This window comes from Trichomycterus rosablanca, chromosome 25 (assembly GCF_030014385.1).
Source record: "Trichomycterus rosablanca isolate fTriRos1 chromosome 25, fTriRos1.hap1, whole genome shotgun sequence".
Taxonomy (NCBI): Eukaryota; Metazoa; Chordata; class Actinopteri; order Siluriformes; family Trichomycteridae; genus Trichomycterus; species Trichomycterus rosablanca.
Genome location: NC_086012.1, coordinates 2,287,233 through 2,497,484, shown reverse-complemented (window position 1 = coordinate 2,497,484; position 210,252 = coordinate 2,287,233). Strand labels below are relative to the sequence as shown.

General features: G+C 41.9%; 13 protein-coding genes, 1 non-coding gene and 2 pseudogenes across 19 annotated transcripts in view; 11 read left to right on the top strand and 5 right to left on the bottom strand.

Annotated features, from left to right (window-relative positions):
* Positions 1 to 29,860: 29,860 nt before the first annotated feature.
* Positions 29,861 to 35,506, bottom strand: aadac (arylacetamide deacetylase). Its single transcript, XM_062987832.1, has 5 exons — positions 35,366 to 35,506; positions 32,844 to 33,072; positions 32,524 to 32,593; positions 30,877 to 31,048; positions 29,861 to 30,791 (listed from the first exon to the last, which is right to left on the bottom strand). Exons 1-5 carry the CDS (start codon positions 35,504 to 35,506, stop codon positions 30,192 to 30,194), a joined length of 1,212 nt encoding a protein of 403 aa, XP_062843902.1. The 3' UTR covers positions 29,861 to 30,191.
* A 14,917-nt stretch (positions 35,507 to 50,423) lies between these two features.
* Positions 50,424 to 62,177, top strand: igsf10 (immunoglobulin superfamily, member 10). Its single transcript, XM_062987224.1, has 6 exons — positions 50,424 to 50,641; positions 51,591 to 51,720; positions 53,136 to 53,526; positions 55,111 to 59,082; positions 59,232 to 60,129; positions 60,260 to 62,177. The coding sequence occupies exons 1-6, from the start codon at positions 50,424 to 50,426 to the stop codon at positions 62,175 to 62,177; spliced, it is 7,527 nt and encodes a 2,508-aa protein (XP_062843294.1).
* Positions 62,178 to 73,112: 10,935 nt separating this feature from the next.
* On the top strand, positions 73,113 to 76,292 carry p2ry12 (purinergic receptor P2Y12). The gene is made up of 2 exons (XM_062987798.1): positions 73,113 to 73,180; positions 74,769 to 76,292. The coding sequence occupies exon 2, from the start codon at positions 74,783 to 74,785 to the stop codon at positions 75,818 to 75,820; it is 1,038 nt and encodes a 345-aa protein (XP_062843868.1). The 5' UTR covers positions 73,113 to 73,180; positions 74,769 to 74,782; the 3' UTR covers positions 75,821 to 76,292.
* A 1,650-nt stretch (positions 76,293 to 77,942) lies between these two features.
* LOC134302189 (P2Y purinoceptor 13-like) lies at positions 77,943 to 78,935 on the top strand. The gene has a single exon (XM_062987222.1). The coding sequence runs from the start codon at positions 77,943 to 77,945 to the stop codon at positions 78,933 to 78,935; it is 993 nt and encodes a 330-aa protein (XP_062843292.1).
* Positions 78,936 to 80,665: 1,730 nt separating this feature from the next.
* Positions 80,666 to 82,977, top strand: LOC134302188 (P2Y purinoceptor 13-like; annotated as a pseudogene).
* A 768-nt stretch (positions 82,978 to 83,745) lies between these two features.
* LOC134302187 (P2Y purinoceptor 14-like) lies at positions 83,746 to 84,489 on the top strand (annotated as a pseudogene).
* A 3,568-nt stretch (positions 84,490 to 88,057) lies between these two features.
* Positions 88,058 to 89,062, top strand: LOC134302185 (P2Y purinoceptor 13-like). Its single transcript, XM_062987221.1, has one exon. It carries the CDS (start codon positions 88,058 to 88,060, stop codon positions 89,060 to 89,062), a length of 1,005 nt encoding a protein of 334 aa, XP_062843291.1.
* A 7,004-nt stretch (positions 89,063 to 96,066) lies between these two features.
* On the top strand, positions 96,067 to 97,888 carry LOC134302666 (P2Y purinoceptor 13-like). The gene is made up of 2 exons (XM_062987840.1): positions 96,067 to 96,768; positions 97,504 to 97,888. The coding sequence occupies exons 1-2, from the start codon at positions 96,067 to 96,069 to the stop codon at positions 97,843 to 97,845; spliced, it is 1,044 nt and encodes a 347-aa protein (XP_062843910.1). The 3' UTR covers positions 97,846 to 97,888.
* An 8,250-nt stretch (positions 97,889 to 106,138) lies between these two features.
* LOC134302184 (G-protein coupled receptor 87-like) lies at positions 106,139 to 107,363 on the top strand. The gene is made up of 2 exons (XM_062987220.1): positions 106,139 to 106,154; positions 106,348 to 107,363. Exons 1-2 carry the CDS (start codon positions 106,139 to 106,141, stop codon positions 107,361 to 107,363), a joined length of 1,032 nt encoding a protein of 343 aa, XP_062843290.1.
* A 2,385-nt stretch (positions 107,364 to 109,748) lies between these two features.
* neu4 (sialidase 4) lies at positions 109,749 to 112,704 on the bottom strand. Its single transcript, XM_062987774.1, has 3 exons — positions 112,359 to 112,704; positions 111,643 to 111,898; positions 109,749 to 110,689 (listed from the first exon to the last, which is right to left on the bottom strand). The coding sequence occupies exons 1-3, from the start codon at positions 112,560 to 112,562 to the stop codon at positions 109,842 to 109,844; spliced, it is 1,308 nt and encodes a 435-aa protein (XP_062843844.1). The 5' UTR covers positions 112,563 to 112,704; the 3' UTR covers positions 109,749 to 109,841.
* Positions 112,705 to 114,724: 2,020 nt separating this feature from the next.
* Positions 114,725 to 118,368, top strand: wdr53 (WD repeat domain 53). Of its 4 annotated transcripts, none has more exons than XM_062987531.1 (3): positions 114,725 to 114,838; positions 115,746 to 116,253; positions 116,570 to 118,368. In XM_062987531.1, the coding sequence occupies exons 2-3, from the start codon at positions 115,765 to 115,767 to the stop codon at positions 117,194 to 117,196; spliced, it is 1,116 nt and encodes a 371-aa protein (XP_062843601.1). In that variant the 5' UTR covers positions 114,725 to 114,838; positions 115,746 to 115,764; the 3' UTR covers positions 117,197 to 118,368. The 4 variants fall into 4 exon arrangements, with proteins under 4 accessions (XP_062843601.1, XP_062843600.1, XP_062843603.1 ...); XM_062987530.1 differs by having other exon boundaries at positions 114,725 to 114,842; XM_062987533.1 differs by lacking the exon at positions 114,725 to 114,838 and adding an exon at positions 114,930 to 115,103.
* Positions 118,369 to 118,866: 498 nt separating this feature from the next.
* Positions 118,867 to 122,703, bottom strand: srprb (SRP receptor subunit beta). Its single transcript, XM_062987534.1, has 7 exons — positions 122,538 to 122,703; positions 122,092 to 122,186; positions 121,916 to 121,993; positions 121,344 to 121,426; positions 120,723 to 120,859; positions 120,368 to 120,422; positions 118,867 to 120,221 (listed from the first exon to the last, which is right to left on the bottom strand). Exons 1-7 carry the CDS (start codon positions 122,677 to 122,679, stop codon positions 120,014 to 120,016), a joined length of 798 nt encoding a protein of 265 aa, XP_062843604.1. The 5' UTR covers positions 122,680 to 122,703; the 3' UTR covers positions 118,867 to 120,013.
* A 4,116-nt stretch (positions 122,704 to 126,819) lies between these two features.
* Positions 126,820 to 153,216, top strand: LOC134302814 (collagen alpha-1(XXVI) chain). Its single transcript, XM_062988023.1, has 14 exons — positions 126,820 to 126,989; positions 127,725 to 127,847; positions 128,568 to 128,671; positions 145,173 to 145,234; positions 145,691 to 145,817; positions 146,007 to 146,114; positions 146,741 to 146,884; positions 150,369 to 150,404; positions 150,939 to 150,991; positions 151,299 to 151,361; positions 151,881 to 151,916; positions 152,014 to 152,067; positions 152,822 to 152,906; positions 153,080 to 153,216. The coding sequence occupies exons 1-14, from the start codon at positions 126,820 to 126,822 to the stop codon at positions 153,214 to 153,216; spliced, it is 1,302 nt and encodes a 433-aa protein (XP_062844093.1).
* On the bottom strand, positions 141,337 to 141,411 carry trnar-ccu (transfer RNA arginine (anticodon CCU)). Its single transcript has one exon. It is a non-coding gene; the product is annotated as a tRNA-Arg (tRNA).
* A 3,246-nt stretch (positions 153,217 to 156,462) lies between the features above and the next one.
* On the bottom strand, positions 156,463 to 161,937 carry LOC134302373 (myosin regulatory light chain 2B, cardiac muscle isoform-like). Its single transcript, XM_062987453.1, has 7 exons — positions 161,889 to 161,937; positions 160,270 to 160,356; positions 160,011 to 160,086; positions 159,183 to 159,287; positions 159,019 to 159,097; positions 158,787 to 158,835; positions 156,463 to 156,681 (listed from the first exon to the last, which is right to left on the bottom strand). Exons 1-7 carry the CDS (start codon positions 161,889 to 161,891, stop codon positions 156,577 to 156,579), a joined length of 504 nt encoding a protein of 167 aa, XP_062843523.1. The 5' UTR covers positions 161,892 to 161,937; the 3' UTR covers positions 156,463 to 156,576.
* Positions 161,938 to 175,485: 13,548 nt separating this feature from the next.
* The window catches only part of cux1b (cut-like homeobox 1b), a 138,877-nt gene continuing 104,110 nt past the window's right edge, over positions 175,486 to 210,252 (top strand). For all 3 annotated transcript variants that reach the window (XM_062988183.1, XM_062988182.1, XM_062988181.1), the window contains exon 1: positions 175,486 to 175,548. In XM_062988183.1, coding sequence (XP_062844253.1) covers positions 175,486 to 175,548 — 63 coding nt within the window. The remainder of the gene's footprint in view (positions 175,549 to 210,252) is intronic.

Here is a 210,252-nt window from a genome sequence, read left to right as displayed (position 1 = left end):
TCCAATGCAATCTGGATACCCATAAATAGAAAAAAGTGGGTCGCGACCCCCCAAAAAAATTGGTTGCAGACAAAAATAATAATGATCGAATAACACATTTTAACAGGCACATAAACATAAAATAAACTTGTCCACAAACACCCCCATGTGGAGGCTTCACGTTACATCTTGTAAACTACAGTAGGACCAGATTACCACCATTTTTATATTTTATTAATGAAGTATATTTCTTTGTCTGTTTGATAAATTGTTTGTGTTGCTTGGATCGCGGTAAAAATCATGGATAAAACGTGGGTCACTTGAAAAGCGTTTGAAAACCCCTGATCTACAACAGCTGAAGGTCACATGGGGTTTTCTATGCTGTCAGACTGGAACAGGTTATAAAGGTAGCGGAACCCTGCCCTCGAGTGGCTTCAGGTAACTCACACAAAGACAAAGAAAACATGCAAAACTCCTCATAGACTGTGACTAAACACAGATCCCAGAAAACAATCCTGATATGTGGCACCAACTTTACCAGCTGCTACACCATGCCATACATAAACACTAAAACACTAAACAAGAGTTGGTTTGTTCAGTAGGGCACTAATTAGTACAGGTTATTAGGATATAGGATAGTGTGTGGTTTGGGATGCAGCATATTTCAGCCAGTCTGTGTGCAAGGGGAAAAAAATAGTAAAGAAATCAACATTTAATAAAGTTATAACAGCTGAAGGATTTTTCCTTGACGAAAATCCAAAAGACAACACAAAAAATAATGAAGAACGTATTTCAGATTAGTTACACTCTTGTTACCCAAAGTTTTTGTTGAAAAAATGAAACTCAAGATAAATATTAAGATCTAAAGGGCCCAGAAGACAAAACAGCAATCATAAAGGTTCATATAATGGATTGAGAGCAAAATCCTGCAGCCGTAATTGTTAAATGCGTCAGAAGACTGAAAATGCCAAAAAAAGCAGAACTGTTTAACAGATCTGTTCACAACCCTGAACACCAGAGTATCGTCAAAATATTTAACACTTCAGAGCCCCGCTACTACTGCTGGGATGAGACGCTCCAGACGAGCAAAATCACAGTGAATAAATAAAATACGTCAAACATTTACAACCGCCCACCTAAAACACACACACACACACACACACACACACACACACACACAGAGTGTGGTTACTGTATGTACTGGATTTTGTACCACTAACACCATTAACTGCATTTAATAGTAACAGTAAAATATTCACAGCTGAATATCCTACACTGAGGGTCTGACTAAAAACCCAGTGATCTCTCTAAAGAGACGCATCATCCTACACTCCTGAGAAGAGGGCATGTCTAAATTCTTAGATTCCCTTAAAATGCTCCTAAATAACGAGGGAGCGTCCAACATAGCATTAAAACCACCTCCTTGTTTCTACACTCACTGTCCATTTTATCAGCTCCACTTACCATATAGAAGCACTTTGTAGTTCTACAATTACTGACTGTAGTCAATCTGTTTCTCCTTATCCTTTCACCCTGTTCTTCAATGGTCAGGACCACCACAGAGCAGGTATTATTTGGGTGGTGGATGATTCTCAGCACTGCAGTGACACTGACATGGTGGTGGTATGTTAGTGTGTGTTGTGCTGGTGTCCACTCACTGTCCACTCTATTAGACACTCCTACCTAGTTGGTCCACCTTGTAGATGTAAAGTCAGAGACGATCGCTCATCTATTGCTGCTGTTTGAGTCGGTCATCTTCTAGACCTTCATCAGTGGTCACAGGACGTTGCCCACGGGGCGCTGTTGGCTGGATAATTTTGGTTGGTGGACTATTCTCAGTCCAGCAGTGACAGTGAGGTGTTTAAAAACTCCAGCAGCGCTGCTGTGTCTGATCCACTCATACCAGCACAACACACACTAACACACCACCACCATGTCAGTGTCACTGCAGTGCTGAGAATCATCCACCACCTAAATAATACCTGCTCTGTGGTGGTCCTGTGGGGGTCCTGACCATTGAAGAACAGGGTGAAAGCAGGTTAAAAACATATGTAGAGAAACAGATGGACTACAGTCAGTAATTGTAGAACTACAAAGTGCTTCTATATGGTAAGTGGAGCTGATAAAATGGACAGTAAATGTAGAAACAAGGAGGTGGTTTTAATGTTATGGCTGATCGATGTATATATATAGCTCTTATATTAATTCTCAATTAAAAGTAAAGACGGCGAGGTGATGGATCACCGTACAGCACATGGTACAGCCAGACTCGGGTAGGAAGTGAAACTTGGTAAAGTGCAGCAGGTATCAGGAGGAACATTTTAATCATGAGCAGATGCAGATGGCAAGAAAGAAACTTAGTAAATGACTGAAAACCAATAATTCACTTCTGAAAGCCGAGACCATGCTCTCCCTTCTGCAGACTAAACAGCAAACATCTGGAGTCCTGGCTCATTTAGATGAAGAGCGTTTCACCCTGCAGAGAATCTAATCAGAACTGATGATTTTTTTATAGAAGGATCATTTATACCCAACGTGGTCTCCTTCATCCATCCACTCGTTCATCCATGTACTCATTTTACTAGCTGATTCATCGTGGTCCGAGTGCTGGTGAGTCTGGAATCACTGGTGGGGCCATTTAAATCACTGGCACAAGGTACAATATATGGACAAAAATATTGGGACACCACTTCTAATTTCTGAATTAATGTGTTTCAGCCAGAGCAGTTGCTAACAGGTGTAATAAATCAGTTATATAAGGAAATGATACGCTTCCAACAGTTTAGGGAAGGCTCTTCCAGAATGGCTGTTCCCCTGTGCACAGAGCAGCTCTATTAAGACATTAAGAAAAGCTCAATATAATTAAAGAAACTCCACTGACCTGCCAACTTCCAGTGCCCTGACCTCAGCCCCACTCAACAGCTTTGGAATGAACTACATTAACTGAGGCTTTCTTGACCAACATCAATGCCCAGCCATACAACGACTCCTTTGACTAAATGGGCACAAATTCCCACAGACATACCTTAAAATCTTGTAAAAGCCCTCTCCAAAGAGTGGCTGTTGTTATAGCTGAACAGATCACAAAGAGGTCACTCTATTTTTGAAACTGGATGTTCGACAAGCTCATGGTCCGGTGTCCACATACTTTTGGCCATATTGTGTATGTAGGGAAAATTTAAACAACGTTCTGGATGTTTTTAGGAGACGGGCGTATCTAAAGGAAACACACATGGGCATGGGTAGAAGGTGAGAATCAAACCCGAGGACCTAAGTTGTATCTAATTGTACATTTTGAACTTGTACGGTAGCCCAAATGGTAGAGCAGTTGGCGCAGAGCAATATGGGTCCTGGAGACCTAGGTTCTATCCCTGACTCGGGTCTCTGTCTCGTTGAGTTTTCCCTCAGGTACGTCAGTTTCCTACCAACCCCCACTTTTATATTTTGGTTGGAGACGGTGAGTAACTGGTCGTGTCTGAGAGACTGAGAGACCCGTATAGTCTGGATTTAGCGCCATCAGGATTTAATGTATATATATATATATATATATAGATTTTATTGTTTACTGGATGTTTTTTAAACAAACAAAAATATACAGAATGTTCAGAGTCAGAAGACCTGTATCTAATTGTATACATCGGGTTTTTCAGGAAAACAATACACCTACTGATAATGTAATGAAGAGGTCTTTAAAACTCGTGTATCAAATATGATACGCTTGGCATTATTGGGTTAATAAATAGAGTTCGGATCAGATATTCGGCATCCACACGGGGCAAAAACTAAAGACACAGAGGAACAGAATGTACAAAAAGGTGAGGAGGTTGACTCTTCCACCGTGACAAGGGCGTCAGAAACGTCAGAGAGGAGAACGAACGAACAAACATACGAACGAGAGACGTCTCGGCCCGAATCCCCTACTTCAGCTCAGTGACAGTGATTTACGAGATACAGAGCAGCTCGACTTTTTCAATCTCCTCCATTACTTCTCATCAGCGACTGAGCGAGCGAGCAGGTCGTCTTTATTAGAGGAAATTACTCCTCTGAACCTTCATGGCTCTTTTTTTCTCCCTCAGGTTGTGTACCTGCCTGATTCGAAGCTGCTTTTGCATTTTTAAAGAACATTACATGCTCGGCAATGCAACAGGTGGCTATTTTTTAAACACTGAACTAATGGTAGTTCAGAGAGTTCGTCTGTACGATGGGTGCAGCTTAAATAAAACACATCGGACGGACGAACGAATGTACAAATGTTCCCATATTTTAATGATTTAATTGAATTTCCTTGTGGACGTTCAAACACAAAAGTAAAGAAAAGAAACAAAAGCACTTTTTCACAATTGACGACATTTGCCGGAACGTTTGCTGACTCCAGGCCTCGTGACCTCTCTCTGTTGCCATGGTGACGTCCATTAAAAGACAAAACGAGGCTTTTTCATCAGCGCTCAGGTAAATGTTGCTTTTCAGATTCTAATGGGACCTCATTATGGAGCGAGCCCACGGCTGACATGTAAAGTCAGCTAAATGTCTAAAAGGCTCGCTGCGCCGGTTGATTCCGTTCGCAGAGCCCTCAGTACTATTCCGTCGATTTCAACGGTGAAAAGACTTCAGAAAAAACACAATTTTATTTTGAGATGTCAAGACCAACAATGGAAAACCAACTGGCCTTTTTACAAATGTAGAAAATAACACACGTATTAAAGCTATTATTAGAGAATGAGGGTTTTCACTTATTATTAGTGTTTTGTTTCAGCCACTTTTGGCTTTTGACAGCCAGTAATTCAGACAGACATTTTTATAAACTGTTTTCTCTACTGCGCTTTATAAGTGTCAGTAATGCTTCCATTTAAATGACCCAAATTCTTAACCCTTAAAACCTAAACCACAACATTGCCTAAAAGTTCTATTTTTTTTAAACTAGAGTGTTTATTTGACCTACTGTGAAACACACACAAAAAAAAAGAAATTAAATAAGAGTTTGCATATGAGTTTTGTTTTGTATCATATTTGACACATAAGGATTTAATGTATACAGTATATTGTTTAGAATCTATTGTTCACTGCATGTTTTTTTTAACAAACAAAAATGTACAAAAGATTCGGGGGCAGAAGACCTGTATCTAATTTTATACATCAGGTTTTTCAGGAAAACAATACACTTACTGATAATGTAGGACCTCAACCAGACAGTATTTATTTTACTTGCCTTCATAATTGAAGTGTAATTGAGGTTATAGCCGCGGTTTTTGGGTTTAATTTGATTAAACTAGAATCTGGATGAATTGGAATTATAAAGAGCCTGGTCGTATCTAGGAGCTGTTTGATTATCCACCACTAAATGTACACGTCTACTCACTTTTAACTAGACACATGCTACAGCAAGCCAGTGCACCTACTGTGTGTATATTTTTTAAGTATTTTTTTGGTAGACAACCAAAATACCACTAGATAACGCGTGGGTATATGGAACAACATACAAAACTGGACAGACAGTGACCAGAGGAAAGAACAAGAAATGGACCCAGGCGTTCAGGAACCTGGTACTACGTGGCACCCACATCACCAGCTACACCATTGAGCTGGACCAGTCAAAAACAATAAAATATCAAACAGCTCAAAGGCGCTGACGCAGGGCCGTATTTAAAACACGTTCCTGTATTCTTCATGTACTTCTGTTTTGAGCAGAATTGTTAAAAAGTGCCCGGACGATTCCAATCCACCTCCAAGACAAATAGATGGCAGATTAATGACATTCCTTCATGATTTTCTCAGGGTCTTTGGCACGATTTCTGTTTTCTTGGCCCTTTCTTGATTTGCTTTTGCAAATGACCCAGTAGCAGATAAAACCTGCACTGTTGGAGGATCTTGGGTTCATCTAAAGATCGTAGCAGTAACAATCGTGAGGCTAACACAGAGAACACGGTGTAATACGGAGGCATTTTTATGAACGCTGTGAGTCACGGGCCGCGCAAACATGCGGCTTTTAAATGGAATTACTTTTGTTGTTGCTTTTTTAGAGGCAAACAGTGCCATTATCCTAAAATCACATGATTCAGTGCCATTTGACTGTAATTTTCTACCAAATGTCCTACCAAACAATGCCCTCAATTAAGCACTAGCACTTAATAAAAGGGGGGTTGATTTTACATCACTGTAACTAAGTACTGAGCACACAAAGGTTCTGTAATTATTTGACCTAACATGGCTTATTTTCTAAAGAGATTTTTTTTTTAAGCATTGAAGAACGACCCTGGATTTGATCGAGTACCATAGTGACCAATATTTACAGTAAGAGGCTTATACTCCCATCAGTGACCTTGTAGGACAGTGGACAATTCCATCTGAACTGGTCTAAACCAGCTAGGACTGGGTTTTGCAGGTCATACAATGCAATCACCACACTTCTTGTCACATACCACGTACACATCCAGTAACATTCTACTGTAGCAGTATTCTTGGAATATTGGAATATGACTACTGGCAATCATGCCCTAAATACACTGACCAGGCATAACCTTATGACCACTAACAGGTGACGTGAATAACACTGATTATCTCTTCATCACGGCACCTGTTAGTGGGTGGGATATAAAGGCAGCAAGTGAACATTTTATCTTCAGAGTTGACGTTAGAAGCAGGAAAAATTGACGAGCGTGAGGATTGACGAGGGCCAAATTGTGATGGCTAGACGACTGGGTCAGAGCATCTCCAAAACTGCAGCTCTTGTGGGGTGTTTCCGGTCTGCAGTGGTCAGTATCTATCGGAAGTGGTCCAAGGAACGAACTGTGGTAAACCGGCGACAGGGTCATGGGCGGCAAAGGCTTACTGATGCACGTGGGGAGCGAAGGCTGGCCCGTGTGGTCCCATCAACAGACATCTAACAGCTTGGTGCCAGATACCACAGCACACCTTCAGGGGTCTAGTGGAAGCCATGCCTCGACGGGTCAGGGCTGTTTTGGCAGCAAAGGGGGGACCGACACAATATTAAGAAGGTGGTCATAATGTTATGCCTGATCAGTGTATCGGTGTAAATTACCAGTTCTGCAACAAGCTTATAGCCAGATGTCCACATACTTTTGCCCATACAGTGTATACCATATTCATTTATATAATTAAAAATATACATTTGATTAATGTCTAGCATCATACATACATACATCATACATGTTTTTCTCTATTTTCCAATAATTGTGACCCTGGATATAATCTAGCGCCATGGTGACTAACCAAACCCTTCCCCGAATACAGCTTAAGGCTTTGATATTTACCATTAATTATTCATCTTAGCTCATCATCAATTATTCAGCGGCGTTCCTCGCTGTTTATTGACGTGCCTGTGGCACTGATCGACGTAAGGGGCAGGTCTTGGCAGGCAGCGTTTGAACTAGATTGCAGCCCTCCACCGGCTCTTTCACACATTTCACTGCTCAGCCTCACACATGATCCTTCATGAGAGCAATAAATAAAAAGGCCTAAAAGATCCTGACCTGCCGGAATGGATATAGCACTTATTTCCACCTCGTGGCTTCAGTAAGAGGTTTCAGAAAGACCCTAACCGGTGTTCAAACATTATTCACCCAGCGGTGAGTCCAGCCTCTGTCCAGCTCCCGACTGGATTCTGAGCAATCGCTGCAACATGAACGGAGCTTTATAGCAGGGATCGTGAGCAGCTCTTCTGTTTGTAGGTCATTGGAACAGTGACACTGAGAGATGATATGAGGTCTCTACTGGTGGCCTGACCTCCAGAGTTCAAGCCTTCGTCAGTGCCGAAGCTAAAAATACGGTGCAGATAATGAGGGCACCACCCAAACGTGAGGGAAATTAACTTGTAGTCATTAATGAAGAAAGTGAGAAATGAGAAAAATGAGAGGTTAAATTGTAAGAACAATCCTTGCAAGAGCAGCATGATGGTGCGAGTGTTAGTGTGGTGCCACACAGCAGCATGGACCATGGGACCTGGGTTTGAACCTTCCCTCTATTCACTGTCTTTTAGAAGTTTGGTGTGTACTTTTTGAGTCTGCACAGGTTTCCATTTCTATCCTGACCCAAGGTGTAAGTGGTAGCTCACAGGTTAAGGTACTTGACTAGTAATCAGAAAGTTGCCGTGTTAAAGCCCCACCACTGCACTGTTGGGCCCTTGAGCAAGGCTCTCAACACTCAATTGCTCAAATTGTATTCAATGATAGCTGTAAGTCACGTTACACTTAATGCTGAAAATGTAAATGTCATGTAAATGTAAGTGCCCAGTGTTTCCAGGTGGCACAGGGAGGTTACTAAAAATAAATAAACTTATTATTCTTATCCTTCAGTGCTGCATAAAGTGATGTCCAGTTGGTAACATAACCTGTGGCACAAACAAATACCTTTTTTTAAACTTACTCATTAATTCATTCATATTCTCAGGCTAAATTCACACTGGAACATTTAGTGCTCAATTCATGTGTTCACAGCAAGAAGAGCTTGGATGCAATTCCTAGCCAGGGTCCTTTCTGTGTAGAGTTTGCATGTTCTCCTTGTGTCTCCGGGTTTCCTCCTACAAGTGCAGCCAGGCCAGTGTGAATCTGGTGTGTGTCCGCCCTGTGATGGACTGGCAATCTGTCTGGGGTGTTTTCTGCATTTCACCCAATAAATCATACCCGGCAAATTACATTATACATACATTTACCATTTTTGTTCTATTTTTAGTCAGCAAATATTTGTTATAAAACTGATTTCCTTACCTTTTGGCAAAATAATCATTGCAAGGACCATACAACTTGTCCAAATACATGTCTTTTAATGCTTGAGGATTGCTTGTTTATATATTTTCTATAATTATGAATTAATAATAAAATTAGAAGAAACTGCGACACTGCATGTGCACACATTTTGACAGACGCTTACTGAATCGCTTAAATCTGCGGCTGAATCTCAAATCACATTCCGTTAAACCTCTAGTGCACTTGATTGCCAGTGGGTTCCTTCCTATGTAGGGCGCATTTGAAGTGGAGAATGACCAATTCAGGATTTAACTTGTTAGAACCTGGACGGTATTCAGTAAAATAAAACCCAACATCGTCAACAAGACACTACTGTAAGTAAAAACAATGAAAAAAGCAACAAATTTGAGAATAAAAGAATATTTTTTTGAGCTCTCGTGAAATTTACATTTAATAATTGTAATTGCACAGTGTGTCACTACCGGTGTTCCCAGTTTATGACAGTTGGGGTTGCCAGATTGTGTCAGTGGTTGCCATGCATGGTTTAACCCACCAAATTGCATAATAAAATGTTGAAATTATAATTACAAATGATTCAAACAAAATAATGAAAGTGATTAAATTTGTTTTTAATGTGTAAATCTATAATCTGGCCATACAGGAATGAGTCAAATTGCTCCAAAAACGTATTTATTCCTGCTTATCATTAACCAATAGAGATTATACATGTTTTAAAGTGTACATAAATACATTTACATTCACCACTTTACTAAATAACATATAGCTTAAACCAACATGACCTCAGTAATAAATCAATAATTTGCTTATATACAATATACAACCACACTTTATTTGTCCCTACATTGTGCTGGTAATCTTTAGTTTATTATTATTGTTATTATTATAGGTACTAGTAATAGTAGTATTAATGTTTTATTATTATTATTATTATTATTATTATTATTATTATTATTATTATCATTATCATTATCATTATCATTATCATTATCATTATCATTATTATTATTATTATTATTATTATTATTATTATTATTATTATTTTATTATTATTATTATTGCCCACTACTGAGATCTGGGGTTCAAATCTCAATGATGCAATTGGCCAGCCAAGCGTCTAAGTAGATATGATGGACTATGTCTGTGCTGACTGAAACCCTGCGATGGATTGGCACCATGTCCAGGGTATCCCAGCCTTCTGCCCAGTGTTCACACTGTGACAAGAGAGATATATTTCGGTCACGAATAAAAAGAGATTAGATTTGAGCCACTTTTAGCTCCTGCCTCTCACACACACACACACACACACACACACACACACACTGTGGTCTATGAACATCTGTCTAATTCCAGCCGGCACTAATTCCATTATGCCAGCGTCCCCAATCCTGTTAGCGCCTTGCCGACGAGCAGCCTGGCTAAATCCACCCTGACACACAACTTCACTGGTGAAAACTGAGCCCTCAATCCCAAGCTTAACACTCTTAGCTCCTCTTATTCAGAATTTACACCTCAAACGAGTGCTGAGTGAGCATGGCTATTAGATTATACAGAGTATTAACCTTGTGGACCTGGCTGGTAACACCGTAATTAAGTAATCAGCCCACCTACTGGCAGGATTTTGGTTAAGGTAGAAAACCAGAGTAAATAAAAAAAACCTATAGAGTCACAAGAAGAACATGCCAAACTTCAAGCAGACAGTTAACTGGGGTAGAGATTTGACCTGGGTAACAGAAAGTATGTGGAAGCGCCTCTGCCTGCTGTGCGTCGTGATGTTTATTTTCAAAAGTTGTACAAAAAGAGCCGCAATTAAAAACAAACTCCTCATGATCACATTAAAAATACGTCTAATTAAAAAGAGATTTTTAATTGGATATTAATTGGCTGAATCCAGCTGCAGATATTCACAAATGTATTTAATTACTGCCAGATGTTGAGAACTAATTTAAATAAAAAACATAAGATCAAAACATGCAATAATAACGTAAATGTACTACTAATAATAATAATAATAATAAGAAGAAGAAGAAGAAGAAGAAGAATGAATCATATTCAGACTTTTTTTCTATCATATGTGATTATTTTTACTAGTCGCTTTATCCTGGTCAGGGTTGTGGTGGTTCCTGGCTTCAAGTCAGGAAACATTACACCCCAGAGAGTGGGCTAGTACAGTACTTTGCCTCACTAACCAACACCTAGGGGCAATTTAGAGTAGCCAACCGACCTACTGGCAGGGTTTCCACACATGCCAAAGAAGAACATGCAAAACTTTGAATCTCAGTGGCCGAGATTTCTATTAATTTGTGTTTTATTTTATGTTTTATTTTTATTTATACAATTATATTGACTAATTAACAACCAAAATTGATTCACAAGCTGCTAAAACATGCGACTCTGTTCACAGTCAGACGAGCTTTACATCATCATCATCATCTGAAACCTTCATCTGCTGCAGTGCAGGAAAAAGCCACTGTTTTAAATCACCACCTTGAAGCATAACCGAGCTTGTTGCTGGACTGTCCGGGTTGTTTCATACCTTTCGCCCGATGAATCACACTGACCGAGACCCTGACCAGGATAAAGCATAAAACAGACAATGATTAAATGAATGAATGAATAAATGGGCCTGGTATATTAGTTATTCCTCTAAATGAGCAGTTTTGTTTCCTTGTTCACATCTCTTACGTGTGTTTATGTATTTCTGCTTTTAACCGTATCTATATACGTACATAAACATTTACTGTATGAATGAAACAGTAAGTCCGTGGAGTCTGGAGCGCTTGTTTTGATTCTGTCAGTTCTGTCCTTGGGGTGAGAGGAATGGAGATGGGGGTGAGAAGGAGGTTAATCAAACAGAGCTTATCCCTCACTGGAATAATCTCATCTGTCTGAAGAGACGAGGCCTTGTTAATGTGATACCATCACACAGGAGCTCGGTCACTGGCTCACATACTCCACTCCATGTGGCATTAAAGGAAAATAAAAAGGCTTGAAGAAACAGGACACAGTAATTAAATTATCAGCAGAATAAAAGGATTTTTGCCTCTCTGACCATCTTCCTCATTGTCTTAGTAGGAAAATACACAGATCAGACATAACATTATGACCACCTTCGTAATATTGTGTTGGTCCCCCTTTTGCTGCCAAAACAGCCCTGCAACTGTGCTGCACTGTGTATTCTGACACCTTTCTATCAGAACCAGCATTAACTTCTTCAGCAATTTGAGCTACAGTAGCTCGTCTGTTGTATCGGACCACACGGGCCAGCCTTCGCTCCCCACGTGCATCTATGAGCCTTGGCCACCCATGACCCTGTCGCCGGTTTACCACTGTTCCTTCCTTGGACCACTTTTGATAGATACTGACCACTGCAGACCGGGACACACCCCACAAGAGCTGCAATTTAGGAGATGCTCTGACACAGTCGTCTAGCCATCACAATCTGGTCCTCGTCAAACTCACTCTGATCCTCACGCTCGTCCAACTTAATAAAATTTTCACTTTCTGCCGAATATATCCCACCCACTAACAGATGCTGTGATGAAAAGATAATCAGTGTTATTCACTTTACCGGTCAGTGGTCATAATGTTATGCCTGGTCGGTGTATGTGTGTAGCCTCTGAATTAAGCCCATAAACAGGCGCAACAGGCGAAGTAAATTTCTGTCTCTGTTTGTTTTCATGTAAGACAGCTGACCTCACAGATGCTGACTTGTTAGCACTAAGGTTGTACGTGTGTGTGTGTGTGTGTGTGTGTGTGTGTGTGTGTGAACAGCCAAGCGAAAGGCTGCATTCACATCCTTTTGAGTTCTGGCCTGCACACTCTCTTTAAACACGGCCTTTTAAGGTTAAGCTAATGCCAGCGATGGAGAGAAAAAAATAAACAAACATCATCCAGCTCACTGAGGCACAAATCCACTGACCGACATCATCACACGGCCTCTGTGTGACCATGAGTGAGTATTTCACCCTGTCAAAACTCTATTGTTTTATTTTATTTCATTTTCATCAAATGTTTTATCCTGGCAGGTCCGGTTCCACCGGGAAACACTGGTCATGAGGCAGGAACACCCTAAACAGGTCACCAATCCGTTGCAGGGCTAGGGGGATAGGACTGAGGAAATAGTGAGTGTGATCAGACATCGCATTGTTCCTAATGCCGATGTCTACGGGTCTGTGTGAAAACCTGGTGATCTCTCTACACAGACGCATTTTAGGTCATCCTACACTCCTGAGAAGAGGGCGTGTCTAAATTCTTAGATCCCTTAAAATGCTCCTACTGAGGCGACTTAATTCTGAGTGATAATCCCAGCATTCAGTGCGGCACAACTTTTCTCACAAAAACTACAAACATGGTGGACGAATATAATGCGGAGCAACCAACAGAGTTCTTTTCAAATGTAAATAAATTCTCATTGATTTGTAATCTGTATAAAGGTAGAATTATACGAGTGTCGCTTATTTGTAAATTCGGGCTCGTCAGGGACAGTTTAAGCATTTTCGGGACACAGAGGGAGACGTTAGCTGGCGTGCTAGCGGGTTTTGCCACCTCCACTGTCCAAGTAGTGTGTCTAAATAATCTGCTTAATAAGTTCATGTCTTATTAGAATGCTCTCTATTGAGGCAGCTGCCCAGGCAGGTAGTAGGCAGCAAGGCAGACCCATTATGTTCAATGTCTATGCATGCCTCAGTCCTTCTGTAAACCACTTATACACACTTCATGCCAACATTTGCTTGGTCGGAAGAGTGCCAGGCAAGTCTAAAGTCCTTAAAAGACTCGTCTACTGTTCTGTCTGCAATCTTACTGAACACAAACAATAACTGGAATGTAGTGAGGAGTGAAGGAAGGCAAGTGAAGACAGGAAAATATGTTATTTTTTATTATAAATATATATACAGTCTGGCACTGTGGGGAAGAGCTGCAGTTAAAAATATCACACTGAAAAAAAACGACTGTTTTTTACAATCATAATTGCGCAATAATAATATTCAAGACATGTTCAATGTAGCTCAGAACCCATGTGCATCCCTGATGCCAGTCCAGGGCAAAGAGAGGAATGTGGTGGAACCTTCCACCCTGCAACAAAAAACAGGTGTGTTACAGAAAAAGACTTCAAGTATTCAAAAGAAAAGCTTTTCCGTATGGAAATCATTGAATCCGCCTGCTGAAGTTTCCTCGTGTGTTGTGTCTGATACTTTGCTCGACTTTTTCCTTCTCCTGTCAGTACGTCTCCTCTCTCTCTCTCTCTCTTTGTGTTTCTCGATTGTTATGTCTCTCGTCCTGGTAGCACATCAGCAGGGACGACGTAGCTCCTGATCCAGACCAGGTTTCCAGATTTCCACGCTGATTGGTGACAGGTGTGGGATTTTGTAAATATGGACGTGTGGGAGTGGGTGAGCGACGCCACACTGAAATACAAACGATCCAAACGTTCAACAGACATCGTTATGAGTTAAATGCATCTGCAGGATTCTGGAAGTGAACCTGGTGTAAACACCAGCGCATCAGGGGCACATGAAGGAGCACGTGGGACTAAACTGAAATGTGGAGTGAGTGGAATATGTAAGGTGGTGAGAACTGTAGATAAATGAGTGAGTCAGTGAGTAGGTGAATGAATGTGTAGGTAAATGGGTGTGAATGGGTAATTGTACAGTATGAGTGGTTAAGTAAGTGAGTGAGTGTGTGTGTGTGTGTGTGTGTGTGTGTGTGTGTAAGTGAGTGAGAGATAAAGAGAGAACGAGTGTGGACAGTATGAGTGTTTGTTTAAGTGAGTGAGTGAATGAGTGAGTGAATGAGTGAGAGTGAATGAGTAAGTGAGTGAGTGAATGAGTGAGTGAGTGAGAGAATGAGTGAGTGAATGAGTGAACGAGTGGGTAAGTGAATGAGTGAATAAGTGAGTGAGTGAATGAGTGAGTGAGTGAGTGAGTGAATGAGTGAACGAGTGGGTAAGTGAATGAGTGAATAAGTGAGTGAGTGAATGAGTGAATGAGTGAGTGAGTGAGTGAGTGAGTAAATGAATGAGTGAGTAAATGAGTGTGAGTGAATGAGTGAATAAGTGAGTGAGTGATTAAATGAGTGAGTGAATGAGTGAGTGAGTGAATAAGTGAGTGAACGAGTGAATGAGAAATTTAATATGTGAGTTAGTAAATGAGTGAGTCTGTGAGTAAATGAATGAATAAGTGAATGAGTAAATAATTGAGTAAATGAGTGAGTTAGTAAATGAGTGAGTGAGTGAGTGAATGAGTGAGTGAGTGAGTAAATGAGTGAGTGAGTGAATGTGGACACCATAAGTTGACCAAGTTGCCCGTTTCATAACCTTGGTCATTAATATAACCGTTGTGTCTATAACAGCCTCCACTCTTCTGGCTTTCCACAAGATTTTGAAGTGTTTCTGTGGAAATTTGTGCCCATCAAGTCAAACGATCACTTGTGAAGCTTGAGGCTTGCGGTTGACATTCCAATTCATCCCAAATGAGTTTAGTGGGGTTAAGGTCACATGTCTGACTGGGTCTTGAAGAACAGGGTTCAGTTTTTTGGACAGTTTGAAACAGCAAGTCTAGGCAATGTGGATTTTACAGCAAGATCTGGCAACCAAGTGACCAGAATAAGATTTTATTTGACATGTATGAGTAATAATAGTATGAGTAAAATACATGCAGAAGGTGGATTAGTTGCTGTAGTGGTAATAAGTAAGTGAGTGACTGTGTGTATTGTCCTGTAATGAATAAGCGCTCTGTTCAGGGTCTTTTTATTCCAGTCTGGTCATTTCCAGTTCCCTGATTGTAACTTCCTCCACTGTTGCACCCTGTTGCAGCAGACGGTGCCACACATTCAGTACCGCTAATAAACCAATAAGAAGAGACAGGAACTTGGAAAAGCAGACGAGTCCATTAAAAAGATCCAGATGTTTCCTTTGGACAGACAAAGTTATTATGTAAAGGATGAGAGAGAGAAAGAGAGAAAGCTACTGAGAGAGCAAGGAAGCTGGACTGTGCAGGTAATAGCAAACCATTACTTCAAACTGGACTCCTTATGTTCGGTCCAGTCCGTTCGTACTCGAGACAGGAACGGAGAAGGAGTGAAGGAGTGAAGGAGTCAGTCCTGTACAGACACAACGAAGGAAAGATAAAAACGAAGCGACATGAGGCGGCAGAAGAAAAGACTCTTTGTAACCAGGCAACCTTAGTACAGGTTTAGCTGCTGTGGGATGGAAGCGAGGGAGCGAGAAGTACTGTAATTACACCGACTCCCACCTACACCCGATTCACGTCTCTCTCCATTACCTGCAGAACAGAAGTACATTTACCCACTCGACATCATGACGTCCACTCTGAGTCCACATGGTTCTGTATTATACTTTGTACTTCTCTTTTAATGGACTGCTGGAGTCACAGCGACACACATCTGTATGGAACGTGTGTGACGTCTCGGGATTCAATTACAGCATTCGATTACGCCTTTATTTGTCATACATACATTTACCCTGATCAGCCATAACATTAAAACCACCTCCTTGTTTCTACACTCACTGTCCATGTTATCAGCTCCACTTACCATATAGAAGCACTTTGTAGTTCTACAATTACTGACTGTAGTCCATCTGTTTCTATACATATTACTCTACTCTGTGGTGGTCCTGTGGGGGTCCTGACCATTGAAGAACAGCATAAAAGCGGGATAACAAAGTATGCAGAGAAATCTGCATATTTATCAGAGTTTATAAATATGAAAGTGGGTTGAATACTAGTTTTCCCAGCATGTATGTGCAGACATGAGTCCATCATATTAAATGCTGGTTTGTTCTGGTCAGCCAGAATTGGTTATAGGTGTTTTAACAGCTTCTACAACCAGCAGGACGTTTTTCGTTCTCGTCGGGTGACGTTCTGCGGCTCCTCAGCACTTACGCTGCAGTTTTAAATGACACAGCTCCCCGCATGTCAATCAAATGACAAACATGCCAATATAGACGTCAGCGGTGACTGGCAGGAGGGCTGAGACGTTGATTTAGACCGATGTCTGTGTGTTTATGTGCGTGCTAGTCCTTTTTGTGATTTACTCGATCATTATGCAGCATTTTCTGCCGATTTTTTGCTTGTCCAACTTTTACCCAATTGCGTTATGCTTCCTCTGTACTGATGCTGACCCCCGCCCCTATTGAGGAGAGCGAACTGCCACACGCCTCCTCCGACACGTGTGCAGTACCAAATGCATCTTTTCACCTGCATGAGGCGAGTTCACATGCTGATCAGCCTTGTGTACGGAGAGCCACACCCTGATCAGCATTATTCCTCTCTCTGTGCAGACGCCATCAATCAGCCAGCAGAGGTCATAATTGCGCCAGTTATGAGCTCCCTATCCGGCTCCCTCCCTGGATGAACGCCAGCCAAACGTTGTTCATATAGCCACCCAGCCCACGATGTATTAGAAATCCCAGCTCTGGTGTGCTAGCGTATTTTACCGCTGCGCCAACTGAGCGGCGTCACGAAGCATTATTATAGTGACTCTGTGGGGCCTAAACCGCCATTCGGAATCTATTGGTCAAAATCAGCGGCACCCTGGTGCACTTATTAGGTTTATTTTTTTTGGTTTTTTGCTTTTTATTACCTGAGCATTACTGTGTTATTAGTGTGTTTCTTGAACATTGGACAACTTTCCCAACATTATATTTTTTGGAACATGAATTTTTGGAATGACCAGATATTTACAATAACGCTACTCTGTTTTGTACCGTTTTTATTATTTGTTCAAGAATTTGTGAATTATGAATCATGGCATTCCGCATTTCACATCCCGTCCCAACTTTTCTTAAACAGTTTTTAGTTTGGACCTCAATGTCTGTCACTGCCGGTAATCAGAAAGTGAACGGTGGAGTAATATCAGGTCGATGTTTTCTTCCAGGAAAGTGGTCAGAGGGAGGAATCTGATCTCTTTTACTTCCCTAATAAGCAGCAGGGCAGGTCGGCTCGTGACGTGCCGGCCGCTCCCCTGATCTGATCTATACGCTCTGCTCGACCTTGTAAGCGAATAACAAGCGGCGTCATCGGATGAGACAGCAGCGGCGTAACCTGAGCTCTCGACGAGCGACGTGATTTTTCTTGCTTTCTCTCCTTTCAGTGATGCTGTAGGTGGTCTGAAGGCTGAAATGATTTGGCCTGCCAGCTTGCATAAACAACGTCTGATAGATGAGCTTTCATTACACAGAGGGGCCGTGATAGACGCACGTGATGCATCAGGCACGTCAGACACGTCCGGATACATCAGAGAAGATTATTGCAGTCCGGGTAGAATAGGAATTTTTACTGATGCAAAAACCAAGAGCAGAAAGAGGGCAGCATTGCAGGTAGTGTGGGTGGTGCACAGCTCCAGGCACAGCTCAGTCAGAGTTCGATTCCTGCTTCCTGTCTGTAGGAAGCTTCACGTTTTACCTGCATTTCTGTGTGGGTTTCATGTGGGACCTTCCAAACACCTTACACTCCCGAGAAGAGGGCATGTCTAAATTCTTAGATTCCTTAAAATGCTCCTACTGAGGCACTTCAATTCTGAGCGATAATCGGACTGAATAACAAGGGAGCGTCTGATGCTTCCTTAGCGCTGAAAGCAATCCAGTGATGGACTGGCACTGGATGGATTCCTGACCTGCTGCCAGTTACTGGATGCCAGCAAAACCCATCCCATTGTGACCTTGACCATGCTAAAGCCTTAGTAAAAAATAAACTAATGTAGCTACTCAGGAGCTGATGGAAGGTGGTGTGGGTGCCTCAGCTGTAGGATCCTTGCCTGTGGTGACTGTCTGTTAGAACTTGTGGGCTTTCCTGTGTCCATATAGATCAAGGTTGTTTTTTTCAAACTTCAAGCGACCCACATTATGTCCATAAGTTTTACTGTATCTGTTTTGCTTTGTACAAACTGCTCCCACTGTGGTTTACAAGATGTAACATAAAGCCTCCACAAGGGGGCGATCATGTACAAGTATTTATTTCATGTTTCCTTGCTGTTAAAATTCTTTTATCTAATTATTATTAAATAAAACCTTGGTACAGGCTTCCTCTTGGTAGTCTGGCTTTTCCCCACCTCTGTAAACATGCCAGAAGGTGTATTAATGATTATAAATGCTGTTAGACATGAGTGATTCACTGTTAGTGCTCTGTGGAGATCCGGTGTTTCCATGTTTAGCTAACTGTGGCACCAGATGTGACTCAAATCAGAATAAAGTGGACACGTCACATAGAAGATGAAGCCGAGCGGCTCAGAGAAAGCGTGATTTTCGCTGAGTGAGTGCTACGGTAGTGTTACGGTTACTCAGAATCCTCGGTTGAGCATATTTTTATATTTTAGCATAATAAGCTGTGGGATCTTATAGCACCAAACCAGTAAATCTCAGCGGCCTTGTGTAAACAGCCTCCATAAATTCATTTCACTCTTAGGTTCACTGTTTATTCGAGCGACACTTTATTTTTTATTGGTCACTGAAGTACTTTTACCAACAAAACTGAGGCATCCAATAACTGAAGTCTGGGAGGGAAAAACCACACTGGGACCCTTCGCTAATATATTTCCTGTGTGCAGCATCTAATCGCTGAAGCATAATGAGTTTTCACTCCAAACCTTCCGGTCCTTCGTCATTAATTCCAATTTTAAATGTCGAGTTTAAAAGTGATAGTTTCAGCTCTCCTTGGCCAGCACAGGGGTGGAACAGTGAATAGATTGGGAAAAATTATGGATCATACTGAAGAGTTTAGTGACCTTCAGAGTAGCTGTAGGTCAGTCAGGCATCAACATACTGACAGTCTGAGAGGGGTGGCCTTTGGTCCTATGATATATTGTCCTGTCCAAGGCTGTCCTGCATTGCGTCCAAAGATTCAGAGGAAACCAGAAGCACCACAACCCTGACCAGGATAAAGCAATGGCGAAACATGAAGCTGTAATTCACGTGAAATGAAAATAGATAGCATCATTTTTAGCAACACTTAATACCGAGTTCCAAAATTACAAATTCAGTACATGAACCCCTAAGCTTCATGGATTTGGTTTCACTGGCTTAAGGTGGTGCTCATCACCCTGGACTATTACTTGACTCTAGAGCAATGGTAACACATTATGTAGCATGATGGATCACTGTGTACTAACAGTCTGGTGAATACATTTGGGGTTTGTAGAGGCTAGGAAAACAGTACCTGTTTAAATACACTGTGTTGTGAAGAACAGAGGTGGAGAATAATGATCCAGTGATGGTCCAATAATGGTCAAACTTTAGCACCAAGTGATTTCCAAGTTCTGAACTCTGAATGGAAGTAAAATCAATGGTATTCATGGTTATGGTCCAAATTTAAAGCTAATCAGAGGAGTGGAGGTTGTTCTAGCAGCAAAGGAAGACCAACGTTATACAAGGAAGCGGTGAGGATGGGAGGAGGAGTCATCGGTCGAGACTGAGAGACGCTTATAGTCCGGATTTAGCTCCATCTGATTTCCACCTTTTTGGACGCTCAAAGAAGCTTTAAAAGGAAGAAGATTTCCATGTGATGATGTGAAAGCAGCGGCGCATCAGTGGCTACACGCTCAACCAAAACATTTTTTGCTGACGGGATTAAAAAGTTGGTACGATGCTGGAAAAATGCAATGAGTGATGGAGTTTATTTTTTGGTATTAATACCAATAGTTTTAAAACTAGTACATACAGCTCAGACGTGACCTGCAGCCCAGAGGCTTCAGTTATAAAAATGTGTATTGAATTACCAGTGGATGCACGATTGCTTCTCTAAGCACAATCTTCTGAACAACTTCCCGCTTATAGATTCTCTAATTGTCGTGAAATGATGCGCACACGACCGAGCACATTGATTCCATCCGGCATGTTCTATCAAAGATCGCTCTTAAATACAGTCGGAAACAAGTAAAATTCATTCTTAGTTACGTAATTAGTTATGGCTCACATTAGTCACGGCTTTCTGTTTAAACGATCCTAAAGAACGGCTCCTGGTGGCGCATAGTGATTCATTAATGTGAGTAAAATTGTCATATTAATCGTAGGAAACGTTCACGCTGCGTAACGCAGCCTTCTTAGGTCCTGATGTATTTGTGAGGTGTATCTTAAATTAGTATATTGGATTTATTATTGAATTGAAAGTGTATATAAACTTAATTAAAGGAAATGTGATAAAAGTCTATATTACATTATTATATTACTATATTACGTGCTGCTGTTTTCTTCCTCTGTCTCGGGTCTCTTGTGTTCGGAAATAATTGCAAGCCATTTAAGAGTAACATCTGCATTCCTCCCACATGCACCCAGTCTATAATAAACAGTTTGTTCCTGCCGCGAGACGTCCACAATAGCATTGCACAACTGTTCCTGTCATAAACAACTTTACTGTCAAGGTTCAGAAATTCCTGCCAATGTTTTCATTTTTTATCTGTTAATTCACTTAGCAGGTCTTTACACCATCAGTTATTTAACACTAGAGGTCCTGGAAGAACACATGGCAGGTTCACATGACTGAATCTACTCTGCACCTATACTGTAGATCTTTCAGTCTGGACTGTCTTTAGATTTTTGCCTTACCAGCATCAAGCAAAGATAAATATTTTAGAAAGATGTCCAACTACAAAGCCAAAGGTATGTGGACACCTGAGCATACGCTTACTGGACATACAATTCCAACTCCATTGCCTTTAATATAAAGTGGCTAAAACTACTTATCAGTAAATATGATGGGTGTTCACATACTTTTCTTCATGTAGTGTTGATAATAGATCATCATACACTCAGCGTTGGGTGTGTTAGGCTTATCCTGCCAGTTTCTTGGTAAAATCCAGCCACATCCTGCCTAAAAAACATGATATTGCTCAAGTTTCCCCTTATGCATATAGAAATTGGGATCCTGGAGAGGGGATGTTGAAGGCCTCTTGAAGAGAAGGATCACAGCAGATCAATAGAGAGTTATTCTTACTGCTCACCTGTGAGGATCACGAGGAACATTTCTATTCTGATGATGGGGGTGGTTTCCTCCAGTATGCCTCCAGCAGTGTAAAGCATATGCTCCGGCCTTCACGTTTATCTGAACTCCCAACTGAAAACCTACAGAGGATTTTGGACCAGTGTATCAGACCATTAACCACCTTCCCTCATCACAGAAACACACGTTGAGAGAAGAACTTTCGGAATAACGGTGCACCAGTTCCAGAGACCTGAAACCCATGCCCTGAAGTGTGTTTTGAAGAGCCAACCTCAGTCCGTGTACTTTGTGGCTGAGTGAATAATGAATCAGATCGTGTGGGCGAATTTTGTGAATAATGGATGAGAATGTGTGTGTTTGCCAGCTGTATGTATGTGAATATCACAGGAGTGCCGAGAGGGCTTACACCCACTACGGGTGGCACACAGAACACGGTGCAAGGTCAGATGCCAAGCTAGCTGAACACAATGCTTATGTAAAAGAGGCACATGAGGATTGATAAAGCAGCACCAGACTTATAGAAATATTTGTATTACATCCTTACAAAAATAAAGTCACTATGTGGAAACCCAGCATAAGTAGGCCTGTAGTAAATTCACAGGAAAATGTGCTTAATTTCAAGGACCTCAACACAGATTTTTCAAGAAAAGAGCCACATTTAACGGCATTCAATAAATTACACTCATGAACTGAATGATAGAATAAATGGAAGCTACAATACACAGCACAGCTCACAGCTCATTCTCTCTCAAATATGAAAATTCTGGTCCGTGTTTTGACCCCCCGCCTCTGCGTCCACAGAACTGGTTGGGAGTTTTCCAAACTCAGTTACCCAAATAATGTTTTTATCTGCTTTAGACTTCGACATCTTGGACATTTAGACTAACCAATTGCTAACTGAATTGTCGTAGGATTGCTAGGACGCCTCATAGTGCAAATTAACCAGTAAACATGAGGAACTTGAACACTGCACAAACATTAAAGTTTGAATTTCACAGCAAATTTCATCTTACACGGGTTGAATTAGGTAGGACTTCACTCATAAATAATGAATGCTTCGGTCATGTGCTGCTAACAGGTAAATAGAATTCACAGTGTGCACAAAACGTGGTCCATAATGGCATGGTTTGATGAGTTTGGTGCAGAGAACCTGCATTGGCGTGAAAAGAGACTTGACCCCAACCCCACTGAACACTTTCAGAATGAATTGGACTTCTTATTTAAATTCCTGATGACCTCTTATATTCACTTTTGATCAAATGGCACAAATGATCACAGAAACACTTTTCCAAAAGAAAAAAAGACTGGAGGCTGTTATAGCTGCAAAATGGGCGAAGTGTTCATCCAGCTCACAGTCAGACGTTCACGTATGATGTAGTTTAAGGTCTGAATAATTTTTTGCAATATATGAATAACAAAATGTTTGTTCATGCTGGAACTGTAGTGTGTTTGAGGCTGGGTGAAGTGGCGGTGGAGTGAGAGTGTGGGGGGGGGGGGGTAGTGTGTCTATAAAGTACCTTAATTTAGGACCTGAGCTGATGAGGAACGCAGATGTGACGGCGCTAAGTGTGTCACACTGAGAAGTAGGACAGCAGAGAGCCGAGAAGAAAAAACACCGAGAAATTCAGCAGTAAATAAGGTCACTGCAGTACGGAAACATACAGATTTGTGCAAAAGTCCGGGCACCTCTGGCCAAATCAAGCATTTTTGTTTATTTTTGAAGTAAATAGAAGTAAACACACTTTTTATCAAGCATTAATGCACAGTTACTTTATAGTAAATTTACTCAGACAGTACTTGTGCCCACAAATGTGGATATCCTTCCCTATAGTAAAGTCCCAAAACATCACTGGAGAATCTTTTAGATTTCTCCAGTACAATTCCAAGAACTACTAGACTAAGAGCCAAAACATTAGGACCACCCACCTAATATGCTGGCAAAACAGCTCTGACCCACCAGGACATGGTGGATTCCTGTGGTATCTGGTACCAGGACATTACCAGCAGGTCCTTGACCCCCATGTGCCTGGCCATCCACATGATCTTAGAAAAAACACATATCATCTGACCAGTTGACCTTCTCCTATTGCTCTGATGTCCAGTTCTGATGCCAGTGGACAGAATTTATTATGGGCACTTTTTATTTCCATTATATAATTGATTTATTACACCTTTTAGCAATTTATATGGCTGAAACATATGTGTATTATTTTATTCAGCATGTATCTGCATGTGTAATTAATAAGACATTCTCGTTTTTCATAAAATATAAGAGAGACGAGTGTTGCCCTCCATACTGAATCTCCAACAGAGATCATAAAGAATCGGAGGCTCAAATGAATGATTGATTAGCTAAAGATGGCGTGGCCACTCGATGCTTTCCATGTTAGTATCTCAAAGGCATTGAATCAGAATTAGCTTTGATGCTAAAATTAGCTTGATGATAAGCTTGTATTTAATAAAATATTCAGGCCATCTTGTCATAACACTGATTACAGCATTTAAACAAACATGTGCATCATGAGGGAAACAACCATCTTCATTTATTTATTCATATTGATCTTAAATAAATACTTCATGATTGCGAGCTCAGTGAACCCTAATATGTTGCTAATAGGTCATTTATAATAGATCAATGATCACAACCAAGCATATTTAATTTCAAGGTCTATTAGGTATGTTAAGGTACACTATAGTGCCGAACTCACGTGTTCAAAAAGCATCCGACCACCTGATTTTCAATCAACCCAAACGCTGCCACATCATTCCACTGCTGCGCTCACTTCACTGACTTCCTGTAGCCGTCCATATCTAATTTAAAGCAGTGCTGCTTGCCTACAAGGACACAATGGAACAGCCAGGACTTAACACATTGAATTAAAGAAGAGCGTTCTGTACAGGGTGTGCTTCGAACCACAAGTCTGACTTGTCTTGATCTACTGATCAGAATCTACTGCTGAACACTGTTATTTTAAATGTAATTACCACCTTTAATGGTTAGCAGGAATTACTTCAGCTAATCACTTTCTATGATTTAATTTTATTCTTTCACATCGTTGTCACTTTTACACACTATCAAACTTTCAAGCATGAACTGGTTGTTTCAGGTCTCACATAGGGTCTGAAGCCGAAGTTTTCTTCATTACCATACAGGATTTACTGTGGTTTGGTGGAGTTTTGGGGTTTAAAAGTAGCTTAAAAATGGCTTTACTGCCTGATACTTTTATAATTTTAGGTTTATAATTAGGTTTTAGCATAGTGTTTCTGTTTAAACTTGTATATATATATAAATATTATATACGTGTTTGTACTCCAATTCCCTGTGTGTAGAACTACATTTACATAGATTACTTAATCTAAACTTCTTCAATGTTATAAATATGTAGTAACTAAAAAGCAATAAAAAAGAACAATTACTGTTTTATACCTTTGTGTATGGAGAGTTGATTTGTGTTAGACATAAATAGGGGTGATCTATAGCTATATTATTTAAAACAAGCTTTTTAAAGGAAGTACAACAATAACACTGCTGTAATGTGTTACCCTGATAGTGAGGTATAGCTAGTACCAGGACTTAGCATACTACTAAGTCATGCTGTTTGTAATAAGTACGCTCGTTTTAAGCATAACAGGGGTAAAACAACATGTTTACACTGCTTTTACACTTAGAAATATAAAGTATACATTTTGTGTATCTTCCCTTTGTGCTTTTTGTTGTAAGAATATTAAAATCGAACATTAAAACCGAAATAAAGTGTTCGCCTCAGTATGAATGTGACGTGGCCGCCATCTGCTGGACGCCTTAATTCTACAGTCCTGTTATTCTGCTCACGTCAAAATGGACATGCATCTGATGTCAGTATATGGATTCCAATAATTCCTGCAACTGCTCATTTAGAACACATGTATTTATATGGAAGAAAGTATCAGATCACCCCTTGTGTTGTCTGAACAGATTTCCTTTCAGCATCAAGTAACTTGGGTAGCTTGGGGTTTTCTTTCTGACCCTGAAACAAGACCACTTTTCCATGTGTATTCATGGAATCATGATGAAGCTTTTAATTTCTGAGCAAAATGTTGTTATTATTGTTTAACCAGTATATTTCCAGAAAACCCACATGGCAGTTTTATTTTCTTTGCTTATTTATTTCTTTGTGTGTTTATTTATTTAGGAGTCCTAAATAAAGTATTGATTTATTTACTTACTGCATATGTTCCAAATAATTAATTACAGAAAATTAACAGGCATATATGTTTATTATATGCACTGAAATCTAATTGTTTTAAGTGTATCATTTCATCTGTACATCTGTACATACTGTCTGTATTTGCAATTTGCACATCAGTTTTTGCACACTGCACTACTGCACTATTTTCACCAGCACAAACAATAATATATATATATATATATGTGTGTGTGTGTGGGGGGGGGGGTTAGGGGGGGTTAGGGTCCAAAGCGACTTACACGATGAGCAATTGAGGGTTAAGGGCCTTGCTCAGGGACCCAACAGTGGCAACATGGTGTTGGCGGGGCTTGAACCGTCAACCTTCTGTTTACTAGTCCAGTATCTTAACCACTGAGCTATCACAGCCCTATATGTGAAAAGCTGTGGCCATTTAGTCAAAAGACTCAATGATGTTTAATGAGCAGGCCTGGCTCACAATAGACACACCGGTTCATCCCAGTGATTAATTGGATTGGTGCCAGTGCTCTGTACAGGCCACTGGTGTTTGCTTACACCACACCCGTTAAACCATGTCATTATGGAGCCCGATTTGGACACATCTGAGAGCACTTATTTATTTTCTATAAATGATGGTCTGGCTAAACTTTCTACAGTCATTCATCAGGAGGGGTGTCTACATACTTTTGGCCATATAGTGCAAGTGTGTATCATGTGTATCATATCCGTGGCCTTTTATTTATAACAGTAGCGATAACATTCAACACACACCAAGGATTTTTTTATTATTTTTATATCAGGGTGTGCTGAGTCCCGAGGCTTGTCTGTAATGAAGACATTATTTTGTCTTTCATCCTTGTTTTCTCTCCTCTGGGGACGCTGATAAGATCTCAGCGGCATTTTTCTTCTCTCAGAATGATAAAAAAATCACACGCTGGCTCTGTATCAGTTCTTGTTTTGAGCTAAGACTCCATTCTGCCTACAGTTACTAAAATCTTATATAAGGTTTGTTTTTTTATGTATTTTTTGGTCTCACTGGGTGAGTTACTGCAACCAAAACCCAACGTCAACACATGAAGGTAACACCAAACAAAAACACTTGTTCAGAACTTTGCCTTGTAGAATTTATGTTGTTTACACTGGCAAGTTTTTTGGCAACACATGATGTGTGTCCGCCTTTATATTTCTCATCCAAAAACCTTCTAAGTAATACATCAGATTCCAAATAATCCTGATAGTTTTAAATGATTTTACATTAATATCCAGGGCATGATCTCTTATGATGCTGTTCTGGTTTACATGATCTGCTAAGAAATCAAGACTGACCTCAGTAACCTCAGTCTCAACTCACACTGCCCCTAGTACAGCCACTCGATGGTAGACGGGAGTCTTATCCTGGATCCACGCCCTTAACCGAGTACTTGCATTGCGTGTCTTGATGCGACGACCTGCAATGATGTGAGAGAGAGAAGGCAACGAAGTGACATCATACATCTGCAGTTTGTCAACCTAATAGAATCAGATCTGAGAAAGTCTTCATGGATTTTTATGTTTTGCAGAAGACAACAGATCTCAGTGTTCACGGTGATTAGAACAATGTGGCTGGAACTCATCAAAGACCAGGATTTACGATTATCGAGGGTTCTTGATTTTTAGAAATCTGTTGATCTTTTATCTTGGTCTGTGCCGAGTGCATTTTATTCCTTTTGTGCAGGACAGCTATGTAAATGCATTATAAAAGCAGAACCATGTGTGTGTGTGTGTGTGTGTGTGTGTGTGTGTGTGTTAATGCAAAGCTTTTTTTTAATTTATAGAAAAACAGCACTGCAAAAAGTGGACAATTAGTGGACAATTCATTCATTCATTCATTAAAAGGCAGGAAACACTCCGGACATTTCCATGCATCTGTGTGTGTGTGTGTGCTCTGTGATGGACTGGTGACCTGTTCGGGGTGTTTCCTGCCTTTAAACCAATGAATCAAATCCACCGCAACCCTGACCAGGATAAAGCAATGGTAAAATAGGCAATGAATGAATGAACTGTCCACTAATTGTCCACTTTTTGCAATGCTGATTTTCTCTAAATAAAGTATTAAGTACAACCAGAAACTGTATTAAATGCACCTGATGCTTTAAGTGTTGCACTAAAATGTCTTGTTGTGTTTGGTAAAAATGTCTTTTATCATTTCTCTGCATTTCAGGACGTCTGTATGTAATCCGGTAGAGTCTCTGCAGGTGCTGGACTAGATCTCATGATTCATGTCTGCGTTGGTTGATCTCCGATGATCCCACAAGAAATTCTTCAGCTCAGATGTCTCAGATGAGGAGGAAATAATATCCTGTTCACTCTCTGTGGTCGATCCGTCTCTCCTTGTAAAGTCTGTCTGGCTATGAAGAAATGAAACTCCCAGAAATACAAAACTGCTCAGTGATGATGTTCCATTCTGGTGTAAAAATACCAGATTGGAACTTCAAAAAATAATTCTAATAAAAGCTCCATTGACAAACAATCAGCCTATAAAGCTTGCTTGATACTAAACAGTATCTCAGGAGATTGTAAGTCATGCCAGACAGATGACATTATATTCAGACACATTCTCTCTGGGCATAAGAGTGCTGTTTGTGTTTTTTAGTCCAGCCTTGACTGCAGGTTCATGTGGGTGCAATCAAACTAGCCCTATTTATACAGAGCTGTGTGTGTACCCAAACGAACAACCACTGTGTGTTAAATTGTAAAAAAAATACATATATATTATTTCTGACGTTAAAGGGAATGTGACATGACGCACAGTGAATCGAACTTTTCTGTGCACAGGGATGCATACTCACAGGCTAGTCGAGGTGCCCATGTGCCCATGCTACCCCCCTATCCACTGTCAAAATTGCCTACAATTCTCTTTTGACCAATTGGGCACAAATTCCCACAGACAAGATCTTCAAATTCTCAGAAGAGCGGCTGTTGTTGCAGCTGAAAAGATCACACAGAGGTCACTCTATTTTAATACCATCTGGTTTTGTAATGGGACGTCCAACAAGCTCATCGTCAGGTGTCCACGTAGTGTATCTTTAAGCCAACTTAAACGTCAGATCTCTTTAATGAAAACGGCCGGTCTCATTAGTCCAGAGCGACCGAGCCGAGCACATTCCAGTCCGTTTTAAATGCTTGTTTTGATCAGAAAGGTCAGGACTGGAATTCAGTGGCAGTGAGGAAGCGTGTGGCTGGAATGTGTGATGTTCGTCCCGAGCATCGTGTGAGTGCAGTTAAGAGCAATTATGAAACTTTATGAAAGCTACAGTATATTTTAACACATCCTCGAGCCTGAACCATCGCCACGTCTTTGTGTGCTTTCCCAGAAGCACTCGTGAGTGAAACTCGACAGAGATGAGAGGGGAGATAAGCACCTAAAATCAGATTTCAGTATTTTATTTCTACCTCATGTTCACATCACAAAAGTTTAGCGCTGGTCACTTGGCTGGCTGCACGATCAGAGTTGCCAGATTTCAGCTAAAGCAAAACCAGACATGACAGGAAGGGTCTCGGTTGCTCGGCTGACTTTTTAATACTGAACCTTATCATAACGATGCCTGACGTGTACACCAACACTTCTGTGATATTCGCACTGAACCTGGAACCTGGGTGCTCGGACGGCGTCTATATGCATCCAACCCCTGAGATTTGAGTCTTTAGACACAATTTACTTGCTTGCCGCTGCAACAGTGACCCCTACTGACTCCATGTAAGAACCAATCGCTGGCAGGTACAAGAATGTCGTGAGACCAGCAGAGGTCACCAGAGAGCACAAGGAAATTTGGTATAGCTAGACTTCTCTTCCCACTCTTGGCTCGGCGATCACTATTCCATGCAAGTTTTTGACACACAGTTGCACGTACAGACAGATTTAAACCTGACACAGCTTAGAAATGAAAAAGTAAGATTTTATAACATTTTGCCACCATCATATTAATAATCTAAGTGGCTGCATGGACAAAGCAGATTTTTACACAATATGTGTTTGAAAAAACTACAATTAATTAATATTTTGGTCAAAGTGTCACAGAAATAAATAGACAAGAAGAAATGTAAGTCCCAAAACTGCGAGGACATACATGTACATGTAATGTATGTAAACTTTTGACTTCTTGTTTTGTGTCAAAGGTGGTCATAAGAGTGGTCAGTGGTCATGAGAGTATTACACCCTGATAAAACAACCATCAGTAAACAGTGGGCTTTTAAAAACAGGAAAAATTTGATCCTTATATAAACTACATAAAACGTACAAAAAATAAAAAATAAACACCAGCCTGGTGTTGTGAGGAACCTCCGTCCTCTGAGGAATGTAAAGTCTAGCAAACGTCCGTTCACAAATTCTCCCTCAGCCACAGCAGGTAGTTGTCCGTCAGCCTGTGTGCGATTTTAAAATCTGTGGGCCAGACCGTGAACATCAGCGTGCCGTGAAACCCGTCCGCGTAGTGTTCATGCGTCACGTGGACGCCGGACTGCCGAAGACGCGCCGCGTACATCAACCCGTCGTCCCGCAGGACGTCGTACTCGCAGGTCAGTATGTACGTTTTGGGTAGCTGGCGCAGCACGGCGTCGGGCACCAGCAGGGGCGACGCGCGTGGGTCCGTGAAGGGATACGAGGTCTCGGGCGCCGATACGGACAGCGTGCTGTAATTGTACGTCCTGCGGAATGATTCCGGAAGGAATTCGCTCCAGTTCACGAATTTAAGCAGCGAGGTGGATTCAGGGCTGTTGTGGCGGTTGGCCAGCATGGCGTTAAAGAGCCACTTGTCGCTGGTGAAGTATTCACTCCAGAAGCGAACCATGAGCCTGCGGGGCAGGATGGGCATGTGCTGGTTCTGCTGGTACGACGGCGTGTTGAGATCCAGTGCTTGCATGACCGGGTAGATTAAAGCCTGGGCCTTCAGCTTCACGTGCTGGTCAGGGTCCATGTGCAGCTGAGGGAGGGACTCAGGAAGTGTTAGTGAGTAAAGGACTGGACGAATTGTAGGACTGATTCCAGCTCATATGTTTGTATCTCACCTGCTGTGTTACTGCAGCCGCCAGGTTTCCTCCGGCGCTGTCCCCAGACACTGCCACCCGCTCTGGATCCACCGCGTACCTGTTCAGGACGTCTGCTTGAAGGAAGTACTTCACCACGCGGTATACATCCTCAAACGGGACGGGGAAGTGGTGAGCAGGGGCAAGGCGGTACCTGCACAAGACAGTAACGTACTCATTAATAATGCCAATTATTTATTCAATAAGATCAGATAAGATATGATTCCTTTATTGATCCCCATGGGGGAAATTTGAGAAAAGTAGACCTAATTTGGTGTAAAGAGCACGACACTTGGACCCTTGCGCGCTGGTCTCTGCCCTGTTTTTGCTTCCCACCCGTTTTGGATTGTACACCTGCTTTCTGTTTTTTTTCCACTCATTTTCAGTTTTCCCTCAATTACATTAAGAAGTTTCACATGTTCCTCGTTTCTGTTCAGGTATTTATGACTGTTTGTTTCCCACCCGTTTTGGATTGTACACCTGTTTTAAGTTGTCTCCGCCCGTTTTGATCTTTGCACCCACGTTGCACAACTTGTCTTGTTTCTGTTCAGGTATTTAGGACTGCTGTTTTTTTCTCACCTGTTTTGGTATGTACACTTACAGTTTTCTCCACCCGTTTTGATCTTTGTACCCAATTTCAGTTTCAAGCCAATTACGTTGATGAGTTTCACTTGTTCCTCGTTCCTCTTCAGAAATTTAAGACTGTTTGTTTCCCACCCATTTTGGATTGTATTCCTGTTTTCCATTTTTTCCGCCCATTTTGATCTTTGCACCCATGTTGCACCACATCCACCCGTTTTGGTATATACACTTTCAGGTTTTTTCGCCTGTTTTAATATTTATACCCATTTTCAGTTTCTCCCCAATTCCACTGAGGTTCATTTGTGCCTTGTTACTCTTCAGGTATTCTGTTTTGATCTTGGCTCCCCTGTTGCACCACATGTGCCTTGTTTCTGTTCAGGTATTTATAAATGTTTGTTTCCCACCTGTTTTGGATTGTACTCCTGTTTTCAGTTTTCTCCACCTATTTTGATCTTTGCACCCATTTTCAGTTTCTCCCCAATTACACTGAAGAGTTTCACATGTGCCTTGTTCCTGTTCAGGTATTTAAGACTGTTTGTTTCCACCCGTTTTGATATGTACACCTGCTTACAGTATTCTCCACCTGTTTTGATCTTTGCACCCATTATATTGTTATTATATTATATGTTGTTTTCTCCTGCTTGAAACAGTCACATGCCACAGAGACGTAAATGTTCCGGTCGTTCATGCAGGTCTCTTATTAGTGTGTGTAAACTTTTTCACTTTATCTCTTGATAACAAGATAACGGCACACAGAGGAATTTAGCACTCGATAACAGGTAACGAAAACACACAGCTCTCAGGTCAAAGTTAATTGACGGGTAGTTTACAGGACAGTACAGTACAGGACAGTACTTTATCCACAGAAAAAGAACAGTTTTTTTGAGACACCTATTCTGCCATAAAGTACACATCCCGTACTTCTAACAAAAATCCATTTATTTAAGACATTTGTAGACGTTCCTGTTAGTATCCCTGGACTTTTGGACCTACTGAGATCAACTGTATTGTTAAGATAATAAACACTTAGTGGTATTTCACACTTACTCCACTGAAATGACAACAGCGTCGAGTTCTGTAACCATCCTCCGGGCCAGGAGATCGTACGGACCCATTTCTGTAGTGAGAACAATGATAAAAGAGAGAGAAGCAATATATAATCTGATACTCTGTGGTATTCTGAAGTGCATCTTGTGATGTTACTGCTTGAAGACCGAAGCCCAAGGAGTGCTGACGGTCATGGACTTCCCGATAGTCCATGACCGTCAGCACTGTGGAGGATAGTCCATGACCGTCCGCACTCCTTGGGCTTCGGTCTTCAAGCATTTATGAGGAACGTGTGTAATCACGACGGAAAAGAGTCTCACTAGAGCTGCCCAGACACCATCCTCCTCCATGCAGGTAGATAATGGCTCTCCTTCGCTCTCCCTGTCGTCTGTCCCGCCTGGGCTCGTACACCAACACCTCGACGCCGTCGAAGAGCTCGTCCGCCACCTTCACCCGCTCGTCGGACACGGCCTCCACGCGTTCTGCGACCGTGATGAACAGCATCACGCCCATGTAGTCCTTCAGACCCAGTAGCTCACTGAGATCGGCCTGGAAACATGATTTAAACAGTAATTGAGTGATTAAGGGTTAAGGGCCTTGCTCAAGGGCCCAACAGCAACCTGGCAGTGTTGGGGCTTGAACTAGCTACCTTTTGATTAATAATCCAGCAACTTAACCGCTAGGTTATAACTACTTGGAGAAAAAATGGCAGTTATTGTTACACTAACCAATAGTTTTTACAATAATTATTGGCGACTGGTTGCCAGATTTACTGCAAATCATTCAGTAAACAATTCACAGTGTATTAATATAAATATTTTTATTTCTTTGGTATTAAAAGCCTCAAAAGCACACTGGAGTGTTTATTTATTCATTCATCCGTTTTAACACCGCTTTATCCTGGTCAGGGTCGAGGTGGGTCAGATTCATTATGCAAAGGCAGAAAACGCAACAATTTATACAGTAATTATAAGCAACCGGTTGCCAGATTTACTGCAAATCATTCAGTAAACAATTTACAGTGTATTCTTATAAATAATTGTATTTCTTTGGTATTAAAAGCCTCAAAAGCACACTGGAGCGTTTCTTCATTCGTCGGTTTTAACACCACTTTATCCTGGTCAGGGTCTCAGTGTGTCAGATTCATTATGCAAAAGGAAGAAAACACATCAATTTATAAAGTAATTGGCGAATGGTTGCCAGATTTACTGTAAATCATTCAGTAAACAATTCACAGTGAATAAATAATTTTATTTATTTGCCATTAAAAGCCCCAATTTTGCTATTTGTGACACACAATTATATGCTTCAAAATACTGAAAATTTTAAGAAATGTGTAATAAATAAATAAATTAAATAAAAAAACATACTTTTTATATGAGTGTAGCCTAGTGAGTAGGGCTTTGGTCTATTACTAGAAAGGTTGAGAGTTCGAATCCCAGCTCTGCCATGCAGCCACTGTTGGGCCCTTGAGCAAGGCCCTTAACCCTGTCTGCTCCAGGTCACAGCTGACACTGCCCCTGCCCCTGCGCTCTGACCCCGGCTTCCAAACAAGCTGGGATAGGTGAAGAAAGAATGTTGATGTACTGTTCACTTGTATATGTATATATGACAAATAAAGGCGTTCTATTAACGTTCTCTGACAGATTTTAAAAACACATTATGCTTATACCTATGAATGAGCCGAATTAAAGATTTAAATGTCCTTTGAACTTCCGGGGACCTTTGGCATTTATACTGCATTAGGGATCTTGAGCAAGCAGCCTTCCATAAATAACCTCAGAGGTTTAGATAATGAGACTTTAAATAGACCAGGTGAGCAGAGCTTCCTCTGCTGGGATTAAAATCTGCTGTTTTCTGTCAGTACGTCTCTGAGCTCCTGCTTACCTGTTATAGATCCATCCAAGATTCAAAAGTTTATTGTCCTATGAATAGTGAACAGTTACAGTAAAAAATAAACTTCTTACTCTGCATTTACACTGATCAGCCATAACATTAAAACCACCTCCTCGTTTCTACACACACTGTCCATTTTATCAGCTCCACTTACCATATAGAAGCACTTTGTAGTTCTACAATTACTGAATGTAGTCCATCTGTTTCCCTGCATGCTTTGTTAGCCCCCTTTCATGCTGTTCTTCAGTGGACAGTGAGTGGACACGGTATTTAAAAACTCCAGCAGCGCTGCTGTGTCTGATCCACTCATCCCAGCACAACACACACTAAAACACCACCACCATGTCAGTGTCACTGCAGTGAGAATGATCCACCACCTAAATAATACCTGCTCTGTCGTGGTCCCGTGGGGGTCCTGACTATTGAAGAACAGCATGAAATGGGGCTAACAAAGCATGTAGAGAAACAGTAAGTAATTGTAGAACTACAAAGTGCTTCTATATGGTAAGTGGAGCTGATAAAATGGACAGTGAGTGTAGAAACAAGGAGGTGGTTTTAATGTTATGGCTGATCAGTGTATATGTGTTTATATATAGACATAGAATTTAAATAATATTACATACATGAGGTAGAAGCCGTTCTTGTGCAAAAACAATTGTGCAAAAGTGTCACATGCACAAACAGTCGTGCAAATAACAGACAAGATTTAACAGTAAGTGTGTGCTAAAAAAAAATGCATATTATGCACAAAATGTGCAACAAATGTCCCTCTGTGTATTATTTGTTATTATATTGTAAGCTATTTGCATTCATGTGACATGAGTGAATTCATTGTAGCTCAGTAGAATGAAAATAGAATAAACTTTTAAATGTTTTAAATGTTTTGAATGTTTCTGTAGAAAACTGTTCAGGCAAAAAAAAAAATGAAATAAAAGAATAAACGTACCAGATGACTGAGACTCCTGAAGAAACAGTCGGTGAACATGAGCTTCCATCTCTGCTCGATGTTTTCGGGGATGGGTGTGTAGATGTAGTGAGCGGTTAACGCGCACACTGAGAGCAGGAAGAGCGCTCCTTTAGACCGCATCGTAACCGCACAGCACCGGGCACAGAGGCGCACTGACCGAACACCTGCTCCGTCCCGTCTACAGTCAGTCCGTCAGTCAGTCCGGTAATCCGGGATTAATTCTGGACCAGAGCCAGTGAGAACAGAGCTGACAGAACGACGAACCGCACTGAACCTGCCGGGACGGGACGGGGAGGACGCGTCCGCCGGCGGGGAAACACGTGCACACGCGCGGAGGAATGCGTGTGATTAATCACGGTGTCCTACCCGCCCTCATCACCCCCACTGGAGCATTCATTCACTCATTCATCTGTCTGTTTTAGCACCGCTTTACCATGGTCAAAGTCGCGGTGGGTCAGATTTATTCATGCGAAAAGCAGAAACCCCCCCCACAAACGCAGACGTGCTGAAACACATTCACACAGCAGTAAGGGTCTGGATTCAATTCCTGGCCGGCATCCAGGGTGTGTAAAGTTTGCATGTTCTCTCTGTGTCCAGGTGGGTTTCCTCCAGATGCTCCGGTTTCCTTCCAAGTCCAAAAACATGCAGCTATACAAAAAACTGCCCAAGTGTGAATGTGTGTTAGTGAATGTGTGTGTGTGCCCTGTGATGGACTGGCGACTTGTCAGGAGTGTTTTCTTATTCATTTACACCTAAATACAGTTTATCAAATCCACCTACTGGCATGTTTTTGGGAGCAATTGGAAAATTAGCAGCCAGAGGAAACCGATGAAGTCAAGGGTTAACATGCTGATCTGCTTACAGAAATTAACCACAGGTCCTGGTGTTGTACATGAAAATAATTACTTGATAATTAATAATTAATTAATAAATATTTACCTATTTTTTTAATAGCCTGTATGCTAAATCCTATTTCAGAGTTTACATCCAAACAACTTGGAGCAAAAATTTATATATATATTAAAAACCCTCAGTAAATAAACAAATGTAGAATAAATAAATAAGAGCTACTTGATTTAGAAAGTCATCATTTGTTGGTGGACAGATAAGCTAAATGCTTGAGGAGATGTGCTGACCACTTGAATCTCCCTTGACTAAATATAGCTGTAAGTGAGAGCACACTGAGGGCTGTTAAGAAAGTCAACAGATTGGGGATGTGCTCAGCTGTTAGTGGTTCACCTTCAGGTTAAACAGCACTTAGTGTCGACCAGGTCAAAGCTTTTATCCTCATCAGTAGTAAAAGGACACAGCTACACAATAACTATTTATTTACCTTAAAAATACTATGAGATGCAAGATGATCAATGTGACATTCTCATGGGTGTCAAAATGTATATTTTAAATCAAGAAGTTTCTCTTTTACAGTTTAGTGTTTTTGAAGTATTGTTTAGTTAATTATAAAATTAAAAACTAAAAATGAATCATGTCAAATATTCAAGTACTCAAAAACTTTCTCCTGGTCAGGGTCTGTAATAACAGTATTATTTCACTTAAATAATTATAATTATAAAAATTTATTTATTTATTTATTATTCATTTCTTTACGAGAATAAGTGCTTGATTTGTATTAAAATACTGTATTATAATCAGGCTCTTGGTGCGTTTTAATCCTGCCTTAATGTATCCTGCAGGGAGCAGCACTTCACAAGCAATACGATCATCCTTCCTGTACCCATTTAGATACTAAATTTCACTGTGTGTGTGTGGGCGTGTGTGGGTGTGTGTGTGTGTGTGTGTGTCCTGTGATGGACTGGCGATCTGTCCAGAGTGTTTCCTGCCTTTTACCCAATAAATAAGACCCACCGGATAAAGCAGTGGTAAAACAGGCAATTCATGAATTATTATTATTATTATTATTATTATTATTATTATTATTAATAATAATAATAAATGTGGACATATAATAAACAACCAAACAGGCAAATTTTTTACAGTTATGGCTATGCAAAACCAGTGATTAATAAATAAATGAAAGGGGTATTTCTTTAGATAAAGCCACTTTATTTATACCTTAACTGTCACTGTCTACTGAATATTTTTCAAAACTGGACACAGAAAAAATAATAACAATAAATTAATTAACAGTGAAAAAAAAACAAAAAAAAAACTAGCTGACAGTCTGATATTATATGTCTACTGATTCCACTTTCATATAAATAAAGATTGTAGACAAACAATTCCTGCCTCACCCCAACAACCTTTTATCATCCATCATTAGTCTGTGGGTCGAGAAGTCCTGCGGTGGCTGTTATTTATGGTGGACGGTCCTGAAGTCCAGAGACCACACAGATACTTTTACCTATTTTTCATGTTTATTATATGATTTATAATGAAAATTAAATAAAGTTTGAGGGAAAAATGACAAACTGAACTGTACATGTTTGCATTAGAGAAGAAGACTCTGTTCCGCCTCTTTAACGACAAAAGTCAGGATGGAAGTGAAAGAGGGAAGTGACAAAGTGAGAGTGTTTAGTTAATAGAAAGTTTTAGGCTACAGTAACAATAAAACCATTTAATTTTGATCTAAACATGTTTAAACACTTTGATTGTGCTGTGATTGTAATGACTTATTAGAAAAGACGCCCGTCCAAACCCATACATACTTTTAAACTTATTTCTGTATTTCTGTATTCTGTAAAGTTTCCCTTTTCCTCCAAATTTAGTCACTTTCAATTCCCCATTTACATCACAACCTTTGCCACTTGCATAAATCCTATGCTGGCTGAAGAGGGTTATGGATGCAGAATGCTTCTTGTCACTGACCAACAGCTTCAACAGGCTAGGAAAGCACACTATGCTATCTTATAAAGTGCCAATTCATATTTATCTAAATGATTAATTTAAATAGTCTTTATTTATGGCCCTAAACAAAGATTAGACAGCATAAGCTCCAGGCTTTTATTATGCCTTGAACTCGCTTTGATTCCTGTGTGCTGTGAGTATGAGTAATGACTCCCAATGTTTCTGGATTCTCTGTGTGTTGAAACTGTGATGGGTCGTTGAAAAAAAAGCAGATGTTGAATAAAAACTCATGCCAAGTCGTGTTAGAAATGTTTTTTAGCCACATGTAATTCATTTTGTGCTTTTCACACTCTATAAGCTGATGTTTAGGTTATTAACCCTTTAGGGTTGCTGTGGGACTCCTTGTGCAAGGCAGAATGAGCCATGGACACCTAAACATCAGCTTGTTGGATGTCTCATTCCAAAACCATTGGCGTTAGGTAGTTGATATTAAACAAACAATGGAACAGTGGTTCTGTTATTTTCTGCAGCTCCTGTACATGTCGCTCTAACAGAAAAAATAAATGAATAATGGACGTTTTACTTGAGCCGTGACCTTGTCTCTGATTACACTTTTCCTAATCAGGGAAGATTACACTTCCAAACCGAGCGCTGTCCCATTACATCTTTATAATTCTCACCCAACCCGATGGAAACCATCACTAAATCGTTTACAATAAAACCAGAACCATGTGATTATGGCACGTGCCAACAATTTCCCTTTAACACACCTGGTATGAAGCTTCCACAAATCAGTTCAATCATAAATACAAGTTCTACATAAGCTTTCCAAAGCACAAGCCTTAAAAAACTAGCACTGGTGCAGCCTGAGAAAAGAATCAACAAACAATGGTTGCTTAGGGGTGTAACTGTGTTTTCAGAGCACTTTGGAAACCTTTATTGGGAAGAAAATGCGTAATGTAGGGCTGGATGAGAAGAAAATAACCAAAATGCACAACCAGCAAGCAGAAATAGGGATAAACAAACCCTAAACCCTTGCTAAGCTACACTAGCTGCTAATGCTGTTAGTGCTAACACTGAGAATACAACACTAATCCCTAAACTAAGAAAAAATATAGATTCTGATCCGTATTCTCACTCACTTATTCACTTTCTTAACCGCTTATCCAATTAGGGTCGCGGTAGGAGTGCTGGAGCCTATCCCAGCTTTTCAATGGGTGCAAGGCACACAGTAACACCCTGGATGGGGCGCCAGTCCATCGCAGGGCAAACACACATACACACATACACACTCACACACCCACGCACACACATACACACACCCATTCACCTATAGGGCAATTCAGTGTCTCCAGTTAACCTCATTGCATATTAACCTTCTAGCTGTGAGGCAACAGTGCTACCCACCGAGCCACCCTGATCTGTATACTAAACTAAGCTAATTCTAAACATCAAGGACCTTGGAACTAATCTTTACACTAAGCTAACTGCTACTGCTAAACATTGAGAACATTAGAACTAACCACTAAAGCTAAACTATCATCACTAAACAAACATGAAATGCTAAGCCTAGGAAACTACAAGAGAGACAAGGAACTTGGAAACAAGGAGCGCAACATAAACGGTCAGATGGAAGGTCCACTGGACATAGCACTCTTAGTGCCGGTCCCAAGCCTGGATAAAACTGCATCAGGGTCAGTTAGTTAGATACAAGTTAGATATACGGACCAGGTTTATCCACTGTGGCGACCCGTAATAAGGGAGCTACCAGATAAAAAAATCATAAGATGTTAATCATAAGAGAAAAGACATTTCCAGGCCACTATGTGTGCATTAACAAACACAACATGTATTCTATTTTCTGGCATACAACAATGACCATAAAACCACATGCCAGCACCGATGTTGCATTATTTCTGTTCCTTCTCGTTTTCACTCCGTCCATCTCGCTGGTTCCAAGTGAATGAACTCACATATAAAGAATGACAATGGAAATGATGACTGTAAACTTGGCAGGATCTTGTCAAGATCTTAAAGCTAACGTCTGATGTCCATTATCCAACCCTGAGAAGATCAGGAACATAAATCAGTTCAATCTGCGATGAAATAACTGTAGATTTTAACTAACCATAGATCCTGCTCCTCTGAGGTATTGTTGGGTCTGTAATGTTTATGTATTAGGTCTTTAATCCGATTCAGTTGTATCCTTATCCATATCTAATGTCATATTTTGATATTTTGGCTGGAAATATGGAGAATGTGCATAGTCTAAGTCTAATGTTTGCAAACCATTGCTTTTTCTTTAACCATTTCATCAGCAGCTTTTCAGTCAAGCTTTTAGGAGCCAGTTCTGGAAGTGTGGCTTCTTTCTTGCATTATGACCTCCCAATAACACTGTACCTGCTATCAAGCATAGTAGTGGTAGTACTGTATAATGCTCTATGGGTGTATTGATTGTGGACAGTGTCACCCATGTTTAACAGCTTCTAACATGGCAGACCTTTAATTTCTGGTACTACCACCACATTTATTTTAAAACACTTCTGTAATAGAACTGTAAATCTGTCCCATCCTGTTCTCTTGGTGTACGGTCGAATAAGAGCTCAGTGTTGTTACTTTAGCTTGTTGAAATGTTGATATAGAACGAGAACATGCTTAATCATCTTTTCTACAACCCGTTAAGCTGTCACTGAGCTCTAACCCCAACGAAACAAGCTGTCCAGGATCTATATGTACTACAGATGGGATCTTGAGTTGTCGTAAACCTTGTGGGATCTTGCTTTCCAAACGTTTTGGTCACTGACTTGTCCACAGTAAGAAATTGGGAAGATTTGTGAATACATAATAATCATGTATCATATCTGACATCATGTGTTATTTTAAATGTATATTAAAACAATAATAATAATAATAATAATAATAATAATAATAATAATAAATGTGGTGTCTGTTGAGGTAAATTAGATCTTTTTGGGAAAAGAAAATTGAGTAAACAAAATAACTCATATGTTTATAGTTGCACCCAGTGGAGCTGTAGGTCTGAATGTATTAAGGTGATGACGAGCTGATTATTTGTTGTCCTACAGTAGATCACGAGTCTTTTATTGCCGGTGTTTCCTGTCATTGCTGCACACATGGTGCTCTTAATAGCTGGTCTGAAATCACACTTACCTCTGGTGTACAGCAGCTCTGGGTTTTAAGGGCCAGTGACTTAAATTTATGTTCATTACACTACACTGTAAGCCCGGATAAGTTCAATCTACTTAAAAAATTTGAGGAAACTGGTTGCCTTAAAAAAGTTAAGTAATGTATAATAAAAACTTGAGTTAGCATAACTTAAAACATTAAGTTATTACACCTAAAAGGCAAGTTGATTAAACTTTCTTTTTTTTGTTATACCAACTGCTTTTCCCAATAATTCTACTTAATATCTTGAGCTCAATGGAAAAAACTATTGATTTTTTCTTAGTTTTCATGTTAATTACATTTTAAATATGAATTACAAATGTTTATAGAGAAACAGACACAATTATAAAATTATTTTTCTTTATTTCACTTCAGAAGTATTTACTTAAAATACATGTCACGAAAACATCTTTAAAACTGTACAAACTGTATATAAAGTTCTGATGAAACACAAACAGCTCCTCACAGTAACCATGAACCTGTAAAACAACAAAAAGAAACAAGAAACAGAAGTATTAAAATCAACATTAATAGCATTAATTTAAGGATTAAAATAAAGCAAGCCAGCACACTCTTTGCTTCGTATGAAGGCTAGCATGCTAACATGCTAGCATGTAGCCTAAATACGGCAAATAAAGCAGCGCTGTTTGATTATTTATTTAGTGTCAACATTAAGATCATTTATTTTAAACAAAATTGTTAAGTAAAGTACAACACTTACCAAAATTAGACGGAAGATGAAAAAGCCCCATCAGACTGGTGTACATGCTACTCAAAAATAGCATAATGAGGAAGAAAATGTTTGTCCACTTAGTTTAACAAAGGTTCCACTTCACAAAAGACATTTCAGGAAGACAAGTTTACTTTTGCAAAAAGCCTTCAATGAAAAGTAAAAAGTAATTTGCAACAACAGGTTTCAAAAGTTAAAACAAATGGCTGCCTGATTCACCAACAGCAAGCTGAAAAAAGGCGACTTACATTGTAAATGGTGGCGTTTTTCTGTTTTATTACCTTAACTTAACTTTTTTAAGTTAATCTGATAGAAAAGTAATTTTTTTGGTTTAGTAAACTTAAATCTTTTAGCACATTTAAATGTGTACTCAAATTAGTACAATGTACTCCGCATTTTACAGTAGAGCAAAAAAACTTAAATAATTTATGTATGTTGTACTAAAAATGTTTGATTAAATATAAAGTCCGGGCTAACAGTGTACATACAGACCCCAGAGTGAATTACAGAGGTAAAAAGAAAGAGAGTTTTTAATTTAGAAGTAATATACTTGCAGTTTTAGGATTTAGATCAGTGTTAAATATAAGGATAAACGTTTATTTATGAAGCAGAATTACACATTTGTACATTGTACAGATTAAACACACACATTACTGAAGATGAATGATGGCGTAAAGCACATAAAATCTATAGTTAAAATAATAATTGCATATAACATTGTATGTTTATTAAATATATAAAAAAAACCAAGCTCATAAGCGTTTATATTATTTCCTCCCAGTATAACCTCCTGTCACCTACAATGGGACAAACATTCCATAACTTGTGTAATCCTGCACACACATCTATTAAGAGCAGGCACCTACACATTCTGTGCTAATGACAGGTCATTAGCGTCCGCAGGGCAGTTCAAAGACTCAAGAAAATATTAAAACATGCTTGATAAACCACATGGTCACACATACCTTTATAAACACTGGCTGGAATTTAACTGGAAGTGATTATGGGAGTAACAGACGTTCTGAGGAAACGAGTGACTAACGCCCGGGCAGGAAAAACAGGCGGCTGCGTCGAGCACAACAAGATTTGTGAATGGTTCATGATTTGATAAATAAACGAGCTTTTTGACACTGTTTAGACGAGAAGTAGAAATATCTCTGATGTTGTAAATATTATCGTCCCATCCAACAAACAAATCAACAGTGAGAGGAAACAAGTATTACAAGTATTACTACTATATACACCGTGGATTCAGAATGTATTCAGACCCCTGGAATCTTTACACACTTTATTGATCAGATATTTGATCAGATAGAAAAAGCTCTGACAATGTCTTTAAAAGATTTAGAGTTTTGACGAGGCAGAACTGTAGGCCTCTCTGTCCTACTGGTGTATCATACTTTCAGCCATGTAAAAGTTGTAAAATAGAATTTATAACCCATTTATAACCCTCCCACATGTGAAAAACAGTGATTTGGGCTCACTCCTGACAGCGTGCTTTATACTGCTCACATTCATCCGTGTGGATTTGTGTCTCAGGGGGACGAAGTGAGCCGAACAACCACGTTTCCAGTCACCAGACGGAATAACATAAACACCACGGCCAGAAAAGTCTCCTGTTTCCTTCATTCACTCCTGAATCAGTCCGAGAGACAGACCAGACCACGGCGATGATAAATCGAAGTTCAGGATAAACACGACGTGAAGGAAAAATAGAGAAGTGGAAACGAGACACAAGCAGAGGAAAGCCATGATATACAATCAATCAGCGACCACGTTTCTTTGACCTAAATGACACGTGCAGGCACTTGTGTGTCATCACTAAGGCTCTACCTAATTCACGATCGTGAAAATCGCATCATGTACCGTCAAATGAGCCTTTTCCCATATAATATGTAATATGCGATTTCCTGTGAAATTTAAACTTTAAGGTTTATGTTTAGCGATTTAACAATTTGGACAGCACGGTGGCTCGGTGGGTAGCACTGTCGCCTCACAGCAAGAAGGTCCTGGGTTAGCTCCCCAGGTGGGGCGGTCCGGGTCCTTTCTGTGCGGAGTTTGCATGTTCTCCCCGTGTCTGCGTGGGTTTCCTCCGGGAGCTCCGGTTTCCTCCCACAGTCCGAAAACATGCAGTCAGGTTAATTGGAGACTGAATTGCCCTATAGGTGAATGGGTGTGTGTATGTGTGTGTGTCTATCCTTTGATGGACTGGCGCCTCGTCCCGTCCAGGGTGTGCCTTACGCCCACTGAAAAGCTGGGATAGGCTCCAGCACTCCCTCTGATTGGATAGGCGGTTAAGAAAGTGAGTGAGTGAAGAAAGTGACCGCCCCACCTGGAGATCGAACCCAGGACCTTCTTGCTGTGAGGCGAAAGTGATACCCACCGAGCCACCGTGCTGCCCAAATTAGAATCAGTCTCCATTAAAAAAGTGATTTTTTTTTTATTAAACCTTTATAATAGATATCATATCAAGGCCTCAAGGTCATTAATGTAATCAGAACGTCTGTTACGCAACGTCAGCCTTCGCTTCTTCCTCTGGGTTATTTAATGCAGCACTTGTGTTGTGCTCGTGAATGTGTTCTTTCTGCTCTCAGAATCACCGGTCTTTAATAACCTCGTGTGAAAAATAAGCTCCAGCACAAGAACCCAGCCGCGGTGCAGGAATGTTTTTATGCTGAGTGAAGGCATGTTGAGGAACAGTGTAAAATATCGACTGCAGGAGCGACCACAGAATCCGTGTTGTTTCTGGCGCCCTCCTGGTAGGACCATCTTTTCTCTCGATGTGAAAGGTTTTCCCGTCCATAATTCAGTCCACACTTAGATGAAGAGACACAAGAAACAACTGAAGAGAAATCTGTCAAGCGTTTGTTCCAGTTTTACACACCAGCACAAATTATAATGTTTTAAATGTAGGGTCAGGTCACAATAATAATTAAATATATTAATTTTAACAGCACAGAAACACGAAATGAACTTGTATGTGATTACCCCCTTGTGGAGGCTTTATGTTACATCTTGTAAACCGCAGTGGGAGCAGATTGTACAGAGCAAAAATGATGGGCATTATGTGGGTCACTTAAAAAGAGGGTTTAAACTGAAGTCATAATATTTTTTGAATGACAATAGATGGAATATTACTAAACTAAACTATGACTTTCTAGTATAACTTTAATAATAAAATCATCATATTTTAGGATAAAGTCATTAAAATTATTATAATATTACTGTCTAGCAACACAAAACCCTAGTACTGTAAATGTTTACGCTTTTAATAATGGAAATTGCATTTATTTCATCTTACTTTTGGCTGCTCCTGAATATATCGGGGTCACCAAAGTGGATCTGGTCCACATACAGTGTATCACAAAAGTGAGTACACCCCTCACATTTCTGCAAATATTTCATTATATCTTTTCATGGGACAACACTATAGACATGAAACTTGGATATAACTTAGAGTAGTCAGTGTACAGCTTGTATAGCAGTGTAGATTTACTGTCTTCTGAAAATAACTCAACACACAGCCATTAATGTCTAAATAGCTGGCAACATAAGTGAGTACACCCCACAGTGAACATGTCCAAATTTTGCCCAAAGTGTCAATATTTTGTGTGACCACCATTATTATCCAGCACTGCCTTAACCCTCCTGGGCATGGAATTCACCAGAGCTGCACAGGTTGCTACTGGAATCCTCTACCACTCCTCCATGATGACATCACGGAGCTGGTGGATGTTAGACACCTTGAACTCCTCCACCTTCCACTTGAGGATGCGCCACAGGTGCTCAATTGGGTTTAGTCCATCACCTTTACCTTCAGCTTCCTCAGCAAGGCAGTTGTCATCTTGGAGGTTGTGTTTGGGGTCGTTATCCTGTTGGAAAACTGCCATGAGGCCCAGTTTTCGAAGGGAGGGGATCATGCTCTGTTTCAGAATGTCACAGTACATGTTGGAATTCATGTTTCCCTCAATGAACTGCAGCTCCCCAGTGCCAGCAACACTCATGCAGCCCAAGACCATGATGCTACCACCACCATGCTTGACTGTAGGCAAGATACAGTTGTCTTGGTACTTCTCACCAGGGCGCCGCCACACATGCTGGACACCATCTGAGCCAAACAAGTTTATCTTGGTCTCGTCAGACCACAGGGCATTCCAGTAATCCATGTTCTTGGACTGCTTGTCTTCAGCAAACTGTTTGCGGGCTTTCTTGTGCGTCAGCTTCCTTCTGGGATGACGACCATGCAGACCGAGTTGATGCAGTGTGCGGCGTATGGTCTGAGCACTGACAGGCTGACCTCCCACATCTTCAACCTCTGCAGCAATGCTGGCAGCACTCATGTGTCTATTTTTTAAAGCCAACCTCTGGATATGACGCCGAACACGTGGACTCGACTTCTTTGGTCGACCCTGGCGAAGCCTGTTCCGAGTGGAACCTGTCCTGGAAAACCGCTGTATGACCTTGGCCACCATGCTGTAGCTCAGTTTCAGGGTGTTAGCAATCTTCTTATAGACCAGGCCATCTTTGTGGAGAGCAACAATTCTATTTCTCACATCCTCAGAGAGTTCTTTGCCATGAGGTGCCATGTTGAATATCCAGTGGCCAGTATGAGAGAATTGTACCCAAAACACCAAATTTAACAGCCCTGCTCCCCATTTACACCTGGGACCTTGACACATGACACCAGGGAGGGACAACGACACATTTGGGCACAATTTGGACATGTTCACTGTGGGGTGTACTCACTTATGTTGCCAGCCATTTAGACATTAATGGCTGTGTGTTGAGTTATTTTCAGAAGACAGTAAATCTACACTGCTATACAAGCTGTACACTGACTACTCTAAGTTATATCCAAGTTTCATGTCTATAGTGTTGTCCCATGAAAAGATATAATGAAATATTTGCAGAAATGTGAGGGGTGTACTCACTTTTGTGATACACTGTACCTGACCTGGCACAGTCTGCCCTTCATCACCCAACCCTCCTATTTCTATCCTGGCTTGGGATCGTCACTAAGAGCGCATTGAGAACTGTCCCTCCCAATGGCTAGGCTGGTTTGAGCATCTCCCTCCCACTGTAAACATTAGTCAATCATGTCCATGCATGTCCAACCGGCCAATAGCACAGCTAAGATTAGATCTCAGCACCACTGTGCCACCCTCGAAAAAGGCACAAAATGTGTGAATAAGTAGGTAAATATGAGCAGCTGATATTCATTTTGATGTCATGTAGATGGCACAACCCCCAAACCCACCCACCACCACCATCACTACTGCAGAAACATGTAATCATCATGCATTACTGGCTAAACAGGACAAAATGCATCACATGTAGTGCATGAGCAAAGTTGTCAAAGTGCTTTTCAGAATTCAATCCTGCTGTAGCAGCTTGTTTGTTTGCATTCTCCAGGCTTTTATATCTGATCGATACAGAGATTTCTTCTTGCTTTTATTGCTCCACCAATTTACGTTCATGTTTTCTTTCCTCTAAATCCCAGTGGGTGAAACAGAGAAAGACGGATCTGTAACAGCGCTGTCACGTTTTAAAGAAAAAGTCCCCCTCACCTCTGTGAGCACCGCATTGTGTGGTCAGATCTCTCACATAGTGACAAAAAGCCTTTTGTTTCTCTCTTTTCACTTTGTCTGCTCGGTTCAACATCTGGGTTTGGCATCTGAAGAGAACCTCTCGCTCTGGAATGTCCTCAATAAACCTAATTCATGTTTGGAACCCTGGCCGGCAATTTCGCTCAGCCACAATGAGCCACGGTGGGTTTCTAAACTGAAACCTTATTCTGCAATGTGAATCGCTGCATAGTTTTTACCCAGCATCACTCAGACAGATAACATCACGATAAACAGCACAACACAGCAACATTCTTTTTGTTCAGAAGATTTCGAATAAAAACAAAACAACAGCTCAGCAGCGACCCGTTCTCCACGTCACAAACCATCGTCAATCCAGCACGTTATTCCAAAACAACATACACACATAAACACACCCTCCCGACCCTGCGCACATCTGGTTCAGGTCTGTGTCAGGTGGTAATCAATCACTGGTTTACTGGTTTCTAGAGATGACCCATTTATAGCCATTGAACAGCTTTGGAAAATGGGAAAGAATGTCGATTACAGTGCTGGAATACAAAGAGGGAATATTATGCATCATCTTACTAACATGTTGTTATTTAGACTGAATTTAAATGGAGAATTTTTGACACAGTTTGCAGTTCAGCTGTGACCTATCATTTGTGCATCAATTCGTCCTGCGATCTGAGAATCAGTTCAACAATCTTTCATGTGTGTATAAGTAGATAAGTACGAGTAGCTGATATTAATTTTAATGTAATCTATTTCTGACTTACTATTTTTGCATCAATTCATCCTGCAATCTGAAAATCAGTTTAACAATCTTTCATTCATTCTGCTTTCATTCAGACCAAGCTAATCTAATTAATACCCAATAATCATTAAATCCACAACAGTAAAAGACATTTACACTATTAAACTTAACCCTAACCCTATCCATGTTGTAGGAAACTATTTATAGCTGAGTCTAATAATGAGGTATTTCAATTTCAGCTGATATTGTGCTATAGTGATATTTTATATTCAATTAGGGTTTCCTGTGCCATCATCATCATTTATTTTATAGAAAAATAATACAATAACACTAAAGCCCTGATCACACAGGTTTTATATGCAACAACACTGAACACTGGAGTACATTGGAGTACCTTGAGGAAACCTAAAAGACATGGCACGTTCATCACAGACAGTGACAGGGGGAGGGATTTGAACCCAGGTCTAGCTGTGCAGCAGCCACACTACTTGCTGTAAGGTCCATAAAGACACGATTTGATGTAATCAAGTTTGGTGTGAATTTCAGTGGCCTGTACAGAATCCTCATCACAACCCCAGTATTGGGATGTCAATTATCAGCCAGGCTAAAGGGGAACAAATTCCCACAGACACACTTACATAAAAATATCATTTGAAAAGTCTTCCCTGGGGTGTGTAAGAAGTTTAGATGCAAGAAAGATGAGCCATGGTTTTGAAATATTGGGCCGTACAGTGTGGTTAAACTATTTTCCCATAATCCCAGTAATTCTTAGTTTTTTTACATTTCTTGCTGTTTAAATTCTTACCAGATGTTGATTCACTTGCCATCGTTTCTTCTGACGAGATGTTGTCAGGGGACTCATTCACTATAGGATCAAGGAAAAAGATGCAGGCATCAATGGTTCCTCCACCATTCTGCTCCAGTGAGACACATTATCAGAATAAACTGAGCACAAATCCAGACGTAATACTACATTCTGTATCCTTAATGTTTAGAATCTCAGGGTGGCTCCTCACAGCTGAATCAAATCACACAACTCACGAGCACATGTAATGTTTTTTATAGCTTCTCAGCTCCTTCATGAAGGAACGTCTTGTAATATCGGGCACCTATCAAGTCGTTTCCTGCATTAGTTCGCAATTTGGACCGTGATCCAGATAACCAGACCTGGTTTAATCAAAGCCAACTGCGGAGCGTTTTTCTGGGCGTCTGAGGGGGAGGACCAGCAGGGAATGTGGTGGATGTGGGAAGCTCAGCTCTCACTTCATCTACCTGAGACGCTGAGAGCTTGTGCTCTGTCTGAACGAGGATTTGGGTCCTGCTGGATATTCTGGGAAGAAAACTTGATGGATGTGATGCATTAACAGTCGGACTGGTTTTCCCTCTAGATTTCTTTATTTAAACATTTGATTTCTTCAGCTTGATGTTGATTTGATTTTTTTTGGATCTGATGATCTTTGATGCACCTGGTAAGTTTATCATATGTCATTTACATTAGATCTTGTGCTCGTTTCTGTCGACATCTAGGACTTCAGAAGACTGGCTGAGACAAAATGGTTTAAATTGTTCTGGTCAGTTTTAGTTTCCTGAGTAAGATTTAAGTCCAAAGACTGGAAACTTTATGAGTTATATCTATTATAAAGTAAACTGCTCACACAGCAACATGTGTCCTGGAGTCCTGTGTCCTAATGATTAGTAATGTGATGATTAGTGATAAATGATTAGTAATTAGTTAATGAATTAATTATTATTAAAGTATTTTTGGCAGCAACAAGAAGAATTATATACTGGTGGATTGGGGTGTAAATACGTTTTGAAGATACTGTCCTTGTTTGTTTTATTGTTATTAAGTATGTTACCATGGATGTTTAGATGGATGTTTGCAGTGATTTTGCAATGACATGGTTTCCTCCACCCCCAGATGTGCAATGATGAAAAATGAAGTGAGAAGATTTGATCGGGAGTAAATGTGAGATCATGTCCACGTCCACAATGAGCCGTTCATGCAGAGCTTCGTCCTCCAGCTGTTCCATGTTCCTGACGCTCGTGCTGTTGGTGTTGGGGACTCAGTCCAGAAGCAGCGCGTGCCCCATGCAATGTGCCTGTCCCGTTCCCTCAGAGGTGCACTGCACATTTAGGTACCTGAGCACCATGCCGAGAGAACTCGATCCTGCTGTGAAAAGAATTAATATGGGGTAAGACGCTCCGACGCACACGGAAATGTAACTGCTACGTGCTTTACTATCACCCTTAAAAAAGAATTGCTAACTGGAGAGCCAATTTTATATTGTAAGCCATTTTAGGTATTATTATTATTATTATTAGAACAGCTTTGTATTAAGAGAGTTAAGTCAAATTTATTTATATAGCGCTTTTTACAATGAACATTGTCTCAAAGCAGCTTTACAGAATCCAGGACCAACAGACCAAAAACCCCAGTTGAGCAAGCCGAGGGCGACAGTGGCAAGGAAAAACTCCCCTAAAATTACAGGAAGAAACCTTGAGAGGAACCAGACTCAGCAGGGACCCATCCTTCTTGGGTGGCCTGGAGGCAAATTTAAATAAATAGGATTTACAAAAATCATACATACTCAAAATTAAATTAAACTAAATGTTATAACTAGCAAAAAATAATTGGAGTCTGTGATAAAGTCCGTAGTGAGTTCTTGACATTTTTGGTGCAAACAAGCCAGGTTCGGTCACATCTAGCAGGAGCAGCATTGTTGGCACAGCTGTCTTGACTTGCAGGCTTCAACCTCGGGGTAAAACAACAGAAGATGTAGTTAAAATGTGAAAGCATTAAGAGTATATAGAGTGTAGGTGCTAGACTGGCCTGCCTGACCTTGACTAAAAACACTGTTAGGTAAAGATGATGCCCTAATCCCAATTTCTATGGGGATGTGTTGAATCCATTAATTTTAGAATAGGATTGATATGAAACATTAAATGTCTTCTCTTTGTCTTGCTTTTAATTGGATGCATTGGAAGGATTAGTGACTCATCACTCTCAGTTTATTAACAATTTTGCTGCTGTCCTAACTCTTTTCGAAGAGGAACTCTTCTTGTTTTTAGAAGTGCAAGCATTTGCGTTAAGGTTTAATAATGTTTAATATGTTATATTTCTGTGTTTTCTTGTGTTCTCAGCTATAACAGTCTAACGATGCTAAGAGAAAACGACCTGTCAGGGCTGGAGAACCTGGAACTGTTAATGCTGCACAGTAACACCATCCAAACTATTGAGGACCGGTCATTCCATGATATGAAGACTTTGCAGGTAAAAAACAACAACAACATTGTTGTATGAAGTTGCCAACACACATACAATCCAAGTAAAAGTTTCCCATGAGGACGTCACTCAAGTAAACAATCGACTATACACAGTATTAAAAGTACCTCTGTAAGCAATAGGGTCTTTTATTATAGTGAAAACAGTAAAATATTAAACATCAAGTGCTAGACTCCATAAAAAAGTACAATCTAACTAGAATCTAAAAAAATTTTAAAGTATTTTTAATATTAATACTATTATAATTTTGTATTTAATCAAAAAACCTGTTTAATCATATATGTTTGTGCTCTAAAAATAAAAACAATTCAGTGCGCATTATTTATTTGTTAATAAGCAGTATCTAAAGTACCATTATTAGATGGAAAACAACAAACATGTTGTGCCACAAGATGGATTGAGATGAATTGGCACCTTGTTTGTGTTGCGTTCCAAACCCGTCTTGACTAATCATGATGAAGTGGCTTTTGAAGATAAATGACGACCATTCAGTAGGAGAGTTCATATGTACTTCAGATTTTCAGCCCACCATACAAACACAAAAACAAGCAGAGATGAACCTGTTTAATGGAACAAAACAAAAAACGTGTGATGCTGGATTTTTATATGTTTATTATTAAAACAATCAAACAATCGGATCCTGCTGACGGTCGTTCATAATTATGCTTGAATTGGCTTACATGCTTTAATTTTGTATATAATGTAATTGTAATTGTCTATAATTGAGCTTTTTGTAGTACAAACATTTTGCTTGGTAAGGTTCTGTAATGAGATTTAATTTGGTGCTTTTTACATGATTGACTATTACACACAGAAGCCAAAAACAGCAGAATGATGAAATATACAGTATAACAGTGGTATAGTTGTTTGTTCTTGGTTTAAGTATGTCAGGAATTGCAATACAGTCATGAGAGTTTACATGGAATTGTGTGAAAGCAGTGAGCAGAAGAAGCAGCTCAGAAATCACTGTTTAAATGTGACAGCCTACCTAAGTATAGTCTCTTACCATGTGCATTCCTTTATAGCCACACTGGTTCTGTGTACAAGGTACTTTAATGGCCTCCCCAGTCACCAGATCTGAATCCAATAGTGCATTATTGGGTTGAGGTAAAACAGGAACCCTGCAGCAAGAATCTGGAGTAGATAAAAGTGCAGCAGTTCCGTGATATAAGCATTTTACCATTGACCCAAATCCTTAAACACAATGACTGAATGAGCAAAATCTCTAAGCTCTCTATTCAAGTACAGATCAGAGGGAGGCAACTACTTATTATTGCCCATAATTTTAACAGGATGTCCAAACAGCTCATGGTGTCCACATACAATCTGTATGATGTAATGTAAACTTTAAGATGCATTATAACAGGCTAATGTGAGCTATTTTCATGATTTTCCCTCTTTAGGTGCTGAAAATGAGCTACAACAGAGTCAAAGAGCTGCGCAAGGAGACCTTTCAAGGCCTGGACAATATTTTGCGTCTCTACGTGGACCACAATCGCATCGAGTTCATCCATCCGGAAGCGTTCTACGGCCTGACCTCTTTGCAGTTCGTCAATCTCGAAGGCAACTCGCTTCAGCAGCTTCATCCAGACACCTTTATAACTCTGAGGCACAGCCAGATTTTTAAAATCTCTTCCATCAAGACGATTTATTTATCAGACAACGCGCTGACCGGCCTACCTGCTACACTGTTCACCGGCTGCTACCAGCTAGAGAACGTTTTTCTGAACGGAAACCCTTGGTCGTGTGATTGTCGGATGGACTGGCTGGCAGCGTGGATCGAAAAGAATCCAGGTACGGATGACAGGGTCGTGCTACCTGGCTATTATGTGATAAACTTGTCAGTGAGCCCCCTGTCTGGCTCACATTACAGAAGGTATATTGGCTTTTATGATCTGAGGCTGGTCATAGAAGCACGTAGGGGGAAAACGGAGAATATGTGTGTATTTCTATTTATAACGGTTATTTTAAACATTGTTAGCAACTGCTGTGGGATTTTTACATAGTGTATGCAACACATTCCAACTTTATTTTTTTTGTTTATTAAGACATTAACAGTAAAAAAGACTAGAAGTGAAACAAGAACAATTCACGGCTAAACAGGCTCACTTTCACTTACTTTCTTATCCACTTATCCAGTTGGTGTCGCGGGGGTGCTAGAGCCTATCCCAGCTTTTCAATGGGCGCAAGGCACACAGTAACACCCTGGATGGGGTGCCAGTCCATCGCAGGGCAAACACACACACACACACAGACCCATTCACCTATAGGGCAATTCAGTGTCTACAATTAACCTGACTGCATGTTTTTGGACTGTGGGAGGAAACCGGAGCTCCCGGAACATGTAAACTCCGCACAGAAAAAACCCGGACCGCCCCGCCTGTGGATCAAACCCAGGACCTTGTTGCAGTGAGACGACAGTGCTACACACCGAGCCACTGTGCCGCCCCTAAATATGCTATATAAGATCATTTTTTCTTGCTTCTTGCTAATTCATATTAAGCTGCTTATTTGGAAATGCAGACAAGCAGCGAATTATTACTAAGGAAGCTATTAAGAAATAGCCAAAGGAGTCCATGCAGTGGCCGACTGTAAGAATGATTCAATGATTATATTAGCTGTGTACTACATGCTTAAGTGTAATCAAAGTCAAAAGTTCAAATACATTTATAAAGCAGTCTTAAGATTTTAATGATTTCTGGGCAGGCAGATGCAATTCAAGAACCAGGCAAATAGAAACAGATCTGCTTTGAAAGTCCTTTTATTTCCAAGGGTTTTGTCGTTGCCAGGCTAAAAAAAGTCCCTGTTTCTGCTTTTTCTTGGTGCTGCAGTAAACAACAATCGTCGGTTCATAATTTAAAAGCAAAGGATCTTTTTTGCTGGTTCTTGGAGAGTTTAAGTTATGCTGGCTTATAGGTGATGTCCATTTCTTTACAAGATGTGAGTGACACTTATGAACATGTGTTTGCCATTTCTGGCCGGACGTCCACAGTCCACGTCCAGTAAAAAAGCAGTATGTGTTTGCCTTTGCTTAAAACCATCCTGATCGGATCTTGTTCTGTATTTGTAATCTCTAAAATCTACCGGGTGTGATTCTTATAGCCAGTCAGCATTCCGGCAAAGACGTTTTTATTTTCATTTACTGTAAGTAAACATACTAAAGAAAGTGATCCACAGAAAAAGAGAACGTATTTATGGAAGTTCTTTCTACTGAACATCTGGAAACATTCACATTCACAAAAAGGCTAAAATAAGCATTCACCAGATGCAGATGGTTTAAAATAAAGGTCAAACTGTGACAAACAGTTTGGGTTATCGTTATATTTACCTGTCACCCAAGTTACCTCCACTTAAACCACACTTACTCTGTGTTTACAGGCATCCTGAAATGCAAAAGGGACAAGAAGCTTCCTGGAGAACACATGTGCCCCATCTGTGAATCTCCACATACTTCCAAAGGCAGCAGTATGATTCACCTGTCAAGTCACGCCTACGCATGTTCCAAGCCCTGGATACACCCCGATTTAAAACAGAAGAACATTACAATGGACGAAAGCAGCTATACATCGGTGTTTCCTAAAGATTTTATAGCGCCGATTGGAACGATGGAAATGAACATCACAGACGAGTTCCATAAAGACGCCAGCATTTCCTGTGTCGTCCAGAGACCGTCCGATTTGTCGGGCTTAAATCTAACCTACGGAGTAAACGGCGAAGATGTCACGACTCTCAGTGCAACCGTAGTCATATCGCTAATTTGTAATATCGACCGCGACCATATCCGTCCACTTTGGAGCATCTTGGCGTCTTACAGCGATTCCCCGATGAGACTCGAGCGGGGTTCGCTGCTCACAGGGCCACCAGAAATGATCTACAAATATAGTCAAGCAATGGTAGCAGATGATGAAATATTCACAGAGATCGAGGCAGATATCAAGGCAAATCCTGCATGGTTGATGCAAGACGTCATTAACTTCCAGCTGGACCGGACGACAACCACACACACGACCCTTCACATCAAATATCTGTCCAATATCAAAATGAACATTGAGACCAATAAAGTAAAACGAGGCAGATACGGCTGGACTATGATCAACAGAGACAACCAGACTAAGACCGAGTTCTCTGTCCTTTCTGGTGGCTTGGTGGAACTGAACTGCCAGACCGATGGTGATCCCAGACCCTCCATAGAGTGGATATTACCAGATGGAAGCAAGGTACGGGCACCATACAGCAGTGAGGACCAAAGGATTGTCATTTCAGATGACGGAAAGCTGACTTTAAAAGCCGTATACAGCTCCGATGATGGTGTTTACCACTGCATTGCGACAAACTATCTCGACGCGGACGTGCTATCCATCAGGGTTGCCGTGATGCCCCCAGATGCTGAGGAGTCAGAGGTCAACGGGGTTCAAGTCTCACGGTCGCTTGGAGGGAGCTTATTTCTTCATTGTGAAAGCAGCGGAAGTCCGCCAGCCTCGGTTCACTGGATACTTCCAGACCACACAGTTTTGGATCAGTCGTTCGGAAACAGGAATCTTTACCCAAACGGGACTTTAAAAATACTCCAACTGACTGACAGGGACAGGGGGATTTACAGATGCTTAGCTGCTAATCATCTCGGGGTAGATCTCTTAGCCTCTCAAGTCATGGTTCTAGGTAACAAGCCAAAAACTGATGTTCAGGAGTCTGAGGGATCTGGTGATGATTCACAGACAGACACGGATGACACCCAGGTTTTCGACAGTGAAACTATTTCTGCCAGAGTTAACCAGGAATCAAGGACCATTACTTCTGATAGGCCATACCCCAGACTCAGACCTTCACTTCCACGAGGTTCAGCAAACAGAAGAGGCGGAAGCAGACGCATGTGGAACAGAAGGGTATTCGATAAATCGTCGAGGAAAGTAGATCCTCAGATTTTAGCAGATTATATTAAGAAATCTCAAAAATTTAAATCAAATCAAGATGAAAATGAATTAAAAGCTGATCGTGGACATTCTGATGGTGAGGAAGGTTCAGGGAGTGTAGTGTTTGAAGATGAAACTTCTATTCAAAAGCAGGTCACACCAATAACAGAAAATCCAGAAAATCTGTATAAGGGTGTCATGATTACAGGCCACCGACTCGAGGACAATCAAATCAATGCGACTCCAATCACGAGGGTATCAGATGATATAATAGATGCCACAGGAACTGAAAACATGGTATCAACAGCTTCCTACACCATGCCAGATGCCTATCCAGTGGAGCCCAGTGTTACTGTTAGAAATGGCGCATTTCAAAACGACGACACGACACCTTTCATAACCACTCAAGGGTATTCAGACACCCAAATGGATGGTACAACATACAGCTCTAAACCAAGTACGAGCAAGCCTTTACAACCTGTGACCTTAAAATTCACAGTCACGGACACCGTGGATGAAATGGAGCTCCCATTTTCTGGTGACATGCCAGACACCAAGACCGAGACAGAGGTGCTGCCATATCTTGATTCTGAGATCCCTAATATGACACCTGCAATGGAAATTCCGGTCCAAAGCGTGAAGCCAGGCGTGTACACGTCCACAGACCCTAAAAGCCAGACGACCTTCACAGCGGTCACCACAACAGAAAGAGAACAAGATGAGATCATGTTTCATACCACACAAAGGATTAAGTCTCACCGGCTTCCTCCTGGATCTACGATCATCTCCCACAATCAGATACACATAATTCCTCCCAATGATAAGAGACCGGGCAGACGACGCAACTTTCCCAATAGGCGCAGGATCATCCGGCCCAACAAAATCACTGATATACAGTCCCTACTGGATAAGCTTAAAAGGCCGGCTGTAAAGTATGGTAGGAATGCCACGGTCACATACACAGTAGAACTGACCACAGGACATGAGAGAGTGTCTACAGTAAAACCCATGACCACACAAAACCAAAACACAGTCAGTCCAACCGGCATATTTTATGACCCAACTTCTGCCTCAAGGACCGAAAAAACAACAACGACGCAAAGCGCCCCATTTGTTACTCTGCCAAATTCATTTAAAGGTGAGGGCGAAGCCCCTAAGCAAAAACCAACACAAGATACCAGAAAAACCATTTCAACAACTGGTATGCCTTCAGCTACCACAATCAAGTCTTCGAAAGTCATACAGGGAAAAATACCCTGGGACCGGTTATTCGGAAGCAAAGGGAGTCGGCGGGAAATCCTTAAGAGACTCAGAAAACCAGCTAAACCACAGACTACGACACAGACCACAATATCGATTGCATCTACAACCACAACAGCACCATCGATGGTCATAACCGCCCTACCTACTGCAGAGTCGTTGGCCGCACCGATGACCGCCACTCCTCCTGTAACGCAGAGAAACCCGGACGAATTCGAGATATCCTCCGATGACTTCTCAGGTTCGTCAACCGCTCAAGAATCACAAACCACGGAGGATGTCGTAGCCTTATTTACAACTGCTAGTCCAAGCAAGAGTTACGTTAAAACAACAGCAATGTACAAGCCTGCCAGTACAGCAACAGCCAGAGTGTCCAGAGTGTCCAGTCTACCAGCTCTAACAACAACTAAAACAACAAGCAAGGAAGAAACCATTGAGTCGTCAGGCCTAGACTCAGGTGGGTTTTCTGGTAGATTTCGAGGAAATCAAAAGCCAGGTTTTAATAGAAGACGTTTTAGAGGACGACGGCCAAGTAAGACATCAACCACACAAGCTCCAACCATCACGTCTGCTCCATTTAAACTAACATCATCAGCACCACAGATAAAAGTAAGCAAGGACTCGTATACACCTACCGGAGAGGTAGTAAAGTCCAGCGTAACCACATCATCTGATATTACAGACGCTGACAATGATGAACGGGCGTCTCAAACCAAAGTTTTGGACTCTCCAGGAACATATTCCACAACACAAGAACTCTCACCAACATCAAGTCCATCCTATAAAACAACTAACACTCCTAGACCATACACCACACCAAGGTCTGAGATCCTGAGCAACCAAATAACAACAAGTACCAACACCGTTTTGAAACGACCACCTGAAACAGGTGGAAGGCCAAACACATCAAGCAACCTTCCTGACCAATCAAACACAAAAGCTTCAACTGTCAAGGACAGAAATGAAAGGACTCAAAGTCCTGATCACACCACTGTCTATGACACCACAACATCAAATACCGTCGACTTCAAAGTATCTACAGAGAATACAGGATCTAAGCCGAGAATTGTTGGTGGAAATGCAGCCAGTTTTACAGTTCAGTCAAACTCGGACGCTTTCCTTCCTTGTGAGGCTACAGGCGACCCGAAGCCGAGCATCAGCTGGAAGAGAACAAATACAGGTACCTGTGTCTTACATATTGTGGTCTTTAAGGTATATAATTATGACCTGAATGTTTTTAATGTATGCAAAGTCATTATAACCTCCAGGGCTGCATGAACGAAGCCTTCTGTGACATTTTGCATTTCTATTTCTCTGTTTTTATTCTAGGCAGCACACTGACCATTAAAGGCAAAGTGGGTAAATTTGAGATGTTTAGCAATGGAACTCTGTTGATTCAGAACACAAACGTCAGAGATCGGGGACAGTACGTATGTTTGGCTGAGAATGTTCACGGCTCTGACAAACTCCACGTTATGCTGACCGTGGTAGCTTATCCTGCCAGGATCCTGGAACCGAAGATGCGAGACATTAAAGTCCACTCTGGTCAAAGGGCTGAGATGAGGTGCAAGACGTTGGGCACACCGACTCCTGTCCTGTCGTGGATTCTAGCAAACCGCACTCAAGTCAGAAGTCAAAACAATGAGCATGCTAGAGTAACGGTCACACCGGAGGGTACTTTGATTATCCGACACGTGTCGGTTTATGATCGAGGACAGTATAAGTGCATCGTAAGTAATTCGGCCGGCGCGGACACGGCATCCGTGCGCCTGCAAGTGGTGGCAGCACCGCCTGTCATCTTGGAAGAAAAAAGGCAGCTGGTGAGGGCCGATGTTGGACAGAGCGTGTGGATGCCCTGTACGGCACGGGGAGACCCTCAACCCACCACACAATGGGTCCTGATGGATGGGACAGCTGCAAAGTCCATTCATGCCGATTCAAGAATATCTTCACTTCCTAATGGTACTCTTTACATGAAAAACCTGGATGTCTCTGACAGTGGAATGTACGAATGCATCGCAACGAGCTCAACAGGATCAGAGCGACGAGTGGTCACTCTGTCTGTGGAAAAAACTGAAACTGCTCCTTATATAACTGAGACTTCTAATCTGAGGACTGAGCTGGAATACGGCGGCCAGCTTCAGCTCAACTGTTCTGCGACTGGGAATCCCAGACCTCGAATTATGTGGAGACTCCCCTCCAAAGCCCTCGTGGACCAGTGGCACAGGTAGAGTTTTTGCAATACCTACACTAGCTTAGCTTAGCTTAGCTTACTGTAGGTACATAGCTGTTAAGCTTAGATATCAAACCAACAGGTTACAATTACCCAAGTAACAAATCTCTTGTATTTCTTCCAGAATGGGCAGCCGTATCCAGGTGCTGGAAAACGGCACACTTGTTATTGACTCAGTCAGTGACAAGGATGCCGGCGACTACCTTTGCGTTGCCCGCAGCAAAGCTGGAGACGATCTTCAACTGATGAAAGTGTCTGTCTCCATGAAACCAGCTAAGATAGAACCCAAGATTGTGGGCAAGAAACAGATACCATATGGCAAGGACTTAAAGGTAGACTGCAAGGCTTCTGGTGCGCCCATACCTGAGATTTCATGGGGCTTACCCGATGGTACACTGGTCAACAGTGCCCTTCAAGCAGACAGCAGTAATGCAGGAATTCGATCCAAGCGTTACATATTGTTTGACAATGGAACACTTTACCTTAATGAGGTGGGCATGGATGAAGAGGGCGACTATACCTGCTATGCGGAGAACACTCTTGGAAAGGACGAGATGCATGTTCACATTACTGTGGTGACCGCAGCACCTCGGATACGCACCCCGAGCCTTACCTATGCCAAAGTAAAGCCGGGAGGAATCGTCCGCTTCGACTGCGAGGCCGTAGGAGAACCCAAGCCGAAGATCATCTGGATTCTACCGTCTGGCGACATGATCGCTGCGTCAAATGAACGATACTTGATGCACGTCAACGGATCTCTTGACATTCGCAACATTAAGTTCACAGATGCAGGAGAGTACGTCTGCACAGCCCGCAACACCGCTGGTGATGATAGCAAAGTGTACAAACTGCAAACTGATGGAAATCCACCGATCATCAATGGATACTATAAGAACAGGACGATCATTAAAGAAACAGCAGAAAAGTACACGAGGAAGCTTATAGACTGTAGCGCAAGAGGAGACCCACCGCCAAAGATCACGTGGATTATGCCGGACAATATCTTCCTCTCTGCACCTTACTACGGAAGCAGGATTAACGTGCATTACAACGGTACTCTAGAGATTCGCCACGTTCGTCCCACAGACACAGCGGAGTTCATATGCATGGCACAGAATGACGGAGGTGAAGCCGTCATGGTGGTGCAACTGGAGGTTACGAACCAGCTCATGAGGCCAATCTTTAAAAACCCTTTTAACAACAGACTGGTGACTCGACTGGGAAAAACAACCGTACTGAACTGTTCTGCTGATGGAAATCCACAACCTGATATGATCTGGACTTTACCCAATGGAACTCAGTTTACCGGAGGACCTCATTTGGGTTCCCGATTTCAACTCGGCACTGATGGCACCTTCGTCATATATAATCCGAGCAAAGAGGACGCTGGTAGGTATCGATGTGCTGCGAAGAACAAGGTTGGGTACATTGAGAAGCTGATCGTTCTAGAGGTTGGACAAAAGCCTTACATTCTCACTCGACCCAAAGGGATTATCCGTGGTATGTCTGGGGAACCCCTGTTCCTTCACTGCCTGGTTGACGGAAGCCCTCGCCCCAACATCTTGTGGACAGTGCCAGGGGGTCATGTCATAAGTCATCCTCAGATAATCAGCCACTACCAGCTGATGGACAATGGTACACTAGTCATCCATCAAACCAAACCACACGACCGTGGGAACTATCTATGCCGGGCAAAGAACTACGTCGGTGAGGCGGTCCTTAACGTGCCCGTGATGATTATTGCATATCCACCACGCATCACTTATGGACCCCCACCAGCTCTACAGACAATGATGGGAACTCCTGTGCAGCTTAACTGTGTTGCTACTGGAGTTCCGAAACCAGAAATCACCTGGGAACTGCCTGATAGATCCGTTCTCTCTACGGCTAAAATGGGGCGTCCGTCAGGGAGTGAACTGCTCCATCCACAGGGAACACTTATAATCCAGAAGCTGTCAAGAGCAGACTCTGGCCTTTACAAGTGCCTGGCCACTAATCACCTCGGGACAGACAGCAGAGCCACATACATGAGGGTCATCTAAACCCTATGGGTGGGTTGTGAGCCAAAAAAAAATGGGTTGCAGAAAACACAGGCACATGAAAAATGAACTACAAACACCCACTTGTGGAGGCTTTATGTTACATCTTGTAAACCACCAGATTGGCACCAGTTTTATTAATTAAGTATATTACGTTTCGTGTTTTAATGCATCGTTTGTGCTGCCTGGGTCAAAATCATGGGCAAAATCTGGGTTGCTTGAAAAAAAGTGAAAAAAAACCCTGATCTAAACAGCAGCAATGGCTGATTGATGCTCCTTAAATTATAAATGTTATTACAGATGTCCAAAATCAATATTCCTGTCCGATTCTGTGTGTTTAAGGTCAGTTTTATGGAATATATATTGATACTTGTTTATAAAGCAAGCTGTACTACACAGCCATACCCAGGTACAAACATCAATACACTAAAAAATTATGGTTTTGAAAAAGACGAGGTACTTGTCAGAGGTTCATGGTGCCAAAGAGTAATAAACGCTTTATGCTTTTGGATTAACATAGAGTCAGTTTGCATTAGAATTGAAAGATATGCCAGGCTAATGTTGGGTACTAATGCAAATAGATCTCAACACAAGAGTAAACAGAGATTCAAGTGCCATAACGTCAGAATTTTAGTCCCAATTTCTATTTCTATTTAAATCCTTTTCCGATTGACATAATTTATTAAAGGTGAACAAAACACTTGGGGGTTGGGGGGGGGATGCAAAGAAAATAATAATTATTGTAGGTTAATGTAAGATCACAGATAGAAGTAAATAATACAAATACATTTTACAGAAGCTAACCAGTTACACGAGCTACCAATGTAAAACTGTTTTAGTTTGTTTTGGTTTCAGGTTGCTTTTTTTAATCAGACTGTGAGAATGTGCTGCTTTAACTTTGTACTGCTTTTATTGTTCTTCATTTTTTATTGGCCTAAATAATGCATTAGGTAGTGATTCACCAACACTGATTACATATTTAGAGGACAATATGTATTTTTTTCTAAAACGTGCCGTATTGTTTATAGTTTAAGGTCATTGTGGTGTAGTGTAAGATTTTACATTTTTTACCGTGAATTAATATATTTGGAGTGAAAAATATTTTACTTGTTTTATTTTACTAGTTATTGAAATATCAGAATCAGAATCAGATTTATTGGCCAAGTATGTGGATACACACAAGGAATTTGGTTCCGGCTGATGGTATCTCTCTAGTATTAATACAGTATACAAGCAATGTATACATTAAACATTAAACACAAAATATACAAACTATAAGACTATATACAAGCAATATACAGATATGTAAGTTAGCAGCATGTGGAATATTTACAAAAACAGTAAAGTGCACAGCATGTAGAATGAGTACTACAAAGTGTCGTCAATTGGCAGCAGATGAATATTGTTGCGCTTAAGTCTGTATTGTCAGTCATTTATTTATTTATTGAAATATGAGTTTGCATCAGCCTGGAAGGGACATGGTTAAATGTAATTAGGAACTATCCAACACCCAAAAAAAGGTGCAGTTGGTGCCCATAATAAAATAAACCTGGTTTAATCATGGACATCATTACCAGTGTTCTAGAGGTTTAAATTTGCACAGTAAAGTCACAAGCTGTAGTCAATCATAAACACTAACAAAATTAGGAGGCTGAGACGAGGTTAAACGACATTACAGAAAGATTTTCACCACCCGATTATTAATCTAAGCTGCTGTAAATATTTTTCATACATGACGTGTCATATTTGTAAATCAACAAAACAACAATAAATCTCTTAAAAACTGGTCAAAGGAGTGTGTGTGTGTGTGTGAGTGTGTGTGTGTGTGTGTGTGTGTGTGTCACTCAGCTTTATTCAGCCATTTGCACCAGGTAACTGATCTAACACCTACTACATATGAGCATCTAATGTGTTGCTTGGAACACATGAAGCTCCACAGTTTTGTAGTCTGGAGGCTCAAGCTGTGATCTGTAATGATATTTAAGATTGTATGTTATATGGCTCTGAAAACAAGCTAGTCCATGCTAGAGGATTTGAATCCATGACACTAGAAAAACAAGCTCAAAGTATTTAAAACAAACGTTTTTAATAATAGGCTTCTCATTTCATTCTGATCTCTGGGCCTGTTGCAAAGCACTGGTGTATTTTAACATCCCTTCCTCATTGGTAACAACACACTGTTTAGCTTCAGCACAATGGATTGGAAATAATATAAAAAATGCTGCTGGAACATAGGTGACACTGTTCACAGTCAAGCAAGTTTTACATAATCATGGGCTTCTTGTTTCTCTGGGCAAAAGTTCTCTTTGCAGTAATAGTTTGGTTTTTTCTCTACCTTGGCAAGAAACTACTGTTACATGCACTTTTTAATGGGTGCAATCAAACTGGTCTTATTTATGTAGGTTATTTACACAGAGAAGTCACACAGTAGTCAGTCATAAACATTAATGATGAATTAGGAGGCCAGGCCGTAAAGTTGACTGACATTTAGAGCTCTCAACTGATTATGTGGAACTTTTATCACCAAATGAATGTTCCTGTATGTGTATTTTATCCCAACATGTTATTATTTTTACTAGAGAAAAATACAGAGTTGTGGAAATAATTAAAACCAAAGACTGCAGGGCACGTGCCTTACAAGAATATATACGTTTGTTTTCTTTGCTTTAACACAAACTGTGCAGCAGAAGTTGGTGAACATAAATCGAAACACGAAAAGTGTTTCCTTGAACCCTGCAATGCGGTTTTGGTCGGGGCCCCAAGAAACTGCTTGCATATGTTCACCAGATCATACAGACAGGATTATCTGGTCTGGAAAAGATAAATCGTCAACAAACTGGTTTTATTTGATAATTACTCATATTTACCACAAAGCTTTTATTCTTATATCTTTATCACTAAGATATAATCAGCCCACTTGTTCCAAACAGACTTTCCTGGAGGATAACTAAAACCAGTTAGAATTTACAATAAAACCACTAAAAATGAAATCTGTTTGATTCTTCTGCTTGGTGCTTGCAATTCCTTTACATGAGTTTGACATAAAAAGTAAGTAATGCAATGCGTTATTATAAACACATGGCTGTCAGCAGTGACTCTGGTGTCCCTCGACTAGAGGAACTGGAACCACTCCATTAGCTCAGCTCATTAAACGTAGCTCATCTGGGGTGAATTAAACAGACTTTTATTAGCTCGCATATAAAAAATCCTTGTCCACCTAGATGCAGAACAAACACTAAAATTTCAGGTACACAAATCCACAAAATTGAATCAGCTGCTAACCATCAGTCCTCTTATGAGAGAGTTTAAAAATATCTGTAAACTTGGTGTATTTTTTATCAATCCATTAAAAACACTGTTTAAATATAGAGCACATTAATGTACAAATGTCTTTGTAATTGGATTTAAAACAGTTCAGTGTGTGTAATTCTGTCATAGGTTGCAGAAATGTTTGGTTGGACCATAAGTTGAGAAGACTGCTAATGGCGGTCTGTACTTTGTATCATTAGCAAATAGTGATTCCTGCATAGAGACAGAAGACTGAAGGACTGGAAGAGCTGCGTGGACATTCAGCAGCTCACTGTGAACAACAGAAACTGTCTGAAAACTTTGAGTCAAGTGAGAAACTTCAAAACCCACAAGCAAAAATGTTACAGAAACAAGAGAGTCAGGGTTCAAGAGGGAAAAAAAAACCACTCTGGACTGAAGGGCATTAAAATAGATTTAAAAGAACATGGAAAGCTGGTTTGAAGCAGTTTTGATTGTTACTGTGGTTTGGCCTTGAAGCAGAAACTGCTCTGTGTCATCTGTAAAATGTAATGTAGGCAAACAATGGACCAAACAAGCTGGTATGATTTGAATCATGTAATGTTAGGTTTTAATCTAAACTGTACATTCATTTCTGACCAGATATTTCTCAAGAGTTTCCTCCCTCTCCACCAGAATGACTTTTTGAAGTTGGTGTTTGAACATCTTTCGGCCAGCCAGCTACGGTTGTGGCGCTGGAATTTCACAGCGGTGTTGAAGAATCCACCTCCCAGTCATACAGACACAATGAAACGATTCATCTTTCTCTTCCCATAAACATGCTCTTCTGTGCCCGAAAGTATTAGGACATTCTTTTAACTAGCATTTCAATTAAACTCTCTAAATCAAGCATACAGCCATGCAATAGTTATGGAAGCACAAATAGAATAGGCAACAATGCTATATGGCCAATAGTATGTGGACCTGACCTGACATAATGTGGCGTTCCATCCTTTGTGCGGTTATTACAGCCTCCACAAGGTTTATGATAGGCAGTTGTAGCCTAGCGTTTAAGGTACTGGACTGGTAAGCAGAGTGTTGCAAACCCCACCACTGCCAGGTTGACACTGTTGGGCCCTTAAGCAAGGCCCTTAACACTGAATTGTTTAGACTGTATATTGTAAGTTGCTTTGAATAAAAGGCGTCTGCTGAATGCCAAAAAGTAAATGTAAAAGACTTTCCTGCAAAAATTTTAGCTTTGGGAAGGTTGGACACTAATGTCAGATGAGAAGTCCTACAGCAACTCACAGTCCTCTTTCCAATTCATCCCTACGGTGTTTACTGGAGTGACCATCAAAGTATGTATTTATGTACTTAGATTTTTACACAGGAAATGGTATTTCCTAAACTGTTGTCACACAGCTGGAATAATATCTGTTATTTCATTTAATGGTGTGACAAACAGCTGAACTCAGTACAGACAGGATTCAGAAGATAGTTTAACCAGACAGCTCCAGTTCCAGACACCCAGAGGCCCACGGTTGATTAGCCAAAACTTTGAAGTCCACCTCATTATCCCAACCCCAAAGGTTCTAAAGCTCAGACCCTTTAATATAACCCAGTCTTGTTTTGAAAGGTTCATCTTACACTAAAAGTGCTACTGCACTCTTTGCCTTCGGGCCAGAAACACTTCCTGCCTTTATGCCAGCTTTTCCAGTTCCACATCCAGCAGCTGAGTACAGCGTTTATGAAGTTAAAGGTCTGAAATCATGGCTGTTCTGTGTTGTTGTAGCACTGGGTGGGTGGGCAGTGACTGATGTAGACTTTACCTCACACTTTAGGTCATTTTAATTTGACATTTTGGGAAATTAGAACAAATAATGAAGCTCTTTGAACATAACAGCGTTATGCTCTGTGTGACCAAGCATTCAGCAACATAGCATAGCATAAGATCATATCATAGCATGTAACAACAACAATAGGGACTGATATATGGTTTCATATGCAAAATCACCTTTCTCATGTACAAATTCAAATGCATGTAAACTTGATGGTAATGTACCAACACGCATACTCTTCCATGCATGTACACTTTTAGTACTGTGCTTAATTTAGTGATTCCAGGGAAAAAAGTAGTATGCCTCTATATAGTATGCTATTGTTTCCATTACCACAATGATAATTAATGGAAAATTTAGAAAACTTAAGGGAAATTTAAAGTAGCACCCAAGCACATGAAGCTCTTTCCAGCTCTTTTATACATTGCAGAACGGCCCGTTTTCTCTTCTAGGTGAGCGTGTGGAGTGTGATGGCCCCTAATTGACTAACACGCTCGTCTATCTGTTCTTTTGCCTTCTTTGCATCAGGCTGCAGATTTTACTTGGTTCCCTTTTTCTAGTTTTTGTTATTTTGGCAATTGATTATTTTATTTTATATATAGATGCAACACACATTCATCAGTCTCCACGAATAAAGGGCTACAAACCCTGTAGCTTATGATGATTGCCTTATAAGCTGTTTTTAATTTTCAAGATCCTTTTGCAATTGCATTTGGAGAAATCCCACAATCCTTCTTCAACTCATGTGCCATCTCTTACAAACTCCTGGCATTTGCTGTGTCTTGCCAGCTCAGTGGTACGGAATGATTCTGATAGAATTCAGACACATCAGGTATCCTCAGGGTAAACAGATGAACAAATATGCAATTCACAATTCCAGCAGCATTCGGTGCAAATAACTGCACCCACGTTGTAAGCTGCTTTTAATTTCCAAGCCCTTTTTTCTTGGAATTGGGGTGTAAACTTGAGCCAGCATTGAAGAGCCCATTATTAAGAAATCACTGTGGCTGGCATCTGAAATAAGCCACGTCATGCTAGCATTATGATACCGACATAAGAATAATGCCAGTTAAGTGGGAGGGCATAATTAGGATGCCAACTGTCTTTTTTTTTTTTACATGCAGGGTTAACAGGCCAGCAGCAAAAGGCACAGGGAATGTCGAATTTCCAAAAGTAATCTGGGCACACATTGTCTGTACTGCACAGATCGTCATGCCAGTGGTCTGAGACGTACTTGGCACCTTTATTGACATGTGGCTGAGGTGAAATCCTATGGAAGTCTTGGGATTTTAACACTAAGGACTGCAGATGCACAGATCTCTTTATATGGATTCATGTGATCACAAAATCAAAAGCCACCATCTGTGGAAAACTGGGTCAGCACTCGAGTCCAAAACATTCCACACAACAAACATCACTCCACAACAGGACCCAGCTCAATATCAAGGAGACGACCGCAGCACCACACAAAACAAAGCTGGCGTGACTCATTCAACACTCGTTACTTGTTTATTAAAGTGTATTACCTAATCTGCACCCATGCAAACACTTCCACAAGTCGGCCTGAGAGCATTAGCGTTCTGGGGCTATTAACCTGTCTACCTAGTTTATGGCAATCCAGCAGTTTCCTTGGACACCTCATGAGTGTTTGGATGTGTACAACAAATGTCTGACCAGACAAAATGCCACCGGAGTGACGGTTTGTCCACCAGGCTGGAAAGGCTTGTAAAGTTTGGCTGTAGGAAAATGATGCTCTTTTTTCCATTGGTCAAGGGAGAAATGTTAAAAAGAAGGAATGTCTGTTCCTCTGAAATAAACAGGCCAATATTTAACCTGTTTTACATCAGGACCTGTAACTCCATTATCCATGAGTTCTCAAGGGTTCTTTTTGGGGCTTCATCACTAGTGACAGCATACGGGATAACAAGAGTTGCCAAAAATGTATTCGTACCCAATGTGATCTTGATTTCTTCACAATCATTTGTCCTAATCCCACTATTTTCACTGATTTCCTCACACTGGTAGATGAATATAAAACATTTTTTGCTTCTTTTCACTAGTATTCAATTAAAAAAGGTATTGGAGCCCAAAACAAATGGATCTAAGTGCTGCATCTAATCTCTGTTGACTTCACTTTAGAAACGTGGGCCAGTAGAAACTCATGGGTCATTATTCTGATGTTTCGATCCAGCTGTGTTGCTATGGCTGGGAGGTACAACAGCAGCCCTGCCAGAGGTTTTACTGTATAAAGACAGACTTTTTCGAGCCAGGACTGTGCAGCAGCACCAAGAAAAACATCTCACTCTCCTTTCTATCGCAGCTTCATCACCACCCATTAGAGAAGTGTTTGTTTTGGCAGAGGCAGGTCGACGGTAGCTTTTTGCGGTCAACTGCCATCAGGTCACACATCAAGGGGCCGGGGGTCAACGAAGGGGGTGCAGACATTAAAAGACCCATGAGGTGGGAGCATTTTAAATAGAAAACCAGAACCGGTTGAATTCCTTTTTTTTTTCTTCAATACACTCCCAGCTTTGATCAGAACAAGGCTTTAGTGTTCAGCCCCTGTATGTCTGCAGGTTTGGTATCAGTTTGGTCCAGAACAATAGTAGGAACAGTCGAAACAGTTCAGAATCTCTCAGATTTGTCACGGTTTCATGTCTCGTCTGTCAGTTTTGTCAGCGCTGGCTGTGTTGAAGTGTCTGGCTTGCAAAAACAGATGTTTTATGGTTATCATAATGTAGCTTGTAAAATAGGCGTTCAAAGTAAAGGAGGAGAAAAGAATTCTTATACAGATTCTGACCTGACCTATTTAATATTCAGACCCAAGTTAAATGTAGATTTTAATGTTCTTCCCTTTAAAAACAAGAAAGATGAGTCAAGTTGCTGAATAAGATGTGCTTCTAGCAGCAACTTGATGTTATATTGTGTTTTTTTTAGCTGTTTATCAGATTAAAACTTGCAAGTTTGTTTTAGTTAACAATTAGAGTCTCTCCCTTTAATTATACACTTTTAACTTGGTAATTCTAGATTTTTTTTTTAGCTTGTTGTTTGTTTTTGTTTTGTAAGTTACAGCTATGCTAATCACGATTATGCTAATCATCGTTATGCTAATCGCTGTTATGCTAATCATTATTATGCTAATCGTTTTATACTCTTTTATAGTATTAAAACACAGTTATTACAACAGAAAATACATGGAAATATAAAATCTAACTGAAAAATCATTATATTGCCATAAGTATTTGAACACCTAACCATGAGCTTGTTGGACATTCCATTTCAAAAACAAATGCTATTAAAATAGAGTGACAGCCAATCTTCTGAGAAGCCTTCTCACAGGACTGTGGGAATTTGTGACAAAGCATTTGTATATCTGGGCACTGAAGCCTCAGTTGATGCTCCAGTTCATTCCAAAGCTGTTTATTGGAGCTGAGGTCAGGGCTCTGTGCCTTCCAGACCACTGGAGTTTCTTTAAATTTAGCTGTTTTCATGTCTTTATAGAGCTTGCTGTGTGCATGGGGGCACAGTCATGCTGGAACAGGAAAGGACCTTCCCCAAACTTTTGCTGCAGTTGGAAGCACATACTTTCTTAAATATAACTGATTTATTACACATGAATTTAAAACTTAGAAGTGGCGCCCCAATAGTTTTTTTCATGTGGTGTATAAGAGCAGTACAACCGGGTGACGTACCATCATCCCTTTTGCATGAGGAGGCAGAACCAGCGGATGATTTACAGTGCTTGGGAGAAGCTGTGGGCTTCATGGAAATGTTCTGTGAGGATTCGAACACTATGAATGCGACTCATGCTGAATCATAAACATACCACAACATCAGTGGTAATGTTCCATATAAAAGTGAAATAATTGACTTCATGTGAACTTTGCTTATTCATTTCAGTGGCTCTGTGACATCTGAATGCAGCTATGAAAAAAAATGCTTTATTACATTTACACATCAAGCTGGGTTTGTGGTCGCTGGAACGACTAAACCAGCTGCAGGTTAACCGCTGCTATGAGAAAGACTTATCAATACAAAAGTTGAATATAAATCTACTATAATTGTCACTGTCTCATGTAGGGGAATTTCTGGACCTCTTTACACCCTGCCCACAGGGATTGGGGTATGTAGTAATAGATTGTTTCCTGTCCTTACAACCATGTATGTGTTTGGTTCTTTGCCTGTTATTGCCATTTTTGACTCACAACTAAAGGTGCAAATCCATCTATTAGCTTTATAAAGAAAAAAACATGCACACAGACACAGGACACCCACACAAAAACCACACTATACTTCTCACAGGCCGTCACCGGAGACTGAACCCAGGTCCCCAGAGTGGTGGAGCTGTGAGTCACTCACACTAACTACTGCACCACTGTGTTGTATGAGTTATATCACTTGTGTCATCAAAGGCAGATAGAAAAGGCAAAGACTAAGTTTTAAACTTTCTTAGTGGTCAAAATGTGGATGCAAATTATGTAGACACCTGATCATGAGCTTGTTGATCACCGCATTGGCATTAATATAGATCTGGCCTGCTTTTGCAACTATACATGCTTTTACTGTTCTTTGAAAGCTTCCTGAAAGATGTGGGAATGTGTGGACTGTGTTTTATTGTCTACAGATGTATTAAATCAGTGACATAAAATAAATGTAAAACAGCCCTTTCCTGCTCCAGCAGATTGATTGCTGTGCCCCTGTTCAACCGGATGAAGTGATTAATAAAACCGTTAGTAATGAATTGGAAACATAAAGCCACATCCACACCTGGAATAAGCACGTCTACAAGTTAATGTTCTTTGGGATTGAATGGCTGATTTAGTTCTATTATTTTCCTAATGACATAACAAAAGCCATTTTAGGCACCAGGTTTGGAAAATATTATTACATTGTGATGCCGTAGCAGCACAATACGATCAAACAAAAGCATGTTGTGATTTTTTAAAATCATTTGACTTTGACAGTTTGCTGTTAGTGCATCTATTAATTTTGGTTCACAACCAACAGAATGAGACTGAGGTACATTTTCATCCCAAGAGTCAAGGTAAGTAAACTACCAGAACACGAATGAACAAGCTGAATACAATACAGCACAAATGGATTATCATGAGAACTGATGTTTTAATGTTAATCTGTGTGTTAATATTAAAACATGCTTAAATTACTCAAATCAAAAAAAGTATGTTTTACAGTAAAACTGTCTCAAAGCAACTTCAGGTCTGGAATTTAGGTCCAATACTCTCTCATTAGTAAACCAAAGGCAACACTGGCATGGAAAAACAAACTAAATATTATATGGAAGAAATCTTAAGACAAACCAGATTAAACCTTTCTTGGGTGGCCTACAAGATATCTGTATGAATGGATATTATTTTAAATAACCAGAGGTTAAAATAAAATGCAACAAAGCATAATAAAGGTAATTAATGTCCATCATGTTTGAATTCAGTCTTCTATCGAATAGAGTTTAATGGTGAGTTTTAGTCACTGTGGGTTCCCATCACATCCAGCAGTCCAGCAGGAACGACACTGTGGCACGGCAGAAAAAAAACAGAATGATAGTAAGTTGTAAAAAGTTGTTTAGGTCTTATAAACATGAAAATTGAAATGTAAAAATGAAAGTCCACACAGACAGACTGGGAAGCAGATGGTATCTTGATTATGCAATTTGAGCTAATAAAAGCATGTTGTGCCACTTTATTCTGGATCACCAGACTTGTGTGCACAGCATGTCGGGGGTAAAAAACAGAACAGAAAGTTTTGTTTCTTGTGTTTCCGGAACTCTTGTTTTACCAAAGCAAAGCAGCGAGTCCCCAAACCTTCTGATCAAGTTATTTTAAACCTACTTTAGGACCAAACCTACAGCAGGGCATCATAAGTCTTATCACTGCATCATCATTCATGCCAGGGTGTAGCTAACAGGTAAGTGCTGGTTCCTATTTAATATGATTTTTTCTAAAATCTGAGATGCAGAGATTTTGTTAAATGTGTTAGGTGAGTAAACAGAATTAAATGTTACACAAAAGTTTGGACACCCCTGGTTAAATCTTACGTTTTGATGATATTCTAGTGAACAGGTCTACAGGAAACACATACTTTACAATGTTAAACTCAGCAAATATAAATAAGTTTGCATTAAAATGTTGTTAGCAGTACGTTAACTTACTTTCACTGTCAATAAAGACCGTAAGGAGAGTGGGTGCAAATCTAGACACAACTACATTTATATTTTGAGGTTATGCAAACAATGTAATGTGATAAATGTAATATAAGGTTTTTATCTTGTGGATTAGCACATCAGAAATTAGAACAGGGGATTTTATAATGCACTTTTACTTTTACTTTTTTTTTAACTATTCATTAGAGATCATATGAGGTTATTTAAAGACGGTGAGAATTAAATCTTCCACCAGTTTTAAGTCCATCATAATGTTTAATGCTTTGTGTAAAGTCTCAGTGTATTTTATATGCAAAAGAACTATAGTGAAAAATAAGCTGTAGTGAAAGCGAATAAAAAAAATTAAAATGTACAATTTAATGACATTATAGAACTTTTTACAACACCAAATTATTAATTTCAGTTACTGTATTCTTTTCACCAAGCAAATATTGTCATATATTTTGAAATCCCACAATAAACCTTTAAAATAACTCACATTTGTGAATGAAGTTTATGGCCAAAAGTATGTGCACACCCCTCCTAATGACTACTTTCGACTACTAATACAACAATTATTTGAACACACAAAACAAACCTTTTTTATGAATCACATTCTGTAATTATTACACCACAAATGCAATAATCTAGGTTGCCATGTGTGTATTTATTAACCTACAGATACTGTAAAATTTTTAGGAACCCCAAAAATCTTATGACAGAACTTGTACTGAACATGTATTTAAACTTTTAAAGCTCAAATGTTATAAAATTAGAATATCTGTCGATCAGAATACACTATGAACCTATGCTTTTAAAAATAAAGATTTATTGAATTTAAATGTCCCAAAATGACCAAAATGACATCAGTGTTAGTAATAATAAAAAACTTCATCTGACCTCAAATGGAGGGTTTGACAGCAGCTGTGATGTCATTACATTCAATGAAAGTAAAATATGAATATTTTTTTATTAAAAAAAGTACCAGGCAGCTAAAACAATCCTGTCATGACATGATTTGCATACCGCGAATTAGAATACAGTTGCCCTTTGAGCCTCGATTTGCATTTTTCCTTAAAAGTGTCCAGTGTTCATACGACCACAAACAAATGTTATGTTTTGGTCATTTTGTACATGAAACATTTCTTATCAAATCCTACAGTCGCTGAATGCAGATTAAAACACGTTACATTTAAGAAAAATAGTCAAAATCTTTAATCACAGGGGAAAATATGTGCTCACTGAAAGCCACTAAAATGTATGTACAATAAAGTGACAGGATTTGAACCCTGGATCTCGTACACACTGCACATCATAGTTGTCTGTCTAATAACCTTTTTTATTTATCTACAGAAGCCCTGCAACTAATGGACCTCATGGAAGTTCCCTCAGTGAGCCAGGTGAACTTCAGCAACCTCAGTAGTGCTTGTTCTCGTGATAATGCCCTGAAGACCGTCGTGTTCCCCGTGCTATATTCTATTCTGTTCCTGCTAGGAATTTCACTCAACTTTCTAGCAGTCTGGGTGTTTTTCCGCATCCCCAGCAACTCACACTTCATTATCTATCTGAAGAACATTGTGGTAGCAGACGTCATCATGACCCTCACGTTCCCCTTCAAGATTCTGTCAGACTCAAACCTGGGCTCTGTCGCTTTACGTGTGTTTGTCTGCCGTGTTTCCTCAGTGCTCTTCTACCTCACCATGTACATTAGCATTATTTTCTTTGGCCTGATCAGCATTGACCGCTGCAAGAAGACTCTCTGGCCCTTTGTGGGTACCAACCATAAGAAACTGATACACAGAAATCTCCTTTCAGCGTTAATCTGGGTGTCCCAACTGACGCTGTCACTTCCCAACATGATCATGACCAGTAAGTGGCCTGAATCTGACAAATTTAGCTGCAGCGACCTGAAAACCAAGCTGGGATTGAAGTGGCACGAAGTGGTCAATCACATCTGCCAGGTGATCTTCTGGAGCAATCTGGTTGCCATCGTGGTTTCTTACACTCTTATCACCAAAGAGCTGTACAGTTCCTTAGCACTCACCCACGCTCAAAGGCGGAAGGGAAAGAAGAAGGTGCGAGCGAATGTGTTCATCGTCCTAGCTGTGTTCTTCATATGCTTTGTGCCTTTCCACTTCGTCCGGGTGCCCTACACCCTGAGCCAGACGAGGGAGAGCGTATTCGACTGCCAGCAGAAACTCATTTTCTTTCAGTTGAAGGAGAGCACGCTGTGGCTGTCCTCTCTGAACTCCCTGCTAGACCCTCTCATTTACTTCTTTCTCTGCAGGTCATTTCGGGACTCCCTGTTCAAAGTCCTCAGACTCTCGCCCGGGAGGTGCGGGGTGTTGCAGGACAGCACGGACATTCCTGTGTCTAGCAGCCCTGTGGGAAAACCTTCAGCATAACTACACTGTGTGGACCAAATTGTTTCATTGTGTTCCAGTTGCTAGCAGGCGTAATAAATCAGTTATATAAAGGGAGTTTTACGTTTCTAACTTTGCAGCAACACTTTAGGGAAGGCCCTTTCCTTTCTTTTAATCCTTGAATTTAATCCTCTCATCAGGACAAATGTTCTCCAAGCATAAGGTGACAGTCTGGAGTTTTTTTCCTGAGTTTGGCAATCGACCACTCATTAATAGGTGTGGCCAACTAGCTTTGTTTATCTGTGTATGAATTATAATCATTCAGTCATAGAAAAAAAAGCTGCAGAAATCATTAAAAGCGCAAGAATATTTACATTCACGATTCTGCATTAATGTATATATTTTTATAGCAATCATTGAGCCTTTTACAAATGTTTTTTAAATGTGCATAATTGTGTCGTTTAAGTAATTAGAAAAAAAATGATAATAATTAAATGTATCTGATCTATTTTTAATAAACTACAATCAATAAATGTAATTAATTTGCCCAAAATGTCTGTGTTTTGTCTGTATTTTGTAATTATTCGACCAAGTTCCCAAAGAATACAATACACACAGAATTAGAATTTTCTCATGGAATAAAATAACAGTGTAGAATCTTTCTCCAGATTCATCATGTCCATTAAATGCTGGAGTTTACTGGACCTATCTATACATGATAAAATAAACATAATAATTCTGCACATTTCAATATTAAGGTAAAAGTGTAGAGCAACAATCAATTAACTGAAGTCTTCTACTTCAACAAAAGACCTTAAACCAGCGACAACACGGCTCTGAAGATCTATGAATTCACAAATTCACAAATGCTTTATGCAGTGTATTTATCCAACCCAAGATTGCTTTAGAAATGCATAATGCCTGGTGCACACATGATATATGATTTTTAATTGGTTACATTTGGGTTGATTAGAGGTTTAAAGATCAGACTATACTGTTCTCACCTTTTCTGCTTTTCACGGCTTTTCTGCTGAATGTTGTGGTATAACTTCCAGTTTTAGTTTTATAATGATGGTAACTGAGTATTGTTGAGGAGTATTGATACAAGAATATTGAATATAAAGTATTTTGAAATTTGTAATTTTTTTAGGATGACAAAAACTATAAGCATCCACCTGCTTGAACAAGACCTTTAAAATGTTTATTATTTATACACACAAGGAAGCTGAACAGAACTATTTAGATTAGACCTGTAATAGAGAATTCATTGTGTAGTGTAGGTGTGGTCAAGGTTGTTTTGGACTAACAGTACGAGAGTCAAATTATTAAAAGAGACGACGCAGGCCTGCTGAGCTGAAGAGAAACTGTTTGCAACTCGCAAGGTAAGTAAAATGGTTTTGTCCTATGTCAGATTAAATCACAGTGAAATTACGTAGTTACAATAAATATTAGTTATAAATAAATATATATTTACAAAGTACAACTGGTAGTAAGATGTTTTGTGACTGTTTGGCCACATTAGTAATTAGATAAAATTGGTATTACTACAAAATAGAAATGATTTTTTTATGTACAAACAAGAAACTTAGATTATAATTAGAAAAATACAAGCAATTTAATGTAGAAAAGGGAAACAAATGAGCAAGCACTGAACATAATACTGTCAGGTATATATTATAACCCAATGTTCATATTTTTAAACTTTTTTTCTTTTTTGTGGGTTTGTCAGATCTAATAAAACGCTGCCATGCAGGAAATACGCCCCTGCTGCCGCTTCTTTCTTGCAGCTTCTAAGCACATGATAATATAAAGCTTGCTTGACTGTGGACGGCAACACTCTTGTTTCAGGGGCTTCTTATTTATGGCAGACCTGTTCTTAGTGATTCTTAGATTGAATATGACATTTCAGAACAAAGAAACTCATAGTATAAGGACACCGTCAGGGCTTCTACACATTTGCAGTAGAAATCTACTGATTCATGTATTTCTTATAGCTTTATATATCTGGACCCAGAGACAGAAAGAGCTGCAGTTATATTATTGAACGTTTTTAGTGTTTACATTATTCAGTCATGGAACAGCTATAGTTGCATGAAATATTATTATCTTTCATAAAAGTCAACATTTTACTTCAAACTTTTGACTTGTGTATTTTCTAGGCTTAATGGGAGAACCAAAAAAATCTGCCAGCCTTTCAGACTGTGGAATTAATGATCAAACATGGAACGTGGTCATTCCTATTCTGTACTTCCTGCTCTTTCCTGCTGCTCTTCTCCTGAATGTTGTGGTAGCTTGGATTTGTTCACTCATGAAATCCAATTCCAGTTTCATGGTGTATCTGAAGAACTTGGTGACGGCCGACCTCCTGATGACGTTGACTCTTCCTATCCAAGCTGCCAGCATGCTTCCTAAAGCCTCTTCAGGACTGCAGGCTTTTGCCTGCCGATTTTCAAGTGTCTTCTTTTACACGGCCATGAACATGAGCACCATCCTGATGGGTCTGATCAGCCTCGACCGCTTCCTGAAGATTGTGATGCCAGGCAGAAGGTTCCCTTGTCAGAGCCTGCTTTTCAGCAAAGTCCTAACAGTCGTGGTTTGGATGTTGTTGATTGGGAGTACTGCCTTACCAATCATTATCACAACAGACCAAGATCCTGCAAACAAGAGCAATGAGTTTTGCATGAACATGAAAAGTGTTTTAGGAGTTTCTTGGCATGATGGAGCCGTCAAAATTACTGAGGTAATTTTTTGGGTGGTGTGCATTTTAATTGTGTTTTGCTACGTGTGCATCACCAAGAAAGTTTTGGAGTCCTATCACAAATCACGCAGCAGCAACAGTCAGAAAAAGAGTCAAACCAAAGCTCGGGTTTTTTTAATACTTGCCATTTTTTTTATCTGCTATGTACCTTACCACAGCGTCCGAATACCTTACACCAAACTACAGGTTAAAATCAATCCCGGTTGTTTGAAGGCCAAACTTAGAATTGTTAAGAACCTCACGCTCTGGCTCTCAGCTACAAACGTTTGTCTGGACCCTCTGATTTACTTTTTCCTTTGCAAGGCACTCAGGCAAAAGTTTTTGGAATCACGTATTTTTAAATGGTTTCCTCCAATTACTGGTAGAAATTCAGAAATGACTTCAGGTACTTCTATGTAGCCTTTTCATGGTAATAGTGGGTTTAGTTGATCTACTGTATTTTGGTTCTGGTGGACCTACTGCTTTCAGTTCAACAGTTTGTGTAAATAACCTGATACCTGATTCTTTTGGGCTTAACAGTAAACAATGTCACTCATGTTTCTGAAACTTTTGATTCAGTCAAACTTGCACTTTATACACAGAGGCGGATTTAGGAGGTCATGCCATAAAGTTAACTGACATACAAAACCCACAATGATTGGGTGTTCGGTGGTGAAGCAGTACAGCATGCTCGCTCTCTCCTGCTGAGATCCAGGGTATGCACGTTCCTTATAAATGTATGTAAACTTTTGACTTGGTGTGTGTGTACGCTATACTGTTTTTCTTTCTTTTATAAACATGCATTTATTTTAATAAAATAATTTTCTCAAACCCATTTCTGTTATCTGAAACAAAGGTTACGTTGATAATAACAAAAATACACTTTACATACACTTAAAGTGAAATTAAAGCACATTTAATCAGTATTCCAGGTGCAATTAGAGTACATTAAAAATATTTTAACAATAGACTTCAAATATATTTACTTTAGAGTAAAAATATACTTTCAGTCTTTCTAGAAATCCTAAGCTGCATTAAATATACTTAAAATAGTCTCAATTTAGTACAGTTTAGTACACTTAATACAATTAAAGTTAAGCTTTTGTATTATTTTTGTGCTATTAAAGTATAATAGGGCGGCATGGTGGCTTAGTTGTTCTGTTTTAGCCCTCTTTAAGTGCATTGATCATTAGTGTTACAACAATACACATTAGTGCACAGATTAGTAAACCCTACTTTTTTTACCAGGGTAATCATTTAACACCAGCCTGAAGTCGGAACAGACGAAGCAGGAAAAAAAATTCGTCCCCGTTATTCTGTAGTTAGGGCATTCAGGTGGTGCAGCGGTCTAAATGCAACTCAGACGACATTACTTTGCTGGACAGAACAATTGATATTAGACCTGTAATAGAGAATTCATTGTGTAGTGTAGGTGTGGTCAAGGTTGTTTTGTTTCTACTGGGCGAATATTAAACGATCATGACTAACAGTACGAGAGTCAAATTATTAAAAGAGACGACGCAGGCCTGCTGGGCTGAAGAGAAACAGTTATACATGTTTGCAACTCAGAAGGTAAGTAAAATGGTTTTGTCCTATTACATGTCAGATCAAATCAACGTTTATTTGTGACTGCTTGTTTACATTAGTAATAAAAAAAACTGGACAAAAAATGTTACATGAATAATTGTAAAAAGTGTAGAAAATTACTAATTTTGAAATTAAAATACAAAATTTAATCACAGAATTAGAAAATTAGGAAGTAGAAAAAGGAAAACAAATGTGCAAATTGACGAGCTGTGCTAGAACTAAACATAATACTGAATATACTGCTGTCAGGTATAAATTAAAACACAATGTTCATACAGCATTTTTTTCTTTTTTGTGGCTTGTCTAACAAACTATTTACAGCAACATGGCTGGCAGTCTGATCTAATAAAAGGCTGCAATGCAGGAAACACACCCCTGCTGCCGCTTCTTTTTTAGTCCATGACACAAACTTTTGCAGCTTTTAACTGTGGATGGTAACACTCATTTCAGATGTGCTGTTAGTGATTCTTAGATTGTAAATGACATTTCAGAACAAAGAAACTCATAGTACAAGGTCACCGTCAGGGCTTCTACACATTTGCAGTAGAAATCTACTGATTCTGATGTCTTCTGATGTCTGTACCCAGAGACAGAAAGAGCTGCAGTTATATTATTGAACGTTTTTAGTGTTTACATTATTCAGTCATGGAAAAGCTACAGTTGCATGAAATATTATTATCTTTCATAAAAGTATGTCAACATTTGACTTCAAACTTTTGACCTGTGGTCCTTAAAACAACTTTGATATTTTCTAGGCTTAATGGGAGAATCAAATAAATCTGCCAACCTTTCAGACTGTGGAATTAATGATCAAACATGGAACGTGGTCATTCCTATTCTGTACTTCCTGCTCTTTCCCGCTGCTCTTCTCCTGAATGTTGTGGTAGCTTGGATCTGTTCACTCATGAAATCCAATTCCAGTTTCATGGTCTACCTGAAGCACTTGGTGACGGCCGACCTCGTGATGACATTGACTTTTCCTATCCGAGCTGCCAGCATGCTTCCCAAAGCCTCGCCTGATCTGCAGGCTTTTGCCTGCCGATTTTCAAGTGTCTTCTTTTACACGGCCATGAACATGAGCACCATTCTGATGGGTCTGATCAGCCTCGACCGCTTCCTTAAGATCGTGATGCCAGGCAGAAGGTTCCTTTGTCAGAGCCTGCTTTTCAGCAAAGTCCTGTCAGCCATAGTTTGGATGTTGTTGATTGGGAGTAATACCTTACCCATCATTATCACAACAGACCAAGATCCTTTAAACAATAGCAACGACTGCATGGACATGAAAAGTAAGTTAGGAGTTTCATGGCATGAAGGAGCCATCACACAGGCTGAGGTCATTTTTTGGATGGTGTGCCTTTTAATTGTGTTTTGCTACGTCTGCATCACCAAGAAAGTTTTGGAGTCCTATCACAAATCACGCAGCAGCAACAGTCAGATCAAAAGTCAAACCAAAGCTCGGGTTTTTTTAATACTTGCCATTTTTTTAATCTGCTATGTACCTTACCACAGCGTCCGAATACCTTACACCAAACTACAGCTTCAAAACAATCTCGGTTGTTTGAAGGCCAAACTTAGAATTGTTAAGAACCTCACGCTCTGGCTCTCAGCTACAAACGTTTGTCTGGACCCTCTGATTTACTTTTTCCTTTGCAAGGCACTCAGGCAAAAATTTTTGGAATCATGTATTTTTAAATGGTTTCCTCCAATTACCGGTAGAAATTTAGAAATGACTTCAGGTACTTCAATGTAGTGTAATGTTTTCATGGTATAAATGGGTTTAGTTGATCTATTTTGGATTCTGGTGGACCCACTGCTTTCAGTTCAACAGTTTGTGTAAATACGAGGGTTCTTCATAAACTTGCATCTTTTTCTAGCATCGTACCATTTTAATTCCATCAGCAAAATGTTTTTGATCGAGCAGGTACATAATATATACTGTACATGATCATATTTTTGCATATTGCCATGGCATGCATGCATATAAATGTATGTAAACTTTTGACTTTGTGTCTGTGTACACTATACTGTATTTCTGTTTGTGTTATAAACATGCATTTATTTTAATAAAACGATTTTCTCAAACCCATTTCTTTTTCTGAAACAAACATTACGTCACTTTGAGAGTGTGATGAGGCGCCCTCATGACAAAATTGACAGCAGCGTTATGACGAGACCAAGAATATCTGGATTGTGGATTTGGATTGTATTATCGGGTGCTGGTCTGACAGAGCCAGAGGGCATCGGAGAAACTTGACCCATCTGTACAGCCAACCATCGCAAAGCCAATTACACATTTGTCATAGATTTTTAGGGTATCATGGTTATGCAGCTTGTAGTAGTTGGTTTACAAAGTAACATGGGTTCTAGGACCAGGGTTTAATTCTTACCCCTGTTACTGTCTGTCTGGAGTTTTTAATGATCTGACTGTGTCACTGTGGCATCCAGGCATTCCAGTTTCCAGGTAGTTCAGTCTAAACTGCCCAGAGGTGTGAATGATTGAGTAAATGTTGAAATCTTGGTTGCCTTGCTATGAACTGCACCACATTCAGGGTTTATTCCTGCCCCGCACTTATTGTTTTTGAGTTCGACAGACCCATTAAATAATAAAAAATTTTATTCAGTGATACTGGTATTACAGTTTGACAAAGAAGGATAACACGGTTGTTGACAAGATGTTGATAAGCTCAAGCATGCACACACCCACACACTCACACAATTGACCACAAAGTGCTAAATGGCTTTCATCTAGTCGCTGGCATTTTCGGTTGTCAGCGAAAACACTCATTGTGCTACTATGCCTGCACCAGCCTGCACCAGCCTGCACTTTGACCAAGTTCATGACATCCAGTGGAAGGATTTCAGAAACATCCCCTGAGTCTAATACTGTGTGGCAAGATCCGTCACCTCCCGACCTGTCGTTTATTATGCAAATGAAAGAGCAAATGCAGCGTTCAGCACGACATTCGTTCTTTCTAAGACAAAAGATTAAATATAAGATAAGACATGACACGTAAAACAAGCTGCTACAGAAAGGTTACGGACTTATTTATATTCAGGTACTGATACAGTCCTGTAGATATCTGCATATCAGAACTCATCTTAGTATTTGTTAAGCTAACCTGGTATTTAAATAAGGCAAATGTCATTGAGGATAAAAATAAATACATAAAAACACATCAGTGATGAATTAAAAGTGAGATGTGTTCTAAAACATACACTATATGGACAAAAGTATTGGGACACCCTTTCTAATTTTTGAATTCATGTGTAATAGGTGTAATAAATCAATTACATAAATATGATTCCACCTTTCCAACAGTTTAGGGAAGGTGCTTTCCTGTTCCAGCTTGACTGTACCTTCCTGCATAAAACAAGCTCTATAAAGACATGAGTGCTGAGCTCAGCCTTTGGAATGAACTGGAACATCAGTTAAGCATTTCTTGACCAACAATGCAACAATTATAACTCATTATAATTTAAAAACAAAAGAAGTCCCATCAACGTTTTTAGTGTTTACATTATTCAGTCATGGAAAAGCTACAGTTGCATGAAATATTATTATCTTTCATAAAAGTATGTCAACATTTGACTTCAAACTTTTGACCTGTGGTCCTTAAAACAACTTTGATATTTTCTAGGCTTAATGGGAGAATCAAATAAATCTGCCAACCTTTCAGACTGTGGAATTAATGATCAAACATGGAACATGGTCATTCCTATTCTGTACTTTGTGCTCTTTCCCGCTGCTCTTCTCCTGAATGTTGTGGTAGCTTGGATCCGTTCACTCATGAAATCCAATTCCAGTTTCTTGGTGTATCTGAAGAACTTGGTGACGGCCGACCTCCTCATGACGTTGACTCTTCCTATCCAAGGTGCCAGCATGCTTCCCAAAGCCTCGCCTGGTCTGCAGGCTTTTGCCTGCCGATTTTCAAGAGTCATCTTTTACACGGAAATGAACAAGAGCACCATCCTGATGGGCCTGATCAGCCTCGACCGCTTCCTGAAGATTGTGATGCCAGGCAGAAGGTTCCCTTGTCAGAGCCTGCTTTTCAGCAAAGTCCTATCAGCCGTAGTTTGGATGTTGTTGATTGGGAGTACAGCCTTACCAATCATTTTCACAACAGACCAAGATCCTGTAAACAATAGCAACGACTGCATGGACAAGAAAAGTAATTTAGGACGTTCTTGGCATAAGGGAGCCATCATGCTGGCTGAGGTCATTTTTTGGGTGGTGTGCATGTTAATTGCGTTTTGATACGTGTGCATCACCAAGAAAGTTTTGGAGTCCTATCACAAATCATGTAGCAGCAACAGTCAGAAAAAGAGTCAAACCAAAGCTCGGGTTTTTTTAATACTTGCCATTTTTTTGATCTGCTATGTAAGATAAGACATGACACGTAAAACAAGCTGCTACAGAAAGGTTACGAACTTATTTATATTCAGGTACTGATACAGTCCTGTAGATATCTGCATATCAGAACTCATCTTAGTATTTGTTAAGCTAATCTGGTATTTAAATAAGGCAAATGTCATTTAGGATAAAAATAAATACATAAAAACACATCAGTGATGAATTAAAAGTGAGATGTGTTCTAAAACATACACTATATGGACAAAAGTATTGGGACACCCTTTCTAATTTTTGAATTCATGTGTTTCAGCCACAATAATTGTAAACAGGTGTAATAAATAAATTACATAAATATGATTCCACCTTTCCAACAGTTTAGGGAAGGTGCTTTCCTGTTCCAGCTTGACTGTACCTTCCTGCATAAAACAAGCTCTATAAAGACATGAGTCCTGAGCTCAGCCTTTGGAATGAACTGGAACATCAGTTAAGCATTTCTTGACCAACAATGCAACAATTATAACTCATTATAATTTGGAAACAAAAGAAGTCCCATCTTTTTCAAGGCCGGGCACCTATACAGACAATGACTGGCTCGTCCAATTGAGGGCTTGCCAGAATGGCCTCCTCATAGAATGCCTTTATTTGCTATATATACATATACCTTTTTTTCACACATCCCAGGTTGTTTGAAAGCCGGGGTCAGAGCACAGGGTCAGTCGTTGTACAGTGCCTCTGGAGCCAAGAGGGTTAGCGGCCTTGTTCAAGGGCCCAACAATGGCTGTGTGGCAGAGCTAATATTCAAATCCTTAATTTTTGGATTGACTAGGCTACTACTGTCCCAACATTAAATAAAACACATGCACACGTCATAACTGGCTGATCAATGGCACTGCACAGAGACAGGTGATCACGGAGATCGGTACATGACCCTATGTGCGTGATACAGATCTCCGTATGAAGTTACCTCGTGCAGCTGAAAAGAAGCGGTTGGCTACTGTGCACGTGTCCGAGGGTAAGTGTGTCAGTCTGCAGCAGTTATGGGAGTGAAATGCGATCAGGTCATTAATAAATAGACTGAAAGGAAAGTTGGGAAAAATGCATTTAAAAAGAACATAAAAATATAATTTTACTGTTAAATATAAAACCTTCCGCCGCTTAGGTGGTGCAGTAATAAAACATGCTAGCACACCAGAGGTGAAATTTTGGGCTGGGCTGGGTGGCTACATGAACAACGATTGGCTTGTCATTCATACAGGGTGGGAGCCGGAGGGGGTTCCTCATAACTGATGCAATTACGACCTCTGCTGGCTGATGGATGGCGCCTGCCACAGAGTCGAGGAATAATGTGATCAGGATGTGTCTCTCCATACACAAAGCTGATCCGCATAAGAACTCACCTCATGCAGGTAAAAAGATGCAGTCGGCTACTGCACACGTGTCGGAGGGGGTGTGTAACAGTCTCACTCGCCTCAATCAGCAGTGGGGATCAGCATCATTAGAGAGGAAGAGTAATGCAACCAGGTAATTGGATACGACTAAATTGGGAGGAAAAATGGTAAAAATGCAATATATATATATACAGTATACAAAACCTTCTAATTCAAGCCTTTTATAGTATGATCAAGCTAACCCAGCCAGTGCAACAGTTGTGAAGCAGCATGATCATGTTTTCTTCCGTTTTTTTGAACGTGTGCAATAAAATTTAGAAGATGAAATATTGTGGTTACTGAGATGCAGATACGTGACCACAGGCAGATTTTTATGTGTACAGAGGGTTAACCAAGCCTACTTTTAAAAAAGTGCACGAGAGGATGAAGCACCACCTTGTCAAGACTGTAGGAGACTCGATTTACATACACACGTCCTTAAAGGTACGTTATTGTGTTATTATTATTATTCTTAAAAATTTTTAGGCTTGACTGCAGACATTTAAGGTCCATTAGGTGTTTCCATGAGTAACAGAAACTCATAAAATACTCAAACACAGAAAAACTACTCTGCGGAGATATACGTGCACTGTTTATTATGGCAGTCTTGGGATTTTAATTTATATAACTATTTTTTTCTGCAGGCGGATTCTTCGAATATGTCCAGTTTTGCATTAAGTTTTTTGTTCTCTGAAAAAATGCTGGGTTAAAACAAAACATACAGAAATTTAAAATTATAGAACTGAATTAGTAAGTAGAAGCAAATTTTTGTGCCCATATAAATCGAGTTTGTTTTGAGTAGTGGGCTTCGTCTAGAAGAAAACCCAAACTGCCACTTCATGCGGCAAGAAAATTGTTTCCACTTGTCATTCTCTGATGTAATCTGAAAACCTCAAAAACCAGGTCTGTTGAGAATTAGAAGCTGCCGAGGTGCAGGTGTCACGATCCACGTTCAAGCAGGCTTTTTATTACCACGGGCTACAAGAGAAGATGCAGCAGTGCAAAGTAAGAATTTATTTTTGTTTACCGTATAGCAACAATCTTCATGCCGATTTTTGCAGAGCAGCCCGTAAGTCCTTGGTTATGTAAAGCTCACTTGACAGTGGACAGTGTCACCCATGTCCCAACAATTTATGACAGGCCTGTTTTTGAGATTTTTTTTTTGTGACATTATGTGACAAAGTTTTTCTTTCTAATCCTAACAATCGTTAAGGTGCAGTCAAACTAATCTGATCTACACTATATGGCCAAAAGTATTTGGACAACTGACCATCAGCTTTTTATACATCTCATTTCGAAAACGAGTGATATTAATACAGTGACATTTATGTGATCTTTTCAGCTATGATAACAGCCACTCCTCTGAGACAGCTTCTCACAATACTTTGACACGTCTGTGGGAATTTGTGCTTGTTCAATCGAAAGAGCATTTGTATGGCTGGGCACTGATGTTAGTCAGGAAAAGGCTTCATTGGTGTCCCAGTTCATTCCGAAGCTGTTCTCTGAGGTTTAGGTCAGGGATCTGTACTGACCATTGGAGGTTCTTTAAACCAAGCTTTTCTTCATGTCTCTATAGAGCTTGCTTAAACTGTTGCTGCAAAGTTGGAAGCACAATTTCCTTCATACAGTTTATTTATTACAACTGTTAGAAATTATTGTGGCTGAATACATGAATTTAATAATTAGAAGTAATGCCCTAATACTTTTGTCCATATAGTGTATATAGGCACAGAGAGGGTATCAGCATAATAATAATTAATACATTAAAAGTTAAATGTGGTTGCTGGGGAGAGGTGGTTTGTTGATTTTTCTTTATTTGTTGGTTGTTTGCTTGTTCATTTGACAAAAGTATGTGGACAGAAATGAACAGTTGCAATTTTTTTTAAATTCCAAAACTGAAATGAATTGCATGTGTATTTACATGTTTGACTAAATCTGATACAAGTTACCCTTCTGTTGCACTCACTATATCTGTCAGCATGTGGAGGGTAATATCCTACTTATGACTCACATGCACTATAAATTTTTAGAACAAAAAAAGTTATAAGAGGAACCGATACCTACTGCATCATTTACACAGTTCAAGTGAATGAAAGTGTTTATCTACTGTGAGTTCTAGTTCGGTTTCTTCCTTGTTAAGTGTATATTAATCCCGAATGTGATGCTTTGTAGGTTTAATGGAAGCTCCAAATGCTACATTCGCTTCCCACAGTTGGGAGTGTGGCAGTGTGGAAAAATCATGGCACACCGTCGTTCCCATTCTGTACTTCCTGCTTTTCCCCCCTGCTTTTCTGATAAACGTCATGGTTGCTTGGATCTGTACACACCTCAGGACCAAGTCTACTTTCATGGTCTACCTGAAGCACTTGGTGGTGGCCGACCTCCTGATGACGTTGACTTTTCCTGTCCGAGCTGCCAGCATGCTTCCCAAAGCCTCGCCTGGTCTGCAGGCTTTTGCCTGCCGATTTTCAAGCGTCTTCTTTTACCTGGCCATGAACATGAGCACCATCCTGATGGGTCTGATCAGCCTCGACCGCTTCCTGAAGATCGTGATGCCAGGCAGAAGGTTCCTTTGTCAGAGCCTGCTTTTCAGTAAAGTCCTAACAGCCGTTGTTTGGATGTCGTTGATTGGGAGTAATACCTTACCCATTATTATCACAACAGACCAAGATCCTACAAACAAGAGCAATGAGTTTTGCATGGCCATGAAAAGTGATGTAGGACGTTCTTGGCATAAAGGAGTCATCATGTTTTCCAAAGTTATTTTTTGGATAGTGTGTGGAACAGTTATGTTGTGCTACATGTGCATCGCTAAGAAAGTTTTGAAGTCATATCGTAAGTCACGCAGCAGCAACAGTCAGGGAAAACGGAAAGCCAAGGTGCGAGTTTTTCTCATTCTTTTCGTTTTCGTCATCTGCTACATACCTTTCCACTTGGTCCGAATACCTTACACCAACCTACAGGTCATATCCACTCACACTTGTTCCAAGGCCACACTTAAAATTGTTAAAGACCTCACACTCTGGCTCTCAGCTACAAACGTTTGCCTGGACCCTCTGATATATTTTTTCCTCTGCAAGGCTTTCAGGAAAATGTTTCTCAGGTCCTACAGCTTCAAAAAACTTTTGCAATCCTTCGACACACACGAAGATGCTTCTCAATCGGCGGAAACTTCATTTTAAATTTTTTTTTTGAAATAATATATGTTTATGTTTCATCTTCAGTAGAATCCTTGGTGATTGTTGCTGGACGGTTTTGTTTACCCTGATGATTTCACAACCTACACCTACATAAAAAAAAGGCTCTGAAGAATGGTGGTATTAACCACAACAGGAACTTACTCAGTTTAGAGAACATGTGGACCCTAATTTGTTCATTAGAGGACTGTAATGCTGGCGGCACACAACTCTTTAAAATGTCATTGTATTGATTGATTGATTACTTTATTGATCCCCGAAGGGAAATTGCGATGTTGCAGCAGCAATTTACAATTATCACAACATCACAACATGTAGTACAGGAGGGAATTAAAACAGGTATTACAGTAATGTAATATAATAATAATAATATAATATAAAAAAATAGGAATATAAGAATATACTAAAAAGGGGGTTAGACTAAAAAGATGCAGTTAAAGACATTGTGTGCAGTTAAGGCTGTATTAGTGGAATTAAGGCCCCAGATTACAAGGTTTTTCTCCTGATATTTATGTTTTGTGTTTGTGATGATCCTATATTCCAGAAAATGCATTTTATTATGTTCAGAGGTGCTGAACAACAAATGCTAATCTACATCTGCTTTACATTCCTTCTAGGTGAAATGACATTTAATGAGTGAGTATGCTCTGTTCTACATGTACCAACACCCTGTAGGGCGTGAATATCTAAATATATTTTGCACCCAATGAGCTCCTGAAACCCTTAACATGACTGGGCTAATGTGGTAGCAGAAGATGCTAAACGAAACGATATGTACTGTAGACAATATGTGTCTAATGTTGCCACCTGGTGGTCAGTGATAGTACTGCAGCCATGTCTTACTACTTAGCGCTATAAAACAATGCATAAAACGCTCTCAGGAATTTATTCATCCAATACTTTAACAATTCCACACTTATAAACCACATCAACAACACAAGCTTTATAAAGAGAGTAAAATTGCTCAGCTGGTTCGAACTTTAGGTCTGATTTTGTGTTTCTCAAAGCACCATTCATGTCTTGTTTTTATTGCCTTTTGTTATTGATTGCAATTCTTCAAAGTTTTCCCCAGTTGCCAGAAGACAGAAGGTTCTCTGTGGTGGGAACACTGGGTTTCTTACTGATTTTATTCTAATTTGACATCATTACAACTTTATTGTCATTTTTCTTTGATAAGCTAACGGCAGAAATATGTTTCAAGTTCAATAAAACTTGCGAATGATGACTGGATTTATGTGGAGGACAAACTTGTACAAAATGTTACCTCAAATAACTTAGACACTGTCTAACATATTATACATTTTAATTATAAACTGTTGAAAATATTTAGCATTAAGTTTAAGCATTAAGCTATACGCTCTGTAGTAATGGATGAAAAGTTGAAATAAAGCAAATATTTCCAAATCTACCTTACAAAAGAATACTGTCTGTTATGTCTTTTACAGCTGACTAACTTTAAATCATACAAATGTTAATGATTCATTCATTTATTCAAAGGTAATGCTGCACCTTTGACTTTCCTTTATTTTAATTTGTCTCCACCATACTGACAGACCACACAAAGAGTAAATTTTTGTATAGGATAAAAGCTATTTTAATATGTTAAAAGCCAGTTAGTAGTATATTATCTTTAACTGCAGTACATAGTATTAGTAAAATACTGAGTGTTACTGACATAATGCAAAATGTTAATTATAAAACATGTATTATGTATTATTCTAAAACAGAAAATCTTAAGGTACATTCTTTCAATGTTAAGTAGATTTATAAGAAGAATAACACACACACACACACACACACACACACTGTAGTTAACTTTAGCCCATCTGCTGTGTGTGAGGAGTTGCAGCCGACCACAAGAGCACTGTAAGTTACAGATATCAGCAAATATGCTGACAGATATGAGGGCGTGCACACACACACACACACACACACACACACACACACAAGCCTCACACTTTCTCTTTTCCTTAAAATGGGAAGTATGAGTTTTAAAATACATGTCAATTTTAGAGCCCTTGAGTTCTTTACTTTTTGCACACTTGTTGTGTTTATACAGTGGATTATGAATGCACCATTTCCAAATTATACAAATAATTCCGATTATTTAACATGTTTTCACTGAAGGCCATTACATACACATCCCCTACAAGGAAGTTGCCTATTTGTGGATTTTTTGTTCTTATAAAAAAAGGGACAGTTCCTGAAGTATCCTGCAGCATCATTCACTGCGTCCTGACCTATTCAACTAGATGCAAATGAGTAAATGAAGTCTGGCACGGGGCAGAACGGACACCTCGCCAAGACAAAGGCCAGGAAGTGGGACAGGACGGGGATATTTACTATGCCGCTGCCAAGGCAGACGTATTGTGACAAGAAAAGGAAGTCTTTAAGAAGCCACCAGTAGTGTGTGTGTGTGTGTGTGTGTGTGTGTGTGTGTGTGTGTGTGTGTGTGAGTGGCCAATAACTAAGCAGATGGGAGGTCTTAAGCATCTATCGACTCCCATGTAGCACTTTCTGGCTGTTTGCTCGGAGAAAAAGCTCAAGAAGGGTTTTCACTTCTCTAAAGAGCAGCTGGTAAGTTTCTGATCCTTCGCAATCACATCATATTTTAATAAAAACTATGAACTGTTTTGTTTGCTAATTTATAAAATTATAAAATGTATTTATAATAAATTTGCAACACCTGATTTGTTATGCAAATGTGTGTTTGAGAAATGATATTGTTGATGATTGCAAATGTTTTGTGTGCAAAATATATACAGTATAAAGCTGATTGTTTATCGGTGATGTATGAACTACACAATATTCACACTTAGTAAACAAGTAAAATGTTAAATAATCCATGAAAAATCTACTTAATTCTGAATACTATGTGTCTACCCTACAGCTCGATGAGGAGCTCGGTGTAACAGTTGTGGACACCTGACCGTTAGCTCATTGGACATCCCATTCCAAAATCATACATATTAAAATAGAGTTGCTTCCACTTTCTTTCTGGAAAAGCTTTCCACAATATTTTGGAGCGTGTCTGTGGTATTTGTGAGGTTGTTAGACAAGCAAGTGTGTCAGGATGTTTATATACAGTATGTGCAGGTAGACTGTACATACATATACATTCATTCACTGGACACTTTGATTTGAAGTGACCTCTTACTGAGGCAGAGGAGACGATCCAAGAATAGAGCTGATAAAGAGACAGCTGATAAATTGCTGCCAGTTTGAAAACGAGAGCAAGACAGTTGCTGATAAATGGAAGAACAGAAACACAACTAAACACTACTAGTGCTTTTAACATTTAGTGGCTGTAGTCATAAATAATAATGGTTATTTATCAGTCAGCTGAGTTTCTAATCAGCTTGATTAATCAATTTTAGTAGGTTGACAGTTAGCCTCAAATGACTAGTAGGTTTATTGGTAAACATGCAGACATAAACTATGGTCATAATGGGTGTCAGAGAGATGCTCTAATTGTAATTGTAAGTTGCTTTAGAAAAGACAGGTAGCCCTGTCAAATTTCATATAGCATTTTTTACATGTCTCAAAGCAATTTTACAGCATCCAGGACCAACAGACCAAAAAACCCTGTTGAGCAAGCCGAGGCCGACAGTGGTGAGGAAAAACTCAACTTCAAATTACAGAAACAAACCATGAGAGAAACCAGACTCAGCAGTGTCTTCCGTACAGTTCTAGTGTGTATATTCACTTTAAATTTAAAGTGTCTTCGTGCATAAAAGCAAAAATATGACTTTATAAGTAAAAGTCGTGTGAAAATGAAAATAAGTTATAATTGTTAATTCTGCATTAAAAAAAACTACAAGTTTTACAAGTATAAACAAAAGGAATTTGGCTTTTAATAACAAAGATATGATAACACTTAGACAGACAGAAAAAGAATTAAGAATTAAATTAAGAGAAGCAAAATCAAAACACAGACAAGACTTAGAAAACACCTTTAAAACTAACAACTCTAAAAAGGTATGGGACACCATGAAATCAATGACAGGTATGCTGTCCCCAAACAAACCTATTGCAACAGATAATGATTATAAGTTTGCTAACGATTTAAACATATACTTTACAAGATTTGAATCATCAGACAGAGATCAGACAGCTTTGAGAAATGTAATCAAATTCTTACAAGCATTCAACCAGGACCTTCAGACAGAATTAATATCACTGTTGATGAAGTTCGAAAAATATTTAAGGCTACTAACACTAAAAAAGCCGAAGGACCAGATAAATGTAGTCCTTTTATTTTTAAAAACTTTGCAACAGAGCTGGCACCAGTTTGGCAACCAGTGTTTCAACTCTCAATCGACACACACACAGTTCCAATAGCATGGAAAACTTCACATATAAAACCATTGCCCAAAACTCAATGTCCAAAAGAACATAAAGATTTTAGACCCATAGCTCTGACCTCGGTGATCATGAAGGCTCTAGAGAGACTTCTGCTCAAACATCTACAAATTACATGTACTAATGACAAACTAGATTCATCACAGTTTGCATATAAAACAGGCTGTGGCACAGAAGACGCTGTTGCCACATTAGTTCACATTATCACTAAACACTTAGATAAAGCCCATAACGATGTAAGAGCACTCTTTCTAGATTATTCATCAGCCAATACAATACAACCCAATATTTTACTTTCCAAAATGTCCCATTTGGGAGTAAATCCCTATTTGATTCACTGGTATGCCTCTTTTCTTATAAACAGAGTCCAGCTGGTTAAAGTAAACAAGACACTTTCTTCTACCATCTCAACTAACGTTGGTGCACCTCAGGGCTGTGTGAGTTCTGCTATGCTTTTTACTCTATACACAGACGACTGTCGTTCAACTCTGAATAATCAATATGTTTTAAAATACTCAGATGACACTGTTCTGTTAACATTACTACATGACTCGGACAGCCCTGATCTGCACCAACAGGGGATTAACAAAGTGGTTACATGGAGCAAAAACAACGCTCTGGAAATAAACACAAAGAAAACGGAAGAAATTGTGTTTAGTCTAAAACCAATAGTTGTAAACCCCACCATTATCAATAATGAAATAATCAAACAGGTGGAGTCTTATAAATATCTTGGTGTCATGATTGATGCCACCTTATCATGGAAACACCACATCGACTACATCTGTAAAAAAACTAAACAGAGAATGTATTTTCTCCGTCGCCTTCGGTAGCAATAATGGTGAAGGTGAAGGTCGGACAGTTGTGGCCTAGTGGTTAAGGTACTGAACTAGTAATCCAAAGGTTGCTGGTTCAAGCCCCACTACTGTCAGGTTGCCACTGTTGGGCCCTTGAGTAAGGCCCTTAACCCTTAATTGCTTACACTGTATACTGTAAGTCGCTTTGGATAAAAGCATCGGCTAAATGTAAAAAATGTAAATGTGAAGTTGCCTAAAAATACACAATCATTTATCAACACTTCAATGGAAAAAGTTGCAGAGCCACAGCAAACACATTTAGCACCAGTGTCAGTAAAACTGGTTCATGAAACCTACAAGTTACTGGAACCACAAACCATCTTCTGAGAGATAAGCCTTCCTAAACTGTATAATGCGCTATATACAGTATGTTAGAGCATCGTGATATGTGGCTGCATTTCTGCATCATGAAAACATAAACAGAGTGCACCATGACATTTAAGAGCAATTATTTATACTTAGCGACCAAAAAACTAAGTCTTGTGTTTAAACAAGACCACAAGTCCAAATATAAGCACTTAGGAACTTAGGAAGGTGCTTGCATGGTTTAGCTGGAAGTCCATCAGAGGGACTTTTGTGACTTAGAGGAAATTCAAGACAATTTGCCCGGAGTAATGAAACCATAATGACGCGAAAAGCTCATTATTTCTAACCATCGGCTTCTCGAAGCTGTTCTTGCCGGCAATTGCTTTGAAACAAAGTACTAATGCAAATAATTTGTGGTTTCTGAATACTTTCCCCCATCCGTACAAAGTCACAAGACATTGTGTTCAAATCTGAACAGAACGTTCCTCTAAATTAAGAAAAGAATATGAACACCTGACTGTAAGATGGTTGGACATCCTATTCCAAATGGACATGAATAGCACATTAATAGCATTTTATTGGTGACATAGGGCTTTGAGATCAGTCCTCTGTGCAGCCCAGTGGACTTTCTCTACTCTTCTCATATTTATTAAACTATGACTATATTGACTTCACTTTGTTCTTGCTAGAACAGAAACTGCTTTCCTATTTTTGATTTATACAGTGGAAGGCATATCTATATACTTTTGACCACATGATGCATGCACTAGAATTTTATAAAAACAAAACAAAAAACCAAAGTGGTTAATCATCCAGTTCCTCTCACTATTTCTGCTGAATTGTATCAGTAGAATTGTGCTGTGGTTGGCATCAGTTCCCGATTGGCATTTATTACATTTAATAAACAGGGTGTGAAAGCACCAGTACAGGGATTGTTTTTTTGTGCCACAGTAGGTTTGTAAGCGAGTTTGGGGACGTGGGAGGCGGGTTTGGGGGTATATATGGTTATGTGCACATGATGACCTATTTACCGTCTTGTTTTCTGCTGTGGTCTCTGTGTAGCATCATCACCACAGCAGCTGCATACAGTACATGTGTGCATCATAACGTTCCTCACAGTAACGACACTGACGTCTGTCACTGTACATGTACAATGCAGGGTTATGGGCCTTGCAGTGGCAACTTTACACTGTTCTTATTCTCAAACTAGACTCCACACTTCACAGATATACAGTGCAGGACAGAAGTCTGACAGCACTAGTGAAAATGCTTCTATTTCGCATTTCTTTCCAATTTAATTCAATATTCTTTCTATAAATCATTTAATCAGCATAACTAATTTAATCAAAGTTTAGTATTAGTTTTTTTTAACACAGTTAAAATGGCAAAATCAATTAAAAGCAGTTTTTGATCTTACGTGACACGTTTGGTTTTTTTTTCTTCAGTCACAGCTGATCCGTGAAGATGAACATCAGTCAGCAGAACATGTCCCAGCAGTGTAGGCTGGACACCAGGATCTCCTCGGTCCTCTTCCCCTGCCTGTACACCGCCCTCTTCCTGGCCGCAATCGTTCTCAACAGCCTGGCCGCCTGGGTCTTCTTCCAGATCCCCAGCAGCTCCACGTTCATGGTCTACCTGAAGAACGTGGTGGCGGCCGACCTGCTCATGACTCTGGCCGTGCCCGTGAAGGTACTGACGGACGCTGGCATGGGGTCGATCGCTCTGCGTGCCTTCTACTGCCGCTACGCGGGCGTACTCTTCTACATCACCATGTACATCAGCATCCTCCTGCTGGGGCTCATCAGCCTGGACCGCTACCTGAAGATCGTGAGACCCTTCGGAAAGTGCGCCCTGCAGAGCGTCGGCGTGGGCAAAGCAGTGTGCGCGGGAGTCTGGGTCATCATGTTGTCCCTGGCGCTTCCCAACGTGATTCTGACTAACAGGGAGCCGCCGGTGTCCAGCAAGGGGAGGCTGAAGTGCAGCAGCATGAAAAACGCCCTCGGTCTGCGCTGGCATGAGGGATTTAACTACTTCTGCCAGGTGATTTTCTGGGGCGTGCTGGGCCTGATGGCCGTCTGCTACACGTTTATTAGCAGGAAGGTGTACGAGTCGTATCGGGCCTCACGAGGGAGTTCCGGCGCTGCCAGCAGGCGCACCAAGTCTAAGGTACAGTACAGCAGGGTTTTTCATACCCAAAAGAAATGGGTCACAGAGAAAAATAATTTAAAAAAATTAACAGGCACATAAAAACAAAATGAACTTGTACACAAACGGCATCTTGTGGAGGCTTTACGATCCAACTTGTAAGCCACAGTGGGACCAGATTTGCCACCAATCACACCAGTCACATAGACCCGTTTTCACTGCGATTACCGTAGTACATATTCTTAATACTGTACTTCCCTAGAGGGCGCCAAATATAAACTATATGGCCAAAAGTACGTAGACGCCTGAGCATGAGCTTGTTGAACATTTTATTCCAAAACCATGGGCATCTATTCCCATTCTCAGCTAAGACAACCTTCACACCTTGTGGGAAGACTTTCCACATGAATTTGGTGTGTGTCTGTAGAAAGAGCAGACACTAATGCTGGATGAGGAGGCGTGACTCACAATCAGTGTTCCAAATCACATCAAAGGTGTCAGGGCTCTAAGCAAACCTGGTTGTCCACTCGAAAATTGCATCACTTTTTTAAACAGTTGCCTTCTGATGCTTTTTGTGGAATAGAAAATTGTTTACACAAAGACGCTGGGAAAAAAGCATCAGAAGGTGACTGTGTCGAAAAGTGATGCGATTAGTTTTTGAAAATCTTAATAAATACAGTTAAAAAGTGCAGAAACTTTTTGAAGAACCCCTGTAGTAATAAAGTTCACATAAACTCCTCTTTTTCTTCTTCTCAGGTCTTCGTAGTGGTGGGAGTTTTTTTTGTGTGCTTCGCGCCATTTCACTTGGCCCGAGTGCCCTACACTCTCACCCAGACGCGGAACACGACCCTCTGCTGGGCTCAGAATCAGCTCTACTTGGCAAAGGAGATCACGCTCTGGCTATCGGCCACCAACATTTGCCTGGACCCTCTTATCTACGTCTTCCTGTGCAGCGTCTTCCGCAGGAAGCTGATTGCCATGCTCACCCGCAGACCTTTGGCCGACGGACCGCTGGAGTCTCATACAGAGACCTCGACCAAGCAGGATGTGTCCCATACAGTCCAGTTTAACAAGTCTAATGGGAGCCAAACTTATTAATGCCAACAGGAGAATCAGGGTTCTTTTGTACAGCGGGCCTGATTAAAGACACACCGAGTCTAAACAGTTCACTTTCTATAATGTTTTATGGACAATAATTGTTATATATATATATATATATATATATATATATATATATATATATATATATATATATATATATATAGATATATATAGATATATATAGATATATATAGATATATATAGATATATATAGATATATACATAAAATGATATTTTTTATTGTTTGCATTAAACAGCTGGAGCTTCATGCTGTTGAAATGGCAGTAAATAGATCATACAGTAGAGTACTTTCACTAGCACTGAATATTTACTTTTTAAACATTATAAAAAATAATTCTATAAAAAATTAGTGTTAACAATTTAAAAAAAAAACAAAAAACTTAACTTTAATTCCACTGAACGCTTCCTTCAAATCAGGGTCACGCAGTTCCGGTTTTAATGGGAAACAACAGGGAGCCAATCCCCTAGGGCACAGCCAATCGTGTCTGAAAAAAATATCACAGCATTTAGCTTTGTAAGAAAATGCCTTTAAAATTGCCTGTTTGCACATTCTTTATTATTAATAAAGTTTTTTAACATGTGAATTAACAAACGTCAGTCATAAGCTTGAGTGGTGTAAATCACACTGCCTTTGGACTCTGGAGCAGTGGAAACAAATTCCCTGCAGAGGTGAAGCACTGACCACAATCTAACAGTATAAAGGAAAAAATCTGGGTTTTGCAGGTTTGCCAGATGAGTGAAAATGCTACACTTGGCAACCGCACTGCTCAGTGTGAAGTGGTGAAGAAACAACATTCTGGTGAACTGCATTCTGCCTGACAGATCACAGCGTGCATCATGAGAAACGTAAGGAAATGGTTGGATTTCTTTGACTCTAAAGACTTGACTGGCCTGCACAGGAACCTGACACGTCTGGGATGAATTGGAATTATGACTGAATCAGGCCTTATCACCCAGCATAAGTGACCAACTTCAGTAATGTGGCTGAATGGAAGCAAATCCTTGCAGTCATGTTCCAGAAGCTGCTGAGAAAAGTGGACACTGTATAGCTGTCCATGGTCTAGTGCCAGCTGGTTCCATTTCCAACACACTTCAGGTGTTATTGTCTCCTATCACCACTAGGTGGGAGCGTCTCGTTGCAGCGAGAAAAGCTCAGGGTTCCCACTGATTATTCATCATTTGTGTTATTGTTATTCTATTTTTAAATACCCCCGCCCTGCCTGTCGATGACATTCTATCCTATATTAAACCGGTCCATGGTGAAAAAAAGTTTGGGGATCGCTGGTCTAGTGGACGCTTATGGCTGTGATCAGGCATCAGCAGACGTTTGGTCATGTTGTGTTTTTTACTGTAATACATCTCCACTTTAGTCACCTGTTAGTCGTGGACTGTCTTTTGAACCTTGTGGAGATTCAAGCTTGAGTGGTACTAATACACGATGCAGTATTATATTGTACGTATATTTATTTTTGAATTTGAATTTCTGTATGAGAGTTATAAATATAATCTACACAATGTTTTTGAAAAGCTGAACGTGTCAATCTGAACATTTTCTGCAATATCGCCAGATTGATTTTCATTGTAGCTAGAATATAAGTTATTTTAATTAGCAATTATTAAAAAATAAAAGCAGCATTTTGATTTCACTAAATAATGACTAAAAAGCCAGTACTTTAAAAACAAGACATTCAGATTACTTTTAACCCTGTTTTGTTAGGCGATGCAGAGGAGAGTAATTATTTTTAATTAATTTTAAGTTGTAATTAACACTTTGATTGCTTTTACCACTTGTTCACACCACAATCCTAGAGTTTAGCATGTGAGGTTATTCCAAGAAGGTCCTGGGTTCGATCCCCAGGCGGGGTAATCCGGGTCCTTTTTGTGTTTGCATGTTCTCCTCTTGTCTGCGTGGGTTTCCTCCGGGTGCTCAGTTTTCCTCCCACAGTCCAAAGAACATTCAGGCAATCAGGCCAACTGGAGCTTCAAGAAATGGACCTTAGTGTGTGTGTGTGTGTGTGTGTGTGTGTGTGTGTGTGCCCTGTGATTGACTGGTGACCCTCCTTCAAAGTCCTTAGCAACAACTCCAGGAAGTCACGAAAGATCCCACATAAACATTAAAATACTACAGATGTTCTTAATCTCGCTAAGGTCAGTGTTCATGTCTCTACAGATTAAAAAAAGCAAAAATTACATTTATGGGAGGGAAGCGTGGCTTGTGTGACAAAACAACAACATTACAAACAAGGGACGATAAACAAACGTTTCTAGTAAATTTACAGTACTTGTTTGCCTATAAAAACATACATTATAGGGACAAAACTATGTGGACACTCATCCTAGTTATTACATTTTGGTGTTTTAGCTACACTGAGTTATAAAATGATAACACGGAGCCCTGACTGTAACACAACTGATCACCTTCAGGATGAAGAGGAACGTTGATTGAGAGCCACCTTGAGGCCATAATGTAGTAGCAGCTCGGTGGTTAGAGTAGACTAGTTATCAACAGGTCAGCCTACAACCAGGTTGCCACTGCTGGGCACTTGAGCAAGAATGTTGACCTTAAATAACCTGGATTATATTTATATATTGTATTTATATATTGTAAAATGTAAATTTAAAGTCTAAAGTCTGAACTCACAGATGCTCTTTTGACTATAGCACAATATCATGGGTGTCCAACAAGCTCAAGGTTACATTTTCACACAGAAAAACGAAACTGTTGTGTATTTCGGCATAAGAGGAATAAAATTTGCCTAAACAGTGTTTTAGAGAAATTTGTTTTAGAGAAGTTGAGCATATGGGATTTTTCTTTACTTTTGACATAAATCCGGTATTTAAACTATATCACTGCTTCATTTTGTACAACTTTACTGCATTTCAGTGTAATAAGAATATACATTTTAGTGGCTTAATTAGAAAAACAAAAACTGCTTTTACTTTTTCTTTTAGGAAAAGTAATTAAAAGTTAATTCATGTGGTTTAAATAAGATATTAAAATTAATTTGGCCCGCAGAGAATGAATATTTCCAATGAATTTAAAATTGTAAATGTTTTTATGTTTCTTTTTGGTATTTTAAATATATCAATTAGGAACAGGGGAGATGGCACGGTGGGTAGCACTGTCACCTCACAGCAAGAAGGTCCTGGATTCAATTACCAGATGAAGCTGTCCGCATCCTTTCTGTGTGGAGTTTGCATGTTCTGCTCGTGTCTGTGTGGGTTTCCTCCAGGAGCTCCGATTTCCTCCCAGTGCCTGAGCTTCGAACCCCCAGAACTTAGGCCCTGCCACACGAGCTCATAATAAATACCCAAATTGTAACTTTTTACATTTTAAATAATGTTTACTCACACTCAACACGTTTGTAAAAATCACGTTTGTCAAAAAATACCACTAATTTGGCTCTGATTTACTTTTGTTAAATGGATTATTAAATATCTATACTGTGTGAACCAGTAACAGATCCAGTATATCAGCCGTAAATGTTGAGACATGCAGGAAAACGAGCTGATTGCAAAGTCATTCTGCTTTCATTTCCCTCTAATCTTACCCAAGCTCTATCGCTTTCCTTGGTCATGACTGCGCCTCTGTGTATAAAACAGATCCATAAAGACATGAAGAAAAGCTCCAGTGACCTGCTCAGAGTCCCGACTTCAGCCCTGCTGTACAGCTCTGGAATGAACTGGAACATCAGGCTTTCTTGATCAGCATCAGTGCCCAGCCATACAAATGCTGTTTTGACCAAAGCCATTTCAGAAGAGAGAGATCACACAGTGGTCAGTCTATTTTAATACCATGAGTTTTTGGAATGGGATGTCCAACAAGCTTATGGTCAGGTGTCCAAATACTTTTGTCCATATAGTGTACTATGCACTTCAACCCAAAGTGGTGGATCCTAGATATGACAGATATGACATAAATAAATACCAAAACTAGGAAAGAAAACTAAACTCGAGTGAATGGTTGATAATAAAGTGTGTAGTGTGTCCAGCAAATGTCATGATTTCATCTCTGTACCTTCTTGGATTTTTATGGTTTATTCAAACACATTCAAATACATCAATAAAAATCTTTTTTTCTTTTCTTTTTTTGTTCTGTCTCCTCTTTTATCTCCACTCTCACCCCCCCCCCCCCCCTTTTTTTTGTTTTGCTTATATTATTATCTCCTTATTATATGTGATGTATATCTTCCCTCTTCACAACGACCACAGTTACTAGTACTTCGTATTAACACTAATAAAGTTTAATGGGTCCCCCGAAGAGGAGGGGTGGTGGCGGGCAGGGAAAAAAAATACATAAAAAAAATATCATTCTGAAAATCTAATCCCCATTATGTAAAAAAATAAATAAACATGTTTGGGACTTTTTAAGTGTGCTATTTAAAGCGAGTCATTTTTACAGCTTTGGGCTATCAGTTGGAAGGTTGTGGGTTCATATGCAGCTCTGCCTTGCTGCCAGTTGGGCCCTCAAGCAAGGACCTTCTTTGCCCGAGGAGCACCATACAGTGCCTGACTTCAGCTTCCAAACAAACTGGGATACACAGCTAAAAGAATTACATCACACTGCACACAGGTACATGACAAATGTTTATTTATTTATTAGGATTGAAGGTGATTTTTTACACTGTGGTTCCATTCATGACAGGACAGGTACTCACAGGTGAGGGCAGCACAGCAAGAAGGTCCTGGGTTCGATCCCCAGGTGGAGTGGTCCGGGTCTCCCCGTGTCTGTGTGGGTTTCCTCTGGGAGGTCAGGTGAACTGGAGATACAGAACTGTGTTGTAAAGGATTGTGTTTGACATTGAACTTGTGAACCTGTGAACCTGTCCTGTCATGAATGGAACCAAAGTGTGTAAGACATGACGTTAAAATCCTAAGAAATAAAAATAATACTTACAGGTTACCCATGATTCATCAGTTCAAGTTCAGCGGCTCACGTACACACCTTTGGACTGTGGGAGGAGACACGGGGAGAACATGCAACCTCCACACAGGACTGCTCCACCTGGGAATCGAGCCCAGGACCTCCTTGCTGTTAGGCAACAGTGTTACCCGCCTATTCTACAGTGATTATTATGTTTGACTGTGGAAGGTGATGCTGGTACTGTAGCGTCTTGTCACGCGTGACCTGTTGTTTTATTATTCAGAGATTATAGAGAATTTCAGTGAAAACTCAGTCAGTCACAGACGCCTCTAGTTTACCTTCCTCAAATACCTGATATTTTCAGGCTCTGTTCCGACTTGTTTCTGAGCGGTCAAGCATGAGAGTGTTTCATAAAAAACTAAAAGAATAACAGAGCATCCGGGAAAAGAATTTCCAAATAGTCTGATGATATCACAACACTGCTGATCTTTATTTTTATAAAGAGATAAAAATCTACATTTGCAATATTCAGTACTTACCCCAACATTTTTATCTAAAGCATTATGACTGAAAACAATTGAGGGTTAAAAGCTTGGAATGTCAGGGGCCCAACAGTGGCAACTTGGTAGCAATGGGGCTTGAACCAGCAACCTTCTGATTACTAGTCCTCTAAATTAAACGCTTGCCCAATTTATTGGGCAAAAGGTAGAAGGCACCCGGACACGTCTTTGGTCTTGTGGGAGGAAACCCACAAGGACGCAGGAAGAACATGCAAACTCCACACAGAAATTACTCTGGTTGGGGAATCAAACCCAGGCCCTTCTCGCTGTGAGGCGACAGCACTACCCACTGCGCCACCATGTCGCCCTACTGACAAATCATAATTCTCCTATTAAAGACAGTTCTTTAATAGGAGAATTAAATTGTCTTAGAATTAGAAACATGTCCAGTTTAACCAGTATGGGTTTTTTTCCGAAGTACAAACAGGTTGTGGTTTTTCTCAATGATCAGCAAAAAATTTTACGTCCAGTGTCTAAGCCAGTGCTGATGTAAAGCTTGCTCGACTCTGAACAGTGTCATTGCGGGTCTGAATACGTTACTGAATACATTCAAACGATTATTAGATTACATCTGACCATGTGACCATTTTCATCCCAGAATAAGGTGACAGCTTAGGTTTATTTTACAGACTTTGACAGGCGTGGGTGTAAACATGGAGAGCCAAACAGATAAGCATGACTGGTATCTGGTATCTTAAACACCCACCTTTATTGAAAACCAGACATATCCTGTTGGCAGCCGATCCACCAGTGTTTGTGTGCCATAGTTGGCGATCTGATAAGAAAGTTGACATTTGTGGCGAGGTTTCATAAACACTGACACGCAAAACTCAGAAGGAAACCGTATGGAAAAGACTTTAACTGCTTTTCATTAAACCATAACCTACGTTCATTTTCCCAAGGGGTGCTGACAAAACAATCTCAATCAAATCAAACTGCTGCACATTTCAAGTTTCACCAAGATCACCTGAATGTTCCATGATTTATTTAGGATATTTATTTATTTTTTAGGATTTTAATGTCATGTTTTACACTCCATTCAGGACAGGACAGGACAGGACAGGTAGTTACTGGTTACACAAGATTCATCAGTTCAAGTTTAAATGTCAAACTCAGTCATGAACAATTTAGTGTCTCCAGTTCACCTCACATGCACGTCTTTGTATTGTGGGAGGAAACCGGAGCTCCCGGAGGAAACCCACGCAGACACGGGGAGAACATGCAAACTCCACACAGAAAGGACCTGGACTACTCCACCTGGGAATCAAACCCCAGACCTTCTTGCTGTGAGGCGACAGTGCTACGCACTGAGCCACCGTGCCACCCTTATTTGGGATAAAGCAAAGAAAACCCAACAAGGATGAAAGCATCGTGGATTGGAGCTGATTTGTTACCTCAGGGTCTGGACAGACTGCAATTAATTTGACATTTTTTACTTCTCCACATATAATACATGATCAAAAGTATGTGGACACCTGACCATGAGCTTGTCAGACATCCTATTCCAAAGCATTTGGCATTAATATGGAGTTGTCTTGCTCTTGACCATTTTTGCAGCTTTAACAGCCTCTACTCTTTTGGGAAAGCTTTCTACAAGACTGGGAAATGCCATTTGTACTCATTAAGCCAAAAGAGGTTGGTTGAGGTGAGGTGAAGAAGGGCTCTAGTTTATTTACAGACTGCACACAGTGCACATGAGCATGTCATTTATTTAACATAATTAATTTTATACAACTATTAAACTTAGGTGTGGCCAAAACATTCAAATATGATCATAATTAGAACCGTCCACATACTGTAGGCATCAAGTGTACACCAAAGCACCATTAACAAAACAAGTAATCAGTGACATTTTCAGCTGTGACTATAAAGAGGAAGTAAAAGCCAAAACTGTTTTCCATGGAATGCCTGGACCTGCCCGACAGGATAGAACAGAGCTGCAGCGAAGGTGGTTTCGTCACAGCTCTTATAAAAACTAAAGCACAGGGTCAGGCAGAGCTCTTCCATCCTTACTGCTTTTATTTTTAGACACGGTTTTCACGATATGGACAGAATGAACCACAGTGATTCAGGTAAGATTACTAGTATTATTATTATTTACAATTCAAGGTCATTTGATCAGGCGAGAAGTAAATAAGTAGAGAAATACGGAACATAAAAGAAACACTGAATTCCTCGTGAGCGTTTTGTTTAAAGTGAAAGCTGTTTAGCACTGATTGTTCATTTTTCATTTTTATTTACAACTTATTTTCTTTGGGAGCAGTGAGAACTGTTTAATTGTGCAAAGGCATGCAGAGTGATTTATACACAGCCAATTCCCTAAAAATCAGAACCAGCATTAACTTCTTACGAGCTACAGTAGCTCGTCTGTTGGATCGGACCACACGGACCAGCCTTCACTCCCCACGTGCATCAATGAGCCTTGGCTGCCCATGACCCTGTCGTCCTTCCTTGGACCACTTTTGATAGATACTGACCACTGCAGACTGGGACACACCCCACAAGAGCTGCAGTTTTGGAGATGCTCTGACCCGGTCGTCTAGCCATCACAATCTGGGTCTCGTCAAACACGCTCAAATCCTCACACTCGCCCATTTTTCCTGCTTCTAACATCAACTTTGAGGATAAAATGTTCCCTTGCTGCCTAATATACCCCCCCCCCCCCCCACACACACACACACACACAGGTGCTGTGATGAGAAGATAATCAGTGTTATTCACTTCACCTGTCAGTGGTCATAATGTTATGCCTCGTCAGTGTATTTGCTCATTCTAAATTTGAGAACAATAAGTCCTGGCTGCCAACAACCTGTCAACGGTTCGTGGCTAGTCCTTTCTCGGACCGATGTCGGTGGGTGCCTGTAAGCACCCCTTGTTGTTTCGGAGATACTTTGACCCAATAATCTGACCCCATTAAAGTCACTTAGGTCATTATGCTGGCCATATCTGCAATATCAACAATTAATATCTCCCTTAATGTGAAATGCAAAACTGTTGTTAAATAGACACTGGCATGCACTTCATAAATAATTTTGTTCACTTTTTCATTCACAGCCAACAAATCAAGTCCTTCTTTCCCCTCCTCCGTGGTCTTCGCCAGCCTTTATCTATTCATCTTCATAGCTGGGCTGCTCCTGAACTCCATGGCGTTGTGGGTGTTTCTCCAGATACGGACGCAGAAGAGAACCTTCATGCTTTACCTACGGAACATGGCGCTGGCTGACCTGCTCATGACCTTGACCATGCCCATCACCGTGATAGAACAGACTTCTCTGAAGCCTTGGTGGCTTCCGGCCATCTCCTGCCGCTACACCGCCGTGATCTTTTACTGCTGCATGTATGCCAACATCCTATTTCTGGGACTAGTTGCTGTGGATCGATATCTTAAGATCGTAAGGCCGTTTGGGGGCCAGTTTGGCAATTGTCTTTACAGCTACTCATTCACAGTAGCCATGGCTATTACAGCGTGGTTAGTCATGGTGACACTTTCACTTCCCAATACCATACTGACCAATCAACCAGTAACACCGGAGAACGCAAGCGATTGCCAGAAGCTAAAGAATGAATTTGGTCAAATGTGGCACAGAATGGGCATCTACATCAACATAGTGATCTTCTTTTTAGTTCTGATCACCCTGCTCTTCTGCTATGTGACCATCTACAGGTACATCCGTCAATCTTCAGAACAGTTTGTTATAATAGACAAACAATCCCAGCGTAAACCCAAGAAAGGGCAGAACATTCTGGTGCTCCTGGTGGTGTTTTCCATTTGCTTTGTGCCTTATCATCTGTGGAGAGTTCCGTTCACCCAAAACCAGACTAATGACGTATACTCTCCATACGTCCAATCCATACTGATGTGTGGGAAAAAGGTCACGCTCTTTTTGTCTTCCTGCAACGTGTGCCTGGACCCGATTATTTACTTCTTCATGTGCAGGCCGTTTCGTGTCAAACTAGCGCAAACGCTCGGGGTTTGGACATATCTAGAAAACACACTGAAGAAAATAACCACGCCCGAGAGGAAGACGGCCGTGGTGTTGCGTTTTAGAGAGGGCTCAACATCAGTCTGAAAAAATGGATGTCATTGTCAGGGTAAATCATATATCTTATGTGGTGTCATGCCCTGTAAAAGTGACACTGTTATGCTATAAAAGACCTCTTTCATCGTTTGTACAGATTTGCGGTGTCATCTAAGGTGACAAGGTGACAGGTGAGACAAGAGGAACAAATCTATACCGACAGCATTTGGAGGGGTCAAACATTGAGGCCTGTTCTGTTCTTTTGGTGTACACTGACAATATAAGTGCAACTTTTAGGAACAATAGTGCACATGATCAGTGGTCAGGGATCTATTCATTGTCCGGATGATAGTCATGTTGAGTGTATAAGACCAGGCATAAAGACCTGAATGACTGTGATAAGGGCTAAATAGTCCTGATCAGACAGCATGGGTGTTTACACTGGTGAATACCTACAGACTGGGGGCTGAGGTAGGAACGTGTGCATCATTTACTCACACGAGAGATGGCACCAGGATGCGCTATAGGAAGATCCGTCTTGCAAAGTACAGAAGTTGGAGGACCTGCTGATGATGTAATAATGTCCTGCAAGATCTCAGACACCTTCAGAGGTCATGTTTTGGCTCACAAATGTATGTTATTACAGTTGTGTACAGAGAAACATAAGCAGAATGTGTTTACTGGATTTCTGTATGGGCAGTTGTAGAGCAGCGGTCCCCAACCACCAGGCCGCGGACCGTACCGGTCCATGGGTCGTTTATTACCAGGCCGCACAGAAAGAATAAGGAATTAGAGATGCTACATCAGAAATGAAAACACTGCTTCCAATTCCAACACACAGGTGTTTATCATCTCATATCACCTCCCCAGGTAGAGGCAGCATCTCGTTGCAGCGAAAAAACTCATTTGTGAGCAGTGTAGTTATTCTATTTTGAATCCCTCCACGCTGGTCCGTAAAATTTTATTTTATATGAAACCGGTCCATGGTGCAAAAAAGGTTGGGGAGCGCTGGCCTAGAGGTTAAGGTATTGGACTAGTAATCATAAGGCTGCTAGTTCAAACCCCGTTACTGCCATGTTGCCACTGTTGGGCCCTTGAGCAAGGCCCTTAATCATCAGTTGCTTAGACTGTATATTTGTATACTTCGCTTTGGATAAAAGCATCCGCTAAATGCTGAAAATGTAAAACAATGCAATGACTAATGTTTGTAAATGGAAGGTTCTTTTTTGTTTTGTTTTTATCATTATTACATCTGTGGTAGTTTTACATGCACTACAGTGTGTTAGCAAGCTGTGTACTGTATACGTGTGTAAGCCTATCAGTATAAACTAATAAATATTTCGTAAACAGAAAAATCTGTCATAATGTCACAATGTTGTTACAACTGCTATATTTCATATATTTAACAATATACACAAATAAATCCCTACATGACATTATTGAAGTCAAAAAATTATGCAAATGACAAACTCATATGTATTTTTACCTCAATTCCAATCCAAGTTGATATCTGATGTAATTCCATGATTTTATTTTGTGTTTTCACTCTTATCGCCTCTCTGGTGAGTGTAACTTAACTTAATATTGTTAATGTCATGTTAGAACATAACTGAGTTGTTCTTTCGGAGATACCCACTAGAGGGCGCTGCTGGAACAACATTTGAAAACGCATTTGAAGTCGTGTTTGATGATTTCACTGCACAGTACCTGCCATGCATCTCTTCACATTTGTTTTGTTGTGGGATCATGTTTTTCTCACCCTGTTACAGCCCCTTGTCTGTAATCTGTCCCTTCATCTGCACCAGTTCCCCTTCACCTCCTAATTACCCACTGTGTATACACAATTATACAGGTATATCTCAAGTTATCTGTTATTTCTGCTCAGTATGATCATTTCAAAATGCATATAAAGCGATTAACCAATGTTTATAGACTTTTCTGTATTCCTGTCTCTGTGCCTTATTTCTTTGTCTGTACGTACTGTATATCCCTCTAGATATGATCCTTACCTGTTTATCTAGTTATGGATTTACCTGCGTCCTGTTTCTTATGCCAGCCAGACATTACAATAATGATCCAATACTGAGCAGAAACAACAGATAACTTGAGATGTATACTGTATATACATACAGTGGGTAATTAGGAGGAGAAGGGGAACGGGTGCAGATTGTTAATGAAGGGACAATTACAGACAAGGGGCTGTAACATGGCGAAAGAATCATGATCCCACAACAAAACCAATGTGAAGAATCAAGTTTTGCCATGGCCATCTTAGTTGCCTGATCTCAACCCTGTTAAGAAGCTGTTGAGTATTTTGGCTAGTTTAGTTCACAAGAGGGGACCTGTAGAATCTGAAGAGAACATCACAATACTACTGCTTAGCAATTTATAACTTTATGGTAATAATAATTGGTCAAAATAAGAACAAACAGTCTGAATGAGGCACTTTGGTATTTAGAATAGCATATCTGATCAGTTTTCATTCAAATAATATTGCATAGCTGGCTTTAGACCTACTATAGTCCAGAATTAAGAGACTGTACAAACCCAACACACTGTTTTTTTCTTCTTCCGTTTTTTAACTGCCATTTTTACACCACCCAGCTGTGGTTTGAGTGTTGGGAGGTTGTTAATCAGCTCAAACAGAGTAAAAATGCAGAATGAAATCTCCTCGTATGCTGTTTTTCTACCGTTCTCAAACAAGCACGCAAATGCAGCCACAGGTTGAGCATCAGCAGAGCTCAGCTCTACATAGGCCAGATCTGAGTAAGCACTCGGACCCTCATAAATGACCCATGGTCCGTTCCAGCTGTCTGGGTCTCTGGGTCGCACGTTAAGATACAAACCAAGATCTCGGCGAGCGTCGGACCAGGTCGGATGTGCATACACCACCCACGTTGGCGTTAGGAACTTTTCAGAGGGTTTCGTGGCTAAAGAAGGTGGGTCAAAATCGGGGCAGTTGTGGTGGAGGTGGATGGGTGCTGGAAAGCCGATCACACTGCCATGGCAGCCGTTTCTGGGCTCCAAAAGCTTGTGCACTAGCTGTCCGTTCTGGAAAATGGTTCCATTATCAAAACTGAGAGCCTGAACACGGAAGCCGAGGGCACTGCGGGCATTACAGTACAGGATGTTGGTGCCATCTTCCTCATCCACTGATACAAGCTGACACTCCACACACTGAGGTCCTGGCACTGGCTCCCCGAAATGCCATTTTTTGCCATGGGTATCACTATGGAAGCAGAAGGAGTGGGCGGTTGTTTTGCACTTTTTGCCGAAGCAGTGCTTGCAGTCGATGTGGTAGGCATAGGCAGGGATGACCAGACGACCAGACTTTAACTGGATGCCATGGCCCGGTCCGAGAGCAAAGGTAGCCCATTCTGTAGGCATAAAACAATCAGTGGGCAAATTACTGGCACATGTAACAAAGCACTGCATACAGTTAAAGACAAGATCCTCTATCATTTTTGTGGGTTTCTAAAAATTTGCTTGGTCAAAAATATACATACAGCAATTTAGATTGGTGGTGTAGAAGGTTTCATAACATTTTTCTTTATGGCCTTGCCTTCTTATTTTGCATGCATGATCATGATTTAATACATTTTGTGACTTTTTTGTACCTATATAAATAGGACTAGTATTTTCTGTTACCAAGGTTTGTGCTGACAAGGAAAAAAAGCACCAACAAACAGGTCTGTCATGGTTAAGAAACTACAGGAACACTGGTGACAAGCAATCTTGACATCGCTATGGGCTTGAAGGCTTTTGTGCAAGAAAGAAGCCCCAGTTTCACAACTGGCACCTTCAACTAAAGTAGTTATTGCTCAATTTATTGCTGTAAGATTCTTCTGAAGGAGAGTCATTTGGTCAGATATCAAAATTATGTTGGGGGGAGGGATGATGCATTGAAACCCACTGTACAGTAGGTTCCCATGTACCTACTGTCCAGCCTGTTTTGCTGCTAGTGACGTTGGTGCACTGCAGAGTGTGATTGCATTGTATTGTATTGCAATCTTAACTGTCAACCAAGAAGCTGAATCTTGAAACCAGTTGAGTGTTGCAAGAGGATAATTGTTTTGAAATGCTAAATAAGGCTAAAATGTAATTTTCTGAATGGGCTGAACCCTAATGTGAATATGCAGACTATACTGAAATTCAGGTCTGGGCTAGAAAATAAAAACATTCAACCAAATATTAGATGTGCTGTATGTTTCTTTTTGAGCAGATTTTGTTATGTTGTCAGTAAACCCACAATAAATGTATGAAAGAGTTTAAATCTTCCAATAATTCTGACACAAAATTAACAGTTGCACAAATCAATGAAATTCCTCACTTTTAATGGTGTCACCTATGACCGTCTTAGTAAGATCAATGGCAGGACTCCAGGTCTCCCCATCGTCCTGACTGTACACATAGCAGAGTCTGGTGAGATTTTTGCCAGTAATCAGCTGGTATTTCTCAGTGGTGTGACCCCAAATGCCGATGAAAAAGAGGAAGAGTGTCCCAGTGAAGGTATCGTAGACAGGACACGGGTTCATGGATCGGTACCCTTTCAGACAGGCTGTGCCCAGGACTCGCATGTCTCCCCACTACACCGGATATGAAGAAAGCAGACGGCATACTTAGAATGATTAGAACTGGTCATTTCACTGAAATCTGGTATAAACACCAGGTAAACATGCAGATTTTTATTATTTGTGCTCATTATGCAGTCAGCACTAGAATTATTGCCACCCTTGGTACAAAAGGTCATGAAAAGAACTGCTTTTGGTCAATTATATTAACCTCACTCTGTAAATATCTAATCTCTAAGCTTTAAATAAAAAATTATATTTATTTTAAGAAAAGCCTTCTTTTGCCAACATAACAGCATCCCAGGCTCCTCTTTAGATCAGCTTTTTCACAGCGTTTAGGTCAGGAGACTCAAATGGCCAGAGCAAAAGTTTTATTTTGTGCTTACCTAACCATTTATGTGTGTTTGAGGATGTAAATACTTCTGCTACTGACTGTGGGAGATTTACAAGTACAGAATATAGAGTAATGACAGACCTCCACATAGTTCTTGTAGAAGATCCCCTTGCGCATGACGAGTAGATGTGCATGAGAGTCTGCAGGACTAAGTCTCTCCTCACAGAAGGCCAGGAAACAGGACGAGCGCTGCAGGAAGATCAGAGCCGGGATCCGATAAGTCACTCCGTTGGCTTGTTTCCGGAACAGTACGGACCGTGCAGGGAAATAGGGCCGAGATTCCATGGGGCAGCTGGAGGATCCAAGACCCCACTAAAAATGATGATCAGGCAATGAAATTAAACGTATATCAGAAAACGTCCTAATTCACTGCTATAGCAGTAATTTCATTTGAACCAAGCTGTAATTAACCTGCCTGGATGTATGTTTATTTCTATAATGTCAAGCTGACAATATGTACAACATATTATCAATTTTTAAAATATTATTATATTATCACTCATTAATATTCATTATCTATTTATTCTGCATTTAAGTTAATGAAATGAGAAACAGACTTACAGACTGGTAGCGTCCAGAACGACAGAGTGCTCGTCAGTTAGACAACTGTTTGTGGTTGAGATGATGAATGTGTGTGTGTGTGTGTGTGTGTGTTTGTGTGTGTGCCCTTGAGTGTGAGGGTGTGTGTAAAGTGCACATGCACAATAAAATGCATGATTTTGCATGACCTTGGTAGAGACCCATTCAGCATCATGCCTGTTTGAGCACTGACCCCAAATGAGCTGGACTCATCAAAACTAGTGCATCCAGACAATCAGCTCATTGTGTGTACACAACTGTCTGCTCACAATCACACACTATAAAAAAGAGAAGCACATTTTACTTACACTATACGGCTAAAGTATGTGGACACCCCACTCGAAATCATATAACCCTATGTGGCTACAACTGTAATGCTGTATATTTCATATATACACTGCATATTGCAAGGCTTTCCACAACATTTTCTCTTCAATGCTTGTAAAATCATGTCATGATAAGCTTTGTGTACAGGGACTCGGTCATTTTAGAACAGAAAGGGCCTTTCCCAAACCAGACACAGAATGTGCAGTGTGAAGTACATACTACTGCAGTAAATACTAGAGCAGTATGCAGTATATACAGTATACACTAAAGGCTTATGTAGTATGCTCATATTCTAGTATATTATGCAGTCTATATTGCTGTGTTATGAAGTACTGTATATAGTCTATACTGGTGCATTATTAAGTATATAGTCTATATTGTACATTATACTACTTTATGTTGTAAAATATGGGGATTAAAGGTATGTTTTGACATGCTGCACATCTATCACTTTAATTAATTACTTGTTCTAAATAAAAAGCACCAGTCAGAAAGTGTTTTAGATAAATTGTACTTATTGTTATCGGTGTAATTGTACTGTACATTGTAAACTGCAGACCGAATGCAGACAGAATTACATTACAGAGCAACGTTGTCATAAACACTAAAATGTTGTAAAGAAAAGAAATGTTGAAAAGAAAACAGTATAACTCCGTCTTACTGACCAGATAACTTATATCAGCACGTCTGTATCTTATTATACAGTAGGGCCAGTAGTACAATAGTACAATTAGTACAATAAGGGCCAGTGATAGCTCAGTGGTTAAGGTACTGGGCTAGTAAGCAGAAGGTTGCCGGTTCAAGCCCCGCCACCACCAAGTTGCCACTGTTGGGTCCCTGAGCAAGGCCCTTAACCCTCAATTGCTCATCGTGTTCAGGTCATTGTGTAAGTCGCTTTGGATAAAAGCGTCTGCTAAATGCTGAAAATGTAAAATGTAAATATTATAAACTATAGTTTAGCTTAGGAGCTGCAGCCCAAGCATCTGTGCGCATGCGCAGTTCCCTTACAATCTTTACACTTGCTTTACCTCGTTAATTTAGCTTTTTTTACTCATATATTTGCTAATTATAATAAACATACTGTTTTATTCACAAGTATAAGTATAAAGTTAAAAAACATGAGACTTCATTTATTAAAGTTGCCCAAAAACAAGCTTAGATTTAAGCGAGCACAATGAGATACAAAACCCTGACCTTAATTTCTGCATGTGTGGCTCAGTATTAATTAGTGAAATATTAGTAAACTTAAAGAAATATAAATATTTACTTCTGACTTCAAACATGGCATGGAAGAACACAAATAATACCATGAAATAATGGTTACAAGAACTGTTACTCCTTGTCCTTTCCATTCATTGTTGTTTTTATTTCACATTTCTTGTCCCGAATCTTTGTTAATAATATACTTAACACTTTTATGCTAAAAAAACAATAAAGTTTACTGTTTAGTTAGTACTTGGTCAGAACCACCGAGCCCAAATGTTTGCTCTGCGCATGCGCTGCCTGCCTACGTCACAATCACGCTTCACTCACACGTGGAGAAAATGTATCAGGATAATGTTTGTAATGTTTGTGATTCTTATTCGTTTCATATTTTAATAAAATAATCGTGAAAAGGGGGCATACGCTTTATTTGGAAATCACGCTGTTAGTGTGTAGGTAAATCAATATCTAAATCTGAGTTTAAAGATTAACGTTTACGTGTAGTTAGCGCTATGCTAACAGTAGCTTAGCGTGTTTGTTTACGTTTGGGGTTCGTGTGTTTTTAACGTTGTTGTTGTTTGTATGTGTTAATGCAGTCGTGGGTGTTTACGGTGTGGTTAGCGTGTTCATAAACAACTGATTTGTGCACGATTTAACCTGTTAGCGCATCTAAAACAGTAATCATTACTCTGCTGTCACAGCGTGAAGGTTTGAGATGTACTGTGTTGTTCTGATGTGGTTATAAAATCGAAATAAAACGCTGTCACAAGGATACAGAAGAACCCACTCTAATTAAATGCTTCTTATTTATTTGTTATATTATTGTGATATGTAAATAAGAAGAAGCAGCTAAATCAGACTGAGAACCTTTCTTTAAAATCGTTCTTTTCAAATATTTTGGCTCGGTGGGTAACACTGTCGCCTCACAGCAAGATGGTCCTGGGTTCGATCCCCCCGGGTAGGGCAGTCTGGGTCCTTTCTGTGTGGAGTTTGCATGTTCTCTCGTGTCTGCTTGGGTTTGCTCCTGGAGCTCCGGTTTCCTCCCACAGTCCAAAGACGTGCAAGTGAGGTAAATTGGTAATACTAAATTGTCCATGACTGTGTTTGACATTAAAGACTTAAACTGATTAATCTTGTGTAATGAGTAACTACACTTTCTGCGATTAATGTAACCAAAATGTGTAAGACGTTAAAATCCTAAAAAATAAATAAACCAATTACGGTTAATGTCATTTTATAATTTCATCGGTTTTTAAAATGAGCTATTTTCCAACATGTACATTTAGGTTTATATTTATTTGTCGTCTTTTAATATCTAAACATGTACAGCTGTGACTTACACTTTCTTTCTGTCATCAGGTGTGACTGAATAAGCAGCATGGCCCAGCGCTGGACAGGGGGCCACACAGGTCCTGTCCTATGCATCGGGGCTGCAGCAGAAGCCGAGGGTATTTTGGCCTCCGGAGCTGAAGGTGGCGAGGTGATGGTGTGGACGCATGAAGGGACACTCGTCTCCCAGCTGTGTTTAAACTCCAAGGAAGACGTCACGTGTACGGTTTTCTCCCCAACGTCGCCAGGACTTTTGTATGTGTCTCATGGTGAGACGGTCAGTGTCTTCGACCCACGCAGTCTGAAGGAGCCGGTGAAGGAATTAAAGAATGTAGGAGAGGACGAGATCAACTCGCTTTCAGTGAACGAAACGGGCGTCTCCCTGGCACTGGCTGATGATTCAGGGGCCGTTAGGGTGGTGGACCTGCAGACGGATAAAGTGAGCCGAACGTTGCGTAAACACACCAACATCTGTTCGTCTGTGGCGTTCCGACCCCAAAGACCACAAAGCCTTGTGTCTGCAGGTCTGGACATGCAGGTATGAGCCACAAGTCCATTTAAATGTTGGCTTTACATCTTTCCTGTCAGTCACCATTACAGATATACTTCAATAAGGCATTACTACTAAACCCTTTCCTGTAGACCATTTCATGTTCGTCCAGTCTCTTGTTTAGGTGCAACCCCGGGATCTTGCATTGCTCAGGGTGTAGAAGTCACCTCATAATCATGTACCCTTGTTGGCTTAACATTTCAACCTGTACATGATGTGTCCAGAATGAAGACAAATTCATTATTTCTGAACATGGACTTGACATGGCATGTTTTCTGACTGTCCTTTTTCTCTGATCGCTCAGCTGATGTTGTGGAACCTGCAGAAAGCTCGGCCTATGTGGACCTTCAGCCTGCAGGAGGCTCTGGAGGAAGAAGAGGACGCACAGTCGAAACCCGGCCAACTCTTCAACCCACCACTGGCTCACTGTATCAGCGTGGCGTCGTGCGGCAACGTGTTCGCGTGCGCTGCCGAGGACGGCCGTGTCCACCTCGCCCGGGTGGGCTCCGGCTCCAGGCTCCAACACCACTCCGCTTTTAAGGCTCACAGCCAGGGCGTCTCGCAGACCCACTTTCTCAACTTCATGCCCCATCCTTACTGGCTGGCTACCGGAGGGAACGACGGCGTGGTGGCGCTGTGGGATATCGGCCAGGAACCCGTAGTGGCAGGAGGGGTTCAAGAGAAACCCCAGCGCAGAAAGACGAAAAATAAGAAGGCGAAGTCCGAGAAGGTGGAAGAGGGAAAGAAAAGTGAGGAAGAACTTCCGAAGGAGACGGATCAGAAGAGCTGCACAAAGACGGGACTGAAAATGAAGTTTATTCACGAGGAGAAGGTGAACTGGGTGTGTCCGGCTCGGCTGAAAGGCCGGCCGAGTTTGCTTGTGGCAGACCAGAGCGCCGGTTTATCTGTCTATTCTCTGGCTGAATTATAGCATTTAGCATCCAGCGGAACGTTTCAGATGTATTTATTTGCAGTCTGAATCTTGGTATAAATCAGACATAACTGACCTGCTCCTGTCTTTATCCGGGTGTGTTTGGTGTAATCAGAACTGAACGACTGCAGTAAACATGTAGACTTATGTTATGTATGTAGACTTGTGGTTTGATGATGAAACATAATCTGAGCTGCAGTGCTGAGTGATGAACGACTGGATTCATTTGTCTGAGTGTGTGATGTAAATCACTGAGTGCTGCTACTGAATTATAGTCATTTAGTTTTTGTTTTAAGTGTTCTATGCACGCTTGTTTCCAACACCAGCTTTACAGCACTTTGAAGCATGAAGCTCAACACCACTGACCTGGATTTCTGTTTAAAAATGCCAGATTTGTTGAACAGCTTGTGCATTATTTGATGTTATAACTGATTTTCCCTATGGGATTAATAAGGTGATCTATCTATCTATCCATATACAAGCAGTTCAGTGCTGTTTTGTACAATGGAAGCAGTTTCTATCACCAGAAGTTATGTATTGTCATGATACCTATAAGTCAGTGAGTAAACTCTTTCAATGTATTTGTTCCACTACTTTATCCTGGTCAGGGTCACTGCAGGTCCGGTTTGCAGTAACACACCTCAGACAGAATGCTAATCCACCCCCCCCAATACCCTGAGATTCAGCGATTGGCTACTCGATTAAAAAATTAAGATCATGAAAGGCGCTCAGGAGCACAGTGGTTAATTTAGTAGCCAATCACTGGATCTGGGAAAGGGCGGGGGTGGATAGGCATCCTGTCTGAGGTGTCCAGTGTGAAAACAGGACCTGCAGAGCATCCCTGACCAGGATAAAGTGGTGGCAAAACATGAAAATGAATCGAAATTCCAACAATATAAAGGTCATGACCATTGAGGAAAATAATGATAATAAAATTTTATTAAATTAAATTGAACACAAAATGATCTTGTACATGAACGCCCACATCTTGTAAACCATAGTGGGACTAGTATATTTCGTTTCGTGTTTGGTTTTAATGCATTGTTAGTTTGTTTGTTGCCTGGGTAAAAATCATGTACAAAATGTGGGTCGCTTTGAAAAACCCAGATCTAAAGAACATGCAAAAGATCTGCTATAAAACTTTAGACGTCACATTAAACATTTTAATCTTTCTTATGGCTTTGTGTGTCTGAAAAGAGTTGATGATAAAACTATATGGCCAAAAACATGTGGATTCTTGACCATGAGCGTGTTGGACATCCATTCCAAATCCATAAAGCCTCCATTCTTCTGGCGTTTTGTTAAGAATGTACCTTTGGAAATGTGCACTCGTTTGGTCTTGAGCATTTACAAGGTTGGACAATAATAACTGGATTACGGTTAGTATTCCAATTCATCCTAAAGGTGTTCAGTGGGAATGAGGTCTGGGTCTTTTAAAAGCCACTAAAGTTTTTCCACATCAAATATGGTCAAACAGTCATGCTGAAAATGGAAAGGACCTTTCCCAAACTGCCCAGTTAGAATCACATTGTTTGTTATATGTGTATAATTAACTTTATATACCTTTTTTAAAACTCATGGAGATGGAACACATACTTTTGGCCATAGTGTGTAAATAAACTACCTAGGCAATTCACAAACTAAAGTAAAACAAGTAAAAACACACGGAGCAAGAGACGAAACATGGTAATTTATTTACACTTTCTAACAGCTCGGATGCTTAACCATAATTCCACCCTCAGCTGCCCGGATCGAAGGCACAAAGCGGGCATGAAGAAAACAAAGGTGGATGTTTGAAACAACAGAAATGTCACTGTTGACACCTTAACTAACACATAGATGAAAATAAATAACATTTTATTGTTGGGAAATAACAGAGTCAAATCTGACAGGGAAAAAGTGACCGAGAGTCTAAATAAAATGCTGTTTTAAGACCAAATCCTTAACTAAGCTTAAACTAAAAGAATATTCCAGCATACCAGTTTGTATAGTACTAGTGTGGGTGCCACATACAAAAACGAGCCCTGAGAACCTGGGTTCAGTCACTGTCTGTGAGGAGATCTGAGGAGGTCATCTGTTCCCAGTACCAGCAAGTGTTTCACAAGGTGCCCCAGTTCTCTTCCACCTCCCAAAACTAAGGGAGCGGAAAGTTCAAATGCAAGTGTTGTGCAATGGAAGAGGTTGCCAAATTGTGCAGGGCAATTGAGTATATCCAAATTGAGAAATGCAAAAAGGGAAAACAAGTTGGGAAAACAACCACTCTATAACAAGTTGGCACAGAGCAACAAAGTATACTGGAGTGATGGAGCATGTAAGCATGTGATCTACACTAGTTTGGTATCGTCACCCTGAGATCGCTTCTATTATGTCGATCAGGTGATTAGTTAGACTAACGCAGGGCAAAAGACTTGAGAACACGAACCATGCAGCACATCTGTTTAAACCATCTGTGCTCGTTTGACTGGTTTTTCCTTTTAATTTAAATTTGTTATTAATATATAACTGGATATGCTTGGAACTGTTTTAAATTTGCAGTTGCTGTGATTGCTGTCAGCATCATTCTCTCGTCCAGTCATTCAGCTAATGTGTAATACAGTCATGTAGGTAGAAATTAGGTTGCAAAAGATGCTGGAATATTTCTTTTATTTCTTGAAAACATAAATATACATTTTACTTTCAAGTTTCTCTGTCAAATTTATATCATTAATAGAAATCAATACTGACTAAAAGCCACGTCATGACTTAACAGGCTTAAAAATAAAAAAAGGACCCAAAGGTGAATGAAATCTTAGCATAACCAGCATTATAGTTACAGTATCACAGCTTAGCCAGACACTTTTCCAAAGCCTCGATGTCAATATCTTCCTCCTCCTTGCTGCCGCGGGCGCTGCACTCTACAAACTCCACCCGCACTGGTACATGGGAAAATTCGAAATCTTTGCCCTTTTTTCCAAGGTAGAGCGTGGACTTGACCGAGCCGTCCTGAGAGCTGAGCGCTGCCGAGTGGGTCACTCTGAGAGTCGTTCTGTGAGGATAAACGTTAAGATTTCATTAATAAAGAAATTGGTGTCCCAATACTTTTGTATTTATAGTGCACGTTAGCATCTCTGACATTTATTTAAAGAGCAGTTGTGTGATCGGGTTGAGTGTATTTTAAAGGAAGGTACTCACAGCTCTTTCTCCAGCTGCTGCTGAATGACTTTAGCAGATTTTGACATGGTGATATCTGCAAAGTGAAGTAAAGATCAGCATTAAAATCGTGCATCAGTACTGTTCAACACACTGTTATGCATTACAACATGCATCCTAAAATACTGATATTCTGCAAAAATGTGCATTAATTATGGTCATATTTCAGTTTAAGTTTTGGATATCAGTACCTGACATACTGTAAATAAAGTACATGTCTATCTATAATCCTGGACGACTAGTTATGCTAGTCAGTCATCACACTAAATCATCACATGCACCCAGTAATACACTGCTGATGCTGTGTCTTTTTCACAGTACTAATACAGACTCGTACCTTGTTTGTTACATGCTATTACCAAAGTCGGGGAATTCTTCATCACCACACTGTCCGTCAGAAGGGAATAGATGAATTCAGCCACGTCTTTTACCTCCTTCTGGAAAACTGCACTATCCACCACGAACACGATCGCTCTGGAATCAAGAAAACGGTGAACCAGACTCAGTTGGTATAACTGCCAATGTCAGGGTTTGGAATGTCAATTTATTTACAGTGAATTATCCGGCTATTCGGTGATAAAGAGCAGCAAATCAAAACTATCATACGATACATACAGATGACCTGTCCAGCCCAGATGAAAAATTAAGAAAATGTTGGTCATTATGTTTCTGTACCGTATTATTCTTGTACTATGTTGCAATAATACTATAGTAAATAGTCAGAAAAAACACTCAGAAGGCATCACATATGAACACGTTCAATATTTACTCCAATGCCTGATCAAAAGGGGTTAAAGTTGGAGTTTCCACACCACAAACAGAATGATGAGAGGATAATTAAAGCCAGTCTAAAATCAGGACACCTGTGACTGATTACAAGAGTATCAGCCTCAAATCTGCTTTATCAATATGCGATGAGATATATCAAGATTATGAATGTTTGAAAAATATGTTTTACCTGGCGGATGCTTTCAGCTTCTCCACAATTTGAGTTCTCAGACTGTCATGGCCGGGAATGTCCACCAGAGTCCATCTGTTACCCTGAACATAAACATGACAACACAGGTTACAGGAATGATGCTTTTAGGCTTTTTAGTTGTAGCTCTATGGGTAAAGTACTGGATTAGTAATCGGAAGGTGAAAAACTGGTCTGATTAAAAGCCCATCACTGCTGGGACTGTGAGCAAGACCCTTATCTCTCAATTGCTCAGACTGTATTCAGACAAAATTATAAGTCGCTTTGAATAAACTGCTAAATGTGAACAAATCAGATTCATGTATAAAGTCAAAGGTTTACATACACTTGTGTGAAACGTACAGCAGAGTAATGTAAATACCCTGAATAATATACACCTACAGCATATAGAAAGTTCTATGTCATTAAACTTTGTGCCATGGTTTCCTAATTACATGCTAATGACTGGAAAGCAGGAGAGTCATCTGTGCTCATATAAACAGGGTGAGTTTGACTGCCCCCATTAAAAATAAATACATACATATGGAATAAGATTGTGACAGGTAGTGTTGTACCTTCTCATTTTTTGCTCTGTATGATGCTGTGTTGGCAGTGATAGATGTCACAGTCATGATGAATCTTCCTGTCAGCAGCTGTACACACAGATCAGATCCATTTAGACCGGTTTAACAACACTTATACATTATTGTTTAATAAAAATAACATAAACATTAAACTGAACATCACTCACCCGACTGAAGAGCAGAGTTTTCCCAGCATCACATAACCCTACTAATAAAACTGCGTTTGTTTTGGTCTTGGCTCCCAAGAAGAATTTCAAAAGCACTGCAATGTATAAACATAACAATTGATAACTTTTAAAAGTCTAGATGCTTTTTATGTGTGTTTATGTCCATAATAAAGACTTGACATAAAGGTAATTAGTTAAGTTTAGGGTTGCTGGCTTACTTTTTCCCCTACCCGTTTTCTGACAAATCCCGCCCCCTTTCAATGCGATTGGCTGATAGTTAATACCCACGACGCAATCAAGACACAGCTTTCAATCTGGTAGCCAATCACCACAAAAATTGCCAATAGCCAATCAAAGTGCAGGAGGCGGAACGTCTCTGAAAACGGGTAGGGAAAATATATACCTGAAAATGTCGAAGTGGTAGGATTCGCCTGTCATTTTCTCACCTATTGTTATTACAACAACTCCAATAGCGACGAAAATCCCAATAAGAAAATGAGGGTCTTGTTGTAATATTTCGTTCACGAACGAGTCCAAGAACGGCTCCGAAGAGAAATCTTCCAATTCCAGATTAATTTTTTCGTCCATGGCTGAGCTGCCGTTACTGAAGAGGCTTTGACACACGTGTACTATTAGGCAGGGAGTCGACTCCTAGAAGAGTCGATTCTAAGATTCATACAATGAATTCGCGTGGTGAAAGATTCTGAGTCGACTCTTGAGAGTGATCATTTGTCGGCTCATATCGGCGCACATATGACATCAACGATCATATTTTTTGTTGTTTTTGACCAGTGCGTTCCCGAAGCTTGTGTTTTGGTTATATAGTTAATATTAAACAAACATTACTGTGTGGAATCCATTCATGAAATCAACTCCAACATTTAATTCAGAAAGGAGTCGAGTCCATACTTGAATCTGACAGGCTGAAATTAAATACGTAACAAACGTAACGTTTTAAATAAGCATCAAAACATTATCTTATATCCTATAAGATCCTATATTCTGTATGACATGTATTAAATAGTTGAGCAGACCAAGTTAAGCAGGCTTTGTGACTAAAGCTTTTTTCACCCAAGTGAAAGCCCCTGGCCATATTGATCACTGAACTCCCTCGATGAAGGGGTCAAGCATTCAGGTTTGTTCCGTTCTCTTGGTGTACAGCACACATGTGCTTGTCCGTCTTTTAAAGTTGTGGAGCAAGATGGCATGTTCTAAGTGACTTTAAAAGAAGGCTTGTTATTGGTTAAGCTGTATCTTTAGTCACAAAGCCCTTTTAACTGGTTAGTCTTTACAGTGTTCCACATAAACCAGTATGTAAAACACACATTTGCAATGGTAAAGCCTCCATGAGGATGATTGACAAGCACTTATGACTATAATGTTCTGTTTTTCATGTACCCTGTATGCAGTGGGGCAGGGGTAATGCAAAGACAACCAGATAGTTGACCAGTACCTCTGATGGATGACATGGTTTTACGGCTGGTAGAGTTGGTGCCTCTGGTCACTGTTTGTTAGGCATTTGAGATGCCTCCTGTGGGTACAAAGGGGATTTTTCACTTCAAATTTAATTATTGTTTTCACCTTTTTCTTACTCTCTAAAGCAAATATTCGTTTAATACCTTTAGTGCCTGTGTGTGTGTGTGTGTGTGTGTGTGTGTGTGTGTGTGTGTGTGTGTGTGTGTGTGTGTGTGTGTGTGTGTGTGTGTGTGTGTGTGTGTGTGTGTGTGGTACAAAATTTACAAACCGTACTGTATTTACTGTGCTTGTATTTTGTATTATTTGGCAGAGGTAGTAATTGGTGGCTTGGGGTAAATATTTATCAGATACATGGAGGAATGTTGGAATACAACATGGAATACAACAGCTTTACCTTATGATTCCCCAACCCTTCTTCTTAAGAGACCTACCTTCTCACAGACTCTGTTCCTACTCTAATCTAAAACATCCGATCTCGTTCTGATCCTGATTAGGGTCTCCAGAAGACCTTGATTAGCTGAATTAAGTCTGTTGGATGTGGTTTGGAGCTGAACTCTGCCTGATGGTATCTCTCTGGGAAGAGGCCTACAGACCTGAGCTTTAGATCCAGACCAACTGTCCTACACAAAGCCGTAACAGCAAAAGGAAATTCCTTTGTTCGCTGAAACATATGATTTAGTTCATCAGCTCAACATTAATCCACCTACGTTTTGTGGTTCTTTTTAGGAGGAATAGTTTTTAAAGAAGAGCGCATTAGAAAGTAAATCATCTCAGCCCTGTACCTGCACATTTCAGTAAAAAAATTATCAAGGTGGGAACACATTCTGGACCATTTGACAAATGATCAAACTCTCGCTCCTCATTACAGGTTAAACAACCTGATGCCACATAGTTCTTGCATGCACAAGAGACAGCAGTTTGGCAGTGGCCTGGAAGATGTAGAGGAATCTACATGAAACTGCATCATAATTCTGAACCTTGTCCATAGCTGCTCGCTGTATCTACGTGCAGCCCATCAACAGCACACTCCCAAACTCTAATATAAGAGTGTTACACATATCAACAGAAATTCAATTTCTTGCCAATACAGTGAGGAAGTGCAGCCGCTTGGAAGCTGTTTCAGAATGTTCACTGAATTGACTGTCCTGGTTAAAGCCCAAATTCTTTGTCTTAGTTATAACAAGATCCGCCTGCCTGCCAATGTTTAAGGGATGAAATTAGGGAGGATATTAAAGAAACTCACCCAACTCAACTGACGTCTTGCCATTAAGGGCCATGTTATTTGCTATAGCCTACACCTCAAGATGTTTAGCTTTGCTTTCCATTGAGGAGTCACTGCCAATATTAGTCCCATGTCATCTACATAGCGTAAGACAAGTGGGTCCACTATAGCCCCATCTCCTTTCATCATACAATACAATACGGTACTAATACGGTAATCTATCTATCTATCTATCTATCTATCTATCTATCTATCTATCTATCTATCTATCTATCTATCTATCTATCTATCTATCTATCTATCTATCTATCTATCTATCTATCTATCTACGCCACAGTAAGTGTAAACAATGAAGACATAGTTTGTATGTGCTCAATTTCCCTGTGCACTCAAGCTAACTCAGCCTGAGGCTGTCCTTGGCCAGCATGGGTGTTGTTTGATGGGCAAACATATGCCTCCTTCAGTTGTGTCAAGCCACCAGCTACATATTTTCACTGACCAGCAGTGCACCCGAGCCTCAGCACATATAGAGGATCACGCTACTCTCTCTGTAGTCTTCTATTACTTGTGCCGGCACCTTGACCAAATATAAGAGTGGTGGTTGCAGGAGCTATTGACACTATTTATTCTTACATTAGTAAAGTTGTAAAGAGGGAAATGTATGTTCAAATGGTGTGTGTGGAGGGAAGGGGGGGTTGGTTAAAGAAGCGAAACTGAACAATGCCAACAGTTTGTTGGAAAACTGCTGTATAATATTACTCAACAACGTTATTACAACCTTCGTAATGTTGTTACAAAGTGCTTCATGCTGACTTTCTAACTTTATTTACAGTGTTGATGTCAAAATCAGTGGCGGTAACTATGTTGTGACCACATAGTTGTGTTTGCCGGATTCTCTAGACTGTACTCCTAAACAAAGACCCATTTACAAGCTTTTATTTATTTATCTTAGAGTGAAATTACTGTAGGAGTAAACACTGAAGCTTTCTGCTAAGATAAAGAAATCTGGGGAGGAAAAGGATAATGTGATGTTGATGTACAGTGTAGATCACACAGACAAGAGCTGGACGTTGGGATTGGGGTCGGAGGGGGTTGCGCAAATGTACCACCAGCAAAACACAGCAAGCAAAACAAAGGAAATCGTTAATAAACGAATATAAACTTTATTGGATGCTTTAATTGCTTTCTTTGAAAATGTAAATATCAGTTCTAGCAAACATACGAGCAATAAAATAGTTATTTATCTATTTGATTTATAAGGCACAGATGAAGTTCATTTAAATATTGGATCTCTGTGTACAGAAATGAATGTTTGGCTGTTTTCAGCTTAAACAACATCAGATGGGTATAAAAAACTGAGTTTGGATTGTGCAGAGAGAAACTAGACCCCCTGTAGGACAAGTTTTTAATGAAAACAATGACCATGCTTATGCACCACCCTTGCTCACTGAGATTCATTTTTAAAAGCTTTACAAGCATTACAAATTGCTTTTATGTTAAGGAATTATACTGTACGATTTGTTTATGCAATTTCAGATAGACGAAATATAAAAATAGGCATTGATTTCAGTAGAGGTGCTTGCCGGACCCAGTGGGTTTCCAAACAGACCCACGTTGCATTATTTTTAGACCAGCTATTTTTAGATTTTAGGGACGTTGGACTTGACTAGTTTAGGGTGCCTGGGAAAACCTAAGAACTTCACGATACATGACTTGAGTCCTGCAGCAGATAGTCCATGTGCAAACTTTGTGCGTCATTACGCGCTCCGACCATTTGCTGAGCCACTTCAGTCCACTGGGAGGTCGAGCTGAGAAAGTGGGGGTGGTGTAATAAAACAACTCACGGGTGTTGGATCGATCTTATATACCTCGCCTGTTTGTATGCTCGGTCCTGCGAGCTCCTTGTTTGCGTTTTTTCGCTCTCCATAAGTTAAACTGAGGGAAACCAGTGTGCGGTAAACTGGTCCAGACCTGATGCGTCCGTGCGCCTCGCCGCTGCAGTGAACTGAATTTTGGTGCGTACAGGAGCGATGGCGCGTTGCGCGTTCTGGAGTGCGCTGTGTATCTTTTGCATGTTCTTCACTGGACTCTCACTGGGAACCGGCTTTATTTACCAGTTCCCTGCAGTCTCACTGCGCCAGGTGAGCTCAGAGCAAAGCGCCGCTGGAGCCCCGGCTGCGGGCATCAGTTCTCAGCGCAGGTAAGTCACCAGCACACTGTCCAGTGCGCACAACCTCAGTAACAGGTAAATCCTTACTGTTGGAGGTGCGTTACTATTGGTCAAGTGTTACCTGAGCGACCATCTGACCGGGTTGCCAAATTGGTTGATAGTAAGCATAATATATTTTTTAAGAGCATCTATTACGATACCTGAAATGCGGGTTCGAATCTATCTATAGCTGCAATCAATATTAGCACCAAGTCCAAGATATTCCTGCATTGCTGACTAAGCGATGAAGCATTTGGTCAAGCTGTTTATGCTGGTTGGCCACCTAGATTAAGCTGGTTATGCTGGTCAAACCACCAAATAGGCTATAGATTATTTTTCAGGTTATTTTCAGGTGAGCTCTTGGTGACTATTAGTGTCTGTAAACATAAGATGCATGTTTATGCAATGCTTATATATGTGTTCTGTGTTTACATGTGTGTCAGTAGGTCAGATCTGGTCAATATCAGGTCTGAGATACATCTAGAGTGTTCCATCAACAGTTTGGGCTTTATTGCCCACCTTGTGTGTATATACTTAAACTAATATTGCAGGTCAAGTGCTTTCAAACCAGTGGTTCACTGTCATCATTGTGCTTTGTTTTAAACGTTATGTGGTTATGGGCAACGTTGAGTGAATGTTGTAGCCCTCAGTACAGTGCTCATTTGGAGCCAACTGCCTTCTCACATGCTGAACTACCTTACAATTCTGACTTCTGTTTTACTCCAGGAACTGGTGCCAGTACACAGTATCAAAGACCATTACGTGCCAGGTGCACAACGGCACAGAGACGACTGTACAGAGAGTGTTTCAGGGGTGTCGATGGCCAGGACCCTGCTCCAAACTTATCAGGTACAAATTTTGCCATTTGGATGACGTATGACTATATGGATACTGTGACTGTTTGCAGACTTATCATTGCCGTAATAAATGCAACCCATGGTCATTTAAAGCTCTCTCAACTGTGGACAGTGTCATGCAGTGGCTATTTATGGTGCTTGTTGATAAGACTATATGTTTACCTTTCCACCAAGCATACTGTGACTTTTTTCCAGACTTTGGCAGAAGACCACTGTTCCATGTACTTACACTAGCAGCAACAGTCAATGACCATCACTAATAGTGAATTATGAGGCTGTGTCATGAATTTAAATGTCAATAACTTAATTCAATACAATAAACAAAGTGGAATAAAAAACTAGACAAAGAGGGTGTCCATTAAAAAGGATGCCTTTAAAGTTAAAGTGTCTGTAAACCTTTGAACTGAACTGGAATTAGTGATCATAGTGCAAATAGAGACTCCATTAGCTCTCTTTTGAGTTCATGGATAACAACTATAGGTTATAATCAAGGTTCAAGAAGCTTGATGGAACAATGAGACACTTTGACTGCCCAGTAATATAATTATCATCAATCAATACTGAAACATAATGAAACAGGCACCCACACACGTTGATGATATCCTTACCTGACAGGACTGGAGACGTAACCCAGAATTAGGAAAACAATGACAAAAAAGTGCAACCGTTGCTTGGCGTAGATACTCACGATGTGATTTCTCTTCATTGACAGTTACAGAGCTCTGGTTAGGCCTGCATATAAACTGGCATATCGACAGGTGACGGCACTGGAATGGAGGTGCTGTCCTGGATTCCTGGGTAATGACTGCAGTGAAGGTGGGTGCATGACTGAACCTCCTTTGTACTTTTTGTACTCGCTCTGCAAGTACTTCTTGAATCATTTTAGGTTGGTACGTGTCTGGTTTATGTCTGCAAATGCTTTGTTCGAGGAATCGCTCATGGTGGATGCTGGATGGTACTCTGTACTCATTGAAATCATATGTAGGGAATTAATAAACACTTTAGGATGGTCTCCGTTCCTCTGCTGTAGCTGGTATGTGGTTAATTGTTTCCATGGTTTTAATGTTTTTTAGGACGTTATGGAATAAGTAATGACTCCCGGCGTATCGTTTCTCAATGCAGTGCCCTGATTACACAAAGAATAGCATTAGGGAATGAATCATATAAACTTGGAGTACACGGCATGTGAGATCCGACTGCATGGGCTGTGCAGTCTCAGGCGTACAGTATGTTGGAACTCAGATTTCTCTGCAGCCGTCCATCCCTCATTGTTTCCTGCAGGAACGGCTAGATTACTCGACCCTCTCTCCTCTTTCGGCAGTAATAAGTGCCTGCGGTTTCACGGTCTCTAATCGCAATTCTTTTCTTTCTGTCTTTACTTTTCTAAAAAGAGTGAGATCATCTGCTACAGGCATTAAATATCAGCCCCCCACATCCACGCTGCACAGCTTTTTTATCATACATCCTAACCATCTAAACCCCAACCCTAACTCTACTCAGCCCTACTTAGCCCTTGTTTGTCGTTCCTTATGTTCTGCTCGTCATCACTCACTATCTGAACCGGTTCCAGGCCGGTTCCATGTCCTTGGGTCTGCTTCCCCATCCCACCACTTCATACCACAACATAAAGTGTTTCATATTGCCCCCCACACACACTTTAGCTTGCTTAGACCCAAGGAGGGAGAGGAAGGGTGGTTGGGGGGTAGGGGGGCTTTGGGGAGGCCGTCATGCTTGAGTCTGGGCCAGCCGTCTGGGCTGCAGAACATCTGGAAGTGCTGAGGGCTTTTTGGTGCTTGATGAAGCGAGCCAGCTAGGGTGAACACGCCGCTCACACACGGCTGGATTACACACATGCACAGACTGGAAATGGCGGGTATATTACCAGACTTGTGCAAGAGAACAAGGGCACTTCATCTGCCTGTTAATAGGGTGGGAAAGCAGCCAGGGACAGAACATTGAGACCCCAAAGATATCAGTCAGACAGAGGGCTGGATCTAGAAGGTGATTAGGCTTAACATGCGTGCTATTCAATTTACCAAAGCTGTAACTAACTACAGAGTGTGATCTGCTAATTATGCCTAAGAAGTGCAGTCAGATGGTGGGAATAATCAACCATGGAGCTGTTACAAGCTCAGGACTAAACAGAACATGCTTATTCAGCAACAGATTAATAATGTGGAGGGTTACAATAAATCTGATACGCCAAAGGTTTTGCCCCCCAAAAAGGGCACCAATCCATTGCAGTGCTAGCACACACACCCACTCATCCACACTAACTTACATACACACACCTAGGGGCAACAAAATGCAGCCAGCCTACGTTCTGTATGTTTTAGTTATATCTGATGAAACCAGGCCCCATTTTTAACCAATCTGATTCTTGACTGGCTTGTTAGCAGATTACTAAAGTGCATGTAAGATGTTGCCAAATACAGATTTTTCCAGCGATCTGAGTTTTTCGGCCAACTTTCTCAGCCCGTTTGAACCTCTCGCTCGGCATAAATCAAACCCAGTAATCAGCAATCTTCTTTCTTCCTGTACGCCGTCCTGCTCTGGCATTAAGGCACGCCGGTGTTTGCCACCTGGAGATCCTGAAGCCAGAGAAATGCACATCAGGATTGAAGTCGCTGGAAAGTGCTTGTATGGTAGTGTTTAGCAGGTTTAATGTTCAGCCTTTGTTCTCCCTGCTGATGAAGCAGCGCTGGCTGTTTGGGGAGGAAGAACAAATTAGTGAATCTTTCCACAAACTCACAAACGCTCGTGAGCCTCCGGGTACCTTCACGTCTCAGCAGAGGAAAACTCTGATACTCTGATTCTGACAGCTGGATGCTTTGCGCTCGCTAAACGGAAAGCAGAATTGTGCGGTAGTTGTAGCATTAATCTCTCTTGTTTGGCCAGCTTTGCTTTGTGTTAGGTGGGGGTCAGTGGGGTTTTGAGGTCTCACCACAGATGTTTGTTGTGGTGAAGATCAGGAGTCTTAGTTGGCCACTCCAGTAATGCTTTGGGTGGCTTGCTGAAAGAGAAACTTCCTTCCCGGTTTAAGCTTCATGGAAGATGATTTAACCCACTCTATCTATCTGTCTGTCTATCTATCTATCTATCTATCTATCTATCTATCTATCTATCTATCTATCTATCTATCTATCTATCTATCTATCTATCCATCCATCCTTCCATCCATCCATCCATCCATCCATCCATCCATCCTTCCATCCATCCATCCATCCTTCCATCCATCCATCCATCCATCCTTCCATCCATCCATCCATCCATCCATCCATCCTTCCATCCATCCATCCATCCATCCAGCCATCCATCTATTTATCCATCCATCCATCCGTTCGTCTGTCTGTCTATTTGTCTGTCTGTCTGTTTATCCATCCATCCATCCATCCTTCCATCCATCCATCCATCCATCCATCCATCCAGCCATCCATCTATTTATCCATCCATCCATCCGTTCGTCTGTCTGTCTATTTGTCTGTCTGTCTGTTTATCCATCCATCCATCCATCCAACTATCTTGTTGTATTTTCATGAAGTGAAACCCATCTGAACGTACTTTAAACGTCTGTGAATGTCTGGCCTGCGGGGGAACGTTTATAAGAGAGAATTTGAGGTCAGTAGGGAGTTTCCTTGCTGAGAGACAGAGAGATGCTTTGCACATCACAGACTCTAACCTCCATGTTTATTCACATATTTATATAAGACAGACCCCACTGGGATTCTCCATGGCCTTGTATCAAAACAGACCTCTCGAAACCATGTGTCCTTTATATTCTGCTCTTTTCATTCTGCTCATCCACATAGACCACAGAGGTGCTGGAGATATTTGTATATATTCATGAGCATGCTCTGTTTTCTCTCATATCACTTCATTTCCTCTCCCAAGAGGCAGAATCTCTCAAGAATCAGCATCAGTTTCTCAAGGAGTGAACCATCTTAAAAAGAGTGACACCGGTTCCCGAAAACGCTCCTAATTACAAATATTTACCTCTTCCAGTCAGTGCCCTTTGCCGAATTCCAAATACGGTATAAAACAAGGTTCTGTTAGGACCACTTTAGTTAATTGGCCTTTAATAGACAAAACAGATAAGTGCTGACATTCAGAGAGTGCTGCGTGCTTAAGTAATACGGTGGATGGCAAAAAAGCATTTAACGTTTTTACTTTTCCTTTGTAATGTAATAAACTTTGAGTGTAAATATTCACTCTCAAATTTACATACCGTTTACTTTGTACTTGACCAAAAAGTATGTATTTATGACCATATATTAAAGCAAAGATATGTTTAAAATGCAATTTAATAAGAAATATAACATCTAGACATTACAAATGAATAATACCTATTGTAATTAACTCTTTGGGTTTTTTGATCCATTCTTTTTGACTGATTATTTATTTCCTCAGGTTGACCTAAGTCTCTCTGATAGACTTGCAATTTCCAGACTTTCCAACAACCTTCAATGAGATTTAAGTCAGAAGGTTCTCTCGGCCATTGCATAAGTTCTGTTGTCCATGTTTATGGGTTAAATACCCTACAGTGTCAGTGCTACATAACGTTTAAGGGAAAGTTACTGACATGCTGTGTATTCAAACCCTTTAGACAAAGCATGTTGTGGGAAAGAAAAGTCAGTTTCATTCTTTGCATTACCTTCGGCGAAATGTATGTGTGTGCACTAATAGTCTAAGTCCTAAGAAAATCACATCCATATGGGACGAACAGGCGGAGCTCTGCACACTGAGAACTAAACCCACTACAACACCCACCTGACAAAGCCCAATCTTACCTAATGGTAGACACCCTTAAGGGGTTCAGGAGTATAAAGATGGTAAAGAATTGTTAAGTGAATCTGCCTACGTGAGATAATGTGTTCCAGTGCTTCGTTTTCACTCATGTCAAACATCAAGCAACCTTCAAGAGAAGCTCCTTTGGAATTTCTGTGCTAATTTGTAATAAAATGTGGTCTGATCTTCGTCCAACTCATAATGATAGACAAAGACTTCCTGTCTAAGTTCTGGTCTTTATTGAAGACATTCACAATCCGAGCTTGTTTAGAAGTCAGGTGTTACAGTTCATGAGAACCGACTGTATGTGTAGAGGTGTGGGTGTCAATCAAAACAAATCACTTGCCTATCCCTGTACATGACACCTCAGTGTCAGAGACCTCAGGCTAACAGCTGAAAGGATTTCCCATGGGGGAGGTCATTTCCAATGGCCAAAAACTTGAGTCTGATGAGACTGAGGACCATGTGCTCCAGCCTGAAGAATGAATGGGGGGTCATGTTGGGAGTGTTTGAGTAACGATAGCTGAAGTTCTACACAAGGCTGAGGAGATTTTTAGTGCTTCTTATATACTCTGCTTAGCTCTAGTGGAATGATTGATTTGGCGGCGCGGTGGCTCAGTGGGTAGCACTGTCGCCTCACAGCAAGATGGTCCAGGGTTCGATCTCCAGGTGGAGCTGGAGTGTCAGAAACAGAGCATGCTGAGACAGAGCATGCTGTCACACTACTGTAAGTCGCTTTTGATGAAGGCGTCTGCTAAATGCCGAAAATGTAAATGTAGCCGAACCATCATGCTTTTTACATTGAACATATCCGGACACTTAAGAAACATTCAATTCTGCAGCTTCTCTCTCTCTCTCTCTCTCTCTCTCTCTCTCTCTCTCTCTCTCTCTCTCTCTCGTGGCTCATCTATTCCTCCCTCATGTCATTGTGACCAATTCCTAGTTTGAAACTTTCCTCCCCGAGCCTGCTGAAGGGAAACAGCGCCAATAAAAACTAAAAGACACGGCGCTCTGTCGGACTGTCTGTAGACGTGCAGCCCATGCTTCATGCAAGCCACTGGATTTTAAGCAGACCCCAAATCTGCTGCAACCCCCCTCCTAAACGTCTAGATAAAAAACATGACTTTTATTCCGAATCACTGCAACACTGGATTCCAACACCACCACATGCACAAGTGATATGAAATACATTGGCATGGAAAATGTATGCGTGGTTTATTTAGTTTTGTGTCTCCAGTTCACCTCACTTGCACGTCTTTGTACTGTGGAGGAAACCGGAGCTCCTGGAGGAAACCCACACAGACACGGGGAGAACATGCAAACTCCACACAGAATACAGAATGGGCCCAGACCGCTCCACCTGGAGATCGAACCCAGGACCTTCTTGCTGTAAGGCGACAGTGCTACCCACTGCACCCCCATGCCATCAAATCATCCATGTGTCCATGCCAGAAGAAAACCTTATGTTTTTTTATCTAATCCAAAACGTAAACACCTGAGGCGACCGGCGCGTTCACGCTCTAACCAGGAGCGCATCGAACTCATGATGAGCTCAAACACGGCCAAGCTGCTCCAGTCGCCGATGTATTGGAAACATCTGCGTGTTGAATCCACGGCTGGTCACGAGCCAAATTGTGGGGGGAAATAATCGCCTGGTATTTTTGGCTCGGAGAAGGGCTGCTCAGCTGCGTGTGAGGTAGTCACAGCAGGAAGCTGTAAAAGGGATGAACGCTAGCTCTGCATGCACCGCTCGCTAACCCACGCTCCAGCCAAAGTCCAGTCCTGATGAGTAGGAAGCTCGCTACGTGCGCACTAATGACCTAATCAATACCTGATTTTTGCAGTTATGCGATTATTCAGGTGGTCACGTAAACACTCCGCTCAGAACAGTGAAACCTGAGCGCGGCCGTTTTCCGATTTCTAGAAATCTGATTAAGCCAGCTGGAGTTTAGCCCAGTAATCAGTTTATACAACGCATGTTACCCCCCATTCTCAGATTTCGGTTACATTTCTACATCTGTGCATGTGCTCCAAAATACTTAGACGGTATGTATGCTGGTTTAGTCGAGCCAGACTACGCTATGTGCTATTTTTTTCCATAAACATAAAATTGACTCTCAGACAGCGGTGGTAACATTTCAGGTACTGGTTAAGTTTGGAAAATGTATCCAGTGGAGTTTAGTGGTTAAGGTACCGGACTAGTAATCAGAAGGTTGTTGGTTCAAGCCCCACCTGCCACAGTGCCACTGTTGGGCCCCTGAGAAATGTATTCCATCATAACTGTAAGTCGCTTCGGATAAAAGCATCTGCTAAGTGCTGCAAATGTAAATGATAAATCAAATAAAAAATAGTTTGAAAATAAAACCAGAGCAAGGACACAGGGAGAACATGCCAACTTCACACAGAAATGACCCTAGAATTAAACCCAGGCTCTTCTTGGTGTGAGGCGGCCATGTGTATGTTGATAAGCAATGTTAAAACATTCAGGTCATTTCAGTGTTTAGCCATGAATTATTCAAACCTTAGTAAATCAACCAATATGTAATGATTGGCACTTAAACATGTTCACTCTTTTACTGGCGTAGACTATCTACTTTGTGTGCGATTCTTCATAATGTGCATATGAATGAGGTAGAATGAGGTAATGAAGCTACTAAGACATAACTATGCTTTTGGGGCAGTTCATGTTTAGTCCACTCAGATTATATGAACGGTGACTTTTACTTTTAAGGTGCACAGATTGCAAAGGTTTATAGTCTTGTTTCTTTCTAATTTATTAAATGTGTTTAATTAGGTTGAGATCAGGTGGTTGTGAAAGTCATAGCATACAATAATCATTTTATACTCGTTAACCTATTCAGTGACCCTTCCTGCTCTGTGGATAGGGTCATAATTAGCCAGGAAGTCACCATTCACATCAGAAAAGATTAGAGACGTTTTAGTATTTTGATTAGATGATCGTTCAGAGTTACTTCTTTGTGCTTATTTAGTCAGTCTGTTGTATAATTGACCATGTCATGCCACCAATGTTTCTTCCATATTGTTTGAGAGATGCATTCAGGCCTGCATTGTTCTCTTGGTGTATGACACATGTACCTGCCTCCTTATTCTTGCACCTTTTGATTCAGACCATTTCCTCTTGCCTTTGTGATCTGAAGTTAAAGTCAACTGGACCTGCTTGACATTTATATTTCTTTTATTTCCTATTTATTAGTGGTTTCTTCTAGTTTGTCATTTGTTTCTAGCTAGCTACAATACAAGATGCCTGGTAAAAGTACATTTGCCCCAATGTGTAAGACGCTGAGTATCAGTGAGTGACTAAAAACTTGTGATCGACTGGTACCATGTCCACAATCTATTCCAGCCTTGTTCTCAGTTCATTGTATCTGGTACTCACCCTGGATTGAATACGACCCTGATTACCTCAGAGCAGGAACTGATTACGTCAAATGCAGAACCGAATGAATGAAGTTGTGCGAGTCCTTCTGTAGCCCTCCATCAGTGTCCAGTTCTTCCAGCACTGAGTCCTTTTGGCTGGAGATTCTTTGGTTGGCGCGTAATTCTCAGCCTGACAAGAACATTGCTTCTACGTCATTCCTACGGAGGCTGTTCTTGACCTTCTTGATCAAAAATTCATTATTTATTATTCAAGCCTCTTTGTGTTGGCCTGAATTCTAGACACTGTAAAGAAACTTGATTAAATTGCAATGAACCATTGAACAAGTGAAGTCTTTTTTCCCCAAGTAGTTGCTTCCACCCCAAAAAATTTAGGACATATGCCTGAGTCTGTTGGTCAGATGTAATCCAACATCAAGGACCATGAAAAAAAACAACGAAATTTGCTGATCACATAGATGGGAAAATAAGCAGGAGGGGCTTTTTATGCATGGGTGTCTCTGACAACATGACCATATAAAGCTTGCTTGACAGTGAGCAGTGCTCTTTGTGTTCCAGCAGACTTGTTTTTTTTTTTAAATAAATTTTCATTTATGCATTTTCTCCCTTTTTAGTGCGTCCAATTGCCCGATTGCGTCATGCATCCTCTCCACCAATGCCGATCCCCACTTTGACCGAGGAGAACGAAGCTAACCCATGCACGTGGGCAGCATGCCATATGCATTTTGTCACCTACACTTTTACGGAGAGACACACCCTGAGAGCACTCTTTTCCCATCTCTGTGCATTAGTTATGAGAGAGACCCTATCTGGCTTAATCCCACCCATATCTGAACAACAGGCCAATCGTTGTTCATGTGGCCGCTCAGCCCAGTATTCGAGATCCCAGCTCTGGTGTTCCAGCGTGTGTTTTTACTGCTGCGCCACCTGAGCGGCCATCAGTAGACTTGTTTTTAATGGTTCTTGGATCACATCTTGCAATTCTAGGACAAAACCTTTATAAAGGGTGTGTAAACTTTAGATTTTAACTGTAAATGTACGATAACAGAGTAAATGTGTCACACAGCTTTGGACAATTTGGATTCTGGACAGTTCTGGACACCACTGGCGAGGCTGCTAATCTGTAACAAGAACCATTATGCAAAATATCAGGTGGCCAGAATTTTGAAGAGAAAATGAGGGACATTTTTACTTGGCAGACGTATATTATTTAAAAAAGCAATGTTAACATGTATAAAGTTCGGAGTTTCCAGCAGCAGGAGTGGGAAGGAATGGAACATTAGGTGTGTGTGATGGGTAGCTTGCTAAATCTGATTAACAGACTGGAAATCGATCAGCGAGTTGTGAGTATTGGAGAAGTTTGGAGATCTTACAACTGAGAATTTTAGGGTTTTTAGGGGTGTGATTGGTCATTATTATCCAGTAAGACAAGATGTGTGTAGAATAGCTGAAAATGTAGCTGAGAAAAACTAACAGGTGAAAAACAAACAATTATATCAATTTAATTATACACTGATCACCATAACATTAAAACCACCTCCTTGTTTCTACACTCACTGTCCATTTTATCAGCTCCACTTACCATATAGAAGCACTTTGTAGTTCTACAACTACTGACTGTAGTCCATCTGTTTCTCTGCATGCTTTGTTAGCCCCCTTTCATGCTGTTCTTCAATGGTCAGGACCCCCACAGGACCACCACAGATCAGGTATTATTTGGGTGGTGGATCATTCTCAGCACTGCAGTGACACTGACATGGTGGTGGTGTGTTAGTGTGTGTTGTGCTGGTATGAGTGGATCAGACACAGCAATGCTGATGGAGTCACTGCTGGACTGAGAATAGTCCACCAACCAAAAATATCCAGCCAACAGCGCTCCGTGGGCAGCGTCCTGTGACCACTGATGACCAACTCAAACAGCAGCGATAGATGAGCGACCGTCTCTGACTTTACATCTACAAGGTGGACCAACTAGGTAGGAGTGTCTAATAGAGTGGACAGTGAGTGGAGCTGATAAAATGGACAGTGAGTGTAGAAACAAGGAGGTGGTTTTAATGTTATGGCTTTCCTGTTCCATCCATAAAGAAGTTGACTAGTTTGGTGTACAGGAACTTCAGTGGTCAGAGTCCTGACCCCAGCTTCTCATTTAAATGTACCTTTAACTCAGTTTTCTACAGACACACTCCATAATCTTGTGGCTTGCCTCCCCAGAAGAGTGGAGGCTGTTATTGCCCCAAGTCCCATAATAATGCTCAGGTTTTGGAGTAGAATGATCAGCAAGTTCACGGTCATGTGATCCCAAACTTTTGGCCATATAGTGTACATAAGAGAAGCCTTCACTTTAATCCCTACCACAGAACCCACAGGGACTCATCGTTTCTTTGGTTGTGATTATTCTGAAATAAATATAAAAATTTTTTAAATTGATATAAAATTGCATTTGTGAGCTTCAGCAGTTAGACTTGGATACGCAGCGCATGCTGTAGCCGGACAGGCCGCGGTGTACTCGCTGTTAACGATATTTCACACCGTATCGGATTTCGGGAGATGATTATTTGCACAGATTTAGCAGAGCGTAATTTTTTGGCTGGTCGAACGGCTGCTAGCTCAGCGTTTAACGTGAGAGAGACACTGGACACGACGACAGATGTGTGAAGGAAGTGGATGTGGCTGATTTAACACCAGGATAAAACAGAGGAACCAACTCAACGTCATTGAAATCATGCTGCTAGTTGATCCCTGAGTCTTGGCGGTGCCACCGGCCTCAACAGACACAATTGGCCATGTCTAATGGAGGTGAGGCTGGATGGGAAATCACGTCCTTGGTGCTTCAACAGTGAACTCTGCTGTCTTTACAAAGCTAAAGCAAGAGGGGTGGAAGAATATGGTGGGTGTAGCGTGCGCCTCCATATATGCAGAGACCCCCATCTGTGTCTGGATGGGGCGTTCCGCTTTAATATGACGAAATCTTGTTATGTGTGTGTGTGTGTGTCTAGTCGTATCCAATTACCCGATTGCATTTCGCTTCCTTTCTACTGATGTTGACCTCCACTCTGACCGAGGAGAGCCGTGACTAACACACACACCCTCCGACACGTGTGCAGTATCGACCTCTTCTTTTCACCTGCACGATGCGGGTTCATATGTGAATCAGCTTTGTGTACAGAGAGACACACCCTGATCACATTATCCCCCGTCTCTGTCTCTGAGGTCGTAATTGCATCCGTTATGAGGAATCCCCTCTGGAACCCTCCCTTGAATAACAAGCCAATGGTTGTCCGTGTAGGCGCCCAGCCTGCCGGTCGCAGAGCTGAGATTTGAACCGATATGGAGCAACCTGAATTCTAAGATGGTCTAAGATGCCATCACAGTAGTTAACTGGTGCAAAAAGCAGTGGCATGTGTGGCACACGCCCTCACAGGTGTGTAAGAAGTGACCTGGTCAGGTGACAAACCGTTCACCATTTTTAACATGAGATATTAGAAGTATATATAGGGCAGTTGTAGCCTAGCGGATAAGGTACTGGACTAGTAATCAAAAGGCCACTGGTTCAAGCCCCACCACTGCCAGGTTGCTGCTGTTGGGCCCTTGAGCAAGGCCCTCAACCCTCAATTGCTACGACTGTATACTGTCACACTAGTGTAAGTCACTTTGGATAAAGGCGTCTGCTAAATACGGAAAATGTAATGAAATGTAAATATATGTTACACCAAGAGAACGGTACAGGCGTAAATGCCTGATCCCAGGTTGACTGGTGGCTGTTATGCTCTGGGATCCATACTGCTAGTACGGTGAAGGCGCACAGCTGACTCTTGCTCAGGGGACGCCAGCCAGCTCGAGGAAACAGCTGCTTGGTTTTGTTGGAACGAACACAGCTCGGCTGGTACATCTGGCTCTCTAACAATCACGTCCGGCCACAAACTGACCCCAACACTTAACAGCGCAAATGTCCGGGAGCGACCGGGCAGCGGGAGGCATTCCGTGGGTCACGCCTGGCCACACAATTCCTTTTACAATGTGTGTACTTTGGGTGGAAATCAATCCACCCGTTCCTTTAAGCGCCCAGTGGGCCGTGTCCCAGACCGTTCTGATTGACTGTTTTCTCTCAGTTCTTTCTCCCGCTCTTGTCCTCCCACCTTTCATCCACCTTTTTTTTTTGTTTTCATTTCTAAAACAAACCTTGAACTCTTGACTGGGACGTATAAATAACCCCGGCATCCCGGGATAAATCGGTAAGATTGTCATGCCCGGTGAGATCATGCTGTTATTGCAGTAATATTTATGAAAAAGCCGACGCGCCGTCCGTCCGCCCGCGCCCTTAAGAAGTCGTCTCGTGTTCGACGCAGCCGTGATGCATAACTTTCCGCAGATGTTTGGGCGCAGGGATTACCCCGAGATCCGGCTCCCTCCGTTTCTATCCTTTCTTTGTGTCACCCTATATCTGCAGTGATTCGGCATGAATCCCCTGTAACTGAAGAAAAGGCTAAACCTGTATGACCTCTCACCCCTTAGTCATGTGCCTTATGGCGTCTTGAACAACTGGTCCCGAAAATGATGGCATTCCACAAGACAGCTGCGGTGTCGAATGGTGCCAGGATCCGATTTATACAGGATATATTTGGCCGTGGAAACAAACTTCTGTCCTTCACATATTCTATGCCCATTATAAAGTAAAGCTTGCTTGACTGTGGACAGTGTCACTGTCTTTTAGCAGCTTATGCATGGCAGACCTGATGGGTTTTGATGGGTTTTGGGTTACACCTGATACTATGTACTTTTTAATGGGTGTGGTCAAACTAACCCTATTTATATAGGCACGAAATAATCTCCAGCTATAGAGAATTACAACCCTTACGACAGTGTGTAAACAATAAAACCACATGGAGCAGTGGTCTCTTTTCAAGGTTGAATCTTATGCTGATGGTCAGATGTAATCCAAGAACCTGCGATGAATTGAAAGCTAGAATTAGCTGAATTAGACACAGTTGTCACTGTCCACAGTCGAGCAAGCTTTGTACTGCAATTGACTTAGAAACTGCTCTGCAGAAAAGAAGCCCAATCGGAATCTCAATGGATTCTTTCAAAGGTCAGTTACATTTACATTTTCAGCATTTAGCCGACGCCTTTTTGAGACGGTATATATTGCAAGCAACTGAGGGTTAAGGGCCTTGCTCAAGGGCCCAACAGTGGCAACCTGGCAGATATGGGGCTTGAACCAGTGACCTTCCAGTTACTAGTCCTGTTAACCGTTGAGCTGCCACTGCCCTCAGCAAGCATCTGCAGACTCTTTGATTTGACTGAACAACCCAGATGGGACTTGAACCCACAATCCCTGGCTTAGGAGGCCAGTGCCTTATCCATTTGGCCACTGGGGCAGTTAGTAAATCTTCTGCTGAGAGGTGTTATGAAATGAAATGTCAGACCTAACCAAAGAACCATGAAAAACAGCTCCGCCACAAATTAGCAGTCATTTGAACAAGGGTGGCACTGTCCAAAATCGAGCGAGCTTATCTTGCCGCGGACCTAGAAGCTAAGTGTGTTGCTGATTACATCGACAAAGCAAAAGCAGGAAGCCTGAAGTTCTTCTTCTCCCCTTCAACCATGGGAACCATTCAGCTCTGCACTTGATTGCATCACGATAAAACAGAACATGTGACGTCTATATATGGTTAGAAACTGCTTTTCATTTCCACTCAGGCCTGAGAAGAATTTCAACACGATCCAGGCTCCAAATATTTTCCCAGATGTATATTCCCTATGGGTTCCAGTCCTCATAAACACAATGTTGTCTTTAGGTTCTGGTTGGTAAACACGGCGCTGGCAATACGTGGGTTTTTTAAACGCAGCCTGAGGAATCCTGCTCCTTCTCCTATGTAATTAAATCCTCCTAACAAACATCATGTCTTTTTAGGATCTGAGCTGTTTAAGATCTTATTTGGGTTTCATCTGTCCTCCCAAACCATCTACTAAATATGTTCCTGACTATCTACCATAAAGAGCTGTCTGGAAATGATCACGTCAAATTCCAGATCGTGTCTTTCAGCCCAGCCTCATTGTTTGGTTTTTGTTATAAAAAGGACTGTATGGTTTTTATTGGGGTGGTGGTGCGTATTCGTCACACCAAAGGATTGCAGTTAATTATAAACATATTGCACAAATAATGATGCTCAGATGCTTAGCACTTCAACAGCGACTCCTGTTGTTGGGTAGAGGAGTCGGACTGAGTGGTGGAAAGATGTACAGAGCATAGCATGATCCTCCTTACATATTTCGTCATATTTTTGTCAGTGTAAAGTTACAGTCCAAGGCTTCAAATGTGTTGATGAAGTTGGCATGTCCAGAAGCATCTTGGTGCGAAGCAGCGAGTCGTCATAAGACAGACAGACAGAAAACAAGCACTTCAGAAAGGAGGTGAAGAACGGAGGAGTAAACGACAGGAGCGACAGGAGAGGAAGTGAAAGAGTCTGTAGTCATGATGTTTCTGAAGATCGAGCTGATTTAGGGCTGGAATAATACAATAACAAGATGTAATCTGTTGTTCCAGTAAAGCGTGCCCATCAAGGGACTCACACGAGCCATTTATCTCCTGGCACTGAGGCGGGCATCCAGTGCCAACTCACTGCTGCTGGCTTCTGCTACTACATACTGTAATAAATGTGTGTGTGGTAGTTTGTAATATACAGTGTATCACAAAAGTGAGTACACCCCTCACATTTCTGCAAATATTTTATTATATCTTTTCATGGGACAACACTATAGAAATAAAACTTGGATATAACTTAGAGTAGTCAGTGTACAGCTTGTATAGCAGTGTAGATTTACTGTCTTCTGAAAATAACTCAACACACAGCCATTAATGTCTAAATAGCTGCAACATAAGTGAGTACACCCCACAGTGAACATGTCCAAATTGTGCCCAAGGTGTCAATATTTTGTGTGACCACCATTATTATCCAGCACTGCCTTAACCCTCCTGGGCATGGAATTCACCAGAGCTGCACAGGTTGCTACTGGAATCCTCTTCCACTCCTCCATGATGACATCACGGAGCTGGTGGATGTTAGACACCTTGAACTCCTCCACCTTCCACTTGAGGATGTGCCACAGGTGCTCAATTGGGTTTAGTCCATCACCTTTACCTTCAGCTTCCTCAGCAAGGCAGTTGTCATCTTGGAGGTTGTGTTTGGGGTCATTATCCTGTTGGAAAACTGCCATGAGGCCCAGTTTTCGAAGGGAGGGGATCATGCTCTGTTTCAGAATGTCACAGTACATGTTGGAATTCATGTTTCCCTCAATGAACTGCAGCTCCCCAGTGCCAGCAACACTCATGCAGCCCAAGACCATGATGCTACCACCACCATGCTTGACTGTAGGCAAGATACAGTTGTCTTGGTACTTCTCACCAGGGCGCCGCCACACATGCTGGACACCATCTTAGCCAAACAAGTTTATCTTGGTCTCGTCAGACCACAGGGCATTCCAGTAATCCATGTTCTTGGACTGCTTGTCTTCAGCAAACTGTTTGCGGGCTTTCTTGTGCGTCAGCTTCCTTCTGGGATGACGACCATGCAGACTGAGTTGATGCAGTGTGCGGCGTATGGTCTGAGCACTGACAGGCTGACCTCCCACGTCTTCAACCTCTGCAGCAATGCTGGCAGCACTCATGTGTCTATTTTTTAAAGCCAACCTCTGGATATGACGCCGAACACGTGGACTCAACTTCTTTGGTCGACCCTGGCGAAGCCTGTTCCGAGTGGAACCTGTCCTGGAAAACCGCTGTATGACCTTGGCCACCATGCTGTAGCTCAGTTTCAGGGTGTTAGCAATCTTCTTATAGCCCAGGCCATCTTTGTGGAGAGCAACAATTCTATTTCTCACATCCTCAGAGAGTTCTTTGCCATGAGGTGCCATGTTGAATATCCAGTGGCCAGTATGAGAGAATTGTACCCAAAACACCCAAATTTAACAGCCCTGCTCCCCATTTACACCTGGGACCTTGACACATGACACCAGGGAGGGACAACGACACATTTGGGCACAATTTGGACATGTTCACTGTGGGGTGTACTCACTTATGTTGCCAGCTATTTAGACATTAATGGCTGTGTGTTGAGTTATTTTCAGAAGACAGTAAATCTACACTGCTATACAAGCTGTACACTGACTACTCTAAGTTATATCCAAGTTTCATGTCTATAGTGTTGTCCCATGAAAAGATATAATGAAATATTTGCAGAAATGTGAGGGGTGTACTCACTTTTGTGATACACTGTACACCGATCAGCCATAACATTAAAACCACCTCCTTGTTTCTACACTCACTGTTCATTTTATCAGCTCCACTTACCATATAGAAGCACTTTGCAGAGAAACAGATGGACTACAGTCAGTAATTGTAGAACTACAAAGTATTTTAACCTGCTTTTACCCTGTTCTTCAACCACAGAGCAGGTATTACTTAGGTGGTGGATGATTCTCAGCACTGCAGTGACAATGACATGGTGGTGGTGTGTTAGTGTGTGTTGTGCTGGTATGAGTGGATCAGATACAGCAACACATCTGGAGTTTTTAAACACCTCACTGTCACTGCTGGACTGAGAATTGTCCACCAACCAAAAATATCCAGCCAACAGCGCCCCGTGGGCAGCGTCCTGTGACCACTGATGAAGGTCTAGAAGATGACCGACTCAAACAGCAGCAATAGATGAGCGATCGTCTCTGACTTTACATCTACAAGGTGGACCGACTAGGTAGGAGTGTCTAATAGAGTGGACAGTGAGTGGACACGGTATTTAAAACACTCATACCAGCACAACACACACTAACACACCACCATGTCAGTGTCACTGCGGTGGTCCTGTGGGGGTCCTGACCATTGAAGAACAGCATGAAAGGGGGCTAACAAAGCTTGTAGAGAAACAGATGAACTACAGTCAGTAATTGTAGAACTACAAAGTGCTTCTATATAGTAAGTGGAGCTGATAAAATGGACAGTGAGTGTAGAAACAAGGAGGTGGTTTTAATCATATGGCTGATCGGTGTATGCTGGCTAACCAAATCACCAGAAGTTCTTTTATGGTGTCCGTGTGCTTTGTTTAAAAATAAAATAACAATGTTTTCTCTCTCTCTCATGCAGAATGTATGAACTGTACAGGTTACACTGATCTCAGCAAACGCCTGAACACCATCGAGTCAAAGGTAAGAGCTACAAAAATCCCCCAAACTCCCAAAAGTATTTGCTGCATTTATTAAAATATCCTGGATAGTAATAGGGACAGGATGATAGCGCAGTGGGTAGTGCTGTCACATTTCATTACATTCAACCCCTATGGAAAGGGACCTGTTACGTAGCCCTGAGGTACACCAGGATGATTAACATGACGTCTTTCTATAATAGCAAATAACCACCTTCCTCTCGAATTCAGGAATGTTTTGACAAAGGCTAATGTGACTTAAGGTGGTCCGATGTTCTGGTACGTTCTAACCACTTGACATCAGTGTTTAGTCTAACACCTTTAACTAATTATTTTTCACTCTAGTGAACTAATCAGAAGCCAGACTGAAATCCCCAATTAACACCTCAGATTAGGAAACGGTTCTAGTTTTTTTGGGGGGGGGATATTGCTCAAACAAAGACATTCGGTTGTGTTTCAGATCAAGTTGTTGGAGCAGGCTGGACCTCAGCTTCCATCCATTAACACTTCGCCAGAAAGATCCACAGATAATGAAGTAGAAGGATCAAAGCCCACCACTATGGGACCCCCGATATTCTGGCAACCAGGTGAACCGATTACCTTCCATCACTTTTTTTAAATGGTTTGAAATCAGAGCTCAATAGTCACTTCCACAGTACATTTAATCTTCAGTATAAATATCATAACATGTTCTTCACATTTATTTGCTGTTTTGGACCAATACAACACTGGGAGCTGGGAGTTTAAGGCAGCACTGTCGTGTCTTCCCCGTACAGGAACGAGGAATTCGCCAGGCCTGGTGGGACCTCCTGGCTTACCTGGCTCATCAGGACTTCCTGGACCTGCAGGAGAAAAAGGAGCCCCAGGCCAACCAGGACCCAGAGGTAAAAAACATCATTAACCTCTTAGGCCAGTGAACCCATTTTAAAGGCTTTGTCACCTTGTGGATTAGTACAGTAGTTCAGTGGGTCGCACTGTCACCTCATGGCAAGAAGGGCCTGGGTTTGATTCCCCAGGGTCCATTCGGTGTGGAGTTTGCATGTTTGTATTAATTGTAAAAAATCTCCTCTGATGCCGTTTGCATCTTTAGCGACCTGACGTGGGGTCCCGACCACAACCTGCATAGTCTATTGTTTATGGAGAATAGAATGTTTTTATATATATTGGTGTGTCTGTGAAAACAAGCTTCATAGCACAGAATCAGCGCTGGATGACGTAACTGAATACGTTTCTGTTTTCATCTGCATTCTTTACCACTGACCATAATATTACTTTTGCGAGGCATGCAAGATGATCAGAACCTAAAAGAATGCATTAAGGTGTCCCACCCGGTTTAGTACTAGGCATGTTATTGTTTACATTCTCCATATCATGAAAAGTATCTGACCATAAGCTTGCTGGACATCCCTGCTGGGCCTCACCTCCAGTCCAGCCTTATCCAGACTCAAATTGTACTACTGTGTGTAAATCAAATGATATGGGTTGCTTATATTTCTGTATATTTCTGCAGGCCTGAAGGGGGAAAGAGGTCTTCCGGGAGAAATTGGTCTTCCAGGGCCACCGGGACCACCAGGGCCTCCAGGACAGCCAGGCCTGACCAACTCTATCCCACTGAGAGGGGATGTATTTCAGCTTACCAGTGCAGCTGAACCAGGTGAGTTTATCGACCTGTGTTTTTTAAATGTCTCAAAGTCTCTAAAACTAAGCTACATACTTGCAGCTTACTGGCCTTCCCTAAACTGTTCCCACAAATTGCCAGCATGTTATTTATTTTATATGATTGATTTAATACGCCTGTTTGTAATTAATAGGTCTGAAACTGGCAGCTGTAACCTAGTGGTTAAGGTACTGGTGCAGTAATCAGAAGGTTGTTCAAGCCCCACCACTGCCAGGTTGCCACTGTTGGGCCCTTGAGCAAGGCCCTTAACCCTCAATTGCTTAGATTGTATACTGTCATAACTGTAAGTCGCTTTGGATAAAAAATGCTGAAAATGTAAATGTGAAACACCTAGCTCAGTAATTAAGAGGAGTGTCCACATACTTTTGGACACATGGTGTGTAAAACCAGTTTAAAACCAATAACAATGATCTATATATAGAATTTGATGTACACAAGTTAAACAATCGTCTTCACTTTTACTGGAATCCGTCGACTTTTCCAGTAAATCCGTTCACCGGGGAGACTCGGCGTTCAAAGCTAACTTGAAACCGCAGCCTCAGGTTTCTTCCTGCGCGGACACACTCATACATGCACACCCAATTTCTTACAGATGTTGTCAGGGATCGTTTCGCATAATTGACTTTATGCAACACGATCGCCAAGAACAACTGCATTGTTTTGAGCTATTATTGTCCTGTGACTGAACCGTGCGGCGCTGATTAGCATTTCCGAAACCGATGGCGTACCTTTCTGTCATGCTAGATTTTCTACGCTACATTCCCTCCATCAGAATAAAAGAATTTCCACATGGAAAAATATATGGAAATTGAGAGAGGGAACATATTTACATTTTTAATGATGTGATGTGGGTCTCAGAACGACTGCAGTTATTAGAAGATTGTAGCTGCGGTATTTATTACAAAAATAAACACACAAAACATGTGTGCACCATCTAACCTATAGAGTTCAGATCTTTCAGCCACACTTGTTCCTGAATGGTGTGTAAAATAAACAATATGCTTCCATCTTTGAGGCAACAGTTTGGGAAAGGACCTTTTGAAGCATGATCGTACACATCAAACATTGTTGGGATACATTAGAACGTTAACTTTTGGCAAAACGGGCACAAATTTCCATAGACACCCTCCAAAATGCATAAAAAGCCGCTTTTAAGAAGAGTGGGGGCTGTTATCAGAAATACTACATCATCTAAAAGACTCAGGATCAGACTACGGCGGAAGTGCATTAGTGAAGAGACGCTTGAAAGCGGCGCCACCTATCGTCCACACCTGAAGATGCTCTTTCTATCCAACCACTTTCACGTGTTAGGAGATGCACAATAAACTGTCTTTCAGCAGTGGTGTATAAAGTATAAAAGTACAAATATCTTACCAGAAATGTACTTTATAGCTTGTATAACCTTAACAATGGAGCCGACCTCACACCTAAAAAACGAGTTCTTCACAACATAAGAATTTATAGAACAAAATACATTTTCTTTCTTAACTCTGAACATGATTTGTGCCGAATCATCATTACAATCACCTGCTGACAACAGGTTGTTTACAGGCTTAAAAGACCGATCTTCATATTTTTCAAAATTCTGACCGTTTTTATAAACAGCATTTACTGTTACTTTCAGTACTTAAGTAAATTCTACTTTCAGTACTTAAGTAAATTCTACTTTCAGTACTTAAGTAAATTCTACTTTCAGTACTGTACATTCTACTTTCAATACTTAAGTAAATTCTACTTTCAATACTTAAGTAAATTCTACTTTCAATACTTAAGTAAATTCTACTTTCAGTACTGTATATTCTACTTTCAATACTTAAGTAAATTCTACTTTCAATACTTAAGTAAATTCTACTTTCAATACTTAAGTAAATTCTACTTTCAATACTTAAGTAAATTCTACTTTCAGTACTGTATATTCTACTTTCAATACTTAAGTACTGTACATTAAACATCAGATACACCAAGACTTACTCAAGTAATATTCTAAGAGGTGACTTTTACTTCTATCAAAGTAGAAGTACTTTTACTTTTACTTTCAATACTTAAGTACATTCTACCTTCAACACGTAAGTACATTCTACTTTCAATATTTAAGTACATTCTACTTTCAGTACTTAAGTACATTTAATATCAGAAAATTACTTTTGATACTTAAGTACATTAAACATCAGATACTTTAAGACTTACTCAAGTACTATTTTAAGAGGTGACTTTTACTTCTATCACAGTAAATTTCTGGTAAGATACTCGTACTTTTATACTTTATATACCACTGCCTTTTAGGCAGGTGTGTCAGTTTTTGTGCAAAATCCACTTAAAAACTGGCACAAAGCTTCTCCAAGACTTGCAATGGTAACTGCTGTCAAAAGAGCTCGTATAAAGGGTCTCATTTATTTTATTAATGTTTGAACAACATGTTTATATAAACATGTTTTCACTTCATTATTATGGGTGATTAAGTGTAGACTGATGGGTAAAATTGCTGTTATATCCATTCAAAATCAAAGTCTGAATACTTTCTGAATCCACTATAAATATAGACAGTGGAAAAGGGGACCAGAAAGTCCTTGTTAGGTCCCTAAATAAAGCCAGAGCTCAGTGTGTGCTGTGTTACTACAGTCCCTGTGCTCTAAATATGACATACACACAGTAAATGAAACTCCTATCAGCACTTTTCTGAGGAGCCACCAGGGTACAGCAGAGTTCTGCTCTCGTTCCACCTGAGCTGAACTGTTTTTGATTAGTAATCTGGCTGGAGTGCAAATCAACTCTAATTTGTAAGCTGTCAGCGCTGCCGTCTGCTTTTGGAAGCTCCTTGCCAAAGAGCACCGGCGTGTAAACGCGAGGGTGAAATGTTCCACCCCTCCCCAGGCCTGCCCAAGTTCCAGAAATTGGTTCCAGAGGGATCTTGCCAGGCCGGCCGAGCTCTTCCAAGCAGCTTTGCAGTTTTCAAAGCGGGAGGAGAAGGCGTGTGTCTGTTGGGCTCCCTGGAGGCCGAATGCAGACCTGAGTGCTGATGCGGGGTTGGTAGTGGAGACCTTCAGCTCGGTCTCCAGAGACACAAACTGAGAGCGGATGTGACTGAATGTGGACACACGGTACAATACACGGCACGGTCCTGATCAGGAACTCATTATATTGGGTGTATAAATAAAAGATGCTTACGGTTTTATAGCAGACACAAACAGTCTGCAGATCTTCTGTGTGGATCAGTTGTTCATGGTCTGGTTTGTCTCTAAGGGCAGTTGTAGCCTAGTGGTTAAGGTACTGTACTAGTAAACAAAAGGTCACTGATTTAAGCTCCACCACTGCCAGGTTGCCACTGTTGGGCCCTTGAGCAAGGCCCTCATCCCTCAATTGCTTAGACAATTTTTAAATAGTAGGTGGTAAAGACACCAGACTCACTAATGTATGAAGTTATATGGCATTCATGTTAACCGATGTTGTGTTGTCTGTGCAGGACATGTTGGACCTCCAGGCCCACCCGGTCCTTCCGGTATGAAACAAAACCCCACACATTTATTTTGTTTACATACACTTGTAAAGGACGTGTTTGTCATGGCAGTCCACGGATTTCAGTGATTTCTGCTACTGCTCTTTTTGGGGGGCTAACAGATTAAACAATTGGCTTCTTTGGTCCAAAAAGTTGTATAGTAGTTTAATTCTGTGACCTGGCCTCATTAATAATCATTAATAATTCCTCATTAATAATCAGAGACTATATACATTTGCACCCATAAACAAGCACATGGAACATTGGTGTTTTGCCATGGTTGAAAAGCAAAGCCAAGTCCATAGTCAAGCGTGTTTTACATCACCATGGACTAACAGGCTCCTCTAGTAAGAAAAAAGTCCCTGCTTTAGAATCAGCATCTAAAAGCTGAACTAAAGACCCAGCAAACATCTTTAACCCTCTCACAGAGCAAAAATACTTGCATAAATCAGTAAAACCCCGAGACATGAAGTTTGTGTGTATGTAAACGTTTGCTTCTAACTGTGTATCAACACTAAATGTGTTTTTATTGCTCAGGTGCCCCGGGGCCTGCTGGAGCTCCTGGTCTCCCAGGTTTACCTGGAGAAGATGTGAGTATGTCTTGCATCTCTCTGCCCATATAAACAGTGCTGCTTTTATTGCATTTATTACAAAGTACTTAAATGGTAATTGTTTCCTGCCAAAGTAAAAAAAAAAAAAGGTCATCCATGATCACAGCCAAGCAAGCTTTACACTCGTCTATGTTATCAGCAACATGATTTAGTTACGTCTTCCACAGCGGCATCTAAGTATCTGAGTATGTACAAATTTCAGTCACAGAAAATGATCAGCTCTGTGTGTGTGTGTGTGTGTGTGTGTGTGTGTGTGTGTGTGTGTGTGTGTGTGTGTGTGTTTCAGGCAGCGAAAGGCCTCCCAGGCAAAGCCGGAGAACCGGGGCTCAAAGGAGACCCAGGTGACAGGGTGAGCTTTCACAACATAATCAGACATAAAATGTGATGGAATGTGATGGCAAGTGAGTCCGAGGGACCTGAAGTGAGAATTTACTGAGTCTCCATAACGTGCTCGTACAAATTAGAATCCAAAAGTATGAGGATGCCTGGCCATGAGCTTGTCGAACATAGCATTCCAAAACAATGCGCATTATTATGCAGTTTGCTTTCCTTTGAGCCTATAACAGTCTCAGTATTGTGTCAGTGAATGTGAATGTGTGCCCTTTCAGTCAAAAGTGCATTTGTGACACTGGCACTGATAAGAAGGCTTGGCTCACAGTTGATGTTCCAATTTTTCCTGAAGTCATGCTGGAACTGATAAAATCTCTTGTGTGTATTCTATATTATTATTATATTAACTCAATAACTATCAGGAGTGTCCAGATACTTTTGGACATATACTGTAGCATATAATAGCTTTATTGAAGCTTTATTAGTGATTATTAAAGAACTTGAATGCCTGAATAATTGTTATTACCTGTTCGTACAGGGACCCCCGGGATTAAGCGGAGAGCAAGGCCAGCCTGTAAGTGTGTCTTGCATTCATAACAGCACAGACACAAACTCACTCGTGCTTTTGGCGTCCGAGGATTTAATCTTTGTTTTGCTTTCTCCTCTCACAGGGCGTGGCCGGTGCTGAGGGGCAAAAGGGAGAGCCAGGGGACAGTGTGCCTGATGTGAGTCAGTGATATACTGTTTCTTTCTGTATAGACAAAAGTATTGGGACACCCCTTCTATATTAAATTCATGCGACTCAGCAACAACAGTTATAACCAGGTCTAATAAAGGAGATTATATCATATAACTTTCCCCTGGCTGCCCGGCCGGGGGGTCGAACCCATACCCTTCTTGCTGTCAAAAGAAAACATTATGCGCTGCCCCACCGTGCCCACCCTACAGGAAGAAAACAAAGACAATATATTTTAGTCCTGGTTTGTATTATATAAGGGCTCCTGACGTATAGTTGAGGTACTGAACTATCAATCAGAAGGTTGACGGTTCAAGCCCTTTTGCATTTTCCCCCTAATTTTTCTCCCAATCTAGTCATATCCAACTACCCGATTGCATTACGTTTCCTCTCTACTGATGTTGACCTCCACTCTGACTGAGAAGAACCATGACTAACACACGCCCCCTCCGACCTGTGTGCAGTATCCGACTGCATCTTTTCACCTGCACCAGGCGGGATCATATGCTGATCAGCTTTGTGTACGGAGAGACACGCCCTGATCACATGATCCTCCGTCTCTGTGCAGGTGCCATCAAATCAGCCACCGATCATTGTTCATGTAGCCGCCCAGCCTGCCGGTAGCAGAGCTGAGATGACAACTGATGAGAACCACCTGAGTGCCTCAAGTTGATAATGATTGCTAATGATTGGATTGTTAGTCGAATCAACTAGATAACTGGTTGTACTGGATGAATTTGCAGGCTGAGGGAGTCCAGCAGCTGAGAGAGGCGCTGAAGATCCTGGCTGAGCGAGTTCTCATCCTGGAACACATGATCGGCATCCACGGTAATGAAGCTCCTGTAGCTATTTATTAAGGGTCCATCAGTTTGGTCTCTTTATACAAAAATAACCACCATCTTTAAGTTTTGGTCTCCAGCACTCAGAGACCGGAGATGGACGTCACTGTTGAACTATCAGTATTAATGTGTGTGTGTGTGTGTGTGTGGGTGTGTGTTTAGAGAGCGGAGGTGAAGCCGGTTCCGGATTGAACAGTCTGACAGATATTCTTCCTCTTCCCGGGTTTAAGATCAAACGAGCCGAATCGCTCAGACTCGCCTCTTCTCTCCACACCGGCCAGCAGAGGAAAAACGTCTGACCTGAACATTCGTGGTTCAGCGTAACTGCCATTTATTGCTGTTTATTAATTATGAAGTGAAGTCGCAGCGAACGGCACTTTTATTCGTATGAGAAACTTGTGTATCATTAATACAGACGGGTGACAAATCAAAGGAAAAATAATAATAATAACAGAGACACCAGGACAACTCTCAACTCAAAATCTCACTATATAATCTACACTATATGGACATGAAATATTTGGACACCCCTTCATGTGTTTCATTCACAACAGTCTCTAACAGGTATAATAAATCAGTCATATCAAGGAAATTATGTGCTTCCAGCTTTGCAGCAACAGTTTAGGGAAGGCCTGTTGTACCTCTATGTACAAAGCAAGCTTTATATTAAAGAAACTCCAGTGTCCTGCACAGTGCCCTGACCTCAACAGCTTTGGAATGAACTGGAACATCAACGGAGGCTTTCTTGCCCAGCATTAGGGGCAGTAGGCAGTTGTAGCCTAGTGGTTAAGGTACTGGGCTAGTAAGCAGAAGGTTGCTGGTTCAAACCCCACCACTGCCAGGTTGCCACTGTTGGGCCCTTGAGCAAGGCCCTTAACCCTCAATTGCTTGGACTGTGTACTGTAAGTCGCTTTGGATAAAAAGCGTCTGCTAAATGCTGAAAATGTAAATATAAAAGCATTACCACCCAGCCATACAAATGCTTTCATCTTTTGACTGAATGGGCACAAATTCCCACAGACACACTTAAGAAGCCCTCTCAGCTCACTCTATTTTAATACTGTTTGTTTTTTAAATGAAATGTCCGACAAGTTCATGCTCAGGTGTCTAAATACTTTTGGTCTGACTGGTTTGAGATCTGGTCGCTGTGAATGCCAGTGCATACAATTATCATTTTTATACTCCAGTTACTAAATCCAATCTAATTATTTAAACTAACTAGTGACCCCTTGTGTTAATGGGGCATTGTAATCCGAGAGAAGACCACTCCCTTCATATCAATGAGATAATCAGTCCAGCTACGTAAATGGCCTTCACGACAGCATACCAGAGACAATGCATCCCCCTATTCACCCCCCTAGTCTCTGGTATAGACGGTTTGGGTCTATCATTCAGACTTGTACCATTCTTTTGGTGTAAACCAGGTGAACAAATCTGGAAAACTTTGTAGGAAAACCGGCCTTGGTTTGATGAACCCTTTTCTAAAATGTAGATCCTTTTGTTCTGGCCATCTTGATCAAAACTGGACGTCCAGCCTGCTCGTTCATTCCACCTGACTGGAAGCTTTTTCACTCTTCAGGCTTTTTCCTTTAATTTGGCACCCATCCGTAACTCATGACAGTGTTTTTTTCCGCTCGTTTTAAACCGATGCCAGCGTTGGTGATTTACGGTCTGTGTTTTTTTGACGGTTCACTGTATGTCCTGTCAGCTCGTTTCAGAATGTTGTACAAATCCTGACACATATACGCTCTCGTAGGAACCTCACCTGGCGCTGGGCCGTCAGCATCCTTCAGGCTTGTTATCAGTTCTCGAGCTTGTTAACGCCGTAGTCAGACAGGACGGAACAAATGAGGCTCCTGCCTGCCGGCCAGTTCCAAATAGAACGCCATCAAACCAGAAACATCTGGATCACGCGCAATAAAAACCAGCCCGTCCGTCGTCTTTTTGTTGTCCGGCTCTGAAAACAGCTTGTTCAGATTTTGGTAGGATGTTTTGCTGTCAGCTAAATTGTAAACACGGCTTTAATGCCACTTGTTTTTTGGTGCTGTTTTGTTTTTCTCACCCTACTGTGTGAGTAACAGACCCGTCAGTCACACAGCTCTTCTATAACATGAGATCTGACCAACCGACCAAAGCCGTTCAATTAGTGTCCATGGGTCAGATCTGAACTGTCCATTTACCTGCCCTAATTAATTAATTAATTAATTAGATTATTGTTCTCAATGCATTAGTCTTGTCTTGTTGAGCCAGATGTGATTTATATGTCAATTATTTGCAAAATTTGATATAAATTGAGCTGCAAATGAGCACAGCGCCACCTATAGGTTGTCTGAAACCTGCTCCTGTTTAAAGGCAGAGCATTTAAATTCAAAACACAAGCAAAACGTCATCTTAATATGTAAAAACAAGCCCAAACTGTTTTTTTCCTGAACTGTTTGGCAAAGCTCAGCTCATCGTGTGTATTGACAGAAGGGTTCCACACAAAAACATAATGCGCATATAGAAGTATGATGGTGGGAGCATCATGATATGGAGCTGCATCACTGGACATTTCAACAAGTTTGAACATAAACCAAAATAACTCAGGACTGCTTTCTGAAATGTAGAATAAAATAGAGTTCTTTTATTTGTCATATGTACAGATACACGTGTGCAGTACAACGAAATTCTGGGGTCAGAGCGCAGGGTCGGCCATTATGAGCCTAAAGGGCTAAGGGCCTTACTCAAGGGCCCAGCAATGGCTGCATGGCAGATCTGGCATTCAAACTCTCAATCTTTTAATTGATAGCTTAAAAATCTACCCACTAGGCTTCCAACTGCCCTCTTAGAGAGTGAAAGAGGCTGAAAATAGTCGTATGGCTTGAACAGTTTAATGACTTGAATTAAAGTTATGCTGAATAATTTTTTTGTTCATATTTATAAGTACTACATTGAAAGACAAGTGTGCTAGAAATATAAGAGCTAACAAAAGTGAAAGTGCTGGAATACCTGTTTCCTCATACTGTTATCTGATGAGGCATTCTGACTGTATCATGTCCTTGTGTCCCACCTTGAGTCCATCATGGCCGTCTTGAAGAACATTATTGCCGCCTCCTTCATGTGTACGTTTACTGAAAGTAGAGCTGGCTCTGTAAATGTAGTGCTTATCGTAACAGAAAACACACACACACACACACACACACACACACACACATTTCTGACTGTGTTCTGCTGTAATGGTAGTTTTGTTTCTTATTTTAGTTTGTTAAATATATTTTTGATCTGGTGTCCTGAATCATATGTGTCTGACTCATTTATGCTCCATTAGGCTTCATGTCCAGCTTATTATTTAATGTCTTATTGCTATTGTAGCACAAATATGTGTGTATTGTTTTATTTGTTTAAACTGTCTGTTGAATCTGCTTGTACTCTGTACGCTTTCTTACCAGCTCAGTTCTGGAAATGTAAATAAAAACAGACAGTAATGATTTGCAAATTTGCCAACCGGCACAAATGTGTAAGCATTTAATCATTATAAGCTCATTTAAAGACAAACAGTGAGGCTGTATTTTCCAAAAAGTTTTTATTCATCATTAAAACAACAAATATACACACTGTTCACGTTCAGCAACAAATCTAACGACGATAACATCGATGAAGAGCCGTTCTGCTTCGTCCTTTTATTCCTGCTCCTTTTCCTCTCCGTGTGTGATGACATAGCAGAGATTTTTATAGTCCAGGTTGCCAGCCACATCCAGTGGGAACATCTGGAACATCTGGTTAACCTGAAATAGGAAAGATGGTCATAACAGCGGTTCCTGACGTTCGCAGGAACAGATGACAAAGAGACGCCGAAATATCAGAAGTGAAAACTGTGTTCATATGTGGGCAAATGAATAGCACAGACTCACTGTTGAAATCACTGTGGAAGATCTGAGATTAAGGTACTGGATTTGTAATCAGAAGGTCACTGGTTCAGTCCCCACCTCTGCCAGGTTGCTGTTGGACCACTGAGCAGTTACATCAAGTCCCAGAATTGGTTGGCAGTTACCTGAGTCGTGTTTTTAGCTGCTTTAGACTTCGACATCTTGGACATTTTGACTAACCGATGGCTAACTAAATTGCCGTAGGATTGCTAGGACGCCTCATAGTGCAGATTAACCAGTAAACATGAAACACTTGAACGCTACACGAATGAAAAATGTTAAATCACTAAACACAAAACTTAAAGTTAGAATTTTACAGCATATTGTATATTACACTGAAAACGGCTCATTAGGTGTAATAGGTAGGGCTTTACCCGTTACCCTACTGATTAAATACGATATTATTATTATTATTTTATTTTCATCTACCACTTTTCTGGTCAGAGTCCAGGCGGGGCCTGGGAAACCCTGGAAGTAAGGACTAGCCTGGAGAGGGTGCCAATCCATGGTTGGACTTCAATAAAACCAAGCTAATATTTGTGCAAGTTTGGAGTCTGAAATAGGCTTCACTGTGTGTGTGTGTGTGTGTGTGTGTGTGTGTGTGTGTGTGTGTGTGTGTGTGTTTTCATGCTCCCGTCAGCCGTAAGCGACGTCGGTCTATACCCAGTGGGTGCAGCCCACAGGGAAGACGAGTAGCACAGTGTTTGATCAGAGGCGTGAACATTTACATTTACATTTTCAGCATTTAGCAGACGCTTTTATCCAAAGCGACTTACACAATGAGCGATTGAGGGTTAAGGGCCTTGCTCAGGGACCCAACAGTGGCAACTTGGTGGTGGCGGGGCTTGAACCGGCAACCTTCTGTTTACTAGTCCAGTACCTTAACCACTGAGCTATCACTGGCCCTGTGAACACACACGGTTGATCATGCAGGCCCCCAGCGACCCCCTCCAGCACACGTTACCCCGCCACTGCGGCACGGCCGGGCCACTCATCCGCCGGACACGAGGGAGCCAAAGTCAGCCGACGCAGTATTTCTTCTCTGGTCTCTTCCCCTCCCCCTCTCTGGGTCCGTGTAGGGGTTTTTTGGGGGGTATTTGACAGGAAGATGGATTATTGTAATCACAGGAGCCATCAGTGAGTCAGAACAGGGGTGCCATGGGAAGCCAGCCATCAGATTACTACACACGGCTGCCATGGGAACAGAGGGCTTGTTTGTTTTTTCACCGTGTGGGTTTCGTAGGCATTTATTTTCCAGGCTTTGATGTGCGCTTAACGAAAGCCCCTAACCTTTTTTAATTCGCCGTCTCACATTTCAGACGGACTGTTTTTTTCTGTCTGCGGTTAATTAATCAAACAGTTTTCACTGGAATCTGTTCAAATAAAAAGAAATAGTATTCACACCCCTCGGAATTGGACGACTAGCTTGCCAACTCACTAAAGTCAGTCAACTAACTGATGAAACCCATAAGAATGGCTTGTATGACTTATAACTAAAGCTCTACCTAATTCACGGCTGTGAAAATCGCACCACGGCGCATGAAATGAGCCTTGTCTGGTGTAATATGTGATTTGCTGTGAAATTCAAACTTTAAGGTTTGTGTTCAGTGTTCAAGTGCTTCACGTTTACTGGATAATCTGCAATATGAGACGTCCTAACAATCCTACGGCAATTCAGTTAGCAATCGCTTAGTCAAAATGTCTAAGATGTTGAAATGTAAAGCAGATAAAAACACGACTCTGGTAACTGAGTTTGGAAAACTAACAACCAATCCTGTGGACACCGGGGGGGACAAAACACGGACGAGAATTTTCGTATTTGAGACGGAACATGAAGCCTCGCACCGTCGCTGATGTTCTAAGTTAGATGTTTTGCTTTGTGTATGTGTGTGGATTATTAAATTCAATCATTAATAAAGCTTCAGCTTTGTCCTGTTGTGTAGGTAAACAAAAGAGTCGCTCACCTCCGCTTCAGTAAATTTATCCGCTTGAGACATCAGGTGATATTTAATCCTGTTGATATAAACCAGGAAGCTGTTAGTCACCGTTCTTGTGTTTATTAATTGCAGTTGCAGTAATTATGATTGGCTACAGCTACGACTTCTCCATGTCAAAAGTAGTGGGCTAGAATACTTTACCACTGCCCCGGTGGTAGTGTAAATAAAGTTGTAGATAAAGGTGTAGATAGATACTCACTCATCTCCCTTCAGGACACCGGTTCCCTCTGGGTCGAAGATCTTGAAGGCGTTTAGGATGCTCTCCTCTGGGTCCGTTCCTAAATAAACGTGAAGCCAGTTTTGGTCAGACCAGACACGGCGTGAGAGTTTTTAACTAGATATGGGAATGAAATTGGACCGAACCTTTAAGCTTCTCGCCGAACATGCTGAGGAAGACGGTGAAGTTGATGGGACCTGAAGCTTCCTTTATCATGTCATCCAGCTCATCGTTCCCTACGTTCAGACGCCCTATAAATAAACACAAACACGCCGGCCAGACGTGACTGGTGAACTGACAATCGTTATTTATGTCATTACACTACTCAAAAGTATTTGGACACCTGACCATGAACTTGTTGGACATTTATTGATTGATTAGGGTTTTTACATCAAGTTTTACACAATTTGGTTAGATCATCAGTACAGTCAGTTCAGGTCTTTGTACTGTGAGAGGAAACCGACGCAGACACGGGGAGAACATGCAAACTCAACACAGAAAGGACCCGGACCGCCCCGCCTTGGGATCGAACCCAGGAACTTCTTACTGTGAGGCGACAGTACTACCCACCGAGCCATCATGCCACTAAGTTTGTTAGCACTGAGTGTGGCTGTTGTAGCCTAGCGGTTAAGGTACTAGACTAGTAATCAGAAGGTCGCTGGTTCAAGCCCCACCACTGCCAGGTTGCTGCTGTTGGGCCCTTGAGCAAGGCCCTTAACCCTCAATTGCTCAGAAGGTATACTGTCACACTACTGTAACCGTAAATGTAAATGAAACACATGAACTTAATAATTAAAAGGGGTGTCCGTATACTTTTGACCATATAGAATATATATGCCTGTGTTCGTCATTTTTCTGCATATCCCACCTTGTTATGAGCACAGCCATTCTAAGGAGGGTTCCTGCTCAAAGGTCCAAAAGTGGAAGCATGAACGAGCCAGGATTCGAACCCACAACCTTTTGTGTAAACTTACCCACAGCGGCGAACGTGTCTCTCAGGTCGTTCTTGTCGATGAAGCCGTCTCTGTTCTGGTCCATGATGGTGAACGCCTGCAGACATTTACAACACGTTAACTCAGGACGCGTCATCTGCTCTCCATAAATCAAACACATGTTCCACTGATCCGCCCGTCCATCACGCTCACTGGAAACTTCAGGGATTCCAGCCTGGGTTCAGCCTCCACTCACGGATCAGCCCATGAGGTTAAAGTCGTCAGGATTTTATCATCTTACCTCCTTGAACTCCTGAATCTGGGACTGCTCGAACATGGTGAACACGTTGGAGCTGGCAGACTCCTTCTTCTTGGCCTTTTTGGGGGACTGAACAGAGGCAGAAGTGGAAGTACAAGCGGTGTGTCAATTTTTGCAGGAATTGTGTTATCCAAATCACACCAAGCAATAAAAACTTTGATAATCTGTTTTTTTTCTTAATATTTTTTGTCAAAATATTATATATTTTCTTTTTTAAATTGTATTTTTTAACAATTCTGCCATGAAGTTCTACCACAGAAGACACTTTGCTGCAGAATTGCTAACAGATCCACAAAATTAATAATATAAAATAAACAACATGCTTCTAACTTTGTGGCAGCAGTCAGGGGAAGCTCCTTTGGGATGAATTGTAATGCCGACTGTGAGCCAGGCCTTCTCATTTACCGTCAGTGCCTGCGCTTTTGACCAGATAGGTTTAACTACCCACAGGCACATTACAAGACCTTGTTGAAAGCATTACCAGATGGATAGAGCCTGTTATAGCCACATGACGACGAGCCTATGGTTTTGAAACAGGACGTCCACATATTTTTGACCATATTTAGTATTTAATAAAAACATAATTTTGATTAGTTAAGGTTGTAAAACAAATACTAAAGGGGAACGTCTGGCTGTATGATGAGCACAGAGAAATTCCCTTCTGTTATAAATTATTTTTTATTTCTATTTTATGTTCATTTTAATTTCATGTCATGTTTAATCACCACTTTACCCTGGTCAGGGTCGCAGTGGGTCCGGTTTTATTTGGAATGACAGGCCACAATGCGGTAACGAACCCTGGACAAGACGCCAGTCCGTTCATACCCAGTCATGTTAGTTATAGATAGCACCACTGGGGATTTGAACCTAGCAAAATTTCCCACTGTGCCACCAGAGCACCCCATTAGGCAGTTGTAGCCCAGTGGTTAAGGTACTGGTCCAGTAATCAGAAGGTTTAAGCCCCACTGTTGGGCCCTTAAGCACGGCTCTTAACCTCAATTGCTTAGACAACATATACTGTCACGGTACTGTAAGTCGCTTTGGATAAAATTGTCCACTAAATACCGTAAATGTAAACGTAACATTTTATAATAATGCAATTTACTTTCAAAGTATTCCTATTTTTAGGTCAGACACAAAAAGGTTTTACATTGTTTAATTTAAGACTAAAAAGATCAAAGGCACTAAAATTGAATAAATAAATTAAGATATGTTTATTTAACCATGTAAATAAAAATAAAATATTAAAAATAAGAAATGTTAAACTTTTTATTACAAATTATAAAATTTTTTACCAACAACTAACAATTATTATTTTAAAATAAGCATTGTTTTTAAATCAAGTTTTTATAACAATTTTATAATTTATTATTTCACTAATAATCTGATTATTATGTTATTTTTATATTATTATTATATTATTATTATATATTATATTATTATATTAAAAACGTTTCTGTTAATAAACAACTATTATATTAAACTGAGCTTCTGTAATTCTATTTTAAATAATTCACTCATTAAAAAGACGACATTTTGCCACCATGCACACCGTTATTCTAAAATCATGAATAAAATCAGGACGATGAGAGAGATCCTACCATGGTGAGAGTGGATGAGTTCCTGCAGACGCTCAGACAAAGCCTGGGAGGACAATAGTGACCCACCGGCTCTGTTTTATATAGGAATCCTGCAGTGGTCTGGAATTTCTGCTCTAAATTTAGACAATAGATGTTTGGCTCGGAACAGTGAAGTAACGAACAAACCGTGTGAGCTATGTGGACCATGTGGAGCATCAGAAATGTGTCCAGGTCCTGCTGTGCTTGCTACACAGGTGCTGCTACCTTCAGACTGCTCCTCCGGCGGGGAGAGGGGGGTTAGGACTCGGGGCGGTGAACTTAAACCTTTCTGGAGGTTCTGGACGAGTGTGAATAGTCAGGGTTTGAGGTGAGAAGCTGATAGTCTGGGTGCAAAGCCCACAACATCCCAGTCCAACACATCTTCTGACTAGTGTTCATCTGAGACTCAGAGTCTGTGATGCTGTTTGAGGGTTTCAGCAGCTTTGAAGGATCAAGACGTGAGGATTAACTGCATTGAAAGGGTCAGATGGCTCCTCATTTATGACCCTTAAGACCTTCCAGTCATCACATGCATCGATTTTTAGTTGTTAGTGCGACACAAACATGAAACTGTTCTTTTTCTGGGACTTTGTGGTCTGAAAAACATCTACAGTTTTTAATTGGCTGTTGTTACGAGCTCTATAATCTCACTGACTTGTGTTTTGGCCTTCAGGTAACTTCTCTGCGCCCATATAAGTTTGACTGCACTCATTAAAAGGTACAAAAGAACCCTCATCTCTTGCCATGGTCAGGGAGAAAACCTAAACCGTTTCAGTGGTGAGATGTGATCCAAGAATCATCTGCCATTCTCAGCTCTGCTATCAGCCAACCGGGCGGCTACACAGACTTACGATTGGCTGTGTGTCTACGGGGGCTGAACCTGGGCAATTACGACCTCTGCTGACCGGTTGAGACGCCTGCAGGATGGGGGGGGGGGGGGGGGGGGGGGGGTGGAAGGGATCACAGATGACAGTGCGCGGCTTTCTGCACGCAGTATCAGGTGAAAAGAAGTGCCGCCTGTTGTACATGTATTGAAGAGGCCTTGGCCCCCCTCGATCAGGGTGGGGGTGGCAGCAGGGGCGAGAGAGGGATAAGCTCCGATTGGCCAGGACTGTATTGGGTGAAAAAAGAGGCGCATAGAATTAAAAACCTGTTGGAACACAAGTGCCGCTGTCCACAGTCAAGCAAGCCTCACATCACCATGGGAACAGAGTGATCAGTCAGGTTTTAAGTGTGCCAGCTGTCCTGCTCGTCACTCTAAGCTTGTGTAGATGTAAAGCTTGCTTGACTGTGGATAGTGTCACCGATCTTCCTACAGCTTTGTATTCATCATAAACCTGCGACATATTGGCTTCCAACATAAGGTAGCAGTTCGGGTTTTCATCCAGACCATGAAGGAGGCTGCTGTTCCGTGTACTTCACTTAGGTGCGGTCAAACTAGCCCTATTTATACAGGCACAGAGAAGTCAGCTGTAGTAAAGCACAATCGCTAACGAGTGACAGGCAAAACGATCACACCGAATTCATTATCAACATCCAAAGTCCACTCAGGGGGGTAATTTGATAGATTTTTTTTACTACAGTGTCCACACTGGCACCGGCAGCACGTCCAGTCGAGCTCCATCTATGTACTGAGGACCGAAATAAGTCCCAGACCCAGATCACAATGTCATCACCGAATGCAAAGCTGGAGCAGGAGTGATTGATTTATGTGATCTGTGCTGGGTTTATTTTCAGACGCCATTGTGTCTGCCACACCAGAGCTGACAGACAGACCCCCGTGTGCCCCCCGCGTGCCCCCCGTGTGCCTCCTGGAAGAGCGAATATATTAGGACAGCACGACCCGTGCTGGGGTCAGAATATAAATATAGGCTTGACCGTTACTGGCCTTATTTATGAGGTCAGTGGGTAAGTGTTGGGCGGGTTGGCGCATATGTGTACTGTGTAAATGAGTGTGTGTGTCCTCATTGTCCTCTGAGCATTAGATCGTCGCGATCACGTGTGTGTGTGTGTGTGTGTGGATATCTGCGTGTGAAAACGTATTTATGTAGCAGATCTGTGATGACGATGTTTATGACAGGATTTGTCAACACGCCGCTAACTGTAAGACGCCGTTACAGAAAGACCATCCTCTACGGACGGCGGGTCAGGGTAGCGGAGGGCATGACGCGGCGCTGACAGAATGATGAATGCTTTACAGTGTGTTGAAACACGTGTGCGACAGCTGCTCGGGGTTCGGTCAGGCTTTATTATTAGCTCTTTATGCAGGACGCTATTGTTGATGCATTGTAATCAGATCATATTCTTTAGGGTCGCACCATGTGACTTCTTTATCACTCTATACGACACTAAACGATTAGAACAGCCTCTTTCAGAGCATCGTTCTTCATCACAGCAATGAGGGCCTGGGTTTGTTTTCACTGTTGCTGGGATGTCGATGAAAGTACACCCAAAGTCCAAAGAATAGGGGTTTCTTCCATCCGCTGACACACACCATCACCCATTATGACTGGCTGTGGCACCACGTGAGCGGATTCAGGTTCAAATCCTCAGCAGTGCTATTGGCCGGCCAGGCGGCTACACAGACGGGATTGGCTATGTCTGTGTGGAAGCTCTGCGATGGATTGGCACCCTGTCTAGCACCCAGTGTTTCCCAGTTGATAAAAATGACAGGGAAAAGATGGCACCCAGGTGTTTAAATCTTGGCTTTGCTACCGGTCGGCTGGGCGCCCCCTGGCAGGCACAATCAACCGATGCCTGCAGCAGACAAAACTGGCTTCCAGTTTGCTGGATTAGAAAGACCAGATTAAGGGGTGTCAGGCGAATATACACCCTCCTTGGATGCCAATGGGAAACTGTTCTTTATTCTAAAGATAGTCGCTGCCATTTTTGCTGTTATTTAAAGGATTTGAAACCCCAGCAGTGCTATCAGCCAGTTGGGCATTAGCAGCCTGTCCGGGGTGTATTACTTCATTGGCTTCCTCCACAGCTGATGCCTCTGCCCCAATATTAATAGGACTAGTTTCACTGCAGCCATTAACATCAGTCGTCTCTTAGTCAAGGCCAGAAAAAAATTCCAAACTGTCCCTTTGCTGGTCAGGGGAATTCATCCAGATGGTGAGATGATCAGATCAGAGTTCATAACAGTGTGGCATTGTGATATGCCTGGTAAATTGGATGCCACACAGCATCTGGGTATGAATCCCCTCTTCATTTACTGTTTGTAAAGAGTTTGACATGTTCTACCTGATGTCAGTGAGGCTTTTCTGTAGGTACACTTCCTAAATCCATGCTAAAATCAGGTAAACCGGTTGCTATAAATCGCCCACACATGTAACAGAGGAGTAGACTGGTAGATGTGGTGCCCTGCGATCAATCAATCAGTAGTGTCTGATTAGTGGCGGGCAAGCTGTGCCACCATGCCTCCCCCCGACACTGTGCTCTAAACGCCTGGCTTCCGAACAAGCTGGAATGTGAGAAGAAAAGAGAACAGAAGAGAAGTCGTGGTGCTGCTGTTCATTACTTTCATCGCTCTCTGATTCCGGTGCAATAATAATTAATCGCCACTAAGCGGCGCTGTAGCTGCACACATTACAAACAGTATGTCTGAGCTCGTTAGAATTATGTTTAATACTGAGGAAAAGTTCGGGTCTACTAGCCATCCCACCCAACCTCTCTTCCTCAAACCGTTTACCACCGTTTTACACTGGTAAGGGTCACTGTGGGTCCAGTTTCTCCAGAATCCCTGGGCACAGTGCAGTGGGTAGCGATTTTCCCAGCAAGGAGGGCATGGGTTGGATTCCCTGGCTGGGCAGCCTGGGTCCTCTCTGTGTGGAGTTTGCATGTTCTCTCTGTGTCCATGTGGGTTTCCTCTGGATGCTCCGGTTTCTTACCATAAAGTCCAAAGACTGTGCGAATGAGTGTGTGTGAGTGAGTGTATTTGTGTGTGTGTGTGTGTGTGTGTGTGTGTATGAGTGAGTTTGAGTGTGTTTGTGTATGTTTGAGTGTGTGTGTGTGTGTGTGTGTGTGTGTGAGTGTTTGTGTGAGTGAGTGTGTGTATGTGTGTGTGAGTAGTGTGTCTCTGTGTGTGAGTGTGTGTGTGTGAGTGAGTGTTTGTGTGTATATGTGTGTGTATATATATATGTGTGTGTGTGTGTGTAAATATATGCGTGTGTGTGTGTGCGCAGTGAGGGTTTGATTATGTAGCTTCTGTAACACTGCTGCCACAGTAGTGTCTGTTTATGCTACTTGTTTTTTGTCCTTTCAGTGTGTGTGTGTGTGTGTGTGTGTGTGCTGCATGTGATTAGAATAGTGTTGCATCACACTTACATCCTTCCCCCCCCCCCCCCCCCCATCTTCCGCACCTCTGTACAACACCTCACACTCGAACACCCACACACTGTATCTCCTCATAGCGGGCAGGACCCGGCGCACCCCTCACGCCCCCGTTTCCTTCATCCCCGAATTGTTCGGAGAGGGCCGGCCCTCCCTCATAATTAAAATTTAATCCCGTGTACCAGCAGCTATTTAAAATTAGGCCTGGCCCCCTGAGAGGCCGCGTGGGGTTTAAGCGAGCGAGATAAGACAGGAGGAGGCGGAGGAGGGAGGGACGAGAGAAGACGTGTGGGGTGTCTGGGACGGAGGGGCGTCCGCTTGGGAGACGGAAGAGGCAGGAGCGTGTGGAAGAGGGAATACGCTGAGCTCCGGTGGGCCGGAATAACAAATCACCGCCGGTAGACGTCAAGTCCGTGAGGGCTGAGAGGGGAGGGGGGGGGAGGGAACGACGCCGGTCTCTGCTCCAAACATTCAACCTGAAGAGCTACGACTGTTGACTGTTCCTGTGTGTACAGACGATCCAGAAGTGTTCATTACAAATATTTGGCAACTCGGTGGGTAGCACTGTGGCCTCACAGCAAGAAGGTCCTGGGTTCGATTCACAGGTGGAGCGGTGTATGTATAGCGCTTGCTTAATGCTGGAACAGGAAAGAGCCTTCCCTAAACTGCTGCTGCGAAGCAGGACGCTGTAATTTCCTTTATATCATTGATTTATTACATGTTAGCACCTGTAGTGGCTGAAACCCATGAATTCAAAAGTTAGAGTTATTTATATAGTGCACTTTATAATGAATTACATTTACATTTTTGGCATTTAGCAGACGCTTTTATCCAAAGTGACTTACAGTTGTGACAGTATACAACCTAAGCAATTGAGGGTTAAGGGCCTTGCTCAAGGGCCCAACAGTTGCAAACTGGCAGAGGTGAGGCTTGAACCAGCAACCTTCTGATTACTAGTCCAGCACCTTAACCACTGAGCTACAACTGCTGTATTAATTAAATGATAAATCTGATCTGTGCAGCTCGTACAGCATCATTACTGATAGAATCAAGCACAAAAATTCCTCTTATTCTCAGAACGCCGATGCTAAAGCTTTGATTACAGGAGCGCACGCGGCTCTGAAGGTTTTGTTGAAAGAGTTTTCAAGGTGCAATAAAAAATATTACTATTGATTTCTTTTATTCTTCAGAAAGTGGGCTGCAGGAGTCCTTGATGTTAAATTCTCTCCAGAACGACACACTGATAAAACTCTTCTCACTGATATGAACTGACAAAAGTGTTTTTTTTTTCATCGCTGCCTACAAGCAGTTACCCTGAAAAACAACAGAAATAAAAACCATCTGATGAAACGCAAGCGTAAGCAAATACGTCCTCAAAGCACCGACCTTATTCTTTATCTGTCTGAGTAACTACAGTACGCTCGTAATGACAACAGACTGCGTCTGATGAGATCCTGGAACGCTTTCTTTACTATCAGACATTATGTTCTACCAGGGTATAAATATAAGGTGACACATCCGTCATTAGCTGTTTATCAACGTGAGGAAGATTTGAGAATGTAAAAATGCCTGCATCACCACAAGGACAATCATTCATAATTTAGAAACATCCAGAGCTTAATGGAGGCTTTTTCTGTGGAAACAGGACGTATACACAGTCAGGAAGATGCATAAAGAGGCAAAATATCTCTCACTCACTCACTGTCTTAACCGCTTATCCAATTAGGGTCACGGGGCGGAGGGGGGGGGGGGGGGGGGGTTTGCTGGAGCCTATTCCAGCTTTTCAATGGGCGCAAGGCACACAGTAACACCCTGGACAGGGTGCCAGTCCATCACAGGGCAGACACACATTCACCTATAGAGCAATTCAGTGTCTCCAATTAACCTGACTGCATGTTTTTGGACTGTGGGAGGAAACCCAGGCATACACAAGGAGAACATGCACACGGAAAGGACTCTACACGGAAAGGACCTGGACCGCCCCGCCTGGGAATTTAAACCCAGGACCTTCTTGCTATGAGGCGACAGTGCTACCTACGGAGTCACCCTCAAATTTACCACTTCTGCTGGTAAAGTCCCGGGCATGTGGAGTCCATGTCTTCACAGCTTTTCTTTTCTCCTGATGGCTTGTGAAGATCTACCTATCAGTCTGCACTCCACAGACGCATTGATATGAAGTCTCTTGATAGAAGGTGTTTGACTTAATCCCAGCCGTTCTGTTCTCTTTAATCAGTTTAGCATTATGCATGGCAAAATTATAATCCTGGAATATGTGGACATCAACAGGAGAGTTTGCACCATAGGGTTCACCTCGTCTTTCTACCACATAAAGCAGTCATTCATTCAACCGAATCATGATGGATCTTCCACCGTACTGAACAGTTAGCAGCAGATATTCGGTTACGTGGGTAAAACTTTGGACTGTTATTCGGAAGATTGTGGGTCCACTGTTGGGCTCTTGAGCAAGGCCCTTAACCCTGTCAGCTTCACATGCAAACTTAATGACTGACCCTGCGCTCTGACCCCGAGCTCTGACCCCAGCTTCCCCATTATAATTTACTTATACTGAACACCTGGATAAAGGTGTTCCACCTGCCCTAGATTATTATTATTATATAAAATATAATAATTATATAATTATTATAATTGTAATTGTGTATTTAATTCTGTGGGTATTTTTGTGACTGTTGTGTACTTTCAGGGAATGTAGTGCCCATCCTGTTAGGTGGCGTCTGTTCTTCTCAGTAAGCTTTCACTCGTAACCACCGTTCCTCTTTTCAGATCCTGTTTGTAAATGTTTTACTTTCCTGTTCCACTTTTATGACTGATGCATGATATTAACCATACTGGAACTCTGTTGGTTGCCTCATTTTGCTTTGAAGTCTGTTGTTTTTTGTATGATATTGCTGAGTTTGTAATCCTTGCTCATGATTCTGTTTCCTCACGTAAACATGGTAGAAACTTCTTCACTGGACGCTGTAGAAGAACACGGTCCTGATCAGTAAAGTACCGGTCAGTGTGTGTTCTGAACATGATAGAACCTGCAGCTGGGATCACTGACACAGGGGCGACTACAGTGAACTGAATTTAGAGTCTTAATACTTTTATGAATATGAGATTTTAATAAAACAAAAACTCTAACAACATGTTTTCATTTTATTGTGATGAGTGATTGTGTGTAGATTACTGTAGATTAGGTAAAAATAGCTATTTTTCTCTTAAACAGTGTTAAAGTTAGTAAATGCATGAGTGAGTGAGTGAGTGATTGAGTGAGTGAGTGAGTAAATGAAAGAGTAAATAAATTAATAGATTAATGAATTACAATGTAAATGAGTAAGTAAATAAGTGAATGAATGATAGTGTCTGAGTGAATTAGTGAGTGAATGAGTGAAATGAGTGAGTGAATGAGTAACCATAAGTGAAAGAGTGACTGAGTAAATGGGTGAATGAGCAAGTGAGTAAGTTAATGAGTATATAAATCCATGATTTAGTGAGTGGGTGAGTGAGTGAGTGAGTGAGTGAGTGAGTGGGTGAATAAGCTAGTGAGTAAATAAGTAAGTGAGTGTCTGAGTGACTGAATGAGTGAGTGAATAAGAGAGTGTATGAGTGAGTGAATGAATGAGTAAGTTAATAAGAGAGGGAATGAGTGAATGAATGAGAGTGAATGAGTGTCTGAATGAGTAAGTTAATAAGAGGGAATGAGTGAGTGAATGAGAGTGAATGAGAGTGTCTGAAGAAGAGTGAGTAAATGAGTGAGTGAATGAGTGAGTGAATGAATGAATGAGTGTCTGAGTGAATGAGTAAATAAATGAGAAAGTGTCTGAGTGAATGAGTAAATAAATGAGAAAGTGTCTGAGTGAATGAGTAAATAAATGAGAGAGTGTCTGAGTGAATGAGTAAATAAATGAGAAAGTGTCTGAGTGAATGAGTAAATAAATGAGAGTGTCTGAGTGAATAAGTGAATAAATGAGAGAGTGTCTGAGTGAATGGGTAAATAAATGAGAGAGTGTCTGAGTGAATAAGTGAATGTGTAAATGAACGAGAGTGAGTAAATGAGTGAGTGAATGAGTGAGTAAATGAATGAATGAGAGTGTCTGAGTGAATAAGTGAATAAATGAGAGAGTGTCTGAGTGAATGGGTAAATGAATAAGAGAGAGAATGAGAGAATGAATGAGAGAGTGTCTGAGTGAATGAGTAAATAAATGAGAGAGTGTCTGAGTGAATGAGTAAATAAATGAGAGAGTGTCTGAGTGAATGAGTGAATGTGTAAATGAACGAGAGTGAGTAAATGAGTGAGTGAATGAATGAGAGAGTTTAAGTGAATGAGTGAGTGAATGAGAAAGTGTCTGAGTAAATGAATAAGTGAGTGACCACTTGTTGTACGTGTAGAAGATCAGATTTAGTAGACGTGATTTCTCAGACTGACCGCTTGATTAGCTGAGACTGAGAGTTTAGCAGCTAACGCTAACACTGCTCGCTGCTCACTACTGTTCCCAGCTCTGATTAGCATCACTGCTGACCGCTCACCACCATCATCATTTTTAGCCACGTTCACTGTTTTTTGTTTGGCGTCCCGAGGTCAGAGTGCCGCCCGGCCGGTTCAGACTCGGCGTCTATCTCAGGTGAGATCTGAGAGTGAAACGATCTCTCTCTGCGCCGCTGACGTTCAGGAATCCGTTCCTGTTTTACTAACAAAAGCTGGAAGGTGCGGCGAGGACGAACAGTTCCTAATGTACTGCATTATCTCTTAATGACTGTGTTTATGTAGCAGCATTGTACGACGTGTGAAAGGCTTGCGGCTTTTTTTTGAAACTTTTATCCAAAGGTACTGTGACAGTATATTGTCTAAGCAATTGAGGGTTGAGGGCCTTGCTTAAGAGCCCAACAGTGGCAAGCTGGCAATGGTGGGGCTTGAACCAGCAACCTTCTAATTACTAGTCCAGTACCTTAACCACTAGGCTAAGGTAATCCTGCTTGGTTACACACCACACCAGCTCACAAAATGAAAAAGCTAAGCTAAATAATAATTTACATTTACAGCATTTAGCAGACGCGTTTATCCAAAGTGAGTCTAAGTCTAAGCAATTTAGGGTTAAGGACCTTGCTCAAGCGCCCAACAGTAACATCCTGTCAGTGGTGGGGCTTGAACTCATCTGAGAGGGTTCTGATCAGAGTCTTTTTAACCCTTCACTAGACGGCCCGGCACGACTGGCCTCCTCTCTCTGTCCTCTTCATCCTTATTGATCCCTCTCCTCAGGGACAGGACGTCTCAATCCTTTCTGCTCCACGTCTGACGGAGGGGAGAAAAACAGACCAGACGACGTGAGAAAAGCCGTGATTAGTGAGGGCTCTTGCCCCGTGTTCACCCCTGACTTTGTCCTTGACCCCAGGCGTGACCTCTGGGTCAGAGGTTGTGTGAACAGGTCGGGAAAGTGGTTCACTGCTGGCCGGGTGAGGAGTGGGGCGTCAGCTTGAACACATGGCCTGTTTGAGTCCGCGTCTTAGAGCTCTGAGCTTTTCTACAGCGGCTTGGCTGTAGAAGGTCCTGGGTTCAATTCCCAGGTGGAGTTTGCATGTTCAGTGGCATTTCTCTCTGCCAGTGAGTTTTGCCTGGGATTTGTGCCCAGTGTTTCTGTTTTACCATGTTTGACAGACCAGGCCATGAATGTTGTGTCGTTCATGTGGTATAAACTCTGAATGACAGATTTATACATGAGTATCGGCGGAGACGGGGGTGGGGGTGTCATTGGGTGTTGAATTGGGGGTCTAGAGTAGATGAGCTGCTGGTCGCCAGACATAAGCAATAAATGTCAACGACCCAGTCAGACAAGACGTATCTGTGTGTTTTATTCCTGGTCTTACTGGGATTTGAACTTATAACCCGTCATTTTGGACTTAATTGCTGGAATGCGTTAAAAAAGTACTTGTCCCCAAATAATATTGTATTTTATTAAACCACAAAAAGGAACGCTATCTACTTCAGAAAATCCAAAAACTGAAATGTCAGTAAAGTGTCGTGTCGTCCAATTCCCCAACTGCAACCTCGTCTGCGACCACATCCCCCCACCCTGACTCTCAGACTATCAGCTGCACCCTTAAACACACATTTAATCCCCAACCATTTCTGTTTACCTGCCAGAGACGGCATCTCACAGAGAGCAGTATCGCGTACGGAGAGTCACACACTGCTATCCGTGAATCAACCGTCTCTGGTGCAGGTGCCTCGACACAGCCAACCTGTGTCTGTGTGGATGCCTGGCTGGTTGATAGCACAGTGGAGATATAAATTCCAAAACTTGAGATCTCAGCAGTTGTGGACTACCACATCAGACCGCTCGCCACCAGAATGCCAAAGGTGGAGCAATGTTTGCCTATTCCTCCTGTTCGGCTATAGGTGGTGATTTTAGGATTAGGATTTAGGACTGAGATCTGAACTTAGGGTCATGAAAATATCAGGTACATGAAATGTCCTGAGAAAAGACAAAATCACTTGCCTAATTTTTTTTTAAACTTATTTACAGTCCATGGGGTGAAAAGTGAGAATCTGATGATGTTGTAGAAATTCTGAGACCTAAAAATAGGACAAATTGAAGTAGTTTAGGGGTTGAATACTTTTTCAGGATGTTGTTCCATGCCATTATGACGACCCACAGCAGTGACATGATGCTGAGCGTGGCTAGTTCTGGACGTGGATGTGATTGTGTATTATACATCAGAGGGGTCAGAGCTCTTTATCGGGTCTGCCAGTCCAGGCCGTCCTGACATCAGCACAAATCCACAAACACCAGCAGGCCGCTGCCCATCGCTCCCCACCCCCCTAGATTTACCCATAAATGAAAACATGCGTGTGGACAGAGTTTAAAAGATCAGGGTGTGGACTCAGACTGTTTTCCTGGTAGCATTTCTCCACGTTTACCGAAACACACGTGTAATGATTACAGGCGATCAGGTAGATGATCAGGATTTATAAAAATAATTAGATGGTTCACTGGAACTGGCACTCCCTGACAGGCAATGCTTTATTCTTTTATTGTTTTTTATGGCTGTCAACATGTTTTACATCACAAATGAAAATCATTCAGGTAACGCCTGTCTCCTCGAGTGCTCAGTTTCTCAGATACGGCATCGAGTATCTAATAAAATGTCTACACTCATTAGATGTGGATCAAGTCTGTATTTTATTTAAACTGTTCTTACAAAAGCAAGCACGGCAAGAAACAATAACTGGTGGTATAAGTACCTTTTGTCTGAGCGTGCAGGCCAGCTTGATTTATTTGAGTAGAAAATTCTGCAGAACGTCTGGCTCAATGACTAAGAATAAAATGACAGAAATAGAAAAAACGACAGAAAAAAGAACTCGATCTGGTTTATTTTTACATCTTACTTCTCTGTTGGCAACATGAAGCATAAACGCTCACCAGAGCACAAAATATAAAAAGAGTGAAATCTAATTCAGTATCATGAAAGCCCGGGACTTGTTAGGCAGGATTAGACTGAGCCAGAGGGGTTTCCAATGAATCATCTGGAAAATGTAATGAGCACCAATTGACAATATTAAGAAAATACAAACAGTGCTCAGTTTTAAAGCTATACACTGTAAATTAAAATATGTTTGCATTTATTTATTTAGCAGACGATTTTACCCACAGCGAATTGCAATACAGACCAGGGTTGAATAGAAAGAATTATGCAATTATGTCTGAATACAAAGGAATGGCTTTACTGTCCTATATACATAACTCCATAAAGAAATGGTTTAATTGATTTTTGTGTTGAGGAATTGACATGCACAAAGTCCTGACTTTATCCCGACTAAACACCTTGATTGCAAGCCAGACCTTCTCATCAGCGCCTGAGCTTACAGTTGCTCTTTTGACAGTATTGGCATAATTTCCCACAGACACAGTCCAAAATCCTATGCAAAGCCTTTTCAAAAGAGTGGAGGAGTTTGGGTTTTAAAAAATTATTTATTGATCACCGGGCAACTAATTTCCAACTGTGTTTTGCTCCAATACATGCGTATTTGTAGACACATACACATTTATTCAGTTTGTATTCAGTTTGATCATCGGCTTCAGATGCTCTTTTTTAAATTTTTATTAATTTATCAGTTTAAACCATCACATTGAATGAAGTGTTACAATTATATGAAATAAACACTGTTGTTATTATACTATTATTAATAATAATATTGACTATATGAGGTCAATATCAATAACATACTATTTAAAATGAGAACAAAAACAGACCTGCAGTTCGTCTGTCGGCCTGTAGAGGCGCTAAAAGCACGCAGCCCAGTTCAGATTCATACTGCGCGGTGGCACCTTTCATATATTATACTGTATACAGGCTGTTACATTAAAATATAAATAATGGAAAACTACAAGGAAAATTACAAAAATATGAAATGGAAACTTAGAATAATAGTAACAGTGTTAATAAGAAAAATATGTGAAACATTATGATTAATTATAATAATAATATTAATAACAATCATACTAATAATATGATTATCATTATTTAGATATAGGGAAATAGAAAAATCTAAAGCAGGAATAGCTTTTTTTTGTTTATAGCAATAATCACAATAATTATAATAACAAATAACAAAAACACTGGATTTTCTCATGATTTAATATTCATTCAATATGTGGGTCAAACTGATAAATAAAAAAACTATAAAAACATGTATCTAAAGCTATACAATACAAACGGATTAAATGCGTATACAAATATGCATTTACATGTAGTAAAAAAATTATAATTATTTGTCCACCTGGTAGTTTTTTTTAGCTTCCTATAATCCTTTTTCAATGTTTTTCAATGTATAACCTAAGTGATGCTAATTTGTATTTATTTTCATAAAGTACAAGCGTTTAAAGTGATTAGAATTAAATCAGTAAATGCTGTAGAATCCGAAGAAAAAAATAATCCACTCTGTGCTGTATAAAATATTCGCATTAGATCGCATATAAATCCCAATCCTTAGAAAGTCCAGGCCGGGTTTCACAGGTTAGATCCGTTTCCCTGTCCGGGTCGATCGCTGAGCTCGGTGTGACCGTTCAATACTCAGGTTGTGCGTTCGATAAACTCCGTTCCGCGCTGTTGGTCGATAAGCAAACGCTGGTTCGATTGATCCGCCCCGGGTTTTGCGCGCGTCCCGCTCTGTTTGCAGGCGAACTCCGGCCCCTCTGTGCTCTCTCTCCCTCTATCAGCCGCTCACTTCGTCTCAATATGTCTCAAGATGGCGGCCAATGCGGGATCGATGTTTCAATATTGGAAGCGCTTTGATTTACAGCAGCTGCAGGTTAGCTTTTCTCTTCTCACTCTGTCCCGCTTTGTGAAGGCTTTTAACCCGGGCTCCGACCGGGACTCGCTGTTTGACCGCTTCCGCGCCTCTTTCCCGGTGTTTTGCTGCTTTTCTTGCTCGCCATTGATTAAAGCGGCTGCTGCTCGCTGATCGGAAATTGATCCTCTTTGTTCGATTCGCATCGATCACAGTCAGGACGCGGAATTTGGCGCATTTGTGTTTATTCGGGGCTGTTTGGCTCTCGGGCGCTGTTGACTGGTGATATTGAGCTGATCTGGGCTTAACTTTGTCCGCTTTTTATGTTTATGATTGTGTGTTATGCTTGAATTATTTGTCGGTAAATGAAGTGCGCTTGTTGCCCCGGCTACAGCGGTGGCGCTGTAGTGACGCTAACCGTCGCTTATGTGGACTCGGTCCCAAATGCAGCGTAGGTCACTACAGCAGCGACTTGCTTAAGGACGGAAATTCCACCTTGTGCAGCCTAGTTAGTGCACTCGGGTAATGAAGGACAATAAATTTGGATTCAGCCTTGCTTTTGGTTACTTGGCTAGCCTGTAGTTGGCAGTTTGTATTGACGGACAGTGTTTAAAAGTTTTTATTTTGGTTTGTTTATATCAGCCGTTCTTTAAACTTTCGGAATCTGTTTAGGAACAGTGTGTTTAACGGGTCTGTTTGCTTTACGTTGCTTTATTCAGCTGGAATGTAAGACCGTGTAATTATCATAAGGTCACAGTGTTCCGTACAGATCCTGAGCTTATTTGTCAAATAATTATTGATATTTTTGAGCTGCTCGATTAAAAATCACAGTTTCAGTAGTACTTTTTTAGTAGTAATTGTTTTTTGGACATTTGTCTTATTTTTGTATGATTTATGTATGTGCATATAGTATTTCTTTATTTATTAATTTCTGAAAACTTTCAAATTTAAATTATTTCATTATATATATATATAATTTCACATATATATGTGCGTGTGTGTGTGTGTGTGTGTATATCTATCTATATTTATATATATATATATGATGTATGTGTATCTATCTATATATATAATATGTATGTGTGATGTGTGTCTATCTATATCTACCTATCTATATTTCTATCTATATTTCTATCTATATAATAGAATAGAATAGAATAGCATAGAATGCCTTTATTGTCATTGCACAACGAAATTTTTTGAGCATCTCCTTCACGGTACATGTATGTACACACAGATATATATATATACACATGTATTTACAAAATAAACATATACACATCTAGATACAAAAATAAACGTGTGGTTTTAAGAACTTTACAGAAAAAAATTGAAGAAGGTTATTGCACAGTCCTTATAAATTGCACATTATTTCTTAGGATGTAATATGTATGATGTGTCTCTACCTACCTACCTACCTACCTACCTACCTACCTACCTACCTACCTACCTACCTACCTACCTACCTACCTACCTACCTACCTACCTACCTACCTACCTACCTACCTACCTACCTACCTACCTACCTACCTACCTACCTACCTACCTACCTACCTACCTACCTACCTACCTACCTACCTACCTACCAAACAAACAATATAGATATCAAGTTCGGTTGCCGTCGGATTTAGTGCAGAAATAGTTTGTGTGTTTGTGTCATTGTCCTGCCACCGAGTAATGTCCAGGAATAAAGAATTTCTGCTAAATGCTGTGTGTTTAAATGCTTTACAGTAGGTACAGTGTTGATGGGTTTAAAAGCCTTTACCTTTTCAACCTCAAACATATTTCATACATCCACTGTTACAGATTTTATTTATTTTTCTCTGACATTTACATTACATTTACTGGAAGGATTTTTATTATTTTATTTTTATGTTTGGCAGCTCTTAAACCATGTTCATAAAAACTTGTTCGACTGTGTACAGTGACGCCTGTGTTTCAGAAGTTTCTAGTTCATGCCAGCTCCATTATCTAATTAGAGAATTAAGGTTGAATTAGGTTAAAGAGTAGATCTGTTATTTGCTTTTTGATACCTGCACAGCGTTCTTAATCTTTTTTTTTTTTTCCGTTGTGTTGTTTGTGTCTCAGATTAATAGGTGCAGTCGAACTAGTTCTGTTTTCTGAAAACAAAAAATAATCACCAGCTGTTGTCAGTTCTAATGAGTAACGAGGCCATGACACGCACTTAAACCACATGATAAAATCTGGTACGCTACAGGGGTAATACGGGGGGCTGAAGTTTGTATATTTGCAAAGGAAATGCACAGCACAATACCTGACCCTGACCCTACAGCAGCCCTGACCAGGATAGTGTGGTAGTGGTATAACATGAAAATGAAATGAAAACACGTACACAGATTAATGCTGCATTTTTATTTTATTTTATCCTCACTTTATGGCATTCAGCGGACACTTACAATCCAAGCAATTGAGAGTTGAGGGCCACGCTCAAGGGCCCAACATTAGCAACCTGGCAGCGGTGAGGCTCGAGCCAGAAACTTTCGATTACTAGCCCTGCCCTGCGGATTAGATCCGAGTGCTTTCCGTAACCCGGCCGCACCTTCCACTTCATTCTGTTTACCTGATGACAGATTTAGAGGTTTGATGACACCAATGTTTTTCACCATTTAAAAGTTTCAGTGACATTTTTGCCACTCTAACCATCCTCCTCACTGTGCCTGGAGGCTAAAACACACGTCTACTTATCCGGACAGGTTCAATACGTCTTTAAACAAGTTGTTCTGAGCTTCCGTGCGAGACGTGTTTTATTACCACGTCCTGCTTTCTAAAGGTCAACATGCTTTAGTCTGACTTTGTGTATTTCTTTCCTCGAATTGATAAACGACGAAGGTAATTTGGCCTCTGACTCACCTTGTATGTATACCCCAGTGAAAAATGAACAAGAAGTCATGGATAGAACTTCTTTAAGCTCAGAAGAACTTTTAAAAAGTCAGATCTAAACAATCGTGCTTTAGTTACAGTTCTGTAGTTTTGTTGTGTATGTTTTTTGTGAGGGGTTTTAAAGCTGTAACGATTCGATGCTCCTCCGATTCCCCGTGCTCTCTGTAATCCGATTGCACCTTCTACTCCTCCGTTCCCTTTAACTGGGGCAAATTTGTTTCCAATCATGTTCTCAGAGATGGCCTGCCAACACGCAGCCACGTCATGAAATATGCATCGCGCGAGTTTGCTCCTCGGTAATTATCGCGAAGGCCTATCAGAAGCTATTAGTCGAGACAGTGAATCCGAGGCCGGCGGGTACGTCTGGAGGATAGGAACCAGCCGGAGCCGAACGCTCGCTGTCTATTATTGATGACAACTTATTTACTTTGCCTCCCACGGAACGGCTCTTGGAGGGCTGCCATTCCAGCAGAATCCTGAAGTACGGTGTAGAGCTCGGTCCTGTCATGTCGCGTTCTGATCTCCCTCCCCGTCCGCCCGCTTTACGATTGATCTTAAAAACGCAGATGGCCGCGCGGACCGGCGGGTTTTTGGTTTTTATTTATCGAGGAGCTCTCGGCACCTACTCTGCGGCGTGTGTTTCCTGAATGTGATCAGACACAGAGCAGCGGATTAAACGCTCATTATCAGCGTCCGTGCTGTTGTTTGAAGGAACTTTCAAGCTGCCGGTGCTTTTGAACACGAGTGAAGCTCGACTGATTTATCTCTGGGATAATAATCGTGTTTAAGGCTTACAGGTATCGATCACGTTTCTGGCTTGTCTTTGTTTTCCTGTGGGACGATGCCAAGTTTTTAAACGTTTAAAGAAGTGATTCCAAACCTTTTCAGCAGCTCAGTTGGCTGCCAAAGTAGACATCTAAAAACAGATATAAATACACTATGTGGTCAAAAGTATTGGGACGCCCAATTCTAATCATTGAATTCATGTGTTTCGTCCATAACAAATTCTAATAACAAAGGTGTAATAAATCAGTCATAAAGGAAAATCAAATGCCTCCAACTTTGCAGCAACAGTTTAGGGAAGTCCCTTTCCTGCCCCAGCATGCAGCAAGCTCTATACAGTCATAAAGAAAATCTCAGTTTAATGAAACTCAAGTGTCCTGGACAGCACAGAGCCCTGAACTCAACAGCTTTGGAATGAATTGGAACGTCAGCCGAGGCTTTATTGACCAACATCAGAGCCCAGCCATACAAATACTGTCATCTTTTCACTAAATAGGCACAAATTCCCATACACAGACAAACTTCAAAGTAATGTGAGAAGCTTCTCAGAAGAGGTTATGGACTGGCCACTTTTTTTATTATTAGCGTTTGTTTTTGAAATGGGACGTCCAGCAAGCTCATGGTCAGGTGTCCAAATACTTTTGGTCATATATATTATGTACACTTTTATACAACTATATAAAGCGAGTCTCACGTGACCTTTTGTACATACAGTGCATGGGTTCCTAAATCTAATACAGATTGTGAGATTGTGAGTGAAATCATGCCGGGAGGGGGGTTGAATACTTTTTGCAAACACTGCAGCACTGAACCGAGACAGGACAGGAAAAACAGAGCCGAGGTTTTGCATGTTTCCAGCCTTACAGACCTGCACAGTCCGACAGCGTCGCTGCTTGTTTTGATAGTCGCCGGTAACTCGAACCTCTAGACTTTCTGGTCACGTCGGTACCCGGCGGGCCGCAGGGGCGGGGGCCGCGGTACGTCACCGGAGGTCACCAGGATCACAGAGAGTCTCTCAGATGTGGCAACTTCATTTCGGTTCCCTTCATCTCAGCCCGTCGGGCCCTGGCGTCTCCGCACTCCACCGCACTTTGATGGAGCTGCAAATAAAGCAGCGGTGTCTTATAAAGAGACTTCCAGAGAGGCTTTTTTCTTCTGAGCAACACTGAGCTTCTGTTTAAAGTACCAACTGAAGCGCTGCAAATCTTCCTTTTGTTACGGCGAGCTTACAGAACGATGCAGTTTAGTTACCACGTTTTAATATGAATAAACAAACTACATTAACGTGCATGTGTGTACAGAGACATTATCCTAGTGAGCTGCCTCAGTAGAGACGATTCTAATAACACATGGAACTCGTAACTCAGATTATTTATACACACTACTTAGACAGAGATTATGCAGATTACTAAGCTAACACAGTTAGCCTCAGGACAATCAACCCGCTAACACGCCAGCTAACGTCTCCCCCCGTGTACCGAAAATGCTTAAACTCTCCCTGACGAGCCCGAATTCAGTCAGATCATCACTCAGAATTCAGGCGCCTCGGTAGGATCCGAGAATTTAGACACGCCCTCTCCTCGGGAGTTTTTAGAACACCACCCCACCCGTGTGTTTCTTGCTTAGATTCATGATTCTGACTGTATCTCTACATCGTGGATTTCTGACGGCTGTAGCTATGCAGAATCTACATCATGTATCATGTGGTGACGTCACAATACGTCAAAATTCACCATCGATTCTTAACGGCGCTCGGCTCCATGATCCAAACGCTCGGACTCTCTCATCAGGGATCGTCTGTTCCAGCCCGCGAGAGCCAGAGCTTTATGAGGCATGCTCAAATGCCGTATAATTCGCTGAGCCATTGATTGTGCACAGATGGGGTTGATTTGCAGGATTTATAGGGTGTCCTCATCCCCCATTTAGCAGTTTTTGTAATAACTGGGAGATATTTGCACCGATCGCGGAGTCTCCATGTGAAAATGTCAGCAGATTTATCTGCTCTGGATCACCGTGAAAGACATTTAACAGGCGGCTCTGTCGGGGCCGGGTCGCGCCCGTCTGTGTGCTCAGGTTAGACAGGAGGTTCCAGCGGGAGGGTTTCTGTAGCCCGTGCTACAGTTCTGTCTGCTTTAGAGGCTTTGAATTTTGAATAGGGCGGTTGTAGCCTAGCGGTTAGGGTGCTGTTTCATGCCCCACCACTGCCAGGTTGTCACTGTTGGGCCCTTGGGCAAGGCCCTTGAATCCTCAATTGCTTAGACAGGAAGAAGGTCGACTGGTCCGAAGAATCCCGTTGCAGTCTTGACTGAATTAAGGGTTAAGGGCCTTGCTCAAGGGCCCAACAGTGGCAGCTTGAACAACCTTCCAATTACATTTACATTACATTTGACATTTTCAGCATTTAGCAGACGCTTTTATCCATGAGCTGAACACGATGAGCAATCGAGGGTTAAGGGCCTTGCTCAGGAACCCAACAGTGGCAACTTGGTGGTGGTGGTGGGGCTTGAACCGGCAACCTTCTGTTTACTAGTCCAGTACTCTAACCGTTGAGCTGCCTTTACAATAGAGATGAACCAAGATGCACTGGAATGATGATCCAGCTCATAACGTACAGAGAGAGGCACGGGTGGCTCGGTGGGTAGCACTGTCGCCTCACAGCAAGAAGGTCCTGGGTTTGATTCCCAGATGGGGCGTGGAGTTTGCATGTTCTCCCGTGTCTGTGTGGGTTTCCACCGGGAGCTCCGGTTTCCGTGAGTGTGTTTGACGTTATAGACTTAAACCGATGAGTCTTGTGTAAGCAGGAACTACCTGTCCCGTCATGTAAGTGTGTGAAACATGACGTTACAATCCTAATAAATACAGGAGATAAAGAACCTGCCGGTAACGGGCTGGTACCAGATACCACAGGGCTCTTTACATGTCCTGTGGCGTCCATGTCTCGACAGGTCAGAGCTGGTTTGACGGCATATCAGTCGGTGTAAAGAGCAGCCAGACAGAATCATTCTCTGCTGGAAATTACCGAACATCATCTGTAGTATCTGCAGGCCAAAGTTAGAAGGGTTAAAAACCCAGCGTTAGCGAGCTAGCACAGATCGTCAGGTTATCGTTAGACTGTTCAGCTGAGTAAGCAGACGTGTCTGAAAGGCCTGACTGTTTCAGAAGTTATTTTTAACCGGTAACGCGGCCTTATTATGGGTGCAAACACTGGACGGAATCGCACGCTCGGCTCGGAAATTTCCAAGATAAAGTGGAACAGCTCGCTGAAAAAGTGCCGCGTCTGTAATTTCAGGATTTTTTTCCCTGTCTAGGAATTAAAAGGACGAATCTGGCTAAGGATCGTTTCTTCTTTAAACTCTTAAACGAAGGCCCTGTCGGACGCTCCATCCAACCACGGGTCTATCAAGTTCAGCCTGGATCCAGCCACCCGGTTCCGTATCATGCCCGTCCACGCTGGAGTATCTCGGATCTCAGGCTGTACTCATGCCCACGTCGCTGAAACGTCCTGCATGAGTCGGTCACCGGGCAGATTTCGGGTCTCGGGCGTCCGACGTGCACCTCGGCTGGCGTGTGCTCGTCCCGTAGAGGATCGGGGGTTTATTTATGAGCTGGAGTTTTAGCGGGCCGGTGATATTTTTGTCTCTCGGTTGCTACGTGGTGTGCGGTTCCGACCGGCCTGCGTCACCCGTCTGGCTCGTTTTCGGACGCGAGCAGGCCCTGAATCGGCGGCGGATGGGATTTGTTTTTGTGTACTAAGGACGTTCTGCTTTCTGACTGATCAGACATGGTTCTGTTTGTGCGAGTAAAAGTCTGGTGCCCAGCACACACTACCCTGAAAGAGGTGGCACCAGGGTGTACTGTAGATCAACCCATCTCACAGCGTACAGAAGTACATAAAGTAACTGGTAATGTGATTCCCAGTAATACCACCCTTCCAAGTATTCCAGGGCTAATTGATACAGTGGGAACACGTTCCACGACCCCCACGGATGCCTTAAACTCTAGATAATAACACCAATAATAGACGGACAACAAAAACTACGAATAAAATAAAAGCAAGTTAAAAGTTTCTGTACCAGGTGGAGAATTCAATTGTTCTTTGGCTTCGCTGGATTGCCAACATCACTACTTTTGCTCTTTGGGACTCCATTGGGACCATTACTGCAGGGATCTCGAGGTCTGAATCTGATCTGTGCTATCGACCAGCCGGTCGCCCACCCAGGCTTACTCGTCTGTGCCTGAAGGGGAAGGACGAATGCTTTCCTCATTCCTGTGGCAGTCAAGGTCTCTGCGGGCTGGATAAAACTAGGCTGGTTATTTTAGCAGCAGACGAAATTGGCAACATTAAGTCTGCCGGGTGGGAAGAGACCAGACCGACAAGTGGGTGGGGTCGTCAATGCTGTGCAAGGACCCCAAGGGTTAGTAGGCCGCGAAGGCAGGAAAAAATGATCCTCCTTGGACGACTTGACTATGCTATATTGGGAGAAAAGATAAAATGTATAAATAAAATTGCAATTTAAAAGAGTCACTATTACTGTGGACAGAGTCTAATAAGCAAATGTAGCTTTTTTAAGGGGGATAAAATAGTTTTTATTAAGATACTTCAGCCGTCATCGTTTTTAAAGACCCGGTGAGCTCATGTGCTCCTCACCGCCGCCTTCACTCCCATAACTGAAAAATGAACCACATGCTTGAGGAACGGCCTGCGCTCTTTATATCCACTTTAGCTCTATTTATCGCTGGTTTTATTTAGCCTGATGCTTCCCTCGAGCCTCCTTCAAGTGATGCATAGATATTCCATCGACTCACTGGATCCTCTGAGTGCGTCTGTCCCCGCGGCCAGGGCAGACATTCGGAGTGAGTTGGCTGTGTGTTCTGTCCCCTATGTGTTGTATTTCCTTCTGTGTGTGTGTGTGTGTGTGTGTGTGTGTGTGTGTGTGTTTCCTCCGTTTTCTCTCCGTTAGTCCTCTGGTCAAACCGTCCAAACACCTGAGGCTGAGTCACCGCGCTCTGCGTGCCGGGGGGAGCCATCAAGTGGATGAATAAACCGGCTGCCTCGTCTCGGACCTTCGCTAAATATAGAAAAGTCTCGAGTGCAGAAACTCGAGTCGGTCCAGACGTCGGTCCGAGCCCTCAGTCACCTCTGCTACTTCTCGTCCTGTCCTAATTTAGCAGGTTTGAAGAGACGAGACCTGGACGAGAGGTCCGTATGAACGTTTGTCCTCATATGAGGTCCTGAGGTCGTCGTTACTATCTTTTGCTCTGTGTTGTGGGACGTCGTTGTTATAGTGGGCGGTTGTAGCCTAGCAGTTAAGGTACTGGACTAGTAATCGAAAGGTTTAGGTTTGCCAGGTTGTCACTGTTGGGCCCTTGAGCAAGACCCTTAACCCTCAACTGCTTAGACAACTTTCCCGGCTGACGTATCAGTACCGAGGTGATCGGACCAAATTGCGAGGCCTGAAAATACCGGCACTCATCTAACACAGTAGCTCAGCACCACTGAGATCTTGAGGTAACTAGATTGAATCCCAGTTGTTGCTATCGACCTGGCCGGGCATCCAAACGGGCACGACGAGGGTCGAATCGGCTTCGTCGCTGTCTGAATGAGGCGTCTGCACTAGCGTCGGGAGTCTGCTGGTTCATATCGTCTCTGTGCGCCTTACGGTTCTCTGTCTAGGGCGGAGTCTTTCAAACCCTGGGCTAAAAAAAGGGGTCGTAGACAAAAATAATAATCATTAAATATACGAATTTTTACAGGGACATATAAAAGGAAACTTGTATGCGAACACCCCCTTGTGGAGGCTTTATGTTACATGTTGTAAACCACAGTGGGACCAGATTGCCACAGTTTTCATTAAGCAAGTTTAATTTGAAGTTTTGATCAATTTGATGTGGTGCCTGGGTCGCTTGAAAACTCTGAGAGGCTCCGGCGGCTCTTCTTGTCCAATGTGGGACGGTACAGGAGGCAAGAAAATTGTAGGATGGTTGGTAATATGAGGGAAATGCATCAAAAATATTAAAATGCACATTTTTAAAGGGATTTTCCAGCGTTCTCATCCTGTTTGAAGCAAATTCTGATAAATTAAACCTGCTTTTATTTCTGCATTTTTTATTTTAACTTCTCTCGAAAAACCAGAACCGCTTCTGACCCTCAGAATTCATCTCAGGAGGTTCTCAGAAGCTCTTCTGACCCTCAGAATTCACCTCAGGAGGTTCTCAGAAGCTCTTCTGACCCTCAGAATTCACCTCAGGAGGTTCTCAGAAGCTCTTCTGACCCTCAGAATTCACCTCAGGAGGTTCTCAGAAGCTCTTCTGACCCTCAGAATTCACCTCAGGAGGTTCTCAGAAGCTCTTCTGACCCTCAGAATTCACCTCAGGAGGTTCTCAGAAGCTCTTCTGACCCTCAGAATTCACCTCAGGAGGTTCTCAGAAGCTCTTCTGACCCTCAGAATTCACCTCAGGAGCTTCTCAGAAGCTCTTCTGACCCTCAGAATTCACCTCAGGAGGTTCTCAGAAGCTCTTCTGACCCTCAGAATTCACCTCAGGAGGTTCTCAGAAGCTCTTCTGACCCCCCCCCCCCCCCCCCCAGACCCCCCCGTCCCTTCGTGTTCCGACCACCCCGAGTGGGTCACACACTGTTGAACAAGCTCGGCTCAATTATTGGGCTTTGAGCTGCAGCCAGCAGGTTGGTGAAAACACTTACTCGAGCGCTCCGGAGCGACGGAGGTCAATTCTCTCCTGCTCTCGCCCCTCTCTCTCCTGCTCTCTCCTGCTCTCGCCCCTCTCTCCTGCTCTCGCCCCTCTCCCCTTCCCCCGCTACATTTCCTCCTCTAATAGGTGTGTACGTCGAGTCGGCTGTTCCAGGTGACGGGGTCGTTCCGAACCCTCCCGACGCTCCCTTACCCGGGCCGAACACTAACAGTTTGTCGTTTCGCCCCCCCCCCCCGGCGGCGGGTTTGTTTTGGCGGATTCGGAAGCCCGCTCGCTCGCCAAGGCATCAAAGTCGGAGCCGATGGACGCGGGCCGACGTCTCTGCGGCCCCGTCTGGTGCGCCTCTTCTGAGGGGAATAGCAAACGACGTTCGGCAGCCGTGTATTCCTTTCCTGCTTCTGTGCAGCTGTCGGAACATCTGGAAATGGTTGCGGGGAGAAAACGCTCGCCAGTACATTTGGAGCTACATGTGGAAAATGCTTCCAACAGACCCAAACCCCTGTTCTGAATAGAGTCGGGAGCTCGGTGTAGTCGAACCCCGAGTCTGTAACGCTACTGATGGAGTTCGTGAAATGCGGCACGGTGGCTGCCAGAACATTTGCCAGCTTGCAACTGTTGGGCCCTTGAGCAAGGCCCTCAACCCCTCAATTGTAAGTCACTTTGGATAAAGTGCTGAAAATGTAAATGTAAATTTAACCCCCCACCTATAATCAGTAGCAGTCCCATTAGGGTGCAGTACCAAAAGTTTTGAGACCCATCAACCGAACGTCAGTTGATCTGATAAAGAACTGGAAGTTGGCGATGGGCGGAGATGAAGGATTCACCCCCGGGGGAACTGTCAGGGCTAAATGCTAAACGGTATCGAAACCAGTGGATCTGCATCTGTTTGTACGTTTCCTCTACCCACTTCCTGCCCATTTCTTGTTCTTTACCCCCTCCTAACACCACGATACGAGGTACGTTTCAGATTCTGCCCTGCTTCCGTTAGGCTCAGGCAGCAGCCGGGCGCGACTCTTTCGGAAAGCTAGCGCGTGCCGGTGCAGCTAAAAAGATGACAAGGCTTTAGCGCTCGCCACCTAAATGCCCTCTCTGCAGCTCTGACTGAATGAGGCCACATCTTTTTTTTTTGTGTGTGTGTGTGTGTGTGTGTGTAGGGGGGGGGGGGGGGGATGGTGAGGGGGGTACACAGTGTGCTCTTTTTGATGTCTTTTATGGAGTGTCGGTGGTGTTCAGTCTGCGGGGGCTTTAAATGTTTAAGGAGTGGAAGGTCTGTTTATTGGGCGGCTTTCCTTCGCATGTCATGTTTAATTAGGACGTCTGGAGGCGCGGCCGACCCGGCAGGATGCTACACGGAGCTCCGTGTCGGATTTTAATGCCGGTGCCAAACCTGGGAGCGCCACAGAACGTTCGGTATCGGGGCGGCGTGCTCGCCTCACAGCGAGAAGGTCCCGGGTTCGATCGCCAGGCGGGGCGGTCCGGGTCCTTTCTGTGTGGAGTTTGCATGTTCTCCCCGTGTCTGCGTGGGTTTCCTCCCACAGTCCAAAGACGTGCAAGTGAGTTAAACTGGAGATACTAAATTATCCTTCTGAACTGATGTGTAATGAGTAACTACCGTTCCTGTCATGAATGTAACCAAAGTGTAAAACACGACGTTAAAATCCTAATAAACAAACAAACAAACAAACGTTTGGGATCCTAATCTAACCTAAAACCCCCATAATATTCCCGTCAGAGCTTTTCCACATCATTATGCTCTCTCCGGTTGGCAGCTACATGCCCACACTGTTGATATTAACCTTCCAGAAGCAGCACAAGGTCACTCGATTTCTGTTTGACTTCCAACCTTGGAACGTAACACTGTTTTATCAGCTGCTTTGCATGAAGAAATACGGTTACCTGAAGTGTTTATGTAAAGCGTAGAAGCGTTAAGGGGTGAACGTTTTACGGCTCCAGTGCTCTCGAGATAAAAGCCGAGCCGTGTGCACGCAGGGAAAACAAAACCACTGATGAAATCCAGCCGTCATTAAACGATAACGGTTTGCATGAGAAAACGGAGGCTATGCAAAACACCATTTTACCTGCAGCTTCAGCCTCGATGTTCCCCAGAGGTGTGTGTGTAATGTGTGTATATAATGTGTGTGTGTGTGTGTGTGGTTAGCTAAAAGAGCCTCTCTGACACGACGCGGCCTCCTCGTCTTTGTTGCAGAACAGAGCTCCATTCACGGCCGCTCCGAACGATGGTGGATCTTCTCTGGAAGAAGCGCGGCAGAAACTGCAGGGTTTATTTCTCCTCGGTTTACATTTCTGAGCTTTCTGAGCGCTTTTCTTCTCCTCTTTATTAAATCAACAAGGTTAATGACTGTCGGCACTTCACAGACGAAGGCCTCGCTGCCTCGAGGGCCAGTAAACCTTGTAATTTACCAGCTCTTGTCTGTCTGCAGGTCTGAAGGATCCAGACACTCCAGGTTTTCGAGAGCACTGTCAGTGTTTTCTGTTATTCTGGGTCACTTAATGCATGGCGGGATATTTCTGTCAGCTGTGTTCCACTAAAAGAACTCTGGTTCTTGAACCGGTTCTGTTCAGATTTCTTCAAACCTTGGTGTTTTGTAGAGAACCGACCCGCGTTTCCAGCAGTTTTTGGGAACCAAGCCTGCATCATCAACGGTGGGTGTTACACAACGAAAGAAAAGTAGTATCATGATGGCGGAGCGTGTAGATTACGTGTGGGGATTTGTGCTGTAGTTACAGATGTTCGTTTTTATGTAAAAAGCATCGATCAGCTGTCGGTGATTTGTCGCAGTTGTTGTTTTCTTTAGTTCATCACGTGAGAAGCGTTTTGCGCTTCGCTCTCGCCTCGGCCCTCGGCGCAGATAGCCGATCTGCTCAGCGCTCGGCCCGAGCGATAAAACATCACTAAAGTTCCACGACACGAACAAACATCTGTGTGAAATAACCATCAAATCCAGTCTAAAAGCTCCACGTCATACCACACAGTTCAGTAATGGGCCGGTGATAGCTCAGTGGTTAAGGTACTGGACTAGTAAACAGAAGGTTGCCGGTTCAAGCCCCGCCACCACCAAGTTGCCACTGTTGGGTCCCTGAGCAAGGCCCGTAACCCTCAATTGCTCATCGTGTTCCGCTCACTGTGTAAGTCGCTTTGGATAAAAGCGTCCGCTAAATGCTGAAAATGTAAATGTAAATCTAAATGTAATCAGGTGACTTTAAAAAATAAAAGTTCAGCACAAACACGGTTTTGCAGTTTCTCAAACCTCGACACTGTGACGCGCCCACAGATGACGTCACGGTTCGCGCAGATAAACCAAGTATTCTGTGGTGCCAGATTGGAACGCTAGTTCGCTGTCTGGAACCTCTTTTTTTGGGATCAAAATCAAGTTCGCGAACTGGAACGAAGCGGAAAAAAGGGGTACGTGTAGCATCTGGATAAATGAGCTCCGTACTAGTAGCAGAACCGCTGTAAAACTTGCATTTTTAACCGTAAACGACGTCCTCAAGAGAGAGTCTGTCGTGTAAATGAACTATTTTGTGAGATCGGGTTAAAACTGAAGATTAGTTATTGGTTATTGATGCATTTGCCACCAATTACATGGAATTACTTTGCCAATCCAAACAACACACGGGCCAAACCAGTGTTCCGACCAGTGCAGGAGCGTCCATTTTTTTTGAAGAAGACCCTAAAATCTCCACTAGATCGTCCCACATGCTCATGACAACCAGTATTCCAGTATTACATGGTTGGATAAATGTTCTCCGTCCCGGACAGGGCTAATGTTAGCTCACACACGGACAGATGCCAGCGCCACCTGTCCATTGCCGACGGATGGCTGTTAATGGTAAGTCTACACTGGTAGGAATGTAAACATGTACAGATCCTGCTGAGGAAATTCCTTTCACTGTAAAGCAGACGCCGCTAGTGTCAGTTATCACGTCTTATTCACAGACGCGACTGCTGAAGGACATCCTGCTGGTACCGATCAGCTCCTGATCAGGCAGCAAGGGGAGTGCAGAGGTCCTGGTTGTGTCTGTGAAATTGATGGGTCGTGCTCAGGGGTTCAACAGTGCCAACTTGGCAGGGGTGGGGCTTGAACCGGCAACCTTCTGATTTACAGTCCAGTACCTTAAACACTAAGCTACCAGTTCCTCCTTGTTTTTTTTCACCAGCAACCAGCTAAAACGGCTCATATTTCATTTGGAGTAATGACCTTAACCAGTCTAGTAGATTTAACGATCGGCGCATTAGTATTAACAAAGCTAAGTAGGCACAAAGCGGTCCTCAGACTAGCAGGGGGTTTGAAGACCGCTCGAAAGAGGCGCCCAGCAGGAAATTCCACTAGCACACCAGCGACGAGATTCTGAACAGATTCGAATCTCGGATCTGCCACCGGTCGGCTGGGCACCATCTAGTGGGCACAATCGGCAGTGCCTGCAGCAGACGGTAATTGGCCACCCTGTCTGCTGGGTGGGATGACCGGACTAAGTGGGTGGGGTATTCAAATGCCGTGTAAGGGCCCTGCTTAGCAGATAGAGGCACCTGTGCAGAAAGCATGGGGACCACGATAAATGGTTCTCCAAGTCTGCTGCTGGTAGAACAATCGCTTCGTTCAGATGAGTTTGTAATGCTGGTATGATCGATGTAAGAATGCCGTTCATCATCAGTTTTATGGCGTCATTGTAAAGGTGTTACAGTACGTTCTAGGGATGCACCGATCCAACTTTTTCAGTTCCGATACCGATCCGATACATATACTTTGCATATCGGCCGATACCCGATACCGATCCGATACCATTGTTGAATTAATAAACCGTATACTTTATCATGTGAGAAAGACTTAAGGCATCAGGATCGACTTAAACATTAAAAATATAATTAACACAGATATAAATGTACTGAACTGCTATTTATTTGTCAATAAAATAATAAACAGGCATCTTAATATTTCAGTGTTATTTTCACTCGACGAGTAAGCATCCGACGCTGCCTTGGTGACCAAAGCAATCCCAGCATTCATTGCGGGTCGGGTGCGCTTCTCTTACAGAAAAATAAACACAGCTGAAAGGGGCGGAGAAACGAATGGAGTTATTATCAAACGTAAATAAAATATTACTGATTTTTAACTTGTATAAACTTATACCGAGTGTCTTTATTTGCAAGTTCGAGCTTGTCAGGAAATGTAACGGTTATCGGTACATGAAGGGAAATGTTATATTGACGTTAGCGTTAGCGCTGTGCTACCTCAGTTCACTGTTTTTAATGGCAAGATGCTAAATCCTAAACCCGATGGAATCGCTGTGTAATGCGTTCGAATAACCTGATTTATGAGTTGATGACTTATTAGAATCCTCTCTACTGAGGCAGCCGCTTATGTAGGCAGTAAGGCAGCGAGGCAGCTCCTTAGGTTTTCGAACACACCCAAAATGTAGCTGCTGACAATGAGAAAAACAGTAGTAGCTTAAATAACTTTTTCAAATAAACTTATCTGTAAATATTTAGTGCAAACAGTAATTCAAAATAAAATATAGCAGCTAAACCTGAGTAATAAACATGTTGCAATCGAACTTGTTAGCATAGCAAGCGTGAAATACCTCCATGCAGCTGACTCTTTGGCTTATACGCCGTACGTCAGCAGCGCGTCCTGTATGGGCTTAGCATGCCTCGCAAACGAACTAAAGTGAGCGTATCGGACCCATGGATCGGCCTGATTATCCGATATCCGATCCATCTCATTTTGGTGATATCGGGACCGATATCCGATCTTAATATCGGATCGGTCATCGGTGCATCCCTAGTACGTTCACCTCAGTACCCACACACCTCTTACACGGGTGACTAAACTCTCCCTAAATCATTAAAAGCGTTCCTTTATCCCTAAAAATCCCCTCTACAGACAAGAATGAACAAAGTAATCCACGAAGAAGTCACGACATAATCCATAAATGACACCGCGAGCTGTAATTATGTATTTTAGGCAGTTTACGGTGGAGAAATTAACAACCAGAATTCGTTTGTGTGTCTACACGCCGTCCTGAGTATTAAGTTCTCGTGTTTCAGCAACACTGAGCCGGCGGTTTGATTAAGGGCCGTTCCTGTTCCAGCACGACTGCACCGAACGAGGAGCGTAAACACGCTTGATGCGTCTGGTGTGGAGGAACCTCAGCGGCCCGCGCAGAGCCCTAAGCTCGACATTGGAACGTCGATTGAAAACCAGACCTCATTGTCCAGCATCAGTGTCTGACCTGTGAGTGGTCTTTTGTGGCTCCATATGAACTGCATGGTTTTGGAACAAGATCCAATAATCTTCTGATCTGTTGTCCACAGAATTTTGGTTATTTAGTGTTGATCTGAGTTTAATCAGGACTGAGTACAAATTTAGGGCCGCTCAGGTGGCTCAGAAATAAAACACACACTAGCACACCAGAGCTGGGATCTCGAGTACATCGTATCGAATCTCAGCTCTGCCATCCGTCTGGGCTGAGCGGCCACGTGAACAACGATTGGCTTGTTGTTCGTATAGGGGTGGGATATTGAGCCGGATAGGGTCTCCTCGTAGCCTGCACAGGGGCGGGGAAGGAGTGCGTTTATCAGGGTGTGTCTCTCCGTACACAGGGCTGATCCGCATCAGCACTCGCCTAGTGCAGGTGAAAAAATGCATACGGCTGCCGCCCACTTGTCGGAGCGTTTGTGGGTCAGCTTCGTTCTCCTCAATCAGAGCGGGGATCGGCATTAGTGGAGAGGAAGCGTGATGCAAGCAGGCAATTTTAGGGGTTCCTCCCACTGCTGGGAGCTATCGGGTGTTATGGACAATAAAGAGGCATCAATGGAGACAGCGTTTAGCATCGTATACCTCGCAACATGGGTTGTTGACACGCACACAGACTTAGAAGAGAGAAACTACACGTTTAAACCTCACCGCTTTCAGTTTCAGTTCTCGGTACTGATCAAACTTCACACCATATCGAAGCGTACGTACAGATTCACCCGTAATGACTTCTGACCTGACTTGTACCCCAGCGCCCGTACGTTAGTGCAGCAGTACAGTTCTGTTTCCATTGAACGCTTCATGTTCACGTCCGTGTTCTATACACGACGCTCTTTACAGTGCTCATAACGGCTTCTTAAGAGACGTCAGTCAGGGAGGTAGCTCAGACACTTGGCTGAACTTGAGCTCGGCTCCTCGTGGTTATTAATAGTGACCTGAACTTTTCAGGAGCTCCAGAAAATGAGCTCCAGATGTGGGCGAGCGAGAATCTGTGTGAACTCGACTCGCCCCGCTGGAGAGAGAGGAAAGATTGATGTCCTTTTTTTTCCCCTCTACTCAAAGGGGTGACCCTGAATAATGGTTGGGGGTTGTTCAGAGGAAGGTGAGCCGGTCGGCTCGGCCTCGGGTTTGCTTTTCTTTTTCCCCCTCCTGCGCCCCCCCCTCCTCCTTCCTCGCGGTTTGTATGCAGTTCGGGTGTTGGCACTTGCTGGAACTGACAGTGATGTATAGTTCAGATGGTCCTGCGTTCCTGTTCGCTCGAACCTGTTGTTGGTTTTTTTTTTTGTTCCTGGTTGTTGAATTGATACCGATGCTGTAATTAAATCGCTCTGCTTCATTTGCCCGCGAAACGTCGCGCCCGCGAGGGGCCTTCGGCCGACGCACCCGAAACCGCCGGCGACGTTCAGCGCTGCTGATTTGAAGCGGGAAGGTAAATGATGATTTATTGATCTGCCGTACGGTGCGAGCGCTCGCTTTCCTGTCGTGTGTTACACTAAACTGAAAAATGTAAACACGGTTGAAGGAAAATCGCAAACATTTCACACAATACGGGATTTATTTCTTTTTACGCCACTATAAACGTGCACTTTTGAAGCGGACTGCTTTTTTAAAATCATGCTGAGTCTTATGCTGGAGTGGGAAACACAGTCGAGGTTAAACGTTCGCGTAGAATCGGAAGGACCTCGTACAATGACTTCAGAAAGTATTCAGACCCCTACGCCCCCCTCCCCACCAACATTTTGCTCTCTTTGTATTGTGGATTTGATCGTAAATGGATGTAAATGTCGTCTAAACCGAATCAGACAGAAATGTAAAGAGATTTTAAGAGAATTTAAAGACGCTTCGATGTGTCACTCCAAATTCTCGTCTGGTCCATCATGTTTGCTTTGATTATCCATTAATCCCTCTATCTGTGGCAAGAATTGGATTCCAACTATTGACTAGCTGGCATTAAATAATCCAGCCAAATACAGGAGCATCCTAAAAGAAAACCTACTGGACTAGTAATCGGAAGGTTGCTGCTATTGGGCCCTTAATCAAGGCCCTTAACCCAATTGCTCGGACTGTACACTGTCCCAGCACTATAAGTCGCTTTGGATGAAGGTGTCTGCTAAATGTGGAAAATTGTAAATGCTCCACCAAACTCCGAGTGAGGCGACAGTTCGCCCTTTAACATCACAATGACCTGAAACATACAGCCAAAACAACACTGGAGTGGCTTTGAGGTCAAATCTTTGAATGTCCCTGAGTAGGCCAACCAAAGCCCAGACTTAAACCCCATTGACCAGATTAAGATGGTATTTCAGATTCTTGGCATCCAATCTGCCATTAACAATGAGATAAACGAGCAGGATAATCCGCTAGCACTCCAGCGCCGAGATTCTGAACTCCTCGGTTGCGACCGGTCGGCTGGGCGCCATCTAGCGGGCATAATCGACAGTGCCTGCAGCAGACACGTTTCTGCTAGGGTGGGATGACCGGACTATGTGGGCGGGGTCTTCAAACTCTGTGTAAGGTCCGTGATTGGCAGATAGAGAGGCGAAAAATGGTTCCACTAAGGGCTGCACGTGGGTCGGAGGAGGCGTGCTCAGCAAAATACCCTCCTCGACTGCAATCAGGGATCCACCAGCAGCGGAAGACAGATTGACTACGATAAACTGGGAGAAAAATGAGAAACTGCCCGAATCCAGGTTGGCAAAGCTTGTAGGGATGTATTCAGGAACACCGGACCATGAGCTTGTTAGACGTTCTGTTGTAGGACCATGGCAGCGATTAACAGCTTGACTGTGCCCACGCTAAGACTGGTGAAGCCCGGGGCAGCCAAGATAAGGTATCTTGCCAACCGGTGCCATGTTTGACCACGGGTTTCAGATTCTTCAAGACCAGTTCTTACAAGCGTCGTCTTTTCTTTACATCATGTCTAAATTAGCATGTTGACCAGTGACTCTCGAGTTCCTCGACCACACGATGATGTTGGCAACCATTCGTCCCTAATAAGCAGTGGGACGACACTCGTCTAGACGGGCATTCTCTGGGCAGAATGTTGACAGACGGGACAGTACGCGATTCTTCCACGGGCCAGTCGTGCCGTCGGTCGCTCAGCCTTTTTAATGAGTAGGCTGGCGCTGACCCGTTTGCCCCCCGCGCTGAGTTCGCATGCCCGTGCCCTTGCTGACGCTCAAGGTCCTCATTGTTTTCGGGCATTCGGTCAACAGTGCCGTGTGTTTGCCCGGCAGTTTGGAACGAGAGCCAGATCGTCGTTGTGCTTTGTGCGTGTTGGTAGTCCGGGCACAGACTTGTTCCGTTTAAAATCTGCTTCGTCCGACGTCGTACCTCTGTAGCCGAGGTGTTATGGGGTGGTTTCGGTCGACGTAAACGAGTCCGAAAGAATTCCGAGAGAACAATACGATTAGAGTCGTCACGGTAACCACAATTGTTGACCATTTACATTTACATTCTCGGCATTTATCCAAAGCGACTCAGTACTGTGACGGTGTATATTGTCCAAGCAATTGAAGGTTAAGGCCTCGCTCAAGGGCCCAGCATTGGCACCCTGACCATGGTGGGGCATGAACCAGCAACCTTTTGATTACTAGTGTGGCTACAACTTTCCTGTAAAAAATGGGTTGGTCAGTGAAGCCGTAATAAAAGTGCCCGGGTTGTACAGTCTGATCAGAGGAGAGGGGTTCTTAATCCTGCCCCACTTCTTAATCTTGCCCCCCAAACATTTACCGTTCCAACTGTCCAAAAGCCCCATCACCTCGACGACCTTTGATGTTACACAAATGATGAAAAATCGCACCATAAGATAACAAAACCGTCTAGTTCTGGTTCTGTTTTCTTTAGCTCCCTCCCGTAGACTCGCTCTTCACATATTTTACTTAATTTAATCATTTCCAGTTCCCATGTCGCTATCCTTTTGGCACTCGTAGAACCCCTGCACTGGCCGAGGAGCGCGAGACTATCACACACTCCCCAGTTTCCCCAGTTTACCAGTTCTAGTGTCTCACAGAGATGTTTCTGTTATGAATACAGGGATACCTCATGACTGGTGCCTTGACCAGACAGCTGGGGTCTCAGCAACTGGTTTGGCACTTAACCCAGATGTGTAAGCACATGCAAATCCTCTGTATTGGGAGTTTTGTGCTTCACCTGATTGAACTTTGACTCGGATTATCGCTGACCTTTTCAAAGCTCCTCCAATGAGACGAACTGTTTGATACGACGCAGTAAAAGCGACTCAAGCCATACGAACAACAATTAAAGTGACTTATTGTAGTAAAACAGCGAGTGAGGAATGTGATTAGTGGAGGAACTTATGAGCAGTAATAATGAAGAGAAGTTTAGTGCTCCTGTCTCCTTCTTTTACTACATTAAACCACGTTAAGCTTTATTTTCAACCAGAAGCGTTTTAGACTCTGGGAGAAGCTGATTCTAATTCTCACGGTTTCTCAGAAGCTGGAGCTGTAACACAAGTTTAAAAGTGAAACAGGGAGGAGAATCCAGATAAACACAGATACACGTGGAGCTGTAACCCTGGATCTGATGCTTATTCCAGAGGTCCAGCGGGTCGTCCAGCGGTTTCACAGGTATCGGCGGAGACGTGTGCTAGTCAGCACAGCAGAGATTGTCAGGGTGCATCAGGAAATCAAATCTAAGTTTTACAGTTTCTAATAATATCATGTTTGACCTCCTGTGTGTGAGGTGTGGCTTTACAGGGACAAAAGGCAGCGGTAGGCTGAAACGCTCCCTGGAATGAAGGTGAACGAAGGTAAACCCCCCGTCTGCTATCACGAGTAACAGAACAGCGTACCGCTCCCTCCCACTGTACCTCCCGCCCGTCCCCCTCCCCCCGTCCCTCAGCTAATGAAATCATGCGGTAACATGCACAGGGTAACACGCAATCGGACAACAAGACGGCATTGTGGCCGGCTTTGTTTCCACAACAAGGGCGGCGGCGGCTTTTTAGTGCAGCTGGGGCGGGGGGGGTTATTGATGGAATTCCATGACGCTCCATTCACTGGCGCTTCGGCCCTGCTCTTTATGTAATTACACGCCGGCACCGCGCGACGCACAATGGCCGGTTTGTGTCGTCTTCGATTGCCGCGCCGTGCCGCTGGAGGAGCTTTCAAAGGCGACGAGGCGTTACAGTCGGCGTCCGGTGAAAAATGGTGGCGTCTGTTCTGGAGCGCTCACTTTTATCATTTAATAACGGCTTTTATTACATGAATTAGGCTTTTTTTTTTTCTCCTCTGAAGCTGTTGGCTGGGTGAAGATGGATGATGACGGTGCTGAGCGGGAACGGCGAGGGGTCGTGTATCAGAATAAAGCGTCTGTCTGAAAGCCTAGTGAGCTGCCTCGCTTCCTGCTGCCTACCTGATCAGCTGCCTCAGTACAGAGGATTCTAATAAGATATCGAACTCGTAACGCAGATTATTTAGACGCACTACTTACTTAGACGTTCAACCCGCTAGCACGCTAGCTAACGTCTCCCTCCGTGTACCAAAAACGCGGGGCGGCACGGTGGCTAAGTGGGTAGCACTGTCGCCTCACAGCAAGAAGGTCCTGGGTTCCATCCCCAGGTGGGGCGGTCCGGGTCCTTTCTGTGTGGAGTTTGCATGTTCTTACCGTGTCCGCATGGGTTTCCACCGGGTGCTCCGGTTTCCTCCCACAGTCCAAAGACGTGCAAGTGAGGTGAATTGGAGACGCTAAATTGTCCATGAGTGTGTTTGATGTTAAAACTTGTGAACTGATGAGTAACTACCGTTCCTGTCATCAATGTAACCAAAACAAACAAACATCTTAAAATCCATGTTCGTTTTCATGGCACGCCTCTTTTTTCCCCCGACCAATCACAGGCGTGACGTCGTCTACGGAGTTCGCCCAGCTTCCACGTGCGCGACAAGGCGAGCAAAGCCTCTGAGCGACGTCCGTGGTCGTTCGCTTTCTCCGCAATTACGTCACATCGGTCGCCGAAGCCAGGCGAACGTCGTCTCCTTTAGTCGCCCCATCACATCGACGCTCATCGGTGACTTGTACGATTTTAATTCCGTCTCCGCCGCTGTCTGAAGCCCTCGGCTGATCTCGTCGGGCGTGCCCGCCCTGTGTGGCCTCGTTAAGATGAAAGGAAAAAAGCTGCAGAAAGTCGTTTTGTCTGGTCCTCTCTGGAGCTCCTCACCTCGCCGGGTTAATAATGTACGATCGTGGCTGAGAGGTCTGAAGTATTCATGAGGAACAGAACATCAGCCCGGCCCGGTTAACAGGTCACATGTTCTTCTTCTGCTCATCCAGGACCTGCTCGTTCACGCTCATTCCGGCTATCGATCCACAAAAGTAGAACCTTTAGGTCGAACCAGTCGGGGTGAAGCAGGAACGTCGAGCGCCGATCCATCACAGGGCATCACACAGTTCACCCTACAACCAAATCCGTCTTCAATATTAATAAATACTGAATTCTGAGCCACGCTGAAGCTCGTGTGGATAACGGAGAAGATAAATGGTGGCGAGGGTTCCTGCAGCGAGAGCTTTTTGTAGCCACCGCACAGTCTGAGCTTTTATCAGTCACGTCCAGCTGAGTGCTTTTATTAATGGTGGCTGCTTCATACCAGGCTTTATTGCTGCCGTGCAGTTTGAGCCCTTCTAGGCATTTCCCGCTGCTGACCCGCCCCCTCCAAAAAAAAATACAATAATCCAAATAACCTGAGCGACGGAATCATGCAGCGTCCACCAGCAACACCGACAAGCCACCAAAGGTCCAACAACATTGTTATATACACCGATCAGCCATAACATTAAAACCACCTCCTTGTTTCTACACTCACTGTCCATTTTATCAGCTCCACTTACCATATAGAAGCACTTTGCAGAGAAACAGATGGACTACAGTCAGTAATTGTAGAACTACAAAGTATTTTAACCTGCTTTTACCCTGTTCTTCAACCACAGAGCAGGTATTATTTGGGTTGTGGATGATTCTCAGCACTGCAGTGACAATGACATGGTGCTGGTGTGTTAGTGTGTGTTGTGCTGGTATGAGTGGATCAGACACAGCAGCGCTTCTGGAGTTTTTAAATACAGTGTCCACTCACTGTCCACTCTATTAGACACTCCTACCTAGTCGGTCCACCTTGTAGATGTAAAGTCAGAGACGATCGCTCATCTATTGCTGCTGTTTGAGTCGCTCATCTTCTAGACCTTCATCAGCGGTCACAGGACGCTGCTTACAGGCGCTGTTGGCTGGATGTTTTTGGTTGGTGGATTATTCCCAGTCCAGCAGTGACTGTGAGGTGTTTAAAAAACTCCAGCCTACTCAAGAGTGAAGGCTGTTATAGCATCAAAGAGGTTGGAGGAAGATGCAATGGGATGTGTCTTATTATGAGCTTACTGGTGGCTCGATGGGTATCACTGTCATCTCACAGCAGAAAGGTCCTGGGTTCGATTCCCAGGCGGGGCGGTCCGGGTCCCTTCTGTGTGGAGTTTGCATGTTCGCCCCGTGTCTGCGTGGGTTTCCTCCCACAGTCCAAAGACGTACAAGTGAGGTGAACTGGAGATACAAAATTGTCCGTGACTGTGTAACTACCTGCTCTGTCATGAATGGAACCCAGTTGTATAGAACATGACATTAAAATCCTAATAAATAAATCAATAAATTATGAGCTTACGCTCAGGTGTCCACATACTTTTGACTCTTTGCTTTTTGAAGCATTGCAAGCCTCCTACAGTCTTAATTTTGTAAGAGATGCACCACCGAGACGGTTCGGTAGCCGCTGGGCTCTCCCACGTTTGCTTGGACTCATGGGGAAACCGATAATCATTATTTGTTCTTCCCTCTTTATTTCTCATCCATGTTTGTTAGCACAATAATTAACCAGACGAGCGGTCCGTCTCAGACACGCAACACAAAACAAGAGTCCAGGAGGTCGCATCCCATTGTTTACTCATCATTCTCCATAAACTTGCCCTCATCGCCTCATCGGTCACATCTGCAGATGAGCGTCCCACACTTTCTCAGTCCTGTACAACATCTGGATGCCATTAATCCCAGAAGCCCCGCGTCTCCTGCTCCCCGCGTCCGGTCTTTTTTTTTCCAGGCTGGTATCGCCACGTTCGCCTCCTAATCTCCTCCGAGAGGCCCAGATTGCATTCCTGTATGGGTGGAGCCATTAATTCTGAGATGAAAGAGACAAGACGTTTCTTGTGCTGCTGTTTTTTGGAGGGTGGAGGGAAGGGGGGGTTCGGGGTATGAATAGGGTCACGGTTTGTGACGTTGGTTCCAGAAGCGGTTCTCTACTCATCGGTCCTATCTGGAGGCTCCGCCCTCGCCGTTGCCGCCTGTGATGCGAGGGTGAAAAATGCGCTGGTGCTGCTGTTGAGTTTTGAACCCCTCAGAGCCGCGAGGGCAGGGACGTAACCTCCAAACCTCCGTGTTAAAACTGTAGCTGATGAGTAACCGATACGTGACCGGATGTATTAGGACGGCTTTTATTGTTGTTAATGTTTTGAGGAGATTTTAGAGCATCTCTGGAGAGCTCAGCATGGTGTGCAGGAACGTTACTGCTCTTGTTTACTGTGTAACTGTTGTTCCTGTAGCTGATGTTTTCCGGTCATCCTGCTACTCTGGCTTCTCTTGTCTTGATTCCAGTAACCGATAACTGAGCGTCATTAGTCGATGGTTAACCAATAATGTACTAACACACCAAGGAAAGACAACAAGTAAACAAAGAGACTCTTACACAAGACATACAAGAACAGTTTTAATCTGCTTTAAGTCATAAAAATAAAAATGAAAATATAAAATGTACCAGAATATAAAGACAAAATAAAATAACACCTGTTCTGCCATTAAATGACACATATGTGTTAAACATGGCGATAAAACCCAAATATCTAATTAAATAAACCAATAACGTACAAGTTACAATAGCATAGCTTTGTTTATGTTGTTGCCCCCCCCCCAATGTCATTTCATCAACTGCTTTATCTCGGTCAGGGCATAACCAAGGGCGCACTGTACAGGGCGCCAGTCCATCAGCAGGGCTTCGACCCCCTCAGGTACAGCCTATCATGTCTGTGTGGACGTCTGGTCAACTGATAGCACAGCTGAGATTCGAACCCAGAAGTTCTGCTCGGATTAGAACAGCATTGCACTTTCCGTGTACCATCGTGCCTGTCAGATGGCCGGCCAGGTTGATAGCAACTAGACCACTACTAGCCTTAAATCCAAGCCTACATATTTTTTGTATTTCTCTTTATTTATAGCTGTATGTACCGTATGTATTGGTTAAAATCTATATTATTATTATCTATATATCATTAATATTATCTGTATATTACCACTATTATGCTCATTCTTGCCTTTATCTGATATACATATATATTATAATTAATATTTATCTCTATATATAATACAGTGTATGTTATTACTCCTATTGTATATATTCATACCTATAATGATATCTTTATTTTTATATTTATATATCTGTATATATTGTGTATAAGGATAGATACTCTACTGCTCCTATTATTATTATGCCAGATGCCATTCGCTTCACCCTGCTTACTTTATTTGTACTAGTATCTATCTATCCATCCATCCATCCATCCAAAGCACAGAAGGAAAGTTCCTTTGTTCAGAACTTCTGTTCAGTCTGTTATTGTAACGGAACCCGAGGGGGAACAGGGGGTCTGCTGTTGAAAGTGCTTCTCAATATGTGAAGCTGTTCTCATCTGAAGAAAACAGGCGGTTTCCAGTTCCTGTGAGAGTCGCCCATCTCTCTGCAGCAGAGGTTCAGGTATCTCCTCAGCGCCGCTGGATACGCCGGGTCACCTTGTACAGTCGTTAGAGTCCAGTTCCTAAACGAGGTCACTCGCTCGCTCGCGCGTGCTGCTTACATGAAGAAGAACCCGAGTGTAAAATATTTAGTAATAAAACAAAAGAATCTTAAACCTGGGAGAAAAGAATCGATATTCAGCTCGTAAATAATATTTCGTAAATAATATTTAGCAGTAAATAAAGTAAATAAACTTAAAAAGAGCCTCGTGTGTGCCTTTAGTAGAGACGCTTTGTTCACAGTATCGCTATAAGTGATTCATTGATTCATGAGTCGATTCGTTTTACGTGAAGCGTAAGTTTCTCTTCTCAGTTATCTCTCCGTGTTTACTGTTATTAATTAAATGTCGTGGTTTTAAATAAACACCAGCTACTACAGAACATTCTGTGTGACTCTCTTACATTTAAAAAGCTCAATTAAAAAGCTTAATTAAACTGCTATTACCACAGATCTGTAACCGAGTCAGACTCGTTCCGTCTAAGTAGCTAAAAGTTTTCTGATGATGAAGTTCAGCAGATGATCCTGAACTAACGAATTTGGTAATGAATAAACTTTTGCCTCTGATTGGCTCTGTAACGTTTTCTGTTCTCATCTACATCACAAGCAAGAACCGCTCACGATTTACCAAAGTGAACCAGGAGTTTATATAACGTGCTGATAGAATCGACTCCGATGTGACCGGGTTGAATTATCTTTTTAAAGTAAATATTACAATCAGCAAAATTACATCGTATGTATGATGCACAACGTTAATGATGTTATTTTAGGTCAGGAAGAGCTTTCACGATGGTTTCTGTACGATTGTTGACGAATTTTTATGCGATGGTTGGTGCTTCGTAGCTCAAAGTCTGGATCAATCCACTGAGCTGTTAAGCTTAACGTGATCTTTATATATCAAGTGATCGGATCGGCTACTTTCAGGAGATATCGGATTGCCGATAGCATATTTTGATTAAAAATCGTCCGATACCGATTCATAGCCGATCGATCGTCTGAATAGACCGATTTGCTGTAGCTGTTTCAAAATCTAGGCCAGGGGTTTGGAGTGAGACTTTAGAAGGTGTGGTGCAGGTTTGTAGTATCAACCACGTCCCCACACAGACGCTGGCGTCGCCAAACTTGGATGATTTAGCAAGTGAACCAATCGCAGATATGACGTGACCTCTAAATACAGGAGCCGCCGAAAGACGAAGCTGCTGAAGCTCCTCCGAGTGTGTGGTGTGGTGATGCTATCGTGTCGTTGGTTCTATGTTTAGGTTTCTGTTGTAAAAGAAGAAAAGAATCGCGCGGCCCACGCGGCGTTGTGGTTTCACATCCGATACACCAAGTGCAGAAGGTTTCTGTTGTGGTTTAGCAACCCGAACGACTTCTTCAGCATCTTCCAGTCAGCGTATCTACGATCGGCGCTCGTCTCAGGCGGATCGTCAGGATGTCGTGTAGCGAGCGAGTCCACGCCCACAGACGCAACTCGTACAGGATGCACCGCCGTAGGCGCCGTCGTAGTCATGTGCAGCTCAGACGGGCGTGGGCACGCGTCACACTTTCTACCCTCTGCCATGCAAACGTGCGGCGTCTAAACCCCGAGATAAAGATCATTGTGTCGGGAAGACGTGCCCGTGCGCCATTCAGCTCTCGGCTCACGTCACACAACAATACGCGCTCGTCACGGCTAACAATCGGCCGTCTGTTTGTCGGCATACCCGACTAACAGCGGCGTCACGTCCAGTTCTCACCCGGTTCACGCTCACTTTCAGTCCTGGAGCGGGATTAGCTGAGCTCGATATGTGAAACATTCTTTCACGCTGTCGGTAGAGATGCTAATTGTATGCGCGGTATGAACGCAGACAGTCGGGCGTGTGTGGCGGGTAGAATGGAGCTTTTGTTGCGCCGCTCTACGCCCTCAGTTCATTACCAGGTGAAATGATGTGGTTCTGTGTGCGCCCACGCCGCCTCATTTCAACTGCGCTATGCCTTCCTGTTCGGCTTCTGGGGGGAAGGAGGGGCGGGCGGAGGGGTCTGGGGGTGAACTGGCCACGGGGGGGTTCAGCTTCACCACTGAAGTTCTGGATCCAGAAACGTTCTTCCAGAAAACATCAAGCAGCAATCAAACAAAATCGGCTTTCAGTCCCCAACCACGTCCCCCCCCCCTTCACCCATCCAGCCCTCGCTCTGCTACCGTGGGCTCTGATGTAAGACCTGCAGATCGGGCAGTGGCGCCTGCCGCACTCCTCCTCGTCCCTGGTGCGCCGTGTAATTTCTCTTAATTAGACGTGGCATCGCTCGCCGAGCATCTGAGGAATGTGGATGAATATCAGGGAGGCCGTCGAGGAAAAGTACGAACGGCCACGGGGGCACGGAGGCTCGCCAGGCTCATCCTGGCACGCTGGGTCGCTACTAAAGCTGGTCTGTACACAAAGTGAGATCCATAAAGACTTGAAGTTTAGAGAAACTCCAGTGACCTGAGTGACCTGACCAAAGTCTTGACCTCAGCACCATTAAACATCAACATCAGCGGCTGAACGGGCACAAATTCCCACAGACATACTTCCCAGTCTTGTGAGAAGCTCTAAGAGTGTCCAACAAGCTCATGGTCAGGTGTCCAAATACTTTTGGCCTTGTAGTGTACATGGAACAGTGTTTTTTTCCCCCAAGGATTCCAACCGTGTACTGAAAGGAAGCTTGCATGAAGTCGGCGCTACTGGAACCCAGTGTAGAACGTTTTAGGTGCCGCTGTCCGCTGTCAAGCAAGCTTTATATCATCGAGAGTTTGGATTTATGTCATTTTTAGCCATTTTAATGTGAATATTCCAAAATCTGTTTACGTTTGAGTCTCTGATTACCGGATTCTGCTTTGTGTAGCGGTAACGGGTCGCTCCTTGGTCCGTTATAGTTTTCTTTTAATTTGTCACAGTCATGCGTGTTCTCGTGACCCGGATCTTTCATTACGATTATTTTATTTAAGCATGAAGTGCAAACATACACGAGTCCTACATGAAACCACCAACACCAAAGCAGCAGCGAATCTCCGAGCGGTTAGCGGATCAGCGCGACACGCCCGGTCCGGTAGCGGCGCTCAGCCTCCGCGCCGTCGCTCATCCATCTCAGCCGAGTTCGTTTTTAACAAAGCGTGTCTGATAATCGCCTCCCAAATTGGCTCTAATGCGACACGTGCGGCGTAATTAAAATAAATTGCGGCGCCGCTGTTCCTCTGTGGCGGGCGGCGCCGTTTCGTCCAGCGCTCATTTGCATTCCGATGTTTAGGGTTAATCGAATTCAGCGGCCTTGAACGTGATCAGGTCTACAGCTGCTTCCCCACCCCCCCACCCCCCATGTGGTCTGTCTCAGGTCTGGACGTGGATCCCCGAAAACCAAACCGACCCCCCCCCCCCCCCCCTCCCCAGACTCACACACGGGGTCCAGCTGGTGACCCGCCTGTCGTCAACCTCAGCGGTCAGTGTGAAATTGAGGTAACACGAAGCCCTGAGACTCCTAATGACCCACCAGAGGACTCGGGGACTCTCTCGTCCCTTTCTCCTTGTCTGTCGTCCTTTGTCATCTTTCTATTGTCCTCTTTAATCGCTATGTTGTCCTCTCTTGTCCTTCTGTTGTTCTCTTTTGTCTCTCTCTCTTATCTTTCTCTCATCCCTCTATTGTCCTCTTTCATTCTCTCTAGTCCCTCTCTCGTCCCTATGTTGTACTCTCTTGTCCCTCGTTCATCTTCTCTCATCCTCTCTTGTCCTTCTGTTGTTTTCTCTTGTCTCTCTCTCATCCTCTCTTGTCCTCTCTCATCCCTCTATTGTCCTCTTTCATTCTCTCTAGTCCCTCTCTCGTCCCTATGTTGTCCTCTCTTGTCCCTCGTTCATCTTCTTTCATCCTCTCGTGTCCCTTTCTCATTCTCTCTCATCTTCTTTTGCCCCTCTCTTGTCCTCTTTTGTACCTCTCTAGTCTTATCGTCCCTCTCTAGTAGCTCTCTCACCTTCTCTTGTCCTCTCTCATTGTCTCTTGTCCCTCTTTTGTCCCTCTTTCGTCCTTTCTCGTTTTCTCTCTTCCCTATGTCGTCCTCTGTTGTCCCTCTCTTGTCTCTCTCGTACCTCTCTCATCCGCTCTTGTCCTCTCTTTCGTTCTCTCTTGTCTTCTCTCGTCCCTCTTTTGTCCTCTCTCATTTTCTCTTGTCCCTCTCTCTCGTCCTCTCTTCTTCTCTCTTGTCTTCTCTCAACAACTTCTTTCTACAACGTTCTGGAATGTGCCTGTGGGAATTTATGCCAGTCAGTAGAACACTTGGGTGGTCTGGAACCCATGTAGTGTATCTTGTGAATCTTTGAAGCCGTGGCGATCACATACGCTGCGTCGTTAGCCGATAGCGATTATGTTAGAAGGTTATTTCAGCGTGTTTTAAAGCCGGCGCTAATTCCTCCTGATCTGATCGACCTTTTATAATCAGAAACACACGTCCAACTACTGCGATACATAAATGCACAAACGGGGGGGGGGGAGGGGGTGTAGGGCGAGGCAGGGGTGAGGGGTGGGCGGCTTTAAAGTGGCTCCTGGAGCGAGACGACCACGCTGCTTATTAGTGTGCCGCCGCCACCGCCGTCTCTTTCTCTGCACTTTTTATTTCAGGCCTTGAAGCGAATCTCACTGTAACTCTGCACACTCGGCTGCCCCGGTGTGTGTGTGTGTGTGTGTGTGTGTGTGCCCCTCCCCCTCTGTTATTACGTGTGTGTGTGTGGGGGGGGGAGGGTGTTAAGCTGGACTGGAGCTTTAACAGGCTGAGAACACAATGGTTAAACTAGCACACGAGTCACGCTCAAGAAGCGACGAGTCTCGAGGGAGAAGCGCCAACAACACGCAATCACAAAACACGCAACGCTAGCACTGCGTCACGGCCCATTAGCCCGGCGCCGTCCAGCAAGAGCGTCGGCTAATAATCCAGTCGGAGCTGGAGAGCCCGTTATGGTTTGGATCCTGATCATAGATGTGACGTGTCCTGATTAATATGATATGAATTTAATATTTACTTTTATATTCATGACAAACAGTCTGAAGGCCACAGAAATGTTCAGGATCCTGTTCACTCATTAGACTTTTTTATGCCCTATGACATTAAAAATGTGCTCTGTTTGATCTGCCTTGTGCTTGTTGAGTTTTTTTCTATTCTATATTACAAACCTGTTTGTCCTGGTCAGGGTTGCGGTGCATGTGACGCCCCTTGAAAGCAGGAATCCACTCTAGAGAGGCCATCAAGCCACACAGATTACCTGCAGGTGTATGAACGCAGTTATATAAAATAATCTTGATGCTACCAACTTGGTACTGGACTAGTAACTGGAATGTCGCTGGTTCAAACCCCACATATGCCAGGTTGCCACTGTTGGGCCCTTGAGCAAGGCCCTTAACCCTCAGTTTGAATAAAAGCCTCTGCTAGATGCTGAAAATGTAAATAGAAGCTAAATGTGTACACATTCCCACAGACACACTCCGAACTTGTGGAAAGAAGGCTCATGGGTAGTATCCACATATCTGTTTAAAACCGGCCCCCTGTAGAAAGTCTGGTTTATTACTGTGTGACTGAAATCACTGGATCAGATCAATAATCGAGCTGATAATTCGGCGTTTATTTTTCTCTTTGGTTTGAGCTTCTCTGTGAGACTTTGTGCTCTCACAGAGAAGGAGATGGAGCAGAAGCGAGCGAGATGAAGCAGAAGCGAGTTGTGTACACAGCTGTAAACGTTACTCAGCGCTGACGAGGCGAAAAGCTCACGACGTCGCCAGCGCCCGCTCCAAATTTGGGGTTTGGCCTTTTTTTTCCTCTCCCACTCAGACGAGGATTGTGTTTGTTTGGTGTAATTTTCCCGATGATAGCCTGACGACGAGAGTCTCAAACTGTCAGGGTGAGTAACGGCGGGGCGAGAGAGGAGCGCTCGGGCGGGTTCGGGAGAGGATGACGTGATCCAGCGTGAAGTCTGTCTGGAGCCTGTTGTGGACTGTCCGACCGAATCGCTCCCGATCGAGAGGAAACGCGTTACACGAGCAGAAATCAGGACAGAAGTCAGATCCAGAGAAGAAACTAAGAAAGAAATTAGAAATTAAATAAGAAAAGTAATCAGAAAAAAATCAGAGCAGAAATCTGAAAATACATTAGAAAATAAATACAAAATCTGAAAAAAATAAATAAGAAAATAAATGAAAATCAGAATAAATAGGAAAAAATAAGGGGGGAAAAAAATCAGATATCGGAGAAGAAATAAGAAATCAGTAAGTAATTTAGAAATAAAAAAATCAGAATTAAAGAATAAATAAGAAATCAGAGATAAAAAAAAACAGCAGAAATCAGAATATAAATGATAAAAGAAATAAAAAATCAGAACAAAAATTAGAAATCAGACTAAAAAAAGAAATAAAAAAATCAGAGAAAAAAATTTAAAAATGAAAAAAAAAATCTGAGAATAAATAGGAGAAGAATCACAGAAAAATAAATAAATAAATAAATAAAAATCTGAGAATAAATAAGAAAACAAATTTGAGCAGAAATAAGAACATAAATAAAAAATCAGAAAAGAAATAAATAAGAAAACAAATCTGAGCAGAAATCAGAAAAGAAATAAAGCATTAGAGAATAAATAAGAAAAATAACAGAAAAGAAATAAGAAAAAAAAATTAAAAATCAGAGAAAAAAATGAAATAAAAATAAGAAATAAGAAAATAAATAAAAATCAGAATAAATAAGTAAATAAATCAGAAGAAAATCGGAGCAGAAATAAAAAAAAAATTCATTAGAAAAGAAATAAAAAAAAATCTGAAATAAAATTAGAAATCAGAAAACAAATAAGAAAAGAAGGAAAAAAATCTGAGAATAAATAAGAAAAAATCAGAGAAATTAAAACTCTGTTTGCAGCTGTCCACATATTACAGAAATAACAATATTTGGAGTCACAGTGGTGCTATTGGCCGGTCGGGCGTCTACACAATTTGCCACCCTGTCTAGCGTTTTCTTGTCGTCCCAAACTTAAAACTAACCAGTCAGCAGATAAACTACGTTAATGAACATCGTCGTGGCTCTGGCACTGGTAGACGAAACCAGTCTGTTTATTGTACTGGTGTTTGAAGACGATACTATAGACGACCGTTTTATTCTCTCAGCTGGTTCTGTGTTTTTGTTTCCACATTTTATTGCACATTTTTCTGCGTCTGTTTCTCTCTGTAATCAGTTCCATCAGCGTTTACCAGCGAGCAGAAACGAGCTCCGCCGCTCCCAGCCAGCCCAGCGCTTCCATTAGCAAAATTATAACACCATTAAACAGCTCGACTGTTCACGTCTCCGTTCCCACCGTCGCCACACACAGCGTGGGACGCCGCGCCTCGCTGCAAATATGTACATGTAAACAGGAGCCGCGTCCGATAACATCAGCACCGCCCCGTGATTGGCTGAGAGTCGAGCTGAATCTTTCTGCTATTGGTTCCATATCAGAGTGGAACCGTCATTAGTTCCTGGGTAATTGGGGTTAATGAGTCGGGTCTGTTATTGTGGGTAAAAATCGCTGACGTTTGTAGGTCAGGTGGGTTCAGACCAGTGGAACCTGTTTAAGATCTGTTACTGACTGTGTTTACACCTAAACATGGTCAAAAGTATGTGGACACATGTGCAGACGCTTGTTGGACATTCCGTTCTAAAACTGAGCATGTATATGTGGCCTCTTGTGGCTATAACAGGCTACACTCCTCTGTGGGATTTGTGATCGTTCAAGCAGCAGGTGTTAGACGAGAAGATCTGACCTGCGTTCGACATTCCAATTCATCCCAGAGGGGTTCTTCAGTAAGTTTGAGGTCTTCAAGGGTTAGGGTGAAGTGCCTCCACTCCAGAGCTGGAATGGGCCTTCCCCAAACTGTTGCTACAAAGTCATTTCTTTTCTGCAAATTAGGACTCGCTGTGACTGAAACCTGGACTCGATATTTAGGATTCTGATCAGACTGCCGGTCCTTGCTGCTTTTCTTTAATGCGGTAGCCGTTGCCAAGTGGTTAAGGTACCGGTCTAGTAATCAGAAGGTTGCTGGTTCAAGCCCCACCACTGCCAGGTTCCAGCTGTTGAGCAAGGCTCTTAACCCTCAATTACTCAGACTGTAAGTGTAATGTAGGTCGCTTTGGATAAAGGCGTCCGCTAAATGCCAAAAATGTAAACGTGATGCTACCACCGTCATGTTTCACAGTGTAACCTGGCAGAAGCAATTCC

Excerpts from the sequence above, each read along its gene's own strand:
- srprb (XM_062987534.1), bottom strand. The coding sequence starts at position 122,679 with ATGGACGAAAAAATTAATCTGGAATTGGAAGATTTCTCTTCGGAGCCG. Across the intron at positions 122,187-122,537 it reads AGTTGTTGTAATAACAATAG|TGCTTTTGAAATTCTTCTTG; the intron begins GTGAGAAAATGA and ends TATACATTGCAG. Across the intron at positions 120,860-121,343 it reads AAGCTGAAAGCATCCGCCAG|AGCGATCGTGTTCGTGGTGG; the intron begins GTAAAACATATT and ends TCTTGATTCCAG.
- p2ry12 (XM_062987798.1), top strand. The coding sequence starts at position 74,783 with ATGGACCTCATGGAAGTTCCCTCAGTGAGCCAGGTGAACTTCAGCAAC.
- neu4 (XM_062987774.1), bottom strand. The coding sequence starts at position 112,562 with ATGGAATCTCGGCCCTATTTCCCTGCACGGTCCGTACTGTTCCGGAAA. Across the intron at positions 111,899-112,358 it reads TCTACAAGAACTATGTGGAG|TGGGGAGACATGCGAGTCCT; the intron begins GTCTGTCATTAC and ends TATCCGGTGTAG. Across the intron at positions 110,690-111,642 it reads CATAGGTGACACCATTAAAA|AATGGGCTACCTTTGCTCTC; the intron begins GTGAGGAATTTC and ends TTATGCCTACAG.
- LOC134302666 (XM_062987840.1), top strand. The coding sequence starts at position 96,067 with ATGAACATCAGTCAGCAGAACATGTCCCAGCAGTGTAGGCTGGACACC. Across the intron at positions 96,769-97,503 it reads GCAGGCGCACCAAGTCTAAG|GTCTTCGTAGTGGTGGGAGT; the intron begins GTACAGTACAGC and ends TCTTCTTCTCAG.
- aadac (XM_062987832.1), bottom strand. The coding sequence starts at position 35,506 with ATGCGGTCTAAAGGAGCGCTCTTCCTGCTCTCAGTGTGCGCGTTAACC. Across the intron at positions 33,073-35,365 it reads TCAGGAGTCTCAGTCATCTG|GCCGATCTCAGTGAGCTACT; the intron begins GTACGTTTATTC and ends TCATGTTTCCAG. Across the intron at positions 31,049-32,523 it reads GCTGTTGTCATTTCAGTGGA|GTACCGCCTTGCCCCTGCTC; the intron begins GTAAGTGTGAAA and ends TGTCTTGTGCAG.
- LOC134302185 (XM_062987221.1), top strand. The coding sequence starts at position 88,058 with ATGGAAGCTCCAAATGCTACATTCGCTTCCCACAGTTGGGAGTGTGGC.
- LOC134302189 (XM_062987222.1), top strand. The coding sequence starts at position 77,943 with ATGGGAGAACCAAAAAAATCTGCCAGCCTTTCAGACTGTGGAATTAAT.
- LOC134302814 (XM_062988023.1), top strand. The coding sequence starts at position 126,820 with ATGGCGCGTTGCGCGTTCTGGAGTGCGCTGTGTATCTTTTGCATGTTC. Across the intron at positions 145,818-146,006 it reads CCCGATATTCTGGCAACCAG|GAACGAGGAATTCGCCAGGC; the intron begins GTGAACCGATTA and ends TTCCCCGTACAG. Across the intron at positions 146,885-150,368 it reads TACCAGTGCAGCTGAACCAG|GACATGTTGGACCTCCAGGC; the intron begins GTGAGTTTATCG and ends TTGTCTGTGCAG.
- wdr53 (XM_062987531.1), top strand. The coding sequence starts at position 115,765 with ATGGCCCAGCGCTGGACAGGGGGCCACACAGGTCCTGTCCTATGCATC. Across the intron at positions 116,254-116,569 it reads CTGCAGGTCTGGACATGCAG|CTGATGTTGTGGAACCTGCA; the intron begins GTATGAGCCACA and ends CTGATCGCTCAG.
- igsf10 (XM_062987224.1), top strand. The coding sequence starts at position 50,424 with ATGTCCACGTCCACAATGAGCCGTTCATGCAGAGCTTCGTCCTCCAGC. Across the intron at positions 50,642-51,590 it reads GTGAAAAGAATTAATATGGG|CTATAACAGTCTAACGATGC; the intron begins GTAAGACGCTCC and ends TTGTGTTCTCAG. Across the intron at positions 59,083-59,231 it reads CTGGAAGAGAACAAATACAG|GCAGCACACTGACCATTAAA; the intron begins GTACCTGTGTCT and ends TTTTTATTCTAG.
- LOC134302373 (XM_062987453.1), bottom strand. Across the intron at positions 159,098-159,182 it reads GTTCGGCGAGAAGCTTAAAG|GAACGGACCCAGAGGAGAGC; the intron begins GTTCGGTCCAAT and ends ACGTTTATTTAG. Across the intron at positions 156,682-158,786 it reads ATAAATTTACTGAAGCGGAG|GTTAACCAGATGTTCCAGAT; the intron begins GTGAGCGACTCT and ends TTCCTATTTCAG.